We start from the raw sequence: 288,358 nt of genomic DNA on the forward strand, positions 1-288,358 counted from the left end.
TTTTATAAATGCTATATATTGTGTTATGGCGTGTCATGTGTTAGCTATGTTTGACATGAACACAGCCAATGATTCGCAAGAGGTGTCGTTAGGATTTGCTAAACGAGCCAATAGCGTTTTAAGATGCCTATTTTTGTTGTTTCTGTTTTACCTTGTCTTTAAAGCATTTAGTTTTAAAAGTTTGCTGAAATGTATGGTAGCATAATAATGTTAATTGTAAACTGGTGAAGGCAGCAGTAAACTTTCCTAGTTTGCAGAAGCACTTCTAATCTAGGTAGACTTGAATTTGTTATATGTTTCCAAAATTGCACACATGCATGAAAATATGTTAATGTACTTTAAATATAGTTTAATGATTATCCAAATAGGCCATGATGAATTATGCATGTGATAACTAATATAATGTCTAGCTAATATAACCTTGATACGTTTCAAAAGAAGATGACTTTTGCCAATAAATATCCCTGTACACCAGACAAAGCAGACACTTTATTTTTTCACTTTGTTTTGAACATGACAGTGTATTAAAAATTTTAATAATACAAGTTTGATGTAATGTCATTTTATTATATATTTTAGATTGAATGTGTCAGTAGCAAAGGCTGGTATCACTGGGATTGCATGAGCAGACCAAACTTTCATTTGTCTGAGATCACAAGACTCTGTGCAAAGTGTGTTAATGTGTGTTTAAATAAAGTGTTATTATATGTCATATACGTCATGACTTCTCCTCATTTGTGAATAAAATTTCAACACAGAATCAGTTGCTCTTTTTTATTCAAAATGAAACTACTCTCATTATTTAATTTCATCTTTGATATTACAGATATGCAAATTACTACATGCAAAATACAATACTTACTACAGTACTTATTACAATACTTTTTTAGCTGCTAAATAAATGTCATTCAAATTTAAACATTTTAATTGTTATGGAAAGCTTGTAGAATAGAACTAAAACATTTCATTGTGAATACTGCAGGTTTGCCCATTTCACAACTTAGTTCTATATCACCACTGTGTTAAATTGAATCCTGATTCACAGTGCATCATGTTTTTTCCACATTAAAATGTTTTGTCAATGAAATGCATCATTTTGTGGGAAAAAAGATTGACAAAGTTTCCTAATAATATGAAAAAAATAAAAAAATAAAAATAACACTTCACGTTAGGATTTAATAAAGTCTTATTTACCACCTGAGCAAGCAATTATATATTATATGTCTGATTATCCACATAACAACAATATTCCTCATACTTTTGCCAATTATGTCTTCTCCATATAAATATTTGTAAATAAAACCTGCATTAGTAACTTTTAGTTTTGTAGCTGATCAATGTAACCACTTGTAATTCAATTTTAACATTTTAATTGTTGTGGAAAGCTTGTAGAATTAAACTAAAACCTTGTGAAAGTGCTAGGAAGATAGTCTCATCATGTTTCTATTCATATAGAGCATTGTGTGTTTTGCAGAAAAAGATAAGAAGGTTTACATGCATTAATTCATGCATGACAAAAACATAAACATAAACCTAACTCTCAATAAATATGTTTTAAAAATAATAATGTCTGGTTAAAGTTATGCAAGCCATCAACTGAGAAAGCAATAGGCAATGACAAAACAATCACAACTGAAACTTTTCTTAGGCTATGCCATCACAGATACATTTATACAAGTTATCTTATCAAGTGAACTAAAAGAAAATCAAATCAAAACAGTTGTAGCCCATACTAGTTTTTGCACTAAAATTTTCAGTGGTGCTTTAACACAAAACAGGAAACTCGTGAATATTCATGTTAGCTCCGCCCAGTGTCACCGAAAATCTTAGAACACCGGTTAAAGGTTTGAATATTCAAATTGTTGCCATACTCAGTAACGGAATGTGATTTTACAAGTAGCAAAGTAGATTACTTAGCTTAATTTGTACTTAAGTACAAGTAAAATTACAGATTTAAAAATGTACTCAAAAATGTACAAAAACCCGAAAAAAACGTCTCAGGTTACGAGTGTAACCCCTGTTCCCTGAGTAAGGGAACGAGACGCTACGTCGGATGTCGTGATGGGAACCCTCTGTATTTTGTGTTCATGAAGCACCTCTGTATCCAACCAATGAAAAGACGTGACGTCAGAGGCGGGTGACGTCACGGATCAGGAAGCTATAAAGCACACCTGAACACAAAGCACGCCAGCTTCTGTAAAATGTCTGAAGCAAGCGCACCAGGTATGCAGGAGATACGGCCACATGACGTAGCGTCTCGTTCCCTTACTCAGGGAACAGGGGTTACACTCGTAACCCGAGACGTTCCCTTTCGTGGGAACTATCGACGCTACGTCGGATGACGTGATGGGAACGCAATTCCAATTACGCCGTGTCTCCGAGTGCCTGGCAGCTATCTATCTATCGGGCAGAAAGCCTCCAGTACAATGGGACCTGGGACCCTCGTTAGAACCTTTGGAACATAGCCTGGCCTGGTATGCAGAAAGGCTTTCACCATACCCGGCTCAAACTCAAGACAAGATGGAGCAACTGACAGCGCTTGTAAATCACCAATTCTCTTCAGAGAAGAGACAGCCAGAAGAAAAATGGTTTTGAGTGTCAAGAACTTGTCTGACACCTCCTCTATCGGCTCGAAGGGAGCCTCAGCCAGCCCTTGGAGCACAATAGCGAGGTCCCAGGTCGGGGTCTTCGTGCGCACCACAGGTCTCAACCTGAGTGCACCACGGAGGAAGCATACTACTAGGGGGTCTCGACCCAGCGAGGAGCCCCCTACAGGGATATGATGAGCCGAAATAGCGGCCACATATACTTTCAGTGTGGAAGGGGTTAAACCTTCCGAAAACTTTTCCTGAAGGAACTGAAGCACGTCCGAGACTGAAGAATGGACCGGGTCCAAATTACGTTGTCCACACCACATAGAGAACAACTTCCATTTATATAAGTACAACTTCCTCGTGGAGGGAGCTCTGGAGTGAAGGATGGTCTCCACAACCTCGGTTGGGAGACCAGTTCCTATGAGCCTTGCCCCCTCAGGGGCCAGGCCCACAGTTTCCACATTTCTGGGCGGGGATGGAGAATCGTGCCGCCCGCTTGAGACAGGAGATCCTGCCTGAGGGGAAGCTCCAAAGGAGAGCCGTGAAGTAATGACATTATGTCTGAGAACCATATTCTGGTCGGCCAGTAAGGGGCCACCAATATTAGGTCGACCTTCTCCTGGCGAACCTTCTCCAGAACTCCCGGGAGCATTGAGACTGGGGGGAACGCATACAGACGTAGCCTCGGCCACGTCTGTAGCATGGCATCCAGCCCAAGAGGTGCTGGGTGCTGAAGTGAGTACCACAGAGGGCACTGAGCTGACTCCTCTGTGGCAAATAGATCGACTTGAGCTCGACCGAAAGTTTTCCATATCAACTCCACCACCTCGGTGTGGAGTTTCCATTCCCCCGGTCTCGCGCCCTGCCTCGACAGGGCGTCCGCTCCCACATTCAACCGCCCGGGGATGTAAGCTGCTCTCAGCGAGAGGAGCTTTCCCTGGGACCAGAGGAGGATGCGACTGGCCAGCTTGGACAATAAGCGAGAAATAGTCTCTGAAACTGTTTTACAGTGAGTGACTGGCCTAATTTCACCCCCTTCACGGCCCCGAGAATGGAACTCACACGAACAGGGGACAACTGCGCCTGCATCGTGGTGGAATCCCAGATTACACCTAGGTAGTTTGCAACCTGACTCGGGACCAGCACACTCTTTTTGGCGTTGAGCCTCAGCCCAAGCCTCTTCATGTGCGACAGATCAACATCTCGATGTTGAACTGCCAGTTGTTCTGTTTGAGCTAGTATCAACCAATCGTCGATATAGTTCAGCACGCGGATGCCCTGGAGTCTCAGCGGAGCCAGTGCTGCATCCACGCACTTCGTGAACGTGCGGGGTGAGAGAGAGAGGCCGAAGGGAAGAACCTTGTATTGGTAAGCTTCGCCCCTGAAAGCAAACCTGAGGAACTTCCTGTGAGAAGGATGGATGGATACATGGAAGTATGCGTCTTTCAGATCTATCGCTACAAACTAGTCCTCGGACCTGATCTGAGGAATGATCTGAGTGTAAGCATTTTGAACTTCAACTTTCTTACAGATCGATTTAGTACACGTAAATCTATGATCGGACACAACCCTCCATCCTTCTTTGGAACAATGAAGTAGCGGCTGTAAAAGCCCGACATTTTGCTGGGAGGGGGAACCCTTTCTATAGCCCCTTTTTGCAAAAGCGTCGTAACCTCTTGTTCCATCACCAGAGACTGCTCTGGGGGTACCACTGTGGAAAGCACCCCCTTGAACTTGGGCGGACGAAAACCGAACTGAATTCTGTAACCCTGTTCTATCATGAGCAGCACCCACTTCGAAATGTTTGGGAGACTTTTCCATTCTTCCAAATATTCTACTAAGGGAACCAGCCTCTCGAGACTGGTCTCTGGTGTTTTTTGAGCACTTGGCTCGTCTATCTGACGCGGCGCACCGGCAGAAAAACAAACCACGCGCTGACCGACCCTCCTCGGAGGATCGGCGGAGACCGCTGTGTCCTGACGCACACTGGGTGGCAGGGTTGACAGCACGGTCCCCTGAGGGCACCGGGGAGGATCCGATATCCGAATCCTCCCGGAGGGGGCTGCTCTCGAGAGATCCTGCGCTATGGATGTCAGGATCTCTTCTTTGAAGCCTTCCAGGAGATAATGACGGTCCTCAGATCCGCCCTACCCCCGGAAGGCTTCGCCTGTGCCGCCCGACCCGGTCCCCAGGATCTACGTGGGGGAGTGCGGGAGGCGACACTGGCCTTCTGTTGTGCCCTGTGGGCTGAGGAGCTGGCTGTCGGCCGAGGCTGCTCCCGCCCAGCAGCCTCGGGGGGATGAGAGCGGCGGGGAATGATCTTGGAGAATGCCGCTGTTTGTTTCCGTGTCTCCTGAAACCTGTCGATGACAGATGACATTGCATCGCCGAACAGGCCATCAGGAGACAGCGGCGCGTCCATAAGCAAGCTTTTGTCTCTTTCCTTAATATCTGAAAGATTGAGCCAAAGGTGTCTCTCCGTGGCCACCAGGGCTGCCATAGAGCGGCCGATGGATTTGGCCGTCTCCTTGGTGGCCCGGAGAGCTAGATCTGTTGCTTTCCTGATCTCATGCAATGCTTCGAAGGACGCTTCCCCGCTCTCATCAATTTCCCCTAGCAGGTTGGCTTGATATGCCTGCAAGATCGACATTGTGTGAAGGCATGCAGCCGCCTGACCTGCCGCCGAATAAGCCTTGCCCACCAAGCTAGAAGTTGTCTTTAGTGGCTTGGTGGGCAGCGTCTGGGTCTTGTGGGACGATGCAGATTCGGGCGAGAGATGGCTCGCAAGCGTCTCCTCGACCCGAGGCATCGCCCCATAGCCATGGCGTTTCAGTCCAACTATATTGCTGTACAGCGATGTTTGCGGGCTATACAGTCTATACTGGACTGGTCTCTTCCACGACCTCGACACCTCGGTGTGGAGGTCGGGAAAAAACGGTAGACCCCGACGCTGAGGTAGTGACCGAACCGGGAGAAACCTCTCATCTAGCTTACTTTTGGCTTTATTTTCAGCTTTTTCTGCGGGCCAGTCAATATTCAGCTTTTCTACTGCCCTGGTCACTACCTCTAATAGCTCCTCGTATGCAGGGGATGAGGATGGCGGTTCCTCATCGACACTCTCCACATCAACCTCCTCGGAGGAAGATATGTTGAGTGTCGGTGCCTCTCTTCGGGGGGAAGAAACCGCTACGCGTGCTTCCGCCACCAAAGGAGAGACACTGGGTCTAGTGGGTAAGGGAAGCGATAGGGCAGCGCCCGTCTCTTCCCCCTCCGCTAGATCCATTTGTGAACCCCACGAGTGCAGCCTTCGCTGTGCCTCGGCAGCAGCGGGACCAGACCCGCGGGGAACACTCGCCTCGGCGCTCTCCTCGAAGAGCGCCTGGCGAGATCGCAGCACTCTGAGGGTGAGCTGTACGCAGTGTAGCTCCCTCGAGAGCCGCCTGTGCATGTTCAACCCCCAGGCATTTCACACACATGTCGTGTGTATCTCCTGTCACTATGAAGCGTGGACAAGGAGGAGTACACTTTCTAAACTGCTGCTGCTTTTCCGCCATAATAATGCTTCTGTCTTATTTTTGTGCTTTGAAACTCTTGTCCTCGGACGAAGATATCACTGTGTGAATATATATCAGACAGACAACAATAAATAAGACAGACAAGATACAGAGAGCGCTTGCTGAAGACAACAGAAGCTGGCGTGCTTTGTGTTCAGGTGTGCTTTATAGCTTCCTGATCCGTGACGTCACCCGCCTCTGACGTCACGTCTTTTCATTGGTTGGATACAGAGGTCCTTCACAAACACAAAATACAGAGGGTTCCCATCATGTCATCCGACGTAGCGTCGATAGTTCCCACGAAAGGGAACTACTTAGTTACAGTAACGTGAGTAGTTGTAATTTGTTACTTCCACCTCTGGCGGGGACTAATTTGCAAATTCATGGTCTGCGTATTCTAAATGAGGCAAAGGTGTAGTTACATTCAAACTATTTTAAGGCATGAAGAAATTAGTTTCACTTGGGGGAAAAAAACGTTTAAATATGTCATTTTGATTATCAAAGTTGAGTTACGGGATAAAGTTATTGATTGCAGGGGGACTTTAAAAAATAAACCATCGATGCAAACAAGCTTTAAACCAGACATGACAAAGCGAACATTCTTTTACTCCTCCATTTGTCCTACTGTCAGCAGGCTAAAGCACGTGGAGTACATCAAAATTGAATGGGGATCTGAATACTGCATCCAGAGTAGATAGTGTCATTATAATGGCTTATTATAATGTCTTTTGATGCGCCACGACACAACACTTGCGCCAGGTGTTAAGCTTCTGAACGCCAGTGGGCGGGCCTATGGTGCAATAATGTATAATTATTCGTTAATGTCTTGCTCTAGGGGCAGTCATATACAAAAGTATTTGCCACAAATCACACGTCACAAATCCCACAATATCCAAACAAATAGATTTTAGAACATGGTAAAAAAATAAAAAATACTTTGTTTATAATGAAGAGAATGTTTTAAGCTATGAAACTTGGATGTTTTAATGATACACTTGTGTCAAAGGATCAAGAAAATTTTGATTTCTCATGTCATGACCCCTTACAAAGCAGACTAAAAAGATCACTGAAATAGCTTGATGAGTGCAGATTTCTTTTCTGTGTTGACTTATTTCCTATTGAAACTGAAGGTAGGGAGGAAAATAGCCAGGCTTTGCCATATGAGCCTAAAACATTTTTTGTTATTGCTAGTTGTTAGCAGGTGGTATTTTTAATTAAGGAAGAGGGATATTTTTATTCTAGAAACACCTCAATAGGACAAATAATAATAATAAATAATAAATAAAAATTGTACGACCATGAATGCAAGATGAGTCATCAATATGTTTGGTTTGTTTTGTAGGAAGATCACAACCATACTTTTAAAAACTTTTTTTTTGTCATTTTCATTATATACAGATAGATAGCTATCAACTAGCTATCAACTTTTTGTTTCGTGTGAACTCGATGCGTCAGCCGTGCAGCATTAAGTCTGTTCTCTGATGACGAGAATTCACTAAGGACTGTTGGGACATTAAAGGGTTAGTTCACCCAAAAATGAAAATTATGTCATTAAAGACACCCTCATGTCATTCCAAACCCGTAAGACCTCCGTTCATCTTCAGAACACAGTTTAAGATATGTTAGATTTAGTCAGAGAGCTTTCTGTCCCTCCATTGAAAATGTATGTACAGTATACTGTTCATGTCCAGAAAGGTAATAAAAACATCATCAAAGTAGTCCATGTGACATCAGAGGGTCAGTTAGAATTTGCTGAAGCATCAAAAATACATTTTGGTCCAAAAATAACAAAAACTACGACTTTATTCAGCATTGTCTTCTCTTCTGGAATCCTTTCCATTGAATTGATTCCATTGAATTGATTCCATTGAATCCTTTCATCTGTCAGCGTTGGTAATGCACTTTTATGTCGCCGTGGTTGTTTTTGGCAATTAGGAAATCCGCAACATTTTGAAGCATCAAAAATACATTTTGGTCCAAAAATAACAAAAACTACGACTTTATTCAGCATTGTCTTCTCTTCCGGGTCTGTTGTCAATCCGCGTTCATGACTCTTCACGACATGCTTCTTCTTCTTCTTCTTCTTTTTTCCTGTTTTACGGCGGTTGGCATCCAGCTTATTGGTGCATTAACGCCCCCTTCTGCTCCGGAATGTGGTTCATGACTCCGCAGTGATGCTGCTGATGTAAGACGCTGCTGACGTGTTATCTAGTGCGCCCAAGCTTCGTTTACAGTCTGAGGGAGACGGACGCTGTATTCAAGCTATTCTACATTGTTTGTATTTTGGTATTGCTATATTTTTTAAAATGGTGCGTAAGTGTGCATGTCGCGGATGTCCTAATCGCTAAAAACAACCACGGTGACATAAAAGTGCATTACCAATGCCAACAGATGAAAGGATTCAATGGAATCAATTCAATGGAAAGGATTCCGGAAGAGAATACAATGCTGAATAAAGTTGTAGTTTTTGTTATTTTTGGACCAAAATGTATTTTTGATGCTTCAACAAATTCTAACTAACCCACTGATGTCACATGCACTACTTTGATGATGTTTTTATTACCTTTCTGGACATGGACAGTATACCGTACATACATTTTCAATGGAGGGGCAGAAAGCTCTTGGACTAAATCTAAAATATCTTAAAGTGTGTTCCGAAGATGAACGGAGGTCTTACGGGTTTGGAACGACATGAGGGTGAGTCATTAATGACATAATTTTCATTTTTGGGTGAACTAACCCTTTAAAGGCCAAGGCCTTTAATCCCAATTAATCCCTCATTTATGCTACAAAAACACACTGTCAACATCAACTGAGAAATGACTGATACACTTTTCAATACTATGAATTTTTTTATTAGGTAGAAAATATTCAGTATACATATTGATTACACTTTTTGAGTTGTGATGAGTGTTTGTATATCATCTGTGATTGAAATTTGATTCACAAAGTGAATCACATAGATATGTCGTCATGTGAAGACAACAGAAACAGCATGCAGGTAGACACACATATGCACACAGCTCTTTATGTGTTAAAGTTGAAGTCACAGCTGGGGTCCGTGTCACAGATCCCCCCATAAACCCCTCATGTGCCACTCAACGCCCCTTAAACACGAGGCTGCAGTCGTTTCCCCTTCAACACGAACAGCTTACTTACATGGCTAGCCACTAAATCACACACTCAGGTTAACACACATTTTTAATCACATGTGTTGGTTAATGTGTCACTCACAGAGGCTTAAAAAAGCGAATACTGTGGGAATTATAAAAAGCAGCACTTTCTTTTAAGACAGTATAGTAAAATAATGTTTAATATTGTTATTATTATTATTATTTGTGGATGTTGAACACTTTCTTATTTATGATGTAAAATGATTGCCAGAATACCCTGCATGACCCTGCCTTGACATTTGTCAACATTTCATGTAAATTGTTTTTTGTCATTTTTATTGGTTATTGTGTATATCAAGATATTTTGTTATTTAGTTATGTAGTAATACTGTGTTATTTTAGTGTCATAGGTCATAGCATATGTTGTAGCATTTTAAATTCATGTTTACTGGCCAAAAGCAATTACAAATGCCAGTTTTTGCGATGTGAGAGTTCACCTTCCTGTGGTAATACTGTGGTTATCAGTGCTTTCTGTAGTGTCAAGCAGATTTATGTTAAAAATGTGTTTGTATATTAATCCAATTTGTTTGCCAAACTGTAAAATACAGTAATTCAAGTGCAATATAATTATTAATGCTTCAAATCATACTTTTTCAAACGTAACTCAATAAGTACCTCATAAAAAAAACGAAAAAAAAAAAAAAAAAAAAAAAAACACACACACAAAAAACCACATGAACAACAAATCCTGCATCCCCTATAGATCAAACACACAGAACACACACCCACGTGTAAGAACAACAGAACAACAGTAAATGCAATAGTACTGGATGATTGTATGATGAAAGATTGTGTACTTTTCTCATCTCCCCTCCGCAGTGCCAGCGTGCACGATTAAATAAAACCTTGCCTGAGTTTCACTAAATGCATTAGAGCAATCAGATTCCCTAGACAGAGATTAAGGGACTAGCCTCATCGGATTGGATTACTCAGGACAGTGCGCTCACTCTAACACTGCTGTCTCACTGAGGAGCAGCACTTGGACACTCACATGTCCTTTATTGCGTCTTGATTTTGTCTAATTTCACATGGCTTTCAATCATTTCTTGTGTGAGAGGAGAGGGATGGGGGGAGGGGGGTGTTTAAGGTTCAAGCCCTGCAGCAAAGAGCTGTGATACTGTAATGATGATGGATCGCAAGAATGATTGACATCACGCCACATTCGACAAGAGCCACAGGTCTACAGCACAGATTAAAATATGGAGCACTCAAAAGAAAAAATGGAGCAGAAATGCAATCAGAAACCAAACTTTAGGATGTTTAAGATCAGCGAGAAAGTGAAAAAGTGTGTGTGGTTTTGCTTAGCTATTATTTGGGGACAAAATGTGATATCTGTCAAATCTTCCTCTTGAGACATCTGAGGACGTCCTCAGTAAGAAAAAAAAAAGTTTCATTATTTAAATAACTATATATATATATATATATATATATATATATATATATATATACCTAAGATATATATATATATATATATATATATATATATATATATATATATATATATATATCTTAGGTGTAGGGGTTAGTAGTCTGTAGTCATTATAATGAAGTTGATATAAAAACAATAGAAGTTAAGGGTATGTCCTCATGAGTAAACGTGTATGTGTGTGTCGGGCGTGTCTGTGGGTGTTACACACACTGTGGGAAGATTCCTTAGATGCCCGGTTTGATTAAAACTTTCAGGATTCCACCACACACACACACACACACACACACACCTGACAGGCGCTGACAGGCAGTCAAATCTTCTCCACACCCTTTCCTGTGCTCCAGCGCGCTGAAATGTGTTCACTCTGCGGGGTTGAATAACACGACTTGGCCACAGGTATGATCTTTAAACGCCTCTGAAGTTTGTAACATCCGTTCTCATGGCGCATTCGGTTACTACAGACCTGCGGTGTCACTTTCAATGCGCTACAGGATATCAGAATGGATCTGAAATGTGTGTAATACTCTACGTTTGAAGAGCAATCTGGATTCTTTCCAGAAACGGTGTGTGAATGTATGGGGCTGTGCAATATAGTGTGTTTATATCTCTTTGAAGTTACATATCTGCATTTCTCGCCCCAATAAGTGCACATTAACGCACAAAGAACAGGGTCAAGCATAACTTTCTGAGGAGACACATCTGCTAACACATATGCTCTGCCTTCACCTTGAATCACTGTACACAAACAAAAACACAAACAGAATCATAACACAACAGAGAACGTCAGATGTATGGCAGCACTTCCTGTGGGAGAACCAGCATCAAGTCAGTGACCGTGACTGCATTAAATACAGAAACATTAAACAATAACAGCACACATGCATGCGCACACACACACACACACACACACACACACACACACACACACACACACACACACACACACACACACACACACACACACACACACACACACACACCTACACACACACACACACACACACACAGGGTTTCCAAGTTTTATGGGGACTTTCCATATGTTTAATAAATTTTTTACTGTACAAACTGTATATTCTATCCCCTAACCCTAAACCTACCCACCACAGAAAACATTCTGTATTTTTACATTTTCAAAAAAAACATCACTTAGTATAATTTATAAGCTGTTTTCCTCATGGGGACCAAAAAATGTCCTTACAAGGGCAAGGATTTTGGAAATTTCCAAGGATTTTGGATATTGCCGTAGCGTTTACCAGGACCACAAACACACACACACACAAACTATTTGAGAAGGACATATTCATCACCGTATGAACGTGTAAATGGCAGACCGCTCCATCATGTAGCCATGTCACACTGTTCAACCCTCATTCACATTTTAAACATTCAATCATTCAGCTCTCACAGCTTAAGCACAGCCTACAGCAACTGACACACACACACACACACACACACACACACACACACACAGGTTTGTTTTGCTATCAAAGTGAGAACATTCCATAGGTGTAATGGTTTTTATACTGTACAAACTGTATATTCTATCCCCCACACTACCCCTACTCCTAAAACTACCCATCACAGAAAACATTCTGCATTTTTACATTTATAATCAAACATTGTTTAGTATGTGTTTTAAGCTATTTTAAATATGAGGACTTTCTCATATTTCATGTTTACGTTGTAATACAGTGTACCTGCATCATCAAATTATTCGCAGAAATTTTAAGCAAACAAGTTTAAGTTTGCTGATTGTTTATTTACTCATTTTACTAATTCATTTAATTTTATTATCACAGGAAATGATGTAGACGATATGTATATAGTGTCCATCATATATATCAGTGTCCATCATTTTGCGAGCAACTGGTGATAAAGAAAAATGCCATGTCGCAAATGAATTGCAATATTAATTTAATAATAAAAGTAGCATGATCATAAGAAAAATAATTGAATAGCCCTGCATGCTCATCCGCTATATGCCACTGTGAAGGGATAAATGGCGTTCGAGCAAACGTTTAATAGACTGTGGACTAGCTTTGACTCTCTGAACAGTGGCCGCGCATCCGAATTTTTATGACCATGGACGGTGCCCCTGTGCATGCGCTGAACACGTCTTTCTGCGTTCATGGACAAAGAAGGATCTTTGAAAGGCTTGCGCGCTCAGGGGACAAAGGAGTATCTTTGAAAGGCTCGCGTGCTCAGGGGGCAAAGGAGTATCTTTGAATGGCTCGCGCGCTCAGAAGGCAAAGGAGTATCTTTGAAAGGCTCGTGCGCTCAGGGGGCAAAGGAGTATCTTTGAAAGGCCCACGTGCTCAGGGGGCAAAGGAGTATCTTTAAGAAGGCCCACGTGCTCAGGGGGCAAATAAGTATCTTTAAAAGGCCCGTGCGCTCATGGGCAAAGGAGTATCTTTGAATGGCTCGCGTGCTCAGGGGGCAAAGGCGTATCTTAGAAAGACTTGCGCGCTGAACTGTGCGCGAGACGGAGGGGCACGTGGGAAATGAAGTATACCCGGGCCTTAACCATTCCAAATTAGTGGACTGGAGCTGACGGATCACATCGGGAAAAATATGAGGGACATTTGCCCCCCCTTGCCCCCTATATATACATATATATATATATATATATATATATATATGAAACTTTTTTTTTTTTCAATATGAGGATGTCTCTAGATGGAGGTTTTGGTAGATTCAGTTTACATCTGAGGACAAACGCAACTTAGATAAAACTCCACAAACTAGAGCAAAATAATACCATGTTTACTTCAAGCAGAGCTGCAGTAAATAGACAATGTTTTTATTACATTGTACCTACATTGTAACAAATTAAATAAGTTTTATAGTAAATTCCCTTCATTTACAGAAATTTAGAGTAAAAAAAATCCTGAATTTTAAAATGACTGTATTTTGCTATGGATTCTTGGAGATGCTGTCTGGTCTTTATTGTAGAATTTACAGCAAGTATTCTATTCTTTCTTTATAAAACTATTACAATGGTAAAAACAATGGGAGAACTATGCGTTATAGCACAGCTGCACTGTGAATAAACACACCAAAGGCACGATGATGATAGAAAATGAGTGTCTACTTATAAGCAGTCTGCTGCTGGTGTCACTTCCTCACCCAATGCTGATTGGTTGGCTAATGGAATAGAAGTTTACCTCATAGCCAATCAGATTAAGTCTTTCTTTAGCTCCCAGCTACCACAAATTGAAAAGATTTGCATCATGACAAACATGTCAGGGCAGAAGAGCTGAGTGCAACAACTCAGAGTAATAATAAAGTGGGCAATAAAACCAGTGGGTGTTGTTTGTGCCAGCGAGTGTGTGGTTGTGGCACACATAGGTTGTGTAATGTAGTGTTTGTCTCTTTTTCTCTGTGAAACAGACCTAAGATACAGCGGCCTGAGGTCACCAGCACAGCCTCTGTCCCTCAGGGGTATGTGTGTGTGTTAGGTGCTCTTACAAAGACACTGCATGCAGCTATGACACCCTGAAGGATAACCACAGACAAAAATACACACACACACGCACACACACGGCTGGTTTGAGCTAGAGGGTTTTAGGAAAGCCCTGCATTTCTCAGACTCATCCGTTTCTCTAAATATGTGTATAAGGGTTAACAGCCAATGTTTGGGGACAAATTTGTTAGGACGAAGTTAACAAAATATGACGATAACATAAAATCCGTAGTAAATGTCATATATAATGATGTTCATATATAATAATGATGTTCATACATATATAATGATGTTTTTTTTTTTCCTTTTCTAAAAATGCCAAAACTTCTTTAAGCATAGAGTCCGTTTTGAAAAAGAAGTGCACTTGCAGTAAACTTCACAAAAACAATATATATATATATATATATATATATATATATATATATATATATATATATATATATATATATATATATAAAAGTACATTTTAAAGGGAAAAATAAGTAAATTAAGTGTACTTTAAAGCCTGACAAAAGATTATTAAAACACATTTTTTTTATGTGTTGACAAACATACTAAAGCACATGTAAAGTACTTGATTATAATTTTAACTAAAGTGTGTTATTTTATGATATACAATTCAAAGTTATTAGATTTTGAATTTATTAAATTTCAAAAGAAATTACATTAAAGTAAATTTTTAGTTTCCCATATGTGCTTGTTGGTACATTCGGCAGTACACTTTAACCATATTTAAAGTAATTATGAAATTTCAATAAAGGACATACTTAAAGGTGCCCTAGAACGTGTTTTCACAAGATGAACATAAGTCTAAGGTGTCCCCTGAATGTGTCTGAAGTTTCAGCTCAAAATACCCCATAGATTTTTTTTAATTAATTTTTTAACTGCCTATTTTGGGGCATCATTAAAATAGCCCCTTTAAATCTTGCACTCCCCACCCCCAAGCTCTCGACTCTATATACATTGCATAAACAAAGTTCACACAGCTAATATAACCCTCAAAATGGATCTTTACAAAAATGTTCGTCATTCATGCTGCATGCATGCATCGGATCATGTGAGTATAGTATTAATTTGGATGTTTACATTTGATTCTGAATGAGTTTGAGGCTATGCTTCGTGGCTAAAGGTAACATTACACAATGTTGGAGAGATTTATAAAGAATGAAGTTGTGTTTATGAATTGTACAGACTGCAAGTGTTTAAAAATGAAAATAACGACGGCTTTTGTCTCTGTGAATACAATAAGAAACGATGGTAACTTTAACCACATTTAACAGTACATTAACAACATGCTAACAAAACATTTAGAAAGACAATTTACAAATATCACTAAAAATATCATGATATCATGGATCATGTCAGTTATTATTGCTCCATCTGCCATTTTTCGCTGTTGTCCTTGCTTGCTTACCTAGTCTGAGGATTCAGCTGTGCACATCCAGGCGTCCTGCCCTTGTGTAATGCCTTGAACATGAGCTGGCATATGTAAATATTGGGGGCGTACATATTAATGATCCTGACTGTTACGTAATAGTCGGTGTTATGTTGAGATCCACCTGTTCTTCGGAGGTCTTTTAAACAAATAAGATTTACATAAGAAGGAGGAAACAATGGTGTTTGAGACTCACTGTATGTCATTCCATGTATTGAACTCTTGTTATTTAACTATGCAAAGGTAAATTCAATTTTCCATTCTATGGCACCTTTAAGCCCTACTTAAGTGGGTCAAAAAGCTCTCTTAAGTTCAACTAATTGCATTTAATATAATTGTAAATAACATACAATTTAAGTGTCTGAAAACATTACATTCAGTTCACACAAGTATATTCTTTTATATTATTTCCGAAAGTACTCTTTTTATATGCTAAACTGAATACATATGTATGGATGGATGGATGGATGGACTGTAAGTATGTGTGTGTGTGTTCTTGTATATATGGTTTATGAGGACACAAATGTGTATAATAACATCGGTATTACTACTTTCTGTGTCCTCGTAAACCAAATGGCTTAAAAAAATACTAAACAGTGTTTTTTTGAAATTCAAAAAATGCAGACAGTTTCCTGTGATGGGTAGGTTTAGGGGTAGTGTAGGGGGATAGAATGTACAGTCTGTACAGTATAAAAACCATTACGTCTATGGAGAGTCCCCATAAACCATATATACAAGTATGTGTGTGTGTGTGTGTGTGTGTTTGTTCTGTATTTTTACATTAAAAATGTAAAAATACAGAATGTTTTTTTTTTGTGATGGGTAGGTTTAGGGGTAGGGGTAGTGTAGGGGATAGAATGTACAGTCTGTGTGTGTGTGGGTGTATGTGTTATGATTTCAAACCTGTGTCATGGTATACAGTAAGGAAATGCATATTCGTTTGGAATGACATGAGAGAGTAGAAGATTAGATTTTTATTTTTTTGAGTTGAACTTTTAAAGCAAAAAAGTTGTGGATGGCTCATATCATGCATTATGTATCATGATGTCAGCTGAGGTTGTTTGTCGTGGTGGTCAGATGTGTTTGATTTACATAGCATGCATGGAATTTAAAAGCACAATATAGAACTTTTGCCACATATCTGTTGTGTGTGTGTGTGTGTGAGAGAGAGAGAGAGAGAGAGAGAATCAGAAACTAATAAAGGCAGCTATCTTTAAACTAGTCATGCAAGCTGAGACTAGTGCCGTTTCACATCTCGCACTGGGTTATGAGGATGTTAAAATGCTTCCTGATACTCAACTGTACACACACACACACACACACACACACACACACACACACACTACAGACTGATGAGGTTTTGTAAGATTTAGTTTACTTCTAGAGACAAATTATTCAACAAAACTATATCTTGGTACAAACACCTGTCTGTCATCATCTCCATCTGACTAATAATGGAATCAGACAGAAGAGTCACTTTAGAGACTCATGTGATGTGAGACAGAGAGAGGAAGACAGGAAGTCATGGAGACAGGACAACTGTTCCAAAATCTAGTGAGCTGTTTTTCTGTTAACTGGCCACAAATTCAGCAACCTTCTGAGATATCCTAATGGAAAATGAAACTCACAAGTGACTGATGTTGTGAAAAAGAAGGTTAAAATGTTTAAAGAGATCTTATTACGGAAATTATATACTTTAAGAGATATACTTTAAAAGAGTATGCTTAAAGGGATATATCACCCAAAACTGAAAATTCTGTGATCATTTACTCACCCTCAAGTTGTTCCAAACCATTATGAATTTCTTTATTCTGATGAACACAAAAGAAGATATTTTTAAGAATGTTGGTAACAGTTGCTGATCCCCATTGACTTCCATTGTATTTTTTTTCAGAATTTTTCACTAAGTGCAAATAGTGTCCCTTTGTTGGCAAATGCTATTTACACTAGCTCCCACCACCCCAATGTCTGGTTGGGCCACTCAAGTTTTAAAAAAGACATGCAGAACTTACCATCTTCAGTGGCAGAGCAGTACTGCGTATGACTTTCAAACCAGTCTTTTAACGCGATCGATGCAGGTTCAAATCCGCCTTTTACCAAGCTGACATTTATTTTCAATAAAATTGAAAATAATGTTCTAAAAGTGGAAAAAAAAAAAAAAAAAAAACTGTGAATGAGTGTTTAATAATATTAAAAGTCTTTAATTGGTAGGGTTTAATTGCTATTTACATGGTGTAAATCTATCAATATTTGCACTTAGTGTAAACAGATTCTATTGCACTTAGTGCAAATAGCCTGTGCCATGTTTTTTTTTTTTTTTTTTTACATACTATGGAAGTCAGTGGGGCCAAATATCTTCTTCAATTCGTCAAAATATCTTCTTTTGTGTTCAGCAGAAGAAAGAAACTCATACAGGTTTAGAACATCTTAAAAATGAGTAAATGATGACAGAATTTTCATTTTTGGGTGAACTATCCCTTTAAGTGCAAACTGAATGTACTGTTTTCAGATAATTGTAAGTTATTTGCAATTAAATGAGAATGAATTATAGTTTCAATTGCAATGCAATTCAATTTAAAATTCAATTTTGTTTTCAATTAAATGTAGTTAGTTGAAATGAAGAATGCTTTTTTTGACCCACTTAAGAACTTCTTTATACAGTATGTAATTTCATAATTATTTATTTCTATTGTCTTTGAATTATAGTTAAAGTGTACTGACAAGCATTTATGGTAAACTAAAATCTATGTCAGAGCTATTTCCATTAAAATTTGTATGTCACAGATTTAAATATATTTGTAATTGCCCATTTGTAATGATGAAGTTGCAATTTAGCACATTTAAAATATATATACAGTGGGTACGGAAAGTATTCAGACCCCCTTAAATTTTTCACTCTTTGTTATATTGCAGCCATTTGCTAAAATCATTTGTTCATTTTTTTCCCCTAATTAATGTACACAGAGCACCCCATACTGACAGAAACACACAGAATTGTTGACATTTTTGCAGATTTATTAAAAAGAAAAACTGAAATATCACATGGTCCTAAGTATTCAGACACTTTGCTCAGTACTTAGTAGAAGCACCCTTTTGATCTAATACAGCCATGAGTCTTTTTGGGAAAGATGCAACAAGTTTTTCACACCTGGATTTGGGGATCCTCTGCCATTCCTCCTTGCAGATCCTCTCCAGTTCTGTCAGGTTGGATGGTAAACGTTGGTGGACAGCCATTTTTAGGTCTCTCCAGAGATGCTCAATTGGGTTTAAGTCAGGGCTCTGGCTGGGCCATTCAAGAACAGTCACGGAGTTGTTGTGAAGCCACTCCTTTGTTATTTTAGCTGTGTGCTTAGCGCCATTGTCTTGTTGGAAGGTAAACCTTCGGCCCAGTCTGAGGTCCTGAGCACTCCGGAGAAGGTTTTCGTCCAGGATATCCCTGTTCTTGGCCGCATTCCTCTTTCCCTCGATTGCAACCAGTCCTCCTGTCCCTGCAGCTGAAAAACACCCCCACAGCATGATGCTGCCTCCACCATGCTTCACTGTTGGGACTGTATTGGACAGGTGATGAGCAGTGCCTGGTTTTCTCCACACATACCGCTTAGAATTAAGGCCAAAAAGTTCTATCTTGGTCTCATCAGACCAGAGAATCTTATTTCTCACCAGCTTGGAGTCCTTCAGGTGTTTTTTAGCAAACTCCATGCGGGCTTTCATGTGTCTTGCACTGAGGAGCGGCTTCCGTTGGGCCACTCTGCCATAAAGCCCCGACTGGTGGAGGGCTGCAGTGATGGTTGACTTTCTACAACTTTCTCCCATCTCCCGACTGCATCTCTGGAGCTCAGCCACAGTGATCTTTGGGTTCTTCTTTACCTCTCTCACCAAGGCTCTTCTCCCCCGATAGCTCAGTTTGGCCGGACGGCCAGCTCTAGGAAGGGTTCTGGTCATCCCAAACGTCTTCCATTTAAGGATTATGGAGGCCACTGTGCTCTTTTTTTTTGTAACCTTGGCCAGATCTGTGCCTTGCCACAATTCTGTCTCTGAGCTCTTCAGGCAGTTCCTTTGACCTCATGATTCTCATTTGCTCTGACATGCACTGTGAGCTGTAAGGTCTTATATAGACAGGTGTGTGGCTTTCCTAATCAAGTCCAATCAGTATAATCAAACACAGCTGGACTCAAATGAAGGTGTAGAACCATCTCAAGGATGATCAGAAGAAATGGACAGCACCCGAGTTAAATATATGAGTGTCACAGCAAAGGGTCTGAATACTTAGGACCATGTGATATTTCAGTTTTTCTTTTTTAATAAATCTGCAAAAATGTCAACAATTCTGTGTTTTTCTGTCAATATGGGGTGCTGTGTGTACATTAATGAGGAAAAAAATGAACTTAAATGATTTTAGCAAATGGCTGCAATATAACAAAGAGTGAAAAATTTATTGGGTTCTGAATACTTTCCGTACTCACTGTATATATATATACTGTACAGAAATGTCATATGTCATAAAAAATAAGTCATATAGGTTATACTTTAGAATCTAGAAGATTAGGGTCAAATTCTCACTATTAACTAATTATTAACTACAACATTTGCCTCAGACTTACTACTTAAATTACTGCTTAATAGTTAGTAAGGTAGTTGTTAAGTTTAGGTATTGGGTAGGATTAAGGGATGAAGAATATGGTCACGCAGAATAAGGCATTAATATGTGCTTTATAAGTACTAAAAAACCAAAAGCCAATATCCTAGTAATATGTATGCTAATAAGCAACTAGTTACCTAAAATAAAGTGTTACACAACTAACCTTAAACTTTAATCGCATGTTGGCGATTGGGGTTCGAGACCAGCTTGGAGCAAGGCAGCTAGGAGCAGGTGGTAAAGTGTTTGTGAATTTTGGAGATGGAGCAATGAAGAGAGGGGTGGGTTTGTTTGAGTTGATTTCTAATATCAACAGTGCTCAACAACAATTCTGGGAGATAGCATACTGCACCTTTAAGTCAAGTGGCCTTTTATTTAATTAATATTATATTACTTGCCAGTACAATTTTATTTAAACATATATTTAGAAGATCTGAACACTAAGTAGTTAAAGTTAAATGCACTTCCTTATCACAAGGGAGTCTATCCCTTAAAAAGATTTTGCATTTTTAGAAGGGGGGGAAAAACAAATAAAACATCATTGATTTTTAATTGTAAAATAATCTTACATATTCCTTAAAATCCACTTTACAATAAGGTTTCATTTGTTAACATTTGTTCCTGTATTTATTAATCTTTGTTAATGTTTGATAATAAAAATAGTCGTTTATTGTTTGTTCATGTTAGTTCACAGTGCATCAACTAATGTTAACAAATACAAATTTTGATTTTAATAATGTATTAGTAAATGTTGAAATTAATGTTAATTTAGATTAATAAATGCTGTGGAAGTATTGTTCATTCTTAATTCATGTTAACTAAAGCAGTTAACTAATGAAACCTTATTTTAAAGTAAGCCACAGTAATGTAATCATCACGGTGAGTGAAATTACAGTGAGATGTTTAATATCCAGTTAACTTATCCCTGCTTGAACACTTTTGACTTGGGCCAGTAAGCAGCCATGCAAAACACAACTTGAAATGCACTACAGAACATCATAGAAAAAACACAAAATGCACTAAAAGCCACTTAAAACACTTGTGCAATCACAGAGCAATGTGCTAAAAACATTCAAAATGTTTTTTGTTTTTTTTTACTGCAGTAATTACCCACAACACCCTATAGCATTGAATTTTGCACTGGCAGGTAGCGCTCACGTTTTCTTAAGATAACATAAAAATATAGTTTGTTTTACAGCTCTGCTGATAGAGGTTTGCATGGAGTGATGGAGGAGCGAGTGTGATGAGAAATGTATTGATCTGAATGTTGTGTTTGCTCTCATGAAAAGAGTGTGTGGTGACAGACTACTCTATTGACTGGCAACACAGGTCCTTTGCTAGTGTGAGAATGTGAGTGTAGGATATGATTAAGACTGTACTCTTATTTTTCTTACCGTTCATATCATGCAACAAGCTATGGGCTGCTTCCATACAAAATAGTGCAATGTCTTTTGAGCATTCTTTCTTTTTGATTATCATAAAATTACTGTGAGTGTGGGATTCTAACAAATAACACATATGACTTTCATTAAAAGTTCTCAGCTTTCTGTTCATCGAGGTTAAGCAGAACCCTCTCTGACCCCTATGGATGGTTACAAGCCCCCCAAAACACCACCCATCCCCAGGCTGGGGAGTTCCTCTGTGACCCAGAGTGCCCTTTCACGCAAACCCTTAATGTGAGAACCCTCACAGCTGCTGCAATGAGAACCGCCATTACTTTCCCAACATGCTGATTCCATGTCCATTAGCTTAAGCGGTGCTCGAATGGCTAATACTGAAGATACCGTCAAACAAGCTCTAGCTTGCTAGCTAAATCCAAGGGTTAAACCACTCCTAAAGATGCAGCGTTCAGGTGAGTCCAGGCCCAGGCCTGTATGATAATCAGGGGTAATGTTAGAGGCTGTTCCTCTTTGTCTATGTCTGTGTGTCCATTCTAATAGAGGCTGACAGTTAGCTTTGCTCTTTTATGATCTTTGCGTCACTTGGAATCAGTCATTGTGAAATCAGGCGGTAAGAGGAGGGCAGGGCAGGGCGTATGTGAACACCCTCCCTCCCTCACTGCATTCACACACACACACACACACACACACACACACACACACACACACACACACACACACACACACACACACACACACACACACACACACACACAAACACACACAGGCCAGGGTGTGGGTGAAAGCCAGGCCTTTCTCTAGATGTGGGTCACTCTGCCCTGGCCTGTAAAGCCGTATTGATTTTTTCTCTGGTCAGAAAAAACTAATATGCAGCCACTGTCACTCCAGTGCTCCGAATCATTCTCTTGCTGCTTTTCTCTTTTCCATCCTGATATAGACAAACAATGGATGCATTTGATAGAGTGAGGGCCTGATGATTTGAGAGAGAGTCAGACAGACAAGAATTCATCTGACCCCCACCCCCTGCTTTAGGAGTGTGGAGCTTCACCCATATGTTTGTCTGTCAGTGCAGAGAATGTAGTCAATTGGAAGGAACTGATTTGAATCACTGTGTGTGTGTGTGTGTGTGTGTGTGTGTGTGTGTGTGTGTGTGTGTGTGTGTGTGTGTGTGTGTGTGTGTGTGTGTGTGTGTGTGTACTTAGCTATAATTTGGAGACAAGATTGTCCCCAAAAGTTACATTTGACAAAACTGCCTTTAGGGACATTTGGTGACATCTTCAATTTAAAAAAAAAAAAAAAAAAACACTTTTCTTTCTATAAAAGTAAGAAATAGGTTTGTCTATGGTAGTTTTAATTACTTATTTATTTATTTTTTTTTAAATAGTAAAGACTTATTGTATATGTTCTTTTACTTTAAGCTATACTTTGGGGACAAAGAGTAGACTAAGAGTCACAAAGAGTAGACTAAATCTGAAATAGAGATTTGAAATCATCCATCAAAAGGTAAAAATGATTTATAATTGAAACAAAGGTTTTTTTTGGATGGTTTTATCTGAGCTGAACATATTTAACATGTTTATGTGCAGTGTTTGTGTGTATAGGCCTGTGCATTTAATAGAATCTTAGTCGTATTTTCTTCTATTTGTTTTACTTTTGGTAATGGATTCCGAAGTCAAGGACCTGCCACACAGCCTATCTACATTGGAATCTGCCTAATTTAGCTAGTTTCTACCAAATGAATGACAAATTTTGCGACAAAACACTGGAGTTTGTGTACACAGCAGCAATTTGCCTTGTTTTCCTCTATTTTAGATGTGCATTCTGTAGTTTGCTTCTAATTTCAACTGTTTTAAACATTACGATATCAGTTATATTGTTGTGAAGAGTCATCTGAATGAGGTATGCTCACATGAGATGAAGACTCATGATGTACTCATAATAGTTTTTTTTTTTTATAGAAAAGTGTTGTAATTATGTATGGTGTGTGTAACCTCTCTTAAAGAATTAGTTCACTTTCAAATGAAAATTAGCCCAAGCTTTACTCACCCTCAAGCCATTCTAGGTGTATATGACTTTCTTCTTTCTAATGAACACAATCTGAGAAATATTAATAAATATCCAAGCTTTATAATGGCAGTGAACAGGGGTAACGAGTATGAGCTGAAGAATATATATTCAACAAGTTATGAAGTAAAATATGTAGTTTCCGCCAGACCGCCTTCCGTATTCAAGTTGCGAACACAGAATACAGAATACAGAAGGTGGTCTAGTGAAAGCTAGATATTTTACTTCACAACTTGTTAAATATTGATATTTTTTACACAAATGCATCGCTTTGCTTCAGAAGGCCTTTATTAACCCCCGGAGCCATGTGGAGTACACGTTTATGATGGATGGATGTGGATGGACGCACTTTCTTCAGATCATACTCATGACCCCTGTTCACTGCCATTATAAAGTTGGAATGCATCAGGAGATTTATTAATATATCTCTGATTGTGTTAATTAGAAAGAAGAAAGTCATATACACCTAGGATGGCTTGAGGGCGAGTAAAACTTGAGCTAATTTTCATTTGAAAGTGAACTAATCCTTTAATGTATCCTGCCATGTTGAAATGGCATGACTCGTGGTTTCACTAAACATGGAAGAGAACAGTGTTGGGGAAAATGACTTTAAAAAGTAATGCATTACAATATTGCGTTACTCCCTAAATTTTTTTTTTTATTTTTTTTATGGAAAGTAATGTGTTACATTACTTTCACATTACTCTTTGTCACCTGGGCTGGGTTTGCTTGTTTGTTTTAATAACAAAACAAAAAAAAAAGGCAAATGTAAAGGCTCTTTCACACCAAAAGTGAAATGAATAAGCCTCAGGCTGATCACAAATGTGATGTTAATCTAAAGTCATTTTTGCTTATTAGTATGGTTGAATTGGATCATCGAAAGTCAGCTTATTTTAATATATTTAATTATTGCAGGTTTGTGCAATATTCTGAGATTGCATTTCACAGTTTTTATTTATTTTGAGGAATACTGTGTAAGTGAGATGAGTAAATGCTCACATTTAGTCTAGAACTACAATAACTATCATGTTTACACACAATACCCCAGCAGTTACTCTTGATTTCTCTCAACATGGGGACAGGAGAGTTGGCAGTCAATACATAGGAAATGAAAGTAACTTGCGTTACTTATTTGAAAAAGTAACTCAGATATTTATTTGTAAATTTAAAAATAATGCAATACTTTACTAGTTACTTGAAAAAGTAATCTGATTATGCGCTACCCCCAACACTGGAAGAGAATCTTTACGCTCACTGGCTGTAGATATGCTACAGGAGAATTAGTAGGCTGAATGGCCAAAGAAGCAGAAAATGTCTGAAGCCAGATGATGGAAAGATGGCATATCCATACGGCAAAGATGGCTTATCCATACGGCAAAGATGGAATCCATACGGCATTCACAAGGTGGAAAGAATCCTGAATAGTGATGCCCAAGTTGGTGTATAAAAAAATGACAGCCCTTGGCCAATGTATGAAAAAGAGCAACATGAACTTTAAAACATCTCTTTTTGTGATCAACAAAAGAAAGAAAGTCCAACACTCTCATGGCAATTTTTAACTGTTTAATGTTTTGGTGATTTGGTGGATTTGTATGGATTTGTACAATCTTATTAATTCCTATTTGTATTATCAGCTTACACTCCACTGACAGTTAGGTTCAGGAGTGGGGTTAGGGTTGGACCTTCATGCTTATGTGTTTTTCAAAAAAAAAAAAAGAAAAAAAAAAGAATATGAATTCATGCAAAATCACTACCTTGTAAAATAGTTATGGTTTCACATGAGATTGGGTTGGAAAATCTTAAGAGTTTGGAAAAATATGAGGGTGAGTAAATGACAAAATTTTCATTTATGTGTGAACTATCACTTTAAATGCTTACAAACACATTCTGAAAACTAAGAATTGATTTGTCACTTTTGAGAAAACTCAAAAGTAAACTGAATTTTGAATGATGGGCCAAAACCATGAAAATGAAATGAACAGCACATGTCAAGAGTTCAAAGCCCTCTCGATATCACCGTGCCATGGCCTGACCTTTCCACCCTGTGCTGGTCTCCAGTAATTCTGAACGGCCAATGCTGAATAACTCATCTCTGCATTTTCAACACAATTATGTATGTGGCAGAAATGAAAAGTTAAGAGATGTAGCAGAAACACTCCATATACTCACTTCCCCACCAGCGCCCGTTTAGCCCTCTCATTAGCTCGCTATTCGTTATCAAGTATGCTGTAGGCCTTTTCTCAATTACACTCATTTAAGTTCTGCCTGGTAATTACATTCAACTCTGCTACCTGTAAGGTGGGCAACTGTAAATTAATTTGTAAGTTTTTTGTCTTTTTCTCTTGGGAGGTCATGCTAATGGTGGGACGTTATTCAACACAGCAAAGTAGCAGTACAAGAAAATCACCACATGAACAGAGACATACAAATATAAAACAGACTTCTTTCATATTAAAATTTACATGTCAGTGATCAGCCAGGCTCCATCACCACCTAACCTAATCACAGAGATCACTGTCACCAGAATACTAATCACCCGCACCTGATCATCATCACCTCATCATTGCAAGCAGCATTTAAGCACACACATCACTCTGGCACTTTGTCTGGTCTTGTTTTGAGTAAGGACTCACTTACTTGCTACAATTACCTCTGGACTGTGTATGCATTATTCCTCCATCGTCTCCCTGATCTTCTGTGTCTCCAGTGTCTTGTCCTCTGGACTCCTACTGTTCTCAATTTGCCTTGCCAAAGTGTGTGCTTCAGCTGCTCTCATTCCAACATTGGTGTGAGCCTGTGTTCCGTAACAGTACATGAACCTTTAAAGGGGTGGTTAAATGCGATTACACTTTTTTTTTTAACTTTAGAAAGATAATGAAAGATAACGAAAGATAATAGAACCCATTATAATCTGTGATATTTTCTATACTGGATGCGGTGCTGAAGACAGCTTCCAGAATCTACATGAGTTCAATGCTGGATGGCTATTACTGAATGCACAAAGGCGTTTATTGAAAGAAGCTGTTCCCACTTTAAAAGCAGAAGCTGCTGTTTATTGGCTTCAAACTGTCTTTTAAACGTATAGTTCTGTTACTATTTTTGGTTGCATCAAGGACATATAGACCCCTTAATCGCCTACATCACTGTGATGTCACCGCTCTAGTTGGAGGCAAAACATAAAGAAGAATTCATAGCAGGCACGCTAAAAGTTTGAGGTTTTGACTTTAAAATGTCGTCTTGTTGTGTTTTTGGCTGCCAGAATAGAAGGAACAGCACTTTTGGTTCAAAACTAGAGTTTTACCGGATCCCGGCAGACATTCCTTCACAGAAATCAAGAAGACAATTGTGGTTGAATGCAGAATACGGCGTACAGACTGGACGGAGACGATCATAAATAATGCTCGTGTTTGCAGTGCACACTTCATATCAGGTAAAATAATCTATGCATATGTACTGGTGTGTTGGTTTTATCTAGTACAAATAAGTGTAAGTGTAGATGTCCGGCCACTCCACCCTCGGCAGCCCCGTCAAGTCTTCATGCCACTCCCGTGGCCGTATGGCATACGGGTCAGGCAGCCTGCTTCCATCCGCGAGAGTTAATTTACAAAAATAGCTGTCACGGTCCCGCAGAGTCAGTGACTGTACATATTCGGACAGTTCCGAACCACCTTCTGCATCCATGTTTAATAAATCCCTCCTAAAACGTGCTAGCTTACGCTTGTCAACATTGCGTCCAGCGCCTCTTTTTGCCTCTAGCTAAGCCCCACCCACCAGGAAACGTTGCAATGTTTACAAACTTTTAAGGGGTCTATACAAAGAGCAACTTGTTTTTGCTTCGCTAGCCAGTTAGCTAAATTCTACAAACACCAACAAACTTCTATGTTCATAGACAAACAGTTGTTCATTCTATAAATTAAAAGCTACCTTTGCAAAAATGCGACTACTCAGTCATGTATTCGGCTACAGTTTATTGACTACTTTATTGAAAGCTAACAAACAGCAGTGACAGGATATCTAAACACTTTGACACAAATAAAAAAAGAAAAAGAAATACCATTCATAAACGTCCTTTAAAAGCCGCGATTGCAGCTTGATCCTCTTCATCTGGGTCTAATTCGGGCTCAATTTGATACAGCAATATAGACGCTATTATTTACATTAATGTTTCTTGAGCAGCAGATCAGCATATTAGAATGATTTCTGAAGGATCATGTGACACTGAAGACTGGAGTAATGATGCTGAAAATTCAGCTTTGCCATCACAAGAATAAATTACTTTGTGAAATATATTCAAATAGAAAACAGTTATTTTAAATTGTAATAATATTTCACAATATTACTGCTTTTACTGTATTTTTAATTAAATAAATGTAGCCTTGGTGAGCAGACGAAACTTCTTTTAAAAACATTAAAAATCTTAGTGGTTCCAAACTTTTGGACTGTACTGTATATATATACACTTTCCAGTGCAATATTCATATATAGTGAAGTTCACTTCCATGATGATTCTAATGAGCAATACTTTCTGTTGACTGCTCATTTTTTTCCCCACATGGCAACTAATGCTCGAGTTTCACAGTTGCTCAGTCCATGTGTAGGCCTATCATCCAAGATTGTTTGCTCATATGTGGATCATGGGGCTCCCACTTGTTTGTATCGTCATGAGGCAAATGCCAAACAATTGGCTTTAGTGAATAAATAGAACTGGTTGGCTGGTGACTGCAACACTACCTGATTTCTTATAAAGCTTTGAATGACAGAACTCCACAATAATAGAATTCTGCAGAAAGGTAGATCTCCAGGTTAGTGGTAATCAACAGCATGTCACAGATTCGGCACTTAGACACTGGTGAAAAATATATATTATAGACATTGTTGAAAACAACCAGGAATGCTCCTTTAAACTGCAAACCACTGAAATGTCAGAGGTCTGTTGCATCAGTCTGTCATAATGCTACTATATTTAGTCATTTATAAAAAAGCTTTCTAACACTCATTTGACCCATGTCCACTGAATGATTCTGAGAGTCTTTCTTCACATGGCATTTACAGCTTGTGTGTTTTGTATCAAGTGCACTTGTTGTATTTCGAGTGGTTCTCATTTCCTCTGCAGCTTTAACTGCTTGTTCAAGCGTCTTGCTGATTAGTGGTCAAATAAATCAGGCTTGGGAGGGTGACCCACACACACACACACACACACACACACACACACACACACACACACACACACACACACACACACGCTGCAGTACTTGTTTATGACACTGGAAGACTCAACAGCTACTAATGTCCAATTAATTAATTACTAAATTCCCATTTTAGATGGGTTTCTCATGCTTTACATTTAGTGTCCCATTATCTAACTTATATCATTTTATATCATCAGAATGCTGCCTTGATGAAGCTTGTTCTCTTAGAAACTCTGACAATATTTTCATGCTTGAATACAATAAAAACATTGTTAAAAAACAATACGATACAAATGCCCTTTGTGTTTCTGCTAACGCTAACAACAGTTTTCCTGTCACACATACCCACACACACTAAACACTCACAGACATCAAGCGTGTTTGTGGTGGCGTACTGCTCTCAGGCATTTAGTGTCAAATGAGAGACTTTAATAAAGTGAACTGCCACTACTTTAATGTGCTGTGCATTCTAGGAGCACCAGCATAGTTCAAAGTATTGGAGCAAAAAATTATGACAGATGCCAAACGTTTAACATGATATGTGCACAGGGCTGAACGTCTGTGCATGCTGACAGAGAGAAGTATATTCTGATAAGGGCGTATGATCGCATTTCTGCATAGTTCTCATGAATCTGCTTGCCTTTGTGGTCTGCTTGGCCTGAAACATACTTTCTAGGTTTGGCCGCATTTACATTTACATGGTTCAAGTGACCCAATCCCAATTTTTTGCTCCCATGTCTGATATTCTCAGAACAGTTTCAGGCCTCCTTCATATCTGGAAATAAATCTGATATGAATTGCATATGTTCATTTGTGTCTACCATGTAAGCAGACAGATCGAATATTCCTGTCAATGAGAGATCGTATGTCATTGAAAAAGCCACGGTGGTGAATGACATCAACTCAAGATGGACACGTCAAGGTGGACACCAACCACAGCGATTACAGCAGCGATCATTGCTACTGTACATTTGTCCAGGCTGCAAGAAGGGCTCTCCTCTTTTTTTTTTTTTTTTCTCCACTTTAAGAGACAAATGTTTTGATGACATTTAAAGATGGTGCAGAAAGAAAAAGCTTGTATTATCATTTTGTCCTTCTTTCCTTTTTTCCTTCCTTTTTGGCCTAAGCTTTTCTGGGTCAGTATGTCTACCTTAGGTTGTTTTGTATAGTGTAAATGCAGATATCAGATATGGGTCACTTTTAAAAGATACAAGCTGGTCATCAAAAAAATCAGATATAGTCAACAAATTGGAATTGGGCATTAAGACCTGAAGTGTAAATGCAGCCTATGTGAACTTGATTGCCCCCTTTATTGTACAGTTTTTTGTGTTTTTGTCATAAGAGCAATGCAATAACACGTGTTTTTGTAGGTTGATATTTATTACAACAAATTTCAACTTGTTTTTGTTTGATTTTGTTATATGACCGTCACATTAAACTGTCTTGTAAACAGTTCACCTTGCTTCCATCATTTAATTTTTCTAATTTTCAAATGCTTTATGTAAATATTTAATTGTTTTACCATAGTCCCAGACTGTCCCTAGAATTATTTATAATAATATATAATTATCATTATATACTTTTACACAAATTGTTACTATATCTCAGTTGTAGAGTAATTGTGAAAGATGAGTTCCAAAAAATGACAAAAGCATGCATGTCCACTGTTGGTTGTTATGATTAACACTTGAAAGTGTGAAAAGTGTATTTTAAGGGAATTTAATGTCTTTTCAATAGTGACAATTAGCTGAAGAAACACCAAAAGCTCTCCATTTACGTACTTGCAGTACACACTTAGTGTGTTTTCAAGCCTTCTTCCTATTGATAACTCATCCAAATTCCTCTGACTGATCAAACACATCAGTAAGTGTTATATACTTACATGCACAATGCTAACACCAATTTATGTGTGGATAAAAAAAGAGAGATATAATCCTGATTTCTTGTTGTTTTCAGGCACGCACACACACACACGTTTCATGTTTTATGGTGACTAGACAAATGATTTTTATACTATACAAACTGTATATTTTATGTATACCTACCCATCACAAAAAACTTTTTTTCTTTTTTTTTTTATGTAAAAATGCAGAAAGTCATATAATATGATTTCCTCATGAGGATCAAAAAAATGTCCCCACAACATGATCACCATTTGATATGACCTTGCTTTGCTCAGTATTGAATGATTAACCAGTTCAGTCTGATGATTACAAGTTCAAAAGAATCTGGAGTTAATGCACATGAGCTGAGTGTGCTACTGGTTAACAGCACGTCAACAGCTCACTCTCTCAGTGTGTACAGGTGCAGCGCTCAGATGATCAAGGGCTCTTTCAGACATGCTGTTTTCCCATTTACCCAAGATACACACACTGTAGAAAAAAACTTGTAAAAAAAAACGGTCAAATGACTTGCAGCTACAGCTGCCAAACAAAAACTGTAAAATTAAAGTAAAATATCTTAATTTAAACTAATTTAAAGTAAAAATTTGTAAAATAGCATTGTTTTTCACTAAAACTTTTAATGAAAATGTCTAAAAAATTATTGTTTTTGCACTTTATTTGAATTAAGATATTTTACAGTTTTTGTTTGGCAGCCGTAGCTGCTAGTCATGTACCATTTTTTACATTCTTTTTTTTTTTACACAGTGCATATACACGCTACACACCATCTCATTTGGGAGAGACTCTTCCCCTTTGTACAAGTCTTCTGTCCATTGTTAATATTTTCCTTATATCAGACTATTATCTAACAGGGAATCAGGTGTCCATTAGGTCAGCGGTTCCCTATCTTGCTCCTGGAGAACCCCCAGCAATGCGCATTGCACATTTTGTCTCCCTAATCAAACACACCCAATTCAACTCATCAGCTCATTTGTAGAGAGACTTTAAGACCTAAAATGGTTACATTCGAAACATGGAGTGTTGGGGAGGCTTCAGGAACAGGGTTGGAAAACACTGCATTAGATCATCTTATGTGGAATGAGGGGCTTTAGCATTAGCACTGCTTTCAGGAAGTGCTGGAGAAATGCTTGGCTGATTTTTTTTTCATGAGCTTTATCTTATAAACTCACTACAGTGATTATTTCAACAGTTTCCCAGAACACTTTGCATAAAGTCATAAAAATAATGAGGCCTAGCACCAAAATGAATGTGTGTCGATAATTCTAAGTATTGCAGAAGGTTTTGCCAGTGACTAAGTGCTAAACAAATATTAGCATGTAAGTGTTTCACTCCATCTGAAGAAATTTGATTAAAACATTTGGCTTCTAAGAAACTAAAAAGTGAGTTTACCATTACCACATCACATACACAACCTGTCCCTAACCTTACCCATATCCCACCTCAATAGCAGTGTTTTTTGCAATACAGCATGGGCACAATAAATACATTACTTATTTTTTATGTAAGAAAATAGTAGTTAAAGGTACCTAATATAAAATGTGACCAGTGCATTTAAATAAATGCTTTGCTGAATAATTATTATTATAATAATATATTATTAGTAGTACATAACAGAAAATATGATGCATTTAAAAAAATAAATAAATAAAAAAAAATAAACACAATAAACATTTAGGTCTTTTAAAGTTGTCTTTTACTTATAGCAAAGAAAAGGCCCCCGGGTTACTACTGTAACCATGGCTCCCTGAAAAGGGAACAAGATGCTTGGAAGTTACAACGCTATGGGAACGCCTCTGCGTGATTGCGTCTTGAAGCACATGTTGTCATGATCATTAGTGTGAGTGCCCTATCAGCCACTAGAGGGCACTCCATCCTGGACTCTTGTTTTCACCCCGTGGACTTCATTACCCATAACGCACTGCCGGACTCATTATCTCATGATCACTTCATTACTCACAGCTGTCTTGTATTATGTTATCAGTGTCTGTCTATTTATACCCTGTTGGTTTCTGTTCTAGTCATGGAGTTTTCAGTTCACATTTCCCGGTCTGTGTTGTTTCTTGTTCCCTGTTTTTGTGCCTGTTTTTGTATGGACTGCTACTCTGGATTTTGACCCTGGCCTGTTTATGGATTCACGATATTGGATTACCCATTAAACTTACCTGCATTTGGATCTGTCTCTTGTCTCCGTGTTTGCTACCGTGACAGAAAACTCCATCACCTAAGGATCCAGCAGGATGGGAATCTTTATCACTCCTCCAACCACTGTGGAGGAACGGATGGCTCGCCTGGAGAACCTAACCACCCTGAGGCAACAGGGCAGAGAGGTGGGTGGTTTGGCACAATTGTTTTGGACCCTGGCAGTAGGGCTGGGATATAGTGATATCGCTCTGAAGGAAATTTTTAATAGATGCCTGGATGACCCTCTGCCTCATTGGGAGTTGGAGGGTCTTCAGATCCTGGATTTCTGGAGCTTCATTAAATATCTTGGATTTAGAAGCCAGTGGGCTATACCTGGTCACCCTGTACCCTACCGTAGAGACTTTCCAGTCGCCACAGAGGAGATGGGCACTGAACCTCTGCTTCACCCCGGTAAAAGGAGGAGGAGAAGGAAGAAGGCTTCCTTCATCCTTCAAGGTTTGGAGTCCACTCCAGAGCCCGCTCCAGTCCTTGAGCCTGCTCCAGCACGTGACTCCGCTCCAGAGGCCACAAGGGAGGTGGGCACTGAGTCTCTGCTTCCCACATCTAAAAGGAGGAAGAGGAGGAGGAAGGCTTCCATTCACCAAGACCCGGAGGCCTCTCCAGAGCTCGCTCCAGCCAGTGAATCCACTCCAGAGCCCGCTCCAGCCAGTGAGTCCACTCCAGAGTCCGCTCCAGCCAGTGAGTCCGCTCCAGCCAGTGAGTCCGCTCCAGCCAGTGAGTCCGCTCCAGCCAGTGAGTCCGCTCCAGCCAGTGAGTCTGCTCCAGCCAGTGAGTCCACTCCAGTCAGTGAGTCCACTCCAGAGCCTGCTCCAGTCAGTGAGTCCACTCCAGTCAGTGAGTCCACTCCAGTCAGTGAATCCACTCCAGAGCCCGCTCCAGCCAGTGAGTCCACTCCAGAGTCCGCTCCAGCCAGTGAGTCCACTCCAGTCAGTGAGTCCACTCCAGAGCCTGCTCCAGCCAGTGAGTCCGCTCCAGCCAGTGAGTCCGCTCCAGCCAGTGAGTCCGCTCCAGCCAGTGAGTCCGCTCCAGCCAGTGAGTCCGCTCCAGCCAGTGAGTCCGCTCCAGCCAGTGAGTCCGCTCCAGCCAGTGAGTCCACTCCAGAGTCCGCTCCAGCCAGTGAGTCCACTCCAGAGCCCGCTCCAGCCAGTGAGTCCGCTCCAGCCAGTGAGTCCGCTCCAGCCAGTGAGTCCGCTCCAGCCAGTGAGTCCGCTCCAGCCAGTGAGTCCACTCCAGAGCCTGCTCCAGCCAGTGAGTCCGCTCCAGCCAGTGAGTCCGCTCCAGCCAGTGAGTCCGCTCCAGCCAGTGAGTCCACTCCAGAGCCTGCTCCAGCCAGTGAGTCCGCTCCAGCCAGTGAGTCCGCTCCAGCCAGTGAGTCCGCTCCAGCCAGTGAGTCCGCTCCAGCCAGTGAGTCCGCTCCAGCCAGTGAGTCCACTCCAGAGCCTGCTCCAGCCAGTGAGTCCGCTCCAGCCAGTGAGTCCGCTCCAGCCAGTGAGTCCGCTCCAGCCAGTGAGTCCGCTCCAGCCAGTGAGTCCGCTCCAGCCAGTGAGTCCGCTCCAGCCAGTGAGTCCACTCCAGAGTCCGCTCCAGCCAGTGAGTCCACTCCAGAGCCCGCTCCAGTCAGTGAACCCGCTCCAGCCAGTGAGTCCGCTCCAGAGCCCGCTCCAGCCAGTGAGTCCGCTCCAGAGCCCGCTCCAGCCAGTGAGTCCGCTCCAGAGCCCGCTCCAGCCAGTGAGTCCGCTCCAGAGCCCGCTCCAGCCAGTGAGTCCGCTCCAGAGCCCGCTCCAGCCAGTGAGTCCGCTCCAGAGCCCGCTCCAGCCAGTGAGTCCACTCCAGAGCCCGCTCCAGCCAGTGAGTCCACTACAGAGCCCGCTCCAGCCAGTAAGTCCGCTCCAGCCAGTGAGTCCATTTTGGGTGAGCCACCGCCTCACCCTCATAAGCGGAGGAGAAGGAGGAAAAGGGCTTCCTCCATCCTACAAGGCCTGGAGACCACTCTAGAGGTTGTTCGTTGGTTCTCCAAGCGCCTTGCCCTGCCGGCGCCACCGAAGCGCCTTGCCCTGCCGGCGCCACCGAAGCGCCTTGCCCTGCCGGCGCCAACTAAGCGCCTTGCCCTGCCGGCGCCAACTAAGCGCCTTGCCCTGCCGCGCCAACTAAACGCCTTGCCCTGCCGGCGCCAACTAAGCGCCTTGCCCTGCCGGCGCCAACTAAGCGCCTTGCCCTGCCGGCGCCAACTAAGCGCCTTGCCCTGCCGGCGCCAACTAAGCGCCTTGCCCTGCCGGCGCCAACTAAGCGCCTTGCCCTGCCTCCTGAGCAGCCAGAGCTGGCCACGGAAACCGTCACCGAGCTGTCCGCTCTCCCTGATACGGCCACGGAGGCCGTCACCGAGCTGCCCGCTCGCCCTGATATGGCCACGAAGCACCCTTGGCTAGTCCTGCCGCCGCCGTCCAAGCCTTCTGCCCTGCCGCCGCCGTCCAAGCCTTCTGCCCTGCCGCCGCCGTCCAAGCCTTCTGCCCTGCCGCCTCTGCCCAGGCTACCAGAACCGTTGAGACCCGCCTGGTCTGTTCCTCCAGCACCGCCCTGGCACTCAGCCAGGAATCCAGACCTGCCAGTGCCCGCCTGGTCAGTTCCTCCAGCGCCACCCTGGCACTCAGCCAGGACTCCAGAACCGCTGGAACCAGCCTGGTCAGTTCCTCCAGTGCCGCCCTGGTGTTCAGCCTGGACCCCAGACCTGCGGGAACCCGCCTGGTTAGTTCCTCCAGCGCCACCCTGGCAATCGGCCAGGACTCCAGGCCTGCTGGCGCCCGCCTGGTCAGTTCCTCCAGCACCGCCCTGGCCTTCTGTTGGGACTCTGGACCTGGCCCGCCATCCCTCCCCCTGATCCTCCTCCTGTCCACCTCCCTCCTGAGTTATTGTGTTTTTGTTTTTTTTTCTTTTTGTCTGGTGGAGCGTCTGGTAGCCGCTCCTTTGAGGGGGGGTAATGTCATGATCATTAGTGTGAGTGCCCTATCAGCCACTAGAGGGCACTCCATCCTGGACTCTTGTTTTCACCCCGTGGACTTCATTACCCATAACGCACTGCCGGACTCATTATCTCATGATCACTTCATTACTCACAGCTGTCTTGTATTATGTTATCAGTGTCTGTCTATTTATACCCTGTTGGTTTCTGTTCTAGTCATGGAGTTTTCAGTTCACATTTCCCGGTCTGTGTTGTTTCTTGTTCCCTGTTTTTGTGCCTGTTTTTGTATGGACTGCTACTCTGGATTTTGACCCTGGCCTGTTTATGGATTCACGATATTGGATTACCCATTAAACTTACCTGCATTTGGATCTGTCTCTTGTCTCCGTGTTTGCTACCGTGACACATGTGTAATCAGTCCAATGGCATTGCAGGACATCATCTCGCAGTGTGTGATGTCATGACCAGGAAGCTATAAATCGCACCTGAACCAAAAAATGTCAGCTTCTGATTGGCCGAAGCAATTCGATCACAGCCATGCATGAAGTATAGCAGGGTGACGCAGCATCTCATTCCCTTTTCAGGGAACCATGGTTACAGTAGTAACCTGAGACATTCCTTTCAAGAGAACTCACGATGTGTCTGAATTTACAAAGTTACACTCTAAACACGAATTTTGTCTTAATGAAACATTTTAAGTTGTCATTACTTATTCTTTATTGTTTTTGAAAAAGCATTGTCATAACTAAATCAAATTAGTTGTTTGCACTAATCAGACGAAATATTGAGTGCACTGATCATGTTAAGCTGTGATAACTCGGAATGTTACGCTTTTGTAAGGGAGGGAGGGGCATATTGAAACAGGTGACTGACAGTGAGCAGAGCACGCTGTTTGAAGAGTCTGCTTGTCCTGGCCAATGCTGCACGCTAAACATGGATTTTTGAAAGAAACTTTAAACGGTGAGTGTATAAATCTTATCTTTCTGACAAAGTGATTATACCAAAACCGGGCCGATGTTAGTTGAATGCTAAAAATGTAGTGTTAATGTGCCCGTTGACGTTTTTTTTTCTTCTGTCAGTTCTCAGATTAGCTAACGTTAACATTTAAATTAGCTGTTTCTGTCAGGTCACAGTTTATAACGTTATCCAGTATGTTTCTGTATGTACACAGTTTAACTATAACGTTTGCATTTTGCATCCGTTGTTTTTTTCAGTTCATAGCATGTGTGAATGTATGTACACATGCTTGTGGCTAACGCTAATGTATGTCTCTTTGGTGTATTATTATGGTAACAGTTCAAAAATTTGCTTTTTAAGGTCCATAAGCCAGATTGTGAACGTTATCCTGCTATTTTTACAGAAGATCAGGTATATTCAAGAGTGTTATTACTTATCCATTTTTCTATTATTATTTGATGTCACTGTTCAGTGTCATATACACTTTGCTTTCTCAGATGTATATGACTTTCTTTCTTCAGATAAATATTTTTTTGGAAAATATTTAATCCATATAATGCAATATTCAACAATTTGCCGGGTTTATGCAATATATAAAGTCCATATAATGCAAGTATTCAGGACCCCCAAAGTTGACGCTTTAAAAAAACACATTAAGTGAACATGATAATCCACACAATCACAGTTGATGAATCAATGTCTTGTGGGTTTGCGTGAATTACCATTGTGTTTATTTTGTGTGGTTTTTGAAGCATCAACTACCATCCCGTACACTTGCATTATAAAAAAGTTAAGCTCACAGAAATGATTTATTAAAATCTTTCTTAGTGTTCATCCAAAGAAAAACAGAAATTCATAAACACATGGCATAACACATGACAGTATAAGGGTGTGTAAATGATGAGCAAATTTTCATGTTTGGGTGAAGTATACCTTTAATCTGTTCTCACACACAACATGGGTACCTTCAACCACAGTATAATTTAGTTTTTAAAGGAACTGCTCTGTATTTTTTATATTTTTGCAGGTGTTCATGGAGTTCAACAGGATTGTGGGAAAGAACCTCAAGCAGGAATTCTATGAAAGCATTGATCAACACAGTCTTCATCTAATTGATATCTTTCGATCTAAGAGAGGGAATGTTGGACAGTTGTTGACACCGCTTTTTTACAACAAACCAGGGTTAGTCCATATCCATTATACACTTGCATTGTTGCATAGTTTTTTTTGTTTTTTTTTTAACAGTAATGAACACGTCACAATAAGGTTGTCCAATACAATCAAATTTGTGCTTTGTTAGTTCAGCTTTCTTGTAGATCATTTCTTGTTATTCTAGCTATGTAACTGTGTTTTATTTTACTTCTCTTTTTTTGTTGTTGTTGTTGTTTTTTGTCAGAACGCTGGCTTGGTATTGACAAACGCTGTACACGTGAGCAGCACAATGCATGCGTGTGATGATGCTGACACAGGAGCCGGCCAATACTGAGTTGGCATTCTGACATAGAACCTGGAAGCTCTGCGTTCACTACGTCAACTGCGCAGGAGACTGACATAGAAGTGAAGAAATTGTTGAATAAAGTCACTATTTTTGTTTTGTTTGTGCACACAAAAAGTATTCTCGCAGTCACTGCAGTCACGTTGACTATTTTAACACAAACTTTAGTACCTTTCTGGACCTCAAAAGTTGCAATGACTTAGCTGCCTATGTGTGGATCAGAAGCACTTGTTTTTTATCAGAAATACTGTATGTTAATTTGTGTTCCAAAGATGAACAAAGGTCTTACAGGTTTGGAACGACATGAGGGTGAGTAATTAATGACAGGAATTTAATATTTGGGTGAACTAACCCTTTAAATCACTGAAACTTAGTAGCAAAAGGTCTTTCTAACCTCCTTCTATATTCATATAGTGCTACTATTTATCTATATTCTGCAACCACTTCACACATTCCCTCATGTGTCTGTCTCATTACAAAACTCTATTCTTTAACATTATTGATGGCTATGTAATGAGAAATGTCATGAATGTTCTCTGTTGTTAGGGCTCTGATGATGATCACTCATTTCGCCACCTTGACTTTGGGATCCCCCTTGTTGAGCATGAAGGTGCTGTGCTCCCATCTTCCCTTCATCTCAATCCAGCTTCAATTAAGATCATCAGATTCTTGTTCAGATAGTCCAGTCACTGCAGTAAGTGCTCTAAAGTTTACCAGTGTTCTGCGCTACAAGTGTACTGTATGTTTAAAATGGCATATTGGTGCTCTATTGATACGAGTTATGTCGTCAACTCAAAAGTTGGTGGGAGTGTGCGTGTGTGGTCTTTTTCTTTAATCTATGTTCAGTTGTCTTGTTGAATACTCTACAATTTACAATTGTTAAGCAAAAAGTTTTGCTTATGCTAAATTTTTTAACTTGTCTTTTTGGTTGACAAGTTGAGTACATTGAAGTGTTTCCTATTTTTCTTTGTCAACAATAAAAATAAAAAAAAACATTGAAATATTGTTGTTTAATTTTTTTAAATTTAGATTATTTTTGTATTCATTTGAAGTAGTATTGTTTTAAATTATAAGACATTACTTAAATATAACATTTATTTCTACTTAAAATCATTTGTTTAACTTAATAGTTATTTTATAAAAACATTAATAATGTGAACTAATGAATTTCAGTAAAGACGACTAATATAAACTTGATTTGTTTACTGCACAATTTAAGATTTTTTGCAACTTCACCTGTTTAGTTTCCACTTGTGTAAAAACTAAAATGGATTAGTGCAACGGGTTTCCACGCAATTTTCTAGTAAAGTCAACTAATTCGGGTTAAGAGTGTATGGGAACATTAATACCCACTCCTCCGTACAGACAGTGCCTGTCTGATGTGAATCCTGGTGAGCACAACCTAAGATATGAGCACCAGGGATAGCAGTCTAGGTCATAAAACCTTACAAATGTGAGAAAAGATGACCATCCCGCTGCATCACAAACTTCTTTTAGTGATACCCCTGCCTTTTGAAGTCTTTTGAAGCTGCCATACTACTAGTTGAATAAGCTCTGAGAGCCATAGGTGAAGAATGTCCACATGCCTCATATTCAAGAGAGATAGCCTCAACTATCCACTTGCTCATCCATTGTTTGTTTGTGGGGGACCCTCAACTAGGTGATGCGAAGCACACAAACAACTGATCAGACTTTGACCACAGGGCAGCCCTGTGGACAGAAGCATCCAACGCTCTAACAGTGCAAAGCAAATTTATCTTCTCCTGGTGTGACGTCTGAAAGGGAGCAGGGCAAAAGTATAGATTGCGCCAAATTAGTGGGTTACTTAGGCAAGTGCCATGGCCTAGGGTCTAGAAACACTTTCAGCATGCCATGTGCAAACTCTAAACACGAAAGAGCAACCGACAGGGCCTGAAGGTGTCCTACTCTCTTTAGAGATGTACAGTAATAGCCAGGAGAAAAAAACAGTTATCAAAGTTTTAATGGGTTCAAAGGGAGCCAGAACTATGGCCAGATCCCAAGTCAGAACCCTTGTGTGGCTTGCAGATCTCAGCCTCAAAGCACCATGTAGGAAACGCGACACCACTGGTTTCTCCCCAGTGATTTTCCACCAAAAGATGCGCGGTAAGCAGCTATTGCCACCATATAGACCTTTAGAGTGGTGGGGGACAGCCCTGTGGAGAACCGATCCTGAAGGAAATCCAGCACTGAATCAATCTGACAGTTAAGTGGGTCCAACTCTCCAATTCAAGGCATATGGTTTTCTCATGGAGGGAGCTTCAGAGTTTGGGAGTTGGGCCCCCTCAGAGGCCAGACCCACATTTTTCACAGTTCTGGGCAGGGGTGAAAGACTGTGACCCCTGCCTGAGACAGAAGGTCCCTCCTGAAGGGAATCTTCCATGGAAAGACATCTAGGAGAGACATCACGTCTGAGAACCATACTCAGGCTGGCCAGAATGGGTATACCTTGGCCATGTATGCACCATGGCATCCAACCCGGGTCTGGATGCATGAGGGAGAACCAGAGCAGAAAGTGGGTTGTTTCTTGAGACACAAATAGGTCCACTTCCGCCTAACCGAACTCCCTCCAGATTAACTTTACCACCTCGGGGTGGAGTCTCCATTCCCCAGACATCAGCCCTTGCCTCGACATGATGTCTGCTCACTGATTCAGGTACTCAGGGATGTGCACTACTCTTAGTGAGGGAAGATTGCCCTGGGACGACAGGAGAATCTGGTGTGCCAGTTTGTAAAGTGGGCATGACCGCAGACCCCCTGATGACTTATGCAGTTGACCACCAATGTGTTGTCTGTCCAGACAAGCACATGATGGCCCCTGAGGTCTGGAAGGAAATGTTTCAAAGCCAGAAAAACAGCCATCATTTTCAGGCAATTTACAGTATGTGCCATGAGATATGATGGAAAATGTTCTATGGCCTCCTTTCCCCAAAAGAGCTAAAACCACTTGTTCTATTACCAGAGCCTCCTCGATACCTGAGGACCCACTGAGACACATTTGACAAACGTTTCCAAGCTGTCAGATGGTCTAATAAGGGAACCAGCCTCTCAAGACTGGTCTCTGGTGTACACTCTATTGCCAAAAGTATTGGGACACCCCTCCAAATCATTGAATTCAGGTGTTCCAATCACTTCCATGGCCACAGGTGTATAAAATCAAGCACCTAGGCATGCAGACTGCTTCTACAAACATTTGTGAAAGAATGGGTCGCTCTCAGGAGCTCAGTGAATTCAAGCGTGGTACCGTGATAGGTTGCCACCTGTGCAATAAGTCCATTCGTGAAATTTCCTTACTACTAAATATTTCACAATCAACTGTTAGTGGTATCATAACAAAGTGGAAGCAATTGTGAACAGCAGCAACTCAGCCACGAAGTGGTAGGCCACATAAAATCAGAGTGGGGTCAGTGCATGCTGAGGCACACAGTGTGCAGAAGTCGCCAACTTTTTGCAGAGTCAATAGCTATAGACCTCCAAACTTCATGTGGCCTTCAGATTAGCTCAAGAACAGTGCGTAGTGAGCTTCATGGAATGGGTTTCCATGGCCGAGCAGCTGCATCCAAGCCTTACATCACCAAGTGCAATGCAAAGCGTCGGATACAGTGGTGTAAAGCACGCTGCCACTGGACTCTAGAGCAGTGGAGATGTGTTCTCTGGAGTGACGAATCATGCTTCTCTGTCTGGCAATCCGATGGACGAGTCTGGGTTTGGCAGTTGCCAGGAGAACGGTACTTGCCTGACTGCATTGTGCCAAGTGTAAAGTTTGGTGGAGGGGGGATTATGGTGTGGGATTGTTTTACATGGGTTGGGCTTGGCCCCTTGATTCCAGTGAAGGGAATGCTTCAATGTGCTTCAGCATACCAAGACATTTTGGACAATTTCATGCTCCCAACTTTGTGGGTACAGTTTGGGGATGGTCCCTTCCTGTTCCAACATGACAAGGTTCATAAAGACATGGATGAGCGAGTTTGGTGTGGAGGAACTTGACTGGCCTACACAAAGTCCTGACCTTAACCCGATAGAACACCTTTGCGAGCCAGGCCTTCTCGCCAACATCACTGCCTGACCTCACAAATGCGCTTCTAGAAGAATGGTCTAAAATTCCCATAAACACACTCCTAAACCTTGTGGAAAGCGTTCCCAGAAGAGTTGAAGCTGTTATAGCTGCAAAGGGTGGGCCAACTCCATATTAAACCCTACGGATTAAGAATGGGATGTCATTAAAGCTTATGTGTACGTAAAGACAGGCATCCCAAAACTTTTGGCAATATAGTGTATTTCGAGTAGTCAGCTCGACACACTGAAGCAGACAACTGGCAGGGAATAACCAAACTGGCTTCTTAAAAACCCTCCCTGGAGGGGCTGAATCTTCGGGCAGACACTGAGACCTGAATTTGAGGAAAACCGCTGTGCCCCGAAGCACCAGAGGTGGCAGAGTTGGCAGAACGGTCCCCTGAGGGCAAAGAGGAAAAGCAGGCACCGTATGATGAGGTGTAAACCACTTCCCCCTGGAGTGGCCTGTCCTCAGAGGCCTGACGCCACTGGCATCAGGAACTCTTAGCCGAAGACTTCTTGAAAAAATGCCGGTCCACAGATCCACTCTACCCCTTGAAAGCTTTGGCTGAGAAACACTGTTTCTGTTGTGCCCTGTATAATGAGCTCGTAGACGCTGCTCCCATCCAACAGCCCGAGCTTGGTGAGGGAGGTACTACTGGAACACCACCACTTGCTTCTTCGCCTCTTGAAACCTTTTCGATAACTAAGGTGACATTGCTGCCGAAGAGGCCAGCAGGCGAAAGCAAGCGTCCAGAAGAAAGCTTTTTCTTTCTACTTAATACCAGATATAGATTTAACCAGAGATGCCTCTCTGTGGTCACCAGGGCAGCCATAGAATGACCGATGGCACTGGCCATCTCCTTGGTGGCCCAGAGAGACAAATCTGTGGTCCAGAGCCGTTCTTTAACAGCGTCCAGGCCCACCCCCTCATCTTCATCTAGTTCTTCAAGCAGGTCAGCCTGGTATGCTTGCAAGATGGACATTGTATGCAGACATGCACCAGCCTGACCTGCTGACATATATGCTTTACCCAGCAAGGCTGAAGTTGTTCTACATGGCCTGGCGGGTAAAGTCTTCAGAGATGATGCCGACCCAAGAGAGAGATAGCTTGCAAGCGTCTCTTCCACCTTAGGCATTTTCCCATACCCGTGCTCCTTCAACCCCAAAATCGATAAGTAATTTGAAACGTGGGGGCTAAAGACACAGGCAGAATACAGTTTCCTCCAAGATCTGGACACCTCGTTGTGGAGATCAGGAAAAATCAGAAGGCCCCAACGTGGAGTTTGCGCTTTACAGGGCAAGAAGTGTTCTTCGAGCTTGTTTTTCTGATGAACCTCCTGCCTCTCAGCCAAAAAAAAATCTGTATTTAATTTGGCAGCAGGACCTGAATAGCGAGGATCTTGTGCCTGGGTACCCTTCTTGAAGCGGCATTCTCAGAAGTACCTAGCCACAGTGAGCACAGACAAATATGTATTCATACATGGTTACCAAGTTTTAGTTCTAATTGATAAAGTTTTATCATTAAATAGTGCTTGATTATCATAATGTCATAATATAAAGCTTGACTGACTGATGTTAAGAGTGTACATTCAGTTATTTAAAAAGCTGTGCCATTTTACAAAGATAAGCTGATTTGGTGGAATCAAATTAGTATATCAGTCTGGCAAGTAAACTAAAAAATTTACAAGCCAAAGGCAATTCTATTGCCAGGGTGTGCGTAGAGGGTTGTTAAGATGCAATCACATAGAGGCATTCCTATAGTATTGCAAATTCTGATGCAGAGCAAGTTCCCTTGAAAGGGAACTAAATAAAAAGACTAGGATGAACCGATACCATTTTTTAAGGGCCGAGTACGAGTATCGATACTTTTTTCTAGTACTCGCCGATACCGATGCCGATGCCTATGCATTTATTAATTTCTCTCTCTCTTTCTCTCTCTCTCTCTTTTTTTGGTGATGTTGCAGTTTTCCAAAAGAAATTTACAAACAAATTACAAACAATACAACAACAACTATAGAGATACAAATTAAATAAACTTGTTTTTCAGATACAGTAGGTTTATTTACAATGTATACATTTATTTGTTGTTGTATTAACATTAAATGTGCCCTAGAATTGAAAATTGAATTTACCTCGGCATAGTTAAATAATTAGAGTTCTGCACATGTAAATTACATACAGTGAGTCTCAAACACCATTGTTTCCTCTTTCTTATGTAAATCTGATTTGTGCAAAAGACCTCTGAAGAACAGGCGAATCTCAACAAAACACAGACTGTGACGCAACAGTCGGGATCATTAATATGTACGCCCCCAACTTTTACATATAACAGCTCATGTTCAAGGCATTAGACAAGCCAATATTAACGTCTGGAGCTGTGCACAGCCAACTCATCAGACTTTAAGCAGCTAAGCAAGCAAGGACAATAGCGAAACATGGCAGATGGAGCAATAATAACTGACATGATCCATGATATCATGATATTTATAGTGATATTTGTAAATTGTCTTTCTAAATGTTTCATTAGCATGTTGCTAATGTAATGTTAAATGTGGTTAAAGTTACCATTGTTTCTTACTTTATTCAAGTAAACAAGAACCATGTCGTTATTTTCATTATTAAACACTTGCAGTCTGTATAATTCATAAACACAACTTCATTCTTTATAAATCTCTCCAACAGTGTGTAACGTTAGCTTTAGCCCCGTTAGCCGCAGCATACTATCAAACTCATTCAGAGTCAAATGTAAACATCCAAATAAATACTATACATACATGATCTGATATGCTGCATGATGGACACTTTGTAAAGATCCATTTTGAGGGTTATATTAGCTGTGTGAACTTTGTTTATGCAATGTATTACAGAGTCATGAGCTTGGGGGCGGAGATTACGAGCATTTAAAGGGGCCACACGCTGAACTGGCGCATTTTTAATTATGCCGCAAAATAAGCAGATAAAAAATTGAATAAAAAAATCTATGGGGTATTTTGAGCTGAAACTTCACAGACACATTAAGAGGACACCTTAGACTTATAGTGCATCTTGTGAAAAAGGGTTCTAGGGCACCTTTAATGACAAATATAGGCTACAGTCCCTTTAAGACCGAATCCATGGATACTAACACATATCCTGTTTTCACCCAAATGTTTATGTCAACTTAAGCCATAACTGACTGTATTTACGTGAGATACTGCACACGATGGACATTTTGACAACTATGTGTGCATTTGACCATTCATTGTCTGACAGAACTGGGATCGCGCGCAAGAAAGAGAGAGAGCATGTGCGAGAGAGAGAGCGCTTCTGGTCTGTGTCATTCAGCACGATTCTGCCTATCCCGCCTTCACTAATCGATAACGAATTGTGATTGAAAGCATGTAGTTCGCAATGTGTGGGTTGTCATCATTAATTTTGAAGTATTTTCACATCCCTGAGGCTGACATTGTTTCCGCCGGTGTCTCTGTGCACGGAAAATTCTGTCAGTTACATCACATGAAGTATTGGTCTTTGGTATCGGGGGTATTTTTACGAGTACGAGTAGAAGTACATGAGCTTGGTGTCGGTGCATCCCTAAAAAAGACTAACAATATGTTTTTAGTTTCACCTTGTGAAACTAAAAATTTCAATTTAAGGCTACGTTTACATGACAATGATGTACTAAAAATGGAAAAGTTTTTTTCTTTGTATAGATGACAACGTTATCAAAACTATCCCTGTTCACATGGATCCACGAAAATGACTAAAAACGCTGTATTATACATGCCAGACAAATAGTTGGCAATGTCACATTGTAAAGAAAGACTGCGTGCCTGCGCATACGCATTCTTTTACAGAGCATTTGCGCCAAACGCGCATGCCTATCCACTTTATTTTTACTGTTTACTGCACTTTGATATTCTTCTCATTATTTCCCTAAAGCAGCTAATAAATCGGAAGTCTTACATATTCACAGAAAACACCTTACCTTCGCTTTGAAAAATAAGGTGGATAGACTAAACACGTAGGTGCATGCGGTCACGGTTTTCACAGATGCACGTTTTTGCATTTTACACAGAAATGACAATGGTATCGTTTTCAAAGACTTGCACTTTGAAACCCGTTTTCAAACGTTTGAGTTTTCAGAGCACCAAAACGCAGTTTTTGTGTAAATGAACGGCCATAAAATGCATAAAAAGATGTTTTATGTTTTTAGTTGAAAATGGTGTCGTGTAAACAGCCCCTAATATTACAGCTAATTTAGATTTAGTTTTGTTATATTGACCTACATTAAATGGCATTTTGGATTGTGTTTAAAGATTTGTATGGATGTTTTTGTCTTTGGGAAAACAAATATTTTTTATCAATATTACATCATAATGTAAGGTTTGAACTAAAACAAATATAATTTATATAATAGGAAAACTAATAAATCCATTTTTTTTCTCTCCAACGTATTTCCCCCAAAATATTTTTTCTTTTTCTTTTTTTTAAACACAGAAAAAAGAAAGCCATACAGGTTTGGAAGAATGTGGGTGAGTGATGATAATATAATTTTGCTTTTTGGGTGAACTATTCCTTTAAACTCTCAAATAGGTATACTGTTTTTGTCAAGCATTAACTCTTAATAACATTAAGAGTTTGTCTTCACAAACCTTTTTTTTTTTAGTTTGCACTACTGCATGCTCTCCCAGTCACAATTTCACAATGTTACAATGTATTTTTCATAGCTCAGAAATGCATTATAAGAATCATAGCAGTGAAACGTAAGTGCCGATCTGTTTTTGGTGGTAACTCATTTAAAGGGTCATGAAACCCCCGTTTTAACCTGGTCGTTCACACCTCTGAGCTGGAAAAAGTAAAAATGGGTGTGTAAAGCTCTGGAAAAGTAGGAGTGTAGAGGGGGGAAGAGAGGGAGAGAACAACCAATGAAGCACAGACATAGAACACACTCATTATAAAGAATAATGAATAATAATATATGAGCACAGAGAAAATGAAAACAAACTCCCAAGCACTAGGGAGAAATGTGAAAGAATATTTAATAGGGCTAATAATACTTTCATTACGTTTACGAGCACTACAGTCTCATGATAAAAGACACAGTTTAAAAGAGAAAGAATAAAGACATAGTTTAATTTGGTCCATTCTCTAAGTCTTTTGTTCATCAGAACAATCGTGTCATCATGTATTTTTGATGTGTTCGTATTCTAACTTTAGTTCTGACCGCATCGCGTGCAAAATACAAACAACACTCGTGTGCTGCTATGCTGGGGGAAACATACACATGGCTCGCGTGACCGAACACAGAGGTGAATGAGCCGCACTTTTGTGACATTTGAATTATCTGCTGTAATGCGATCTCATGCGAACATATTTTCCATTTGTGCTGGTAGATCACAGCAAAACAATCCACATGCACCCAAACTTCTGCTCTGGTCGCAGGAAAACGCATTTTTGTGTTGTAGTACTGAGGTGCACGAGCACCAACGATATGTCTCTGAATGACAAGAGGCCGAGGCAAGAGAAGCGATACTTCCTCATGCATAATGCCGCAATTATAATCTTATGCATACTACAGCGCAGTGATTGGATTGAATGTGCTTTATCTCATGAATAAACACAGAAACTGTTGACGTCAACATGTTCGACTAGCCCATACTTGGAGCCAACCAGAACTCCGAATCCTGCCGGTGGTACACGATGACGTCAGATTTTGTGACGTTGGTCTGACTTTGCATTTCAAACCGGAAGACAGAAATCACTCTGAAAAATACAAAAGTATATATTTTCAAATTATAAATAAAATTAATGAGTACTTTTAGTGTTTTCAATGATGTGCAGCCTATACATATCTGTTCACAGCTCAAAAAATGTGTTCTGGGGTTTCATAACCCTTTAAAGGGTTAGTTCACACAAAAATGAAAATTCTGTCATTTATTACTTATCCTCATGCCGTTCCACACCCGTAAGACCTTCGTTAATCTTCGGAACACAAATTAAGATATTTCAGTTGAAATCCGATGGCTCAGTGAGGCCTCCATAGCCAGCAATGACATTTCCTCTTTCAAGATCCATGAAGGTACTAAAAACACATCTAAATCAGTTCATGTGAGTACAGTGGTTCAATATTACAGTTTTTTTCAGTTGCTAACAAAAATTTTTCAATAATCAATTGTGCATTACCAGCATGAATGTTGGCCAAAGAGTTAATCTCACCTACAAAACTCACTCAGACCAACATAACACTGGCAACAATTCTCATTCAGAAAACACACATTTCATTCACAACACACTGACCTAAAAAACACTAACAACAGGAAGCATTACATAATTGATGAACTTTTCTTTTTTAAAGTTTCAATGATTTTCCACATAAATTAGTTCTTCATATAGAATACTGTAACACAATTTCACTCACTTTATTGAAAGCATTTGTAACACGAATAAATCAGAAATTAATGAAAATTTCATTTTTTTATATGAATATAGTACTTGAAAATTATAACCAAAAGGTGAAAAAAGAGGGAAAAAACTCCAGGGCTGCAATGATAATAAAAAAAGAATAAATAAAATACATTATAGGCATTACTGTAACAACATGTGTAGTTGTTCATTATACAGTGATGTAAACATGTACAATGTACAGTGATGTAGTGGGGCAGAACATCTGGGTGGAATTTCAGCTAAAATTGCAATTAGCTTGTAATGATTATTTTTTTCATTTTTGGCTATAAAATTGAGAATATTTTAAATTAATTACTGCATGAATGCTTGGAATTTGCCATCATTCTGTTTTGAATGTGTTTTTAATCATTTTGAATGAAGTGTGTTAGCATTAGAAAAATGTGCTGAAAATACATAGTATTTTGCATGTTGTGGAGTACGAATGGGAAAAGAGTTCCTGAATTTTGAAAACTGTGGTCACTGAATGCATTTTGTCTGAAAGCAATGAAAAATGGTTCACAGTTTGGTCTGCATTGACTTCTGTTTCGCTGACTGTGTGAAGAGTTTTGAAAATGTGGTTTCGCACAATGAATCAGTGTATCGAATCATGATTCAGATCGCGTGTCAAACTGCCAATGGCTGAAATCACGTGACTTTGGTGCTCCGAACAGCAGATTCGATACACTGATTCATTGTGCTCCGATGCTTCCTGAAGCATTGTTTTGAAATCTCCCATCACTAAATAAGTCGTTATTTAGTTTTTTTGGCACTCCAAACATATTCTTGTCACTTTATAATATTAATATTGAACCACTGTACTCACATGAACTGATTTATATATGTTTTTAGTACCTTTATGGATCTTGAGAGAGGAAATGTCATTGCTCCCTATGAAGGCCTCACGGAGCCATCGGATTTCAACTAAAATATCTTAATTTGTGTTCCGAAGATTAACGAAGGTCTTACGGGTGTGGAACGGCATGAGGGTGAGTAGAAAATGACAGAATTTTCATTTTTGGGTGAACCAACCCTTTAATAACACAATAACCAGATTTTTTATATAGCTGCTGTACATTGCTAAAGGGCTGTTGCCAGTACTGACATTGCTGCTAGTACACTTTGCATATATGATGCAAACCTAAAAGTACAATGTGATAGAGACCTGCAAAAGGAGGGGGGTGAAATAACTCTCTGGTATGGAACAAAAAATAAAATGGCACTTACACACACTCCAGTCAAGAGCTCTTGACCCGACAGGCACTGTGCCATGACACCACTGAACACTTCACCCAATTAATGCAACAGAGAAAAAGAAGAAAATAGTGTTATTTTTCACCAGAAAATTTCCTCCGTCACAGGTATCTGTGTGTTTTTTTGACTGTGGTTATCAAAGAGAGATTCATGGACCGTCAGTGAATATACAATCAATGCCAACAGCACTTTAAGATGTTCTCTAAAATCTCCCTGTGGTCCTGATGTTCTGAAGATCAAGTCCTAATGATGACCTCAGGCCAGTTTCTTCAATTATTTGTGGTGCCCTTTTGATGATCATGTCAGTCCCATGCACAATACGACAACTAAACTAGAGATGCTTTTCCATGCCAGGCTCGTTCACACGATCTTTCCTCTTTTCTTTATCACAGTGAGCAGGCACGCCACATTCAAAGAAAGCAGAAAATTCTCTAATAGTCTTATTCCTCTCTTTAGCATGCATATTAAATATATCACGGCAGACACAGCCTCTGAGCAATTCACTCTGTAAATATTACACACACATCACAGCGGTAGATATCAGTAACTGTTCTAAAGCCATGTCACTGCCTCACTCTATACTGTCTATATAAGCAGCGTACTGAAATGGAGCTTCAGAAATGACTGTTCTGGAGCACTCTATATAGGCAGCAATTCTGTACATCTCACAAATATTACTTCTCATGTAAAGCACATGAGACCTGACTTACAGTATTCCAGTTTAACCCCTGTTACTAAGCTATACTTTTAAGAAGCACATACAATTATTTGCTAAGGTACTTTAACTTAACTAATTTTATACTTTTCAGAGTTGAATAAAATTAAAAGTACTTTTCTCTCGATTCTGGTCACACCTATTAGATTCATAGCAGGTCACAATGCATTATAGATCTGCCCTAACCACAGAGAATACTAATGTTGCTAGTTTAGATTTTTGGCCAGATAAAAGTACATTAGAAGTCATCATAATTTCACTTCCTGCTTTTTTGATCAGCTTTTGTGTACCTCTGCTTTATTTCTGCTTTAACTGTTTTAGTGTACTTTTTTAGTTTATGTAGGTTTTTTGTTGTTGTTGTCAGTTTTAGTATTTCAGTGCAAAATTAACTGGCATAATATTATATATATATATAATTGACATACACTTCTGTAAAGCTGGAGTTCAGCGATCTCCATGAGGTATTCTGCTTAAATTAAAGTGTCATTCAGTCAGTCTGTGTTCTGTCTTAGATCTAACTTGTTTGCAAATGTGGTTGCTGATTGTACTTACGCAACCTCTGTGTGGCAATATGTACGGCCTTTTTTGCCGTTGTTTAACAGAGAAACATTAATGCAACTTAGAATTATTGGAATTACTTTTAGGAATTTCTCTGTTATAATATTTGAAAGCAGGTTTTTGTTTTACCAGTTTTCTTAATGTAGACAGGACGAGTGTAGGCTATATCTAAAGTCTTTTGTGTTTATTTTGCTTATAATTGATAGCCTTTAATAAATCTGTATATAGATGATGTAAAATAAACCACGGATCAATATTCTGTTGATTTGTGCTTTTTTGGTGAAAGAGCAACTTCTGACGAAATGCAAGACTAAGACTAAAAAAAAAATAAATAAATAAAAAAATAGCTGACAAAATTAACTACTGCTAACCCATTGTTTTGTGTCAGGACCAATATATTTATTCCCCATGATGCCCTTGCTTACATCAGAGCTTGAACTGATATAGTTGAAATGCATACAGATATGAGATTTGATATATTTCAACATGGTGTAATGTTGCAGCTTTCACATTTGAGTAATCTAAACATGAATAATAAATTAGCCTTCAGGTTTATGTATTTTTCCCTGATATGAGCTATGTTATTTATAGCTTCATCTTTATTACAAGCTTAAAAATATGATAAAATATTGTGACATTTTGATGGTGGAAGGGGCTGGTGCAGGCCAAACAAACATTTGCTTAATCAATCACTGAAATTCAGCATCAGGCTATACCTCCTACAGTGCCGCTGCACGTGCACCCACACCCACACCAGGCTTGTCCTGCCAGACTCTGAAACAAGGTTTGATTATCTTTGCATTCATTTGCACCAATGTTTAATGGAGCATTATCGCAGAGAGAGAAGGTTTTATTTTGCCGAACTGTTTTGTTTGAGTGACCTTGAATGCACGGGCCAAAGGCACTGAAGTAAAAAAAAAAAAAAAAAAAAAAAAAAAAAATCAATTAAACACAGTTTATAGATGAAACAGAGAAAAAAAAATGGCTAATTGAACAGCTGCAGTCTGATGAAATGCCACTCCATATGCCAAAGTTAAAAAAAGCAATTTCTGTGCATCTTACAGAAGAAGAGAGCTCAAAAAGCTCTCATTTAATCAACTAACATTGATATTACTTCTGGCAATTAGAGGCATGCTGATAATGATATGAGTTTTCAGCTGTAAATAATTATGCTGCCTCCAGGCCATGCTTTTCTTCCTCACTGTATCTATAAACAATAATCAAACCACCAGGCGAAAGTTGAGGGGCTTTTGTTTGTTGCCGTGCTGCAGTTTGGGGAAAAACATCAGTGCAGCCCCCTGGTGTTGCCCTTGGCGGCTCTGACCTTCAGGAGCCCAGTGCTGGCAGCATGGGGAGCTAATGCATCGGCCTATCGATCCCTACACTTCCACTTCAAACGGCCTGTGTGCGTGCACGCTTATTTAGCCCGAGAGCAGGGTGGGACACGGAACGCTCCTATGGCCTAATACTGCGAGAGACACACAGACAGACCGAAGACTGCACTTTCATTGGTGCGATCTGAAATTTAATAATGAGAAAGATGCAAGCGGACCTCACGCAGCTCTGTTTTAATTGTTTAGTGGATACAGTCTCAAACCTATTGGTGTCACAGTCAGCATTTGGGTTTGGCTAATTATGGCACATGCATTAGCGGTTAGCGTCTGTCTCAGTTTTTCATTTGTTACATCAGTCAATTAAGAACCGACAAAATCAATTAAATCAACTCATATAGTATCATAAGAAAATACACATAGGGGAGAATGGGGCTAGTTGTTGAACCTTTTAGTCTATTGTGAATATTCCTCAGTGTACACAGCTTTCTGAAAGCCAATTTAAATATAAACACACACACACACGCTTTTTCATATTTTATAGGGACATTCCATAGACATTTTACGGCAACGATTTTATACTGTACAAACTGTATATTTTATCCCTTATTCCTACCCCCAACCCTACCCATCATTTTAACATTTTCAAAAAACATTATTTAATATGACATATAAGCACTTTTCCTCATAAGGGAATACACACAACATAGGGAATACATGAACCACACATGCACATATTTTGAAGAAAATGTCCATTATGAAACAGCCTATCGGTGATTGTCTGAGTATGATAATGTAGCACAGTACATCACTGAAACTATAAATAGACGCTAGCCAGCGTTGTCACCAGCTTCTTTGTCTTCAGAAGCTGTATGTGTGAGCGTGTGTTTGCTGCTTTGTGTGTGTTCCTGACAAAGATAGGAGTTAGATTACACCATGTCAGGAAATGGGTTCATGAGATGTGTGACGCTACAAGTGCTTGCACAGAAGCAGATATATTAGAAGCAGCAGCAGAGTTTGAGGAACTGTATGACAGGAAATATCTTTTAATGGAGCTGCTCTCAGCCAAAGAAGATATCTACCAGGCTTAGCCTAATTAGACACTGTTTGCGGCTTTAGGCCCATTGTTGAAAAACTGCCATATACCTTACCTGTCCCATCCACAATAAACCCCACCCTTTAAGGAAATGTCGAGGCTTCAGATTGAAGACAATCGAAGAGCGGAAAGCTTACCTGAAAGAGCAAGGGATCTGCTTCAGGTGCTGCTCATCATCATCACATTTTGCTCATCAATGCAAAGCCATTCTAAAGTGTGATGAGTGCAACAGTGAAAGTCATAACTCAGCTTTGCATCCTGGTCCACCATCATGGGCACCCAAAACCCAAAGCCCTCCATTACAGCATGGCGGGGAGGATGCAGGAGAAATTCCAACAACACAAGAGGTGAGCTCCCTTTGCATTGATGTTTGTCATGGCATTTCCACAAAATCTTGCTCCAAAATATGTTTTGTCAAAGTCTTTCCTGAGGGGAATCCTGAGAATGCAGTAAAGATGTATGCTAAAATGGAAGACCCTCACTGTTTATTCCTTGTACAAGTCACATTCACATTAAAGAAAAGATCACCAGCCACTTAACAACTCTACATACAACTCAGGACTTTGAAACCAACTGGAACATGAGCAAAGACAATCTTGGCCAGACTCTATTTAAAAAAAAAAAAAAACAGAGAATGACAGTAAGCCTGCACTCTCTATTAAGGATGAAGTCTTTCTGAAGGCAGGAACTCACCAAGCCAACGCCAACAAACTAGTGGCGACGAAAGCAGACTGTGGGGTTGGCTCAAGTCGGCAGCGTCTGGGTCCAAAGTTGGCCTGACACACCAAACCGACGCTCGACAGACGACAGGCCAAGTAGCACATCCATTCTGCGCCTGCGTAAGATGAAATGCCTTTCCGTACCAGCAGGTGGCAGTAGCTGAACAGCCAATCAGAATTATTAGATAGCCCGATGGATTGATGCTGATTCAACATGTCGAATTGGCCGAAAAAAAGCAGACGAGGCCGATGGTGTGGAACATACTGAGAAAATTTAGTTGGCCGACAAACAAAAACTTCCTGACGGCCGACCATCGGCTTGGTGTGTTCCTGCCTTAAAGACTACGGAGAGAGAAGTTTTTCAGGATGATTCCAACAGTTGGGTGGCACTTCTTCCCTTTAAGTCTCCACGGCCAGTTCTTCCAAACAACAGAGATCAAGCTTTAAGCCGCCTCTCTTCCTTGCGACGTACCCTAGAACGGAAATCAGATATGAAAGAACAGTTTGTAACCTTCATGCAAAAACTATTCGTCAGTGACCATGCTGAACTTGCAGCTCCACTACCAAAGGGAAATTAGTGCAGGTACTTACCACCTGATGAGATAATGGTAGTATTTGACTCCAGTGCATAGCATGAAGGTATCTCTCTCAAAAATGTGCTCCTCACTGGACCAGACCTTAACTCCCTGAGGTCTAAAAACGCGCCGGCGCGTTTTGCAGGTTTTTTTTCACATTGCAGCAAAACAGACTTAAAATACTCTGTCATTTTTTGTCATAGAGACATAAGTAATACATCAATTGAAACTATAGAATATCTCCTTTTATTTGTATACACTCAGAGTAAAAACAAAATGTTGTGCTTTTTGTAAAATAAAGAAAACTAACATGATGCGTGATCTCTCATCTCCCTCTGAACGAAGTCCAATCTGATAGTTCTCAGAAAATGAAGTGTAACTTAGTGAATACTAATCACAAAAAATTCATACTTATGTCTAACAAAACGTTGAAATGTCAGGTTTTAAATCGTGCAAGTCAAATCGAAAACAAACATTCTGTGTTTATGTAATCTGTATGAAAAGAGAGCCATGTCAGAAGTCCGTGATTCAGCTCATTACCCACTAATGCGGCCATACCCACGGAGCCAGCGCTATTCACAGGCAAATTCAGAGACAACACATGCATTCATCATCTCAATCGTGTATTTATTGCCTTGAAAATTGTTTATCTGGATGAAAAAGCCATGGTTAGCGATCTCTGGAAGACATTCAGTAAATTCCTGTTTGTTTTCTTCTATTGATAAGTTTTAAGTGAGTTTTTGTTTCTTTAGCGCCCTCCGGCTGTAGTATGAATTGGTAAACACCATTCATGGAATATCGTCTTCTTCTTAGGTGAATTTGTGGACTAAAATGCACAGAGCGCCCTCCGGCTGCAGTATGAATTGCAAACACCAGCGCTCATAGAGATAACAATGAATATTAAATAAAAAATAACTCCTCTGTATAGAAAATTGACATAAACATATGAGAATCCTATATTTCTCCAAATGTGCATGCTTTTAAACTAAAAGCCTATATTCAGACTCTTTGCATCACAGAAATACATTATATTTTAAAGTATAATATAAAACCATTATTTTATATTGTAATAAAATTTTTCTGTATGTTTCATATATCATGATGAGCTTGAGACATCACAGAAGTTTTTTTTCACAGCCTACCTGACTGAAATGCCTCATTAATATGCAAGTCTTTTCAGGTCATTACTATTCAATTCTTTTGTCTTCACAGGTGAGAATGAGCCATTATTCATGGAGATTCACGCCTCCTCGCATACCGTGTTTCTTGGCAAAAAGTGTCTTACAAAAACTAAATCAGTATATTGTTATAAATGAAAGAGTAGTCAGCATAATTTTTACATAATTTTGAAGCAAAAACTCTAGTCTACAACCTTCAATACCCAAAAGTCTTGTGAACACAGATTTAATATACTTTTATTGGCCTTATATCAGTGACTTAAGTTTTTTGTTTTTTCAGTAACCACGCATAAACGTTATTCCTTCAAAAACACAAACATGTACACACATGTTCCTCACATATTATGGTAGCCTAGTTTGTGCTGAATACAGTGTAATGACACTTGTGTCATTAATATGTTTATGAACAACTGAAAAAAGCACAAATGTCAGGGCATGTCAAAACTTCTCCAGGCCCCAAATCAGCCTCAGACTCCAGAGGGTTAATAATAGCTTCATCAGTGTCCTGATGCGCTTCAGGAAAGATTGTGTAGCAGTGATGGGAGACATACAACAAATGTTTCACCATTTTGTTGTGAGAGAAGATCATAAAGATTACCTACGCTTCCTATAGCACCGTGATAACGACCTTAACAAGGACATTGTTGAATACAGGATGGAAGCCCACGTGTTTGGCAACAGCCCTTCCCCGGCAGTAGCAATTTACTGCCTAAGACGAGCAGCAGTGAAGGATGCACAGCAATACGGTCCAGACACCAAACACTTGGTGGAACATGAGTCCAATGTGGATGACGCACTAATTTCCTTGCCAACTGTAGAGGAAGCAATAGACCTACTAAAGAGAACGCAAGGATCCCTCTCTGAATCAAACCTGCGGCTGCACAAGATTGTATCCAACAGTGTACACATACTCAAATCATTCCCAACTAAAGATCACGCAAAAGACATCGAGGACCTTGATCTCAGTGAAACATCCATACATACACAACACAGCCTTGGTCTGAATTGGGAAACCGCAACTGACACATTTACATTCAAAGTAGCCTATCAGTCAATAGCTATATTTCCAGCCTCCTATTTTTTATGAACATTTTGGGATATCGCATAAAATAAAAATGAATAAATAATAATAAAAAAATGCTGGATGGAAACGCCAAGATGCGCATAAATTCTAAAAAATGAGTAGGATAAATATATGCGACACGAAAAAATGTGCATAAAATACGATGGAAACACTTTTACCAAAAAAGACATGTAACTTGCAATGTAACAGCATAACTGGACCAACCAGCGGACCGATCTTTATATAATTTATTATATATGAAAATTATTATATACAGTGGCTTCTACCGCAGAAACTTTCATTTTTCTTAGTGATATTTAGCGCCAGTGTATCAGGAAGTGACGTTTTTGTTCTCTTTGACTCGCTGGATGGAAACTGCTTTATTTGCAAATGTTATTCATATTCAAAATGTGTGCATAAGTTAAACAGCAACTTTGGATGGAAACATAGCTTATAACAAACCATTCACACGCCATGGTGTCCTTATGGTCTCTTTGATCTTCTCGATCTGGTGGCTCCTGTCACTATACAGGGAAGGTTTCTACTCCGAGAGCTATCCATTGAAGGAACAGAGTGGGACGCACCACTGTCACAAGAGAAACGCGGTGAGTGGGAATCATGGAGAGATTCATTAAAAGACTTGCAACACCTTCACATTCCTCGTCCTTACACACCCAGCTCTCTTTCAAAAGCAAATCTCAAAGAAATCTGTGTTTTCTCGGATGCCTCAACGAAATCCATTGGAGCTGTAGCATATCTCAGGGCATTAGACGGAGATGCATCGATCAGCATTGGCTTCATCTTAGGAAAAGCAAAACTGACACTGAAAAATAGCCTACCATTCCCAGATTAGATCTTCGTGCAGCAGACTTAGCAGTGGAGGTAGCATAACTCATTGTTCAAGAGACTGCCTTCAAACCGGATGCTATTTGCAAAACTGTACTTGGCTATATCTACAACGAAACTAAACGTTTCTACGTCTATGTCCACAACAGGGTACAGAGAATCAGACAATTTTCAGGACCAAAGCAGTGGCGATATATACCCACAGAGCACAATCCAGCTGACATTGCTTCTAGGTCCATCCATGCATCTCAACTCGTGAAATCTAACTGACTTACAGGTCCAGCATTCCTGCGTAAGTCACATGAAGATGACTTCATTATGACAGACTTTGTGCTTATGAATCCAGATACAGATACAGAAATCAGGCCAACTGTGACACAATTTGTACTACAGGAACAAAGGATAAACAACTCACCTCTGACAGGTTTCAGAGATTTTCCTCTTGGAAATCCATCCAAAGAGCCACTGCATCATTCATCCATGTAGCTCTTGCTCTTTTAGATCCACCAACAAATCCAACACATGCAGCGTTTGGCACCTGTGTTCACAGCCACACACTGTAAGTGAGTTGTTAAAAGCCAAGAACGTGATAATCCACTCTGTGCAAAGAGAATCATTCAACAAAGAAACTGAAACACTCTCTAAGGGAGGAAACATAAGCGGAAAAGTTCCACTCTCAAAACTGAATCCTTTCTTAGATGAGGACGGACTACTCAGAGTCGAAGGCAGATTAAAACTGGCAGATTGAACGTCTGGAGCACCAAACCATATATTCACAGAGGAGGCCATTCGTGTTGCTGGATTATGGCTTATTGGATGCAAAAAATGCATAAGCAGTTTTCTTCAAGCAAGTGTAACCTGTCGAAAACTTGGTGGTAAACTAGAAATGCAAAAAATTTCAGACTTGCCACCAGAACGGATAAGTCCCATTACTTACACTGGTTTAGATGTCTTCGACCCTTGGACAGTGGTAGCTCACCACACAAGAGGAGGTCAAGCTCACAGTAAATGCTGGGCGGTGCTTTTCACCTGCATGAGCACCCGTGCAGTCCACATTGAAGTCATTATGTCTATGGACTCTTCAAGTTGCATCAATGCACTTCGCAGGTTTTTCGCAATCCGTGGCCCTGCAAAACAACTGCACTTAGACTGTGGAACTAACTTCATTGGTGCTTGCAATGAGCTTGAATTCCACAAAGTAATGAAAGAAACAAAGGTGCAAAGGTACATCAATAATGAGGGATGCACATGGGTTTTCAATTTGATTGGTCTGGCTCATAGAATTCTTGACTGAAAGCTGATGCGGGAAGGACACTCCAACCTCTCTGATGAAGTGCTTTGTACACTTATGGCAGAAGTGACAGCAATTATTAACAATAGACCTCTAGTACCTGTTTCTATGGATGCAGACTCACCTTTGATACTTACCCCTGCAATGTTCCTAACACAAAAATCTGGCACTCCACCCCAAGCAAGGAAACTTCTTTGAAAAGGACATCAAATGCCAGTGGCGGCAAATACAAAGCCTAGAGCCAACCAATTCTGGTGTTGCTGGAAACAAGAATATCTCCAAACACTGCAAGTTTGCCACAAATGGCAGGAGCCACACCCAAACATCCAGGAGGGTGACATAGTACTATTAAAGGACAATCAAGTAGCCCAAAATAAATGGCCTATGGCATTCGTCACAAGTGTTTTCCCTGGTCAAGATGGAAGGGTTCGCAAGGTTGAACTTAAAGTGACTAAAGAAGGGTCCAGCAAAACTTTCCTAAGGTCTGTATCTGGAGTAATTCTCCTCCTTAGAAAATAAGAAAACTCCTTTAAACATTTAGTTATAAATGACATCTTCACAGATGTCAGGCAGGGAGTGTTCTGTCTATAGAATTAAGTATTGTAGGTTTCTTGCCTGGACTCTTATTTTGATTTAAATTGCTTGACTAAGCAAGGGAGCAGCCTTCTTAGTTTTGCTCAGCTCTCTCAAGTATTGAGCTCCATGTGACTGCTGCTCCAGTTTTTCTTTAATGTTCATGCCTTCAAAAGCATTGTCAGTAAGAATTGTAAAATATGTAAATTGAGATAATTTTCTATGCAATACTGGTAATAAATACGTGTTGTTTTATACACTACTTGCTCAAACCATTATCTCTGCTCTTTTAGTCTTTATATTGTGCATATATTTTATATTCTGTTTACTAAAACCACTTTGTGTATTGTTTTTGATAGTTTCACTCTCATATTATGCCCATTTTACAAGATGTAATATAAGTCTCGGGTGTCCCCAGAATGTATCTGTGAATATTCAGCTCAAAATACCCCACAGATCATTTATTATACCATGTTGTAAATGGCCATTTTTGAGTGGAAGGAAAACATGCTGTTCTCGTGCATTATCTTTAAATGCAAACGAGCTGTTGCTCCCCATCCCACTTTCCAGAAGAGGGCAGGTGTCTTCACAGCTCTTGCCTCTGAATAATACTCTGTCAAAAAACTAAAACATCTGTTTGGTTTTGATTATCATCTCTATCGCAGTCTCGCTCATGTGACATTGCAGTTCTTAATCATCATGAAAGTTTGTTATCTGCATGAGTTTTGAAAGCCATATCAGTCTAAACTTCTGATTTATAGTTTTCTGAGTGTACACACCTGAAGCACACGCACAGAGAGCTGGATGTCAGGCGGCGTGACCTGTGAGTATTAAACTATTAGTATTAAGTGTCATTGCACTTAAACTGTCAAATACACACAAGGTTATGTCAAAAACACAAAGTTCACAAACGGTTCACATAAACACAGTTGGTTATGTTTGTGAATGTAAACAGCAAGTAAAGAAATCACATGTATATTAGATCTGTCTATTAATGTGAAAACAGCATAATATACGGTACCTGCTGCTACATATGCTGTTAAAATGAGTCAAACGACAAAAGAAAAACAGAAAATCACTCGCTGCTCTTGATTGAATTAACTATAGTAACTTTAATAAGAATATATTTCTTATTTGAATGCTGCTGTTAAATGCTTTGGTGAGGAGATAAACATGGCGGACTGTTTACAGCTCACTGAGGGTGGGGTCTATGCCTATAGCGCAGATTGCGTCAGCAGTTGTGGGCAGGGCCTAGGCATTTTGTGATATCACAAAAGGTAGAATCTGCAAAAGGCTTGTTCTGAGACACTGCTTATGATTTATGGCTATTAAAAAAAGAGCAACTGGGTGGATTTTTGGTAGATTGTGGGTTGTGTACACACTGCCAACACACATTTATGTTCAAACACCAAGTAAAAGTGAATTTTGCATAATAGGTCCCCTTTAATTTAAAGGTGCCCTCGAATGAAAAATTTAATTTATCTTGGCATAGTTAACTCCCTCGGGTCGGCGGTCACGCCGGCGTGATCACCGCGGTTTTTTTCTAACTAGTGTGAAAGAGACTCAAAATACTCTGTCAATGTTGCACATACAATTAAGAGCTATACACCATTTTAATCTGTGGAATATCTTCTTTTATTTGTGTACACTCAGAGTAAAAACAAAATGTTGTGCTTTTTGTAAAATAAATAAAACTAACATGATGCGTGATCTCTCGTCTCCCTCTGAACGAACTCCAATCTGATAGTTCTCAGAAAATGAACTGTAATTTATGAATACTAATGACAAAAAAATGACACATATGTCTAAAGAAACGTTGAAATGTCAGGTTTTAAATCGTACATGTCAAATCGAAAACAAACACTATGTGTTTATGTAATCTGTATGAAAAGACAGCCATGTCAGAAGTCCTTGATTCAGCTCATTACCCGCTAATGCGGCCACGCCCACGGAGCCAGCGCTATTCAGAGGCAAATTCTGAGGCAGTGCATGCATTCATCGTCTCAATCGTGTATTTATTGTCTTGAAAAGTGTTTTGAATAGCCATAGTTAGCGATCTCTGGCCTCTGTTAGTTCAGTTATTTCCTGGATTGCCTATTCTTCTTTAGCATTGGCATTTGTGGACTAAAAGTGCACAGAGCGCCCTCCGGCTGCAAGTATGAATTAAAACAGTATCCAGCATTCATAGTGATAACAATAAATATTGAATAAATATTACTCCTCTGTATAGAAAATTGACATAAACATGAGAATCCATCAATATTTCGCCAATTGTGCATGCTTTTAAGCTAAAAGCCTATATGAAATGCCATAGAGGTAACATAACTGTTCAGACACTTTGTATCATAGAAATGCATTATATTTTAATAATAGAATACCATTATTTTAAATTGTAATAATATTTCACAGTATTGCTGTTTTTTCTGTATGTTTGATTTACATTATGATGAGCTGAGACATGATCAACAGGGTTTTTTCACAGCCTACCTGACTGAAAGAGCTCATTATTTATGCAGGTCATTAGAGCTCTTTATCTGATTCTTTTGTCTTCTCAGGTGAGAATCACCCATTATTCATGATTATTCACGCCTCCACGCATACTGTGTTTCTTGACCAAAGATGTTTTAGAAAATTTAAATCTCTCTATTGTTTTATATGAAGGAGTAGGAATGATAATTTTTACATCATTTTGAAGCAAAAACTCTAGCCTACAACCTCAAATACCTAGAAGTCTTGTGAACACAGATTTAATATATATTTTTTGGCTTTATTTCAGTGACTTAAGTTTTTTGTTTTTTCAATAACCACGCATAAACGTTATTCCTTTAAAAATACAAACATGTAAATACATGTTTCTTACATATTATTGTAGCCTAGTTTGTGCTGAATACAATGTAATGACACTTTTGTCATTAATATGTTTATGAACAACTGAAAAAAGCACAAATGTCAGGGCATGTCAAAACTTCTCCAGGCCCCAAATCAGCCTCAGACCCCTGAGGGTTAAATAACAAGAGTTCAGTACATGGAAATGACATACAGTGAGTCTCAAACTCCATTGTTTCCTCCTTCTTATATAAATCTCATTTGTTTAAAAGACCTCCGAAGAACAGGCGAATCTCAACATAACACAGACTGTTACGTAACAGTCGGGGTGTACGCCCCCAATATTTGCATATGCCAGCCCACGTTTCCAACATTATAAAAGGCATTAGACAAGGGCAGCCAGTATTAACGTCTGGATGTGCACAACCAAATCATCAGACTAGGTAAGCAAGCAAGAACAATAGCGAAAAATGGCAGATGGAGCAATAATAACTGACATGATCCATGATAACAAGATATTTTTAATGATATTTGTAAACTGTCTTTCTAAATGCTTCATTAGCATGTTGCTAATGTACAGTTAAATGTGGTTAAAGTTACCATCGGTTATTACTGTATTCACGGAGACAAGAGAGCCGTCGATATTTTCATTTTTAAACACTTGCAGTCTGTATAATTCATAAACACAACTTCATTCTTTATAAATCTCTCCAACAGTGTAGCATTACCCGTTAGCCACGGAGCACTATCAAACTCATTCAAAATCAGAAGTAAACAATATAACAGTATACAATACTCACATAATCCGACGCATGCATGCCGCATGCATGACGAACACTTTGTAAAGATCCATTTTGAGGGTTATATTAGCTGTGTAAACTTTGTTAAGGCACTGTTTAAGGGCGGAGAGCACAGGATTTAAAGGGGCCGCAGCATAAAATCGGCGCGTTTATAATGATGCCCCAAAATAGGCAGTTAAAAAAATTAATTTAAAAAAATCTATGGGGTATTTTGAGCTGAAACTTCACAGACACATTCAGGGGACACCTTAGACTTATATTACATCTTTTAAAAACATAATTTAGGGCACCTTTAACTCTGTGTTATGCTGAAAGATGGCTTGAGGGTGAGTAGATTATGGCATAATTTTCATTTTTGGGTGAACAATTCCTTTAATACCATTGTCGACAGATACCAGGAAGCTAAAAAGCAGTCAGTGGCATTCAGAGAATTAATCCCACGTAGTGTCCAGGAGCCGGCACCCTCCACCAGCCGCTCCAAGCCAGAACCCAGTGACAAGAGAGGAGCAGAAGGCCAGCGTGGCGGCCCATTTAAGAAATAAAGGCAGTGTTTCTAGCACTGAAATACAGTGCTCCTGAGAGGCTATCGTGTGCTGGTCCTCATGGACAACACATCTGTAGTCTCCTGTATGAGGGGCGGTCTGCGTTCTCATCCCTTTTTCAGCAGATTCTGTTCTGGGAAGAAGAGAAATTCAAGTCACTAAGAGCAAATAACATTCCGGGGCATGCAAACTTGGGGGCAGATATCCTGTCTAGGCAGGGGCTGAGGCCCGGGGAATGGCGACTCCATCCACAAGTCGTGGAGTACATATGGCAGGTAAGGCCAAGGGGAAATGGACTCTCTCGAGGCTGTGTCTCAACAGCTTTTCTCAGAAACCTCTGTTCCAGCAAGGGTTTGTCAGGACCGAATCCTGCTAGTGGCTCCGTTCTGATATCTCTACTGGATGGCATTCCCTGGGAGATCCCAGTTAGAAAGATCTTCTGTCCAAGTGCAAGGGACCATCAACAGTCACAAGCTGGAGATCTGAAAAACTTCTCTAGACCCCTTTCCACTAGAAAGCTATATGCCCTAAAATGGCGAGTTTTTGTGTCATGGTGCGAGCAGCATCAACTGAAACCAGTCAATTGCCCTTTCGGTTCAGTGCTGGAGTTCCTTCAAGAACGTTTGTCAGCGGGGTTGACCCTGTCTACACTAAAGGTCTATTTGGCTGCCATCTTAGCTGCCATCTTAGCATATACCTTTAGAAAGGGTTTCTGTTGGGAGACATCCTCTATTGTGTTGGTTCTTGCATGGTGCCAGACAGCTGAGGCCTATCTAAGGTCGTGAGCTCCTTCATGGGACCTAGCATTGGTCCTGGTTGTGTTAAAAAAATAAAAATAAAAAAGCTCCATTTCAGCCCTTGGAGTCAGATTCAGAGAAAATGCTGACCCCTCAAGGTGGCCTTCTTAATATCATTGACCTTGCTAAAGACAGTAGGAGATTTGCAGGCCCTGTCAGTTGCCTCTTCCTGCCTGGACTTTGCTCCAGGTGATGTCAAAGCTATACTATACCCTAGACCAGACTATATCCCAAAAGTTCTACCTAGTATGGCTGGTCAGCCAATTGTTTTGCAGGCCTTCTTCCCTCCACCTCATGAGATGCAAGAGCAAGAGTCTGTACTGTATATCTGTGCTTTGAGGATCTACGCCCACCACTCACACCAGTGGCGTAATGCCTCTCAGCTCCTGGTTTGCTTTGGTGGCCGCAATAGAGGGAATGTGGTCACCAACAGCGCATCTAGCACTGAATCACTGAAATGATCTTCCTCTCCTATGAGGTGCGTGGTATGGCTTCACCTCTAGGGGTTTGGGCCCACTCCACTTGGTGTGTCGGGTCTTCCAGAACTCTTTTGCTAGGGGTGCACCATTGTTTGTGTTGTGGTAGGCTGGTCCTCTCTGCACACTTTCATCAGGTCAAGTCTGGACAGGGTTAATCCGGTCTTAGCAAATGCTCACAATTGTCTGTGCAGAAACACAGCATTGTGGGGCAGGCATTGTCCAGTGGCATGGAGACATTGGCAATAAAGTGCACATAGTGTCAAGCCATGACACGGTGTTAAGTTCCACTCGAAAGGGAACGTCTCAAGTTACGTGTAAACCGGTTCCCTAAGAGGGGAACAAGACGCTGCGTCAGGCTGCCACGCCTGCACGTTCAGAAAATTAGAATCTGGCGACACGCTACAATGGCCATATTTCTGGTTTTGGTATATACTACGCTACATCCTCAAACTCAGCCAATTACCAAACACATGCTTCAGACAGCAGCTTATACATCTCTTTCCCTTTTCAGGGAACTGGGTTACCTGCGTAACCTGAGACGTTCAGGTTCTAAAGAGTCAGTCAGTCAGTCAGTCAGTCAGTCAAATTTATTTATATAGCGCTTTTACAATTGGTAATTGTTTCAAAGCAGCTTTACATATTAGACGCACAGAAAAAAAGGGAAGTGGTTAAAAATAAGCTGTACAAACAAGCGTGGTAATATGTAACATATACAAGATGGTGCTACATTAAGCCAATGTCGGCTGACTCCCAGGGGTGGAAAAAACCCCCTAGGAGAAAACCCAGCGTGGGAAAAAGTCCTAGGAGGGAAAAAACCCCTTGGAAGATATATATAATATATGTAAATGGATATGGAGATCAAAATCTGAATTATACATTTTTATTATAGAGATTAAAAATAGATTATATATATATATATTTGTAAGCGGATACGGGGATTTAAAAATCTATGCAGCCAGAACTGGATCTGTAGGCCCATTGTCTCCTGGGCTGCGTTGTAGTCAGGTCCAGACACAGGTTCTCCATCTGATCTGGATACGGCCTGGATCCAGCACCCGGAAAACCTCGGGATAAGCAGAGAGACAGATATTAGCGTAGATGCCATTCTTATTCTGATGTACAGGTATATCTAGTGTTATAGGAAATGTTCTCGGTTCCGGCCGACCTAATTATTGCAGCGTAACAATCCTTTAACGGATTTGAAAAATGTTAATGTATTGATAATGTGTTATGTGTATGCAAGAGCAAAGAGATGTGTTTTTAGTCTAGATTTAAACTGACAGAGTGTGTCTGCTTCCCGAACAATGCTAGGAAGATTGTTCCAGAGTTTAGGTGCTAAATAGGAAAAGGATCTGCCGCCTTCAGTTGATTTTGATATTCTGGGTATTATCAACTGGCCTGAATTCTGAGATCGCAATAAACGTGAAGGACTATAATGCATTAAGAGCTCACTTAGGTACTGGGGAGCTAAACCATTTAGTGCTTTATAAGTAAGTAGCAAGATTTTAAAATCTATACGATGTTTAATAGGGAGCCAATGCAATGTTGACAGAACTGGGCTAATATGGTCATACTTTCTGGTTCTAGTAAGAACTCTAGCTGCCGCATTTTGGACCAACTGTAGTCTGTTTAAAAGCCGAGCAGAACAACCACCCAGTAGAGCGTTACAGTAATCTAGTCTTGAGGTCATGAATGCATGAATCAACTGTTCCGCATTTGTCATTGAGAGCATATGTCGTAATTTAGATATATTTTTTAGATGGAAGAAGGCGGTTTTACAGATACTAGAAACATGACTTTCAAATGAAAGATTGGTATCGAAGAGCACACCCAGGTTCCTAACTGAGGACGAAGATTTAATGGAGCACCCGTCAAGTGTTAGAGAGTATTCAAGGTTTTTTCGTGAGGAAGTTTTTGGTCCAAAGATTAGGATATCAGTTTTTTCTGAATTTAATAATAAGAAATTTCTTTTCATCCAGTTTTTAATGTCAGCTATGCATTCTGTTAGTTTTGTGAATTTGTAGGTTTCGTCAGGGCGCGAGGAAATATAGAGCTGAGTATCGTCAGCGTAGCAGTGAAAACTAACACCATGCTTCCTAATTATCTCTCCTAAGGGCAGCATGTACAGAGTGAAAAGCAACGGTCCTAGTACTGAGCCTTGTGGTACTCCATACTGAACCTGTGATCGATACGACATCTCTTCATTAATTATTACAGACTGATAACGGTCAGATAAGTACGATTTGAACCATGCCAAAGCAATTCCACTAATGCCAATATAGTTTTCAAGTCTTTTTAAAAGAATGTTGTGATCGATAGTGTCAAAAGCAGCACTGAGATCTAATAACACTAATAGAGAAATACAGCCACGATCGGATGATAAGAGTAGATCGTTTGTAACTCTAACAAGAGCAGTCTCAGTACTATGGTACGGTCTAAATCCTGACTGGAAATCCTCACAGATTCCATTTCTTTCTAAAAAGGAACACAGTTGTGATGAAACTGCCTTTTCTAGTATCTTTGACAGAAAAGGTAGATTCGAGATTGGCCTGTAATTTACTAAATCTCTCGGATCTAGTTGAGGTTTTTTAATAAGAGGTTTAATAATAGCCTGCTTAAAGGTTTTTGGCACGTATCCTAGTGTTAACGATGAATTAATTATATCAAGAAGTGGACCTACGACCTCTGGAAGCATTTCTTTCAGTAGTTTAGTCGGCATTGGGTCTAACATACATGTCGTTGATTTTGCTGATTTGATAAGTTTAGATAATTCTTCCTCTCCTATAGCGGCGAATGATTCTAGTTTTACCTCAGGGACACTACAGTGCACTGTCTGAAGCGAAACTGTAGACGGTTGCATGTTTTTAATTTTCTCTCTAATATTATCAATCTTGCAAGTAAAGAAGTTCATAAAGTCATTACTGCTGTGCTCTATGGAAACGTCAGCAGTTGAATCTCTGTTTCTAGTTAATTTAGCCACTGTGTCAAATAAATACCTAGGATTATGTTTGTTTTCTATTAAGAGATTTGAAAAATAAGTAGATCTAGCATTTCTTATAGCCGTTCTGTACTCAATCATTTTTTCTTTCCATGAAAGGCGAAAAACTTCTAGTTTTGTTTTCTTCCAACTACGTTCAGCTTTTCTAACAGCTCGTTTTAGAGCCCGAGTGTGCTCATCATACCACGGCGTTGGATTAGTTTCCTTAATCTTCTTTAGACGTAAAGGAGCGACTGCATCTAATGTGCTGGAAAAGAGAGAGCCAATAGTTTCTGTTGCAGCATCGAGTTCTTCTAAGTTGTCAGGTATACTAAGGCTATGAAACTGCTCGGGGAGATTATTTATAAAGCAATCTTTAGTGGTAGACGTGATGGTTCTACAATATTTATGGCTGGGTGGTGGTTTTGTAGCCTTGGCTAATTGTATTATACACGAGACTAAATAATGATCTGATATATCATCGCTCTGCGGTAGGATTTCAACAGCATCAATATCAATTCCATGCGACAGTATTAGATCTAAGGTATGATTACGACAATGAGTGGGTCCTGACACGTGTTGTCTAACTCCAATAGAGTTTAAAATGTCTGCAAATGCCAATCCAAATGCGTCTTTATTATTATCTACATGGATATTAAAATCACCAACAACAAGGACTTTATCCGCAGCCAGTACTAACTCTGATAGAAAATCAGCAAATTCTTTGATAAAGTCAGTATGGTGCCCTGGTGGCCTGTATACAGTAGCCAGCACAAATGTCAACTTACATAATGTTACATAAAGCACCATCACTTCAAAGGAATTATATTTGAAATTCTTTTGAATGATTCTGAATATATTACTATAAATTACAGCAACACCTCCCCCTTTGCCTTTCTGTCGAGGATTGTGTCGATAATCATAACCTTGAGGACTAGATTCATTTAAAGTAATGTAATCGTCTGGTTTTAGCCAGGTTTCTGTCAAACACAGCAAGTCTAGTTTATTGTCTGTGATAATTTCATTTACAATAAGTGCTTTTGAAGAAATAGATCTAATATTCAGTAACCCCCCCCTCAAGAAAGATGGACATTGCAGTATTTTTTCGCTCTTGTGGCGTTTGTCATTGCTATGCAACCATGAACTGCACTCTAATAAAGATGTTTCCATCTTGCCGCAGCATAGGTGCACCTGGAAAAATGAGCACGCCGCACCGCGTGCGTGTCGCGACCACATCACTTCTATTATGAGCCCGCTTGCCTAAATTACAGTAAAAGCATTCGCGCATGTTGCGAGCGTCGATTTAAACCACCAAAACGCATCCGATGCTACCTATAAACGTTACCAAGACGCCTCAAACGGCATCTTGGACAAATGTGGCTCATCTGAGCAGAAGCGCTGTCAGGTGTCTGGAATGAAATAGAATAGCATACAAATGTATTCAGGTCAGGGATTGCATTTGTTCAATACAGTGTTGTTCAGTGCAAGATTTTGATGTTATTTAAGCTAAAATATTTGCACTAACTGTTAAAAACTAATACTGTATGTAACAATGATAGAGACACTATTTTAGTAATGAAATTTGAAGTAAATTAGAAATAATGCAAAGGAAAGTAAATTTTCAGAAATTTTGAGCTTTCTTGTGCTTGAATGTTAAAATGGCCCTCCTATGAGGAGACTCCCAAGTTAAACAGTACTCAGTAACATCTCGGTATACTGTAATACACAAACACACTTAATTAAACCAAAAGCTATTTTCACCAACATAAAAACAGGAAAATTGTTGTGTAGTTCTCATTAAATTGGATCATAAATGATGGACAATAAAGTTAAATATGCCCACTATCAGCTCAGACAGATTAAACTCTCTCTCAAAACAAAAAAACACAAACTTAGAAAGTGTGGCAATTAATGAAGCTGTAAATGTACCACCTCAGGAAATTCACATCAATGAAAGACTGCAGCCTTTCTTTCCTACGGGAGGTGTTGTGAGCGCTGAGGGCAGCAGACAGTGAACTTTGCTTACGAACTTCATCCGGTGTGAGTACAGACTAAGATGAAGAACATAATTAAGGAAACACATGGAAGGCTTCTCGTGGTCTACGATTAATTAGCCTCCTGTCGATATTCTCATCAATACCCGATTAACAAATGACACATTGCCCTATGAATGCTATTGATCTGCCTGCATTTCACAGCATTAATAAGCTGAAGCCTCCTAACAAACTGAAAAGCTGACAAAACAGAGGAAAGTCATTTCTCTCCAACAGCTTGTTGATTCGCTTTGACAAAAAGGCCTGTCTAATGTCAGAGAGAAACCTGCTTACACAGTTTACACAAAACTACCAAACTAAAACTCAGTAATTCAAGTTTAATTGGCAATGATGTGACTTTGTTTTTTTGGCTGTACTAATGAAATATGATTTACATTTAAATTGTTATTCATGTTTATGGCAGACAATGGCTTGAACTCCTCTCCTAAGGTGAGCATATTTTCAATATCTAAATTAAAATTTTGATTTGTTTATGGGGGCATAAATTCAAATATCTAGATATACTGTAACAAACAAGAATGATACTAAGGGAAAATAATCTAGATGAAAGTATAATATTCTTAAGACTTTTTTAATTCTTAATTTTTAAGATTTTTTTTAAAGTGAATTAAATCTTGTTTTAATGTTTAAATAATTAATGTTAATGCATTGACTAACATTAACAAAGAGCAGTGCATTTGTTATAATTTTATTATAATAAAAAGTCATTGTTAATGTTAGCTCAGGTCCATTAAATAATATTAACAGATGCAACTAATAAATAATACATAGGTAAATGTTAATATTAATTACTAGGGGTGACCCTGAATAGTCGACGATTAGAATCTTCTATAGGAGGAGCCTGATTTGACTACCAATCTCACAGTTGAATCGTCGCAGAGGTGTCATGAGAAGAGATATGGGGGCGCTCAATATCTGATTTTACATAGACATACCGGTTCTTTCCCAATAGGTTAATATACAGCCTATTATGTTAACACTATAAATAAAAATGTGAAAAGAAAGAAGCTTTTAATAAATATTTTTAATGTGAGTGAATAAATCCAACCTGTGACCGAAAGTTTCACTTCTATGATCCGTGACCGGCAGATGAGCATCTTTACGGCAGGGATTAAATCTTCAACAATGTCTGGGATAAAGTGTACAATTGGATGCACTTTGAAATGGTAAAAGATGATCAAAAAAACGTATGATGCAAGTTGTGCCAACAGCTCATGTCCTAGAACTCAACAACGACAAACACTGCGGCGCGCATCTGCCGACCAACGAGCTGACTATAGCGCACTATTTGAAAAGTCTCAAACGGACACAGGCAGATCGCATGAAAGACTGGATTTTTGTCTCTCAATCAGGTAGGGTAGCTACAAGTGATTTCAAACTATTTCAGCTGGATGTAATGTGATTTTTGGATTCTGTTAATGTTTAGCTAAAAAGACTGCCACTCAAGTTTAGCGTTTATTGTCTCTGCAGTTAAAAAGACAAGTTGACAATTCTAGCTTTCATTATTTTAATAATATATTTAATTTTAATTTATTTATTGATCACTCTGGGTTACCTAATTTAACTATTTCTGGCTTGTGTTTTGAATATAGGCCTATGTTCCCCTGCACTTCAGGCATTTTGCAGTTTGACTTGATCATATTTAATTTTTTTAAATAGGCTATTTTCATTTATTAGAACGGTATATTCTGTTCTAATTCAATTCTGTAAATTAAAGTTTGATAAAAAAAAAAAAAAAAAAAAATATATATATATATATATATATATATATATATATATATATATATATATATATATATATATATATATATATATTTAAATTAAATTAATTAATTTTTTGGTGCATCAATGTTGCGCTGTAGAGTTAAAGCTTGCTCGCACAGACAATTTAGCCGATGTAATTTGATTTGCCGACATATGAAATGTATATCTATTTGCAGTGTGGCCTTTCTGCAGTTATTATTTAAAGTTTATTGATCCAAAATGTTTTTATTCGTTTTCTTCTATATCTTTGAGAGTGTTCTGTACATCGTGGCTGTGAATGTCCACATTGCCTTTCATTTGTTTAAAAAAGATAAAATCATTGTCAGTTTCGTCTATCACTTGACAGGCAGTTTGGTCGGTTTATTAGAAAGATGTTTCTCTGTGCTGTGTGTGAAAGAAAATAAAAGTTGTCTTAAGCCGCAGGTAGACTACAGCCAGGCCTTACTTCATTTTCCGTGTCCCGCTCCATCTCGTGCACAGCTCAAAGCCCCCCCCCCCCCCCCCCCCATTACTATTGATATTAAACCTATATCCACCAAACCACACCAAACTCACACATTTTGTAAAAAAAAAAAAAAAAAAATGAAGTGTACATTCAAATATTTTCACGCTAAGGAAACTAATTAATTACTTTTTACTTAATGGTTACATCACTATTTTGATTTTGAATTATCTTCAAATTATCTTTCATTATGTTCAAACTCTCAGACACTCAAACTCAATATTTTATTACCCATCAGCACTTGGCAATGTCTTGTGTAATGGAAAATAAGCATGTGTGAACGGAAGAACACAAAGCAGATAAAGCAAGTTACGGCAAGTTACAAGCCTCTACATTTACCAGATGTGTATGTTCTCTTCTCGTTACAGACTGATTAAATAAATAGCCAACTCTTCAGCCAGCTTTAGCTCCAGACGTGGTTGGTCTCAGTTTTGACAAATGACTGCAAAGTGAGGTAAAAAGGGACTCAATATAAATTAATGGTGCCCTAGCATCCCAAGGTTTAGTCCCCTTACGCTAATGATAGTAATGAACACTTAGATGAGGGATGATTGGGCCTGTCCTCCAGTCGGAGCTTTACGCAGGTTAATTAGGTAAGATAACATCATCAACCTCTTTCATCCCTACACATGGAATTAATTGGATAAGCTAGGGCTGGATTCAGGTCTATATGTAATCATGTGAACAATCAAGGGGAGTAATGGAAGAGAGACGCCGGCCACGTCACAAGATGTCTTATTTAGATTCTCTAACAACCTGCCTAATAAGCACATGGACACTAATGGCATACTTTACAATAATGAATCAGTAAAGTGGAACAATAGCAGTGTGACAGTGGCAGCATCTCCAAAAAAGACATCATGGGCAGTTTGATGTGCTTATCATAATATTAAGTAATTAGTCAAAGCACAAAGACGTGATGAAGTGTGGTTTAATAGAACCATGTCTGAAAATGTCTTTGAGGAACATCAATCAATCCATGATTTGAGTTAAGATAGGAAGGCACTTCAATTATTGTTATTGATTTGTACATTGATATTATTAACTCTGTAATGACTTATGCCATATACAGTGATTCTTCAATTGACCCTTCGCAAAGACCTGCCCCCCTTAGTTACTGTTGCTATGTTCAACAAGCTATGGCACTCTTATGCTACACATAATGTCCTCACACAGTGAAAAATACATTGTGAAGCAAAGAGGACACTGACAAAGTGCCGACAGACAAGACAGAGCAGGTTACTTTTGGTATGAAACAAAGTCTCAGCTTTCAAATTAATATTGTTAACAATAACAATAAATACTGTTTTGTGGCACTTGTTTGTCAAACAAAATGGCAGATTCACCATTACAATTGGTCAGATCGCTAGTCAATTAAAAGGAGTCAAACTCCCGGTAAAGGGTGAATTGCTGAAACTCTCTGTCCCCTAAGAGTATTTGAGGAAATAATAGCTTAAGGCACACTGACACTCTTAAAAATAAAGGTACCAAAAGGTTTTTTTTTTTTTTTTTTTTTTTTTTTTTTTGCAGCAATGCCATTAAATGACCAATTAGGGAACCTTTCATAGAACAGCTCTTAAAGGTACTTAACTTCTGGCAAAATGGGCTTTCAATCAAACTTGGCTGCCTATACAGTAGAAAGGCTAACAATTTGAAATCTGTGCTACCCGAGAAAACAGGCTTCACTTTTGCCAAACAGGTAGGAAAACTTCAACACCCATAATGCACAGGGCATGTTGCTGTACAAGGCCACTCCCACCAGTCTACTATGGATATGCTTGGTGATGCCAATTTAGCAATTGTGTTGCTAGATTTAGCAACTTTTTTTTTTTTTCAAAAAGCACCAAGCAACAAATTTAGATACTTTTAAAGTGTATTTGGCAATGTTTAGCAACTTTTTATAAGTTGCTAACTCAAACACTAAGGCTGGTTTCACACCGCAAGCGGCAGCAGAGCGGAAGCAGCGCGGAAGCAGCGCGTTAGCAGCGCGTGAGCGTGAACTGCAGCTGCAGAGACGCGCGAGTATTCACACTGGAAGCGTCACAGCAGCAGCTCGAAGCTACATATAAAGTGAGCATTTCTTTACAAAGACAGCTATGAATTTGTTTTTTATAATTGGTCATTGTTAAACTTGATAGTCTTGAAAGTTTGTTAACATGCAAGGTGTACAACACTCAAATATAAACGTAAAATAAATAAAAAATAAATAAATAAAAGCCTCGTGTCATCCATTGCTACACACGAATGAGGTAAGCTTTGTGTTTTACATCATCTGACGCATGAACATGTTTACAAGACCACAAACTCGGCGAAAAAGCCAGCAAACTCGGGTTTGATTTGGGTATGCAAGAGCCTAAATTGCTGTCTGTGTAATAACTAAAATAATGTTTATATATCATATTTTCTGGCTAGTTTAGTTTTCTATAATATACCATACTTTAACCCAAACTAAATAATTAAAAACAAGTTTAAATGAGTAAATCTTCTATAAATATTTTTTAATATTAATTTTCTCTCCTGACATACTTCAGTTCTTGTTAAAACACACTAGATTATTCTGTGCATTTTGAGCACTTTTTTGTGTGAAATCATATTTATTTTGTCCATCAAAGGTGTACTTTCACTTTAATTGAGCGTTAGCAGCGCAGCAAAAATAGACCCAGCGCCGAAACGATCGCGGCACTGCTGCTTCTGCTCTGCTCTTGCTCCGCGCTGCCACGCAGCTTCTGCGTGTGGTGTGAACGCTCTCATCCGTTAACATGGGCGCCGGAAAAAATACGCGCTGCTTCCGCTCTGCTGCCGCTTGCGGTGTGAACCCGGCCTAAAGTGCACACATTTTCTCACATAATCACAACTCCGTCACAGTCACAACAAATGGTCTGTCTACGTGACTGCAAAAGTGCATTGTGAGTGATATCAGCTGTGAACTTTTCTTTCTTTCTTTTTTTTTTTTTTGTCAAAAATCATTTAAACATTGCATATATAAAGCTTAAAAATACACAGTCTGCTACACAGTGCTGGACAGTGCATCTTCACCATTTTTACTGTATTACAACTTTTTGCGGTGCATTATGTTGTATGCTCTGGATTTATCCTCAAAAAGAAACTTTAGGCAACTGAAAATTAATGGGAAAAAATATATATAAGCTGCCAAAGAATACATACAAGGCAAAACCCAGGTGCTGCTCCAAAATGAAGGCTACCTTTGCTCACCATCTTCTTTGTTACAGAGAGAAATGTGTTCCCTGAAAAAAAGAAATTACACACTTTTAAAAGGACATACCCCATATGGAATACACAGACCTCTCAAAATCATAGGCAAATCTTCTCTTATCAAGTATCATCAGTCAAATTATCAGTCTCGGCATGCTCGTGTCTTTCTTAATGCGTTGTTGCAGATGCACTAAATCTTAAATTCCATAAAAAAAAAAATGCTAAAACACAAAAGGTGGCTAGCCATAAAACTTTTGTTGTACTAGCTAACATACAATGCTATTTTTACAACTAGGATACTGGCCAATGATAACTATATTCTGAACAGAATGTCACATTAGTTAACTTAGGGTGCTTTCAAACTGAAGCATTTGTTTTGGAACCTGGTGCATTTTCTCCCTTAATTCAGTTCGTTGAGGCATATGTGAATGCGGCAGTCACACTCGGATCCACACCAAAACGATCACTCTGAGATCACCTTAATGAGGTGGTCTCGGCCCAATTGTAAATTAACTCTGGGGCAGTTCGCTTGAGATATGAAAGCAATTCCACCCAACGGACCAACAAACCAAATGATAACTGCACTTCTTTTTAATATCCTGTATAGTGTTCGCATGTGTCTCGACACAGTTAGCATACTAGACATTGCTGGGAGATCCAGAGAGAGAGTGTTTAATTAATACAAATGTAGTATATAATTTAACAGCTGGAATGAAGGCTACATTCGTACAGTGTTCTTGACAATTACAAATAAAGCCACAATAAGCTCACGGTCACGGAGCGAACTTGCCAATCATCTGGATGGATGACACAGAGGAAACTCTGACCAATAAAAGGACAGTTGTACTCGCATGTGACTTGCGTGTACACATCTTTGCACACTTTGAAATGTTTCCTTGTGAAAGCGAACTGAACCAAGCAGAAAATGCAAAATTGTAACAAATTAAGTCCCTGTATAAGAACAAAACAAACAATCTATAGGTGTGAATACACCCTCAATGTTATCGATATAAGGTATATTGATACACAGCACAACTGTTCTCCGGAACTCTTCCACGCATGAGTTCCATCCACGGGCAAAACCAAGCGGCATTACCGTTCTGGTTCCGTGTCTACCCTGAACGCAAGCGCCGTGATGCGACATAAGACAATAGAACCCATTATAATCAGTGATACTGTCTACACCAGATGCGGATCAGTGCGATACGATAAATGACTGTACAAATTACAGAAATGTCCAACAGTGAGCTTCTGAAAATTAGTTGGCAACAATGTTATCGTAAATATGGAGAAAATGCCAATGATGGAAAATAAAAACCTCCATGTCTGAATAAGAAAACTGTTGCCATAGTGTTCTATTTTACTATAATGCTGTTTAAAGAGTATATATAGTATGATGCAATTTTCAGTAATAAACTTACCCTTACAATAACAATGTAATAAAATAAAAAAATATGGCATTATTTTGCTTACATTGCCGACAGTCAGGGCAAGCCCACGGACACCACAAAGCCCGACTGCAAAAGATGTTACAAAATAACGCAAGCGAAGGGAGTCAAAAGCATCTTGTCGTCAAACATCCCGATTTGTACAAAGAATTTAAAGAGCGGCAGGTTCAGTGTGATACCAGCATTATGTTTATGCTCTCAAACATTAAATGAGTGTTTTTTATTCATTTTACTCGTGCAAGCAGACCTGAGGTGTATTAGTGAGTCTAAGTTTAATAAGTGATATCTGGTTGCAAAAATAAAATTAATTTAAAAATACATAAATATGTGAAGAGTATATACGGTTATTTTAAACCAATTTATGCTTTAATAACATTGCTCTAAGTACTTACAGTAATCTAATTTTTACAATAATCTTACTGTCAAAAACACTTACATGTATTAAAAAAAACAGCAAAAAAAGCATAACAGCAAATAATTTAACAATTTTATTGAGCATGAAAATAATAAACATTAAAAATTATATTAAATCTAACTCTAACTTCACAGCAGTGAAGCTCAAATCCAGAATTATCAGCCTGCACACTGGTGAAGAAAGAAGTTCTGTCATATGTGTTATTTATGTACTTTTCCTGCTGTTTTAGGTTTTTGCCGTAGTATCGTTTAAGTATCGGTATCGTGATATTTAAGTTAGGTATTCGTATCGAAGTCAAAATTTTGGTATCGTGACAACACTAATTTACATATACTACCAACATTGTAACAATGCAAAGTGGGTGAAGTTTTTGTTTTTAGTTTGAAGAACTTTTTGGGAGAACCTTTTTCCACTACAAAGAACCTTTAGTGTAATTGAAAGGTTCTATGGATGTTTAAGGTTCTTTATGGAACCATAGATGTCAATGAGGAATATTTATGAGTATTAGCAAAATCCACTTGATCAAAATCACATGATCAGATATTTATTTTAGGCTATGTGATAAATGTTTTAACATTTAATTAACTTAATTTAATAATAATTAAAAAAAAAAGTAGTTAAAAGTGCCCTAACTGAAAAGTCATCCAAATATATTTCCATACATAATTTCTGAGTTTCAGAAACATCCAGTGGGGGAAAAAAAAAATCTTAGTACTTATCCTAAGTATCTTGTGACTGGTCTCGTTATTGTGTGTGCATGATGTGTGTGTTCCTTTTGAGGTCAAACATTTACCATGCTGTGGTGCGTCATTTACAGGAGAGCTGTGTGTTGTGTAGCACCTATCATCCGTCACAGCAGATGTTTGGCTCCTTTGGTTGGCTTTGTTTGAAGTACGTTTGTAAATTATGTATGAGGAACTTTTGTGTAAATTGTCATACTACATAATGTATGTTTACAAAGCTGCATGAAAACTCACCTTAGATAAGAACTCATTATGATAATTGATGCAGAGAGGTAACAAAGGGCTCTTTTGCACATAAAGTCACTTTCTGATCTCCATCAATAATGAAAGATCATTTAGAATAGGCCGGATAGGCCATCTGCTACACGCACCTCTTAACTCATCAGCCAAACTGGCAAACACAACATTTTCCCTCAAAGATCATTGTGTACAGACATATCATAGATGTATGTCATACGGGAAATGCTAAAAATGTACCATGTCCTACTATGGAGAAGGGCTGGCTCATGAATATTAATTACATGACTTGACACTACAAGAAAGTTACCAAGCAACGTAAACCTAATTAATATGCATGAGGTAAGCCTTCACCGTTGTGTCCCTTGTAATTTAGTGAAACCCAGTATACGTCACTGTCACCATAGTGACGGACGCTTTGCCCGATAATTTTACAGGCATCAGTAATGCATGTCAGTATGACCTGAAATGTGTTTAATCAACTTTGTATTACTTTTGAACAACTGCAAGCAAAAAAGAAAAATGACTGAATGTGCTCTTTTATTAACAGCACATTAGCATCTCATAATGATATTCCAGAGTTTCATACCTAACTGAGGTAAGTGTTGTAAGTGCGTGTGTGTGTGTGTGTGTGTGTATTGACACTAATATTGTCTCCACATATAAGCCATATTTTGAGATGTTGTTTTGTCTACAACAAATGCTACAAAAATCCTACTTTGATCCTTATTGCTTCATTTTATTGTTTTTTTATTGTTTTATTGAACATCTAAAATATTACTGTATTGCACTGTAAACAGTATACTGCACTGTAGATAAGCTGAAGCAGGATCACATTAGAGTTCTTTACCTAACATTTTGCTGTTTTCTAATATGTGACACTTTTTTTTTTCATACAAATAAAAAGCTCTATGATATTAATACTTTTTTTTGGATATACCATGTACACTGTAGTACACTGTAAAAACTATTTTGTTTAGCCTATACCTAAAAATATGCAAACTAGTTTTACCGTTAGTTCACTGTTACGTCGCACTAATTAAATCAACTTAACTAGAAGTCTTACTTACCCCAAAACTCTGATACCCAGTTTCATAGACAAGGCTTAAGCCTAGTCCCAGACAAACATGCATGTTTGAGCTGTTTTAACTGAAAGCAACTTGCACTTACATATCTTAAAATATGCCAGTGCCATTGTTTTGTGTCAAGATGAACACCAGTAATGATTTTTTCCCCCCCTTATAAAAGCTTAGGCCTACTCCTGTAAAAATAAATTAAAAAAAATATCAAAAATCTGTTTAATTTTTGGTTTATAAGCCCTGTCTCTGGCCTGAATAAATTATACAGCTTTACTTTTTCTTTATTTGCTGATTATTTGCTTTTTCTCCTTATTTATTATTGTTAGCACTTTTGTGTTGTGCACTATTGTTGATGAGTGTGCATGTCTACACAAACAGTAATAAATTTAAAGGGTTATACAGTCATTTATTAACCCTCCTACCGTTCCCAAAATTTATTCGGAACGCAAATTAAGATATTTTTGTTGACACCAGTGAGACCTGAAGGTCATTTCCTCTCTCAGATCCATTAAGTACTAAAACATATTTAAACTGTGTTCAATATTAATATTATAAAGCGACAAGAATATTTTTGGTAGCCAAAAAAAAAAAAAAAAAAATCTTAACTATCAGGAAGTCAGATAACATCGGCGATTCGGAGCGCCAAAGTAAGATTTCAGCAGTTTGGCGGTTTGAACATGAATCATGTCGACACAGGTCAAGTCAAGTCAGTGTTTTGAAAAGCCATCACTAAATAAGTCGTTATTTTGTTTTTTTGGCGCACCAAAAATATTCTCGCGCTTATATATTGAACCACTTAACTCACATGAACTGATTTAAATATGTACATTAATGGATCTTGAGAGGGGAAATGTCATTGCTGGCTATGGAGGCCTCACTGAGCCATCGGATTTCAACGAAGGTCTTTTTCGGGTGTGGAATGGCATGAGGGTGAGTAATAAATAACATTATTTTCATTTTTGGGTGAACTAACCCTTTAATGCGCCATACTTTAATATTGCCACATTAAATGTGGATTTTTTTTTTTTTTTTAATAATAGCACACTTAACTTTTCTTTTTTAGCCCAAATTAGCTTATGCCAAACGTCACATGAACAAACAGAAAAAAGAGGTCTCATGCATCTTGTGTCAGTAATTAACTACTAAGCTTAAAGGGTTAGTTTCCCCAAAAATGAAAATTCTGTCATTAATTACTCAGTACTCATGTTGTTGTCACTGACAGCTACACAACTACCACTTTGATGTTTTCTTTAAAAAGTTCATAAAGTGATCGTAAAACTAATCCATATGAATTGAACAGTTTCGTCCAAATTTTCTGAAGTGACATGATTGCTTTAGGCTATATGAAGTACATATTTAATTAAGGTTTTTATTCATTTCATCAAGTATGCTTGCTTGGCTTGTGAGAACCAATGAGGTTCATTCTCGTGTGTTACGCAGCATGTTTGAGCTTGTAACAAAAATAGGGTGTGTAAATGATGATGGAATTTTCATTTGTGAACTTTGGGTACATTGTGAAACCTTTAACAGATCCAGTTCAGATGGAAAAGATTTCAAGCTGACTAGCTGAAGATGTTACTGTAGCTATACCCATTAATAAACACATGGTACTTCCTTGAAAATAAATTTCAGTACAGCACTACAACAACCATAATGAAATGATCCTTCACAAAAGATACTTTACAATGAACTTTACAATAGAAAGCTACATATGGCGATTTATCTGTTCAATAAAATACCTTACTCACCTGTTGCATAATAAAAATGCCATCTCTGCTTCGCTTTTACAACATTTCAAATCCCTCAGTTATTGCCATCTCTGAAAAGCCAAGCCAATGTTGACTCTCTTCGTTGTCTTTTTGTCAGCAGACTCTCCTCTTTTTTTTTTTTTTTTTTTTTTTTAATGGGTAAATCCCCAGAGGTTCGATATTTAGCATGCTCCATGTCAACCTTTCTCACTCTTTGCGACAACTAACCTATGCCACTCCTACACAATATGATGTTTTATTAACAAAGTTCGGTGTGAGCACATTCAAATCATCTACCCAGTCAGGGGTATGCGATATCACGATTTTTGATCGTGGATGATTAAAATGAGCTTTATTAAGAATCAATGTACAATTTATACAGTGAAGTCTAGTGTTTTATTTTTAAATTTGTTCATTTAATTTTTTTACTTGAATGCAACTGATACTGTAGTTGAAAAATATACAGCACTGTTGGTTTCACTTGTATAATGTGTGGCCTATCTTTTTTCTTATTTTTTAATAACAAATAAAATAATGACAAAGATTTTTATCATTTCCACTTTGGCCTAAATGTCTGCCTTTTTTATTTTATTTTTTATTTTATATTTTGTTATTTTGTAAGGCTTTGTTTTTAAAATAGGGAAATTAGTTTGGCTGTAATGCTCTGTCTCTTGCAAAATAGTAAAAACAACATGGAGAATCGTGATAAAATCATGAATTTCCTGAAAAAAATTGTGATATGATATTTTTGCCACATCGCCCACCCCTATACCCAGTCAGCATAAGAGGAGGTCTATACATACATAGCCGAATCACCTATGTTACTTGACAGTATTTTTTCCTGCATCCTTCCACCACCCCCGTCTCCTCACACTTGCCTGGGGTGAGTTACATATGCAATTTCCAACAAAAACTATCCTGACATGTCTAAAATATTTAAATGAGCTGCAGCTCCCAGTACTCATTCCAGAAGAGGGTGGAAGTATGCTTCGTAAACTCTTTAAACAAAACAGGTGAATCTCACCCAGCCAAAATGTCAGTAATAACCAGTTGTGGAGTACAGCCTTACATGTTTGAACTTTGAACTGGAGTCAGACACTGATGGAGAGACTCGGGAAGAGGTTCCAAGTGCAACTTTTAGACTGCAACTGGACGTTTCTGAATGGTTACTGAATACATTTACGTTGTGGAGTTACATTGATTCAACTTACCATCTAGCATGTACCATCATGTTAATCTATAACTGTTGTATAGGTGCTCGTGTGGGAACTGTAGTAGGATGTAGGATGCTCACAGAGAATATATGCTGCAAGGAGATAGAGCAGGTATCGTTTTGTTTAATTACGGTTATAATTTACATAGTTAACTTATATGTCTTTTATGACATGCCATGGCATTTGCGTTGTGCAGGGGCGCGGAATGCGGGAAATGAAGTATACAAGGGCCCTAAATTGTAATGGACTGGAGCTCACGGTTCAAATCGAGAGAAATGGGAACGCGGGGGCACCGCGATGCGAAAGGGCACTTTCACTTTCACGATCAAAGTGCATGCCTCTGATAAGCTTTGTAAATGCAGTAGGCTATTACAGTATACACATACCAATTAAACGCGCAGGTCTCCTCTCGTGCGTCCTCCCCACTCGCCGGTCGAGGCAATAACTTTAGTTTCGCTTTTAGATATCTCTTTTATAGATGCCATCAATGCTTTTAACTTTCTATACCTAATTACCGAAATCAAAACAGTCCATAAACTACAAATCCTCACGAAAACTTCAATCAAGCCAGCTCGCGCGTCAACTTGAGAGATCAGCCTTCCTTACCTTAAAGTGTCGAATTTCTCGGTTTCTAAATGGACAATGACAAACGCTAACGTTCGGCCACGATTTATATACCATCGACCTGTCCTAAAACGTTAGCACGCTGTGATCGATTGCTTGGAGATCGCGTGTTTCTCCGTTCGAAAGCGCATTTCCTGTTCACATCTGCGACAAAACAGTTGATTATTTACGAACAAAAGGTCACAGAAACGTGAAAATGGTCTTGAAAGAAAATATCCTAAGCTAAAAGATGATATATTGTGACTGATTGAAGCAGACCTTATCAAAAGTGCGGGGGTCGATTTCTGTCTTTTCAAAACTGCTGGGGTCCTCCTGACCCCCCTGTCCCCCGTGCCAACGGCGCGCCTGGCGTTGTGTATTGTATTTCAATAAAAGCAACCAACATCACTCGTTTTACTCTTGTTCCGAAGTGCAAATAAACATTACACTATTAGTACAATTCAGATATAGTCACCTGACAATACAGTGCATAATAAATGTTGAATTTATGAATTACGCAGACGGTGAGCGTTTTGGGGATAAAACTAACGACACAGCTCTAAGTTAGTCTCTGTGAATACAGTCAGAGACTAGGGTAACTTTAGCTACATTAGCCTACAACATTCTAGAAAGCTCATTCAGAAAGCAAAATATGAAGTGACATACTTACTTGTTCTGGATATGAAGTTAGAGCCAATTTTACCCATCCTTCAGAAACAACATTTTTGCAAATCCAGCGTTGTACTGACTCGTTGGTGAAGCAGTCATGCGTAAAATGATTTGCGCAGATATATAACATTTTACCGCCATTCTCCGGCACATTTCCGGTACATCCAACAACAGAATATTTGTAGTGTTTTTGTTGTTGTTGTTGTTGTTGTTGTTGTTTGTGCAGACATTGTAATCCTCTAGCTAACGGATACAGCGAGTAAACAGAAATGGCGGAGTTGCTTCTCACTCAAGGGTGTGTCTATGCTAAAAGGGCAGGTCATCACCAGTCATGGGTGGGGATTCCCTACTCTTACATAGGAGTAGGGGAAAATATAAAACAGCATTTTCTGAGAGACTGAAACGGATTGAAAATGATAAATAGGGATTATAAAAAAATAAAGTATTGGGTGGATTTTTACAATTATAGGCTGGTTGTTTACATACACTGTGGACACAAACATCTGTTTAAACACGTTATAAAAGTGAATTTTGCATAATATGACCCCTTTAAATTACCTTATGTCTCAAAGCATATAATACAATAATAATGAATGTAAACAATTTACAGAGCTCTGGTTGTAGTACATGACTGCTGCATATTCATTTTGGCGTTGATAGTGTTGACCTAGAAACGCATAAATCAGAGTCTGAGGACGTGAACACCTCCAGGCAGAACATCATGGGTTGCTATATCATAATTACAGTTATGACATGGCGTGAACACAGCATAAGCTCCTTGTTTTGGTTCAGGAGGAACTGCAAAAGGCGGCTGCTGTTTGACAGTACTTGGTGACTGTCTGTGTACAACTATGCATATCCTTATGGAACACACTGATGACGTGTGATGTCTGCGCGGGCAGGGTGCGCAGAGGTATGGAAATACATATGTTGACAGGCAGGTAGGACATCATCATCGTTTCAACAGGTTTGTTTGAGATGCATCGGTGCTGTGCAGACCGATCGGCATATGACATCAAAGTACCTTCGAGAGGGATTCAAAAGCATAAGGAGTCATTTGCTCTCCAATTGCCCTCACGGTTCTTTGATGTCATTACGCCGATCGGTCTGCTCAGTGCTGGGCAGTGTTTCCCAAAAGCATCGTAACCTTAAGTTGATCGTAGCTCCATTGAAACCAATGGAGCTACGATCAACTTAGGCTTACGATGCTTTTGGGAAAACGCTACCCTGATCTATCCTGAACAAGCCTAACATTTCTTTTTGTAAAGAATGTCTTTCGCAACTGTATGGTTCAGTTACTTCAGAAGGCACTTAGCACATAATTTGTTTTAATTTTGTGTCCTTAATATTATTATGTTGTAAAACCAGGCATGATAAATATTGGACTGGAAATTGTCACGTTTAGCCAATCAGAAATGATTATTTCAAAGAGGTTACTTTTTCTTATTAGCATAATAAAGGCAAACTAGTTAAAGGGTTAGTTCACCCAAAAATGAAAATAATGTCATTTAATACTCACCCTCATGCCGTTCCACACCCGTAAGACCTTCGTTAATCTTCTGAACACAAATTAAGATATTTTTGTTGAAATCCGATGGCTCAGTGTGGTCTGCATACGAGAATATTTTTGGTGCACCAAAAAAACAAAATAACGACTTATATAGTGATGGCCGATTTCAAAACACTGCTTCAGGAAGCTTTGAAGCGTTATGAATCTTTTGTGTCGAATCAGCGGTTCGGAGTGTCAAAGTCATGTGATTTCAGCAGTTTGGCAGTTTGACAAACGATCCAAATCATGATTCGACACAAAAGATTCATAACGCCCCGAAGCTTGTGGCAGATGTGTGAGCCAAGTGGATTTTGCAGGCAAAAACAACAAAAGGTAGCTTTGATAGTTATTTGCACGATTGTAGAATATTAGTGTAGCAGTCATTGCCATTTTACCATTTATCGCCAGCCATCGCCAATTAACCCATCTGAGAAAAAAAGAAAGCAAGTTTGGTGTAGAACCGAGTCCCCTTCTAAACTGTTACAAAAGCTTATTTTGCCAATCCAATATGACCAAATACTTTTAGCATTTAATGATATATTTATTATAAACACTTAAATGTTTTTACAGACTATCAGCACGAAATCAATTATGAAGCACTCTTCCAAATTTAGAGATATAGTGCAATTTTCCCTTTATGTGTACAAAGCGGACTGAAAATTCATTTGTAATCCATGAAAGTGCATGGTGATTAGTGATGATCACTGGCTGTCAAGTTTATTTAAAAACTAATTAGATGGGGATTTTAAGCTAGGAACATTGCACACTAAACCAAAATTATACAACCATATGTCTCATGTTGACTTGAACTCCATATTAAAAGGCTCTGTATTAAAAACTTGCATTTTAGTGAAAATATTTTAAATAATCAGGCACTTATTTGTGTAGTCGTGGTGCAAAGTTAAGTTTGCCGTGACTCGCAGGGTTATACGTCACAAGTCACAACACTGCTGTGCATCACTCCAAAGGCCTTTAGCCATGACTATATTATAGTCCAACACAGCCTCTTGTACCTGATTGCTTAAATACACTCACTGATGATCATTTGTTGTGTTGCAAGTCTTTGACTTTAATGCTTCACAAACTGATTTGGAGGAGAGCAGCAGTGAGTCAGCAGGCGTTTGAGTGGTTGAAAAGCTGCTGGCATGCATGTTATTTTTATACCAACATTTGGCTTATAGAAACTAGCAGCTTTTACAACCAATTGTCTGGCCTTTTTGCTGTATTGCATTTTATGGCCCCTATAAAATATTCATCCTCCCTAACTTATTAGTTACTGAAAAAACAAATCAGCAAATGAGAAACACTGGTTTGAAAATCCATCCGTATTCCAATAAGATGCACATGTGGAGAAACCGCAGCGACCCAGTGCTTCATCAGAGAGAATTATAGGTGCTGTGAGCGCTGAGCTGACTAACAGAATTAATTGAAGCACAAAGACAGTGATTCGGCAAGAGTGAGCCTTTCTCTGTTCCTGCCTATTTATTTGAGTGAGCTGGCATGTCTGAGGTGTGAGGCAGAGGGATATCCTGTGCTCTTTATGTTTGCCTCTGCAGGAGAGGTGGCGGATAGCTTTTCCTCTGTTATTGCACACAATGTAATTTGAAACAATTACCAAAACACCGGCTCACTTGTTACTACACACAGTTCTCCCCATATATACAAAGTGCAGATTCAATAGCTTAACATGTTTTACAATCGCACCCGGTGGAGCAGCGTTTAGTGTGAAAAAGTATAGTGTTTCACTGTAACCCGCATAGTATGGGATAATCTTTCACATTTTGCCTGGGGTTTGTTTTGCTATTTCTGCAAAAACTTGTGTAGGCCATGTGAATTACCATGGAGAGAGCAGATAGAAATACTAAACAGGCCGTATCTGATAGAAATGAATTAACAGGAATTAAACAATAAGGGGAAATAATTTGTTACCTTTAATAATAAATACATTTTTCTTATATTGTCATTCATCTGGATGCATTACAAAGAATTAACCGCACAAATCTACCCCTGCACAGCCAGGAAAATAAAGCTTGAACCAAGGACAGAATATGTAGAGTAGATTATGTATATTGGTTGCAACACCTTATCACGGCTCAATAATACAACAGCACTTTTTTTCTTCTTCGTATGGCTCAGATGCATCAGTATTTCAGATTTTCAACTGCACTGGCAATATTTTCACTTGTCCTGTAGAAATTAGAATATATACACACACACACACACACACACACACACACACACACACACACACACACACACATATATATACATATAGTTTTACATAATTTCAAGCTAGTTAAATAGAGCTACATATTAATTCAAGCAGAATTTAAACCAGACTGTTCCATAAATAACAGAAATCCAAATGTTTAAAATCTAAAACTGTTAAATATGTACATGATCTTCAAACATAAGATGTAGTGATGATGCATTAGCTCAAAAAGGCAAGGGATTCAATTTCATCTTAAAATTTTCTTGAATGAGCAAAATTTAAAACACAGACACATGCATGTACATACTTGATAAACATAGGTAACCAAATGACACTAATAACCTGTAATTCTGTATCTGTAGGTAAAGGTCAAAGGTCAACACACAAGGAGCAGTAAAACGTACCCTCTGTGGCGATGGATGTGAGTATGCTTTCAATACGGGGTCAGAGCCTTTAGCTTACAGTTTTCTATTAAGTCAAAGGCAGACTTACCATTCACATTTAACATTTGCTGCAGTGGCCTGTGAGAGGTCAGCTGGGAATTGAGTGAAGGAAACGGCATAACAGAAAGCTGAGGAATTCTCAAGTAGCTGAACAAAAAACCTATTTAAAATCCTGAAGAGTTCCCATGATCCCAACCTGGCCCCTCATTCAGCTGGGCTGGACTGCCACTTCTTGGTTTTTCACACAAAAACAGTACAGTTTATTATACTTTTCATACTTCAGCTATATTGTAGTGCTTAAATGTAGGTAGTAGGTACATGTATACTGTTCACAGCATGCAAATTTTCTGCATGGAATACTCAGATGTCCTACTACATTTACTAAGGGTGCTTACACACTTGGTTCGATTGCCTGGTCCGAACCGGAGTTCAATTGCTCCCCCCTTCCCCCCACTGGACTGTGTTCACATTATATTATTTGGGTTTGAGGTGAACCATGGTGCGTTTTCATCATCAAAGTTGCAGCTGTTTCCCCCTGTTTCTTGGTCACAGCGACGCAGGTAAAGGCGTAGTGTTACTAACGTCACTTTTGTATTTTGGTTATTGAACTTTTGGTTTTGTTTTCAAAGCATTAGCACATAACGACACTTGCATCTGTCCGCCTACTGCAAATGTTCTAAAGAACGTGAGAGTCCATTTGTGTTGAAGGATTTATCTCTACCTGCAGTGTGTCAGTCACCCTTGTCAGCAAGTGAGTGAGAACACACACAAACACAGATTTATCAAATCATACGTCATCAAACTTTCATATCAACAGCCAACCATACTGGAGTTCACATGAACTGTACTCCAGACCACCCTTTTTAGGCAGACTCAGGTATGGATCATGGGTGCTCACCCAAGTTCGAAAAACAGCAGTCACATCACCCAAACAAACCAAACTCAATTGAACCTGGGTGCATGTCAAAAGTGCTAGTGTAAAAGCACCCTAAAATAGGGCTAAAACAATTGGTCAACATTATCGACAACATTGACAAAAAAAACTGTTGACAAATATTTTTGTTGTCGAATAGTCTTTTGATCTCAGGGTTGCCAAGTCTGCAGTTTTCCTGTGGAACAAATAATCATATTATAAGAAATAGCACAAATAAACACAATCAAACAAAGATACAAATGGAATAAACAGCGCTTTTCAGGTTTTTCAGGTAGATCTAACAGTATTTAGATACAGATTAGGTAGATTAGGCACAGAAATTGAAGTATTACCTGAAGTATTCAAATGTAAAACTGCATATAGTTTTCACTGTATAATTTAAAAATAGATAGATCATTATTAAAGTTACACAAGTTATTCAGTCAAGAGCAGTGAGTGATTTTTTTTTTGCAGTGTTTTGTTTGATTAAAGGATTAGTTCACTTCAGAATTAAAATTTCCTGATAAATTATTCACCCCCATGTCCGAGGAATAAGGGTCTTGTCTACTGAAACGATTGGTCATTTAAAAAAAAATAAATAAAAAATGTATATACTTTTTTTTTTTTTTTTTATCACAAATGCTCATCTTGCACTGCTCTGCATTGTGCTACACATTATGTAATCACTTTAAAAGGTCACACGTGACGTAGGCAGAAGTACCAACCCAGTGTCTACAAAGTGAACGTGCAAAGACTAAGTCAAACGCCCTTTACAAAAAAAGGTAAAACAACAATGTCGGACACTTTTGAAGTTGGAGGAGAAAGTGAGATGGATTTTTTTGCCCTTCTGTGGTACTTCCGCCTACGTCACGCGTGACCTTTCCAATGTGATTAATGTGTGGCACATCGCAGAGCAGTGCAAGATGAGCATTTGTGGTTAAAAAGTATATACTTTTTTTTTTTTTTTTTTTTTTAGAAAATGACCGATCATTTCACTAGACAAGACCCTTATTCCTTAGCTGGGATCAGGTAGAGCACTTTGAAGCTGCACTGAATCTGCAATTTGGACCTTCAACCTGTTGTACCCCGGTGAAGTCCACTGTATGGAGAAAAATCCTGGAATGTTTTCCTCAGAAACCTTAATTTATCAAGTAAATTTAGTAAATTATCAGGAAATTTTAATTCTGAAGTGCGCTAATCCTTTAAACACAGACAGCAGCAGGAATATTAGGCTGTTGTCACTTTAAGACATAATGCACAGATCCAATATACTGTTTCTGTCACAAATGTGTTGTATTTCTCTCTATTGTTTCGTCCGCCTATAAGACATAACGACTATGTTTACTGTGATACTCCTCGCCAAGACAGGCATTTTGACATCATTTTGTGTGAATTGTCCATTCAAGCACAAGAAGAGGTGAAAGAGAACTCAATTCAGTATACAGAAATTTCTCTTTTGTGCTTCTTGCACTTGAGTATTTAAGTTGGCGGGGCTTAAAAACGGGCAGATGATAAACATTCATGACAATGCAACACTAGCCTGATTGGGACAGTAACTGTTCCATCAACTGTTAGCCATTGGGCAGTCCTTATTGTCAAGCCCTGCACTTAGATCATGCACTAGATCTAAGTGCAGGGCACCCTTATGTGGCAAGTGTAAGCCTCTCTTTTTTTCTCACATTGAGCGTGCATGTGTGAGAGATAGCGACAGAGGGTGCTCTCAGCCAAGAGGCGGTTCGTAAAGCTCAGCAGGCAATTCAATTATATATGCACTACTCGATCACTGGTGTCTTTTTTAGTGGCCTATGCGAGTAATTTACTCACTTTGTATAGGGTTGATTTGAGCTGTGTTAATGATCACTATGATGGTTTTCAATTTGCATAACAATGATTGTAAAATATGTATTTTAAGTATGAGAATGGCATATTTTGATATTGATATTGATTTTGGTATTGATATTTGGGAAATGGTTTTTTGGGCTACTTTTGGGATAATTTTTTGGTCAGTTTTGTGACGCAGACCTGGCAAATCTGTAACGCTGTTTGACCAGTGGGGCGCTGTAGCGCAATATCGTAATGCAGCCCTCCCGGATGCAATTCAATAGAAGAAGACACGACACTTCGGAGTGCAAACCAGTGCCCAAGGAAGTCGACCGGAAGTTGAAGTCGGCCGCGTGCCGCCATCTTGTAGCAGAACTTCACTTGCGTTAGCCATCCCATTGACTCCCATTCATTTTGGCGTCACTTTGACAGCAAATAACTTTACATCTGAGGCGTTTAAAGACTCAATTTGTCCATTATTTATTTCTAAAGATACACGACAATGTATAAAGGGCTCCATTACCTTCTATGTTACATTATGGCCCCGTAGAAACAGTTTTTGTAAAAATAGGCTAACGATTGCGTCATAACCACTCGACTCTCTGTCGCACAGTAGAGAAATTACCGTACAGACAGGAGGAGAAGCTCGCAGGCAATAGTATGCATTAACTTAATATGGCGTACTGGCGTTACATTTTAAAATACTATACAAAATAATTAATCAGAATAATTACTCCTGCTCACTCACGCCAAAGAACTCCCCGCTCAAGCTCGCCGTCTCTGCAAGATTAACGATGGCAGTTTTCACGCACAGCTACTAGAAGATTTACATCTGTCAGACAGGTTGCTGACGTCATCAAGCTTAGTTTGAGTCTGCGCGTCAGAAACGGAAGTGCTAAAAATCGCTAAAAATGGGCTTCACTTGTCTCAATTGAGTTCCAATGGGGTCGCTGTGTCCATTTCTTTTACTGTCTATGGTGCAAACGAAGTCAAACCAGTAGAGTGTGGGAATGTTTAATATAACTGCACAAAAAGCCAAAAAAACAAACAAAAAAACAACTACCATATGCAGGGCTGCCAACCTTCGGACTCAGGCAACTGACACTGCACGCCATAAGACCATTTTCTCACAGTGTAAAATATATCGCGGTGAGAAGAGGACACTAACAATGCGTCAACAGACAAGACAGAACAGGTTCCTTTTAATGTGAAAAAGTCTCAGCTTTTAAATTCTGTCAGTTTTACTATGAAATTCAAACAGTAAATGTGGTTCTGTCGCTCTTTAATGTGGCATGACAGGTCGCTGTAATGCCTCGAGCGGCATGTGAACCGATCAAATCTTCATCTTTACTACTAAGTTGGTTATAATACGAAATAAGCATGAATGGTCATCAGAAGGTATGTTGAAAGAAACAGTACAACTTACTCAAATGTTTCATGGCTCATGTAATTGCTCAATCAGTGTTCAACCTCAGAGAGAAGCAATTAAAACAGCATGTAAACAATATGTCATGTAACTACTTTTACCTCAGAAAAGCATTCAGTGACCATAAACTGATAGCCAGTTAGAAAAAATGAAAATAAAAGAGCATTTAAAAAAAAAAAAAACACTATATTTCATATTCATATTTTACTCATAATAAAAATATATTATAATTGTTAAACTGCAGTATATGCAATTGTATACAATCAGTTGTTAATTTTAACCTTTAATATAGTAGCATTCCAGCTGACTGGGCTGTCTGTATAGTTTACAGCATTAGTTGAGAGATTTTGTTTTTCCTTGAGAAAAATGAACGTAGGCTACTGATGTATATCCAAATGAATCGATATAAAATCAAATTGAGTCCATATCTTCTGAGGAGGACAGAACACCTGAAATTGGTCTATTCAATTGGTTCAAAGTTCAATAAAAAGACATTTCATTTTATTTATTAGTTAGAATAGGTATATTTTGACTAATTGTAAAAGCTGATTAATCGATCAAAACCTACTGATTAATTGGTGAAATAATTGACAAATAGTCGATTAATCATTTTTAATAATTGTTAGATTAATCGATTATCAAAATAATCATTGGTTGCAGCCCTACCCTAAAATGTGCAATACATACCAGAACACATTGTCCAGACATACTGTACACAATGCAGTGCGCCCGAACTGCGACAAATGAAACGGAAATAGTTATAGATGCTGTGTTCACTTTTTGAAATAATTTTTTGGTTAGACTGCCATTTTTGCATAAAATTTAAGAGAATAATTAGACACCACTCACATGAAATGTGATGAGCTCCTGTGACAACAATGAACTGTTTGAAATATTTATTGTAAAATAATGGCTAGACTTTCAGTGTGTGTGTATAATTAGAACATAGTTTAGATATAGTAGTAAGCTAGACAAAACTAGCTATTTTTAAGTAAGCTAGCTATTCTGAAAATATCATCTCATATCAAATGTTTGCAAAATCCCTCCCCTTATTTTTAGTGGCATTTTTTAAACGACAAAGAAAGTTCTGTAATTTTTCAAGGTTCTGTTTTTCCCTCTTAATCAGTTAGCATCAAAGGGGCACACATGCATAAATAATTGGCTAATTCACTTAAAGGGGCCAGCGTAGATTAATTAAGTCTGAATTCTAATTATGTTTTCCTGTTTTCACCAACTGACATGGTTGTTGTTCAACATAAAGCTATTAGTTTAATAACAATTAGCATTTTGTGAAAAAGCATGCTCTAAAAATACATGAAGATAGAGCTGCAGTGAGGGTTTGTACAAAGCGAGTTAGCACTTTGATGAGTCTTTGTTTCAATTCATTTATAGACAAAATATGAATTTAAAATACCCAGATCCTATTGCAGTGTTTGTGAAACAGTCACACATGTGTGACATTGAAGGATGCAGACCTGTGCCTTTTCTGTGTAGTATTATAAAGCTGATTATAAAATTGATAGTTACAGTTCTGAATTCTCATTGAATGAAGCGGCTTTGAAGCTTGTCAAATCACTATATAATCACATCTGTGACTGCACAGTCTATATTAATGCAAATTGCTACATTGCGTGACATCCGTAAAAAGCATTCATTTAGCCTAATGAGCTATACTACTTGGCAGAAGAATGGTTTATTCCAATGATTAATATTAGTAAATATATACTAAACATCTGTGACTATTATGATATGGCTGTCGCCGCCATTTAACAAAAGCAGTAACCCATTTGAGGCAGTGAGTTACAGTGATTTTACCATGCTCTGAGGTCCCACTTTGCATTGTGCCTAGGAAGACCACTTACTGGTGTTAAAATCACTGTAACAGCCTCTCACTGCTTATTGCATTATTGTTCACTGTTACAGATTAGTGTTGATATAGAACAACAGAGAGATAATGGCCCAAATGTTTCCTTGAATTAAAAAACAAGGTTTTACCTCAAATTGTAGGTTATTATGGACACCTAATTCTTTATTTTCTTTTTACAGCAGACAGAAAGAAAGCAGCTGCTTTGAACAGAACTGGCTGGTCACTGTTTATGAGAGATGAGTAACAAAGTACTCATGTTAATGTGCATCTTTTTATAAGATCATTAAGATAGGGACCATTCTTGTAATGTACTGTAGATGCTTTATAGTCCTGGATTTTGGGTTTGTGTGTGTGCGCTTAAGTTTAAGGTTAAAGCTGTAACATAGAGGACAGAGGCTGTCAGCACATCAACAGGGTGAGAGAGAGAGAGAGAGAGAGAGAGAGATTGTCATAGGGCTTGTTTACCGCAGCCAGCAGAAGAAAACAGTCAGACGTAAATGAGGGTTGACGGTTTCATGAAGCACAATTGGTTGAAGGCAGATTCAATGTGACTGCTCTGAACTGGGCAATGATCCGTACAGTATGCAAAATTCACTCTGGAACTGGTCTATGCCCACCAGCCTTACGCCCAGCCGAACGGATCCCAGGCTGGAGAAGGCATCCGTGTTCCCAATTCCTTTCGACAACAATCACATTCTTTTATAAAGCTCATACATTTCTCTTGTCATCCATTAGAGAGGATTTCTTGCTCTTCTTTGTCCAGTGTGCAGCACATAGTGACATCTTGTTAGTGTTCATTGAAAGAAAAGGCAGAATTTTCATTTCTAACAGCAGACTGGATGCCTCTGGATGTCAGTGGGGCCATTTTTTCCCCCGTTCTTGTTGTATAGTGTGTTTAAGGCAGATATCAGCAGGATTACTTGGCACCTTATACCAGCTTGACACTGAATTACTGATGCACTGGCCATGTATATTTAAGTATTTATGATATTAAAAGCATGTGGCAGTTGCTCAGTGTATGGTAACAGAGTTTGGCACAGGGCCCCGCTGATGAATAATGATCATTACCTTCTTTTATCACAGTAAGGTTGATGCGTTTAGATGTTAAACAGAAGACTGCTGACCCCAGAGTATGTTTCTGTGTTTGCGTTCCAACAGAGAGATGAGTACAATTGAATATTTAGTGAAATAAACGTGCTACAGAATTCTGTAGAATTCAGTTTGCTGTTTTAGCAAAGCGAGGCATACATTTGAGAGAAACAGATCTCTTGTATATACAAATACTCTTGTATTTTTATATAATTTGTACTCGTACAGATTATGCAATCTATTTTTATATGCATTGTTTGAGTATTTATCTGAGCATAAATCTTTGTTATTATTTCAATTGATAATGTTGGATCAACTTTAAAATATCGTTTCAGTCAAGCAGGTCAAAATGTGTTTAATATTATGTTTAGCTGTCATTTTAACCAATTGATTTGTACAATTCTAATAATAATAATACAATAACAACAATAATGTGATAACAAAAAACCACTATCACGTGAGTCCAGTGTAAATGGTGCTAAAACTACAGATTGAATGAATTACTGTAGATTGTCCAGTGTCAGGTTTACAGTCAATTATATTAAAATAGAACTTTGTTAAGATTAGAAATTTCTAAACTACTATTGCTCAATGATTTACTCATCTATCATAATAATGTATTTTAATCTTCTGCATTTTGGGGCTTTTGGGAAATTTTAATACTGTATATCAAAACATAAACAGCATATAATAATAATAATTATTACAATAATTTCTAAAACAAAGTTGTTGCACTTATTTGTGTTTGTCTCAGTGTTTACAGTAGTAACACCAAAGCAGACAAGATAAAACAAGATATACTCAACAAAGCTTTATTAATTGTGTTAGTCAAGCTATAACACTAAATATGGTTTATAATGCATACAAAGTCATGGATGTTCATGTGTACATGTGCAGAAATTCATCAGGGAAAAATACAGAAATATGACAATGCTGGTGTGACAACTTCAGAAAGTAATTAAAGAGGTTTGTTACTGGGAGATAATTGAAATCCACCAGTGTAAGGGAGCGCTGGACGGATAATATGAAATGTTGAATTGGTGAGGATAATTATGTGTCATTCTGCTTTTGGCAAAATCATTATTTGCTTATTTCTCAAGTGGTGGCCCAATTATCACTTGTAAATTTCCATGTGGGACATGCACCAAAATGTAAAAAAAAAAAAAAAAAAAAAAAAAAATCCAACAATAAAGTTGCAGTCATGCTAGAATGACTATACATAAAAAAGATTGGAGGAAAAAAAGATACTTAATTGACACATTTAAAATTTCTGGTCAGTCTTACCATCTTCCTGTTGGAGAAATTGATTTGAAGACAGTGGGGGAAAAAGCAAATGGTTTTTAAATAAGTTACAATTAGATTAGCATTAATCTCAGCGGTGCAAATGAATGTGTGGCTTTAGGGCTTGTTGGATGTTAAAGCAGATTTCTAAACTCTGCTCCAGATTGGAGTGTGTCCTGCTCAACTTTAATTGCTCTGTCATGTAAGATGAAAAACATTTCCCACTTAAACTGCTGTCTTTAAGATGATGTTTTATGTTTTGCACATTTGTACGCTCTGTTCATATGTATTGCAGTGTTTATTGCTGTAATCTGTGCCATTGAGGGCTCATTTACATATTCAAGATTTAAGTACTGCAGTCACAAATCTTGGATTTCATAAAAAAAAAATAAAAAAAAATAATAATAATAATAATAAAAAAATCTAATTCCATAAAGAAAAAGACGTATTATTATGATTACTAATGGGCCTGATTGTCATGCTTTTTACTCCAGTAATTACTCCTTGTGGTTGGTTTATTTTTAAAGTCAGTTGTATGAAACTTGACTCAAAGAACCTATTGAACATTTCCATTGTTATTGCCCACGATAAAAGATAAAGTTGAACACACTGAACCCATGTTCTGAATGGATGGTTTTTAGGCTTTTCAGAAAAATTTTCAGAAAAACAGCAAAACATGTGTAAAAACACAAACAATGCATAAATCATTTGTTCTAGTTTGCTGTTATTGTGTTGACTTTACTCAAAAGCTACAATGAAATGATGTTGATGATGGAATTCACAGAAAGGGAGTACGGTAATTGGGGCAACTAGCCCCGGTCACTGTCCTGCTATTTAACTATGTCAGTCATACAACAGATAAGAGATTAAACAGTCCGATATAAAACAGAGATTTCAATTTTTTTTTTTTTTTTAACACACAAAAGAGAGTTTTGTTGTGTACAGTTATTAGGTTAATGTTGTACTTGTATAAACAATGATTTATTTTACTGCCTATGCAGTATATGATGCTAACTACATAAGAAATGTAACTTCGACCACAAATGTCCCCTACAAATATTTTCGGACACAACTTTTATTTTAAATGTTGAGCCTTTGTTCATATTCCTTCACAACATGTTAAAGTTTCAGATTTCAAGGTTCAAGAGTCTGGTAAACAGTGTGAGAAACCTGGTTTATGTTTTTAATTTGGTGCGAGGGCTTTCGTCCTATTTTCTTGTGTGTTTGAGCCTTCATGCTGCTTGCAATGTGTTTATGATGATTTGCATATTCATATGCACGGCAAGCCTCCAACATTTTTACGTAGTGTGCATGAAAATGCATCTTTTTTTTGGAGGAGAAAACGTTGTTTTTCTTGGGTTGGGGTGGGATTTGGGAGGGTGGGGGGTTGGACATTGTAAGTATTTTAATGTGACCTTCATCAGGCATTCATGTCAACTTATCTATTTATGATTCCAGTTTCTTCCACTCTGTTGTTCAATTAGCGCTTGACCCCTTTAGCGGCGTTGTAAATTAAATGACATTTCCGTGTCGTCCCATATTTAAAATACTGCGTTAGTTGCGGATCAGAAATGATGATCTTCATTCTGCAGCTAATTTATTCATTTAACAATTTCCCTCCAGAAGTTGCAGCAGAAGGCTGTGGAGCAACCTGAGCAGAAGAAATCCAAGTCGGCTGAATTTCTGATGGGTGAGTCCCGCGTGATGAGTTATTGCTCATAATTTGTGTAAGGATTAATTAACTAATTACAGACAAATGGCTCTGGGCTAAATTTTGCTCTTGCTTGTCAGGGCGCAATTTGTAATTATTTTAATCATTTCTTCTTCTTCTTCTCCTTCATCTTCTTCGTCTTCTCTCTTTCCCTCTTTTATACACACCCATCCTCTTCGTGATTTGGGTTTAATTTTAACCTCGTTGTGTTTCTGTGTCATTTTAAGAAGGAGGAATTTTCGGTTGTGATTAAATGTGCTGTAGAATAATGTGCCACTCTGACCTTCTCTTTTTTTATTTTCATATGCACTCTGTCTTTCTGTCCTCAGCAGAAAGAGACTTGATGGAGGGCGCCGTGAATCCCGCATTCCAGGAGGACTCGGAGGAAGAGAGAGAGATGAGAGGTGGCGATAGCACGCTTGTAGCTCGGCGACAACGCGTGTGGCTGCAGGCCTCAGCTACGGCACGAGGTGAAGCTTCACGCTGTCCCACCCTCTGTAACGCAGGCACGGCCTTACATTCCAGTGCAGCCTGTCCCAACAAGTATCTACAGCATAGGTGCATCTACAGATGTTGCAGACAAAAAATGTGTATGTGCTAGATCTCAGTGAGATGATATCATGTTGTGCTAAACATACTGCTCATCATCTAGACGAATCCAGTTTAGACCTAGACCTGGAACATACGCCCTCCTGTCATAGCAGGTTATGAATCATTTGTCTAGTTTGAAAGTGTATAATTGTTCAAATACTTTCTTGTAACCCTGTTTATTGTTCAACGTCAACAAAAAGTAAGCCATTGGTTGGTTGACTTCCTAAAAACAATGCAGCCTTACACTACTTTCAAAACGTTAATCTTGTTCAAGCGAATCATAATGTGTGGACTTTCGACTCAAACAGTGGCCTTTTTGAGTCGACGTTTAGGAAATATGCTTGAAAACATTAGATTTCATTTGGTGGCACTAGTGGTGCAGAATTACACACTTCAGCTTTAATAGTTATAATCAATAATTTTGTTAAGTTTGGTAATCAGTAATCATTAAATTCAGACAATTTTTGAAAGTAAACACATTGACATGACCCATGACTGACAGCGATTAAAAAAAAAAAAAATCATCATTCATTTGAGAGAGAGCACATCTTTCGTTCAGCTCTTTTCATTCGTAAAGATAATTACGTAGATAAAGTTAAAATGCAAGTGCATGTAAGCAATAGACATCAAGAAAAATCTATGTATTCATATAATTGGTATTTGGATACTGGGTGTTACGATACCATACATTAATTAATAATTGTTTAACATATTTGTCGGTGATTGCAGTTTTTGCACTTCAGCATGAGAGGTACTTACAATGACAACATTTATTTATCTGTTTATTTATTTTTATTGCTAATAATGGAGATTTCATATATTTACATACATAGAAAAACTGAAACCACAAAATAGGCAACAAAACAAGTAAAAAACAAAAAACAGAAGAAGAGAAAGTTGGAGTGGAGTTTAAATTTCAGACGGCTCCCGTCTTTGTGTGTGTTGTGAAAGCTCACAGAGCACTGGAACGAACATAGAGTGTTTTAGCTGGCAGGCATATTCCCGCATGTAAATAATTCAAATGATTATCAAATTCAAGCTGAGATCAAACCTTAGCTTTTGCCTATGCATAATTTCAAAAGTAAAACCGCTGTGTTCAATTCCTTTGATAAATACTACATCAACTTTCATTTCACACTGCAAAAGAAAAAAAAAAGGACAGATCATTTTGTCCTAAGAGAAGCTGTCTTTTGGCTGTTTTTGTAAATTCTGTCAGCATGTAGTTGAGAAAGTATTTACTTACATATACGAAAATTGCATGTTTTCCCCACCCTAAATCTATAAGCAGGCTCCCTGACAAATCAGTGTTATTCTAGCAGCGTCAGACTGCATTGCAGCGCTGCATTATTGATAGTGTGCATGAAGAACAGAGGAGAGTTTGATTAAGGATGAGAAACACTGGAAGATGGCCAGGCCGTGTAGTTAAATCAAAGATATAATTCAAAGACATAATTTCAAAGACCGCCAACGTTATGCAAATGTGAATGTTCAGCCCCTTCCAACAAAAACAGTAATGGAAGCCAAACTGTGTTTACCCTGGAAAGTGCTTCACTTCAAGACTCAAGTCACTTCAATTTATTTGATGGGTGAATGTCAGTCAAAAGTGGCGTTCACACTGACGTTTAAATCGCTTGAGGTCGAACTGTATCAGGCGGGGGATCGCTGTGTGTACTCCCATTGGTAGTTGCAGCCTCACATCGCTGCTCATTTGCATGAAGTCAACTCAACTTTGTTGCATTGCCAAAGGTCGCTTTTGCTCATGACGCCAGAAACAGAGACAGCATGAGTAGGAGGATATACTTTTAGATAAATTGATGGGAGAAATTGCAGTTCTCACTATGGCTGTAGTAGGAATGAAAGTCCCAGCTTTGAGCTTAAAGACCCAGTCTTGTGTTTTAGGTAGTAGCATTATGCATTAGCAGAATCAGCCTGAAAAATAGTTTTAGCATGATTTTGATTTTTTTAGAAGTCACATTTATTACAGATTTAATTGCAGATTCTAAATACTTGACTGCTGTCATTGAAAAACAATTACTTCAGGTTGCTTTTTCGTTAACTGCCATCAGTTCTGCTAATTTGTCGTATAAATGAAATTCTAAGCATAGCTGTTTTATAGCTGAGGTTAGCTTGGATGCATCTTTCACAGCTTTTCAAGCCTTTTTCAAGATGCCAAACCTGTGGTTGAGATATGTAGGTGTTGAGTAGTGAAGAGCAGAGAGCAGTGACTGTTTAACAGGAATAACCCCTCTAGCTGCTGGCTTTCTATAAAACTCTGGCAAGACGCTTTGATGCCCAAAGGTCAGCGATTGCTAATAAGAAGTCAATGGGATACAGCATTTGCTTTGTCACCCCTTTACTCACTTTCTCTCCCTCTTTCTCTGACTGGTGACCCCGGAGCAGTGTTAGGGTATTGTCTTTGAAATTCAGGGCTCCTTTACTTATACACGTTTCTTATTAGTTCTTTTGAACACAGGTAACATATGGCAGGTTGTGTTTAAAAGATTGCCTGCTCTGACCTTTCCTAGCATGCTAATTAGGCCCCTGAGCAGCGTCGGGCCCTCGTGAGCGCAACTTAGGGAAACGTGACCGAGCGGGGCCTTATCAGGTAGCCTGTGCCAGCCGGCAAGAGCGGTGTGGACTTTCAAAATTAACATTTTCACTTCATGTGCTTCTAATAATCACTAACCTCACCCGGCCCACCAACCATCAGCCCCCCTCACTTTCTCTTTTCTCTCTTTTTCCCGCCTGGACTTTCCACAGGAAATGAAGGTGCCCAAAATTACTTTGACCCCTCGTCGGCGGCGGAGGGTGACCCAAGGCGGTGCAGGATGTCTGGGGTCGGAGGCAGAGATGAGCTGGAATTAAGTATGCCATTTTTTCTCGTAATAGGCCGTCTCAGTTCATTAAAGAGGGGTGAGGGAGATCACTCGCAGCCAGTCAGAGCGTTGGGCGGGCCAGTCTATGTAAATACTTTTACCAATGGGTCACAAGATTGGGCGGTGCTGTGACTGTCATTGCCGAAGGTCACCTATCATTGGTCAGTTCCATTTCCGCTCCCTATGCTTTCCTTAACTTCCTTTAAATGAAGGGGGTTCCTTCCAATACCGCTATGTGCACCTCAGCGCGTCTATTAAAAGCATGCTCTGGGGAGCAAAGTCATATGCATGTTATAATGAAACATGGCTATTAACAGAAAAGCCATTTTGACTGTATCTGTTGGACATCGCCATCCTGTAATATTCCACAATCCTCACAAACCTACAAACCTTTGATAATGACACTCCAGAGGTGGGGACACCTTCAAATGATATTTTGCATAAATTTCATCGCTGTCAAACGACTTACATTGGACTTACTCGCATGTTATTATTAGCTCTGAGCTATAATCATTTAATGTAAATGAAGGTCAGGAATTAGTGTCAGTTGTTGGAAATTCATGCTGTATGCTCCTTTATGTTTCATATGGACTTTGCAATCCATGCAAAATCAGTCAGTGAGATGTGTTTGAGAGCACAACGATAAAATGTACTATCCGTCAAGCTGAAATATTACTCAAGTTTGATTTTTCTTCCCAGAATTTATGAATGAAGATGAGAGCAACCTTTATGAGAAACTTTCCGAAATGTTTCAGGAAGAAGACGCCTCCACTGTCATAGATTTACCAGGTAAAGAATTTTTGAACTTTTGTAAAGAAAAGCATGTCTTTAATATCTCAGTTGTTTCTCCCAGACATCAATGGGAACAAATAGAAACTTTGCTTAGGTCTCCTGCTTATCAGACATTTCTCTTGAGAAAATTAACTCGCTAGTCTCAAAAGTGTCTCTTCTATGCCCGGTTTCACAGACAAGGCTTAAGCCTAGTCCCAGACTAAAATGCATGTTTGAGCTGTTTTAACTGAAAGCAACTTGCACTGACAAATCTTAAAATATGTCAGTGCCATTGTTTTGTCTCAAGATGCACACCAGTAATGTTTTTTTCTAAGGCACATGTATAAAAGCTACTTAAATGTCCTAATTGAACTAAGGCCTAATCCTGGCTTAATCTAAGACTTGTCATTGAAGGTTAGGTTTATCTTCCATCATTTGTGTCTGTTCTTATCATTAGGAATTTTAGGAGACACCTCTGAAACAAAGTTTATACTTAAATGAAATATTAATCATATGAACTTTGAAAGAGCATCCACTGAGCAGTAGAATTTACCACTGGGCTCAACCTATAACAAGGCCCTGTTCTGTGGTGACATCATGTAAATGTTGTGGAAATAAATTACACTGGCCTGGTTTATAAAAATATTGCTATTTAATTCCATTATGAGATGCTCATGATTTTACATGTAGGATGTTGTTACCCAGCAGGATGCTTTGTTGTAATTCCCCAACAAAGCATTGAGCTCTCAGGTAGGCACTGAGCTCAACTTCCTGTGCGAGAGCTATTGTTGTGTGTGATTCCAGTGTTTGTCCCATTAGCAGAGGGTCGGACTAAGACTCTCTCCCAAGTAGAGTGTCGGGCTTATGCTGCTTTTGTCTTGGTGTAAAATGCTCTCAGTGGATCGGTTGAGGTACCGCACAGCAGTTGTAATTGGTTTGCCAGACCGTCATTGGGTTTAGGCCTCACGGTACACACGAATACGGTGTTAGCTGTCTAACACTCAACTGGATTGTTGTGGATTTAGCTGGAGTATATAGATTAGCCTCTTCACTATTGTCTTAGAATGCTCATAAAATCCTTCAAAGAAACAGAAGGAAAGAGGATACAGGATTAACACACACACAGTAGAAGGAGGAGGACGATCATGGGTAGCATCCATCCATGAGGCTTTAACACTGTCACAATAGACTTGAGACAATTGCCTGCAAACCTTCTTCAACTCCACCTCCTAGTAGTCCAAAGTCTGGTAATTCTCTAAATATCTCCACACTTCTAACACTTAAAGGGGTTTGGAGCATCATTAGTAGAATGGACACAGTCCAGTATGCAATGTGTAAAACTCCGGGGGAACACATTTGACGCTTCAAATGTTCTTTCCAGTGGCAGACAAAACATCTTGACTCAATGTGACCAACACTTGAGGATCTCTGTTTCAAAACCTAGATTGCCACCTTGGTGAGGTCATATTTCCTAAATTTCGGCAGAATTTTGTGAACAAAAATGGCCCATTATTTATTGTCAATGGCGTAGACAATGATGTATGAAGCACAGCTCACACAGGAGGCACTTTCAAACCAAGCAGTTTCTGTTGGTCAGTGTATGCAAATTTGCTTGACCAACTGAATTCGATGTAAAATATGTGTGAAATATGGGAAATTTGTCTTCACACAAAATTCCTGATTGTTTGGATTTTTATTATAATTACTGGATTTTGTCTGCGAAAATTCACAGAATAATGGTAAATACGATTGCTCCTTAACTAAAATGAAACCTGATTTGGAAAACTCCAAATAATATGTGTAATATAAATAGAGAGCAGTTGATTTCATAAGAGTTGAATGTTTGTTAGCTTAGCAACTTACTATGCAATATGCTAAAAATACACAACAAACACAAATATTGGACTATATAAAAGTCCATTTTTATTTAGACTGAATTAAACTATTTTTATCAATACTTTTTGGTATTGAATAAATTACATTTATAATCAGCATCTTGCTTCTTCTGCCATCTTGGATGAATGCTTTCACTCAGCCTGTCATAATGCATTATGAGATTGCCTTATGCATGAAGGATACATGCCGTGCTACCATAGAATTGGGCCAAAAGAAGGTTTCTATCTTTTGAAACAGCCATCACATCAGCAGAGTGCCTGTGATGCCTTAAAATGCTGTCCAAGTAGGCAGCTCTCTAGGTTTTTTAACAAAGCTGATATGTATCTTTGCACTTTGACAGGGCTTGATCCAGGTGTTTCCCCATCGGTGTGTCATGTAGCACTGTGAAGCTAGCACAATCACATTAGGGCTTCATTAGCACTACTCTGTTTGATTAACTTACTGGTTTAATTAAATCGTGCTTCTGTGTAATTTGGTTCAGATGAGGAATGTGTCTAAACCTCTGAGCTGGGTTTAACATCACTATCATTGACTCTTCATATTTGTGTTTGTTGTGTCATCGATGTATAACCACAGTTCATGTGTATGATAGGAATGGTGGCATCTGAGTGTGTTGAGGATGTTGAACCAGTGGCTGAGGTTGGATGGAGGGATCGAAGGAGGGCTGAGCTGCTGGAGAGGAGAGCGGAGGTCATCCCTCAGTATCTGGAGCAGCTCAGAGAGCGTGTGCAGAAAGACATGATCCCAGTGGGCAAACCCGTGCTGGAACAGGTCAGTTATATATAAGCCCATAAGTCTCTGCTGGCCAGTCATCATGTCACAGCCTGACTGACACCCAGTCTGCAAATTGTGAGAGACTTTTCTGTTTTTAATCAACACAGCTAACATTGTGGATTATAATGGGAGCTTTCTAGTTTTGTTTTAGTCATGTTGCACCACTCCATTATTGTTGTGTATAAATGTGGCCTCACACTGATTTTCTTTCAGACTAATGAAACTAGTTTCTGTTCTTGATGCCCACTGCAGATTGGGTTTGTTCTGAACGTACTGCTCTTCCAGCACTCTACGTTTTTATGCTTTAACTTGTGTTATTTTGGGTGTTTTGCCAATTTTATCGACAAATGGAGGGAATGGGATTGAGACATGACACAGTTTGGAATCAAACCAACCACACAACCAGCTCAACTTAAAATGTAATGAACACATGCTAACTGATAAGACATTAGTTATATTCCAAAACTTAGCAAGCTGGTAGTTTTTTTGTAGTGTTTTTGTTGTTGTTGTTGTTGTTGTTGTTGTTTTTTTACTGTCTAGGCAGCTACCTTGCAGCGTCCTAACTAAAATGAGTGAATTGATTTAGATTAATTTTCCAACAAAGTTTAACTGTAAATAAGCATGTTGCTAAGCAATCAACATTTCTTATTCCATTCACTGTCTTTGTTAAATTTGTTTTTCACTGAGCTTGATTTGTCTTACAGAACAACATAACCTTACTGCCCATCTTTTGAAAGAGTCAGGAGTGTGTCCATGCCTTAAAATGCTCACTAAGTAGACTCAAACAATGTGACATTTTACTTTTTTGTAATGTAATTTATACAGCCTTTTTTGTTATTGGATTGGTGCTGAATATCTTTTTTTTTTGTATTTGGTAAATATTTCTTTTTTTTTTATGTGGCCCAGATTTATTGTTTATGGTGAAAACCCTCTGTGAATGTACATTATAGGTAATATAATGCACTATAAGTTCATGTTATTAATGTCTGCATAGTATTCATTGTTTTGTTTTTCATTTGAAACCAAAACTGAAAAATCTGGAGCTTGTCAGCTAATCTTAGATTTTGCAGGTCACATTCAACATGCTTCAATCTTCAACTGAATGTAATTCCATGGAGGAATTGTCAAAAACTCAAAATGCAAAATTACATTGAACAAGATCAGAATTAGCCAACATATTTAAACTGTAATCAATCTTGGCAACTTGTTATGACTGAAATGCGAATGAAGAGTTGCACATTAAATAGAGAATGTGAAGTTGAAGTGAGAAATGAATGCATAAGGAGCGGATGGGATGTAATGGTTATGTTTGAGTCATGGCGTGTGTTGAATAATCACTCTTGGTTTGTGTGCGACTGCAGATGAGAGCTTTATCCTGCTCTCCAACTGTTCAGAAAACACAACATTATTCCTACCACACTCCACAGCTATTTCACAATAATGTGTGTTTAAGCAGCACAGGATGTACCGCTGTCAGTCAGCGAGTATAAAGCCTCTTAAACGTGCTGACTGAATTCTGTGGTGTGTGTCTGTAGGGTTTGCCTGCAGATTGTATTAACACGTCTCTTTAGATGTTCTGAATTCAAGTTAGCTGCATGTACAGCGGCAGAATGCAGTCTGTTGGTCCTAAACAAGAACATGGATTTTCCTTTTTGGCAGGAAGAGCGTTCAGAGCGAGGGAAGACAGAGGAAAAGGTGTGGGCGAGGAAGCAGAGAGTAATGTCGCTCTTAAGGGGAAATTCAAAGGTACTGATGTGTGTCCAGAAAAAGGAAAGATTACTCTAGGTATGTCAAATGAGATTTCCTGAGGTACAGGAGCTGCTGCTGAGACCTTCTGCTGTCTTTCCCCATCAATCACACTGTACTATCACTCAAACACACAGTCACAGACTAATATGGACAATGCTATACAATTATATACTATAGAACATGTATAAATAGTATGCTTTCTTAATAAAATACATGCACACATGTAAACACTGTGTGTGTGTGTGTGTGTGTGTGTGTGTATAGACAGAACTAACTACTTTCACACCTTTCAAACCTTTTGCAGATCTTTTTCAATCTTGGATGTTTTTTTTTTGTTTGTTTGTTTGTTTTTTTAAAATAGCATACTACCATACTAATCTTACTTTTTCTGTAGTATATAATATGTTTACTGTTAATAGTTTGCAGAGTTTCATTATGCACAGAATTTCCAGATGATTGTTGCTAATATATTTAGTGTAGATTTACTACTGTTTGAAACATTTATGCATAACACATACTGTTTTGCATACTATTTTATAAATAACAATTTTGTAAGCTATGAAGTAGTATTCCATTCCAAACATAACTATTGTGTTCATTTATTTGTGCAGATGACAGAAAGAAAGACACATGCTGAGTGTCATAACAACAGCAAAGCTTAAATTTACCTAAAATCTTAACATTATTCTTTCGATGCATTGCAAGCACTGCTAGTAAATGAAATGTTTGGTTTTACTCTACATTATAATTTTTACTGTGACATGTTCTAGTTTAACATGGATCACTGTTAAAGTTGCTGTGCTGTGTAACATTTGAAAAATTGCTTTCTTCATAATATTGCATATATAATCTTAGATTTTTTTTGTTCAGAAAGTTTTTGCAACATTTGAATTTGTATTATTTGCTTCTGCAGATCAGGCACATAGATGAGGAGGAAGCCGTTCTGCAGGACAGACTCTACGCTGTGTTCCAGCGGTGCGTGAATTTCTCTACATCCAATCTGATGTGAAATAATCATTAATCTGTGTTTCCAAAGCCATTTACATTTTGCTGACATTTGTGAGGGGATGTAATATACTCCACATTGTATTGTCTCTACCAGTGCATTCTGGGTAAGTTGCCAAAGGCGAGGAAATCTGTCCGTGTCATTGGACGCAAAGTAGCATCAATTTCATCCTGTTCACTTCAGTCTGCAGCCCTCTCTCTCTCTCTCTCTCTCTCTCTCTCTCTCTCTCTCTCTCTCTCTCTCTCTTGCTCTCTCTGTTTCTGAGTGTCAGGCCTGCAGGCTCGGCTGTGTTTAAGTTTTTAATAATTGTACAGCACCACACAGACTGATCTAATGAAATCAGGGATGTTAGTTGGACACTGGTGCAGAGGTTTGTTAGATGACCCTCTCCATGTCCTCTCATATCAGTGCTGGGTGGCTGTTAGTCAGATGAGACGTCTGTATCAGATCAAGGCCACACCACCCACATTCACCAAACGAATAGTTGACATCATTTTTTTCAAATTTCCAGCACTTTCAGTGACAGTATTGTAGAATCTATAATCTAGTGTGGTGTAAACATCTGATATTGCTATATTTTAACGAATAAATGAAAAATGTTTATTTATTTTTAAATAGTTTGGCTGATGTTGTACTAATTGCTTAACATTTGGGTTTACATAGAAGTACTTCTGTTGACATCCTTTATTGGAAGGTGATTTAAAGAAATGTATTTATTTATTTTAAAATTTGATGGTATGTCCTCATAGCAAAGTAAACGTGTCGGTAATACTTTACAATAAGGTTCATTAGTTAATTACATTAGTTAACATGAACTAATCATGAACAGCACTTCTACAGCATTTATTAATGTTTGTTCATGTTAATTTAAACATTTACTAATACATTATTAAAATCACGAGTTGTATTTGTTAACATTAGTTAATGCACCGTGAAGTAACATGAACAAACTATGAACGGCTGTATTTTTATTAACTAATGTTAACAAAGACTAACAAAAAATGTATTGCTTATGGTTAGTTCATGTTAGTTAATACATTAATGTTAACTAATGAACCTTATTGTAAAGTGTTACCTATGTGTCTGTATGGATATTGTCAGGGCGGAGAATCGCTTGCTGAATTCTTTGCGTCAACACCAGGCTGAGATCATCGACCAATATGGAGAAATTATTGAAGAGGCAGAAAACACAGAGCCACTGGGCATCGAATCTGACCTCCACTGGCAGGTACACACACACACACACACACACACACACACACACACACACACACACACACACACACACACACACACACACACACACACACACACACACACACACACACACACACACACACACACACACACCTTCTCTCTGGCAGTGGACATCTTATATAAATAAATAAATAAAATCTGTTAGTATCACCAGTTTTAGTGTGCATTACAGTAAATAACATGCTATAAAACAGGTTTGAAGGCATTGCAAATTGTGTAATTGCCAACTATCGAAACAGGACAGTAGCAAATATTGCACATTATTTACAGATAGCATTCTTTGCTTACTATTGTAAAAGACTGCAGGAGAAACTTGCCTCTGTTTGAACCATGTGGTCGTAAAAGACTGATGATGTCACTCCCTTAAATCTGATGTCAGAAAGATCAGACCATTATTTAAAAGGCAGAAATGTCACAACATAAAAAGATTGAACAGCTTGTACAAATCCTGCATTTTGGTGAAAGCACAAATTCTATTTGAACCCATTTAAATGTAATGCTGTTAAATGGGCACATGCAAATTGGCTGATATTATAAATAAAGAATACAAAGGTAGAAATAACATGAATTTGTTTTAAATGTTCTTTTGAGTTAGACGCTATAGAGCTGAATCAAATAATGTGATTAGGTTCAGTATCCTGTTAATGATATCAGTCATGGGGGCACACATATTACACATTTCCTGAGAATAAGCAAGGAATGAAAGTGTATGAGAACAGGTATCCGCACATAAGTCTTCTGACTTAACCAAAACTAAAGGAAGAGGACAGCAGCCAAAGCAGATTGTTCAGTTGCATGCATGTCGTTGTTGCAGCGAGGTTTTGCGTTGTAATGAGGGCCTCAACAGTAGCAGCAGCCTCAGTTTGCAGACAGAGCGTCAGCTTTGAGGGAGGCAGTAAACGCAGTGAGATTGTAGTATAATTCCTCAGCCTGGCATCCGTGCCCCCCAGTCACTGTTCCATTATCTCTCAAATTGCTGTGTTTCAGAGAGATAAAGATATTTTATGGCTTGCTGACTTGAAACAACCCGCACAGCCAGAAAAGCAATGGTCGACCTGCCACGCATAGTAATTTCATTGGTAAATGACAAAATCTTTGTTTATATGACATTTCCAAAATTACAGTGGCAGATGAATCTCAAATATAAAATGTCACATTTGGCATGCAAAACTATGAAAATATATTTCTGTACAAAATTCATGGAGGCATTTAATTTAGAACGTGTTTAATAACTAAGCCTGCCTGCATCGGTAATCCTGCCTTCAGGACTCAAAAAGATTGTCATATTTATTCACTAGCTCCCCCCCCCCCCCCCACCCTCCTTCGTTCTCACGCCAAAAATTTTAAGGGTAAATGTTCATTGTTAATTAAGATTTACTAATTAAAATGAAAATAATTAAGGAGAAAGCTTAATCTTGGAATATTAGGCTATACTTAGAAAGAAAATAAGTTTTTGTGTGTGTATGCATGAGTGTGTGTTTTTTTTTTTGGGGGGGGGGGGTTCCGGTTTGCAGTGTGTTTTGTTGATCTGTCAGCGAGGTTTCAGCGAAAGCCGGCCTGCGTGCCAGAAAGTGAGGGATAAGAAGTGTAAAGGATCTGGCGAGCTGCTTTGATGTCATCTAGGCGACTGTTATGTCGCAGCTGGAGTAAATGCAACGTCCTCCTCACCTTTATTTCCTGGAAATCTGGCTTTGTTTTGAATCGCATAGTACTTTTACTGTTGCTGCAGTATGTATATGTATAATGTGCACAGAATTCAAATGTTCTATTTTACTGCATGATATACTACATTTTCCAAAATGTGCAAGATACATCAGAACACACTGCACAGGATAGATACACAATGCAGTGCGCTCGACTTGACCTTCCATATCAGATGATAACTAATGCCACTCACATGCTACATGATGAGGTGTGACAACAATTTTGCATACTACAGTTTGAAACTTGAAATAATGCCTCGCAATTTTTTAAAATAGTATACAGCAGTGTATACTGCGCAGTATTCAATAAATTTTAAGCCAGTATTCCATTCTGATCATAGTCTGTGTGTATCCTTCTAATATTATGAATAGCCAACTTATTCCATTCAAATTTGATTCATTCCAAAACAAATCTCAAAATGTAGATCTTGGAAGAGATTACACACGTTGACAAATTTGGTGTAAATATTCAGTACTAAAGAGTAGCAGAGAATAAAATGTTCAATGTAAGTGAAATTATTATTAATTTTTTTCTCTTACTCTCTACAAATCTTTTTTTTTTTTTTTTTTTGTACATAGTGAAAGTGTTTCTTTCGCTCTTTCTTTCTGTGTAGGTGGAATGGACTCGGACTCCGCAGCCCATAGAGGTGCTTGTTTTGTGTCTGAGGGCCGTGAGAGAGAAGCTGCCCAGAGGTCTGTATTCACTAAGCGTTTCTCTTCAGACTCAACTGGGCGGCCGCATGCTGCGCTGGTCCCGTTTGCAGGAGCAGCAGTGGGCTGGAAGCACAGAACCCGTGGAACACCAGGGCCGATATTGTGACACAGAACTAAACATTAACCAGAGCCTCTACATGGTAAGAAAACCCAAGCAAACTGCCCTCCTGAGACACCCGCAGAACTGCCGTTTATTTAACCCCAACAACAAGAAGGCTGATGTTCATGGAACCGATTAGATGTTTGTTGATGTGAGTGGATTCATGCTACATTAAAGAGCACAGCAATCAAACCTCATCACCTTTACGTTAGAAATTGTGCGATATTTTACTACTATCAATCATGGGCACTGCTTAGAGGGGCCGTCTGTCATCTAACATACAACACTGAGGGAATTTGTCATGTTTTTGGCAGAAATAACGAGTCCCTCCCCCCCCCAATTTACCAAGCTAAAAAAAAAAAAGTTTTTTTCCCCCATTTTATTAAGAATTATTCTGTATTTTCAGCTCACCAAGGGCAAATGTATATTCTAAAAAAAACAAACAAACTCGGCAGTGGATCTGTAGTGCATTAGGAGATTAAATTTAGGGATTAAGTGTTATTTTATGTGTTTTTCTGTAAAGGGAAAGACATGTTATGTTGGATGTTTATAAGAGTTTCTGTAATGTTTTTGAATTTTGTGGTTACCATTGTACTGAAGAGTAGTGTGTGTGCTTTGGCTCTGGGCACTATATGATGGACACGCTGGAAGTTTAGTTGCTTCACTCAGTGAGTAATAACTATGGTAATGTTAGTACAGTCTGTAAATTAATTAAACCTCAGTAAATTAATAAAAAAAAAAAAAAAAAAGTTGTGCCAACATACACAGAATTTGTTTGACAAATGTAACAAAGTTAAGTTTAACATACTACAGTAAATTTAATTTGACCTAATCCAACTAAATTGTGTTAACCCAACTAAACTGGTTTAATTTAAATGAAATAAATTGTATAAAAACTTTCTTCAGTTAAATTAATGGTACAATATTTAATATTTTTGGATTTAAAATATCACTAATACCACTAGAACAATGTTATATTCGTTAACTTGTGTACGTAAATGATCTCAAATGTTTCCAAAATTTAAATATAGAAAAATCAGCAATTTTAAGTGTACCAGCCTGTGTCATTGCGTCGCCTGTCAATGACATCATATCTGCGTTACTCTCGTACCATGCATCAGAGACAACATTATTTTGTGGCTAACATAGCGTAATCGGAAAAAGCTTTATTTGTAGTAACGATAATTTTCTACACCATACAATATACTTAAAAAATTAATTGCATGCCATTTACCAACACAAGCCATTCAACTTTTATTAATATGATATTCTAATTCGGTTGTTAAGTCTGACGTCACATGGCAGCGCTTCCGGGTCCAAACGCTCTATCTCATACCACAAGAAAAACAACAAACGGTGCTAGTATAACACACAGTGTACTACAAAAACATTATAATTATAACCTTTATCTCCATACCAAAATTCCAGATGGCCAGACAGTGATTCATCTTTTATAAATCGTAAAAAAATATTAATGTCTGTGACGCTGTGAGCATGGACACTGTTGTGTAGACTGTAAGTATTTAAAATGTTTAACTTTTTAAAATGTTTGATGTTTAATATGAATAAATAGCGCTCATAAACGGCCGTCGATGGCATTTGCAAGTGAAACGAGTTGAGGCTTGGACCCAGAAACGGCGTTCCTTACGTCACGACTTAACAAGCGGATATCGATCTAGCTTTCTGCAGTATGCAACAAGTGTCTCATACCAGCCACAGTGTAACGTTATAACATAACTTTCAACTAGCTAAACTGTATATTTAGTATGATTGATTTGACCACGTAAATCAATGCTGCGTTACCCCATAATTTTAATTTGTCAAATAAAGTGACCTGTATGAGTAGCAATTCAGCACTTGCAGCTATTTCTTTTTACCTTTTTTTTCTTTACTTTATTGTCCTTGAAGGCAATTCTTTATGTAGACAGCAGTATACATACAGTACACTAACAGCAGCACAACACACAAAATAACACATTTTTATAAGAAGTAATTTAAAAACATGATTACAGCAGCTATAAATGCAATTAAATAATGTGAATTTAAGAGATTAAATATAACTGTAACAAAGTTCAAGTTCAGGGAAGAAGGAGATGGATATTAAATGTAAATTTAAGTGTAAAATAAACATAAACAACAAAACGAAAGGAGCGGAAGTGGCCGACTGCGGCATGTAAGCTTAAAAAAAAAAAACAATAAAAAGCAACATAAAATGTCCCACGCTCTCGGACCTGCCTTGTTTCATACCACAGTAACGTTAATAAAACTTTAATACATTAGCTTTAATTTAACTTTAATACATTATTACTTTAATAAGGTCCTCCAGAAGTCGTTATAATATGATGATTTGGTGCTAAAGAAACATTTCTTATAATTATCAATGTTGAAAACAGTTGTGCAGTTTAATATTTTTGTGGAAACTCTGGTAAATTTGTTACCAGGATTCTTTGATGAATAGAAAGTTCACAAGAACAGCATTTTTTTTTTTTTTAATAGTGATCTTTTGTGATAAATGTGTATCACTTTAGATCAGTTGTATATGTCCATACTAAAAAAAATAAATAAATAATAAAAAAAAAAACTTACTGACCCCAAACCTTAGAGTATAAATCAGTAGAGTATATTTTATTGCAATATTAATATATACAACAAAGCATTACAAAAATTAACTCACACTTTTAAAGGGCACCTATTATGCCCCTTTTTACAAGATGTAATATTGGTCTTGGGTGTCCCCAGAATGTATTTGTGAAGTTTCAGCACAAAATACCCCACAGTTAATTTATTATAACCATTTGAAAACGCAATTTTTTGAAACTACAAACACAAACACTGTGATAACGTTTGCTAAGTACAAACGAAATTATATTTACACACTATACAAACAAGGTTTAAATTATATACACAGACATTCTACGACGACGACAACAACTTTAGACGCATTTGTTATTGAATTGGCTGACATCGACTGAAATGACTATTTGCTCAAAAAACATTAAATACACTTACTTCTTCTGGAGGTGACGTTGGATCGCGAACAGTAGGCAACGATCCACACTTGAGGATTAACTTTGAAGCAAGACCTGCTTTGAATTGACCCTCGTTCTCAAAACAGTCAGTCAAAAAATGATTCGCGCAAACATAAACGTATTTTGGAATTTTGAGTGGCGCCTTTCCTTCGTAAATAAAATCCATCCACTGCGTTTTCAGTGGCTCTGATGTCGGAAGTAAGTGAAAACTACTATGTTCATTATTACATCCCACAACAGAACACTTATGTTTCTTAGGAGACATTACCGGCTGTCGTTGAAACAATGGAGGATGGTTGACAGATCACCGAGGGCGGGGTCTATGCCAAAACCAGATTGTCAATCAAACCACGTGGGTGGGGCTTAGCGCAATTCTACGTCACAGTGAGAGCAATCTTAGAACAGGGCGTTCTGAGACAGTGCTTATGAATTATTGAGATTGTAAAAAAAACACTGGGTGGATTTTTCTCATTCTAGGGTGGTTTTGCTCACACACTGCCAACACACATTTATGGTCAAACACCATGTAAAAGTGAATTTTGCATAATAGGTGCCCTTTAAGACAATTATACAAAACATTTGACCATAGAATGTTGCAATTTACCAGTCACAATCAGGTATTTCAGAGAGCCATGTAATAAAAATACATTGTGCAGATTCACTGCATTCTGCACAATGTTAGCTTTGGGTTTGTGCAGAACATCCACACAAGGACAGGAAAATGCTTCTGATATGTTGTGTCTTGTGCACTTTTCAGTGATCTTTAATCCAGCAAAAATCGAATGTGTCCATTATCAGATAGGATTAAACTCCAAAACAGAACTGCACCAGTTATTCTCACTGCAGTTTTACTTGAGCTGTTGAATATAGAGTCAGAATGAGACTTATGAAATGTGATATTAAACAGTGAGTGTGTGTATGGAAGTGGAAAGAGACTGTATTAAAAACCGCTGCTGAAAGCTCAAGGTTTGACTTGAGGGACAGTCACTGTGAATAAAACAGCTGCTTTTCTAACATGACATTTAGTGTGTGAACGTAAATCAAATTTATAATTCATTATACAAGAGTTGACGGTTTATTGGGATAAAAATGAAGTAGAACTGCTTCGAAACCTGAATTTCAGCAGTGTCAGAATTCAAGTAAAACTACTGAGACAAATAAGAAAAATAAATAACTACATGTGCATTTAATAAAATATTAGTGCCATTCAGAACAAAATAATAATACTGATAAGGTTTTAGGTTAGTTTCGGTCATGCTCCTTTAGCATGCTTCTTGTTTTCTGTCAGCTGTGTATGAGAATCAGTATAGTCACTGTGTGGAGAAAAGACATAATATACTAATATAAGAACTGATTATTATTCAGATTGCAGATTGATCAACTGTAAGAAAGAAAACCAATGAAGGATCAGTCAAGTCAACGAGAGACGTAAAAAAGCACACCTATGAAAAAACAAGAATAATCTCATAATACACTCTTTATGAGAATAAAGTGATGACGTTTCAACAATAAAGCTGTAATATTATGAAATTTTATGAGATTATGAGATTAAAGTGTAGATATATTTAAAAAAAGTTTCAATACTAATACTTTATTCAAAAATTGCTACTTGAATCTTGTAACCTTACTTTATTCTCATAAATTTATTCTTGTAAATAGCCTATCATTGAATTATTATTAAAATTATTGTGATTGTATTCTTTTAATGTTATGACTTTTTCCTCAAAATCATTTTTAAACGTTTTATTTATTTATTTTGACATGGCTCCAAATGGCTGTCATACTCCCCTAAATAATTTCCAAAAGGAAGTTTGAATGATAGAGACCTACGTTAGGTTGTTTTGGGTTGAATTAGTTCTATAAGTTTAGACCAAACCCTAACCAGAATGTTTATTTAGCAGTGCCTTGCAAACACTGTAAATAAAGAACCTAAAAATGTGATCAAGTTCAATAATTAAAGCCCCAAATCTATCGTGCGCTTGTGTAGTCAGGCCTATGTGCAGACAGAAGCATCTGACACAAAGAAAATAAAGTGGGCCGCTTTAACTGAATACTCCTCCTCTCTCGTCCAAAACCGTGGGCTCTGATTTGGCAGGCAATCGTTTAGCGCTCCATTGAGATTGTCTAGTGTCAGTCTCCTCTATCCTCTACCAGCTCTTATTTATAGCCAATCCTGTTGCTGTTGATGTTTATGTTTTGAAGATTTCCATCAGATTTGTCTGTAATTGGCTCATTTGCTTTTCGCTGTTGCCCACATTACCGTGCACTCTCGCCTCGTCTGTTTTCCTCACAGCTTTCGCAGAGGAAACGAGGAATTAGCGATAGTAGGAGGAAAGCTACAGCTCATCATGTTTTTCTTGAGTGTCTCTGGCTGGTACTTAGAGTTGCTCTGGTTTGATCCATCTTGCAGATTTGAGTCTTTCCTTCAAGTGGGATGTGAAAGCCGTGATGGTCCAGGCAAGGAAACGGAAGATAAGAAGAATCTTTCACTTCTTTGCCAATCTGAAGTCTTAGTCTCATTTTTTCATCTCTTCATTCCATTGTTTCATAGCGCTTCCATCTAAAGCAAAAACAGTTATTCAATGTGTTTAAAATCAGAATTAGACCAGCAGTCCATGAGGGAAGCCCACATAAAAGAATAGTTCATCCCAAATGAAAATGCTGTTGTTATTTACTCATCACATGTCGCTTTAAACCTGTATGCTGAAAAAAAAAGAGATTCTTCACACAAGCAATTCTTCATAAATTCAGTGAGCATGACTGTGAAGCTCTTTTTTCTTCTTCTTTTTTTGCAATTTATGCCTTCACGTGTTTGCGTTCTCTCTTTTTCCCTCTTTCTCTTGTGGAGTTTGCTCAGTAAGCACAGGTCTGTTTTGAATGAAATGTGATCGCTGTGATGCTTTAATAGATTCCCAGCATGCAGCAGTTCCACCTGAGAACTGACATAGGCCTGAAACACAATGTCTTAGTCATTTCATTGTGTTTTCACTCTCTTTTTTTTAGTCTTTCTCCCCCCTGCCAATTGATACAGTCAGCAGTGTTCTTGCTTATTTTTCAGTAAATTAAGCGCCTGAAATATTTTTCAATATGTATAATGCAGGAGATTATGGCATGAATTTGAGGCCTGACGCAGGGAATCTGTGCCATTTTTTTAGGTGCGAGCACAAAGCGATTAGAAGAGAAACACATGATGAATGTGATAAAACAAGTCTTCTCCGTTTTCCATTACTCCTAATGGAGGGATGGAATATTCCGGGAGTGATTGATGAAGTCAAGCGCTTCTTTCTGTCAGTTCATTTTTTAAAGGTCTGTCTCTTGCTTGATGGGTAAATAAGGATCTCTGCGAGTTAAACGCTGGTATTCCTCATGCCATGTTCTCCTGATATACCACATTTTCCCTTAAATGTGCCTGGTTTACATATGTTCTAGTGATGTCACGGCTGTCATGTTGGGATCGTCACATGCTGGCGCCCCTGCTGAGATGGCTTCCTGAAACCAGCCGTAATCACATTCCGATGTTTCATCATTTAGGTTCAAACTTTAGATCATATTAAAGACATTTACATCTTTAGCTAGAGAGGAAATGATGTAGACTATTACAAGAAAATATAAACGACTCCAAAAATGTGTTATTTTTCAACACAGTAGCAACAAATATTGCTTAACCTCCTACAGTTTGAAAGGCTTGTGTGATTTTTCTTTTATTTTGTATTTATTTAAATAAAAAAATGAGTAAAAAAAAATAATAATAATAAAAAATAAACATTAATGAAAGATATATTGTATGGGAAAAAAAGGTGGCAATTATGAATAAACATTTACTGTATGAATAACTACAACCCAAAGTTTGGATTAATGATAGGTTAGGTGAGTAGGTGAGTAACGATTTTCAACAAACAAACAAACAAATGGAAAATTAGATTAAATTTTTCTTGCTGTGCTGTACAAAATATCCAGTTGATGTCCTATTTTTTTTGGGGTGTGACATCATCATAAAGAAGAAGCTTGTATACTACACTTCTATAAATATATTTCAAACCTATCTATATTATAAGATGCACTTGTACATAATGGTCATTGTGTGCTGAATAAATGCAATTGTGTGTGTATATCCTGCTTAACCTTATTTCAGGGACAAATTTGTACCTAGAAGTGAGTTAAACCTGACAAAAGCTCCTTTTTGGGAAGTCCTTATTTGTAAAAACAGTAAAAAATAAAGAAAAGAAAAAAAAGGTTTTCAGTTAGGGTGTGGGTTTGGGTTAGGTTACAGTATCTGTAGCTAGCTGTATATAAAAACAATAGAAGTCTATGGAATGTTTAGATATACGTGTGTGTGTGTGTGTGTGTGTGTGTGTGTGTGTTTATATAAATGTTCTTTTTTAAAGGTATTATGTAAATTAGTTCAGTCTTGCTTAGGTCTACTCTGTGTTTAAAGTGCTTTATAAGTCATTTTGACTTTGAACTTGTTTAAAATAGATTATCATTTTCATTTGTTTTAGATTATAGGTTTTAGATTTAGGAGTTGTTCTCAGAAACCCCTCTCTGTCTCTCTCAGGTTTTACCTGCGTCATGTGATCTGTTGCCATCCAGTGTGCTAGTGTTCAAGCTGTTATCTCTGCCTGGTGATCACAGTCATGTGAGTTCTGTGGTGGGCTGGGGTGCATTTCCCATCTGCGACTGCTCCCTTCAGCTCTTCAAGGGCAAGTTCAAGACCCCTCTCTTGCGTGGCAGGCCAAACTCCTCACTCAACCAATTCCGCAAAATTGAGCATCTGCTCTCCACTGACCTGGACCACTGGCTATGCAACCTCTACTTCCAGGTACACCTTTAAAATGTGCTGAACATTTAGTTCTTTGAAGACACGCATCAATGTAATAATTCATACTATAATTATTATTAATAATAATAATTTAGTTACTCATGTTGTAATTGCTTAAGCTAATAAACCTCTGTAGTTACTAGGGCTAGGCATTGACACAGATTTCACAATTAGATTTCGATTCAATATCAAATAGATTCAATATTGATTAATCTGTGCCTACCAGGTACAGTACATGGCAAATTTCATCAAAGAAAATATATCTCTTGACTATACAGGGAACCCCAGTTGATATATCAATATAATATTAAAGGTTAAAATTCACTTATTTGTAGGCTACTTGCATTTAAATTACACATAAGGACTTTTTATAATAATAATGTTACAATAATAGCACTACTGAAATATAAACATTTAAATGGTGGCTGTCAAAAAAAAAAAAGAAAGGAAAAAAAAGACTGATTTATTCAAAAATACATTAAATATTGAAGAACAGGTTAAGTAAAAATACAATGAATATGCATTACATTGTGCATACATTTAGGAATATGCTCCTCTCCAGGGTTATTATTTTTTTTTTTTTAGCTGAGTAATACGTTTTTGGACATTGAATGGATTTTCTGAGGTAAATGTAACATTATGTGTCATTGTTTGCAAACTATTTTATTAATGTCTTTCTACTGTTGAAACACTGATTGAGCGATTACATGAGACATGATACAGATTTTTACATCATATCTTCTGATGTTCATTCATGTTTATTTCATACTGTTAACTTTTCACTTGATCTGAGGCGCTACAGTGATACCGATTCCGATATTTTGATTTTCTTAAGGAAAAACAATCTCCCTTAACCAATACAAGGTATATAATCGGCCCTGATCATCAGCTGTTTTAAAGAATCAATCAATGGCCGATTGGTACATCCCTAGTATTTAATGTTTGAATTTCATAATAAAATTGACAGAATTTGAAAGCTGATACTTTGTTTCATGTCATTATTAACAAAGCCCAAATCTTTTTGTGATTTATTGGATGGGAGGCATGCTATACACACTTTGTTCATTCATCAACTGAAAACAGCATAGACTAAAAGATTGATTCTCTGGATTTAAGAATTGATGTCAGTTCTTCAAAATAAGAATCGATTAAAATTGAGAAATCAATATTTTTAACCCAGCCCTAGTAGTTACCCTGACTGAACTCTGTAAATGAAGTCAGTTCTGGGAGAAAAAGGCCTGTTTTGTATATGTGTGTGTGAGAGAGATAGAGAGTGTAAATGGCTCTAGCAAAGAAAATTGGAAATTGGAGCCAGGTTGTAAACAAACCACATCTTTACTAAACAGATCCAGATACATTTGAGGAGAAGCATTGATCCTGTTACTTAACAGCTTAATGAAGTTAAAAAGCAAAGCAATGGCTTATCTCAATCTAATGCATTCATAAAAAAGGGAAATAGTGTGTGTAAGCAATTAATAGGTCCACATGGAATCTGCACTCCACAAAAAGCCCTTAAAGGGTTAGTTCACCCAAAAATGAAAATTCTGTCATTAATGACTCACCCTCATGTCGTTCCAAACCCGTAAGACCTCCGTTCATCTTTGGAACACAGTTTAAGATATTTTAAATTTAGTCCGAGAGCTTTCTGTCCCTCCATTGAAAGTGTTTGTACGGTAGACTGTCCATGTCCAGAAAGGTAATAAAAACATCATCAAAGTAGTCCATGTGACATCAGTGGGTTAGTTAGAAGTTTTTGAAGCATCGAAAATACATTTTGGTCCAAAAATAACAAAAACTACGACTTTATTCAGCATTGTATTCTCTTCCGGGTATGTTGTCAATCTGGGTTCACGACTCCGCAGTGACGCTGCTGACGTGTTATCCGGTGCACCCGAGCTTCGCTTACAGTCTGAGGGAGACGCACGCTGTATTCAAGCTATTCTACGTTGTTTGTATTTTGATATTGCTATATTTTTTAAAATGGTGCGTAAGTGTGCATGTGGCGGATGTCCTAATCACCGAAAACAACGGCGTAAAAGTGCATTACCAGCGCCAACAGATGAAAGGATTCAATGGGATCAATTCAATGGAATCAATTCAATAGAAAGGATTCCAGAAGAGAATACAATGCTGAATAAAGTCGTAGTTTTTGTTATTTTTGGACCAAAATGTATTTTCGATGCTTCAAAAACTTCTAACTAACCCACTGATGTCACATGGACTACTTTGATGATGTTTTTATTACCTTTCTGGACATGGACAGTCTACCGTACATACACTTTCAATGGAGGGACAGAAAGCTCTCTGACTAAATCTAAAATATCTTAAACTGTTTTCTGGACTGAATCTGGATTAAATCATTTTGACATTCCATTCCTATGCTAACTATAATTTCCTGTCACTTCTCCACTGTCCTAAAATGGCCAATAACTGAATACATACATACATACATGCATAAAGTCAAAATAAAGAGTAGAGGTGTACTTTCTGACCCCCAAAATGACAGGTCTGTTTTGGATGGGTTGCAGACAGCAGGGAGAGAGAAAAACAACACTAAATGAAAATATAAAATGCAAGTAAGCATATTTATGGAGAGGAATGGTAGCAAAATAAATGAGCTTATCAGTATTTAAAAGGGAAGAGAAACACTTACATATGTTTTGTTGCAGATGTCAAAGGCCTTGCCCAATCAAACTAAATTAAATCAGGGTTCCTGAATTATCTGGGTCCTGAAGCAAAACCAGTCGAGAGCCACTGCTCTACAATATCTATTTGCCAACTCTCATAATGTCTTTCATAATCAGTCTTTGTCAATCAGCAGACATCCCTCTGTGCAGGTGAAGAGACTCCCGCGGGGCAGCACCAGGGTGCCGGAGCGCAGCTTCACCCTGCAGATCCCCTCTCACCCCCAGCTGAGCTCCAGCCAGGGGCTTCCTCCCCACCCGGACACCTCCACCCGCTCCTCTGCCTCTCTGCCAGGTAGGACTTCTGCACCCCCCCGACAGGAATAAATGCCAACGAATGTCATGGCCCGCCACAAACTCCCACACAGAAGCAGAATGGCAGCTGCCAGTTAGAATCTGGTGGGGCATTCATGCAGAGAAAATGAACCTTCTGCGTTCAGAGTAAAGCACAACCAATTTGTGCAGCACAATACGTGCCATTTAGGCCAAATTGTTTTCACTGTAAATGAAGCTCACTAACATAAGACACTCGGCTTTACACATGATTGACAATTCTCACTGAATGCTATGATCATCATCATCATCATCATCATACGTTGCTGCGTTAGCGAATGGCACATATTTCCTCTAATCAAAACTCTCAGCCGGAAGCCGGCTCACATTGCTGTGTTGAACCGTGAGCAGTCAACGTAAGCGGGATGGGGTAATAGCGAGATCTCTAATAGAGCTCATTCACTTGTGTGCGCCTCCATTAGCTTATTGATTTTTTTTCAGTGTTCATTGTTTGCCGTTTGTTTGGGAAATAGCAGATGATTCTGGAACGGTGCACGTAGAGATTAAAGCTTTTAAAACGCTCGGCATATGTTTGTGTGCTGAACACTATTGAAGATCTTCACAGTCACATTGAAACAAATGAAGCAAATCAAGCGGGTTGTACGTTGTTTTCACGTTACGTCAATGAGGCCCTTTTGCCTGTTTTGTTGTTTGTGTAATTCTTTTAGATGATTCCATCTTTGTTGCATTTATTTTGTTTATAAATTATGTAGACAGCATGTATATGCCTCAGTCTTTTGATGGTGTTTCAATACTTTTGTCATAAGCTCCCACATTTTCAAACATCAGACTTAATCTTCTTGTGCTTTGGCCTTGAATGAAACCTCAAATTGTGTGACTTATTGAGAAAGAGTCATGCAATTACTTATTATAAGCATTTACCCACACAAATTTTTGTTTGAAGGATGATAAAATGGGAGGAAATATATCTATTAGACTGTAGGTGGTATCCGAGCCATCTAGAGACCACTTTTGACTCTATCTATTAAGCAACCACCCTTCAATTGCCAAGCAACCACCCTTCAATTGCCTAGCAACCACCCGTACAATGACAAACTTTCTGATTAACTACATCAGTACTATGCATCATTGGAGAAATCAACTAGCTAGTCACAACTGTTTCCTGAAACCATAGTAACATGTTTGCACCTCCATCGTTTGAACCACGTTGGTTCAACAATATAAGACTGACGTTAATGACTTCACTTGCAGGAGGAACAGTAATAACTTCTACTAATTAATCAATTCAAGAACTCAATTATTATCCGATTTTTATAGTTCACAAAACAACAGAAGTTCAGTTTTTTGATCACACAGGGTATCCGCGGGGCATTAAAAAGCATTAAAAGTCATTAAAAGTCATTAAATGGATTTTGTGAAAATTAAGGCCTTAAATGGCATTAAAAAGCATTAAATTTTATTTCTACAGGCATTACATTTTTAGATAGTTTTGAAGAAACTACTACCAGTTTATTTTGAATAAAGCCTAAATAATTAATAACTTTGATTTGCAAAATATGTACATTGGTGTGATACGCACACGGAACCAGTTTGGTAATTTATTCCGGCCAGTGCAAAATTGCCAAAACGCCGGTTTGGACAGCGACGGGCTGGGGCATAGAGACAGAAGGCTCCATCAGTGTTGCCAACTTAGCGACTTTTTTCTAAGAAAGCGCGTTATAATGAATATAGCGACTAGTTAACCTGATCTAGCTTCCGAGACCCACTACCGCACGAGCGCAAGGTCTTGCTTTCCTGCCGCAGTTGAGGATGTGTGCTCTGTCAGAGAACAAATAAAATAGATACTATTTCTTCTAACCTGAGTGATCATTTTACGTGTACATATAGCCAAAATCACAGCAAACTTATGTGTATGGTGATTTTGTCAGACCACGTCTTGATTATAAATCAGGATATTCGTGCTGGTTTAACATGTCAGGGCTCGAACTTTACTTTCACAAAAATTCAAAATGTGATACTTGATACTGGTAAGCAAAACCACACAACCAAGAATGCTGTTTTCCTATAGGCTACCATCATGATTAAAAACGTGACACTGATTTCATACATTTTTCATTTTTAATAGTATTACCCCCCCCCCCCCCACATTTCATATTTGTGTTTTCAACAAATATTTAAAACAATCTCATAACATTATTTAATGCAGTTGTAATCAATCAAAAATATGCAGATTCACATATGTCAAAGCTGCAATATTCTGAACGGATATTACTTCAGAACAAATTTATATTTCCAAGCAACTGTTTTACTCGTACAAGTGAATGACAAGGCTTAATGTCGAGCCCTGTATGTAGTCTTAATTGGCCGCGTTTCAGTCACCATTTAATATTGTCTGACAACAAAAACGGAAAAAAATATATAGATGAAACAATTTTATTGGGAATTTGGCTGTATTAAAATACATTATGTGAGCAAAAGGGTAGCAGCAGAGAAGCAAACAAATGTAAAGGGCTGACACTTGGCAGAATGCGAATACAACAATGACATGATGAATTTTCTAATTGCCGTATGTCGTCATTAACAACATTTAGCTACATATATATGGCATTAAAAAAAAAAATGGTATTAAAAGGGCATTAAAAAGAATGAAATTAGATTTGATGAAACCTGTAGAAACCCTGTCACATTCACATGCAATTTCTAACTGGTGTACACTTCTGCCGGCTACTGCATATATGCGGTTCATTCTGTCTGCAGCTTTCTCTACAACATAATCTCCAAAATGCTGCTGTTATGAACTTGACACCTTTGCTATTTTTGATCCCTGTTGTTTCAATTATTTGATCTTTGATTAATTGTGGGTTCCCTCTTACTTCAAACTCTGAGGTTCCCTTATGCATTTATGCACATGCACTCTCTTAAAAAATAGTGCTGATTGTTGACATGCTAAAATTAAAATGTATATACAGTATATTTAAATGGAATGAAAGATATGGAATGTCTTTAATGCATGTTAGCTTGCTTATTGTCCAAGAGCATTATCTATGCAAGCCCACATGTCATACTAACAATAAACTATGATTCTAACCACAGGTCGAGAGCTATAGTTTCAACCTCACAAGTTTGTGATGCTGTTTGCGAATGTTCATTGGAACTATTGTTTCGGGAAGTGGTGACATGATTAGTAATGATGGAACTTGGGACCATAGTTGGCAAATGATGTTTTCTGGAAATGCACCTCAGAACACCTTAATGCCTTGTTTATACTTTCGCCTGATAGACGAGGAGTTTATACTTGATGCGCTCGCCGATCTAATATTCTTTGAAATGACGGGGCTCTAAATCATCAGGATGCAGCGGTGAGAAGATACGCACGTGACAATGTTTGTTTTTAGTACACTTCACTAAACCCGCACTAATTACAAAAGAATCAAAGAATCGTGTAAAATCCACTAAACCTTGAGATTATAACTTGTGACATTAGAACAAAATATATAGATATGAGAACATATAGAACTTTGCAAAAGTCTTAGACCACCACCAGCTATGTTGCTTTAGTAATGTTTTTATGACCATCCATATTTATTTTTTTGGTCTTTTTTATGATACAAACAGAAAATAGGAGAGCCAGGTTTCTGCTATTGCTCAAGTGAAAGAGGAGGTCACTAAATACTTGCCACTTTAGCCTAAGACAGTACTGTATATATAACGCTAAATTAAACTACAATCTCTTCAATATTTTCTAATTTCTTTAAATATTTTCATTTAATTTCATGAACATTTTTATTAATCATGGACCTTTATTTTCATAAAAAAGGCTTATATCTGCTATTCATAGTTTTCACATGACATCGCACACTTATAGGAACGCCCACCTGGAGGGCAAAACAAGGCTTTCCTCCAGTGCCTGTCAGTGATTTTTACCAGGTTTGAACAAAGTACTAATGAAGTAAGACAGTAATATTAATATACACCTTTTTGATGATGCATACTATGTATAGGCAAGCTGATGAACCCAGAATATAAAAGGAACACAGTTTCTCTTAAATCGTTGTTCCATAGAAAACCATTATAATGAAAATGCTTAATCATTTAACACATTGGTTCATATTCTGGGCTCATCCCTCCTGTATATAGTATTCATCATTAGTAAGGTGTATACTGAATTTGGTATTTTAATATCACTGTTTTAGTACATTAAGTCAGTTTTCCCAACCACTGTGCCATGACGAGTGGTGTAGTCAGGGCCATACGCACATATACGCCGTATACTTACTTTTTGCCCAGGGCTGTTTGCGTATTACGACTTCTAAGGATTAGTATTTGCGTATACCCACTTGTTTTTTGTTTTGTTTTTTTGCTTCGAAAGTCTATAATCTATTGTCATTAGCTTCCCCTTTCACTGTATGTCCAGTGCTGTTGCGTAAACTCACGATTCTTTGTTGTAATTGGTGCATTAGCACTTCATCATTCTACCTTTTCCCACCCATCATCGTCATGCTTGTTCGCGCTGCAGTGAGAGAACGCCGTTTTTTGAGCGGTGCATTGAGCACAGATCTCTCACTGCAGCGGACATGGCGTGAGAAATGTGGTGAGCGAATAATTAATTATATACATCTAGGGTTGTTCCGATTCCGATACTAGTATCGGAAATACCACCAATACCAGAAAAAATTCTAGCATCAGTATCGGCGAGTAATTAAACTCATGTACCGATCCGATACCATTTTCTTAAACAATATCTAGTTGTGCCTGCTATCTTTGCTAAACGCAGCAAATTGGAAATCAATTCTTCTTCGCGGCTCAGAATGCAAACACAGGAAGTTGTGCTGTGTTGCCATAAGCAACCACTGTTTAGAGCAGCGAAGAAGTGAAAAACAGGGTTATTTATTAGAAATAAAACTAAATAAGATGCTAAACGAATTAATTTAAAGTGAATCTGAAGCATACCTTTCTCATTCGGCACTGTTTCCATTTTCGAGACGAATGCTAAACTATTAGGCTATTTATTATGTAAGCTTTGTACTTCACTCGCATTATCGACATCATTCTTCACATAACAGCACAGTCAGGCGGTGGTCACAGGACGGCAGATTGTATTACAGAATTGAAGTGAGCAGTGTAAAGTTTTATATGTTTGGTTGATTGTATTTTATTTTAATATTTAACAGCTGCGATATCAAGTAAGCAATGCAAGAATTTGTGTGCGCGCGCATGAGGCGCCGTCGCGACCACTGGAACGTTTTTTCCTAAACTGTACTTTGTAATTTATGGTTTATGGTCGTAATTTAAAAGCCAGACATAATTCATACATTTACAAAAGACATTTAAATAACGAAAACAAGCAGAATGTCTTTCCTTTCCTAGATCGCTGGAGTGCGCCACAATGAACCACTTTCGTTTTGTTAATATGTAGACCTAATTATATGGTGAAATATTTCGCGTAGCCTATACGCCTAAATATTCCCTTTTGTTGTATATGTGTTATGTTAGCCTATAGTTTTATTCTGAACCGCTGCATGTGCGTGATGTGGCGTTGTGTGAACTCATGTTCTACATATCCTGTAATTTTCACTGGTTTCAAAACGCACAACAAGCTGCATATTAGCCTACTTGACATTCATCCTAATGGTGACATATATCATCGGAAAAACTAATGCCAGGGCATTGTCATTGTAACTTACCTAACCTATGATGACATGACAGCTGGGCCTGAGCGCGTTAGCGCGGGCATATCTCACTTTAGAGCGTCAGCGCGGGCATTTCACTCATGTTGGATGCGTCAGCGTCATATTTGCATAGGCTGTTCTATTTGAATTCGCGATTGGTTGACTGCCAAAGCAAAATATTAAATAGAACGAAAAAATAACGTTTTCAACTGGTTAATGGCCATTTCAAATGAGTGTTTCTGTTCAAAACGATTAAATCTGATTCAGTTTCCGTTTCTGGTTATGTTCCGGTCAAAATTTCGTTCGTTTCCGGTTTTCGTTTTCGTTCCTTGAACCGGTTCAGAGCCCTGCACCCTGGTATCGGATCAGTACTCGGTATCGGCCGATACCCTGAGATCAGGTATCGGAATCGGTATCGGGAATGGAAAAGGGGTATCGGAACATCTCTATATACATCATGCGTTTGGAGCATTTTTCCCGTAACAAACTGAAAAGACCATCAACGCAACTGCATCAGTGGCACGTGAATCATAAGCATACTCTGGATGTTTTCACGCTCCAAAAGTGTGATAAGATTTCCACAAGCCATTCCTATCGTGACAAATGTGCGATCCATTTGAATTTTTTTGAGAGTTAAACACTTTAAAACACTATAGAGAAGGACACACTGATGAACAAAATAAACAAAAGACTGATGAAAAGAGGGAAAAACATCATCTTGCGCCAACATTTATTAGAAAGCTTTTTAAACTATTCATGACCCACCCTTAGTAGAATTTATCACTTTTATTGTATTATTTGTGGTAAATTCGGCTAACTTGTAGAATTTATAATCTATTAAGGGAATATATTTTCACTAGGTTTATATTACAACTGTGACATGTTGTAGCTATTGTTTCTATAGGCTATATGTGTAGGTTGCTATTTTTCATAAAACATGCTATGATAAAAAAAGGAAAATGTTATAGTTTGACTTCTTATGGCACACTGAAGTAGAAAATTCTGTCAAACTGATAAGCTTACAGATGCTTAAGGCAATTTCTGACGGTTAGTATATCACATTTTAATATTTTTTTAAATATAAAATTTAATATTTTTATCATTATTAAAATGATGAAAGTAAGCAACAGGCATATAGGCCTAGTGTAGGTGTTTATAAGCAGCGCTGCTAATTGTTTACTGAGGTTACTGGGGTCACAGCTCTATTTCTGCTGCTCCATAAGTGCCACCTACTGACTGAGAGTGGATTTCCATTAGCTTGGCTGCGGTTTTTGTTTGTTTGTGAAACTCATGACCACATTTTTATGCACTGTTGTAAATTTTTACTTAATGTTCACACCATTACACCACTTATGGTGGTGTGGGGGTACACCACTTATTTTTTTAGGATTGCACCACTGGCCGTGACAGGTTGTTAAGTGCCGTGTCCGGACGAGCGAGAAGGTGTGCACACGGCAAAAATGTTTGAATGACTTTGATTCAACTCTGGCCAAGCAGGTACATCTGTACCAGCTTCTTACCAGCAACCAGTTTGTGTTGGTCTAAATATGAATTGCTTATATTTACAAATGCAAAATGCCAATAAATAAATAAATAAAATAAATGCTATACAGTTAAGAATATATCATCACTGTCAGGTGGAAATCTCACATCTCAATATTTTGTCATTTTTGTTTTTATTTTTTAAAAATCAATGCTATTGGTCACCCTTTACACCTGTATGTGGGGTTTACAACTTTTTAACCAATGAAAAGGATTTAAAAGAGCTTGTGACAAAACCCCATAACTCCATTTGATCCTCAAACTGTCAGTCAAACCACACAACTCCTAAAACTCCTCATAACTTGTGTTTTAAATATCCCACTTCATCTATTATATTATGAGATTTTGTCCAAATGTATTCAACAACAAGAAAAACTGGTTATGAGGTTTCCGCCCAACAGCGACAATATGTAAATTTGTTGTTTTATCATCATCACAACAACAGCATTTAGCTACCTATATATGACCTTATTGTGTTCCTTCCTGACTTAAGCTCAAGTTTCACATTAAATGTGAGTACTACTTTTAATATAATATCCAGTTTTAATATGCAATGCATGTTTGTGCAATCTTGTTGTTTTAATGCATAGTGGTGTGCTGTGGGATTTTTTACTTATCAAAACTGTGCCGTGGCAAGAAGGAGGTTGGGAAACACTGAATTAAGGCACTTTAAGTGTTTTTCATATTAAGCATTTTTAGAATGTCTCACTGTTTCTAGTGACTAAAATACTGCAGCAGGTGCTGGATATGGATCACGGGTGCCCAAAACTTGCATTTTATTCACACATTTTTGTTTTCCTTCTTTTGAGATCGAAAATGGTAGTCCTGTAATGCAGCTCTATGGATGTTTTGCCCGGCTGGTCTTCGTGCCAGTCACGTGACTAAAAACTATGAATTGTAGACTTACTTTGTAAATATAAACAATTCATTTAGACAAACGTAAAATGGTTGCTGGTAAGAAGCTGGTACAGATGTACCTGCTTGGCCAGAGTTGAATCGAAGTCATTCAAACGTTTTTGCCGTGCGCACCTTCTCGCTGATCCGGACACGGCAAGTATAAACCAGGCTTAACAATCACAGAGGAATGTGCTAAAACCACTCAGAACAAATTAACAACTGCACATGAATCCATTGAAAACCACTCAGAATAACATCGTAATGAATTTATTACTGTCCTGGCAACTACCTACAACACTCTGGAAAAAGCAACACTTTGCATAGCAATGCCATACCTTAACATTTACATTAACACATTTGGTAGATTTTATCCAAAGTGATTACAGTGAATTTATATGATCAGTGTGTTTGTCCTCATGTACCTTGTTGCTAGCACCATGCTCTTACCAGTTTACCTGATACCAACAATACCCTATCATAGCAACCACCAATGCCCTGGCAACTTCCCACACCCTAACATTATGCTGGTGAGTTTTCCAGACAAGCACCACTTCTTGGTTTCTTCAGAAAATGTAAAAAAAAAAAAAAAAAAAAAAAGTTAAAAGTGTAATTTATGCTCTAAAATAGCCAGCACTCCTATTGCATAAAGATTAGCTTGGACAGGAAAGAGGCAAATAAGCAGTTTCCTTTCTAGAGCAGTTTTTACTTCGATAAGTGCGCCTTTCCCGGGCACACCTTCCTGTCTCCGAGCGTTCTGTCCTGACTTGGGTCACGGAACATTCTGACGCCACTGAACCAACCCAACGCAGTCTCATTTGGTATTGATCTAGTGCAAAGACCATTGTTCTGTTATTAATTTTTTTTTTTCTTTTTTCTTTTCTCTTCTTTTCTTTTCTTTGCTTTGCTTTGCTTTTTTTTTTTTTGGCAGTACTCATCTTTATTTAACAGAGCAGAACAAGAAAAAAGTTTCTGGGGTGCTCAGCTTTAAACATCACATAGGCTTTTTAATTACAAATGAGTTGTGACAGGTCTGCTGGGTAGCAACCTGTCCCATTTTAAGCGTGATGCTAGCTGACAGCTTGGCGCTGTTCTCAGAGCGCCGCAACATGTGGAAGAAATTGGTCTTTTACATTTCACAGCTTGTCACTTCCTCTCTGCCGTGAACTTTGACCTCCCACTGTGCTCCTAACACCCCACATGGGAAGTGTCCCCATGCTATGGCACTCTGGGAGAGTTGTGTTCCACTTACTATATATGCCAAAAAAAGGAGGAAGGAAAGAATAGGATGAAAAAGAAGCAGGTTCACAGACAAACAGAGGTAAACTCAATCTGACTCGAATAAGTGATCAAAAGGTGTCCCTCACTGGACATCACGGCATCAAACCGCTGAGCAGAGATGACGTTAGCATAAGGATCAGTTCAGGTTGCATTACTGCTACACACTCTTATGATATTCAGATGGAGGATTCCCATCAAGCGAGAGAGTGGGATTGGGCTGACAACCTCGCATTACTCTGAAATGAAAATCAAATTCAGTGAGGAAAAAGTGCAAATAGAGAACATCCAACTTTGGCTCCGTTGCCGGACTAACGCGTTTTATCACGTGTCTTTTCTGCAGTGTTGAGTAACTAACCAAAAGTCGTGAAACAACTAATGTGTGTATATATATATATATATATATATATATATATATATATATAAAACTTTTTTTAAGAATTGCATGATTGTAGTAAGATGGTTTTAATGTACCTTCCGCAACAATGCTTTTCAGAAATATGTCTTTGTTACCGAGATATGTATGATGATGATAATAATTATAATAATATTAATAATTCTAACATCAAACCCTGTGTACTGTAGTTATGTCAGTCCATTCCAGACCTTTTCTCTTCAATAATCCAGTGAGGATACAGGCACATTCCTTGTCATTCTTGGGTATTTTTGTAATAATAGCAGCACTGACAGCTAATATTTTATTTTATTTATTTTTTATTATTTTTTTTTTTTTTACCTCATTTAAAACCATGGAGAATTCTATCTTCATTGCAGCATATGACATAGCTGCAGGCATTATGTGTTAACTGACCTTTCACATTAAGTGAACGATCCGGTTACACTAGGTCTGTTTGAATTCAAATGACTAATTAAATTAGGCCTTTCTGCTCTGATCACCCTTAGTGGATCTGTAACTGCATGCAGTGGGCTGGGCTTTTGGAAGCTATGTTTGATTGCATCCTGCCCCTTAAGTAAATGCATCATAGTACACTGGGCCCTTCAGCACGATGACAGTTTCCAAGATTTTCTCTTAGAGTGTTTCTGGAATACGGCCGTGCTCTTTTATATCGTTGTCGCTGAGGGGCCAGTCCCGGTCACAGCCGATAACCCTAATACAGGATCACACTCACTAAATCACACTGCATTCTTACCCCAATTAATTTACCACTGCCCATCTTTAAATGGATGAATTAACCTTGCTTACATCAAACTTGTTTTTTAGCAGATGAGAAAATGTAGCCTCATGTGGTGAGTGTGATGGAGTCGGACAGACATTCCCAAAGGCTGCTTAGCTTATGTGAAGAAAAACAAACTGCTTTGAAGTGACAAGCCTTGTATAATGCAAATTTTTTGAACATGATATCATTGTAATTGTGCAGATATTTGCTAATCTTTAAATATTTAAGAAAAAGAACCTCAGGATTTCCACAGTCATGAAATTAATATAATATAATATAATATAATATAATACTTTATTATAAGGTGTCTGTGTAATTATACATTTAAGTACTGAGTAATAATAATTAACTACATGTACTTACTATAGGGTTAGGGTTTCTATAGTGAATATACATTTTAAGTTACGCTTATCAACCGTAAATATTCAGTCGGACATAAGTTGCTCCTTGTTAGAGCAATGATTTTTAAAAACCCTTGCACAGTATTAAAGAAAGTAATTGTTCATAATTTATTTAAAAATGTCTTCTATTTTACATCCCTTTGTTTTGATTATTCATATTACATTGGGTAATTATGAGAATCATGGATTATGCTCATGGGTAATCAATAATTCACTGACCTTTGATTTTCGGCAACTCTGGAACTGACACCAGGGCAATTAGAAACCTAGGTGAGCGCACAGGTCCCCGTCGGTCACCCAACCCTTCAGGCCCAGTTCCTACTCTCTCTGCGTTCATGGTAAGTAGAGGATAACAAGCCTCTCTTGTTCACCCTGGGAGAACGTGGGTTGTGGCTGCAGCACTCCAAGTTCATGGACATAGCCTACAGCTGTCAACGCTGCGCTAATTCAGACCCGACACCATCTGAGCATCAGGCTGGAGGAAGGATAATTAAAGGCAAAGTTGCAAAGTTGTGTTGGCTGGCCCATTAAAACATGCATGATTGTGGCGTAAAGGCAGGCAGAATGCTCTGCTGACAGGGATTACAGTCTCTGGACACAGAACAGAGGTGGAGGGCAGGCTTTTGCTCCACATTGCTGCAGGCCGTAGATTGGAACAGGCGAAAGCTTAGAAAAATTTCATGCACTGCACACGGCAGAGACAGGGGTCTTCAGTTTATGTAAGGCTAATATCTTTATTATTGTGTCAGTATCTTTTTTTTTTTTTTAATTCTGGTGCTGCATGTCTAAAGTATCATTGTTGGGGGGGGGAGTTTTATTTGATTGCGAATTGTTACATTCTATGATTGATTTAAGTGATATATTACCTGTAAAAAGCTATAGATTGTTGTATGGTGCTAAACTTTTACGTAGTTGTCAGCATTTGTATTGGTTACCTTTTACCTTGGAGATGTAACGTCAGTGTCAAAGCTAATTAATGCATTGTTGCCATACAGACTCTTTAATGAGCAACATGTCGGACAAAATAATAATACAGTGCAGAAAGTTTAAGCATTGAAAAGAAAATGGGCTATTAACTCCCCTGGTACATTGGAATGAACTGTTGGAAGCAACCATGTGAAAAAAAATTATTACAAAACCATTATGAATCAAACACACTGATGTTGAATGGCAGCGAGCCACTGGGGTTGGTCTCATAACTTGAAGGTTTTGAATAAACCTTTTTTAAAAAATAACTCCATATGGTTTCGTGGGTCATTAACTGTGTCTCTTCCAAGAGAAAACAGACTGTCACGTCTTCCGTAGAAGACAAATTTCCCTTCCCACACTTTTTGACTTCAGCAGTAGAAAATGCCTATAATTTGTTTCCGTTTCGTACGGTATTTTTTAAGGCTTGTCACTACAGTGAAAAGACAGCGCATCAGAGGTAAGGCATCCAACTGAACATGATTATGCATTCATTATAATGATATAACCACTCATATTTATGTTAAGGTGGGGCAGATGTAATGCTTTTACCTGTAGGCATCTCAAATGTTTACTAGAAAAACTTGTAATTAAAACCTACATCTGCGTTGAGATTAAGAGTAATATCAGTTCAAAAACAGCACAGAGGACATACCAGCCCTGAACGCTCCTGCTATTAAAACCTATTTGAGTCTTCTGAAGCCTTCCTGATATGTTGCCTATATTTAAAAGTTATTATTACTGATATATTTAATCCCGCAGCAAGAGAAAAATTATATCATCTGGGAAGTTTCCATATTTATTATATAGATGTGACTGGCTGAGGCGAAGAGAAAAACGCAATGAAAAAGTTTCTCATGGTAAAATTTTTACATGTATCAAGCTAAGGTTTACTTAATTGGAAGCTCCAGGCAATGCAGGAACCCTCTTTTTAAATTCTGTGAATGTTAATATGCTAAATAATGCAAAGCTCCTGCACTTCAAGCATGAGACACACATCTGGCAGCTTACCATTTAAATTACAGACGGAGAGCGAGAGAAAACACTTCAAAAGTAATTTTCCAAAGGAAGGAAGAATGGCAAAATGTATTACAACTAAATTTAATTTTTTTTCGATTTTTCATCATGTCTAATTGTGTGCATTAGAGCAATGAAAAAAGGAGAGGTTGGGCTCAGAGATGTTGATGATGTGTGTGTGAGAGAGGAAGAACAGAATATATGTGAAGAGAAAGTTTCATCACTTTTTCTTTAGCCTTACATTTTGTTTGTTGTTGAACGTCTACAGACATTTAGTGTTCTCATCATCTTTCTGCTTTATGTATGTAGTATATCATTTATATCCTTTTGTTTTCACTTATTTCAGATTTTTTTTGTTTAAAAAAAGAAGCCAAAATTATGCATTTAAATTTGCTTCTTTTATTTTTATTTCATTATTTTAACTTACGTCAAAGGTGTACCATACAAAGGTTTTATTTATTATTATTTTTTTCTTTGCTTTGCTTTGTCAGCTAAGGTATTAGATTATGCAGTCCTCATTTAATTAATCAAACCATAAATCATAGATCATAAGTTACATGAATAAAGGGACGTTTGTAATGTTATTGCAGGTAAGAGCCCCACCGGAGCTGTGTCAGCCTCTGAGCCCTGCAACCAGACAAACCAACCCGTCACTGAGAAAACCAAGGCCGGAATTCATAGCAAGGTAACTTTGTGTCTGAGGAGACATTCTAACCTTGAATATGGATCGTCTTTCTCACTTCTCCTTAGAGGTATCATGGCCATTCAAACTCAGGACACGTGCCCCTTAACATTTAGTCGGGTAGAAATAAAAGAGTGCAAAAGAAGTACAATAATTTTTTAATAAAGAAAATTGTAAATATAAATTGTTAACAAGTGTTTTACTCATTCTACTGTACTACCATATTCTTTTTGGCATAGTATGTATACTGCACACAGTGAAAATTGTCTATATCCATGGAATCTCATGAAACTTTTTAAAATCAAATAATAATAATAAAAAAAAGACATGAAACAAAAACATTTCACTAACAAGTATGATGTAGTTAATATACTCTAGTATAATACACACACACATGGTTTATCTTGGGTAATTACATTACATGTTTTTTATTATTATTATTTGTATTTATTTTTTTCCTTTAGTCATGTCTTATAGCCTAAGGCACCAAGTGAGCCAGGACCTCCACTGGTGCCCCCTCAAAAAAAATAAAATAAAAATAAAAGGTGCATGTCGCCCCTGCTGCTCCTCCCTCTTGCCTCCCTATACTCCCTTTATTATCTGAGATTTGTCAAAATACATTTCACACTAACAGGTATTTTTCATTCTTCAAAGCTAGTTTTGATGTGCTCGACAAGCCAAAACAGCTCAGATTCTGTGAAATCAGCAGTGCCAGCCCGGCGCGCTCTCTCTCTCCAACCACTCCCAACATGCCTTTTCCCGTGCTCCACAGGACTTAAGCTAAATGAATCAAAGCTGCAGCATTACCTGCCACACTTTGAAGTGGTAATTGCAGAATGACTTCTCAGTGATGATCTGGTGCTGCTGTCTTATGTTGCATAGCCATGCATTGTGTTCTCTTGTGCCACTTTTTGTGTTTTTATTGTTGCCATGAGGTGCCAGGAACTTTCAAACTCATTCCTGTTTACAATATGCATCTGCGGATTAATTACAGGAATTGTGCACATTGTATTAGAAATTATCCTCATTATCCATACTATGTCATGATCAACACTTAAATCTTTTTATATTGAAATAAGTTTCAGTGCACAATTCGTGGGTTTGATTTTCAGGTAAAGAAAATGGGTCATTCTACAAAAAGTGCAAAGTATTTGTTTTTAATGCATTTTTACTTTTTTTAATTTTATTATTATTATTATAATTTTTTTTTAGGACATTTAAATAAGGAGACTGAGCTGTTTTGTATATTATCGCAATGAGGTAATATGCATTTGCGTGACTGAGGCATAGCTGGATAGCAAAATGTAGGCTGTAGTAACTAACAGTAATGTAATTTGCAATTGAGCGGGTGAGTCACTGATGCTAACTGGCTGTAGTTATTATATTGTAGGACCGCGTGTCCACCAAAGCGTTTTTTCCAGTGGCTAGCTTAATTTTCCGCCTCAAGTTGAAGTCCATTGAAGTCCAATCAGAGTGGAGGAGGGGCGGGACAAATACAACACCGACCAACCGCCACATTCTGCTTGTACAATGTAGACAGATTCCAACAACATGCATAATAACGGAACAAAATAATTTAACACAAGAGCCAGAGAAAATACTTTACATTGTATTTTATATAGAAACAGTACAGAAACAAACTATCTGTGAAATGAGATACTAGTAACACTTCCGTGGATATTCCGTATCATAGCAAGCAAAGTGTCTCAACTGAAACAACAACAACAACAAAAAAAATTGCTGCACTTCACTGCTCATTGAGCCACCATTTTAGCCCTGCCCAAGAAATCCGGAACACAGAATTGGTGAAAAACTGTTTAACAGTCTCACTCCACAATTCATTACTACATAGTTCACAGTCTTTGTGATGTGTTTCAGCAATACATTGTTATATTTATAATGTGTTTGGATACAATTCTCAGAATTGAATTTACACAGACTTTAATTTGCGTTATTTCAGTGTTTTTGTCACAATGGTGTTGCACAAACACACTAAGATGACAAAGAAGTTCAAGAATAGAGTTTTAATAATAATCCAAAACATAGGTGCCGATTTATGTTATGTCCCCCCCAATGAAACGCACTTACAAATGCATTACCAACTGAATACAAAACACATATTTATTATTTTTATTTGACATAATCTGCATTGTAAAAAGCGCTATATAAATAAAGATGACTTGACTTAACTATTCACCTCTGTTTCTATGAGCAAATGATAACTGGAATAAATTATTATACATATATATATATATATATAACAAGTGTCCCTTAAAACATTTTAACATTCTCATTTTTCCAAGAGTACTGTCGTTTTCTCTATTCGATGATGTGCTTGATGAATTAATTACAGAAAAGTTATCCATGTCCAGTGAAGAGAGCTGCAAATACATTACCAACCAAACAAAAACACATTCTGTCCATAAGTGTTGTAGCAAGTCACTCTCTCGTTTGATATCTGATGATCAGTAGCGGTTCACTAAATAAAATAATTAATTAAATACCTTATTACAATAAGCACTTAACTAGAATAAAATAAAATAAAACAACTAGAGAACTGGGTGACTAAAATCAGCTTGAAAATGGCAAATTTAAAAGTACACTGTTATTTCATCAGTCAATCGTGAAAGTCTGGTGGATGAAAGTTTTCTTTTTCTTTTTTTTTTCTTTTTTTTTCTTTCAATTCTAAAGAAAGAGCAAGTAGCAAGTTCTTGAGCTCCCGAGCACCCACAGGATCAGTGCCTATGATCCAAAATACCACAGTAACAGAAACGGTGGAGTCGACTGCAAGAGGGTGACGCAGCTGACAACATCCGGGGTACGACCGACGGAGAAGGAGCTGATGGATCCCAGAGCGCAGAGGAAGAGTTGATGGTACTGAGGTACCCCACTGGTACTGGAGACCTGAGCAGAGTCACGGCGATGAGCGTCTGAGGCAGAGCCAGAGTGCACGAGGACAGAGGTGGAGCTGGAGGGAAGGAGGAACCCACTGGAGCCGTTGGGGTGGAGAGGTTGAGTGCAGCGGAAGGCTCGTAAGTCCGTGGCGTAAGAGTGATGACTGACCAGGGTGGAGCCGGTGAGACGAGGGAACCCGGTGGAGCCTCAGGCTCAGGGTCTCTGATGGAGCGGAGTGGTTGGAGGAGCCAAGGCGGGTCAAAGGGCTGAGGTGGAGTGGAGGGATCGGAGGCCGGAGGCAGAGCCAAGGCAAGGCTGTTGATTGCATGACCTTCACGTCGCTGCAAGGCATCACAGAGGAATTCGAAAGACCGCAGGCATCCAGCTGAGGCAGGGCTTGAGGACTCACTGAGCTGTGCAAGATTTGCATTGCGTGCTCCGCCCCGTGAAGTGGGCATACAAGGAAGCACGCTTGTATTCGGAATTCAAGTTTTACACCGAGAAGCTGAGATGGTGTGTCCTGGCCGTTCAGCAGTGGTACAGCAATTGCAGCGTCAGGACGTGACTACTCTGTTCCCTCCTTTAGGGAACAAGGGATAGAATAGTAACCGAGATGTTCCCTTTCAGTCAGTCACGTTCGATGTTACGTCAGACTAATTGGGATCTGCTCCTCATCCTCCCTAACATTGCACAGTGTCTGTATGAGAAAGCTCACTGGGGGAAACGCATACTTGCGTAGGCACCGAGGCCAGCTGTGTGCCTCTGAACAGATCATCTGAATCAGTGAGTTGTTGACTCGAGAACAGATGCAATCGAATTGGTCCAATTCACAAATTAATCATTCAACCGATTTAACAGGTTAATCGAAAAGAATCAGCTCTTCCACGAATTGGAGACTACTGCTTCTTGGAACAATTTTTTTTCAGTTCAAAATAACGAGGAGTGACATATTTTCATGAAATGTAGTGGAGTAAAAGTAAAAGTTTCCCAAAATAAAAGTGATAAAGTATACATACTTGAAAAATGTGCTAAAGTACAGTAACAAAATAAAATAATTTGTTACTGTCCACTACTGCTTTAGCGTAACTATTCCACAATAAATAATATTTATTATTCACTTTTTTTGACAATGTCATCCTTTCATGAAGTGAACTCTTCAAGTTAATGAATTTTATCCAGAGGGGATGATCTTAAATTGTCAGCTCTGTTACCATTTTGTATAATAAATAACTGATCATTTGAAAGGCTTAAATTAAAGTATTCAGTTTCAAGAGGATATTCCTTAAATATTTTTACTGGAACACATTTACTTTTTATGTAATATTTGTATTCCTGCCTGTTTTTGATTTCTCATATTATCAAAGTCAGCCAATCTTCACCACTATAGTGATGTGAATAATGTCATACCTGCCTAAACCTGAAAGCCAGCCATTAAATTCAACATAGTGACATACTGTATATAGTTTGACAGTGATCGTTCATATGGGGAAATTATTGATATGTAGATGCAAGCAGTATCTGTGCTGCAACAGCGCGTCTGAGCCAACACAAGGACCTAGTGCTAGAATGTCAGACTAATGAGCAATATTAGCACCCAGTGTTCTTCTCTGCTATAGCTCAGAATGACTCCATTTGTGACAAGACTGCTGTAATACCCAGCTCAAGATCGCTGTTTGCTCAAGCGCTGTGGGGTCTATCAGAATTAGACCCCCATTTTTTGCCTTGTTTTGTCCTATCTACCCCTGTTTCTGAGTGAATAGTGCTGTATTAGAGGGACTGTAATAAAATTATTATATTGCCAAACTCTAGTGCTTTAGTACTTTAGGGGTTCCAGAAAAATTTGGTCCAGCCCAGTGAAGTTAAGCGACTGGCCTGAAAGAGAACAAAAATTAGAATTTGAATATGTTTGTCATTATCCAGTTTGAAAACTTTTGGAATCTATTTTTAAATGCATATAAATGATTTTACTACTTCAAGAAAGTACACCTCTGTTTTCAACAGTGTGTTGAAGAGAGACTATATGCCGGTCTGGGATGTGGGGGCTAATATGCTGAAAAACGGCTACGTTAATGTTTATCTTGTCACATTTAATTAGGTATGAAATACATTGCATGATGAATTACATAAATGATAAAGGAAAATGTTCAATTCAAAAAGGTGAAACATGACAAGAAACCTAACAACAAACAGATCGGTGCTAAATGGAGTGCAGTAGAGCAGCTACAAGAATATCATATACTGGTGGGACAATTTGGCCTGGTCCCAATCTGATTATTGGGAGGGACTTGACCATATACCCTCAATGTCTATGGTGGTTATGGCCCTGGTGCTGGAAGGTTCAGAACGCAGTTACAGAGTTTAATAACCTGCTGACACAGTTGGGTTTTCGGTTGAAATGTATTGAGTGGTGTTGATTTTATTGTTGATTTAAAAGCCACAAGTGTGATTCATTATGAGAGGATAGCTGGCTAATTCTGCAGATAACAATTCTGGTTGTTGTCTGTCACAATCTGCAGTTTTAAAAATATAACTGGGTCCAAAATGTCCATTTTAACTTGTATTTATTTAATCTCTCTGATTTTCCTTTTTATTGCATATGACTCTTCTGTGCTTTAAGTGATTTCAGCCGTTTGGCTAACTTCTGCTATTTTTCTAATTCCAACCACATGCTTCTCAATCCCACCCTCCAAAAACACATCGGCAAAATCATATGCACAAAATGATTGACAGGCAGAATTCTGAGAGTTTCTGATTGGCTAGTTCCCCTGACTCACTGAAAAACCTGACACCTTCTAAATAGTGGTAAGATTTTATGTGTGGTTAAAAAAAAAAAAAAGGCTTCCAGCAGCTTTAAGACTTTCCTTTTTGGATTTTCAGCAGGCCAGTCTGGAGATGTTTTGTGGCAGATCATGTTGTTGAATGAAGCATTATACCCATTTTTAGAGAAGATCTTGTTTGTTGCCAGTTCATGTTTTACATTTATTCTATGAATATAGTGATTTGATTTAATTGCATGCAGTAATTTTTGTGACTGTAGGGCAGCCCTTCATAAAATTACATATAAATTATATGAAATGCTTTCCAAAGACTACACAGCATCCAAAAGACATGTTCCAAAACCCAGAGATCTAACTACCTTCTAAGTGATATGGAACCTTATAAATGACCAATTAGGAACATACTACATATGCAGAAACTCATGGGAGACTCGACTCAGCTGAATAGTTTATTGTTAGCATGTTGCTAAGCTAACAACACAATAGGCAGCAACACAATGGGCAGCCATTTTTACTGTGGCGCCCAGGGAGCGATTGGGGCTATAGATGCTTTGCTCAAGGGCACCTCAGTCAATTCCTGCCGATATTGAGAATCTCGTAACATCCGGGTTACCAGTCCGACAATCTAACCATTTCCACAACTGCCTAATGATTTGAGAGTCAGACTAAAAAAAAAAAAAAGAAAAAGTTATTTATTTTCTTGATTTAGTTGTAAGACATGGACAAAATGTGAGGCAGCATTAATATGATGCCTTTCTTTTGGAATAACCTGTGTTAGAAGCAAACTCAATAGACTTTTTATAGATTCCCGTAATGAGTCATAATTACTAGTTGATTTCAGTAGTTTGCGTATACCAGGTGTGCTGTTTTAAACATATAATTTCATGTATTTGTCTTTATTTTTTTGTGACTGTCTTTCTTTTCATTTATTCCTATCTCTGTCTTTGCCACAACTTTGATTAGATGTTGTCTGTAATGTGAATGTCATTTGTTTCCTGTGCTGATTGTTTTGTGTGTGTGTGTTTGAGAGATGATGTCAGGGTGAAGTGTACTGCTATCATTGTATTCCCAAGATAAATCACTGCAACTGTTTCCTGCTCTGATTACAAATGACATGCACATGTGTCTCTCCGATCAGAGCGGCAGGCAGAAGAAGATAATCGAGAGAAACAGTGAGGCGCTCAAACCTCTCCCTAAAGATCAGCTGGACCAGTTCACCTTCTCTGTGCGGTAAGTGTCATTTCTCAAGGCCAATTTCATGTCTATAGGTATATATAGTTATGTTCAGTAATGGAATAATGGCATACTTACTACATACTGCGCATGTTGAACAGTAGGCATTATGCCATGCTAAACATTTCAAACATAAATCTCTTTGTCATCACATGACCTGCATGACGTTTAATTCAGCAGCTGGCATAAAGTTGCCGTTTTGAAAATAAAAATTAAAACATATAGTGGTTATGTCCTTTTTATGCATTGGCACACTGAAAGTGTAAGTTCAAGTTAGTTGCATTGCATTGTGGAATACAGTGTTACAACAGTATGCCGTTATTTTGGCAAATGTATTAGTGCACTGGGCAATTTTGTGCATCTGCAAAATTTGCAGCATACTGCAGAAGTATTGTGCAGTGATATGCTGTCACATTAAAGGCCTATATATATATATATATATATATATATATATATATATATATATATATACACACATATATATATATATATATAAACGCGCACACAGAAACCTAATATTTTGAATATTTCATCTTTTATTCTGAGATTATACATAAATCACACCACCTAATTTTCCAATATTTTTTTGAAAATTGTTATTGTTGAGTTGTAACCCTATAATACTGCAGCTTTTTCTCAGTGCATATATTAACACTCATCCACTTGCATGATTTATTTGAGGCTCAATATGAATGTCGCTGTCCGCAGTATGAATGTCGTTTTATTGTCAAACTCAATGTGTGTTTTTATTGAAGGGATCAAGGTAACGTTAACATCGACAACACATAAAACCTTGTGCTGTGGATAATTGCTTTTTCTCTGGTGATGCAAAGTGCACAAGCAGGCCTACGAATGAGTGTTTTCTCCGTTTTATTGTGGCTTACAGCATTTGATATTAATGAGAAAACAGGAGTGAAAACACACCGACACAAACAGCAGCACTGAACAAATCTTATAAACGGCCTCGTCAAATTGCATTTCACAAAACACTTACCTAAATTTCACTGCACGTGCCTGCGATGAAAGCCGCTCGCCTAAATCCACAGAGGGAAAAATTGAGGTGTGTTTTTATTTTGATTTTGCCCGAATTATTGCCAACGCTGTACATTTCTCTGAGAAGAAAGAAAGAGCGACTCGTTTTATAGGATTTAGAGCTGCCTACCTCTGCTCATTTCAGAAAATTGGTAATTTGTTGCCGCTGGACTAGTATTAAACAAGATCAGAAGCTGTGCTGCTGTAAGTATGAGAGAAAATCAAATGAAACTCAGGCCACACATCAGAGAAGAGAGGGGCTGGAGCACAACTACTAACCTAAAGCACGATAAAGGACTTCAAAAAGTAATGCCAGACATCGACAGGCACAGTTTAGCCTTGCTGTCTTTCATGCAAGCAGTCTGAAATGAAATTCAATCGACTGTTTCTTTGTTTATTCACATTGTTTTGAAATGCAAAACGTATTTTATAAAATTCTTGTAGTTCTCACGTAACCAAATCCTGAGGAGATCATACTGATTTTAGAGGAAACTCTTTTATTCATTTCACTGGATGCAAACTGTTACACCATCATTAGGTTGTAAACGTGTGCATGTGTGTAGGTGCTTGTACATGGGTGATTCTTCAAAAAGGGTAACTTTTCTGTCCCCTACAATGATTTAAAAAGCAAAAAAAAAAAAAAAAAAACAACAACAACTGTAATTACATATAAAATACATTATATAAAATGCATTTATTTGTGTGTATCATATGAATATTATGTATGCTTTTTTAAATAATGAATACATCAACATATGCAATTACAATTAAGGGTTATAGCAGCTTTAAAGGGTTAGTTCACCCAAAAATTAAAAATTCTGTCATTAATTACTCACCCTCATGTTGTTCCACACCCGTAAGACCTTTGTTCATCTTCGGAACACAAATTAAGATATTTTTGATGAAATCAGATGGCTCAGAAACAAAATAACGACTTTATTCAACAAAATCTAGTGATGGGTGATTTCAAAACACCACTTCATGAAGCTTTGAAGCTTTACGAATCTTTTGTTTCCAATCAGTGGTTCGAAGCGCGTATCAAACTGCCAAAGTCACGTGATTTCAGTAAATGAGGCTTCGTTACGTCATAAGTGTTTCGAAATTTCAATGGTTCACCACTGGCGGTGACTTTAGCAGTTGGATATGTGTTTGATAAGTGTTTTGAAATCGCCCATCATTAGATATTGTTGAATAAATTTTTTTTTTTTTTTTGGTGCACAAAAAGTATCCTTATAGCTTCATAACATTTAAGGTTGAACCACTGTAGCACATAAACTGTTTTAAATACGTTTTTATTAGCTTTCTGGGCATTGAAAAGTGTTAATTGTCTTGCTGGCAATGCAGGCCTCACTGAGCCATCGGATTTTATGAAAAATATCTTAATTTGTGTTCCGAAGATGAACGAAGGTTTGGGTGTGGAATGACATGAGGGTGAGTAATTAATGACAGAATTTTCATTTTTGGGTGAACTAACCCTTTATTTTTTTATTATTTTTTTTTTCCCCAGGACATGCTATACATGTAAATGTTTGAACAGTTTGAATGGTTTCATTTTGTGACATTTAAAGTTTAAACTGAATTTGAAGAATCATCTGAATGTACCTGAGCATGACAGATCAGACATAACCCCCACCTCCCTCACGTGATAACATGCTGTCTTTATGTACAGTTTTGATGTGATATGTGAATGAGTGAGGCATATTACTGCCATCTAGAGAATCACCAGAGACTCATACATTTGATTTTTTTTTTTTTTTTTTTTTTTCTGCTGTGAAATGCGTTTGGCTCAGACAGAGGTGTTGACAGTTCACAGCCACAGTTTATTGATAACTGCTGTCCCATTTGTTTGCATGGAAAATCCGTATGAGATGGTGCTCAGCCCGCTTGACTGACCTCTGAAAGTACAATGTGTGCTGACTAAAACTCCAAACAAACAGTGTTGAGCATACTGTATTACTAAGTAAACTGTACATAATGAAATGTGAGTTTTTTTTCTTGACAACTAATCAATAAAATCAATATTTATCTCTATTATTATATTTGTAAAGTATTACTTGAGTATTAGCTTGTTGATATTTAACACATTGGTAGAGATGTTAAAAAATATTTAATTTAAAGGCTTGAATTCTTGACATAAGTTTAATAAATTGTGCATATTAATTTTACAAAACTAAAATTGTAATAATGAAACAATTCAGAAAAATGAAGGTCAGATGTCCAGCAAGGGAACTCTTTCAGTACTGTCTAAACTTATTCCAGGATACATCTCATTCTGTAATCTGAGAGAATGACCAGAGTTTTCTGTGCTATTTAAGTTTTACATATATATATATATATATATATATATATATATATATATATATATATATATATATATATATATACATATATATATACACATTGTTCCACATTGTTCCCAAACTTTAAACTTCTGGAAAATCTGGATGTGGCAAATAGTGAAAAGAATATGTGTACACAGTGGAAATGAAGTGGTATTAATATTCATACATAGGCATAGTGAAAAAGTCATGACCACCCCAACTCTAAAACAGCACAGACAAAAACGCATGTCTCAAGGCTAGTGGTTTTCAGTGAACTGAGAGCAGGGGATGTGGGGTATCGCTCAGAGAGCTATTTATCTGAATGGGCAGAGCTGCTCTTGTTCTTTCTCTTTGACTTCTATTATTCTCCTCATTTGATCCTCTCCCAGATTTACATATCAAACACCTTAGCCAGAGTAATAACCTTAAACCACACATTACAATTTCAAAGAACAAACAAAATGCATCAAAGCGCAAGTATTGATAAGAGCACTCAATGACTTTCAGAATGAAAAGAGTGTAGAAAGTATAACAAAAAGAATTTTTAAGACCTTCCACCTTATTTGATGTGCTTGTTTGTCAGTCATCTTTTTTTCCGAGATACAGATTAGAAAAGTAAAGTCACCATTAAATCAAAAAATCAATCAGTTCCTGATGGACAAAATCAAGTCCCACCCTACATTTTTTCTCTTTCGAGAAGCCGTTTCACATGGCTTTACGTCACAATAGGGAAGACAAGTGAATTAAAGGAAAAAGGCTAGTTGAGCCAAGAAAATATGTCATGATGTTTGGCCAAAATCTAAGGCGTTGTCACATTTTTCCTTCACACATACAGCAATCCCAGAATACATCATATCACTAAGTTGAGAGAGATGTTGATTGTAAAAATAATTTTTAATTCAGTACTAAAAATTAAGTTCAGTCTCATTAAACATTAACCATTTTACCCAATATTTATAATATGCTTTACGTTTTTTTTTTTTTTATTTGAGTATTGTATTATTAGCTTAACAACATGCTAAAATCGAATTCTACTGGAATCACTTGTCAGGTCTTTTGTTTGCTTAAAGGATTAGTTCACTTTCAAATATAATTTTCCTGATAATTTACTTACCCCCATGTCATCCAAGATGTTCATATATTTCTTTCTTCGGTTGAAAAGAAATTAAGGTTTTTGATGAAAACATTCTAGGATTATTCTCCTTATAGTGGACTCCAAACGGTTGAAGGTCAAAATTACAGTTTCAGTGCAGCTTCAAAGGGCTTTAAACGATACCAGACGAGGAATAAGGGTCTTATCTAGCGAAATGATCGGTCATTTTCAAAAAAATTGTAAATGTATATGCTTTATATAAACAAATAAAGCCTTCCAAGTGCTTCCGCCAAAACCGCACTTTCGTATTCTTCAGAAAGCTTACGCTGTATGTCCTACACCTTCCCTATTGTACATACGGAAAAAATGGAACTAGTGTTGCATTCGTTCCATAAGTTGAATAGGGAAGGGGTAGAACATACAACGTAAGCTTTTTGAAGAATACGAAAGTGCGGTTTTGGCGGAAGCACTTGGAAGATGATCATTTGTTCATATAAAGCATATACATTTACATTTTTTTTTTCGAAAATTACAGATCGTTTCGCTAGATAAGACCCTTATTCCTCGTCTGGTATCGTTTAAAGTCCTTTGAAGCTGCACTGAAACTATAATTTTGACCTTCAACCGTTTGGAGGCCATTGAAGTCCACTATAAGGAGAATAATCCTGAAATGTTTTCATCAAAAACCTTAATTTCTTTTCGACTGAAGAAAGAAGGACATGGACATCTTGGATGACATGGGGGTGAGTAAATTATCTGGAAAATTTTATTTGAAACTGAACTAATCCTTTAATGTGACGTGAGGAGCACTATGTGTTGTGTGAATTATGTACACTACAGGTCAGAAGTTTTAAATAATAATGATGTTTAAAGGGGTGGTTCAATGCGATTTCACTTTTTTAACTTTAGTTAGTGTGTAATGTTGCTGCTTGAACATAAACAGTATCTGCAAAGTTACAGCGCTGAAAGTTCAGTGCAAACGGAGATATTGTCTTTTAAAGTTATGGCAGTTTATGGCATGCCTACAAAAACGACCAGTTTGGACTACAACGAGCTTCTTCCCGGGTTGGTGACATCATAAACCCTGCAAAACACTTCCCCAGGGAACACGCAACAAAGTGGGCGAGGCCATGTTTAATGCTGGATTTGCACAAAGGCTATTACTGAAAGAAGCAGTTCCCACTTTAAAAGCAGAAGCTGCTGTTTATTGGCTTCAAACTGTTTTATTGTTTGTACATGTCTTTTAAACGTATAGTTCTGTTGCTATTTTGGTTGCATCGAGGACATAAACAAAGAGCAACTCGTTTTTGCTTCGCTAGCCAGTTAGCTAAATTCTAGTGCATATTTCTCCAAAAAACGTCTATGTTCATAGACAAACAGTTGTTCATTCTATAAATTAAACACTACCTTTACAAAAATGTGACTACTCAGTCATGTATTCGGCTACAGTAAAGCTTTCATCAGGATAAAATCGTATACTGAAAGCTAACAAACAGCAGTGACAGCATATCTAAACACTTTGACACAAATAAAAAATGAATTACCATTCATAAACGTCCTTTAAAAGCCGTGATTGCAGAGGTTCTGCTTGACCCTCTTCATCTGGGTCTGATTCGGGCTCAATTTGATACAGTAATATTGACGCCATTATTTACATTTCCACTGAAGCGGTAGTAACAACTAATGGTAAGGGGCGTGGCGTTTCCAGACACTTCAGCGAATCACGATACACTCTGGGCCAGCTACCAACCTGCTAACCAATCTGAGCACATTGCGTATTTCAGAGGGAGTGGCTTCATAGAAGCAGGAAGTCAAACGAGCCGTTCATATGACAGTGGAAACAGAGGTGTAGAATAAAGGTAAAATATATGAAAAATACAGTGTTCACTATATATATATATATATATATATATATATATATATATATATATATATATATATATATATATATATATATATGTATACAGTACAGTCCAAAAGTTTGGAACCACTAAGATTTTTAATGTTTTTAAAAGAAGTTTCGTCTGCTCACCAAGGCTACATTTATTTAATTAAAAATACAGTAAAAAACAGTAATATTGTGAAATATTATTACAATTTAAAATAACTGTTTTCTATTTGAATATATTTCACAAAGTAATTTATTCCTGTGATGGCAAAGCTGAATTTTCAGCATCATTACTCCAGTCTTCAGTGTCACATGATCCTTCAGAAATCATTCTAATATGCTGATCTGCTGCTCAAGAAACGTTTAATGTGTACAATTGTACAAAATATTTGTGTACAATATTTTTTTTCAGGATTCCTTGATGAATAGAAAGTTCAAAAGAACAGTGTTTATCTGAAATCTAATCTTTTGTAATGTTATAAATGTCTTTACTGCCACTTTTGATTGATTTAATGCATCCTTGCTGAATAAAAGTATTCATTTCTTTAATTTCTTTTCAAAAAAATAAAAATAAAAATTCTTACTGACCCCAAACTTTTGAACGGTAGTGTATGATGCTACAGAAGCTTTGTATTTCAGATAAATGCTGTTCTTTTGAAGTTTCTATTCATCAACGAATCCTGAAAAAAAAGTACACAACTGTTTTCAACATTGAAAATAATCATAAATGTTTATTGAGCAGCAAATCAGCATATTAGAATGATTTCTGAAGGATCATGTGACACTGAAGACTGGAGTAACGATGCTGAAAATTCAGCTTTGCATCACAGGAATAAATTACTTTGTCAAATATATTTAAATAGTACACAGTTATTTTAAATTGTAATAATATTTCACAATATTACTGTTTTTTACTGTATTTTTAATTAAATAAATGTAGCCTTGGTGAGCAGACGAAACTTCTTTTAAAAACATTAAAAATCTTAGTGGTTCCAAACTTTTGGACTGTACTGTATATATACATATTTTGTTACATTATAAATGTTTGATCAATTTAATGCATCATTGCTGAACAAAAGTGTTAAAGGTTTAGTTCACCCAAAAATGAAATTGATGTCAAGTACTCACCCTCATGTTGCCCCACAACTGTAAGGCCTTCATTTGTCTTCAGACCACAAATTAAGATATTTTTGATGAAATCTGAGTATCTGATCCACACAGCAATGACATTTGCACCTTTTGATGTCCAGAAAGGTGTTAAAGACATCGATAAAATAGTCATAAAATAATATCATTTCATAATATTAAGGTTGAACCACTGTAGTCACATTTACTATTTTATCGATGTCTTTAATACCTTTCTGGACCTCAAATAGTAATAAATGTCGTTGCTGCCTATGTGTGGATCAGATGCCCTCAGATTTCATCAAAAATATCTTATTTTGTGTATCGAAGACAAACGAAGGTCTTACGGGTTTGGGACGACATGAGGGTGAGTACTTAATGACAGAAATTACATTTTTAAGTGAACTAACCCTTTAATTTCTTTCTCTTTTTTTATATCTTACCATGAACTTTTGAATGGTAGTGTATCGCAAATTCCACCAAAATATTAAGTGGAATATTAACCATTAATATTAATATTAGTGTTTTCAACACTGATAATAATAAGAAATGTTTCTTAAGCACCAAATCAGCATATTAGAATAATTTCCAAAGGATCATATAACACTGAAGACTGGATTAAAGGATACTGAAAATTCAGCTTTGCCATAACAGGAATAAATTGCATTTTAAAATATATTAAAATAGGGAACAGTTATTTTAAATTTGAATAATATTTCACAATAATATTGTTTTTATTATTATTTTTGATCCAATTAATTATTCCAAACTTTTGACAGTTGTGATGTAGATTATATCAAATTGGTCACTTGGTTTCATGTTAGTAAGGGTGCTGCTTTAGAAGGCCTCTGCCTACAGAGAGGCAGCTATTGTTAATGACTTATTTATACTGTGACAGAAGTTTATGTCTTTTTTTTTTCCTTTGAATGTTGCATTGAGAAATTGTTCTGCAGTTTCTCTGCAGATAACTCTTGTCGAAGATTCCCATCTCAGTGAGCGAGAGAGTGAATGTTTATTATCCGCATGTGTGGTTTTAAGTATCCTAGCAATCATTTCCATTGCATCCCTGTGTTTGTTCATTAACATATTTATGTTGCGCTGATGTCATCCTGTCAACTAAATATTTTTCCCTTTTTTCTCGTTTTGGGGAAACCTGTTTTAATCAAACTCAGTCTCACACAACAATTATATCTAATTAGCCCAATTATCAAGACTCTAATTACACTGAAATATACCCCCCAAATCTCATATCAATTATATCTGTGACTTTTCCTGTCCTAAAAAGAGGAAGATAAAGGGTCTGTGTTTCCTCCTGAGGATGAGCAATGCTTCCAAAATCTCTAAAATTGTTCCCATCTCCTTTCACAAAACTCCTTTCCATCCTTTACTATGGCTTCCTTCACGGTTTGTGTTCCAATTTTTTTCTTTCTCTTTACCTTGTGTGTATGTTGTGTGGTTTCTCATTTTCCACATACACGCTGAATATGTCTATCAATTTCTATTAAATTACTTTATCACATCAGTTTTCTTTCCTGTGTTCCCTTGTGAAAAAGAAAGTTTAGCATACATTTAATACAAAATAATTACGAAAATAATACATAAGTGCGAATTGAATGTAATGTTTTCGGCACTTAACTGCATGTAAATAAATTCATAAATTTGGATTATTTGTAGTTTAAATTTATATTATATGCAATTAGATTAACTTTTGAGTGTTTTTGATGCACTTAAGTAGGACTTATATATAAACTACTTTTATTGTCTTTGAAATATGGTTAAAGTGTACTGCTGAATCTACTGACAAACATTTATGGTAAACTAATGTATACTTTAATGTAATTTCTATTGAAGAATTGTACCTACACATTTGTAAAGATGAAGTTGCAATTTAGTGCATTGAAAACTACATTTATTTAATTAAAAATACAGTAGAAAACAGTAATATTGTGAAATATTATTACAATTTAAAATAACTGTGTACTATTTAAATATATTTGACAAAGTAATTTATTCCTGTGATGCAAAGCTGAATTTTCAGCATCGTTACTCCAGTCTTCAGTGTCACATGATCCTTCAGAAATCATTCTAATATGCTGATTTGCTGCTCAATAAACATTTATGATTATTTTCAATGTTGAAAACAGTTGTGTACTTTTTTTTTCAGGATTCCTTGATGAATAGAAAGTTCAAAAGAACAGCATTTATCTGAAATACAAAGCTTCTGTAGCATTATACACTACCGTTCAAAAGTTTGGGGTCAGTAAGAATTTTTATTTTTTTGAAAAGAAATTAAAGAAATGTATACTTTTATTCAGCAAGGATGCATTAAATCAATCAAAAGTGGCAGTAAAGACATTTATAATGTTACAAAAGATTAGATTTCAGATAAACACTGTTCTTTTGAACTTTCTATTCATCAAATAATCCTGAAAAAAAATATTGTACACAAATATTTTGTACAATTGTACACATTAAATGTTTCTTGAGCAGCAGATCAGCATATTAGAATGATTTCTGAAGGATCATGTGACACTGAAGACTGGAGTAATGATGCTGAAAATTCAGCTTTGCCATCACAGGAATAAATTACTTTGTGAAATATATTCAAATAGAAAACAGTTATTTTAAATTGTAATAATATTTCACAATATTACTGTTTTTACTGTATTTTTAATTAAATAAATGTAGCCTTGGTGAGCAGACGAAACTTCTTTTAAAAACATTAAAAATCTTAGTGGTTCCAAACTTTTGGACTGTACTGATATATATATATATATATATATATATATATATATATATATATATATATATTTTGTCAAAGACTACGCCCAGTAGATTCACTAAGGACGATCGAAACATAGATTGACACCCCCTTCGTCCTGTGTTAACATTTCATTTGTTAAAGTTATTCAGTTTTGATTTATATGCTGTATAATGTTTGATGATCATGTTATTTTACATGTGCATAAGCAATGCTTTTATTGCTTGTTTCTGCATCTTTTTTGCCCGTGTTTTGATCCGGAGATTCTGTACTTTTTCAGAAGATGAGTAATAGCGCCCCTTACCATATAACAGTGAAAACATGGATTGCCAGAAAATTCCTTCAATGGCGGGGAAGCGGAAATTTCCATCAGTAGCAGGGAAAAAGTTAATTGCCTTAAGAAACTGTAATGAGCGTGTACTCTTTACCTAAACTTTAGTTGCCTATTGTTTAACTAATGTTATCTGCAAGTGCAGTTGTATACTTTTTATATTTGAAGTACATTACATTCAATTCATTTAAGTGCACTTCTTTTTTACTAGGGTGCTTTTAAACAGCCAATAACCCTAACATGTTCTATGGCTAGTTGGTTGCAGGTGGTAAAGATTATGCAAGTACAATAGGTTGCAAATGGCATTTCATTCCACATTCCACATTCCACTTTAACTCAATGTTGTTTCACAAATATCAACCCTAAGTAATTTTTTGTTATGCCTGCTAATTGTAGATCTTAATAATTATCTTACGGCTGTTCATTGTGAGCGCTGAGGTAGCCATGCATAAGAAGAGCATGCCTGAAGTTTCACATCCCACGTTCCTCCATCTTCGAGTCACAGGTCAATCAATTCTGATGTAATACTGTGGGTAGTTTTGTCTGGAGGTGTGTAGAGTCACCTCAGGGGCTGATGGGCCCTTTCCTGTGCTGAGAGGCTCCTGGGAACCATCAAAACTCCACACACACACGCTAGACTTCCATGGCCAGGTTTGTATAGATGGCCTCTGACTTCACAGAAATCAGAACTGTCAAATCTGACGAGCTGTTGGCCTGAGAGCGGCTGACCGGTCATGGTATGGTGGGCGGCTGAATCATGGTGTGTTTGTGTTGTGTATTTTCCCATAGTGCACTTCATAGAATGAGGTGTCCAACTGAATAGAAGGCCATGGACAGAATAGTCAATGTTATGTTTTTATGGACTTCCAACAGCATGTTCAGAAAGTCTCAAGAGATTGCTGCACTAATAAATAACTGGACAACTCAGATTAATATATAATTGTTTTCCTTAAAATTGTATTCAAAAATAAACATGTATCTGAGGCATGTTTCCATGATAGAGCCTTGAAAAAGAAAGAAGTTTTCGTGTGTATATATTTAGTGCCAACATAAGCATGCAGTACAATTTTAAAGTAGTATTTCTTGCCTGTGTAAATAAATTAATATGTCTGGGTCTATGAAGCGGTTAGCTGACAGCAGATTTTATCACAGTTTGAATTACCCATGATGCAAAGTGTGATGGAGCTGTCACTTGTCACAGGCCAGTTTAGGTGGTGCGTTCCTTTAGTTTCTCATGCTCAGGTTTGTGTCTGTTATTTTGCTGGGTTTGTAGAATTAAACATTTTCTCTTGAATGACTATAATGATTGACTAATGTGGATTTGACAAGTTTCTCTTAGCTGATGATTGATTTTTTTTATCTATGATTAGACTTATGATTACGCTGTAACAAGAAGGCCGAGGATTTGTTTTTCCAGTGATATTTTGAGTTATTTACAAGACCAGCTATATTGAGATTGCTGTATGTAACCAACTGTAATTTCTTTTTATTTATCTTTAGACAAAGATACATAAAACAACAAGAAATTGCACAACCTAAAGTGTCTGACAGCATTTTGTTGCTATAAGGCTTTTAATACAAACATTCTAAAATGATTAATTCATTAACTAGAGAAAAAAAAAAAAAACATTCTAAATGTATAAATAATATACATTCCATACAGTACATATACAGTTAGTTACACATTTCTTACAGATTTAAAGACAGATTTAGTATAATTTCTTAAGAATTGGGAACATAGATCAAGCAACACCCCCCAACCCCCCTTAATTTTGAGTAGTGTGTAGATTGTTTTATCATTTATAATCTAATAAACATTAAAAAATAGCATGAAATGTGTGCCTGTGCTTTTAAAATAAAAGACACTTGTTTAATGTTTTCTATTGCATTGACATTCAGATATTTTTAGTGTGACCTAAGCATCCAAATACGTTTTGTGGCCACTATATGTGAACAAATCTTGGTGCTGAAATTGTTTAATGTTTGCTGATGTTCTTGTGGGCCACGGTGGGTTTGGATTTTGTAGTATGGAGCAGGATTTGCAGCGACAGCAGTCTGTACAGATTTATTCAGTGAATAGTGGGTCAAAACCTGCAGCTTTTTTTTTTTTTCATTCTGATGTCCCTCTGAATGTCCTTCCTGTCCTGTCTTGTGTATCTGTGTTGAGGCTTCTGTTAGGTGACTGCTCTCATGTACAAGGGCACATGGTTCTGTTTGAAAAAGAGATCATGCATTTGCGGCGTGCTGGGTTTAGGTGTCATTGAGTGGCTTTAGTTAACAGGTTAGCATGACGTTGAAATAAATCAAAACTAATGAATAAATGCCTGCATTGTATAAACACTGCGTGACTGGATATAATAAAGAAATGTAGTACGTTTTTGTAGGGTGGTGAATTTAAGATGTCACCGTAACTAAAGCAACATGACAACTACCGGCACCAGGGGAATTTTTTTTCAATTATTTATTGATTTTCTTTTTACATTTTATTATTTTTACGTTTTCCTTCATAAATCTATAATCTAATAACTACATTTATTTGGCGTCTTTTAATATTAAGAAACATTTACTTGGTCCAAAAGTAACTATACCATTAAAAGTACCATTAAGAAGATCATAATATCAAGTTTAATAAAATAAGTTACAATTATCTGTGATTGGTAGCAGAGTTGTCAGCTTTGTTTTGTTCAACACCAGCCGCACTCTCACAACAAAGTGTAAATACGATGTAAATAGGAGATTCATTCTACAATTTAAGGGTTAATGACAGAAATTTCATTTTTGTCATGTCATTCCAAACCCATAAGACCTTTGTTCATCTTCAGAACACAAATTAAAGCCGCGTTTCCACCACAGGAACTCTCCCCAGGAACTAGGGACTTTGGAGTGGTACTCGGTGTGTTTCAACCGCAGAAACCAGGGTCTAAGTGAAGTTCCGGGTAAAAATTTCCCCCTCAGAAAGTACCTACTCAATAGGTAGTACTTTTCCAAGTACTTTTGAACATGCTGATTGGTTGACTCCACGCAGCATTTTATTTAAACCACCATTTTTAAAAGTCTGTTGCAGTGCGTGCAGTAAGAGTTGTTAGCCATTCGAATCAACAGATACGACCGATGGGCTGACGATGATGTTCAGGCTTTATTAAGCTTATATGCGGAGGACTAAATCTAGCTGCAACTGGAAAGTAATCTTCACGGTACCTTAGGCCCCGTTTACACTAGTGCATTTTCGTTTTAAAACGCTTAAGTTTTGCTACGGTTATGCTTGTCATTAAATTTCCAAACATCTAGATTTTCAGACCATATTTAACATAAATTGTTCATACAGCATTATTTTCAACTTTATATTTGAAATAGAGAACAGTCATCTGTAAACATTTTTATTTTTTCAGGATTTTTTCATTAATTTTCTCAAAGTGACAACATACAGATCCCCTAAAATAAAAAAAATAAAATACAAAATATACAGACTCTTGCATGCAAGCAACTTTTTCGTGCCCTCAAGAAATTATTCACATGCGCATGGGAATTTTTGCATGCTTGCGCATTACAATTTCTAGTTTTATATATATATACTATAGGCCTAACCTATTTCCTTTGTGTGTCACTGCCATCTTACTATGAAGAAAATGAGAGTGTGGATGCATATGAATTAATAGAGATCTATTTGCTCAAAATTTGGCTTTTCTTACAGTAGTAACTTTAACATCAAGGCCTAATGTCTAATTTAACACATCCACTGTGGCGGCAGAGAAACCATGACATAAAATGGGCTGATGGCACAATACGGCTGTGTGCATTGTCCTATTTGCCAAGTTCAAGGGTCTATAAAAAAAGACTGGTACTGTAAAAAAAAATTTTTGTTAAGGCAGTACATCATATTTCAAGGCCTTAGGTCTGCTTTAATGCATACTCTGTGGCGGCCAAGAAACCACACCACAAAATGGGCTGATGGCACTATAGGTGGCTCAGTGTGCATTGTCCTGTATGCTAAGTTTAATGGTTTCTCGTGCGCACACGAAAGTCTATATATTTTTAATTTGTGCAAAGGTCCTTTTAGAGTGCTAAGAATGTCATGAGAAGAAACCCAAAAAGCTTATAACCTGCATTTTTGCATAATGAAACATGCACATTGAATTCATTCAGTTGTGTTTGACAGATTCACTACACAACTGCCATGAAAACACATTTCTTGTATGATACATTTATTTTCATTAAATTCTTAATTTTCTATTATATAAAAGTAAATAGGGGCAATAGTCTGGAAATGCAAATATTTTTCCATACTCTGCTTTCGTATTTCCATACTTTTCCAGACCTGGAAATTACTCAAATCCAAACTTTTCCAAACTGCGCAGGAACCTTGTAGATTGCGATGGAAATGCAGACAGCCATAGGTCTGGGGGGAAAAAAGGTTCCTGGGACAAATTGTTCTGGGTAATTTCAGTGGAAAAGCGGCTTAAGATATTTTTGATGAAATCCAACAGTTTTTTTTTTTTTTTTTATCCCCCATAGAAAGTAACATAATTACTGCTATTCAAGGTCCAGAAAAGTAGTAAAGACATCGTTAAAATAGTCACAGTGGTTCAACCTTAAGGTTATGAAGCCACGAGAATACTTTTTGTGCGCAAAATCAACAAAAATAACAAATGTATTCAACAATTTCTTCTCTGTTTACATCTGAATGCTGGCTCAATATTGGCCAATAGATACAATGGATCACATGGACTATTTTAACGATGTCTTTAATACCTTTCTGGACCTTGAATGATGGTAGTTACGTTGCTTTCTATAGGGGGATAAAAAAAAAAAAACCCTCTTGGATTTAATCATAAATATCTTAATTTGTGTTCTGAAGATGAAAGAAGGTCTTACGGGTTTGGAACAAGTGAGTGCCTAATGACAGAAATTTCATTTTTGGGTGAACTAACCCTTTAAAGACAGCTTTTTGTTGTTGTTGTTGTTGTAACGTGAGTTTTTGTGTAACTGCAGAATTCAGTTAGCTTGTGCTTTAGAGATTGACCGCCTGAATGATTATAAAGTGAGGGCTCTTTTCTTGTTCTGTTTATTATTTAAGTTTAGTTTTTCATGCTGCTAAGCACACTGCAAAGTTTATGGATTGTCAACCGTATTTAATTTTTTTTCAGAAACTGTGGTAATTGACAGTGATAACCAACAGACAAGACAAAATTGGACAACATTTTTTAAAGTACTTAATTCAACAGTTTTTACTCTAGTACCAAAATTGGTACCGTTAACCACAGAACTTTCCTGGTATTGGTCGTAACTACTAAAATACTGTGACAACCCTAGTTAGTAGGGTGTACAGTTTTGTGTAGATTTTGTAGCAGTATGTAAAAATTGTTTTGTAAACATTTGGTTATGTAAAAACAAATAACAAAAAAGTTATAACAAAAAGTTATAATGCTGTTTTAAGGCAAAGTCTTTTGTCCCAAACCTGCAAGATTTTTTTTTTTTTTTTACAATGATTTTGCAAACTTTCATTTTGTGTATAATTATGGTGTATTTGTGACTATAATTAACTAAAAGTTTAAATGTTTGCCTGCTTTTTGTTAGGATAATCCAAATACATAAACTATATCATTTCTTGGTTACAGTGTTTATTTTATCTTAGGTGTGGTTTATGGCCTAGTTGCATGCAAAATAGATTTCAGTTTAAAGAATTGGCAGAAGATTTGCAGATTCTGGGCATGCTTTAGTTTGTTTATTTGCCTATTTCAGTTATGTGGATATTCAAGATCACATTAATTGATGACTCATTTCCTGCTAAAATCCACCAATGCTGCGCTGGGAAGCGTTGAACTTTTGCTATGAAAGTAAGAAAGTTTATGCCCAGGTTTTGCTGAATAACCTGCTCATAATCGCTCTCAGAGGATCCCAGGTGCATTCATAGACTTCATGTTTCCACTGTGTTTATTAGACTCAGTGGGTCTGGGCATTACCATGTGAGATTCCCTACCGACAGACGCAACCAGCCTATAAACACACACATGTTGCGCTGCCTTGAACTCGGCTTCCTCACGTACATGGGGTGTGGAAGAGTGTTTGGACGTAAGAGCCAGAACACCGGCAGAATACACATACTCCATATTTCTGTTTTTATAGAGACTCAAGCGCTTTTCTCATATGTAGGAACTTCACTGCATTAAAAAAGGAGCAGTTAGCTATTAGTCAAACGAGATCCGCTAATTAAGTGGAACACATTTTTTTCTGCTTTCGATTAGGTTAAAGTACCCCAGCTCCCATCTCCTCTCTGCTCTCAGCTGCAAATAATTCTGATAATTTGGCAGTGGCAAAATTCCTATTCTAATTATGAGCCGTATTCTAATTCTGTGGCAGTAATTCTCTTTTACTACACCCCGAATCTCCTCTTGCTGCCTTTTTCTCAATGAAACACGTTTATGTGCATCTCACCCTGCCAGAAACAGGGAAATGGGCTTTCTTATAAAAGCTTGAGATGTGAAGATAATTATGGAAAAACAAGGCAAGATATAAATCTACATTGTATTGTAAAATATTTGTGGAAAACAGGATGCAAGTGGCCAAAGAGAATGATATCCAAATTGCGCTGAAATGATCTGTGGCTTTGTGGGAAAAGATACTGTTGGTTTAAACAGCATCTGGGGACTGTTGGTTTAAACAGAACAATGATTATTGATTATTAGGCTATTTATTATGTGCTGGGGGCATTTTAAGATTTAAATTTGATTACATCACATCCCATTGTTGGCACACTAAAGCATCAAGTTACCGTCAATCTAACTGATGTTGCTGAGGCCTGGACTGATGTGACAAAATTCAAAAGTTACATGTAGTTCATTATGAAAACGTGTAGCCACAGATTTTGCTGCACATATTGAGATGAAGTTTGAATGCTCTTACATGTCTGTATTTCTCTTCTCTATGATAACTCTTAACATTTAGAATAAAGCCCTGCTGTCTCTCTTCACTTACGCATTGCTTTAGATCAACTGACATCAAAGCTGCGCTTCTCACTGCTGACTGTAAAGTGAACGTTATCTGCTTGGGATCAGTTGTGTAAAACTCAACCTTGTGTAAAGGATTATTAATATATACACTTTATCTATACTACATCTTAATTCTATGCTATCAATCACCATGCACAGATTTTTTTTTTTTTTTTTACCTATCACACATACAGACAAATGCACTTACACACTCCACTGACTTTAAGTTCAGCTGGGGTAAAATATAGTCTCTCTCTCGGGCTGGATCACAGTGTTTATTTCTGTATTAATGCTTTAATTAGAACACAGAAACATCAGACTCATATAGAGCAGTTTTAGGATGGATCTCTAAACATGCATCAAGTGAAAAGAATCAAAGGTCTCTGTGATGTCATAGGTTTATTGATTGAAGCTTATATTAGAAAGGGGTTTTAACAAAATAGTAATAATAATATGTAAATAATAAAAATGTACTGAATTTGACATATTATTAAATATTATTAAATAAACAAATATGCAGGGGAATGTAATCAGTAGAATGATTCTACTGAGATCTGTGGAGATCTCTGTGTAGTAATGCAGGCACACATTGTGCAAGCTCATTGGAAATATGTGACTCTGCCTACATCTCTCCAAAACCTGAAATGCATTGCTCCAGGTAGCTTTCGCTGTGCTTTTCAGGTGACATGTCTACAAGAGGCGCTATAAGCGGTATTTTTTTTCCTCCATTACCTGTACCTGTGGGTTACATTTTTACATTTTCACATATTTCGTTGCTTGTAGCATGTTTCATAGCACTTTCAGAGTGAAATGTCCAGTGACTTGTGCTAAATAGCATGTTCAGTTTCCTCTGAAACAACATTTTATTACATTGGTTGTATGAATCACAGCAGTTCGTAAATGAAATGTCCAGTGTGACGCTAATATTAACCTACCGACTACACTAAACCCTGCACTAAACCTAACCGATAGAATTAACAAAAGCAGATGTGAGGAAGCAACACATTTGCTGAAGTAACCATGTTATTTTTGCTTGCTTCTACAAGGCTTTTAACTCTCTATGGAGTGTTACAGTACTCATAGCCGAGTGTTTCGCATTGCGAGTGCAGTGCTGTATCAGGTAAACTACCAAGCAAGTTTATCATGTAAAAAATGCCACACATATGGCACTGGTTATGTGATGAAAATGTCAAAATGTATTAGTTTACAAATCATCATTTTGGTGCTATCATTTTGGGTTTTGGCTTCCTGTGTTTATTTCGCGTCTTCCTTAGTTTCCTATTGTGTGTCTGTTTGTTACTATAGCAACCTATTGTGTCCACCTGCCCCTTGTTAATTCACTCATTTTGTCCGTGTATATATACTCCCTGTTCAGCTTAGTTCAGTTCCCTGTCCTAACATCTATTAGTTAGTCTATTGGTATGTTGGTTTGCGGTTTTCTTTAGATTGTGTTCTCCTACGTGTATTAGATTTGTTTCACTTTTGCAAATAATAGGTTTGCTGCTATTAGATCCTGCCTCTATACTCCCTTGCTCCTACTGCAACAAACCACAAGACCAGAGCCTAAGCCCGCCAAGGACCCTCCACGGACCCTCCCTCCCTCCAGTGGGAATTTTAGTGGAGTTGGGTCCTGCCCCTGCCCCTGATTTTGATTTGCTCCCTACGATCACAGACAGTATAATGGACTCGCTGGTTACACCCAGTCTCCTATTTCCTTTGTGCCGTTAGTCCCACCCAGCCTAAAGTTCCCTTTGTCACTGCTGGTCCTGCCTAGCCTCCCACTCCCTCCTCTGACAACGCCATTCAGTTCCTCGGCCCTGCCTCCACTGGCTCCCTTCAGCCCTCCAACATCTCCTTCAGTGACCCAGTCCAGCTCCTCGGATCTGCTTTGAGCTTCCTCGTCACCAGCTTCACTCTGGTGTGATGATCCTCTGGCTTCACCTCGAGTCTCTGAGCACTGGACTCCACCTCAGCCATCTGACCCATCAGCTCCACCTTGGCTCCATTCTCCCTCACTTCTACCGTGGTCCATCAGCCCTCAGGCTGCGCCGGGCCCCCTTGTTCCTCCGGCTTCACCTTGGTCAGTCATCACCCTGGTTGCACCATGGACTTCCGGGCCTTTGGCTCCAGCAGACTCCCCCTTCCTTCCTGCTCCACTGTTGTTCTCACTCCCACCGGCTCCACCCAAGTCTGCAGAGCCACCGTCTCCACCTCAGCCCCGCAAACCTGTGGCTCTGCCATGGCCCTCCAGGTCAATGGTGTCAGCCCGTGTCTTTGTCTCCTCGGCTCCACTTGGGTCTCCACCCTTCCTGACTCCACCTCAATCCATTGAATTCCGGGCTCCGTCCTTGCTCCTCCCTTCATCAGTTTTACTGGCATTTTACTCCCTATAGTTTTTATTTCTGCTGAAAATTGCTGTAAAATGTCTGTGTAATATGTTTTTGCTGTTTTGCAGAAATGTAGGCATGCAGTCATGCATACCTTATGATCCTGGGTTTTAGGCCTACAAGGTTTCCCTTGCTGGCCACTGTCTAAATCTGCTACTTTCTAATGGAGTATCCAAATAAATGATACCCAAAAGTGACTGATTTGAAACTCTATATTCACAAATAGAGCTCCTTGTGTAAAGCGGACAAGAGACTAGACTTGTTCCAATAAGATTTGACAACAGCATGTTATATATAAAAAAACTAAACAAAAAACAAATAAATAAAAAAACAAACTAATAGGAACATATAATATTGGGCAAAACAGTACATTTTAATTAACTTGTACATTTGTTCAGTATTTGACATTACTAATATACATTAAGATATATTGCAGTGCATTTTGGCATCGACTTATTTATGAAGGAACCATGCGATGATGCCTTATGCAGGTCAAAATGGGTTATTGTAGAAGTCAGCATAATGTTTCTGTCTTCTTTTTTAAAATAAGTTCTGCTTTCATTCTTTTACTCCCTCACCTCTGGTTTCATATTTGACCCTCTTTAGCACTTTGGGTGACTCAAAATCTTCTCTGATGGAGGGGGTAAAAAGTGGCTCTGGCACGTTTACAAAACAATGCCTTTAGTCCAAAACAGAAAAAGTGAAAGCAAATAACTTAATTCTGCAAATAGAAAAAGACATCCAGCTTTTAAGTGACTCCAGATTTGAAGCAGTAACTGAAGGCACAGATAGTTCTCAGGGTTGCTGTGCTTTGCCTCACAGGCATTAGGCCATAAATCAATCCCACCTCACTGCCCATCTTTCCTGCCAACACACGTCATGACCTGCACCTACGCCACACTTCACACTACTTGTAATAATTCTAAAGTTTTCCTGTAATCTATATTAGAAAAGAGTGGATGCAATTTGTTTTTTGAGTTATTGGTAATTCAGACAAACATTAGATTATTTGGTCCCATTTTATATTGTGGCCTTAACTACTATGTACTTACATTTAAAATAATTATTTGATACAATGCACTTATTGTGTACATACATGTTTTTACATTGTACTTATGTTTTAAAAAACACCTGCATACAATTACATCTGTAATTAATTTCTGTAATTACATTATAATTACACTGTTGACCCATCCCTTACACCTTACCCCTACCCTTAAACCTACCTATACCACCAAAGCTTTCCCTAACTTTACCCGTATCCCACCTCAATAGCAGCAAAAGTGTTTTGCAATTCAATATGAACCCAATAAGTACATTGTACTTATTTTTTTGATGTAAGTACATAGTACTTAAGGCCACCTAATATAAAGTGGGACAGATTATTTAGATAGATTTTTAACAATATGATTTGTGATATCACTTATGTCCATATACTGTAGCACAAACATTGCAGGATGAGTTACAAAGTATAATTAGAGGTTTGTTCAAATCACTAACCCTGTCTGTGGACGACAGTAATAGTACAAAGTCTGAATGTAACAACACAGATGAATGTAACACATTACCTTTTTTCTGCCTCACATTTCAAGTACATGCTCTAACATCACACTTTCTTTAAAAGAAACCTCAAGAAGTGGAGCTATAGCAATAAAAATCAGTTTTGTGGCAATAACAGATTTCACATTGCATTAGACATTCTCTCTTGAAAAGCTAGTCTGCGCAGGCGGCTAAAAATACATCTGTTCATATATCATTGATACGTTCATTAGAGAGGGGATGCAAGTCAGAATTTATTTGCCGCTGTGGCGTAATGCGGCTTGACAGGGAAGCATCCCTGACACATTAACTCTGTCTAGGGTGTTGTGGATTTACAGAAAGGTGTTTTTGTGTAGATGTAGTATTGTAGATGTGATCTTTCGTATCTTAGTCAGCTGTGATTGCTTGATTGTTGTATTACTATTCAAAAGTTTGGGGTCAGTTTTTTTTTTTTTTTTTTTTTTAAGAAATCAATACTTTTCTTCAAATCAATACTTTAAGAAATCAATACTTTTCTCACATTCAATTAAATGTTGCTGTAAAGACATTTTTAGCCTAATGTTAGAAAATTTCAAATAAATGCTGTTCTTTAGAACTTATTGCATCATGGTTTCAGCATTGATAATAATAAATGTTTCTTGAACAGAAAATTGGCATATTAGAATGATTTCTGAAGGATCATGTAACACTGAAGAGTAATGGCTTCTGAAAATTCTGATTTATCATCACAAGAATAAATTACATTTTGGATGTATTAAAAAAAAACAAATTGTAATGATATTTCAAAATATGGCTGTTTTTACTGTATTATTGATCAAATAAATGCAACCCAATGTTGGGTTTTCATGTTTTGTGGGGACTTTCCATAGACATAATGATTTTTATACTGGACAAACTGTATATTCTACCCATCACAGAAAAAGATCACTATTTAAATATTAAATAATGTAATAACTTTTCCTCCTTTTAGAAATGTATCATTACCAGATCACATTGTCAAAATCACAACTAACAAAACTGTTTCTTTACTGATATTTGGACTTGCTAGCCACAGCTGTTAATATGGTCTGTATAATGTGATCTAAATTTTGTCCCCACAAACTAAATTTGCAATGATTTCAGTCAGACATGTTAAATGAAAATGGAACGTTTTTTTGTTTTTCATATTTATTCATTCATAGTCATCCACAGTGACTCTTCATGTGCTCACAGCTTAAGGTTACAGAATCATACTGGTATGTGTCATCCCCAGATCTCACCGACACAGTTTGCACAGGTCTGCCCCTGTGTGTTGCGGGACGGCTGAGAGAACACGCCTGGCAGTGCGTCTCCTACCGTCACTACTCGATCTGTCCTGCCGTCCACGTCCTCATCTGTCTCAGATCAGTTTGAGCATTTTCCTGTTCAGTGTAATGTGGTTTCCCCGTCTGTACCTGCATTACTGCAGCCAGTGGCTCTTTCTGCAGGCTCAACAAATCCCTATCAACAGGTGAGACATGCATGACCACCCGCACAAAACAATCATTCACAAACAAACAGTGTCAAGCTCATCATTATTCCAAACACACAAATACATGCAGAAATATTCCAGGAGAGGATATGCTGACCTTTACAAATGTCTGCTTACAATAATTCACTGGAAACACACAGTCACACGCAAAAAAAATATGCATGCAGGTGATTCATGCGCTGTTGTCATATGTCGTGCGTGTACATTTATATGCATGCAAACAAACGCATACACATGCATCTTTTACAAGGCTTGTCTGAACTTTAACAATCTCATGAGGGGAAATTCAGTTGATTTTAACATGCGGTGGTACGGCCTTTAAGTGTCCATTATTTGGAAAGAATTTATCTTCTCCTATTGTGTGGACAATATTTCATCATAAACCCTGTGTGATACCGCAGTGTGGTTCTATTTTGCATGTGGTGTTAATTTAATTTATCATCCAGAAGTCACTCAGTGAAAATTCTTACGCACCAAGTTGTGTTGTTGCCAAACAAATCCGATCATTAAATAATGGAAAACGACTGACAGAAGATGAGAGGAATGTAAAGAAGGACAGATGAGGGAGAAACAAGTGGAAAACACAGAGCTGGGGTCATAGGCTCATGACATGTTCCACATGTCTGTCCGTTTGTCCGCTGCGAGCGTTTCTCTACAGGGCTGGTGACCACAGTAGCGGTCAGAGATCAGCTGCAAACTGACAGCACACACATACACACGCTCGCACACCCCGCAGTCATTAGTGTCTCTCTCTCACTCTACCCCACGCACATTTCATTACCCCCAGCATTCTCACAAATACCACCCCCCTCCACTCCTACACACTCAAACACACTCCAAAATCAGCACACAACCTTGCAGTGCCAAATGAGTCCCACCCGTCTACACAACAACATGTGTTCTGTGGATTTTATTGCACCACAAGCATGTGGAAAAACTCTTCATTACCAACACAGGTCCTGTTGTAAATGCTTGAGTGAGTTGTGTTAGGTGGCTAGATCTGTTGACGTAATTTACAGCAAAGCATCCTAAAACAAACATGAAGTGTGCGTTTCGTATTTGACAATGGAATAGAATCAAATCTATAATTGTATCATATACAGAATATGCAGATCAAATCAAATTGAAACTCGAATGCAGTGGATTCAAGTTGAATCTCAGACTGAATAATATAACAAAACTGAATGAAGTCGAATCTCGAATTGAGTTGAATTAAATCGACTTGAGTGTGACTATAAATCTAAAATATCATCTTAAAAATTAAAATGTATTAGAAAGACATAATCTACAGTAAGTATTGGAAAATAGAACAGCCGGAGTGGCGAACGTGAGCAGCAGAAATGGGCCGAGTAGGTGAAATGAAGAGTGGAAGAGATTCTCAGGTAACATTGGAGAGGGATTAATGAGCAGAGAGATGATGGTAGATTAGGAAAGACATGAAACTTTGTGTAAAAACACTACATATCTGTGTAAGTTATTTTGCTTTATACATTTTAAACATTATATACATATATATATATATATATATATATATATATATATATATATATATATATATATATATATATATATATATATAATGTAAATAATGTTTAAAATGTAGAAAGTATTAGGTCTAAAAATGTATTTTTAGACCTATTCACTAAAAGGTATTTGGGGGAACCCAAAATGGTCTTATCTGTCATCGCTGCAAAAAAAAAAAAAAAAAACCTTCAGGAACCTTTCTTTTTAAGACTATAACAACACCACATAACTTAGAATTGATTTAGTTTACAATTTTTACAAATTTCTCATTTATTTTTTTATTTGATTATCTTGCTAAATCAATTTCCTGTCATGTGTCTCTCTGGGCAGATTTGGGTTGGGTGTGCACACGGTGGATCTGGTCTATCAGGGTTCGCTGCTATCTACCCTGGAGGAGGTTCTGCTGGTGCTGCTGGGCCCCCTGACCTTGAATGCAGCTACGCTACTGCTGCTCCTGATCAGATGGGGCTGTCAGCTAGCGTTTGGCTCACCGCCCTCCTTCCTGTCAAAGTTTATCATGGCTGCGGCAGTGTGGACAGTGCTGGACCCTCTGGCGGTCTTCGCTGTGGATGCCGTCCTGGGGGTAAGTCACTTAAAATAACGTGGACACTTCTGGACTGTAAATAGAAGTTTCACATTATCTTAGCAAAGTCACTTTACAAATAAAACTGAATGTGAGAGCAAGGATGTGATAGACAGACTGTAGAAAGATAAGATTATTTAGGATTTTAGGTGCATTTTTTGTTGGGAATTTTGAATGGCATTTACATATGATAATACACTGTACATTCAGAAGTTTAGAGACATGAAGATCCAAACATAAGAAGAAACATTTAGAATTGTAATAAATTGTCAGAATGTATTGTGATATTATGAATATACAGAATAATGATGAAGAACCAATGAAGATGTGGCATCACTAAAAAAACTGTGGCTATTCCAAACACTAACCCCTTAATTTCAGTTTATGGAAATATTATATACCCATCTCTTTTAATTTTTAATTTTTTGTTTGTTTGTTTTTTTTTTAAAAGACTGTCCTTGCAGATAATATAATATAATGTTAATAAACTACTTGATAGATAGTGTAGGCCTACTTAAAGAATGTACATTTTCATAAAGTACACTTTTAAAAAGTGGACTTTGTAGTTATGTCAAATTAAAATTTTTACTTTAAAGTACATTTTATTTCATTATGTTTTAATAATCTTTTGTCATGATTTAAAGAAGAGATTTAAAGTCAATATTTTCCTTTATTGACTAACAATTAAAGAAACAAAGTACTTGTTTATGATTTTAACTGCAGTGTATATAACCTGTATTGTACGTTTTTTTTAACAATATCCACCCTATAAAATTTTTACACCGGTATTACCGATAACACCGGTGGGCGGTGTCATACTTTTGATTGTGCGCTCGCTTTTCACTTTCGCCTATAAATTTGTGATCATAGTGATCATTTGTAGCATAGGCCTATATTTTCAAGGATTCAGTGAGCCTCTATCAATATGCGGGGTATTGCAATTGCTTTCTAATGTGCGCTTGATTTAACTCTCATTTTCTAATTTACAATCATGAATAGGCTACTCCACGTATAGGAAGTGGAGGTACTGACCTCACATTTTACAAGACAAGGTGTTTGTCAATGACTCTCAGAATCCGTTGCGCACCGAATCCTCCACCATCATTGTGCCAGTCTATTCTGCTTACTCTCATCACGTGATAAGTGAAATCTGACTTCTGTTGCGCTGTGCTGCAACTCTGCAGCTCATGCTATATGGAGCAAAGTAGAAGCTTTCGGTTTATAATTGTAGCATACGTTTTTGTTGTTATGTATTAACGATACACGTTATCCCAATGCACCAAAGTTGTCCAACTGAACTAAAAGGTTTTTATTTATGTAAAAAAGCAAAATAACGGTGCTGCAGTGGCCAAGTAATATAGGTGTATGGAAGAACACTGAATACCGCAGCAAGCCTACATCCACCCACTCCATCTTATGTCAAAAAAAGATCTGTTATCAGTCACCTCTGATAACAGATAACTCTAAATTGTAATGTAGAAACATGAATTTTCTGTTAAGCTTCTTTAAAACAATGTGTATTGTGAAAAGCACTATACAGATTTTAATTGAATTATGTACAGAGAGATTGTAAAGAAATACGTTAAAAAACTTGTGGTGAACAGAAAAGTGGAGAGCTGTGAGGGGTGTGCTCAGTGCTGCTCTACAGAACATTGCCTGGATTTGTCAGAATTTGTGCCTAAGATGGGCAATTTGAAAAATGGCAGAATTGTTTTCCTTTTGCAAATTATGGGTCTAACCCTCTGGTGCTCTTCGTATGGTGGTAAAAAAAAATACCATTTTTATTATCATCATTATTATTATTTCAATTAAATGAATGTACTAAATTTTAGTCTAATATTTTTTATTTAATATTTTGTGTTTTTAGGGGATTTTATGGTACCAAATTATATTTATGCAGTAATGCATTTATTCACTTTTTGAGCATAGACTTGAAAATTAAATTTCCAAATTAAACTGACGTCATAATGACGTCACTTGGCAGATTATTGCTGAACTAAAAAAAGTTTTAAAAAGTGAACTTAAAATTTTAGAATTTTACATTTTCTCTTTTTTTTTTTTTCTTCTTTTTTTTTACACTTATTATGAAAAATGCACAAAAAAACTATTTTCAATTTTTATAAAATATAATTTCCTTTACTTTAAAACTGTGAGAAAATCAAGGCCATAAATCTAAACAAGTTGTTTTGCAAATTTGAGCTTGATGTCCCAAAAAATGAGCTTTCAGTAAGATTTTGTTTTTGTTGTTCCACTATGCATTCTGACTTATTTACACTGTTAAAGAGTTGGATTATCATGATAAACATGGCCAAAGTTTCAAAAGTTTCTGTGGCAAAAATACTCTTCCAAATCCTCACGGAAGGGTTTGCGTATGGGCCTGAGTATGGGCCTGAGTGACATAAACGGGGGCGGAATTCCTTGTACAGGCACTTCTCCCGGAAGGGTGCGCACGCACACGTTGACCAGAGAGAGAGCAAGAGCACGCCCATCAACGCGCGTTCGGCTTTACGGAAGTCGTCGGCAGCGCTGCACAGGACACAGGACCAAAGAAGAGTGTTTTTGGTTGTGAGGGAAAGATAACCTTGATAAGCTTCCCAAAGAACCCAGCGTTAAGTGGAGCTGAGAGTTTTGTTCTCACACGTTACATTGATATACTCTCGATATTTGTCATTAAAATAACCATAGAAACGTCTCGGTTACGTATGTAACCCTCGTTCCCTGAAGGAGGGAACGGAGATGTATGTCAGTAGTGACCGACAAATTGGGATATCGCTAGAGAGCCCTATCAGCTTCGAGTGAACTAAAACAAGCCAATGGAATTGGCGTGCAATATTTGCATAATGCGCACCGCCTCCGACAGGTGTATATAAATAGGAAGCAGATGCAATCGCACTCTGTTTTTCGCTGAGGAGACAACTGGTGTCCGCACAACAGCGAGGGTACAGAAACTGTGGCGACGGGACGTACGTCTCCGTTCCCTCCTTCAGGGAACGAGGGTTACATACGTAACCGAGACGTTCCCTTTCAGTCGGTCACGTTCGACGTACGTCAGTAGTGACCGACGAATTGGGATCCCAAATAAAGCGCCACAGTTACGAAACCCCTTCCAGTGCCCAGTGCAAGCTCTAGCCACCCGTTGCACCAATTGGGACGGTGAAGGGGGCGAGCTTACGCCGAGAGAGTCTACTGCTGTTCCGACATACCCACTAAGTAAACTAGACTACACTGGGGAAGCGAACCCGTAGGGGACGCTGCGGAGGCCACTACCTACCCAATGGGGGAGGAGTTTATGTGGGAATGGACTGGCCCGGGGGGCAGTACGCATATGGAGTCCCTGGGATTGCTCCACCTGGGTAGGGGGAGACTCATCTGACAGGTGACAGCAGAGCTGGCTCTGCTAAGGGAAAGACACGGACTCGCCGTAGGGAGTTTTAAACCGTGGACAATTACACATATGGGACCGCTCACGTAGAGGAGTCACGACATATGGAACCCAGCCAACAGACAACGTCAGGGACGGATGTTGGCCTGGCATCAGACACTCCGCAATGTCCGAGCCGAAGGGGGAGGAACTTGACAGGGTTCACCAAGTGGGGAACACGACTGGAGTCAATAGATGCACGTATCCGGCCCAGGGGGCGGGAATGGCATTGGAAGCCGACACTTAGAGCGGGTTCAACGCGTCTACCGGCTAGTGGAAGCGAGTACACGGGAAGATACCGGCTCTACACGTAAGCTATAGAATCTAGCGAACGTGTTAGGTGTCGCCCAGCCCGCAGCTCTACAGATATCTGTCAGCGAGGCGCCATGAGCCAACGCCCAGGAAGAGGCCACTCCTCTGGTGGAGTGGGCTCTCAACCCAAGCAGACAAGGCACGCCTTGGGAATCGTACGCCAAGGCGATGGCATCCACTATCCAGTGGGCCATCCTCTGCTTGGAGACAGCCTTTCCCTTCTGCTGGCCTCCGTAACAGACGAAGAGCTGATCTGAGGTCCTGAAGCTTCGCGTTCTGTCCACGTACACACGCAGAGCGCGGACAGGACAGAGCAAAGCTAGGGCTGGGTCTGCCTCCTCCGAGGGCAGCGCTTGCAGGTTCACTACCTGATCTCAGAAGGGAGTGGTAGGAACCTTGGGCACATATCCGGGCCGGGGTCTCAGGATGACATGAGAGGCACCGGGCCCGAATTCTAGGCACGATTCGTCGACCGAAAATGCGTGCAGATCCCCTACCCTCTTAAGCGAAGCCAGTGCAACCATGAGGACGGTCTAGAGAGACAGTACTTTTAACTCGACTGACTGCAGAGGCTCAAAGGGATGACCCCGGAGAGATGTAAGAACCAGGGTCAGATCCCAAGAGGGTATGGAGGAAGGGCGAGAAGGATTCAGTCTCCTCACCCCCCTCAGGAACCTGACTATCAGATCGTGTTTCCCCAGGGACTTACCCTCAACTGCATGGTGATGTGCAGCGATAGTGGCGACATACACCTTGAGGGTGGAGGGAGACAGCCTTCGCTCCAAGCCCTCTTGCAGGAAGGAAAGCACAGATCTGACCGAGCATGATCGGGGGTCCTCTCAGCGAGAGGAGCACCATTCAACGAACAGGTTCCACTTCAGCGCATAGAGGCTCCTCGTGGAAGGAGCTCTAGCGGAAGTGATGGTGTCTACGACCGCTTGCGGGAGATCACTCAGAACCTCCGCATCCCATCCAGGGACCACACGTGGAGGTTCCACAGGTCGGGACGCGGGTGCCATAGGGTGCCCCATCTCTGAATCAGGAGGTCCTTCCTCAGAGGAATCGGCCAAGGAGGGGCTGTCGTGAGGAGCATCAGGTCCGAAAACCAGGTCCGAGTGGGCCAATACGGAGCCACTAACGAGACCTGCTCCTCGTCCTCCCTGACCTTGCACAGGAGCTGTGCGAGAAGGCTCACTGGGGGAAACGGATATTTGCGCAGACCCGGGGGCTAGCTGTGTGCCAGGGCATCCGTGCCGAGCGTGCCGCCGGTCAGGGAATAGAACCACTGGCAGTAGGCAGTTTCTGGGGAGGCAACAGGTCTACCTGGGCCTCGCCGAAGTGCTGCCAATCAGCTGGACCACCTGGGGATGGAGCCACCACTCGCCCACAAGTGGAGGCTGCCGTGACAACTCGTCGGCTACACGGTTGAGCACACCTGGGACATGAATGGCACGAAGCGACCTCAGATGCTTCTGACTCCATAACGAGATGGCGGGCGAGTTGCGACATGCGACGGGAGCGTAGACCACCTTGATGGTTGATGTACGCAACGGCCGCAGTGCTGTCCGAGCGGACCAGTACGTGCTTGTCTGACAGCAGCTTCTTGAAGCGGCCCAGTGCAAGATGTACTGCTAGCAACTCCAGGCAATTGATATGCAAATGCAGTTGAGGCCCCGTCCACAGACCCGACACTGCATGCCCGTTGTACGTGGCCCCCCATCCGGTGGCAGAAGCATCTGTGGAGACCACAGCGTGCCTGGACACCTGTTCCAGGGGCACAACGAGGGGTCCGACCACCGGATGAGGGTGCGACGGCAGCTCGGTGTCACGGGGACACGGAGCGTACCGCGCTGCCACGCCCATCTCGGGACCCGGCCGCGGAGCCAGTGTTGAAGCAGCCTCATATGGAGCAATCTGAGCGGCGTGACCGCGGCTGCAGATGCCATATGACCCAGGAGCCTCTGAAAAAGTTTCAGTGGGGCCGCTGTCCTGCGCTTGAGCGTACTCAGGCAGGTCAACACCGACTGGACGCGCTCCTCGGTGAGGCGCGCAGTCCGGGCGACCGAGTCTAGCTCGAGACCGAGATAAGAGATCCTCTGCCCGGGGGTGAGTTTGCTCTTGTCCCAGTTGACCCGAAGACCCAACCGGCTGAGGTGAGCTAGAACCATGTCCCTGTGTTCGCACAACTGCTCTCGCGAGCTGGCCAGGTTCAACCAGTCATCGAGATAGTTGAGAATACGAACGCCTTGTTCCTTGAGGGGAACAATGGCCGCCTCCGCAACCTTCGTGAAGACGCGGGGTGACAGGGCCAGCCCGAAGGGTAGGACTTTGTACTGATATGCTCGACCCTCGAACGCAAACCGTAGGAAGGGTCTGAGGCGAGGCAGAATCGAGACATTAAAGTACACATCCTTCAGGTCGATCACTGCAAACCAATCCTGGGGACGGACGCATTCGAAAATGCGCTTCTGCGTGAGCATCTTGAACGGCAACTTGTGAAGGTACCGGCTCAGGATGCGCAGATCCAGGATTGGCCGTAGCCCACCGCCCTTTTTGGTACAATGAAGTAGGGGCTGTAAAACCCCGACTTCATATCGGCTGGAGGGACCGGCTCGATTGCATCCTTCGCCAGGAGGACAGCAATCTCCGCCCGGAGAACAGGTGCATTGTCCAGTGACACCTGAGTGTAGTGGACACCCCTGAAAACCGGGGGACGCCGGGCGAACTGAATCGCATAGCCGAGTCTGACGGTACGAATGAGCCAGCTGGACGGGCTGGGGAGCGCTATCCACGCTTCCAGACACCGAACCAGCGGGACCAAAGGCACCACCGGGGGTGGGGCAGCGAGGCAGAGTACGGGGACCCGACTCGGACGGCATGGAAGCGGCCCGGAGTGTGGTCAGACTCTGCGAGGCAGCAGTGCGTATGGGAGACGGCGCACGAGGCGCGGCCTGCACCATCACACTGCCACCTGCTGGCGATGTGAGGGGGGGCTGCGCGTGACAAGGCAGGACCTCGCACGCTGACAGCCGCCAGCAGAGTACGGGGACCCGACTCGGACGGCATGGAAGCGGCCCGGAGTGTGGTCAGACTCTGCGAGGTAGCAGTGTGAATGGGAGACGGCACATGGGGTGCGGCCTGAGCCACCACACTGGAACCTGGATGGTGAAGTGAGAGAGGGCTGAGAGCGGCAAGGCGCGGCCTTGCACACTACCAGCCACACCCTCTTGGGACCTGGAGGATCAGATAACAGTTCTATTCGTGGGTACCGCTGGACTCCGGAGAGCCAGCGGCGGAACAGACCAGAATTCTCCACCCGGCCCTCCTCCGGGGAAAGAACTGTTTACTTCAGCTTCAGTTCGCCATATCCCCAGGACCGCCTCCCGCTAACCAACTGGGTTGGTTGCGGGGGGAGCGGGCTGGGTTTTAGGCCAGCTTGTGAGATGAGTGCGTCGAGAAAGTGTACTTTGACAACGACACATCCCAGCAAGACTAGCCAGGGGTGTTTCCGGACCACCACAGTGGACATTGTCTGGCCAGGGGCCTGCGCTATGACCTGGATCATGCGTAGCTCAACCCTGACTCAGAACTACCCACATGCAATGAGTGCTTTGGCGTACCACGGGCTTGCCAGGGGCCAAGACCCATGCAGGGCAGAGGTGGTGTGCCCGTAGCACTGCCACCCCACCCTAAAGGGTAGTGAGAGAGAAAAAACTTGTAATGCAGATTATGGCCTCCTTGGCGTACCATATTTGATACCAAAGAGGCTACAAACTGCCAAGTTTTTCCATGCACGTCCGGGCTAAAGACAAGGGCCGGGCAAAGCGAGTACGCGTCGCACAACGCCCCCAGGGGCCCGGGAAAGCATGGTTGTCAAGTCTGAATCTGATTCAGCATGAGCACATCACAACTGTGGGACGCTCAGCATCATCTTCATGTTCAGAGCCTAACAATACTCTCTCCAATGTAGCAGTCGACATCTGATCCTCTGCTGGAGCCCAGACTAAGACGCTAGGTCCCTCATGAGAAGGACCAGCAATCCAAGCAGAAGCTACCAGCCATGCTGGACAGTGAACGTGGCTGTCCAACTGGACGACACACGGCGCACTGGGCGCCGACGTGGCCATGTTGTACTAAACATGAACCACCCACAGACATAGTCACAGCATGTTTGTGATGCACTAGAGGAGTGGGGGGCCCACGGAGAATGACTCGGCGGGTATTGCCCCACTGTGATCCTCTGGTCACCCAGGCTTATTAACCAAAGTAGTATTTTTCTGATTCAGAAAAATAAACTAGATCGGGGAATAAGTGAGGGGACTCCACCTCATTAAAGGCGCTCGAGTCTCGACCGTGCATCTAGAGCGCCAGACAACGCGCAGGGTTGCCATGGCAACGCGCGCTGTCAGCCGGCAGCTCGACGGCACACGGCACGCTGAAGGCTCAAGCCCTTACGAGAAAGGCGAGACAAACAACGCGCCGACGTGGGCATATTCTCATAAGAGAATATGAACCACCCACAAACACAGTCTCAGCAAGCTAAGCAGACATGAGAGAAAGTGATTGTGGCCGTCAATGAGGATAGGAAACGACCGCCTCCAGAAACGCACAGACAGAATGACGTCTTGAAAAAGACGCAGTGTCTGTCTGTGAAGCTCTTTTAGAAGGGGAAGAGTCCGCTCTCTCGTGCTGAAGCACACAGGGAGTGACGCGATGTGTTCGGGTACACCACTCCCCGAACACACCGGGAGGAACCGGCCCAAATCGCAACATACAACTGCGTTTTATATGGGAATTCAGTTGCTGTTAAAACAGCAGTTGAGAGCTTAGCTCAGGCTCCCCGGGAAGCTCGCGACCTCGCTGTTGTGCCTTAACGCCAACACAAACAGACGCTGAATCTGCAAGGCTGTTTAGTTTCACTCTTGTGAAGTCTGAAGCTGGACACCAACTGTTGGCTCCTCAGCGAAAAACAGAGTGCGATTGCATCTGCTTCCTATTTATATACACCTGTCGGAGGCGGTGCGCATTATGCAAATATCGCACGCCAATTCCATTGGCTTGTTTTAGTTCACTCAAAGCTGATAGGGCTCTCTAGCGATATCCCAATTCGTCGGTCACTACTGACGTACGTCGAACGTGACCGACTGAAAGGGAACTGATAGTTACAATAACTTTTTTATTGGTTAAAGTGAATGGAGAATATCTTGTGTTTTTCCATGGCTGTTTGAGCCCTCAGGATCGGCGCTTAAGGTTTCATAAACAAGGCCCAGTTCTATGCTGGATTTACAGGTCGTTTGAAACTGAAAGATAGAGTGGTCACAGTAATAATGATCCCGGTCATGAGTCGGAACCTCAGAAAACCTCTGTTTTGTTGGCAATAGGCGTCTAAGTGCATATAATGTAAACAATACGAACATAGTGAATTTATAAATTCATTATTCATCATTCACTATACGCTTTATTCATTATAGTGATTCAAAAGTTATCCATGGATAATGCGATGGCGTATTGCGCGTGTTTAAATTTAGCTTACCTTCGCTATTGGCTTGCAGCCGATCTCTACACAAAAGCTACGCGTGCTTGTGACAGCTCGTCACTATCTCCACTCACAACGACACGCCTCCAGGCACTCGGCTGTTTCCGGAAAGACTCGGTACAGCGTATGTATCTTTTATAAATATGATAAAACTAAAGACTTTTCAGCGATATGAAGGATGATATACTACTCTATAGGTACTTAAGATTAACATGAGATTGGCAGAAACTGTGCGTGATACGCCCCCTTTAAAATTTGTCAGTCAGAGAGTTATATATTTACATTTTATATTTGTGAGACAGTTGTGATTTTGTAAAATGTTTTTTGATTTTGTTTGGTCAGCGGCTGTCCTACAGTGCAGAGGAACCGTTAGCGGATGCTGCCAAGCTTTACTGGCATTTCTTTCGGACGGAGCAGTCGGGTACAGCAGGCATCATCATCACACTCTTCCTGTATGGCGTCCACTGCATCCTCTCCTTCACTTTTCTTTATGTTTACTTCCTCAGGTACAGTACCTTAAAAGCAATCAAACAAACATAAAATAATAAGTTGTTCTGGAGTTGTCCCAGTGGATCGACTTTAAGTAAAGAATGTCTGTTTCATTTGCATATCGTGTTGCTTAACTGTGAGCACTCACTTTTGAAGCAACCTTGGTTCTGAACTTTTTTCCCAATCATTTCCTCCAAAGGCATTTCAGAAAATTGTCCAATAGTGAAATCAAAATATAAACTTTGAATTAAACCAACTGGCTGTGTAAACACAACTAGCTCAGAATCTCACTGCAGGATTTTATTCTTTGTAGTACTGGAAATTAAACGCTAACTAAATGAAATGATTTCTAGATACATTTTGGTCTAGGAATATAACTTTCTCTGGAAGTGTAATCCTGGATGAGCCCCAAATTATATTACATTAATCTACAGCCAGAGATAACATAAACAGGCAATGACACATACATTGATAATGCAAAATAGGTGGTTTAATAATAAGCAAAGTTAAGTGGGAGAGACAGAAACGCCTGATAACACGAGTGCAAGAAGATCCTGTTCTCTGAACAGGGCATTCATTTTATAGGGGAACTCACCTGACCTTGACGAGGCGTTCTTCATTTGCCATTTTTAATTGTACAAGAGGGAGAGAGAAAACACAAGGCTGCTTGCAGTGAAGCCAAGCAACTGAGCAGATTGATATATTATCATATACACCACACATTTACATTTAACAGAAAGCACAGAAAGCAACAAACGTCTTATGAAAGTAATCGACTTGACATTTATTGATCTAGTTAACAGCATCTTTTCGTGTTTGTATTTAGTACAGGGAAATGCTGATGTTGAGAGAAAAGATGTGAAGATGAAAAAGATGGAAGAAGGATGAGACTGTAAACTTAAGGATGATCCAAGGCACTCGAATCATGTAGAGAAACTATTTTTAAAAAGCCTTTATTTCATCTTGGCTAAATCTTAAAAACAGGTGACACGTACAGACTGCACACCTACGCGTTGCGGCTGGTTTTGCCTTCGTCAGGGTATTTTTTTTTTTTGTTTAAGGATGAGACTGTGTTTTTGTGTTTTGGCTGAAGCTTTTTTTCTTGTCTTTTTTTTTTTTTTTTCACCTCCAAGCAATAAATGATTTATATCTCCGGAAACTAAATTTCACAATAAGAACCAAATTGCATTTTTTTTCTTTGCCGTTGTTCTTTGCTGACAATTTGAAAGTTTGTGTGTGACCTTCCTGGTGGAAGTGTCAAAAGTGTCACAACACTGCAGTCCACACTATTCAGAGTCTGAGATTATGGCAGTGTATTTTTGGACAGGGAACCCCTTAGGGACATCCAGCCAATGAAGTCCTGTCCACCAGCACATAAGCATCATAAACAGGCCCTATCAAGAGCTTTCTGCTCATTACCATCTTCTGACAGCCAAGTGTTGATGTAATGCAATTTGATTTAATACTCTCGTGAAATTAAAGAATGAATAATCAGAGAAATGACATGAAGATGAGCTCAAATCACCTTCACAGGGTTTGTTAATATGCATGACAGACGCAATGAACATTGGGGTTTCCGATTATATTGCCAGGCACCAAATTTGTTCGTGTTTTAGCTTTACTGCCTTCTTGAAATGTCCATTTTTTTTTTTTTTTTAAATAATGTCCACTAAGGGTCATGCATAATAAAACCAGAAACAAGCATTAAGAAAATGAATAGGCTCAATTTTGAGTTCTTTTGGTTTTTCATTGTTCGAATTGCTGCTACTGGGCAAGAGAATGATGCACAAAATCATATTAACAAAAATGGAAAACCTTTGAACCTTGAAATACACATGTAAGATATAGATAGGGCATCGACTGTTCATGGATCACTTTTCATGTTTGAATATTTAGGTCTGTAATCACACACTGTAGCTTTAAGGTCTGGAAATAAAACAAAGGACCCAAAACTGTAACAACCTGATTTTCCACTAATCAGTGTAGAAAGGTCTTAGAGAAAGAGCTTTCATCTTGTGTCTCAATGGCTGGGCTTATATCCCACACTGGATGGACGACGTTAAGTGTCAGCCGGGATCTCTAGGATGGCAGGGTTGGCGCATGTAACGTGGGCTAAAGCTGAAGAGTGGCTGTGCTGTGTGAATGTAGGCCAGCAGTCTGATTGTGAGTAGGCTTGCGCGTTTTTATGGGTTATCTGCTTCTATTCACTGTGTGGAGAGAAGCACTGACACAGTGCCTGACCTATTTCTAAAATAACGCCTGAGGCTACACGTATAGATAGAATGAACTGTTATCCGTTTTTAATTACATTTTAGCAAGCCCTGATTCACTCCTTGCAAAGCCGGAAAGAGGCATGTTTTGCATCTTATCATTCTATTTGTTGAAAAATATATAAACACAATCAGACATTTGATGTGGGACCATTGGTGAAAATAAAATAAGAGGAGAATAGTGGCACAACTGAAGTGTCTGTTTTAAAGCACTGAACAGTGAATAAACGGTTCTCCTGCTCATCTGGTTGGTTGAGAGGCTTTCAAGTTGACAATATCATTGGTTGAGAGGCAGACTGATGCGAGAATGTGCTAGTTCTCTCTGGATCTTTGTATAATTGCTGATCCCTAAATTTCTTTGTGCTGAAATTTTGACAGGAATGTTATTATGGATTGTTTCAAATGGTTAATGATGGGATTTGTCAATCCTGCTCCTACCTTCCTGCAGAGTTTAGTATCTAAAATATAAACACCAAATCCTTATTTTCTTGGTTGGTGCTTTAAAGGTAGATCTTCAGGAGCAGGACTGAGCACCACTCTTTTATGGGGTGTCTTGGTTTCCCATTTATAGCTTAATTTAACCTTTGAACGGTTCTTTGAACTGTTAGCTAGATTAAACGACTGGATGTAGCCTACATTTTCAGGACATCAATGGTCTGCTTGTACATCTGACATTAAGATTTATTCGAGTGTCTTAATGTATCATTGAAAGGTTCACATGAAATGTATTTTAACATTCCAATGCCATTAAGGTCACATTGACTAGGCACAATCACCCTTATACAGATTCTATGAATTGTGTCTTTGGATGTCCCTCCTTTTGGATTGTTGTTGCCTTTTGATTCAGTCCTGTTGCAGTCCCAGGTCCAGACTCACATTTTGAGCAGGTGGCTAAGAGCAGGGCTGCAAGCTATGTCCAGACAGCACATCTAGAAATATTTGATGAATAGCAATGGACATTTTTCACTTTAATTTGCCTGGAGTCCAGATTTGGACCTAGAGTGGCAATGGAGTGTCAGAGGGAGGTTCAGGGCAGCCTTCCAGAAGCAGAAAGACTACGAAGAGTGCAGAAAATGCCATTATCCTTAGAGTTTGGTTGAGGCTGTCAAACTGACCTTTTTTCTACAAGCCAATGAATATGCTTTTAGAGCAAGGGTGTCCAATCCTGCTCCTGGAGGGCCACTGTCCTGTAGAGTTTAGCTCCAACCCCAATTAAACACACCTGAACCAGATAATCAAGGTCTGACTAGGCATACTAGAAAATTCCAGGTAGGTGTGTTGAGGCAAGTTGGAGCTAAACTCTATCGGACAATGGCCCTCCAGGACCGAGTTTGGACACCCCTGTTATTATAGAGTTTATAGAAGACTCTTTCAGGGAGCGACAAAGTTGGAGGCATATCTGGTTCTGGAACTGATAAGAAGGATCCATGACCATGGGCCTCCTATCACCATCCCAGAAACACAGTGTTAGCAAAACCTTCCACAGCAATCAGATATTCTTGCAAGTATATTATTTCTATTTTTCAACTTGTCTTAGGCATCTTAAGCCAATTATTGTTTTGCATCTTTATTTCAAATACTGAAAGCATCATCACTGGTCCTACTCTGTCTACAATAAAACTCTGGCATAATTTAAAAAGGAAATACGATTGGATGCATATTAGTTCACATATGTTTATTAAGTATGTAACAGAATATGTGTACTCTGGCAATTATTCATTTTGATCATGCATGAATGGGTTATCTTTATATATTCATGCATGCTTAGGTCATATGTAAATGCCATAGCAAAGCAGTCATCACACTCTTCTTTCCCATGACAGAATAATGGATCAATATATTCCACAAAATATTTCAGTTATATTTCTCATTATATTTAGAGATTTTTATCTCTACTGCTTTTCATCTTTTATACTTTGCATGGTAAATGTTTCTGGAGAGCTCATTACCCTTTGAACAAGAAGAATCTCTTTTCCACGGCAGAGGGTCAAGGCATTTTGAAGAGAAGCCAAGCTGTGTGTTTTCACGGCTGTTGATTCATGCGCTGAGTATTGGAGATGTCTGAGGAGGCTTAATATCAATAACCACACTGTAGTGGTCATATGACTCAAGACTTTGTCACCAGACAGAGATTCAGATACATCTATGTGCTCAGCTTCTTTAAAAAAAAAAAACGTTAGGATCAATGTATGATCTGAAGAGACAACCTTCCCACAAAAACACAAGCAAACAAGCCTCCTACACTACTTGTAGAATCTAGCATACTCCCCAAGTCACTCATGGAACCACCTCTGTGATAAGTGAGAGAGAAGGCTTTATTTTGATATGTTTTAGAGTTTTTAGAGGTCCAAGACTTTTTCCTGAGTAGAATGTAGGGGAGAACAAAATACCAGAATTAGTTAACAAATGTGTCAAACCTTTTCAGTTATGCGAACCTCCTACCGTAGACTAGAGGCACTTCTGTTCTGCTGGTTGACATTGACAGGTCAGGCCTGCTTCTCTGCCGAGCTGAAGCTCATCAGAATTTCACTGTGTTGGAAAGGTCAGATGAGCTGTTCGTCAGACGTTAACAGCCTTGACAGCAAAATGACCAGGATGTGACAAGGTGGCATAAAACCCGTTTGAACTCTGAACTTCTCTCCTGCAACTTTACAACAAACCAAGAAATAGTTTGTTGATCATGACTTAATCATTTACATGCTCCCATGTCATTCCAACCCCCTAATAGTTGCTATATTCCAACAGTGTTATGTGAGGAACAGATCGGAAATTAAGTTGATATCCACTGGGGGCTCTCAAATATCATTCGCACTTGTGCTCAATTAAAAAACGGCAGGATTTACGTCAACAACAGTGAATGCCATTGGTTCTTTTATGTCTCATGACAGATTAGGATTCAATACAAGGTGAATGTCATGATGACAGGTTTTTCTACAACAAAATCAATTTATGCATTTCAATAGCAACAACAATAGCAAACAATAGCAACATCAATAGCAAAATCTGCCATTTTTAAGTTGAGCGTTAACTTTTTTTTCCTTTTTTTTCCCTTTTTTCAGACTTCACAGTGATGGGAGACTGTTAGATATCTATCAACGGCTCCACAGCACTGAGGGAGCGTTCTTTGTTCCACATGATATGGAGGTCTCCAACCAGGAGCTCAATTACATTGTAAAGAAGGCAGAGCAATGGAGGGGCTTCAATGGAGAGAGACGCAAGGTGAGTCTGAGGAAGTTCTGTTTATAGTGGTAACAACCAGCACTGAACACTGGGCCAATGATAGGCTTCAAAGAGAATATCTTCTTGCATGAAGGCGATCCAGCTGCCATGGGCTGCATTGCCACACAACACTTGACTGTTGCAAAGCTCTACTCAAGTCTTAGGCGCTTAATTGGATTAATGGCTGTTTTAAAGAAGATGGGCAAAATGGTAGTTGATACTAATCCATCAGATTGCCTCTGCAAAAGATTTCTGTCTGTCTGATGGCTTGTAGATGCCCGCTAGCATTTATGAGTAAGAAATCCTTTGTGATGGTTTTCAGAAATGGACTGTCATGTTGAACTGCTCACTGAGCTTTCTAATATGCATTATAATTAACATAAAATGGAATCAAAGGATATAACATTATTATTTCAAATCATTCTGTTTTCTTTAGTTACATTTATGAATGCCAAAAATTTGTCACAGAGGTTTTTAGCTAGTCTAATTAGTTGGGGCTAATTATCCAAAAAGGAATTCGGCTTGATTAATCCACGGAAATCAATTTCCAGCAATATTTCATTAAGAAAAAAGACCGCTCAATCAACAGAGGGACGCATGAGGAGACACACACACACACACACACACACACACACACACACACACACACACACACACACATACACACTGGGTTCACAACTTGGGTGGCAACTCCTCTTTTAGTGCTCTTGATGAAGAAATGTTATTGGCTGTCAAGCAAGTCATTAAAAAGGCATTCTGTAATTCCTAGCTCAAATCGTAGACCTTTGCCAATCACGTTATTTTTGCTGCCCTTTGCAATGACCCTGTTTATGTTTTAGATTCCTAAAGTACTGCTACAGCTGTGGCAATATTAGTAATGAAGGTGCTACTAATTGGATGCAGTTGTTTAGATGCAATTAAGAAAACAGCATCGTTTAGCCAACACACTTGCAGAATCTTTTTCAACTAGAGCGGTCTCCATTCTAGAACTGCAGTCATAACCTCCTCTCTCATATTGGCCCTAATTTGCCGTTATTGAACTGATAAAATGCTAACACATTAAACACATTTGCCAGCATGATGAAAATTTAGGGTTATTGCATTTCACAATTTTTACATTATTCAGGCTGACGATTTTTCATTTAAATAAGACGGGCTAGGCCATTATTTCATAATTATTGTGGCAATTTCTCTATGCAAAAAAGGGTCACTTTCCCAACTCAGCAAAGACATATCCCTATTAAACTAATTTGCCTACTTGCAAATTTTTGTCATTTTTCCCTCATTAACTATTTATCAACATAGTAGAAAAAAAATATATGTTGGAGGGGAGGGAGCAGCCAGACAGAGCTGAAACTAATATTTTGCAACTCTAATGATTTTTTGCATCCTTAATTAGATAGAATATGCTTGATATGATTAGGTCAGGATGTAGTAGTTTTCATTAAAAATAGATTTCAGAAACTGTATTCCAAATGTTCCCTCACAATTAAATAATGAATCCGGCACATTCCTTATTATGGACCCAATTAATATCGCAGAAAGAGGCGTGATTTTAATAACAAGAGGCCACAAGGCCTTCATTAGCAGAGAATGGGGGTGGAGAGAGCGTAGAAAACATTTACAGGTACAGATAAAGTTTTAGCAGCTAGTTTGAATGCCTGTGGCCAATACATGTGCTGATCATTACGAATGAATATTACAATGTTGCAAAGATTGACGTACTTTGTCTTGGCCTCAACTCAGGGCTTCCAAAAGCCCTGGGGGAAATAATATTTACTAAATACATCATTAAAATAAATATCATTTATTATCATAGAAAGATCTGTTTATTTTATATAATGCGAGTATTTGGTAGTATTTCAAATGTCAGCACTGTCTTGCAGTGTGTCACGCTGTACTTTATCTAAAATTATTTTTCTAATGCTTCTACAATTATTATACATGCAGATTTTATGAGCTCATATTAATTAAGATACTACATAAAATATTATGTACTTTTAAAAATGTATTTTTCAGACCACAGATCATGGAAGTGGACTGCAAAAAAAAATAAAAAAATAGTCACAATCCACCTTATTTTTAACGTAAGAGTGGGCATGTTATATTTATTTATTTTTTTACTTTTTTACTTGAATGTGCCAAGGCTTCCAGTGTCATTTGTTTCCAGTTATTTTATTTTCATAAAATAACAAATTTATTATCAGAATCATAAACATACTGGTTTTTAGCGCAAATAGTTTTACTGTGTACTGCACTTTGTTATTCTTCTAGTTATTTCCCCTTAGTGACCAATGAAAGTCATTGAATGTCTCGCACATTCAAATAAAATAGCTTGCTTCTGCATTGCAAAAAAAGGTGGATAGAAATACTTTTTTTTTTCTTTTCTTTTTTTTTACGCCGAATCCCTGACCTAAAATAAACATGCATATACATTTTAACCTAAAATCTGTGTCCATGTAATCTGTCATCTAACCGTTGGGTATAAGATTATTAAAGCTAATAATTTGCTCATTTTAAGTAACTTGATTCCTACTTGATATGAAGCACATTCTTCTTTATAAAATAAAGGAACTATTCTGACAGTAAAACAGTCATGGGTAATTCATCATTAATGTAAGTTTCTTCTTCCGAGCTACAACTACAACAATAAAACATTCCACAATAAATAATTCTGCAAGTGGCTTGGTTTTATCATGATCAAATTCTCTACGTTTCATGGGGCGGTCATAAAAACTAATCTGATTTTTTACTCTTTAATTAACTTCATATTATGGTTTATTTTCTTCCAGGCCATGTGATCACCATTATTACATTATTAACACATTGTCGTACTAGCATTCAGTGGCAACTGAATAAAAATAAGCATTTGCATTTCACAAACACACATAGTATGGTTGGCTACATTGTAGATTGTGGGTCTTTTTAGCATGAAACTATACATTTCTTTGACGGTGATTACAACCGCGTAGACTTTATGTTCTAACTGCACTCCTATAGTGTGTATATCTAGCAAAGGGGCCTAAAGTCAAAGTGTGCAGATAATGAGCTCATTAATTATGTATAGGCACTGCTGCAGATGGACCTCATTAATTGCGTGCCGTCACCTTCTTGATTACTGTACCTGGAAGGGAGGTGCTAATGTCTGCCGTGCTTAAGCAGGTAACGCAAACTGTTTTGTCACCGGCTGTGTGACAGTGACAGAGGAGTCCGGCGTCGCTGTAATCTTCACCGTAATTCACCAGAACGTTACGCTAATGGCTGCTGATAGCCCTGGAGATGTTTTCGCTACTGAATCGCATCGAGATTTGCGCTCTGTCGTGCTATTTGTCTCCACATGTCTCAGTAATGTCTTTCCACGGGCTGAATTTAGGGAACACCCAAGGTGCTTTGCAAAACAACTGACAGGGGGCCCAACCTGTCGCAGGAAAGGGAACACACGCATTGAAGATCTAATGACGAGCAGACTGCCGCTCTCTTCCTGTGCACCCCCCACCACTCATCTCTCTGTCTCTCCGTCTGTAATTATTAAGACGGAGTTACGTGGGACCTTTTCATGCTGTTGCTTTAGTCCAACTCTTTGACAGCAAATTCATCAAAGAACTCGCTCCAAACTTCAAGTTGCCTTTGTTCACATGATGAAATATTGTCAACTATATGTTATATTTAAAAGTCAGAAAACCCTGATAATATTGTATTCATTCTTTTGGCATCCGCTTTTCTTCAAAGTACGGAGTGTTCGGTATATACCTTTAATTAGTGAAATAACCTGTCAAAAACATCTTCAGGTCAAATTTCTTTCCAAATGCAAATGAAAGTATAACAAATTATATGTTTCTTTAAAAAATGAGACCTAATTTTAGGGCCCCTTTTTTATTTTATTTTATTTATTTATTTATTTGATATCTATTATTTTCATTACAATTAAACAAAGCATTTAAAAATAAATCAATAAATAAATAAACCCTACTGTAATTAATAAATCAATACTTTTATTCAGCAAGGATCTGAATATCATTACATTGATAAAAATGAACTTTCCATTCATCAAAAATATTAAGCAGCTGCTTTCAACACTGGTAATAAGAATTATTTAAGCACCACATCAGCATATTAGAATGATTTCTGAAGGTTCATGTGACACTGAAGACTAGAGTAATGACTGCTGAAAATTCAGCTTTGACATCACTGATATAAATTTCATTTTAAAATATATTAAAATAGATCAAATTTATTTTATATTGTAATAATATTTCACAATATTACTGCTTCTACTGTAATTTTATAATCATATAAACATATAAATGCATAAATGCTTGGTAAGCATAAGAGACTTCTTTCAAAACAAGTATAAAAGTAATGACCCCAAACTTTGGAATAGTAGTATATATTGCAGTATTAAAATAAAAAAGAAAATTCTATTTTTTAAAGGTTGTCATAACTAGAAAGATGTATATTTTAGTTGTATATTTAGATTTTTTGTGGTTCTATCTTATTTTCATGCTTGTTTTGTCTTATTTTAAATAATTTTAAGTCATCTTGAGGCCTCTTGGAAGTTTGTTGAGGCCACCTAGTGGGCCCCGGCCCCTGGTTGAGAACCACTGCACTAAGGAGAATGTTGAGGATTATTTTGAGTGTCACAGTTCAAAAATTCTTGCGTTTCCTTGAAATCAAGCCCATGTCTTTGGCATTGATAGCTCCATGCTTTGATCATTTAGAGAATTAATCATTTGTTTTAAGATTTTAGTCCCACATACAGATTTTCCCCAGATTCTCAGCTTTAGTTCACACCTACAAAAACTCACCTGCTGACTAGCGGCCCATGACCGCCAAGCTCCGGAGAAGCTGTCAGACAACAATGGGCCTGAAAAAAACCCTGGAAAAACACCCAAAACAGGAACATAAACACAGGAACGAAGGGGGAAGATGCTCAGAATCTGCCCTGATATGGGAAGGGTCACAGGAAGGCACCTGCAGCCCTCCCCCCTCCACTCCGTCGGCCTGTTTGCTTGCATTAGTTCTAAAAGCCGCTTCTTCAATTACAGGAGGCTATTAGTGGACAGTGCACAGAGGCTGCAGGGCCCCGGGCTACAGCGGCACAGAACCGCACAACAGAGCTCAATACGACATGACTGCAGAGGGGACACGCCTGCCATGCAGAAAAGGTCAACGACTTTTGGTGGGCAGCAATGTGTGAAAGTGTTGCAGTCGCACAATGGTTAGAGAAGAGAGAGAGAATCTAGTCTGGATTTGTGAAGACTGTGGAAGCCCTTCAGATTGTTCTTGGCTAATTTATTGCTTTGATGGGTTTATAAAACTCATATCTCAGTCAACGTCTTCAGTTTGGTCACATTTTTATGGTCACGATTAAGTCAGGATTCTGTGATGGATGGGTAATCAGTAAAAACATTATCTTAGAAAGTGAGCAAGAGTTAGTTTGGTCACACGCTCTGAAAACATGGCAGCAGCGTGATTGTTTTTATACAGCGCTTGTTTTCCACATACCAGGCTGGACGTTGGTTTTATCAGAGATGGACGTTTCTTTTAAATTTATCCGAACATATTGCACACGGTCAGCTGTCAAAACAATTGCAGCTGGGAGCTTGAAATTGAGTCCACATGTTTAAACTCATATAGATCCTGTAATCTCTCTCTCTCTGTCTCTTTCTGTCTCTCTGACTCTCTCTCTCTCTCTATCGTTCACTCATAATGTAAAACAGAAGGAACAAATTGGATGGTCAGAAAGTCAGTGAACATTGTTTAAAGATGCAGCACAACAGGGATTTGTGAGAATATCAGATTTTTAATATCATTTTTTTTCCTCTGTGACCAAACAAAATGAAATTGTTTTCAGGCAACAACTTCAACTGACTGTATCTCCCAGCAGAGCCTGAGAACAGAGATTGTGTGTTGTTAAAACACAATAGTCAACTAGAAGTGGGCAAAAATTTATATTTCAAAGTTCTTAAATATTTTATAAATATTCTCACAAATCGAGAATCAATATATTCCATTTGACTAAAATTCATAACAATCTAAGAATAAGTTTTAGCTGAAACCAGTTGATTTGTAAGAACCTTTACCTGTACCGCGTTGTAGGTGACAAGAATTTTCGTGCTGAAACAAGCTGAAACCAGGAATAAAGTGAGACACTGATGTCTTTTACCATGTCTTTTACCATATTGCTTTTGCCACTAAAATAATAAAATCTAAAACCAGCCTGTAGTAAAACCACAGCCTTGAGTGGCTTATTGCTTTAACAAAGTGCTTATGGAGTTTCTTACCACACAAAGTAAAGTTACACGTCAGTGCTTTCTGAAAGGATAAAAATATTTATAAATTAGTTAGGAGAATATTCTGCACACTCTTCATAACTAAGTTTTGGCACATTGGTGGCTAATTTGTATGAATTTGTGCAGCCTCATCTGCGTATGTCCCACTGACAGTTAAGTTTAGGATTGGACCTTCATGCTTATGTTGTTTTTTTCTAATCATAAAAATGCATATAAAATTGCCACCTCACAGAAGAATAGTTGTTTTCTCCTGAGATCGGGTTCTCACTTTTGTTTGTTGATGATCCAATCAGTAAATTGAAACCCAAATGAATCTAACCCAAATGAACTCTGATCGGCCTGTGTTTTTTACTAGTGTCTGTGCTGATGCTCAAGTCACTGTATGAGCAGATTGGTGTATGCAAAACCGGATTAGTACGAGTGTAAATATCCTTGATTCTCTCCCCTCCAAACAAACCTCGAAAAAGTTTAACTTCCAGGCATCAGTGCTTCATGCAAGTCGCCATCTCCTTTCCGGAGATGTTTATGGATTAAATTGGCTTTTTAAGCATTTATAAAAGCAGATTAGTAACAGTGAATTATGCAGATGCATGGGGCAGATTATCCTGAGCTCAGATACTATCTCCTTTTTATCTGTCTCTGCTTGGAGTCTGAAGTTAAATATTCATGCCCGTTTAGTTTATAATTCTCTCTACCAGCCCAGTTTCAGTCAAGCACACGTCACAGTAGATTGGCGTTACATTAGCATGGGTTTACTGAGGTAAATGAGTTGTGCTGTCGAAAGAGCGCTCACTGTCCACTGCTATCAAGCGATAAATAAACAATACAAATGGTCTTGAGATGACTCACTTTGCCCATTCTGATGTTCAGCAGTTGCTTGTCATTTCTTTGGGAGCGGTAGGGCAGATATAGAGTCGTTCCACAGGCACATTTATGCTGCCCTAATTACACAAACAACATTCTCCGCCATGAATGCGTTGATAATGCGCATCTATGTCTGTTCTACGTGCAGGAGATATCTGAGTAATCCAGGAGTCTCTGCTTGAAATGTGTTGCCATTTTCTACATGAAATAAACATGCAGCCAGAGATACCCATTCAGAAAAATTACATGGAGTCAATATCACCTCAGTACTGTATACTATAGAGTGCAACAGTCGGTTTCTGGAAGTAGTCCCATATAGGGGAAGGTTACATTTTATTCTGATGGTCCCCTTTAGATGTTCTGTTGACTATAAAAAAAAACAAAGTAGAATAAGTAGAATAAGTAGAATAAGTAGAATAAGTTGACATGTATTTGCATGGGGGGTGTTTACTGAGGGAACATCCTAACTAAAATTCATAAGTTAGCACATGTTGCAAAAACTAACTATATTAATCACAAACAATAATACCACATTCAAATATTATCTGAAATAGTTATTTTATTATTATTATTATTATTATTAGAATTAGATGTACAGTAACTAGGTTATTATAATTTTAGCTAAATTGAGTGGTATTTCTCTTGACTTTATCTGGAATTATTTATTTATTTATTTATTGTTGCACTGAGCGCTACAATGCATTGTGTAATTGCTTTCTCTCTGAAGAATACATGCATTTCTTGAAATTTGGGACAAGGTGTTTCTCAACTGGTGGGTCAAGACCCAAAAGTGGTCGCAAGACCGTTTAGAATGGAAACAACAAAAAACAACAAACGTACTTCTAAGTGTGTTTCTGATGCGAGACTTTCATTTTGAAAGACGTGCGTGAAAGCTTTTGACACTTGTGTCAGATGCAAGCTGTGTCCCAATTCAGAGGCTGCATCCTTCAAAGGACTCAGACTTCATATGCTGCATCCTTCAAACGCCGCAAAGGTCAGACCGAGTATTGTTTAACTCCCTGAGGTCTGAAAACGCGGCGGCACGTTTTGCAGGATTTTTTTCACATTGCAGCAAAACAGACTTAAAATACTCCGTCATTTCTTGTCATAGAGACATAAGTAATATATCAATTGAAACTATAGAATGTCTTCTTTTATTTGTGTACAAATTGTGCAAAAACACAATGTTGTGCTTTTTGTAAAATAAAGAAAACTAACATGATGCGTGATCTCTCCTCTCCCTCTGAACGAAGTCCAATCTGATAGTTCTCAGAAAATTAACTGTAACTTATGAATACTAATGACAAAAAAATGACACGTCTAAAGAAACGTTGAAATGTCAGGTTTTAAATCGTGCAAGTCAAATCGAAAACAAACATTCTGTGTTTATGTAATCTGTATGAAAAGAGAGCCATGTCAGAAGTCTGTGATTCAGCTCATTATCCACTAATGCGGCCACGCCCACGGAGCCAGCGCTATTCAGATGCAAATTCAGAGGCAATACATGCATTCATCGTCTCAATCGTGTATTTATTGTCTTGAAAAGTGTTTATTTGGATGTTAAAGCAATGGTTAGCGATCTCTAGAAGACATGCCGTTAGTTCCTAGTTCCTTTTCTTCTTTATATGAATTTGTGGCCTAAAGGTGTACAGAGAGCGCCCTCCGGCTGCAAGTATGAATTGAAAACACCATTCCTGAAATGTCCTCTTCTTCTTTAGAATAATTTGTGGCCTAAAGGTGTACAGAGTGTGCCCTCCAGCTGCAAGTATGAATTGAAAACACAGTATCCAGCACTCATAGTGATACAATAAATATTACTTCTCAGTGTAGAAAATTTACATAAATATATAAGAATCCATCAATATTTCTCCAAATGTGCATGCTTTTAAGCTAAAAGCCTATATGAAATGCCATAGAGGTAACACAATTGTTCAGACACTTTGCATCACAGAAAAACATTATATTTTAAAGAATATAATAGAATACCATTATTTTAAATTGTAATAATATTTCACAGTATTGCTGTTTATGATGAGCTGAGACATTATTACAGAGGGTTTTTTTTCACAGCCTACCTGACTGAAAGGCCTCATTAATATGCAAGTCATTTCAGGTCATTATTATGTGATTCTTTTGTCTTCTCAGATGTAAATGGCCCATTATTCATGCAGATTCATGCCTCCACGCATACTGTGTTTCTTGACAAAAAGTGTCTTACAAAAACTAAATCAATATATTGTTTTATATGAAGGAGTAGGCAGCATAATTTTTACATAATTCTGAAGCAAAAACTCTAGTCTACAACCTCCAATACCCAAAAGTCTTGTGAACACAGATTTAATATACTTTTTTTGGCCTTATTTCAGTGACTTAAGTTTTTTGTTTTTTCAATAACCACGCATAAACATTATTCCTTCAAAAATACAAACATGTACATACATGTTCCTCACATATTATTGTAGCCTAGTTTGCGCTGAATACAGTGTAATGACATTTTTGTCATTTATATGTTTATGAACAACTGAAAAAAGCACAAATGTCAGGGCATGCCAAAACTTCTCCAAGCCCCAAATCAGCCTCAGACTCCAGAGGGTTAAATGGGATGGTCTACCCTACAGAGGATTGTTCTTGCAGTTGATGAGTGGCAGTAATGTTTGTACTGGACTTTTTTGAAAGTTAAAGGGGTCATATAATGCCAATTTTACAAGATGTAAAATAAGTCTCTGATGTCCCCAGAGTGTGTTTGTGAAGTTTTAGCTCACAATACCCCACAGATCATTTTTTATAGCATGTTAAATTTGTCACTTTTTGAGGGTGAGCAATAATGCTCTGTTTTGGTGAGTGTCCCTTTAAATGCAAATGAGCTGCTGCTCTCAAAAAGAGGGCGGAGTTTCAAGAGCTCTGTTAGCAGCCTCTGCTCTAATTATCTCACACAGACTCACTGAAAATGTCAGAAACTGTTCAGCCTTTTATGTTCAAACCAATGGACAATGGAGAGACTCAAGAAGAAGGGTCAACATGCAGAATGCAACAGGATGTTTCTGAATGGTTAGTTGCTTAATTTATGTAGCTGATGTGGGATATCTTAAAGTCATTCATTAGCAACTTTAAACTTTCTGAAAGCAAAACATGATTCACAAACTGTCTAAATATGTACACCATGGTCCATTTCTGTATGTAATAAAGAATATAAACTATGTGTAATCGCATCATAGTAAAATATAAGTCAACATTTGAATTGCTTTAAAGGTGTTTTTGTATTATTACATTTGTATAATTAGTATTTACTTGCGTTTAAATTGTAATTTGGCAATTTCTCTCAAAATCCTGTTGTCACTGGTGCGCAATGAATTTTGGGGTAGGCAAGGCTGCAAATGATCCATCTGTTGTATCCTTCATTTCACGGGAAATGACGGTCACGTTTGGAAGCCGCATTTAAAGGACCCTTCGAATTGTGACAGCCTTCATCACACCGCGGTGATGCAATCAGCCTTCGAATGCGGCCTTCTCAGGATGCAGCCTCTGACTTAGAACACAGCTGCAGTTTAAGTAAAGAGTTCCTAAAAAAATCTGTTGTCCTGATTGAGTATCTGCGGTCAGGTGAGATGTTGCCAGGCCATTATTCTAAAGTTATTATAGTTATTATTATCTTAGTCTCTCACCTCAGAAAAACTAACTTTCCTGTCCTGTCAGCCGTTATACTGTGCTGTTAGCGAACACTCTTCAATTGTACGCGCTAGTGCGATGGCGTGTGTTGTATATCACTTCATTATAAATAAAGCGCAAACGAAACTACAAGCATGCAAAATCGTAGTTATGTTGTAAGTCATGAAATGAACAAAAAGTACTAATAAATTACCTGAGTGGTATTTTGTTTGTTAGCTGGGAAGGATTTGCGTGCAGGTATGAAGTCCATTCTGTTAATCAGGAGCAGTTTCCATGTTTTACCTTATACTGTTTATTCATTCAGTATTAGTCATATTCTTACAATTTATGTGTATGTTAAGTATCCATTTTAGTTAAATAAATTTGCTTGGATTTTTTTCAGTTTTGGGAACTGCTAACTGAAATACGCTGTGACTGACTCCACAACCTGCCCATAAACAAAGTATTTAAATTTAGTATCCTTACGAATAAAATGATGCTTTTTATGCAAGGCATCAGGCTTTTATTCACTCAAAAAGACAGATGCGACACTCGTTTGGGTGACTCACATCTTGTCCCTTTATTTTGTTTTGCATAAAATTAAATGTTTTACAGAACTTTAATTATATAAATTGTTGGGAATTGGGTCAAATTCCTAAAAAATTGGGTTGCGGCTTAATGACCATAGGAAAATATGGCTCCCATGGCCCAACCACTTGAGAACTACTACTACATAACACTTTTGCTGCCTACGGTTTGGAACATTCTTCATATCAGGTTAGTTCACCCAAAAATGAAAATTCTGTCATTTATTACTCACCCTCTCGTCGTTCCACATCTGTAAGACCTTCGTTCATCTTCAGAACTCAACCACTGGAGTCACATGGAGTACTTAAATGATGTCTTTTTCCTACCTTTCTGGACCTTGGATTGGGAGTTGCGTTGAATCTCTATGGAGAGACAGAAACCTCTCAGACTTCATCAAAAAGATCTGAATTTGTGTTCCGGAGATGAATGAAGGTCTTATGGATGTGGAACGACATGAGGGTGAGTAATAAATAACAGAATTTTCGGTAACACTTTATTGTAGGGTCTCTTAACTAGTTGCTTATTAGCATGCATATTACCAGAATATTGGCTGTTTATTAGTTCTTGTTAAGCACATATTAATGCCTTGTTCTGCATGACCTTATTCTACATTCTTAATCCTATCCGATACCTAACAACTACCTTACTAACTATTAGTAAGCTGGTGTCACTGGTGCGCAATGAATTCTGGGGTAGGCAAGGCTGCAAATGATCCATCTGTTGTATCCTTCATTTCACGGGAAATGACGGTCACGTTTGGAAGCCGCATTTAAAGGACCCTTCGAATTGTGACAGCCTTCATCACACCGCGGTGATGCAATCAGCCTTCGAATGCGGCCTTCTCAGGATGCAGCCTCTGACTTAGAACACAGCTGCAGTTTAAGTAAAGAGTTCCTAAAAAAATCTGTTGTCCTGATTGAGTATCTGCGGTCAGGTGAGATGTTGCCAGGCCATTATTCTAAAGTTATTATAGTTATTATTATCTTAGTCTTTCACCTCAGAAAAACTAACTTTCCTGTCCTGTCAGCCGTTATACTGTGCTGTTAGCGAACACTCTTCAATTGTACGCGCTAGTGCGATGGCGTGTGTTGTATATCACTTCATTATAAATAAAGCGCAAACGAAACTACAAGCATGCAAAATCGTAGTTATGTTGTAATTTAGTAAGTCATGAAATGAACAAAAAGTACTAATAAATTACCTGAGTGGTATTTTGTTTGTTAGCTGGGAAGGATTTGCATGCAGGTATGAAGTCCATTCTGTTAATCAGGAGCAGTTTCCATGTTTTACCTTATACTGTTTATTCATTCAGTATTAGTCATATTCTTACAATTTATGTGTATGTTAAGTATCCATTTTAGTTAAATAAATTTGCTTGGATTTTTTTCAGTTTTGGGAACTGCTAACTGAAATACGCTGTGACTGACTCCACAACCTGCCCATAAACAAAGTATTTAAATGTAGTATCCTTACGAATAAAATGATGCTTTTTATGCAAGGCATCAGGCTTTTATTCACTCAAAAAGACAGATGCGACACTCGTTTGGGTGACTCACATCTTGTCCCTTTATTTTGTTTTGCATAAAATTAAATGTTTTACAGAACTTTAATTATATAAATTGTTGGGAATTGGGTCAAATTCCTAAAAAATTGGGTTGCGGCTTAATGACCATAGGAAAATATGGCTCCCATGGCCCAACCACTTGAGAACTACTACTACATAACACTTTTGCTGCCTACGGTTTGGAACATTCTTCATATCAGGTTAGTTCACCCAAAAATGAAAATTCTGTCATTTATTACTCACCCTCTCATCGTTCCACATCTGTAAGACCTTCGTTCATCTTCAGAACTCAACCACTGGAGTCACATGGAGTACTTAAATTATGTCTTTTTCCTACCTTTCTGGACCTTGGATTGGGAGTTGCGTTGAATCTCTATGGAGAGACAGAAACCTCTCAGACTTCATCAAAAAGATCTGAATTTGTGTTCCGGAGATGAATGAAGGTCTTATGGATGTGGAACGACATGAGGGTGAGTAATAAATAACAGAATTTTCGGTAACACTTTATTGTAGGGTCTCTTAACTAGTTGCTTATTAGCATGCATATTACCAGAATATTGGCTGTTTATTAGTTCTTGTTAAGCACATATTAATGCCTTGTTCTGCATGACCTTATTCTACATTCTTAATCCTATCCGATACCTAACAACTACCTTACTAACTATTAGTAAGCAGTAAATTAGGAGTTTATTGAGGGAAAAGTCATAGTTAATAGTGAATATGTGTTCCCTATACTATATAAGCGGTATAAGTGTTACCAAATTTTCATTTTTGGGTGAACTAACCCTTTCACATCTGAAGTGCACCTAAAAGCTTTTTAATTGGACAGTTCACTCATTTTTGGAAGATAGTAAGGCTATACAGCTCAGCCATCCACTTTTCTATTTTTGTATTGTAAAGCATATTTACCCAGTATATCAGTATCTTGTCCCCTGGATGCCCTCACTGGCCCCACTTTCACCCTACAGTTCAAACCCCAGCTGCAGCTCCGCCTTACTCTCTCCCATGATCCTCTGCTGTAATCTGCCCATCACATCATACTGTACCAGGCCTGCCATGTGCAACTGCCACATAAATAACCCAGGCTGTCCGCCACACACACACACACACACACACACACACACGCACGCACAGGCTCATTCAAATGCACCTGTCAACTTGATGAAGCACTCGCCCGCAGGGAAGCATTGTTTACATTTTCACTCCACTCTTCGCAAAAGTGAGATTCTAATTATTTTCCCACTGTAAATTAAAGCCAAGTGGGACAGAACTGAGAAGCTGCAGATTCCAGCGGTGAAGCGGCACTATATATAAACTGCTCTCAGGGAGACGGGTGGGTAGAGCGCAAGAGGAAGGTCAGCGGTGTTTTGTCTTGATAACACAAGAGAAAAACAGCAGAGATGCTAGTGGTGGAGGAAGCTTAAAATCTACGTTGGGAAAACTACTTTGAACCTGTGTGTCTGCCACGCTACAAGCCACTTTTAATTTAAAGAAATTCAGCTACATTTTTTAAGAAGCAGTGAGCTACACTACAAGCTACTTATGAAAAATATCTACAGTAAATACATTGAAACTATTTAGAGAGGCAATATCTTTTCAGGTCTTTAATTATACATATTCAGAGCATTATTTATAAAATAATGAGATTCACAGGGTGACAGCTTTACATTTGAACAAAAAAAGTATACAAAATACAGCTTAAAAAGAATAAAATATTAGGTTTCACTTTATTTTGATGGTCCCTTTAACACATTCTGTTGACTATAAGTAACATTGCACCTACATGTCTACTAACTCAAGTGTTTATGGGAGAGTATTAGTAGATTGGTAGTGTTAGGGTTAGAATAAGTTGACATGTAGTTGCAAAGTTACTTATTGTTAGTAGAATGTCTGTTGGGGAATCATCACAACAAAGAGTTAGCAGATATCGAGCAGACAGTCTAATAATTCTCTAATGAGAGTTAGTTGACATGAGGTTGCAAAGTTACTCATAGTCAACAGAATCAAAAGGAACCATCAAAATAACGTATTACCAAATATTAGTTTTAGTTTGTAGTTTGGTACTCCAACATCACCTTATTTTACTGTCTGTGATCATTAAAGCTGAACCTGGATATGTTAAACTGACTGAAATATATTAACATTATTTATCATGTGCCTTTGCTGTATTATGTGTCACAGCAATGCACTGAACAACAGAAGGAAATAGATCCAAAACAAAGTAAGCCTTACTGTCTAATGCTGCATTTCAATGGGAAAAAAGAAAAAAAAAAGAATTTCACAAGTGCCTAATTTGAAGTGCTTTTCAGTAGCAACTCTACATGCCAGACAAATAGCACTTCTGAATGTGACATTAGCATGTTGCTAAGCTAACAGCGGTATATTCTAATAAGCTTAAAATATACAGTACACAGTAATTTTGGGTAAAATATTGCATTTTAATTGGATCAGCCTGTTTATTTATTTATTTATTTTATACTGAGCTTGTCGCAATGCATTTTACACACTAGGGTAGAACTTTATTTTTCCAATTTCTTTTTTTTTTACATCGGCAATAATTGAGAAAAATGCCCAATTGCACAAAACTACTGAAAGATGTAGAATATTGGAATTTCCTTTGCATATTTACATGATTGTAAGCAGTGGGTTTTATCTGGTTGCATTTATTTTGTTGTTAGACTGTTTGTTCACCCATTCACAATCACTGAATACATTTGGCTCTTTATGTCAGTATTTAAAAAGCAGCTCTCATCTGACTATGACTCGGCACTGCAGTTATTACTCCATTAAACAGCAGCTTTCGTACACACTGGCCAGCATATTAGGGTTGTCGTGAGGATGCACCCGCACTTAAATAATGCACTTATCAAATTTCGGATATCCATTTTTACAAATATGGAGATGTGTAATCTCATTTGCTTGGGCACAGGCACAGGCTCATTTGGAGAGGAATGGAGCTCCAGCCCGCATTTTCACTTCCCGGACCCCCGCCTGTCTGTCCGTTTGCCGTAACGCCTGCAAAATCTGAATTTATGTTGCGGCTGGGAGACATGGTTTGATGTTTATAGTCCTCAAAGAAGCAATGGCTGTCTCTCCAGATTCAAATAAAGAGACTGATATGGACTCTATCAGATTTCTGAATACAGACGTCCACAATAAATCGAAGCTTGATTGGTTAGAATTAGGTTAGCTCACTTGAATGCTATCTGCTTAACCCACAGATGGGTTCCCTGAGAACAGCCAGGCATTGAGTGTGAGTCAAGCACTTACCGCCAGTGTGAAGACGGTGCTGGAGAAAATCGTCCGCCAAGTATTCTCACATTTAAAAAAGGTTCAAAGGAATAACCATGATGCAGTGCATGAAACGCTCAGAATACAGACTTTGTGATTTCTGACAGTGGAATTACACATGCAGATTAACCCCACTCGGTGCAAACAACCAAGACGAGATGTTGCTAAAGCGACAAAGAGGAGCACTTGAAATGTCACGTAATATGAAGCACTAAACAACAGAGCCTTCAGTATCTGTCCAGACCACACATGAATCGTTCAGAGAACAGACTTTGAGTGTTTGCAATTTGCTCGCTGATGTCTTTCCGATGACGTTTGATGTGTCCTGTGACAATGCTCACTGCAGACCTTCTCTCCAGGCACTCTGTATTTAAGATGTGTCTAATTACGTGCAGTAATGACTCTCAATTTCCGACCTGTGTTTAGCCAACAGTCTTAAGTAGTTGGAAAATCAAGACGTGGGTACACGGCAAAATTAAAGTTCTCCTTCGCTCTGACCCTGCCTGACAAGACCTATGTTTTTCCAGAGGAGTCGTAATTACAGAGCCAATTAAGGGGTCACCTTGAGTTTATAAACTCGGCTGTGGCCTGAAAAACTTCCTGCTAAAAGAGGGAAAAGAGAAACAGAGAGAAAGTGAGTCATGTGGTAATCTGAATTCAGGCCTGTCTGAGCCTGTTGACTACTTCCAAACACCCCTCAAAGTGTTTGCAGTCTCAGAGGATGAGGTCCTGTTTTCTTCTCAGCATTTGTCTTATTGGTCATCCAGACCTGCTGGACTGAGTATTCATTGTGCTTTTAACAGTCCAAATTGTCCACTACATCACTGCAGAGATGATGTATTTTTGTAGGATAACCTTGATGTTAGCATCACCCTGATTCTCGTATGGAGCCTTGCACATGACGTGGGGAAAAAAAAGGTATACTGTGGCCAGCAATTAAGAATTAGTTCCCACAACCTTACTAATACGTCAGCATGTTTTACTAATTTGTTCCCTCATTTTAAGTAAATTGTGCGTACAACATAGTAAAATACGTGTGTATGTGTGTATATATATATATATATATATATATATATATGTGTGTATATATATATATATATATATATATGTATATATATATATATATATATATATATATATATATATATATATATATATATATATATATATATATATATATATACGTATATTACTATGTTGTACGCACAATTTACTTAAAATATAAAAAAAAAATATGTGTATATATTAGGGCTTGCATAGACTAGTCGAGTAGTCGAGAGATCGACTACTTCAGTCACTAGTTGGCGCTATCGGAAATAATCGACTACTCGAGCGTGCATTAACTATAAATGAATTCAAAATGCGAACGTCACCAACAGACACCACGCATCTGATGTGTGGAAGTATTTCATCAAGGATGACAAAAATAACATAATTTGCCAACTCTGTAAGACTACTTTAAAATACAACAGCAGCACGACAGCTGTGCACAACTACCTACAATTGAAACATCCAACAACAAAGGCAAATGTTAGTGAGACGCACACCATGAAGCAAACGAGCATCTGTGAATTCTGTAAGCAAATATGACTCTCTAAAAGCGGACATTGCAGTTGAAATGAAAGGCAATAATGTCTCCCTCACTACTGATCTCTTGATGCCCTTGAATTTCTGAATGCAAACCAGCGATCCATGAGCACGACCAAAGACTGCGTGTGGGGAGAGGACGATAGCGACGATGACTTGTGTTAGTCTATAAACTTTCAAGCTGATTGAAGTAAGATTCTATTTGTTCTTGTTATTAAAACTTGGTAAGTATTAAAGTTATTATTCAAATTTATTATTAAATTACTGTATGCATGCAGCCATGCACATATAGTTTGCATATGCGACGCAAATGTTAGGATTAAAATGTTGCGTGCAGCTATTTATTTGGCTTTACTCTATTGAAATATGTAATATCATAATTATAATGTTTTGAGAGTTTACTTATGTAATTGTTGCATTAGGCTATAAATAAATAAACATTTATTGATAAGAACTATTTCATGTCTTTTCATTTACAGTAGCATGAACCACAAGTAGTCGAGTAACTTGAGTATTGTTTTGATAAGAAATAGACTAGCAGAAATCAGTGGTCATGCAACCCCTAATATATATATATATATATATATATATATATATATACATTAGAGGTGTAATGTATTTGTCCCGAACCGGTGCACACGGTAATGCAATGCTGTTTGCTAACCGCCACAACAGGAAAAAACACAGAAGAAGAACAGATGATCTATGCATAAATATGTTTACATGTAATCTCTCAACCAGTGTTTCAACCGCGGAAAGACATCAATAAAACAGCTTGAAAATATCTCACTTAGCATTACATTTACCTCAGGCATACCTCAGTCATCTAGAGTGATTATTATTATATCTAAAAATAAATAGCAACTGAATTTAATAGTTCGGGCTCTGTTGTTAATTGTAACCTTTAATATTATAGTAATGTGCAAGAAAGGGCTCCCTGTATATAGTTTACGGCATTAGCTGAGACAGATTTTTTATTTTTTTTATCCTTAAGGAAATGTTAATTATAATTTAATTTATTTAAAAACATAATTTGTTCAATAAATGACTTTAATAAAAAAATGTAAAAAAAAGCAATTTTATGTTTGGTTTTCTCCCCCCTGCTGTACCGAACCCATATCGAATCGTGACTTCAGTACCGAGGTACCAAAACTCACTTTTGGGTTTCGGTTTACAAAAATACGTCATCACTGCAGCACTGTATTATGACTTTTCTTTTTCTATTATTTTAAAATATATACAATAATGGGCGGGGGGTGGGGGGGGGGGGTAATATTGTGGCACTTTGATATATTCTGTCGATCTGAATGATAATCATGTTAAAAAAAAAAAAAAAAAAAATTACATGACACTCCAAAGTACATGTCTGAAACACCATGTTAATATTTTTGTTAGTGAATTCAGACCTAAAAAGAATGGTGAGTCTTTGCACGTAACGTGCTGTGACAGCGCATTCACACATATGTTTGAGAAATGATGAGTATATGTATAGTGTGCGTGTGTGTGTTTGAGGTCAGAGGGGTGTGTGTGTAGCAGTGCTGACACTAGTGTGAAGCTGGCCCAGTTGGGTGAGAGGCGCTGTGATCTTCACACACCAATGCGTCTGAGATCCATGACCTATATAGCATGTTACACGCTCTGCTTGTCTCCTGTGTTCCTCTAATAGAGCAGGGCAGTGCATTACAGGTACAACACACACAAGGGACCCGTACACACGGATCAGAGCCATCCCTCATGACATAAGACCTGCTGAGACACTTAAGATCTGATTTAATCACAACATCTGATTTTTTTTTCATCTTGTATTTATTTATTTATTTTTTATTTTGTATGTTTGTGTCTGTTGCATCTAGCTAATCTCCCACGAGCCTTTGATGTTCAAAGCTCTGCCTGTGATCAGAACGAAACTCTAGCCTACTCTTTACTGCATAGTGTGTAGTACTGTATACTGCCTGCAATTTGTTAATGAAAAAGTATGTGGAACAGGATGGTGTATGCATCGATCAATAAACACTATTATGAATAATGTATTACGAATATTATATTACTAATAATATATTATGAATATTATATTACAGTATTATGAATACACACACACACACACACACACACACACACACAACCCTGGACCACAAAACCAGTCATAATGGGTATATTTGTAGCAATAGCCAGCAATACATTGTATGGGTCAAAATTATCGATTTTTCTTTTATGCCAGAAATCATTAGGATATTAAGTAAAGATCATGTTCCATGAAGATATTTTATAAATTCCCTACCATAAATATATAAAAACATTATTTTTGTGAGTGGATATGCATTGCTAAGGACTTCATTTGGACAACTTTAAAGGCAATTTTCTCAATATTTTGATATTTTGCACCCTCAGATTCCATATTTTCAAATAGTTGTATCTCGGCCGATTATAGTCCTATCCTAACAAAGTGTATTTATTCAGCTTTCAGATGATGAATAAATCTCAATTTCAAAATATTGACCCTTACGACTGGTTTTGTGCTCCAGGGTCATATATATACAGGTGCAAGAAAAAGTATGTGAACCACTTGCAGAAAATGAGAATAATTTAAATTTTAATAAAAATAGAGAGATCATACAAAATGCGTTACATTTTATTTATTACTGTCCTGAGTATGATATTTTACATAAAAGATGTTTACATATAATCTGAAAGACAAAAAAAAAAAAAAAAAAAAAAAATAGCTGAATTTATTAAAATGACCCCATTCAAAAGTTTATGAAACATTGTTTTTTAACAGTCAAGGATCGGGAAACGTGCAGACAAGTTTTGCTGGATTTTCTTTACATAGCAGCAAAATCGACGTAAAATACTCTGTCATTTTTTTGTCATACAGACAAAAGTAATACATCAATTGAAACTACAGAATGTCTACGTTTATGTGTGTGCACTCACAGTAAAAACAAAATGTTGTGCTTTTTGCAAAATAAAGAAAACTAACACGATGCACAATCTGCCGATACTGTGTGTCGTTACCTGGATGATCCACAACTGTTTTTTTTTTTTTTTTTGTTATGTGATGGTTATTCTTGTTTGTCCTGAACAGTTAAACTGCCCAATGTTCTTCAGAAAAATCCTCCATGTCCTGCAAATTCTTCAGTTTTCCAGCATCTTTTGCATATTTGAACCCTTTCCAGCAGTGACTGTGATTTTGAGACCCATCTTTTCACAGTGAGGACAATTGAGGACCTCAAACACAACTATTAAAAAGGTTCAAACATTCACTGATGCTCCAGAAGGAAACACAATGCATTAAGATTCAGGGGTGTGAAAACTTTTGAACAGGACAAAGATATGTAAATTGTTCTTATTTTGTTTAAATATCTACAATTTACCTTGATCTTCAAATTCAAAAAGTTTTGAACCTTTTTTAATAGTTGTGTCTGAGTACCTCAATTGTCCTCAGTGTGAAAAGGTGGATCTCAAAATCATAGTCACAGCTGGAAAGGGTTCAAATATCCAAAAGATGCTGGAAATCTGAAGAATTTACGGGACCTGGAGTATTTTTCTGAAGAAGAGAGCTCAGTTTTAACTACTTAGGACAAACAAGGGACTCAAGAACAACCATCACAAAAAAAAAAAAAAAAAAGTTGTGGATCATCAAATCAGCTTAATAAATTCAGGTATTTTTGTTTTATCTTGTGGATTATATGTAAACTTTTATGTGAAATATCTCATTCAGGACAGTACTAAATAAAAAATAACATGCGTTTTGTTTGATCTCTCTTATTTTGTTAAAATTATTCACATTTTTACAGATTCTACAAGCGTTTTACATACTTTTTTTTCTTACGTATTTCATACATATATTTGCACAAAGCAAACAGGATCCACAATGAGTTTGTGGGTGATATCACTTCCGGTTCCATTCATGCTACTGGAAATGCAAGGTCAAGTTGAGCACTCTGTAGTAATGTAGTAGATCTTCAGAGTATTCCATGCATAAAGAAAATTTGCATACTGTGCAAAAATAGTACAAATAGCATGCTTTTCCAAGCATAGCCTTTAACACCAGTATTAATGAGTGATACGGGCCAGTAGTTTCTCTGTTTTTCCTTTCCCTCGTTTAAGGATTAGGCTGAAGCAGGTTATTATAGACTGCTGTGTGTTAGTGTCGTGTCAGGGTCAGAGGCTGTGTGAGTCATGCAGAAACCTGACACGCTGCATTCCTGCGTCTCTCAGCCAGAGCTCATCACTTCACAAGCACAGCTGTAAATTACAGGCCATTACTGTCAACTATCCGGGTTTGCATTCATCTCAGTGAGCGCTGAACTGTGGCCGCAGGTAGGGCAGGTAATTGCGTCAGGGTAAGCATTCGTGCAAGCATGCAGTTGCACTCAGATACACCCTTGATCTGAACACACACACACACAAACACATGCAGCTACATGAGCGTGCGGTCGTAGTGTATCTTTTGCTTTCTTTGCATTAGCGTTGTCCAGTAAAATATCATGATTCCTGATACCAAATGTTGATATCACAGCAAAACATATATGCCACTCAACACTCTTTAATTGAAAGTTAATTATTTAAAGGGAATATGCAAATGAACAAACTGTATTAAAACAATGGTGTCAAGTAATTATGCAATTACAGAAATAAATTAAGAGCAGTTTTTTTTTTCTTGTCAACTTTTTCGTTTTTTGACTGTTATTAATGACAGTGGCATAGCATGCATTTACACTGCAAGGCATAATGCACCAATTAGATATTTTGACAAAAATCAGTTTTTTTTTCTTCTTTTTCTTTCCTCCCAGTTGTTTTTCCTTCATTTACGGTCATGGCCAAAAATATTGTCACTCTTGCACCCCCGAATTTAAATAATCCACAATGTAAAACTGTTGAAATTAAAACATATTTTGAAATGCACATATGTATGTCTTTGTGGAGTGCATAGTTCAGGGAGTAGTTTATAAATAACAAAATAATGTTGGTTGGTAATGTTGGTTGAGTTGACAGTGCATGCAGCATAAAAATGTAAGACAACCAATTTTACATTGAAGAAATAGTTCACCCAAAATTGAAAATCACCTTGATGTCCTTAAAAAATAGTATAGCTTTCTTTCTTCTGTGGAAGCAAAAGATGTTTTGTCTCTCTCTCTCTCTCTCTCTCTCTCTCTCTCTCTCTCTATATATATATATATATATATATATATATATATATATATTTTTTTTTTTTTTTTTTTTTTCATCAATGGTGTCCAGTGTTGTTTTGGGCCCCACTGATTCATGTACACAGCACTTTCTGTAGAGCATGTGCTCAATTTCAAAAGCCGTAACTCAGCAAATTGTGTTAGTACTTGGTACCGTAATACAGTATATATACTTGAGTCATCTCTAATAAGATGTGTGTATGTGTGGGGGGTGTATGTGTCTCATTAGGTGGCAGTGTATGACTACATCTGGACAGAGGAGGAGCCTTTGGGAGGATTGGCACCACCTGTAGGCATGCCCGTTACAGGATGTGAAACAAGCACCCATATATCCATCTACACACTGCACTTGAGCGGCCTGCGCCAACATTACAGACACTTCCTAAGACAACCTGATGGAGCTATTATAGAGGTGGGCATCTTCTATGGCAGAATCCTAAACTTAAAGGATTAGTTCACTTTCAAATTAAAATTTCCTGATAATTTACTCACCCCCATGTCATCTAAGATGTTCATGTCTTTCTTTCTTCAGTCGAAAAGAAATTAAGGTTTTTGATGAAAACATTCCAGGATTATTCTCCTTATAGTGGACTTGAATGGACCCCAAACGGTTGAAGGTTTCAGGTTTCAGTGCAGCTTCAAAGCATTCTATGCGATAATGCGACAATATGCTAGTGCAAGTATATAACAATTAGTTTAAACTTTGACCAGTGGAGGACAGTAATACACTTAGCAGCGTCTACACTGCCGGAATTCTAATAGAGAAGAAGAAGAAGAGAACTAGTTCAAGATGAGCATTTATGATTAAAACGTTTTTTGTAAATGAGCTTTGGTTTCTCTAGATAAGACCCTTATTTCTCGTCTGGGATCATGTAAAACGCTTTGAAGCTGCACTGAAACTGTAATTTTGACCTTCAACCTTTTGGGGTCCATTGAAGTCCACTATATGGAGAAAAATCCTGGAATGTTTTCATCAAAAACCTTAATTTCTTTTCGACTGAAGAAAGAAGGACATGGACATCTTGGATGACATGGGGGTGAGTAAGTTATCAGGAAATTTTATTATTCAGTATTAAATGAATATATATTTTTTCTAGACCACCCAGCATCTCACTGATCATTACAATACGTTCTGGTATTGTCTTACCTGTGAAGGATACAAACAATTCTTCCTTAGGTTTTAGCCAAAACGATCTAAAATACCAGCATACTGTTTTGATGTGGAAACAATTTTCACTCAGAAATTGCTACTAAATATCACAAACAATTACAACAGCAAGTAACACATTGAACTGAACTTGAAATTTTGAATTAGAAAAAACTGAAATGGTGTTTTCTTGTAAAATGTATCCATATAATATTTGTTTTATTTACAACTTCGAAAAATCATTTTTACTGTGTACCTTGTGAAAAAGTCTTCTTGTCCGAGTGTGTTTAATGATGCCTAAAAATTCTGCCTCTCACTAGGTTTTAGAACTGAGCTAAAGAGTGTAAAGAATAGGGTATTGTCACCTTCACCACAGGCAGTCAATGCATATCGCTCATGAATGTATCCCTCACACCTGGACTAGGTGCTAATTCTTTCTTACTTTGGATAATCTAGGAATCTATAATGGGATATATTCGCTAACCTCCGCCCATGGCTTTACACGTTATTAAATGCAGTGGAACAGCAGGGCGCAGACTGCCGTCCAGATTGCTGTCTAATTAAATGTACCACTGATTCTGCTTGGTAACAACTGCAAGCACATGAATTAACTCCCATCCCCCCCGAGAACAACCTGGATCATCCTAACAAAATTAATATTTTAGAACTTCCGTGTCAAAAACAGCAGATTTATGCTGCATGCGTGTCAACGGCTCGCTTGCAGGCAGTGCGGTCGGTTAATGGCGTCCTGAGCTGTTTTGTGACTGATGAGAGCACCACCGAACACGCCACATATTTATCAGTCTGAGGGGTGGCCCTGAAGAGCTGCAAACACAAACACATCAGTGATGATACTAAACAACAACAGACTTGTGAAGCTGTCAAAAATTCCTGAACTTTGTCCATGTTTAGAAGACCAAATTCTGTATACCAGCATTGAAAAATAGCAAATCATTCTGTATATGCCAGATTTAAAAAAAAAAAAAAAAAATCACTCTTGCAAAGGTGTTGTAATTTTGACCAAAAACCATCTGTAGGCCCAAAAATTTAGCAGAATCAGTCATTGGTTTTATTTTTGGAATCTGGAATTTATCTGAAGCTTTATTCCTAACCAATTTTACTGCTGTAATGTGACACATTTGTTTATATATTTATGTATGCATGCATGTATTAATTAATTTATTTGTTCGTTCATTCATTAGTTCATTCATTAATTCATGTTAAATGTTAGCATTCAGGCCGTCAATGCATTATATGAACTTTCCGCACAAAAGCAGTTAATTCAGCACATGATGGCATTATTTTTTTTACCTAATAATTTATAAACAGTATATTAATAATAATAATAATATTGAATGTTAATGAAATGATGACTTTTGCACAATAAGAGTGTGTATTAAGAAAGTATTTGTTTATTTATTTATTTTTTTCTTATTTGATTTCATGTGGACTTCCGCACTGAGTGACTTTGATTATTTTAGGAGGGGGTTGTGTATAGTGTTTGTTGCTGGCTCAGCAGAGGGAAGTGTCAGGCCATATCTGGAGTGTGTGATGGGTGTGGCAATGGGCAGGCTGACACACGAAAGACGCTGATAGCATCAGTGCCGCCCACCCTAGGGCACATGCGACAGCCATGCCAGCACCAAGACAGCACTGTGGATCTACTAATTCTCAATGTATATAATGTAATTTAATAACATCTAGAATATAAAATAAATTGAAAACAGTTTTATTTGATGTTCTGAAAATTCATCTAGAAGTAAGGTCTAGTACACAAAGTGACATGAAGATTTACAGATACAGCTACACATGTACAGTAGAAGCTCTCACAAATATACTTGAGCACAGAAAAACTCAAGCTGTTGGATTGATATGAGCAGGGGTTTAAAGTATTTCAGTATGCACTTTAGTATTATTTTTTGGGAATTTGTACTTTTTTGCTCAAGTTTTATTGAAATTTATACTGAAATATCTGAATATTTGAATATTTACAAGAAAAAAAAAAGTTTTATAAGTATGTTTTGCATGTCATAATAACCTAAATCAGAAACAGCTACAGTATGGCTCTGTTCACACTGTCAGTCAAAATCTGATTATTTGTGTATCTGATTGGGAATTTGATATAAAATTATTGACTGTCCACATATTTGCATTTTTTGCCATTCACACTTACTAAATCTGATCGATTTTCAATCAGATACGCACAAAAATCAGATTTAGACTGACAGTCTGAAAGAGGCTTAAGTGTATAATAAGCAGTCGAACAACCACACAAAATATCTGCTGCTGAATTGAAATAAAACAGCTTTTTCTAAAACAGTGATAATATAGGAGAAGGGCCAAGGGCAGAAATGTTCAAGGGGGTGGGCCTTTATATAACAGGGTGGGCAAAGCGTAGAGTATGAAAACTGCATGCCAAATTAAAAAATATAACACAGCACAGTTTCAAGTTCAAAATTTCAAAACAACACAAAATTCCACTTATTTCAACTTAAAAACGTAAGTTCTGTTGCTGCTTTAAAATAAATCAAATTAATCAACAATAATCAAATTGGCTGTACAAGTCATTTTAAATTACAGTAAATTATATTAAAATTGACTTTAAAAAAATCAAGTTGAATCTTTTATATCCTCTATCAAGTATGTCACTATAAACATTATATGAACTAATGTTTAGAATTTTTAACTATAAACATTAAGAAAATGTTTGTACTTACCTATACATATCCTCCTGCAATATTGGATGTTGGAACTTCTAGTTAAAAATGGAGATCATCTCATCATAATCAAGTGTATCTGTGAGTTTGCATTAAAACAATCGCCCGGATTCATTGCTAGACTTGGTTTCTTGCAGCAGTGCAATTGAGATAACCATTTGAGGCTTTTTGAAGTATCAACTGATTGATATTGGCTTCGCCATTTTCTAATTTAACTCCACAAATGCACAAATCTTACTATTACAAGTTTTACAACCTTACGTCATAAAGATAACATTGTGGACATAAACTGACGAATCATATTTAACATTTCATTTTGACAGGCATATGATATGCAACTATAGGGATAGCGAAAACTAGTAAACCGCAGGACCATGAAAACTTCCATTTAATCATTCTTTTTCACTAAATAAATACAGTTATAGTGTGAATAGACTTTTATTATAATTATTATTGTTTATTAAATGATTTCATACATCTATTTGGAAAATGACCAAATTTTGATTGGGTGAGCCCATGTCCGAGCTACTGGATTGGAGTCATCTTCTCATTATTTCTTTACAAATTTTGTTTACAAATTGTATTACACCATTGAAGTTGATTAGATCCAAATATATTTCTGTGCACAAACCCATCACTGCAGGGGATTTAGGTTTCAATGAAGATAAGCTTTGTCAGCATGCAACAGAAAAGAGTGCAGTTAAATCAGTTGCAATTTTAGCACAACTTTATGAGGCTCTTGTGATGTTTCTATTAAAGTTAGAGATGCTTTAAAAGCAAACGTTACTTAAGCAGATGTTTACCGCTCTCTGAGTAACTACAAATTGGGCAGATAATAGCTCAGATTTGAATGCAGCACCAATAACTTCTTCAGTTCCGATTGGGCCAACATCCGCCTCATATGTGGAAACAAGATGGCGTTGGACATAAACGTGTGTGAATTCATTAGGGCGCGTGCTAAAACGGCAGTAGGTTTATGTGCGTGAGCGTGTGTCTTTCCTCTCGGGCTAGTGTTTAAGTGTCTGCGGCCTAAGAAAGCGGCGCTCTGGCCAACTGTGCTGCATCATCTCTTGTTCCCATATGCCGTCTGCAGCATATGTGAAGCCTGCCGCCACTTCTGTAAAACTTCCATTAAAAATGCACAACTACAGCTCCAACAGCTTGAGTATTACCTCTGCACAAATTATTAATGCTCGGCAAAACCGCTGATGAGCACCCAGCACGCATTAAACACACTCACTTTTGCCAGCCTGTTTTTATCATGTGGCTTTTGAGGTTTTGAAGCATGCGGCACTGTTTGTGTTTCTGTGTGTCTTTTGTTTGTCCTTGAATGCAGCTAACTCTTTAAATAGATGCTGTGTGACAATCATCTGGTATCGAAAGGTGCTAATGATTGAATGCTAGTTACTTTTGCCTAACAACACAGATAGATTTAGTGACACAGTGGTTATTATGCACCTTAAAGAACTTGTCTTGAATAGTGAAAACAGGAGTTAGTTGTTACTCCTATGAACATTTTCAAGGTAATTTTATTTCAAGTGAAATGACACAGACCTTAAAGTCTTGAATGAAGAAAACATATTGAACAGCACCCTTTTTCCCTCAAGGAAAAAAAAATATATATATAAATTAGGGCTGTCAAACGATTAATCACGATTAATCGCATACAAAATAAAAGTTTGAGTTTGCATAATATATGTGTGAGTACTGTGTATAATTATTATGTATATATAAATACACACAAATTAATGTATATATTTAAGAGAAATATGTTATTTATGTACAAAAAAATTTATTTATATATCATTGTAGTTGTAGTTGTGTCATTCCAAGCCTATGAGACTTCCGTTCATCTTCGAAACACAAATGAAAATGTTTTAATGAAATCTAAGTGTTTTATGTCCCTCTATTGAAAGTCAATTCCACATAAACTTTGACTGTTCAAAAAGTTCATAAAGAGATCCAATCCAAATAAATCCAAAGTGGTTTAAGCCAAGTCTTTTGATGAGATAGTTGTTTTATATGATGAACAGATTCAATTTAGGCTTTTATTCACATATAAACATTGATCAACGCACATACATTGAGCACATCAAATGGTAAATGAAAGGTAAATGTGCATGATGCATGAGAACCAAGAAGTTTTGTTCTCGCATGTCAAGCTAGTAAGGTTGAGCTTCCAATTACCGTATTTAACGAGCTCTATGTATGTGTCTTGATCAATGTTTATATGTGAATAAAAGGCTAAATTAAATCTGTTCATCATATAAAGAGATTGTGTATCTTCAGAAGATGTGACTGAATAAGTACACAATGACAGAATTGTCATTTTGGGATGAACTATCCCTTTAAATACCCTAGTTCAATCTTTCAGTTAAAATGTAAAATTTTTATAAGGATATATAGACTTGTGTTGTAATGTATGATGTAATGCAGTTTTACCGTATTTGCATGATGATATTGGAGTTTCATAAGTTAAATTTTAACTTTAAATTTTAAATTTTAGTCCCAACTACTGACTACGACTCATTAGTAATACTGCTAGAGAAAACAACCATTTATTTAACTGAACTTTTGATTCAAAACCTGAAGTATAGCATTTATGACATCTTGTCCGTCCCAGTCACCCCTGTATCATTAATTCAGTGTGTTATTAGTGTGCTATTGAACCAAGGCATTTCCAGAGACCTCTTCTCTAACCTGGGGTGATCATTTGCTCCCAGTGCAGGCAATGAGGTAAGAATCGTGACATTTTATGTGTCATATCTTCATTTGGGTAATAGTGTATCAGATTCTCCATTAAAGTCCTTCTGTTGAGCTCACATTTATGAGTCAGAGCTCAGGACGGCCGACTGAAGCCACATTGACCCAGATTAGCATTTGAATATTAAATATTTAACCTTTAAAATAATCCTGCAGCTAGAATCATTGACAAATGACCTCAGTTCCTCCTCTCGTGTCTGCTTATAATCACTGCACTGCACTTTGTTTGTTTGACTATGTCTCATATGCCATGAAGTCAACTGCAAAAGTAGAAAATAAGGAACACAATAAGGAACAAGTTGCTATTCTCTTAGTTTCTATTTGTGCAGTGCTGAACTGCACTCCACTGAAACTAAGGGTTTTAAAACCACTTTTGCTTGGTTAAGGACGGGAAAAATGGTCGGCGTATGGTCTAAAAGGGATGTCCCTATTCTTTTAATGAGTTACGGGTGTTTTGGGCATAACATGCAATAAACCAATCAGAGTCAATGGCGGATTCGCTATATACATGGCGAAATTTGCAAGCGCAGAAACTGAACGCTTCTCTAGCAAACAAACAGATCTGCTCATGTGTGAGCAGACCATCTACGGGACAAGCCGGTTTCCACCAAAGCATTTTTATCTTTATGCACATAATAGTAATAATAATCTTTTACATTGTAATCCTTTTATTTTTAATACTTGGCATGTTTGTGTGCTGCTGTGCGTTCCCGTCTCTGTAATAAGCCGAGTATACACACGTTGTGCACTTGCCTATAGGCATGTATTAATAACGCACTCTTTTAAATAACACAATATATATATATATATATATATATATATATATATATATATATATATATATATATATATATATATATATATATATATAGTGCTCAGCGTAAATGACTACACCTTTGAAAAGTAACATTTTAAACAATATCTCAATGAACACAAAAGACAATTTCCAAAATGTTGACAAGACTAAGTTTAATATCTGTTTAAATTATAACATGAAAGTGAGGTTATATATATATATATATATATATATATATATATATATATATATATATACGCCCATAGGAGCACAAATGGGTGCAAATGCATTTGCTACAACGTGGTGCAGGACGTGAAAATGATAACTGCGTCGGGCTATACTAGCGATACTAGCAAAAAACACTGCACCGAGTGTATGATACGGCCCAAAATTGTCAAAAGATCACTTTGTTGTATGTGTCAATTTATTTTATATATTTTTTTAATGTTACATAATGCTGTTTGTTGCCCATTATTGTTTCCACCACTCTGGCTGTCATGTTTAACTAGTACAGTTTCCTGTAGCTTAAAGGTTAGTTTAAAGGTCTACATAATCAAAATTGTAAGTATTGAAATTAGTTAAATTAAATCCAACACCAATCCAACTTTTGACAAAATATCCAGCTTATTTTACAACAATGAAGTAAGAATTTCCTGTGAATGTGTGAGACTTCTGATTCATTAGCCGCTGTAGGCAAATTACTATGAAGAACAAAGTGCAGTAAAAAAAAAAAAGTGCAGTAAAACTATCTGTGCTACAAACCAGAGTGTTTGTTTACTATAATAAGCTGTAATATGAAAACAAAAACCAGTTTGCAAAATCAAGCAGCATAATGGACTGTAATAACTGTAAAATAACTGGAAGCAGATGACACTGTAGTCCTTGCACTTTCAATGTGGATACATGGTAATTGTGGAAAAATAACTTAAATAGTTTCACTGAGATGAAATTACAAAGCAAATCTGAATAATTTGTTTAAAAATGTTGTGTGGTGTGTTGTTACAGGTGATGGATGATTGTGACAGTAAAGAGTTTCAGAAGTCAGAGTTGCATGAGGAACATGAGAGGATGAAGAGTGTGACACATCTCAGAGTGAGGAAGAGGAAAAAAGCTGCCTGGCGTGAGTAACAACACCAAACCAAGATGCAAATGGATGTGGATTAAGATAAACAGTTATATATAATGGTGATGGAAGTTGTTATATGTTTTTAAAAATTGTTATCGTTTGTGTTGTTGTGTGTTAAAGGATCGCACAGGGTTGAGCCTCTTGGAGGAAGTGCCTGTGACTCAAGTAATGGAATTAAAGAGCCCAGCCCATAACCTCAAGTAACCACACAGAATAATAAATAAATCAAATTAAATGCCTTTCTAAACCCAAGGGTGCTTTACAGTACATTTGCATATATACACCTATGTTTCTCTGTTAGGACACATGTAAACTTGAGGGGAACTGACTAAAACTCTACAAAGCACCAGATTTAAAGTAATTTTCAAATAAAATTCGAAGAAAACAAAACAAAACAAACTTTGACAGCATTTGTTTGCAGTTGCTACTTGATATTTTGTACTAAATGCAATGACACAGGGTTCCTACGCAGTTTGGAAAAGTTTGGATTTGAGTAATTTCCAGGTTTGAAAAAGTATGGAAATAAGAAAGCAGAGTATGGAAAAATATTTGCATTTCCAGACTATTGCCCCTATTTACTTTTATATAATAGAAAATTAAAAATGTAATGAAAATAAATGTATCATACAAGAAGTGTGTTTTCATGGCAGCTGTGTAGTGAATCTTTAGTGATTGTCAAACATGACTGAATGAATTCAAGGTGCACTTTTCATTATGCAAAAATGCAGGTTTATAAGCTTTTGGGGTTTATTCTCATGACATTCTTAGCACTCTAAAAGGACCTTTGCAAAAATAAAAAATATATAGACTTTCGTGTGCGCACAAGAAACCATTAAAGGTGCCCTAGAATTAAAAAATTGAATTTACCTTGGCATAGTTAAATAACAAGAGTTCAGTACATGGAAATGACATACAGTGAGTCTCAAACACCATTGTTTCCTCCTTCTTATATAAATCTCATTTGTTTAAAAGACCTCCGAAGAACAGGCGAATCTCAACATAACACCGACTGTTACGTAACAATCATTAATATGTACGCCCCGAATATTTGCATATGCCAGCTCATGTTCAAGGTATTACACAAGGGCAGGACGTCTGGATGTGTACAGCTGAATCATCAGACTAGGTAAGCAAGCAAGGACAATAGCGAAAAATGGCAGATGGAGCAATAATAACTGACATGATCCATGATATCATGATATTTTTAGTGATATTTGTAAATTGTCTTTCTAAATGTTTCATTAGCATGTTGCTAATGTACTATTAAATGTGGTTAAAGTTACCATCGTTTCTTACTGTATTCACGGAGACAAGACTGTCGTTATTTTCATTTATTAAACACTTGCAGTCTGTATAATTCATAAACACAACTTCATTCTTTATAAATCTCTCCAATAGTGTGTAATGTTAGCTTTAGCCACGGAGCATACTATCAAACTCATTCAGAATCAAATGTAAACATCCAAATAAATACCATACTTGCGCGATTAGACATGCTGCATGACGAACACTTTGTAAAGATCCATTTTGAGGGTTATATTAGCTGTGTGAACTTTGTTGCTGTTTAAGGCAAGCGCGAGCTCCGGGGGCGGGGAGCACGAGAATTTAAAGGGGCCGCAGCCTGAATCGGCGCATATTTAATGATGCTCCAAAATAGGCAGTTAAAAAAATGAATAAAAAAAAATCTGTGGGGTATTTTGAGCTGAAACTTCACAGACACATTCAGGGGACACCTTAGACTTATATTGCAACTTTTAAAAAGACGTTCTACGGCACCTTTAAACTTAGCATATAGGACAATGCACACTGAGCCACCTATTGTGTCATCAGCCCATTTTGTGGTGTTGATTCTTGGACACCACAGAGGATGTGTTAAATTAGACATTAGGCCTTGATATTAAAGTTACTACCCTAAGAAAAGCCAAATTTTGAGCAAATAGATCTCTATTAATTCATATGCATCCATGCTCTCGTTTTATTCATAGTAAGATGGCAGTGACACACAAAGGAAATAGGTTAGGCCTATAAGTGTATATATAAAACTAGAAATTGTAATGCGCAAGCACGCAAAAATTCCCATGCGCATGTGAATCATTTCTCAAGGGCACGAGAAAGTTGCTTGCATGCAAGAGTCTATATTTTTTATTTTATTTTTTTTTTATTTTAGGGAATCTGTATGTTGTCACTTTGAGAAAGTCAATGAAAAAAAAACCCTGAGAAAATAAAAATATTTACAGATGACTGTTCTCTATTCCAAATATAAAGCTGAATATAATGCTGTGTGAACAATTTGTTAAATATGGTCTGAAAATCTAGAGGTGGAATGGAAAATGTGTAGGAACCCTGATGACATTTAGACAAGTGTGACTTAAGTGTCTAACTATTTTTTTGTAATACTGTATACTGCCACGTTGTGGTGTAGTCAATCACACACAATGAAGACCAGTGGATTTTCAATAATCAAAAATCTTTAATAATGAAAACCAAAACACATACATTACAGGAGATACAAAACACTAAGAATTAACACATCAATGTAAAGAAGGGAACCGACAAACACAACTGAAAACAAATGGCCACACATGCAAAGGGTGCGCAAAGGCAACTAAATGATAAACAGGTTTGACTAATTGGTAACTAAGACAACTAACATGCCGTGATAAAGAACTAATTTGAGGATACGTTTACGCAACAATGATGTACTAAGAAAAAAAAAAGAAAAAAGAATTCCCTTTGCGTTTGTATGCATATAGACGACACGGATCCATGAAAACAACTAAAAATGCTGTATTATGCATGCCAGGCCAGTAGTTGGCGATGTCACTTTGTAAAAAAAAACACTACGCACCTATAGACTGAACATGTAATAAGCATTTAACAAGACGTCACTGTTTTCACAAATTCATGTTTTTGTAGTTTACACAAAAACAAAAACTTGCACTTTGAACCATGTAGACGCCCCCTGAAATTAAATATAGACAACAGAAAGGCAAAATGGCAACTAAACTAAACATAACCCTTACATACAGTATGCCTAGAAATAATAATAATAAAAAAAAAACAATAAAAAATGGTAGCAAAAAACATTTAACAATGAAGATTATTATAACATAATCTTCATATATAATATAACAGATATATTAACAAAACATTTAAGAAAGATTTAATGCAAGCCGATGTTCTACTATTAAACTTTCACAACCATGGATTTCAATGAAGATTTGAATGCAACTTTACCTACAGTAATAAAAAGAACCAAAAAAAAAATATTGTGGCTTTCATATTTTCAGGTTTTTGTGTCAGATCTCTAAGGACAGAAGTAGAAAACCAATGCTAGATGTCAAAGAAAAGTGCAATACATAAAAGCAAGGCAGTTCATCACCCAGAAAACAATGTAAAGTAAAAGTTCCATGAAGACATGAACGCGGGTCGTTTGGTCTTCACTGCTGCTTCAACACCATGAAAAATGACGATTCTAAAAGTCACTTATCAAGACACAGTGATAAAATATCAATATTGGGGCCACATTAAGCAGGATAATATTCTGTCTGCCTTGATTTGTATTGAGTATGTGTCTGCTGCCCGGTGCTTGACGTAATGAACTCGCCCACAAATCAGCCCTTAATGGGGCCCTACTTATATATACTGCTTAATTAAAGGTTGTGGGCTTATTAACATGTGTCAGCGGTGGCGGTCGGGTGAGATTGAATCTGTTCGTACGGAGCCAGGTTGTAAAGGTTTTATAGATAACCTATCATTATTAAACCCCATTGCTTAATATCAGATCTTAATAACCTGTCATTTTCATTGATGATGATTTTCTTTATGGGCGGCCATTATGGTCCAAAGTTGCGGCTGTTTAGGGAAAAGCTGTTTGGGACTCTCAGCACCTCAGCGCTTATGACTCTCGTGTGCTCATTGAACTTTCTGTCTTTTATGCGACGAGAGAGCATCAGTGAGTAGTGACCAGAGGGCTTTTAGCTCAGAACAGCCCAGCTGAGATGAGCCTTCATCTGTCTCTCTCTCTCTCTCTCTCTCTCTCTCTCTCTCTCTCTTTGTGTGTGTGTGTGTCTGTGTGTACAGTTCGAGTTTCTTCCCTGACCAGCATCAGAAACACACATTCAGTCCATTAAACTCATTCATATCCATCATGCATTCTTGCATTTTATTACAACGGATAGTGGATGACATGCGATATGTACTATATACTAAACAATTTGTTTATATTTCTTTTGAAATTATTATCGATTATAGAAAATTATAATAATAAGAATACTACATGGATTATTTTTCATTTTAAAAATGTCTCACCGTGGACTTAGTTTAGTTTAATCATATCAAGGTACAGTAATATGTTAAATTGATATCCCTAATAAAAACAATATTCCTAAATAAAAAACAAAAAAACAAAATTTCCCCAGACCATTATTTGGTCTTATAATTCCAGTTAAATAACTTATTAAAGGGAAATAACTTATTCAGGTTGTATAGGAAGTTTATATAAACTACCATTTAAAAGTGTGGGGGGTCATTTATTTATTTAGAAATGATTAATATAATATTTATTAAAAGAAATATTTTTAATAATATATATAATATATATATATATATATATATATATATATATATATATATATATATATATAAACTTTTCAAATTAATATATTTGAAAAGAATGATGCATTAAATGTATCAAAAATTATAATCAAGCCATTTATAATATTACAAAATATATATTTTAAATAAATGCTCTTCTGTTTGAAAACTTTAAACATTCTGTTAGGAAAAAAAAATCCTAAAAACAAAGGACACAACAATTTACAATTGTGTATAATTTTGATCATCAAATCACTATATTAGAATGCTTTCTGAAGGATCATGTGATACAGAAGAATGGAATAATGGATGATAATTGGCCACTACAGGAATAAGTACACTTTTAAAATATATTAAAATAGAAAACATCTATTTTCAATTTACTTAATATTTCACAATATTTTGACTGTATTTTTGATTAAAGAAGCATAAGTTTTGAGCATAATAATCTTACTGACCACAACATTTTAATAGGTGGTGTATGAATGTCTGAATTCTCTTCTATGATGATGACCTGTGTACTATAAATAATAATAATAAAGTTGTTCTGAAAGAGTGGCGTTCCTTCCATATGTCAGAAGGTATACCAGCACTTCAAATATTTGATTGCTAATGACAAATACTGTTTCATTTTGACTTAAAATTCAAATGGCTTCCCAGCAGCAGTTATTTCTGTGAAAGATGCCGGCGGGTTCTCTGTTCTGTGTATTTGCTGATTTCAGTGAAAAGAGAAGTCAAACCATGATATAGGAACTGCAACTTTTTGAAGTATTTTCTTGCATCTACACAGTCCTGCTGGTACTTGGAGGGAAACATGAAAAGGAAACACTTTGTGTAATTCAATATTTAACCAGCCCTGCTGGTATTGAATATATAGAGAAGGTGATTGGTGCAGTGGGTATGATAGAGGCCATTCTGCAGGCTGCATTATTGTGCTCTGACTTTGCTTAGTTGAATTAAACTACACAAAGCCTTTTCAAATTTTCAGATTTGACTTAGGAACTCTTTGCACTTTCTCTTTAAGATATGTCAGCTGAAGAACTTTTTTTAAAAATGTAATAAGATTTATACTATGTCAGGAGAATACGTGTAGAGGGAATTTAGGTATACTCGTAAGAATGGTTTTAAACATCATCAGATTTTGATCAATTACTGCATAACCCCCGTTTTAGGTCCCAAAAACATTAACTGTGTGTAGGAGACGAGATAAAAACAGTCAGCGACTCGAGGCCATGTGTGTCACTGATTTTATGACTGTTAAATGGTTAGTTCACTCAAAAATGAAAATTCTGTCATTAATTACTCGCCCTCATGTCATTCCACCTTCATTCATCTTCGGAACACAAAGATATTTTTGATAAAATCCTATGGCTCAGTGAGGTCACGTGAACCATTGAAATTTTGAAACAGTTATGACGTAACGAAGCCTCATTTACTGAAATCACATGACTTTGGCGCTCCGAACCACTGATTCGAAACTAAAGATTTGTAAAGTTTCGAAGCTTCATGAAGCAGTGTTTTGAAATCGGCTATTGTTCAAGTCGTTTTTTTTTTTTTTTTTTTTTTTTGGCCCACAAAAAGTATTTTCGTCGCTTCATAACATTAAGGTTGAACCACTTACTCACATGAACTTTTTTTTTTATATATTTTTTAGTACCTTTAATTTGTGTTCTGAAGATGAACAAAGGTCTTACGGGTGTGGAATGACATGAGGGTGAGTAAAAATTTATTTTTGGGTGAACTAACCCTTTAAAGGGATAGTTCACCCAAAAATGAAAATTTGATGTTTATCTGCTTACCCCCAGGGGATCCAAGATGTAGGTGTCTTTGGTTCTTCAGTAGAACACAAATGATGATTTTTAACTCCAACCGTTGCCGTCTGTCAGTCAAATAATGCCAGTGGACGGGAACTCGTACAATAAGAGTCTAAAACACTTCCATAGACAAATCCAAATTAAACCCATCTGAATTCAGCCACACTGTCGGCTGAAGTTGGTCCTCGTCGGCTTTTTTCCAGCCAATTCGACATGTTGAATCAGCGTCGGAACTTGTCAGTCCGTCAGGCCGTCTGATCATTCTGATTGGCTGTTCAGATACTGCCACCTGCTGGTACGGAAAGGCATTTCATCTTAAGCAGGCGCAGAACGGACGTGCTACTTGGCCGTCGAGCATCAGTTTGGTGTGTCAGGGCAACTTTGGACCCAGATGCTGCCGAAATGAGCCAACCCCGCAGTCTGCTTTTGTTGCCACTAGTTCGTCGATGTCGGCTTGGTGTGTTCCTGCCTTTAAGCTTTTCGCTGCTTTTAATAATACCACTAAAAAATCTGAAAAGAACCTTTCGTTATTTGAGAAGTAGAACTGAAAAATTGCAAACATTGTTGGTTATTAAAATAAAAAAACAAAAGACAACCCCCCCCCCCCAAAAAAAAAAAAAGTTTCAGTCTTCACAGATATTGGATTGTGACCATTATTTGTTTTGCATTCATAAGAGATGCTTTTCTCATTTGAAGAAACATGACATTAATGTTTGTCCAGTGAGGTGGCTGTGTCGTGTTCTCAGTGAGGTCTGCTGCACAAACAGGAAATGCTACAATCTTGTGTCTCATCACACTATGAACATCTGGATGTATCATGTGGATTTTGCTCGTTTATTCCCTGTCTTATTTATTTATTTCTGGAGTGTCAGAGGCAGATGTCCTGTTCACTGAGAACGAAAAAATATTTGCGAGGAAGAAAAAAATAAATGAATATGCAAATCTTGTCACAACGCTGAACTTGTAGTGGCGAGAAACATTCTCTCGTATTTCATTAAGCAGAGGTCAATGCCTAATGTAGGCTACTGTCTTATAGCTACTTTCCTGCCATTAAAACAGAATTGCAGTGAGGCATAGTGAAGGCAGAGACCCACAACCTCACACACACACACACACGGCTCAAGTAAGAGCAAATGCACCAGTGCATCAGAATAAACCTGATGGAGGTGCATCCATCCCTCGCAGGCTTTTCACCAAAAAAAAAGAAGGAAAAAAAAGCTCAATGTTTGTCCTACCGCTGTTATACTTGTCCCATCAAAACGCTCACTCTCTCTCTCTGTCTCTGGCAGCAGCATGTCTTTGTGGCACTGATCATTAGGTAAAACCGTCTTCTCTTCAAATAATCCTGCGCGTGAATGCTAAAAATGTAATGAACTTCACGCTCCATTGTATCTGACATTGCTTAATTAATGGGTGCATTTAAAGTACATAGGCTCTGGTAATTGATTTATATGCATGATTTGCACATACAGCTGTTGGTTCCTGTAGGAAAGTCATCACTCAAAGTGTGCACGCTTTACTGATGGACTAGAGGTGCTACTAGCGCATCCTCTGCAGCACACATTATTAACATATACTTTCATTAACCCAAATACTGCCAATAAAAACAAAAGACACAAAGTGACACATCCACCTTTCAAAACAACGCACACAATTTGTCTAGAATCAAGGGTCCATTGAAGGGGGTCCATAAAAATTGGATGAGAAAATAACTGTAATAACTATAATAAAAATAACCGACAGTACAAAAACAAATGCGAGATTGTCATAAAATTGAATAAAGTAAATCACTAACTTTCTTAATGTAACACTGTCAAATGGCGACTCCAATGGAAAATAATGCAGAGGGAGGCAGCATCTCTTTTCCACCTTCTTTTGAGTTCATTGTGTTCTCACTGAGATCCCGTAGCATGATGTGATCCGTGGGAATAATGCCAAAATAATCATATGAGTTCATCCATAGGTCTGTGATGGAATAAAGCATGCCTATAAAGTCTGCAGACAGTTTCCAGTTTAACAGTTACAACAGTGATTAACAACATGATTAACATTGACTTATATATATTTAAGTTATATATTTATGTTCGAATACATTAGACAAAAAATACTGAATTCAAATTTATATCTTCTAAATTAAGATCTGATTCAATTAAAAAAGAAGAAAAAATTCAAACATGATCTAATTTTGAAAACAGCATTTCCAAAACTGCTTGCCAATGCGTATGTGTTGTCTAAATAAAGCATTGTTCAGTCATGTGATGCTATAATTATTGAAGGACTGGTATATGTGTGTGTGTTTTCTTCAGAGATTTGGAGGTCGGTGGCCTCTAACCATTATTTGGAGCTCGGGCAGATCCTCAGCGGAGCTCCGATCAATCTTTTACCTGGGGAACGAGTGCTGCGTATTTCTATCACCATTCTATTGATTTTTCCATGTGCAGAGCCCTTATGTGAGAGAGAGAGAGGTGTTTTCATGTGGACACCACAGAGAAAACGCAGCCTGCAGCACACACACTCATTTATTTATGCTTGCAGACACCCGTCGGCGCAGGCGCCTGCAAAATGCACACATCGGCATATTTAGCCGATTTTCAGATCTCACATGTACGAGTCCACAAGACCTAACGTATGAACACATGCTTTTTAATTCAAAAACATGCTGATTGCATTAAGCACTTCCTTCCGTTCACTTCACTTCCCACAGACTCACTTGTGCATAGAGGAGATTTTTCTTTACACCAATGCTCTTTAGTGTTTATTACTGCAATCAATACGAGAGTCATAAACCAATCTGGTCATGTATCATCATGGCTGCCATCTCTGTGCATGCCAACTTGATTCAGCACATTTAAATTGTCGGTTCACCCCAAAATTAAAATAATCGTAATTTAACTCATGTTGTTGAAACTGTGACTCTATTTCTTACCTGGAAAGCACAAGGTGATGTTTAGCATAATGTACATGTTGCTTTTTTCCACTGTGAAATCATATAGTGACCTGTGAGAGAGCTGTGAAATAGACTATAAAATTATATATTAAAGGGTTAGTTCACCCAAAAATGAAAATTCTGTCATTTATTACTCACCCTCATGGCGTTCCACACCCATAAGACACCCGTATATATTTGTTGAAATCCGATGGCTCAGTGAGGCCTCCATAGCCATCAATGACATTTCCTCTCTCAAGATCCATTAATGTACTAAAAACATATTTAAATCAGTTCATGTGTGTACAGTGGTTTAATATTAATATTATAAAGCGACGAGAATATTTTTGGTGCACCAAAAATAACGACTCATATAGTGATGGCCGATTTTAGAACACTGCTTCAGGAAGCTTCAGAGCATTATGAATCAGCATGTCGAATCAGTGGTTCAGAGCACCAAAAATATTCTTGTCACTTTATAATATTAATATTGAACCACTGTACTCACATGAACTGATTTAAATATGCTTTTAGTACATTAATGGATCTTGAGAGAGGAAATGTCATTGCTGGCTACGGAGGCCTCACTGAGTCATCGGATTTCAACAAAAATATCTTAATTTGTGTTCCGAAGATTAACGAAGGTCTTACTGGTATGGAACGGCATGAGGGTGAGTAAAGAATTTTTCATTTTTGGGTGAACTAACCCTTTAAGAGCAGTTATGTTGTAATTGTGAACTGCATTTTGAAATGGAAATGTGTTGTTGTCATAGTACTGACACTATTAACTTGATATATGCATGTTCCTGATTGAACTATGATTCATCAGTGTACGTTATTCCATATGAACAAAAAAAGTCTCTCTAAAATTTTACTAAAATGTTATGACTTGCTTTGTCCTATAGAGACAACTTTTCAGAATCCAGTCATTTCCCCATGGATAAAATGTCACTTCATGGATAAACAATAAGGCCCGGCTTACTTTTTCCCCCTTGAATAGAAATTAATCGTGTTGTTGTTCAACCTCATCTTTAACTGTATAGAAAAACTTTATTTTTGGTTTATTTTAAGATGATGTACTTACATTGCATTTACTCAAATAAGTACTGAGTAATATTAATTAACTGAATGTACTTACTATAGGGTTACGGTTAGGGTTAGTTACTTGTAGTTATGCATATTTTATTGTTATTACTATAGTAAGTACATGTAGTAACTTGTAACTCTATCACCTTAAAGGGTTAGATCACACAAAAATGAAAATTCTGTCATTAATTATTCACCCTCGTTCCAAACCCGCAAGACCTTCGTTCATCTTCGGAAAACAAATGAAGATATTTTTGATGAAATCCGAGAGATTTCTGACCTCCGATAGACTGCAACGTTATTACCACTTTCAAGGCCCAGAAAGGTAGTAAAGACATCGTTAAAATATTCCATGTGACTACAGAGGTTCAACTTTAATGTTATGAAGTGATGAGAATACCTTTTGTGAGCAAAAACAAACAAAAATAAAAACTTTGTTCGACAATTTGTTCTTTTCCATGTCAGTCTCCTATGCTGTTCATGTAGTAAACGCAGTGCAGAGCTTCTGGGTTCAATGTCAGGACACCGGCTAAGTATTGGCCAGCTCCTGCATCTGCATCGCACATATGCGTCATGCTGCTCACGTGAATGGCGTTGGCCAATAATGAGCCAGCATTCTGATGTAGAACCCAGACACAAAAAGTATTCATGTCACTTCATAACATTAAGGTTAAACCACTGTAGACACATGGACTATTTTAACAATGTCTTTACTTACTTTCTGGGCCGTGAAAATGGTAATAATTTTGCAGTCTATCAGAGATCATAAAAACTCTCGGATTTCATCAAAAATATCTAATATTTGTGTTCCGAAGATGAACGAAGGTCTTATAGGTTTGGAATGACATGAGGGTGAGTAATTAATGACATAATTTTAATTTTTGGGTGAACTAACCCTTCAAAATAAAGTGTTACCAAAACTTTTAAATGAATATACATTATATATTTATCAGTTATGTGTTGAAGCAAAGCATGTTCAGTGTTTCATCAACGGTTTGCTTAAGATATTTTCAATTCAACAAGATTTTAAGAGCTGTTTGGTGTAATCCAACATTTTAGCGCTGTAAAAATGTGTTATTTAGTACACAGCAGGAGATTGTGTGCAAGCAGAGACGTACAGTATAAAAGCACAGCAGAATCCATCAACAGCCAATAATCAGTCTCTCTCTCTGTGACCAGTGCTACAGCTGCAGCTACGATCAATACTGCATTACATAGAGCTGCCAGTGTATACAATACTCATCAAACTGATTATTTTTGATGCTAAACTGGCAGTTTCATTTGCTGCGGAACAAAAAGCCACTGCGGTAACCGCTGTTCAATTAGCCAACCAAGACAGCAGGGTTGCAAATAAGACAAATAGCTATTTATTTGGCTGAAATAACATGTTGCCTTAAACAGACATAAGGAATGAAATGTCATAGTTGCACCCTGCTTAAAAGATGACTTGTTTCATTGAATATTGAAATTTCATGAATATATTTCCAAAGGCCTTGGGAGAAAAAATAAATAAATAAAATTAATCACAGAGTTTGCGACCGACAATGACACAGTATAGAATTAGTTACTTTGTAATGTGCATTTATTGCATGTGCTGAGATTTTATGTTAACACACACTGTATGTTTCATGGCCAGTATACACTGAAAAATCCCCTAAAGCATGCTTACATCATGCTTACATATTTTTAAAGTGAAAAATATTACTAAATCAGCCTGATTTTTAAGCATCAGATCTTAGGGTAACAATTGCAGAGTTTCACTTTTTAACACAAGACAATTTTACAGACACAAAGTATGCCAAACGTGTGAGATTTCCTAAACTTAAAGACCATCTTTTTCTTAATGTCTGCCAATAGTCCTGGACCCATCAGATGAATCCAGCCATTTAAATGATTAAAAAGTCATTTTCTTAACTGTCCTCCCAGGACCTTTTTTCCTTTCTTCCTTTTTTTTAAGAGAACATTAAATTGCTTCAATCAAGCATGGCTGTCTCCTGCGCGTAGTGTAATTTGTAGCTCCGTTTGCATGCGGCGCAGTTATTTGTCATTGTTTTCCTGTAGCACATTTCCCAAATGCTACGATCAGCCTTTAATACTCTAAATTGCCGCTCTGTTACTAATGGTGATGTGGACAGATGTGGATTTGCACTATAGTACACCATGTGTGTTTGCAGAGCTAAATTAATGACTAAAAACAGAGCAGAAGAAAGCATATGCCACGTGCAACACAGTACGATGAACAAAATTAATTAGGTAAACCGCGGCTCTCTCGCTCGCAAAACCTCCTGAATCACGGCTCAAGAAATACGGCCCCGTTCCCATGACATTGGCTTTCGATTACAGTAAAGGCAGACAAAGACAAAATATATATCATGAATTTTGTCTGGATGTTTTCTGATTCACAGCGCACTAAGAATTATTCTCTTGTTGCAGGCTCACACAACACAATATCTGACAAAAATCTAATGAAAAGCCAGTGGAGTATATTTCTCCTGCACTATTACTCTCCCCCACCAAATGACCTTTCATGCTTTGTAGTCCGGGGTAGCGGGGTCGGCTCCTTATATAATCAATATTCTATTATGATAGTGTGTTAAGCGTGTGGAGGTTTACAACTTCACTGTAATAGCGTCATTATATCATCTCCTGGCAGTCTGTATTGTTGTGTTTGTGCTGGGACTGAGGTGATAGAACCCGTCTTGACCGTTTGCTAAAGATTCCTTGCCACCAACAAAAGTGACCGGGAATTCTGTAATAATGCAGGGCGATCTCCATTGTATTAGTAGGTCAAATGTACAAATTTTATACATTTATACAGATGTGACATTGTCGAAATATTGACTGCATTTAAAACTTAAACTGCATCTGTGTAGAGTAGGTGCCACTGTAGGTCACTGAGTTCAAGGGTTAGTTCACCCAAAAATGAAAATTCTGTCATTAATTACTCACCCTCATGTCGTTCCACACCTGTAAGAAATTTGTTCATCTTCGAAACACAAATGAAGATATTTTTGATAAAATCCGATGGCTCAGTGTGGCCTCCATTGCCAGTAACATAATTAACACTTTCAGATGCCCAGAAAGCAACTAAAGACATATTTAAAACAGTTCATGTGACTACAGTGGTTCAACATTAATATTATGAAGTGACGAGAATACTTTTTGTGTGAGAAAAAAACAAAGTAATGATGGGCTTCGAACACTGAAGCTTCGAAGCTTTACGAATCTTTTGTTTCGAATCAGTGGTTCGGAGCGTGTATCAAACTGCCAAAGTCACGTGATTTCAGTAAACGAGGCTTTGTTACGTCATAAGTTTTTAAAAATTTCAACGGTTCACCACTGGGGGGCGTGACTTTGGCAGTTTGATACACGCTCCGAACCACTGATTCGAAACAAAAGATTCGTAAAGCTTCGAAGCTTCATGAAGCAGTGTTTTCAAATTGGCCATCACTAGATATTTTTGAATAAAGTCTGTTTTTTTTTTTGTTATTGTTTTTTTGGTGCACAAAAAGTATTCTCGTCACTTCATAACATTACAATTGAACCACTGTAGTCACATGAACTGTTTTAAATATGTCTTTAGTAGCTTTCTGGGCATCTGAAAGTGTTAATTATCTCGCTGGCAATGGAGGCCTCACTGAGCCATCGGATTTTATCAAAAATATCTTAATTTGTGTTCCGAAGATGAACAAAGGTCTTACGGGTGTGGAACGACATGAGGGTGAGTGATTAATGACAGAATGCTCAGATGCAAACCTCGTTTATCAGTTGATAGAGACATTTTTTAGTCAGAGAAAGATGGTGAAGTCATTGCAGTCTTTGTATGGCTGAATTTAATTACCATCAAAGCTTGATAGATATGAACTCTTTCAATGTCAATGTTCGAAAATCAAACAGAAAAAAAATTGAAATCATAATAAAATCATTAGGCAAATCACGTTTTTTTCCCCCCTTGAATATGTTTAACTGCACATAGGCCTTGATTTTTGCAGCTGTAGCTGTTTCAGAATGTTGCATGCTGGGTGATTTAACATTGCTAGTGAGGCAGAGAGCTCAGAAAAGGTTACAGCTACGCAGAGTCATTAAAGATTCATTTCATTATGCCTCTCCCTTTCTCCGATAATTAACTTCTGTGAGTATTTCACCCACGTAAACGTTGTTGGCTCTCTATCACCGCAGCGCTTGAATGTCATTTCCACTGTTAGGTTGAAAGAAATGTTTTATTTATAACACAGAGAGGGTTGACACTAAACTTTGACACCAACGACTAAAATATAGAGAGATTGCACATTGCTGTAATTATTCATCATTTGTGGATTATTTTTGTTGTGCCATTTTTGTGCTTTTTGTCTGTGCCATTCATTCTGCTGTGTTTTACAATTTTCTCATTTCGTTTTGTTATGCTCCTTTGGATCATCGTAGTCTAGGAACATTTTTGTTGCAATTATTTTATTTTATTTTTTGACTGAATTGTCGGTTCTATCGTCAATTAGTATTAAATCAAGCAGATGCGGTAAGGAAAGATTGTGAGAGCTGCGTGTTGTGCTTGTTAGTTGTGTCTGTAGGTGCGCAATCTCACGGCAAACATCCGTCATGATGTAACATAGAGCAACCAGGATCTGTATTCCTCGGCACTGGCATCTCTCCAACACATCCTATAAATGAGGTAATCGTCCTTGACTATAAAATTTGCATTTTCAAGACTTAATTGCTATCATTACATTTTTTCGTAATTCTATTAATTTAACAGAATGGGGTACTGGGTTTTATGGTTATAATTTGCATTAAAACAATGCACTCCAAAAATAGAGCCATCGCTGATATTGGATTGAGCAGGAGCATTGAAGGGGCGACAGGGACAGACGGGGCTTCCGGGATTGAAATGAATATGCTGAAGTGTGTTGGCGTACAATGGATGCGCAAGACACACACACAAAAACATTTAATCCATCTACTTTGAGGATGTCGGAGCATGCAGCTGTATAAAAGCTTATAAAAGCATCATGAAAATGGGCCAGGCCTCATCACATTGTGCAAACTAAGTCAAGCTTGTGTCTTAATGGAGGCGCTTGTGGTTTAATGCTGCAAATATGTGTGTGATGTCACGTCACTTTGTTCCTCTGATCCTAAATAGACAGAATGAGAGGGACATGTCCATTCCTTCATCAAAATAACCTTTTTAAGACCTTTATAGAGCTTTAGATAAAGAGAATGAATGGAAGGGGGGTGCACTAACCAAGTAAGTGCCTTAGTGCATCCTTTCAGGACAAGAAACATTCTGCTGTGGCCATCATCTCCACATTGCGTGCCAGAGTGAGCAAAATGTAATTTTTTTTATTATCATTATTTATTTACTCATTTTCTATTCCATTTTAATATTTTATAGAACCAAATTTCATATAAATTTATAAGACCAAACCAAGCTCAATGTTTTCCGGTTAAACTTTACAACTAACACCAACACCTATCCAGTTTGTGTGCTATATTGTATGTATAAAAATGCTGGTATCCTGTAATTCATTTAGCTCATCTTTTAAAAAATGAAATAACCACATATAAAACAAACTCCCTTTGTAACACTTTACAATAAGGCTTCATTTGTTCACATTAATGAACAACATAAATTAACATGAACTAACAATTAACATACTTCTACAGCATTTATTAATCTATGGGGCTGAAAATGCAGACCTTTGAAAGCAGGTTTCAAAGTTTTTGAAAACTATACCATTAACATCTCTGTGTAAACTGCAAAAACGTGAATTTGTGAAAACGGGGATGTCATGTGTATGTGTATCGTGTTCAGTCTATAGTCGCGTAATGTTTCTTTACACAATGACATCGCCAACTACTGGCCTGGCATGAATAATACGGTTTTTTTAGTCGTTTTCACAGATCCATGTGAACCGGGATCATTTTGACAACATTGTCGTCTGTACATGAAAAACGCAATGGGGAAAAAAAATTAAGTACATTGCTGAAGTGTAAATAAACCCTTAGTTAATGTTAATCTCAGTCTTTACTAATACATTTTTAAAATCAAAAGTCGTATCTGTTAACATGAGTTAATGCTATATGAACTAACATGAACGATTCATTTAGTAACATTAGCAAAAGTTAACAAATGCTGTAAAAGTATATTGCTCATTGTTATTTTATGTTAGTTAATGCAGATGAGCTGTAAAGAGTAATGTAATGTAAAGAATTATCAAAACATTTGTACAAAATTGCTAAATGTATATTTTAAATAAACTAAGCCACTTGCACTGTAATAAGGTGGATAAATGTTAAAGGGTTAGTTCACCCCAAAATAAAAATTATGATGTCATTAATTACTCACCCTCATGTCGTTCCAAACTCGTAAGACTTTTGTTCATCTTCGGAACACAAATTAAGATATTTTTGATGAAATCTTAGAGATGCCTGTCTCTCCATTGACTGTCTTTGCAACAAACACTTTGACACTTCAGAAAGATAAAGAGAATGGGGTAACACTTTACAATAAGGTTCATTAGTTAAACATTAGTTAATGTATTAACTAACATGAACTAACCATGAGCAATACATTTGTTACTGTATCTACATTAACGGTAGTTGATGAAAATACAGTTGTTCATTGTTTGTTCATGTTAGTTCACAGTGCATTAACTAACGTTATCAATATTTTAATAATGTATAAGTAATTGTTGAAATTAACATTAACAAAGATTAATAAATGCTGTATAAATGCAGTTCATTATTAGTTCATGTTAACTAATGTAGTTAACTAATGCTCTTCCGGAAGTGGATTGTTCTTGTGCGTAGTGCGTTATTCATGTTCGGTTCTCTTTATGATCTTTTTAAAGCGTCAAAGTGTTTTTTGCAAAGGCAATCAATGGAGAGACAGACATCTCTCAGATTTCATCAAAAAGATCTTCATTTGTGTTCCGAAGTCTTATGAGTTTTTAATGAGTAATTATGAGTAATTAATGATATAATTTTCATTTTGGGATGAACTATCCCTTTAATGCTAGCTATTACTTTGTAATAAATGGGTTATATGCATCATTTAAATAACATACAAATAAACAGAAGTTATGCCATACTTATAAACTCCCAAGTCAGTGTAAAGGACATTGGAGTCTGTATGCAGTGAATCAACATCTTTGTCTCTGTGCGTGGACTTTCTTTAGCACACCTCCTAGTAACCTGACAGTCGTGGACACACAGCAGGTTGTCCAGTCAAGAAGTGTTTTAGACTTGAGTGTGTCCGTGTAGGTAGAGCTGATGTGTCTGTGTACGTGTATTTTAGTACCTTGAGCAGGACCGATGGGCCGCACTGTTAGCGTGTCAGAGAGCATCAGGTCAGCTTTACACGACTGCCGTGTGTGGAGGTGAATACACGATCAGAACTCTAAAGCACGCTAAGTGAGCTGTCAGCTAGCTGCAGCCGGCGCCGTCCATCATAAAGCTCCCAACGGAGCTCAGGTTATGACAGACTCAAGACGGCATCATGTTCAGAGATAAGAAGCCACACGCAGGTTCACTGGACTGTGGCCTGATTCATGCTGTGTTGTATTACTCAGACTTACACAAGCTTTAAGAAATGCCCTGTGCTCAGTTAAACATATTTTACCCAACAGGGCTGTAACCACTACAGACATTGAGGGCATTAAAATCATACAAGCTATTCACTGACCAAAACTTAAATATTATGTTACAACCTGGCTACTAAATGGCATTATATGGAGAATATCAATAATAATAATAAACATGACTTCTGTGCAGCAGAGAGCTTTAATGCTGTCTTGGTAAAATTTGTATCAACACTAGAGGAGCGTAATCTGCTGAAAACTGCATCCAAATATGTTTGTCCATTCAGTTTAACGTCATTAACCAAGTGTGTTATGTGTGTATGCTGATGAAAAAGGAATTACATTTTAAAACATTTTATTTTATTTTTGTTACGTCTGTCATTTTTTATATTTGTACTTATATACTTGAAAATGTTAACAATAATGACAATCAAGACAATATATACAGTACATATATTATACCTTGAACAAAATTATAAACGCAACACTTTTGTTTTTGCCCCCATTTTTAATGAGCTGAACTCAAAGATCTAAGACTTTTTCTATGTACACAAAAGGCCTATTTCTCTCAAATATTGTTCACAAATCTGTCTAAATATGTGTTATTGAGCACTTCTCCTTTGCCGAGATAATCCATCCATCTCACAGGTGTGGCATATCAAGATGCTGATTAGACAGCATGATTATTGCACAGGTGTGCCTTAGGCTGGCCACAATAAAAGGCCACTCTAAAATGTGCAGTTTTACTGTATTGGGGGTGTCTGAAAACCAGTCAGTATCTGGTGTGACCACCATTTGCCTCACGCAGTGCAACACATCTCCTTCACATAGAGTTGATCAGGTTGTTGATTGTGGCCTGTGGAATGTTGGTCCACTCCTCTTCAATGGCTGTGCAAAGTTGCTGGATATTGGCAGGAACTGGAACGCGCTGTCGTATATATGCCAATCCAGAGCATCCCAAACATGCTCAATGGGTGACATGTCCGGTGAGTATGCTGGCCATGCAAGAACTGGGATGTTTTCAGCTTCCAGGAATTGTGTACAGATCCTTGCAACATGGGGCCATGCATTATCATACTGCAACATGAGGTGATGGTCGTGGATGAATGGCACAACAATGGGCCTCAGGATCTCGTCACGGTATCTCTGTGCATTCAAAATGCCATCAGTAAAATGCACCTGTGTTTGTTGTCCATAACATACGCCTGCCCATATCATAACCCCACCACCACCATGGGCCACTCGATCCACAATGTTGACATTAGCAAACCGCTCACCCACACAACGCCATACACGCTGTCTGCCATCTGCACTATACAGTGAAAACCAGGATACATCCGTGAAGAGAACACCTCTCCAAAGTGCCAGACGCTATTGAATGTGAGCATTTGCCCACTCAGGTCGGTTTACGACGACGAGCTGCAGTCAGGTCTGATGAGGACGACGAGCATGCAGATGAGCTTCCCTGAGACAGTTTCTGACAGTGTGTGCAAAGATTCTTTGGTTATTCAAACCGATTGTTGCAGCAGCTGTCCAGGTGGCTGGTCTGATGATCTTGGAGGTGAAGATGCTGGATGTGGAGGTCCTGGGCTGGTGTGGTTACATGTTGTCTGTGGTTGTGAGGCCGGTTGGATGTACTGCCAAATTCTCTGAAACGCCTTTGGAGACGGCTTATGGTAGAGAAATGAACATTCAATTCACGGGCAACAGCTCTGGTGGACATTCCTGCAGTCAGCATGCCAATTGCATGCTCCCTCAAAACTTGTGACATCTGTGGCATTGTGCTGTGTGATAAAAGTGCACATTTTAGAGTGGCCTTTTATTGTGGCCAGCCTAAGGCACACCTGTGCAATAATCATGCTGTCTAATCAGCATCTTGATATGCCACACCTGTGAGGTGGATGGATTATCTCAGCAAAGGAGAAGTGCTCACTAACACAGATTTAGACAGATTTGTGAACAATATTTGAGAGAAATAGGCCTTTTGTGTACATAGGTCTTGCGTACATAAAAGTCTTAGATCTTTGAGTTCAGCTCAACAACAAGTGTTGCATTTATAATTTTGTTCAGTGTACATATATATCAAGCTTTAAAAATGTCATGCATTGCAGTTTTTAGAAAATAAATTAAAAAGAAAAAGTGCTTTTTTGTTGTTGAGAAAAAAACATAAAAATTCAATAATATTATTATTTTTTTTTTTTTACCCATCCATGTTCATTGCTCACAACACCAGCATCAGAAAAATTTAGCTGTACACAGATAATGTGAACAAATATATATAATAATAATAATAATTTCTAGATCATGTTGCCCTCAAGCACACAGTCTCATCTTGCCAGTAGTCGTCATCAGTGAGGATATCTGAGAGAGGACAGTGGCCAAGTCCAGGGATAAAGCATCAGTACACAGGAGAGTTTGTTACCATAACTGGCAAATGCAGTTTTGGCCACAGCGTTGCGACTATCTCACCATCTGTTGCACATGCCTTGGCTGAGGAATGATCATGTGTAGTTGGTCTATTTCAGTGAGGAAGTCCTGAGGCATTCATGCTTTTAAGAGGAAGTGCACATGGAGCGTGCAGAGTCTTTGGCTTGGTCAAATGGGCACAAGTCTCTCTCAAAGCGCTGCTGCCTCTAAATGAACCCCAGACAGTCACCGTATAGACGATATAAGAGAATTTCTGTCACAATGAGGGACAAATGGTACAGGTAGCATGTCCTCAGGTAGTTTTCACCTGGGTGTTTAAGGGAAAAAATATGGGATGGTAGCAGAGTCTTTTCTGTAACTTTAAAAAATGAGTATACTTGTGCTGTAATAAAACTACACTTATAGAGACTTTGCTCTAAGCTCAGACGCTTACATCTGAATTATTTTGATTATGGAAAATTATATTTTTAACCATCTTGATAATTAATGTTAATACATGAGAAATTACAAAACAATGTTACTTTCTCGAGGATGAACAAATAAAGGTTTAGTTCACCAAAAAGTTTTGGTTAGTTCACCAAAATTCTGTGTTTAATTACTCACCCTCATGTCGTTCCAAACCCAATGCTGTTCACGTGATTACATGTAATTATTGACAGAATTTTCATTTTTGTGCAAACTAACCCTTTCAGGAACTGTTTTTTGTCCCCACACGTTTTTCAGCTGAACCCCAAATATCTAAAATATTTACTTGAAGTACCCGGTGAGATTTTAAGATAATATTTCAATAATTTAAAGGGTTAGTTCACCCAAAAATGAAAATTCTGTCATTAATTACTCACCCTCATGTCATTCCACACCCATAAGACCATAAGACCTTCGTTCATCTTCAGAACACATATTAAGATATTTTTGATAAAATCTGATGGCTCAGTGAGGCAAAACAAAATAAAAACAAAACAAAATAAGGACTTTATTCTATAATATCTAGTGATGGGCGATTTCAAAACACTGCTTCATGAAGCTTCGAAACTTTACAAATCTTTTGTTTCGGATCAGTGGTTCAGAGCGTGTATCAAACTGCCAAAGTCACGTCCACCAATGGTGAACCATTGAAATTTTGAAACACTTATGACGTAACGAAGCCTCGTTTACTGAAATCACGTGACTTTGGCAGTTTGATACACACTCCGATCCACTGATTCAAAACAACAGATTCATAAATCTTCGAAGCTTCATGAAGCAGTGTTTTGAAAACGCCCATCACTAGATATTGTTGAATAAAGTTTTTTTTTGGTGCACAAAATGTATTCTTGTCACTTCATAACATTAAGGTTGAACCACTGTAGTCACATGAACTGTTTTAAATATGTCTTTAGTAGCTTTCTGGGCATCTGAAAGTGTTAATTATATTCCTGGCTATGGAGGAGAAATTGGAGCAATTAATTGTGTTCCAAAGATGAACGAAGGTCTTAGAGGTGTGGAACGACATGAGGCTGAGTAATTAATGACAATTTTTTTTGTTTGTTTTTTGGGTGAACTAACCCTTTAACACTTTCACACCCATTCTCCTTGTGTTTTATTTTTAATTAGTTTTCATTTGAAAAATATTTAAAATTAAATTATTATTAGTTGTAATTCTAACTCTTATAAGAAATTGAAGACAGAAGTATAATACTTTTGTAAATTACAATTGTACTGCAAAGTAAATAATTATTACATTTTTACAATACAGTTACAATACTAATGTCTTAAATTCTTAACTTTCAAATGTTCAAACCTTTGAGCTTATAACATTTCAAATCCTTAAGATTTTATTTTTGCTGAATACTGGTAAAATGTCAACGAAAATGTTGGAATTTATACAAATGTAAATAAAGAGCAAGTAGCGCACATTGTGTTCATGTAAATTGAACACAGTGTTGCTATTCACTCTGAAACATACAGCGCATACACTTCCTTATTTTGCAGCCTTTGATTTGATAATTGCACTAAATTATATCCATTTTTTTTCTTCTGAAAGCGAAAACTGTTTACAGCGCCACTTGTGGCAAAGCTTAAATTGCAATCCAAGCTTGCATTATGAATTGCATTCAAACACATTTCGTAAGAAAAAGGCATGCAATATTAAGCCTGTGTTGCATAGAAGCATTTGTGTTCATTTATTCAGAGTATGTTTTAGTCTCTGTTGTGTCAGCTGTGATTAAACGAGAACCTCTCAGACAACAGGCTTCATTGAAGACAAGTGACCATAACCAGACTGACAAGATGTTCACAGATCTGAAGTTAAAGCCTCCAGTGCCAGCGCTCAGCCCGGCCTTAGTACAGATGCCTGATGCTTGGAGGACATTTCATTGGATTTCATGAACGTCTCTCAGATACACAGGAAACGTTCCCTCAGTATGCATCTCAAACACATGGAGTTCTCCTCCCCCAGAGGGCCGTCTGCCTGGTGCTGTGGCATCTTTCAGCCTGAGTGACCATACAGACTGATCAAAGTGGCATAATTGGCTAATTCAGAGTCCAGCGGGGTGGAAATGACCCCTGAGTCCTAGAGGCTTTCCAGACACATTAGCACACACAAACAGCCGTCTAAACACACCCTGCATCTGTACATTCATTCCAGCCGCTCCAAGTTTCGCTGTACACACACATGTGCAGTGTTCCCACAGGTGCAGCAGTATAGTGGCAGGTTTCAGTGAGCGATAATGCGTTCAGGGACTGCGTGTTAACACACTATTTGCATTAGGGCAGCGTGGGTCCCCAGCTGGGCGCCATGAGAGAGTTTTACCTGTGCATTTGGCATAATCCCAGATTTACCCTGGCAGGTGAGACTGGTTAATGCAGGCGTGTGTGTGTGTGTGTGTGTGTGTGCACGCTCAGGCAGCGTAAAACTGAACCATGCTTTTTTTTTTTTTTTTTTTTTTTTTTTTTTGTACTACCACAGATTGATTCATTCATTTAGAAAAGGCTGTATATTTCATATGATTGTATGTTCATTTACAGTTTATATGTGCCAGGCCTCTGACATAATCAGACATTTTTAGACAACAAAAAAACAAATGAAACATATAACAATCAATTATGAAAAAATTAAAAATAAAATGCATTGGCTACTGGTCTTATGCAAAAAATAAAAAATAAATAAATAATCGTAATCTTTATCTAAAAATAAACTAACTTTTTTGCCTCTGAAATGACTGGTTTCTGATGGTATCATGAGGCTGTGTAGGGATAGGGAAAAATAATATTAACCAATAATAAAGTGTGTGCTTCACAATAAAATCAAATACTGCCGTATATGATTTCCCACTGAATAGTTAAGTTAAACACATTTCAAATGCCGTTTCGGATTGTCCTTTGCATTAATACATGAAGCAACATATAGATTTAAAATTACACTCTTCATTATATGATCAAGTCATTAAATAAAATACATGGTGCATTGCCTAGACTATATTATATGTCTTTGGGTGTATTTTTGTGTACATAGAAAGACATGTTTGTGTTGTTGTTTGTAGGTTCCCTCCTGGTTCCCCAGAGATATCATTCTAATCCCATGTGTCCCATATTCGTAGCGTTCACTACTTCTTACATGAATACACAAACACAAATTGAGCTTGTGCAGCCAAACCTCAGTCCGTGTTAAATGCCAATATTAGCCATCATGTTTAAGTTTGTTGTCATTTTGTGACAGTAATACACGTTGTGTGTTATTTATGGAAACACTCCACCTTGGCATAAACACACGCGACTATCATCCCTACAGTAATGCACTTAAAAATGAGTAATGCGCAGATTACCACTCAACACACACGCATCAGGAAGAGCCAAGCGACAAAACAGATGAATCATATCTTCATTACTTGTTAAAATGTATAAAATGTTCTTGAAACTTGTTCCACACACTAAATATGTTAAATGTACAGCCTAGCTGATAAATGAAGAAGTTGTCTTCAAACCTGTCTTGTCACAGTAAGTCTCCATGTGTATTAATTCATGATATTCTGCTGTAAATAATTTGAAGCATGTCTAATTACACTGCTTAGGTCAAAGAAATAGACACACAGACACACACTGACTCAGTTGTCTAGGGTATTCACGTGTTGTCCAATTAAAAAAGGTAGAAGAAAAAACAGGAATTTCGACGTTGACTTCCTCTGAGTGTGTGTGTGTGTGTATGTGTGTGTGTGGGCCCCGCATTGCCCTTAGCCACTCAGTAAGGACTCCCGATAAGGAGAATTAGTCAAAACTTGGGAGCTGCCAGTGTGTGCCAATTAAACTTTAATCTGGGGCTGAAACAGGCACAAATAAATTAAAGCCTTGTGCGAGGCAATGTGCTCTCCCCTGATAATACCGGATTGAAGCGTCTGCCGGCTGCTCCGTGCTTAGCGCTGTCACCATCTTCAGTATGGGAAAAAACCATGGCAAGCCAGTCGGAGAGCAGAGCAAAGCGACTTGTAAAGTTTGCCATGTGCACACGCTCACACAAACCCCAGACCTGCAGCGTGTTTCGCCGTGTGTTTGGCTGGCTGTTGACCTGTGCATGCTGTAGGCTAGCTTTACCGCACTGTGAATGCTGGACCTCGTTTTGCAATGTTAATCGTCTCTGAATGCTGCATTTTGTCTGTGCACCTTCTTTCAGGCAGTGGAAAGCATTTTAAATATGACAATGAGAATTATGGCAATGTTAAAACAAGAATGATAATAACAACCCCTGCCCTATCCTAGAAATTGAGAGTTTGGATTGGTAACATTGCCAGACTCTTATACCTCAATTAAACCACCTCAACAATGGTAACTACAACAGTAATGGAAACAACAAAACAAAAAACTGTCATCATGAAAAACATTCTTACACAATACAGGTATACATATAGGGTAACACTTTATTTTGAACATTCTGTTGACCATAAAGCCCAGAACACACCAAGCCGACGGTCGGCCGCCGGGCAGTTTTTGTTCGTCGGCCGGCTAAGTTTTCTCAGTGTGTTCCGCACTGTCGGCTGAAGTTGGTCCTTGTGAGCTTTTTTTTTTTTTTTTTTTTTGGCATCGGAGCTCGTCGGTCAGTTGGGCCATCTGATCATTCTGATTGGCTGTTCAGCTACTGCCACCGGCTAGTACAGAAAGGCTTTTCTTCTTACGCAGGCGCAGAATGGACGTGCTACTTGGCCATCGTGTCGTTTTGGTGTGATGGGGCGACTTTGGACCCAGATGCTGCCGACGTGAGCCAACCCCGCAGTCTGCTTTCGTCGCCACTAGTTCATTGGCTTGGTGTGTTCCGGGCTTAAGGAACTTTGCAACTACAAGTCAACTAACTGAGCATTAGAGTAGACTATCTGCTTAATATCTGCTAACTCTTTATTGTGATGCTCCCCCAACAGACATTCTACTGACTATAAGTAAATTTGCAAGTACATTTATTCAACTTATTCTAACCCTAACACTACCAGTCTACTAATACTCTACTAACACTCTAATGTGAGTTACTGTAGACATGCAGGTACAACGTTACTTATAGTAAACATAATGTGTTTAAGGGACCATCAAAATAAAGTGAAACTATACGAAGACTTAAGATGCAAAAAAGTGTCATCTGAAATTTTCTTCTAAAATGAGCATTTTTATCAATCTTGTATGTTTATGTTCAGTTATTTCACTTTTATGGCAATGAAAAGGACCTATTAATTGCCATTCAAGTGAAATTACTGAACCTAAACATACAAGCTTGATAAAAATGCTCATTTTAGAAGAAAATTTCAGACGGCACTTGGAGGATTTTGCATCTGAAGTCTTCATACATATTCTAAAATCAAGACATGTAATGTTTTGTCATAAATATATCACAACAAACTCTTTTGTGGTCAGTAAGATTTTTAAATGTTTTTGAAAAGTCTATTGTGCTCACCAAGGCTGCATTTATTTGATCAAAAAAATGCAGTCAAAACAGCAATATTATTACAATTTATAACTCTTTTCTATTTTACTATATTTCTGTGGTGGTAAGGCTGAATTTCCAGTTGCCTTCAGTGTCACATGATCTTTAATATTTTGCAAAAACCATACTTTTGAAAATGATACTTTGAAGAATATAATGTAAATGAATAGAAACATCATTTAGTGTCACTTTTATATACAGTATACTGACCCCAAACTTTTGAATGGTACGTTTTTTTTTGTTTTTTTTTAGTTCCCGATATTCAGTGTGTCAATCAAAAGACTGAATGCCATCAAAGATCAACATGGCATTTTTTTTTCTTGATAACAACTTTACTTTTTTTCCCACATTGACTGCCATTTGACGCACATGTCAGTAGTAGGTAAGACCGTTGGATCAGCAACACGGCATACGTTCACTTCTGATAACTGCATGTTTTAACCGTGAAGTAAACAATAGCGTAAAATATCATTCTCAGCGCAGACAGTGCAAGCGAGGTCGTTTTCAGAATATAAATCAGAGGCCACAAGTCTTATGGGAAGCCGTTCTGTGCTGATATGGCCTGCTGAGATTGAAACATTTTCCATTAATATTTTTAAACAAATTAATTTTCTTATCTCACACTGCCTGCATGACCTGTAGTCTGGTGTTTAATTTCAAAGTAATTTACCTCCAATATGAGAATACCATTTATAAGATATTAATGTCATGCTGTGTACTGATCAGAGAAAGGCGTCATTTAAAAACAGAGGTCATGCAGACTACCAGTCCCTAAACTGCAACTACTTCTACTACTACTAAATAAAATAAAACAAACTAAATAAATAGATAGACATATTGTAATCACACTTTGGAAAATATCGTGGCTCAACTAGATCATATAGTACAATTATTGTGCATGTGTATAAAATAATAGAATTAATTGTACGTCTGTGGTGCGTGGCCTCAGGCTGTGACACTTCATGAATAAAACACATATCCCCAGAAAGCTAGCGATGCCTGTTTGTCTTTGGCCACTATCAAAGTGAACATGCAATATTGTGATAATCTATAGTTGATGAATTCAGGGCCGACTCGCCTTAGCTAAGTTCAGCTAATTTTCAGACATGGGTTGCCTCCGTAATTGAGTTTCCAATAACATTATGATTATTCCAACCCACATGATAATTGAATTCGAGCTTTGCGTTTTTCACTCTGTACTATTGCAATATTGTAGATGGGTTTCATGAAGGCGCCAAAATCTCCATGCAAATGTATTGTAATCACACATCCCGGGCTGCTTAACTTGATTTCTTATGTTATTGCACGCATTTAGCTCATAACAAATGATGTGCAGCTCTATGGTTATGAGAATGAAGTAAATTATTTTAACTTCTTATTTTTGAGAAGAATTCAGACACAGTCAAGGCAAGTGAGCCGGGCTTCAGCAAACTTTAAATGAATATTTTCCAGCGTTGTTCTCAGAGACCTTATATTATAGAGATGATGAAATGTAAAGAGTACATTAAGCTGTTTTAAATGAATTGTATTGATAATCATCTTCAATTTCTCTGTGCCCTTCGATCTTTCTCTGTGCGTTTTACAGTTTGTTCGTGTCTCTGAGATGTTTTCTAATTCAGAGTGCTGGCCCCAATCCTCATCTGTTGCATTATGCAATGCATACAGAATGCGTTGCTGAGAATGCCAATATAATTTTCATCTGAGCACCAGACCCCCAACTGAGGGAGAGAGAGAGAGTGTGAGAGAGAGAGAGCACATACTACACGATATACGGGATTCTGGGATTCCATGGCTCCCTTCCCGTCCCGTTTGGAATTCTCCACCATCTTCTCTCTGCATTCGGCTGTTTGAATTTTTCAAGCCGATGAAGAACAAAGCTACCCGAGAACAGGCAGTCAGGCCCCAAACGGAGCAGATTGCCTTGCTCTGGAAGCAGACACAGGCAGAATATTTGAATGAGAAGTGAAGCTTTTGTCTGTCGCGGGTCGCTGGGAGCTGAGGGCACACAGACAGATACGCGTGTGTCTGCCAGTGGGGGTGAGGGTAGACAGACACTCTGCTGTCAGAAATTTCGTATTGGCATGGACTCGCTTGCTGGACGTGACTTTAAAGGCAGCTAGAGTGAACAGGCCCACATGCAAGGAATACCACATACTATTATGACCTTGAGTATATATAGGCCTACTCAAGGTCCTGCAGGGGTGTTCAATTAAAGTTCCAAGAGGTCCGGTCTCTATATTTCCTTCCCAGCGGAGGTCCGGACAATACTTTTTTGGAATAGTTGGCAGTAGTACTTTGTAAAAGAAGAAGAAGGAAAAAAAGAAGTCCTAAACAGTCAAAATAGTCATCAAAAATGAGGATATTGGGTCTTGAAAGCCAAAGCAGTGGCATTTCAGAATTATATATATATATATATATATATATATATATATATATATATATATATATATATATATATATAATCAGTTGAGCCCAATTGGAAATGAAAATTAAAAGGTAAGATGTTTTGTTTTTTGGCAGAAGGTCATGTGGACTGATAAAAGATAAAAGGTTTTTTTTTTTTTTTTGTTAACAATAAGTATCTTCTAAAACAAACAAACATACAAAATAATCAAAATGCTCTCATTATGAGCAGAATACAATAATCATTGTTTATTATGAAATGCTCTTAACATGCTGATTAATAGGCCTAATGCTAAATGTAGATTAGAAAAAAAAGTCTTGTCATAAACCTGGTTTGAATGGTCAGAGTCATATACTGTATGTATGACAAAAGAAATTAACTGTATTTGCTTCATTCTTGTTTTCTGAAGCGTTTAGCGCAAGTATATATATTTTTTTCTCACCGTGTTTGTGCTACTGTTGTTAAAATTACCGCGTCATCTGCAGCAGGGGAGAGAAGCAACACGCAGGGAGCAGAAAGGGCTTGAATGAAGCCCGTTTGGCTCTAGATAAAAAATGTAGGGGATGTAGCGCCAAATGATCATTACCATAAATGGCCCTGAGTGCTTTTGGTGTGAACAGCTTCGTTGTTTTGACGCGCTGCTCACTTTAAATTGTAGAAACAGTAAAACGGTGCTACAGTTGTCATTTTGTCTCATGGTCTGCAATTTGAGGATGCCTGTGCTATTACATATATCTACTGTATGCTAGTGGTAATGCAGTCTTATAACCTATATCTATACACATGGTCCATTGTGTATCATATATCACCACGCTTTTATATATATTTTCATACCACAATTTGTTGTGACCAGTGAATTTCCATTACCTTTAGAATTTTTAATTTGCCTATATAATAATTTCCCTTTATAATTTCCCTATACTGATACTAATTTGCTAATGAACCATTTAGCATGGATTCCAAGCAAGAGTCTTGGGCTACATTTTAGACATACGTTAATTTTCCATATGGGAATCCCCACTGCCATTTTGAAGTGCATTCAACTTCGTCAAGTGAACAAGGGAAGTTTATTTGGGCAGATCCTCGACCCCTTGATTTTGACAGAGGGAGCGAGTCTACTCAACATGTACACTTCAGGCAGATCCATAGACCACAATGCACCATGATTGTGACGTCATTGCATTTCACGCTTAATTAGGGTTCAAGGGTTCCAACGGCAGTTGGCACTTGTGCAATGTAAGCAATGATGTACATCCGAGTGAATGAGATGGAGGGAAGTTAGCAAGGGAAGGGCATACAAAATTGGACTTAAATGCAGCCTTGGTCCTGTAGACTCGCTCACTAGACCTGGTCATCTCTCACTTAATTAGCACATCCGGTTTATATCATGAGTTCATCAATAAAGATTCCAAGACCTGAACTGGGTATGTCAGATAAGGAAGAAATTACTATGTAAAGTGTGGTCACTACACTTTTTAGTTTTATTGACTTCCATTGATATGCATGTGAATGTGAGAGAAAACCAAGCTTATGTGAATTTCGCTGTGTTCCAAAGTTCAGGCTTGGTGGACTCTGCCCTGAATATTCAAGTCACTTGAAGACGTGTGAACAATAGAAGATTGATACATCATGGTATGACCTCTTAGCTGAATTAAAAGAATGCATACTTTAAATCTGCAGGATTGCAGCGATGTAGTAAAGTGGAGGAGACTAAATTTTGTACATATTATTATATTTAAAAAAAAAAAAAAAAAAGATCCAGCAAGAGTGTGACGATAAATTACATATTGTCTGTAGAAATTTTGCAAGCTCAAACTCTAAATCTAGCTCCATGTGAATTTGCGATTTCTTATGAATTTATACAATTTGATTCAACTGACTCAATTCATTCAATTTTTAGGGGGAAAAAAAGCATGAAGATCCACCCATAAATCTAACCCTTCAGTATACATAGGCAGATTGTAGGGATAATGCAAAAATTAAATTGTACAAATTCATATGAAATGCTGCTAAGTTGCGAAACGTAAAATAGTTCCAAATTGCCATATATATTTGACTCTTCCAAGACTTGATTCTGACTTCTTTGCTAATTCACTAAAAAATGAACAATTTGCTCACAAATGAACAGCACTGTTGATTGTGAACCAGTTTTACAATATCTAGCAGAATATTTATTTTAGATCCAGGCATAAGAGAAAAAAAAATCTATATTTGCAATACAAATTTCTCTGTCTTTTCCAGACCTGGAAAGCACCATTTTAAAATATTTGCAGGTTTTCCACGTGTTATTAGATAATATGTGTTGTATACATTAATTGATGGTCTTGGAATATATTGTAGCAGCGTTAGATTAGGAGAAAGAAAGGTTGCCACAACTTTCAACAAAACATGACATAGGAATGAGAACTCAGCCTCATTTGCATACGCTGACATTTTGAAGAAAATATTTCAACGTTGGTGGAGATGTGTAATGAAATCCTGCCAGCAGCCCGTTATGGAATAATATTACCATAAAGGTAACCTATCCATATTCTCCAGTCTCGTTTTGTCCTCTCCTGCCATGTTCACTCTCTCTCTAGGATTATTTTTCTTCCGTTTCCTCTGATTTGTCTTGCCCGTGCTGAGCTAGGCTTCTCTATCTGACTCTTTGCAGGCTAATTGTGTGCCGCAGTGGAGAATTTGTTAGTGGTGACACCTTGCAACCCAGTGGGAATGCATCTCATTATCGGCCAACGTCCAAGAACATCAGACATTATTAGCTGTCATTAATCTGCAATATATATGGAGGCAGAATGAAAGAAGGAGGGGGCGGGGCATGAAGGGCAACACAGGACACAAAAGAAGAGGAAGTGCTGAGGGTCAGGAAAAAAAAACCTCTTTCAGGTGAAAGGTTAATGTCTGTAAAACTCCTCTTTAAGATGATGATGGATGAAAAATATATATAAAATTGAAAAAAATCAGAAGTAAAAATACACTCTTATATTTAGACAGTGAGTGTATTGAACACATTAATTTAATATAAATAAAGAAAATAATGTGTTATATATATAAAAAAAAAAAAAAAAAAAACTAAAAGAAAAAACGTCTCGGTTACGTATGTAACCCTCGTTCCCTGAAGGAGGGAACGGAGACGTACGTCAGTAGTGACCGACGAATTGGGATATCGCTTAGAGAGCCCTATCATCTTCGTGTAAACTAAAACAAGCCAATGGAATTGGCGTGCGATATTTGCATAATGCGCACCGCCCCCGACAGGTGTATATAAATAGGAAGCGGATGCAATCGCACTCTGTTTTTCGCTGAGGAGACAACTGGTGTCCGCACTACAGCGAGGGTACAGAAACTGTGGCGACGGGACGTACGTCTCCGTTCCCTCCTTCAGGGAACGAGGGTTACATACGTAACCGAGACGTTCCCTTTCAGTCGGTCACGTTCGACGTACGTCAGTAGTGACCGACGAATTGGGATCCCAACTAAAACGCCACAGTTACGAAACCCCTTCCAGTGCCCAGCGCAAGCTCAGCCGCCCATAGCACCGGCTGACGGTGAAGGGGGCGAGCTTACACCGAGAGAGTCTACTGCTGTCTAACCACTACCCACTAAGTAAACTAGACACACTGGGGAAGCGAACCCGAAGGGACGCTGCGGAGACCACTACCTACCCAATGGGGGAGGAGTTTACGTGGGAATACACATATGGACTGGCCCGGGGGGCAGTACGCATATGGAGTCCCTGGGATGGCTCCACCTGGTTAGGGGGAGACTCATCTGACAGGTGACAGCAGAGCTGGCTCCGCTAAGGGAAAGACACGGACTCGGCCCGTAGGGAGTTTTAAACCGTGGAAAATACACATATGGGACCGCTCACGTAGAGGGGTCACGACATATGGGCCCCAGCCAACAGACAGCGTCAGCGACGGATGTAGGCCTGGCATCAGACACTCCGCAATGTCCGAGCCGAAGGGGGAGGCGGAGGAGCTCGACAGGGTTCGCCAAGCGGGGAACACGACTGGAGAGAAGTATGCACGTATCCGGCCAGTGGCGGGAATGGCATTGCAAGCCGACACTTAGAGTGGGTACAGCACGTCTACCGACTAGTGGATGCGAGTACACGTGAAGATACCGGCTCTACACGTAGGCTATAAAACCTAGCGAACGTGTTGGGTGTCGCCCAGCCCGCAGCTCTACAAATATCTGTCAGCGAGGCGCCATGAGCCAGCGCCCAGGAAGAGGCCACCCCTCTGGTGGAGTGGGCTCTCAACCCGAGCGGGCAAGGCACGCCCTGGGATTCATACGCCAAGGCGATGGCATCCACTATCCAGTGGGCCATCCTCTGCTTGGAGACAGCCTTTCCCTTCTGCTGGCCTCCGTAACAGATGAAGAGCTGATCTGAGGTCCTGAAGCTTCGCGTTCTATCCACGTAAACGCGCAGAGCGCGGACGGGACAGAGCAAAGCTAGGGCTGGGTCTGCCTCCTCCGAGGGCAGCGCTTGCAGGTTCACTACCTGATCTCTGAAGGGAGTGGTAGGAACCTTGGGCACGTATCCAGGCCGGGGTCTCAGAATAACGTGAGAATCACCGGGCCCGAATTCTAGGCACGTTTCATCGACCGAAAATGCATGCAGATCCCCTACCCTCTTCAGGGAAGCCAATGCAACCAGAAGAACCGTCTTAAGAGACATTAGTTTCAGATCGACTGATTGCAAAGGCTCAAAGGGATGACCCCGGAGAGCTGTGAGAACCAGGGTCAAATCCCAAGAGGGTACGGAGGAAGGGCGAGGAGGATTTAATCTCCTCGCTCCCCTCAGGAATCTGACGATCAGATCGTGTTTCCCCAGGGACTTACCCTCAACTGCGTGGTGATGTGCGGCGATAGCGGCAACATACACCTTAAGGGTGGAGGGAGACAGCCTTCGCTCCAACCCTTCTTGCAGGAAGGAAAGCACGGATCCGACCGAACATGATCGGGGGTCCTCTCGGCGAGAGGCGCACCATTCGACGAACAGGTTCCACTTCAACGCATAGAGACTCCTAGTGGAAGGAGCTCTAGCGGAAGTGATGGTGTCTACGACCGCTTGCGGGAGATCACTCAGAACCTCCGCATCCCGTCCAGGGACCACACGTGGAGGTTCCATAGATCGGGACGCGGGTGCCACAGGGTGCCCCGTCTCTGAGTCAGGAGGTCCTTCCTCAGAGGAATCGGCCAGGGAGGGGCTGTCGCGAGGAGAATGAGGTCTGAGAACCAGGTCCGAGTGGGCCAATACGGAGCCACTAACAGAACCTGCTCCCCGTCCTCCCTGACCTTGCACAGGAGCTGTGCGAGAAGGCTCACTGGGGGAAACGCATATTTGCGCAGACCCGGGGGCCAGCTGTGTGCCAGGGCATCCGTGCCGAGCGTGCCGCCGGTCAGGGAATAAAACCACTGGCAGTGGGCAGTTTCCGGGGAGGCAAACAGGTCTACCTGGGCCTCGCCGAAACGCTGCCAAATCAGCTGGCCGCCTGGGGGTGGAGCCGCCACTCGCCCGCAAGTGGAGGCTGCCGTGACAGCGCATCGGCTGCACGGTTGAGCACACCTGGGACATGAGTGGCCCGAAGGGACCTCAGATACTTCTGACTCCACAACAAGAGATGGCGGGCGAGTTGCGACATGCGACGGGAGCGTAGACCACCCTGATGGTTGATGTACGCAACGGCCGCAGTGCTGTCTGAGCGGACTAGAACGTGCTTGCCTGACAACAGCTTCTTGAAGCGGGCCAGCGCAAGACGAACCGCTAGCAACTCGAGGCAATTGATATGCCAATGCAGCTGAGGCCCCGTCCAAAGACCTGCCACTGCATGCCCGTTGTACGTGGCCCCCCATCCCGTGGCAGAGGCATCTGTGGAGACCACAGCGTGCCTGGACACTTGTTCGAGGGGTACTCCGGCCCGCAGGAACGAAGGGTCCGACCACCGGACAAGGGTGCGACGGCAGCTCGGTGTCACGGGGACACGGAGCGTGCCGCACTGCCACGCCCATCTCGGGACCCGGCCGCGGAGCCAGTGTTGAAGCGGTCTCATATGAAGCAATCCGAGCGGCGTGACCGCGGCTGCAGATGCCATATGCCCCAGGAGCCTCTGAAAAACTTTCAGTGGAACCGCTGTCCTGCGCTTGAGCGAGCTCAGGCAGTTCAACACCGACTGGACGCGCGCCTCTGTGAGACGCGGAGTCCGTGCGACCGAGTCCAGCTCGAGACCGAGACAAGAGATCCTCTACCCGGGGGCGAGTTTGCTCTTGTCCCAGTTGACCTGAAGACCCAACCGGCTGGGAGCTACAACCATGTTGGGTAGGACTTTGTACTGACATGCCCGACCCTCGAACGCAGACCGACCTAGGAAGGGTCTGTGTCGAGGCAGAATCGAGGCATGAAAGCATGCGTCCTTCAGGTCCATTGCTGCAAACCAATCCTGGGGACGGTCCAGGATTGGCCGTAGCCCACCGCCCTTTCTCGGTACAATGAAGCAGGGGCTGTAGAACCCCGACTTCATATCGGCTGGAGGGACCGGCTCGATTGCATCCTTCGCCAGGAGGACAGCAATCTCCGCCCGGAGAACAGGGGCACTGTCCAACGACACCTGAGTGAAGTGGACACCCCTGAAGACCGGGGGACGCCGGGCGAACTGAATCGCATAGCCGAGTCTGATAGTGCGAATGAGCCAGCGGGACGGGCTGGGAAGCGTGCTCCACGCCTCCAGACTCCGAACCAGCGGGACCAAAGGCACCACAGACGCACCGGGGGTGGGGCAGCAAGGCAGAGAGGGACCCGACTCGGGCGGCTTGGAAGCGGCCGCGAGTGGGGTCGGACTCTGCGAGGCAGCAGTGTGCATGGGAGACGGCGCACGGGACGCGGTCTGCGCCATCACACTGCCGCCTGCTGGCGAATGGGGAGGGTGCTGCCAGCGGCGAGGCGGGGCCTGGCACACTGGCAGACACACCTTGTTGTGACCTGGAGCTTGAGGAAACTGCTCTTTTTGTGGCAAAGTGGGTACCGCTGGACTCCGGAGAGCCAGCGGCGGTAGATAGACAGACGCCACAAAATCCCCCCGGCCCTCCTCCGGGGGTGGGAGAGCAGATGGAATACTCTCCCGAAGGGCAGGAACCTTCCGCTCCAGGTCGCCCGTCTCAGGGCCGAGTTTTCCCCAACCGCTTGCCACCTGGCTTGGCAGAGACGGGCTGGGCACCACGTCCGCGACCGGCACCCTGCTGTTTGGCTGGTGTAGGCTGCTGCTTTGCCGACTTAGCAGGGGCGGAGGAGGACGCAGGCGGGCGCCCTCGGCGACGAGCGGGCTGAGGCTGAGCCACGGGCGGCTGGGTGGAGGCAGCAGCGGACCGCCGTGGCATGACATGTCTGATAGCCTCAGCCTGCTTCTGTGCAGCGGAGAACTGTTGGGCACAGCTCTCCACCGCGTCGCCGAAAAGGCCGACCGGAGACACGGGGGAATCCAGGAACCGATGTTTGTCGGTCTCCCTCATGTCTGCCAAGGTCAGCCAGAGGTGGCGTTGCTGGACTACCAGTGTAGACATCGCCTGGCCAACAGAACGCGCTGTCACCTTCGTTGCCCGGAGGGCAAGGTCAGTGGCAGCGCGCAGCTCCCCAAGCAGCTGTTGGTCAGGACCTTCCTGGGGCATCTGCGACAGCGCTTTTGCCTGATAGACCTGCAAAAGGGCCATCGCGTGCAGGGCAGAGGCAGCCTGCCCACAGGCACTGTAAGCTTTCTCAGTCAGACCGGCTGAGAAATCACAGGCCTGGGACGGGAGACGCGGCTCACCGCGCCCGCCAGCGGCCGTTGGACACAACTGCATCGCAACAGACCGCTCGACTGGCGGGAGCTTCGCGTACCCCCTGGCTTCCCCGCCGTCCAGGGAGGTGAAGGCGGACGAGGGACCAGGCCCTGTACGAGCCCCATACGGAGCTTGCCAAGACCTGGTCACCTCATCGTGTACTTCCGGGAAGAAAGGCATTGGGGCGGGACGCTGGATTTGACCAGCGCGACCCCCCCCAAGTACCAATCGTCCAACCGAGATGGGCCGGGACAGGGTGGAGGGTTCCACCCAAGCCCGACGCACAAGGCGGCCCGGGAGAGCACAGCCGCGAGCTCGGGATCCGATTCGGGCAACACTACCGTCCCGGGCGGCAGCGCGTCCGGATCTTCCCCCGAGGACTCAGGCTCACCTTCCGACGCAGCGGTCGACATCCGATCCGCCGCCAGCACACCAAAGGTAACGGCTGGACAGTCCGTAGAGGGCCCAGCGGAAACCAACGGTGGCACGATGGGTTGCGGTGCTGATGAGGCGGCAGGGGCCCGAGGAGCGTTTCCGCTCGGCGGGAAAGCCCTGACCGGAATCCTCAGGTCGCCCTCTCTATACAGCGCCGTACCGTCATTCCGGTTCCGGGGGCCGGAAAAAACGGTCGTACGCGGCATAGGAGAGGGGACCCCCGCTTCCTGAGACTTCAGGAAGGAGAGCCTCGACCTCAGCACCGCGATGGTCATGTTCCCGCAATGGGAACATGAACCATCCACAAAAGCTGCTTCAGCGTGCAGAATGCCCAAACACGAGATGCAACGTTTGTGCCCATCAGCAGGGACCAGGGAACGACCGCATCCATTAACGCACAGACGAAATGACATACTGTCAGGGTTCGTCTGTAAAGCTCTTTTAGAAGGGGAAGTCAACTCACTCGTGCTGAAGCACCCAGGGAGCGACGCGATGTGTCAGGTACACCACTCCCTGACACACCGAGGAACCGGCCCAAATCGCTCACACACACACTCTTTGTGTTGCTGTGAAAACAGCAGTTTTAGAGCTTATAGCTCAGCTCCTCGGACACTCGCGACCTCGCTGAACGTGCCCTCTTCACCAGCACTAAAAGCTCGCTGTGATCCTCTTCTGTTTTTTTGTTTTAGAATAAATAACAAACGAAGAAAAGAGTCTTCTAAATAGGACACCAGAGAATGGCTCCGAAGCGAAAGACAGAGTGCGATTGCATCCGCTTCCTATTTATATACACCTGTCGGGGGCGGTGCGCATTATGCAAATATCGCACGCCAATTCCATTGGCTTGTTTTAGTTTACACGAAGATGATAGGGCTCTCTAAGCGATATCCCAATTCGTCGGTCACTACTGACGTACGTCGAACGTGACCGACTGAAAGGGAACTAACTACATCCCCTGACCCACAACTAAGTTCTGAAATTCCTCCTCCATCTGAACGATTGAAGCATCAAATACTAGCTTGAAATGCAAAGTACGTTTTTGCAAATTAGACTCAAATGAAATATGGACTGTAGATCAGTGATAGACTTATTTCCAATGCTATAAAAAAGAAATATATATACTAAAATACTTTAAAGTACTAAATATTTTAAAGTAAATACTTATCTGTCATAACAATATAATGTCTTTTGATTATCTTCATTTGGGCACTTTTTGCTAAATATTGATTATGGTAATTGTGATTCATTTTGATTACATTTTTCATGATATAGTTTTTTTCTATTTTCTTTTTTTTTCAATTGATGGCCTTAATTGGAACATTGAAGATTTCTTTAACATCAAAATTACAATTACATGTAAACATATTCATGCATTTTCTTTTATTTGTATTCTCGTGCTGTTTTTCCTGAGGGGCTGACCTTTTTGCATCTTAATATATTTAAAGAGTGAAATACTGTCATTAAAACATTATCGAATAATACCTCACACCGTTATAAATAAATATATTGATGTGAATTCTAGGTTTTTAAACTTATTTCATTATTTGAAGCAATCCGAAGGAGGTTTTGTTGGATTGTATTTTGTTTTCTTTTGATTTAAATATATTTTTGTCTCAGAATCCAGTTGAAATAAACCGCCTTTGACAAGCTTAAAGTAGATTTGGTGAACGTGCATCCGTAGCGTGTTTGCGTGTGTCGCGGACCTCTCATATTTACCGCTACCAACAGTGTATTTAATTTGATTCAGCATCTTTTGGCTGTTTTTCCTGTACAGCCACGCCTGAAGACGGGTATATGCAAACGTGATGGGATTACAGCTTCTAAGCAGATTTTCATGGAGGAAGGGTTCAACATGGCCCACTTGCCTTGGCAAATAAAATACAGGCCGCTAAAACACAGAAGAACTTCTCCCCACCCCCCTCCCCAGTCTTTCTCTCTCGCACATTTGCTTTCATTAGAATAGTTTAGGTGAAAAGAAGCGTCCGTCTCCTGTGGATTTTCTCTGCTCTTTGAGCCAGGCCTGCTCTATGGCCCTAATGACTCAGAGTTCCCCTATAAAACGTCTACAGCGCAGCTCCCTGCAAATTGAGTTTCCTCTTTGAGCCAATTGAGTGTGGTTTATGTAAGCTGCGGGGAGCGCCTTTGAACCCTGCTTCCAACGCCGCCAGCTTGGGGTCACAGGAAAAGATGGAGGCCACTGTCGCAGACGCCCAAATTCATGCCACATTGAGGAAAACGGCTCTTCGGAGGAATGAAAAAAAGCATGCGGATTCCCATTCAGAGTTTAAGGAGCATGGAGCAGGTGTTTGCTTCCTTTATTGGTAGTAAATGAGTTTGTAAATGAGATTTCATGACATTAAACTCTCAAATGTTTAGATTATGCCAACTTTAAAGCCACAGCTAGACAATCCTTTCCTCTTTTTGCTTGCTCTCTTAGAAACTAGTGAATCTTTATGGAACTCTGTTCACATTTCACGACGCCTTTACTGGACGTTTGATAAGCCCTTAAAAATAGTTTAGCTGTTAAAATGTTCGTAAAATACAAAACAACACATTGCATTCATTGGTACCCTTCGATTCTGAATATGCATTTCATTAATGCAATGCATCTGGTGCATCTCATAATGCAAGTGGATGACAGAGGCCTTTAAAACGCAATCAGAAAAAACGGTCACACTTTATATTAGGTGTCCTTAACTACTATGTACTTACATCAAAAAATAAGTACAATGTACTTATTGTGTTCATATTGTATTGCACTTTTGCTGCTACTGAGGTGGGATACGGGTAAGATTAGGGACAGGTTTGGTGGTATGGGTTTAAGGGTGGGTTAAGGTGTAAGGGAAGCGTCAGCAATGTAATTATTATTGTAATTACAGAAATTAACATATATATATGCAAATTACAAGAAGAGTAAGATGTAATTCTATAGTTTTCAGTCATTAATTAGATATATAAAGTCACAAAAATTTGATATAAAGTCCCTGATTTTAACTGCCAAAAATGAAATTCAATGTTGCAATTACAAGATAACATAAGATCTCCCCCCCCCCCCCATTTCTTTAACTCACAATGTGTGGGGGGACATGAGGGGGCCTCCAAATGGCTGGTGCCCGAGGGCCTCATAGGACCGTAATCCGTCCTTGGGTGTAACCTAATGTAGTCAGGGAGCTTTGGTCATAATAATTAATAATATTTTTGACTTGAATAAAACAAGTTTATTTAGATGTTGCTCCATGAAGCACCATTTTTTAGGTTACCTGACAAAACATTTTTTTTCTTCTTATTTCTCTTTTTTTTTTTTTTTTTTTTTTTTTTTTTTACAGCATAGATATGGAAAGGTCGTTAATGAAAAATCAGCCCAGTACAATGCGATGCATATTTAATGCAGGGCAGCATTCCCACCTCTGCAGATCGGCTTTCTATAAGTATCACTCGAAAGGTTTCTGGGAGCCTTGTCTCATGCTCTTTTGTTTCTTGGGCCCTTTAAGGAAGGGTGTTAATGCCATTGGAATACGTTTGATCACAGGGGCTGGCGGCGGCCCGCGGTGGGTGATACGGCATGGCATTGGACTCAACAGGATTGTAGTGTTAAAGGCGTGAAAACACACACTCCTTCTCCTGTAATGAAAGCCGCTAAAGGTCTCAGCACAAATCCACCCACCCCAGCCCCGCAATTATGCACACGCACTGCCATAAATCTAATGTGCTTTCATGAACTGCAAGAGCACAGTACATAAAAAACGTGTTGCGGATTTGCATACAAACATACTTATTCCAAATCCCTCTCAGAAGTTGTAAATGATTGTCTCTTCCTGAAATACATTTCACCAAATTGTATTTAGGCATGTTTATGAATCCTATTATGCCGTGGGTTTGATCATATTTTGTGGACAGCAATGGCTTCCCCATCGCCTCTGAAAGGGGGGAAACAGAAAGAGAGAAAGAGCGAGAGGGAGGGAGAGAGAGAAAATGGGCCCGGAGCAATAGATTCTGTCATTTGTTTCAGACAGACTGTGATTTCTGCTCTGCGTTTGACGGCAGGTCCTCCGTTGCTCTCTATGCTGGAGATGGATCCGCTGTGGTATCCTCCAGAAGGATAATTCAATAAAGCCTGTCACATGCTGTGATTGGACATAGTAATACTCCTGCTACTAACGCTAATGTTCATTTCAGCAGGTGAACGCCGGGCCTAATCTGTTAGCAGCGCTCTTGTCAACTGTTTGAGTTACGTCTTTTGTTAGACGTTTACAGGGCATCTGCATAATCGCAAAAGTACGCCGTATTTGTTTGGTGAATTGTTCATACTGAGTATTTAATAGAGTGCAACAGTATGGTTCCTGAAGTAACAATCTCATTCAAAATCTCTACTGAGAAATTGATTTTTTGTATAAACCTTTCGAGAGAGATGTTTTAGATGGAAGAGATCATGTTTATTTGCTGAATTCCTGGTAAAGTATTACATTACCTCAAATCCTGAATGGACATCCACCAATTTTAAATTGTTGCTGCAGTCACAGTCTTTGCAAGTAATGCAAGTATGCTAGCTACCTAACATGTTAAAAAAGACAGCCATGCTGTTTACTGACAGTGCAACGTGATCTCATGAGAATTTGTATGTATTTGACGTGACGTAAAGTGTGGTATTGCCACATGTACGTGTACAATTATTTAGATTTGCAGACACTGAAACATATGATATTGACAGCATCTAAAACATAATTTATGTATCAACAACTTTACAGACGTACAATAGTGCACAAATACTTATCTATGAATATTAAAATTGTGGCATTCATATTTTTATTCTTTTGTATCCAATTTTCATATCAATGAAATTATGTTCTCAGTCACATTTATTAAATACAGTTTACTTATCTACTTTATTTCAAATTATAACATTTCACTTTGTTCTGTGCGACTTCTGCTGTGAACTCATTTAAAAAAATTACATAATGTTAAAAAAGACTACACTTTAAAACCTTAAAATGAATAACATTTTTGTAATCGTTTAACCATTATGTGATATGTAATTTTTTATTTGCCGTAGGACATAAAATATTCTCAGTATAGTCCTATGCTGTGACTGACAATATACCATCTGTTAGGTTTTTCTTTATAACTGTAAATATTTTTAAGAAATGGTTATGGGTAGGTTTAGAGGTAGGAGTGGAATTAGTGGCTCAAAGGAAATTTGTAGGTCATTTTCCTACACATTTTTGTCCATTAAATTTTATATATTATTTTCATATTCTCTAAAAAATGGTTATGTTTGGAATTGGGTGTAGGGTTAGGGATCTAAAATGTATCTATAAAATGGTAAAAAGACAAAGCTGTAAATACGTAATAATGTTTACATTTAAATGTTATACTTAAAAATGTTTAAATTATTTATAAATTACATATATGTACATAAGATTATGATAGATAGATAGATAGATAGATAGATAGATAGATAGATAGATAGATAGATAGATAGATAGATAGATAGATAGATAGATAGATAGATAGATAGATAGATAGATAGATAGATAGATAGATAGATAGATGTCATTCATCATGAGAACTTGTTGGCTCGGTTTATGAGAACACTTAGAAAGCCTATGCAGTAATTGAATGTATTCATTTGCTGAAAAAGTAGGCAGTCACAGTTGCGCTCCGCTCAACACTTAAAGTCTGAAAATATTGAGCCTTGTCAACAATTGTATACAAAGAGCATATGCATATTACATAGTTTTTTTTTTTTTTTTTTTAGTTGTAATGTGTCAGTGGTATAGAGGGGCTCTTTACCTTGATCTCCTGCAGCTGTGGTCCATGTGCTCTTGCACAGTCCACCATTAATTGAGAGGACAAGCTGGTGAGTGCAGAGGTCATAAACATTTCTAGAGTTATAAAACTTTCATTAAGTTCTCACGATATCTTGCCACCTCGTGACCTCTCCTGCTCTTTTTTTCTCTGAAGAGCCCAGGAAAAAGAACTGGGGGCTTATTGCATTGGTGAACAAGCCCTGTCTTTGTGGTGCGCAGTCTTTTTCAAACTGTCTCGGCCTCTTGACTCGTCCTAAGCCAGAGATCAGTGCTTAGAAAGTGGCAAAACAAAAGGCTGCTTTAATGAGATTGTACAACAGAGCGAACAAGATGGGGGGAGTCCTGCAAATAACCAAACTCAGACCACTCCTTTCCCAAAAGGCCTTTTCACAATCCTCTCTAAGCCTGCTTGTATGAATACGGAAAATTATCAAAGGACTATCATTGCTCCAAAAGACTCGCTCTTAAAAAAGGAAGATGTAGAGAGGGATCGGTCTGCTGTTATTCCCTTACAAAGGCTTGAAATGCAAACGAATTCCTGAAGAATTGCCCAACATTGCTGACATTCTACTGAATGGGCTGTCTATTTGAAACCGTTCTGTCTCAGAGAAAGACTTAAGATGGTCGAAATCATGATGCTTGAATACAGTTTAAGAAGCTTAACAGCTAAAACAAGCCATCTTGTTTGTAGTTGAACAGCTTTTAGGAATCTTATTTCAATCTCCTTGGCGATCCTCTTTCTTGAAGACGTTATCGAGAAGTCTTTCAAATAACTGACTAGTTAATCTTACAAATCAAAAATAAACCACTCAAAGAAATGATATGCAGGGTGAGACTATCAAGTGTTTGTGCCAACAGTCTCTCAATAATGTTGGCACAAGATACAAAAGCGAACAGATCTCTTTCACGGACCTTTCCATTTCAGAAGGGCCTCTGTGGAACTGTGGTGCTTGACCCCTAATCCAAAACGCCATTTAAAGAGGAGGGGGGAGGACTGAAAACATCTCAGGCTTTTTCTGATAACCATCACACTCTAACCCCATTATCAGGCCCGGGTCCTCACACCCCGGACCTGTCCCCTCGGGCCAGTGGCCTACCTCTCACCCGAACGCTTTTCAGCCTGACGAATGACACCCCGGAATAGCGGGATGAGTCTGTCGTGACCTTCTGCTGCCCTGAGTCTTTTAATGCTAACTATGTTATGACCATGTGCCCATCCCACACCAAATGACCTCTTCCACATTTTTTCTTCTTCTTTAAAGTTATTGTTCATATTTTTTCAAAGGAGAAAATGGGTTGCAAGAGGAAGTTCACTTGTCCACCTTTGGTGACTAATTGCCGACTCATACAAACAATTCCACCTAGCTGTGGCTAAGTGTTTTGGGTTTCTTTAAGGTATGTGGACAATGTGAGAATCTTAAGATCGAGAATGTTTAAAGGCTCCGTCATGTTGCTTACAGCTGTGTCTTTTATGTTCTTTAAATTGCTTCCAGCAGAATGTCAAGTCTGTGTCTTTAGGAGCTGGAAATTTCACCAAAGACCAAAAGACTGTTGTGCATTGTGGCTAACCATGGTAAACAATTAATGTTAGTAATTAGACAGGCAACTATTTCAACAGAACAAATCCAAGCTTTGAAGCAAAAAAAAAAAATCATTATTTACTTGACACTCCAAACCCATGTGATGTTATTTTTTCCCCATTAAACACAAAAGAAGAAATTTTAAAGAATCTTAATGCAGCTCTTTGCCATACAATGGCAGATCATAGTGGCCAGTTTGTCAAGCTTGAAAAAGAAACTACAAAAGAACACCATGAAAGCATCATGAAAGTCACACATGACTTGTGTGCTATATCCAATCTCTTCTGAAGGAACAGGTACAAATTTAAGTTGCTACAGTATGTATGTACTGATTACTTCAGTGTAGTTCTTAAATCTCATTTGTTTACTCATTTTGTCAGGTTTGACATCACTGACACCAAATGCTATTGATTATCCAATGTGTTAGTCACTGAATAATGTGCACCAGTCTGAATATATCTAATAGAGAATGAGAATTCAGAGGAAGAATTTCAGTAAATAACGACTTAAATTTGGGTCTGTTCCTCATACAAAACTACTTCAGAAGATTCAGAAGATTTAAAAAGATTAGTTCACTCCAGAATAAAAAATCCCTGATAATTTACTCCCATGTCATCTAAGATGTCTTTCTTTCTTCAGTCGAAAAAAAAAAAAAAAGGATTTTGAGGAAAACATTCCAGGATTTTTCTTCATATAGTGGACTTCAATGGTTACCAACGGATTGAAGGTTCAAACTGCAGTTTCAGTGTAGCTTCAAAGGGCTCTACATGATCCCAGCCGAGGAATAAGGGTCTTATCTAGTGAAACGATCGATCATTTTCTAAAAAAAATAAATAAAAAATGATATACTTTTTAACCACAAATGCTTGCCTTGCACTAGCGTTCACGACTTCATGCATTGTGTAATAATGCTGGAAAGGTCATAAGTGATGTAGGTGGAAGTACCGACCCAGTGTTTACAAAGCAAACGTGCAAAGACTAAGTAAAATGCCCTTAACCAAAAAAAAAAAGAAAAAAAAAAAAAGAAAGAAAAGAAAGGTAAAACAATGATGTTGGACGATTTTGATGTTGGAGGAAAGTTTTTCGGTACTTCCGTCTACACCACGCATGATCTTTCCAACGTGATTACATAATGGGTGAAGTCGTGGACGCTAGTGCAAGACAAGCATTTGTGGTTAAAAAGTATCATTTTTTTTTTTTTAAGAAAATAGCCAAACAATTCACTAGATAAGACCCTTATTCCTCGGTTGGGATTGTGTAGAGCCCTTTGAAGCTGCATTGAAAGTGCAATTTGGACCTTCAACCCATTGGTAACCATTGAAGTCCACTATATGGAGAAAAATCCTGGAATGTTTTCCTCAAAAAACCTTAATTCCTTTTCATCTGAAGAAAGAAAGACATGAACATCTTGGATGACACAGAGGTGAGTAAATTATCAGGAAATTTTAATTCTGGAGTGAACTAATCCTTTAATATATTACAATATACTACAGTAGGCATGTGGTTTACTTTTATGTTATTTAGGTATTCATAGTGTAAAAGCTAGAACAGAATACAGGTTTGGAACAACATGAAGGATATCAAATACTCCCCTGAGTTGAGTAACTGAGTAAGTGTGCACTCAGATGAAAAACACAGACTGTTTAAGACATCATTAACTCAATCCTTTTCTCTCAAAGCGTATAGACAACAGTAGGTAGGCAACAGAATTTGACTGCATGCGCTCTCCAAACTGATCCAGAAAGAAGATTAGCGGCTCCTGTCGTAAACCCTCATGTGTTTTCTGCATAGTTACACCAGTCTATCATTATTCATTGAAGTATATATTTGTTTTGATCATTTTTAATCTGAAAAGCGATGCTGAATTAACCGTTTGAATTAATCATGGGAATTAACGCTTTAATTCGTCCATTCAGCCCACGTCTTCGCGTCCAGCTGCACTGGGCTGCTTAACAGCAGTGGTGGAAGCATATGCTTGTGTTACGGGGGGTGGAGGCCGAGTCTCCACGGAGAACTCTTACAAAAGAGACACAATATCAGCCCTCAGACGCGTGCAATGACTTAAACGCTCCATTGTATTAAATATGAATGGGACTCCATTGTCCGACCCCGTGCGAGTGGGGAGGCAGTGTTGTCGATTAGCCACATGATTAAGCAGATGACACGGAGGGGCTGTAAAGGTAAATAAAGGCCGCCTTCTGTCACTTCCTGTGCAGGGACACATGGCTGCGGCCTCCAGAAGACCTGCCAGAACGCCCTCGCCAGCGCGTTAGAATACAGCTGAGAGCTGGCAGACAAAGGAGGGGTGAGCGGTTTGATTAAAAAAGCATGAATAACATAGTCATGGTCTATGTCAGGTGTTAAGTATCTCATTGAGCCATTTGCATGTCAAAGGATGCGTTTTTTCCCCTTGTTTTGTGTGTGTGTGTGTGTGTGAGTGTGTCCCACTCTAGTTACATGCCAGTGTGTGCGTTACACCTCCTATGAAGAGGGCACCCTCTCATTGACAGCTGTTACGGTACGGCATCGTTTGTCAAAACAGATTTTATTAACACATTAACACCAAAACAAAATGAATGACTGTTCATAAGACCATATCATTTGAATCAGTGACCTGTGCCACTATTTGTATAGCAAACTCATGAGAAAAGACAAAGTATCAACGAATATATATTTTTCTAATTCAAATTCTGAAAAGTGTTAAGCTGGCAGTGAATGTTCTTTATTAGTATCAAATATGGGCATGCGTTGATATATATTTCTGATTTAAATTCTAGAAAAAAAGAAAAAAAAAATTGCTGTTGCGTGCAATATTAAACATTTTTGCATGGGGTTCCAGTCAATCTGCATTGTCGTAATGTCACATGCTTTTGTCCTGCATGTTTTTTGTGCTATCTGAAGCCTTCCCAGTCCATCTTCTGTAACAGCACTGGATGTATCGTCATTTTAGTTTAATGATGATTTGAAGCTAACCTTAGCGTGCTCTTGCCACTTTCTTCCACCCGCTTCATTGTGGGACATTCAGGTAACTAATCTGCCTTTAAATATGTCTCCAAGGGAACGCAACTAATTAGCACTGAAATTTACTGCCTTCACTTTTATTGACTTGTCCTACTTCTCCGATAATTAACTAATGAGGGAACTAATGAGCTATGTCATTCACTCATGCTGTTCAATTAAAGTACAGAATCAATTATTGAAAATAGGTTTGCATTTTTGCCACCTCTTGTGTGGACGACAGCGGAAAGTTTCAAAATGAAGAGAAAAGACTTGGGGAAAGTTTAGACTCTTTCACCACAATTCTCTTTCAGATGTGCTACTGTATGTTGTCGTGTGTAAAAGTGGATATACAACAGAATGTTGTACAAAATGTATGATTAACAATTACCTTGCAACTCTTTAATGTATGTTATGTTGTAAATACATTAGAATTTACATTAGAATTTTGTTAGAATGAACAATTTAGTTGTGGACTGCTGGTTAAACACATTGGAAATGGATTTCCTTAAACTTAAAAATAAATGTGTAAACTCTATTCAAAACAAAAGAGTAATGTCCATTATTTACAAACTATATACACACCCCTTTCAACCTGTGTTTGTTTATTACATTTAAAATATTAATATCTTCTAATATCTAATATCTTAAATATCTTTTAACAATAAAACTGTAATACTCTGTAATCTGTTTGAAAGTAAATGAAGAAAAAAAAAAAAAAATCTGGTTATGTCCAACAAAAATTATTCACATGTAAGTAAATGTTTTAAATGTTCAAAATTAATTTTATTTAAATTGTGGAGAATATATATATATATATATATATATATATATTATTTTGTATTAACTAACAGTAGACTGGATGCAGCAAAAATAGAAATTGTATTCTAAACACTATAGGCTGTAAAATAATCCTTGGATTGTATCCAAATCTGAACTAATATTTTGGAAAAATGGAAAGTCATATTTTGGTGATTATCAATTATAATGGTTATTTCAAATGTGATTTCAGACCTGTTTGTCAGCTCTATTGCACAATATGACGGCCAGTGATCTCTCTGAGTAAACAATGCATTAGTTTGCTAATCCGGAGCTTTGTAAAAACACTAGTGTCATTAAAGAAAATTAATTACGCTAATTCACTGCCAGCTTCATTCACAGATAATCAACTTTCTCATCATTGTAATTCACACTGCTATCAGACACCATGACTGCACTCGTATGAGCGTCAGCTTTTAGAACAAGTTGTGCAAAGTTGTTATTGCACTAAAATTGTGTTCTTATGATAAATTATTATATTAATGTCTTATGTTTTGTATTAGCATTGTAACTGGATTAAGTCTGGAACGGAATAAAAAAAAAAACTAAAATTACTTGTATTTTACCATTTCAAGGGCATGCGAATAGTAATAAAGCATTTGTTTAAATGTCAAAAGATACTGATGTCAAAAAAAAAAAATACAATTGCAATGAAATTTTCAGTTTGGCATAAACAGTACGCTTACACTATACAATGGATTTGTTTTATAAAGAAAGGTGTTTTAAATACAAAGAGAGGAATCTCATCTCCAACATCAGAAGCCAAAGCAACATAAAACCCTTCTCAGATAATTAAGGCATTAAACATGCCTATATTTTCGCTTAATTAATAATTAATTTAATGAGAGGATGAGGCTGTAAAAATCACTAATTAAAATGCTGGAGCAGTGCAGAATGCATAGACTAATGGTGAAGGGGAAAATTATGCAAAAAGACTGGAAAGAAATCCTGCCACCATCACCAGCAACCTTCCCCAGCCTCCTCCGTGTTTGGGCTGTATCAATATTCTAATAATACCAAGCATGCCAGAGGTCCTGGCTGGTGTGCCAAGCAGCATTGAGTGGATGTGACAGGCTTGCAGAAAGATGCAAAAGCCAAGGACATAAAATTCATCCCGACAGCAACCTTGGAGATCATCCCAGGCTAGAGTCTGCTGCTCTAAATTAGACGAATAAACTCTAAAGAGCATAATGGAGTCGACTCTGTGTCAGTGCTGTGACAGGCTGCTGCATTTACACAACAGGCTGAGCGTGACCAAACGTAATACTACCAGAAACATCACTGTACTAACCGCCACTATGGTTTTATTTACTATTATTTATTGTGCTATCATTTCGTTCAAAATCACTGATGCGATGAAATTTTGACACAAGCATTAAGTCTTTATCAGAGGTTTCTTGGTTTGCAGGTTTTCTTACTTTCAAAATATAGATTTAAGACTTAAATGATGCACTATTTTAGTCATGTTGTACCTATAAAGTCAACCTGAAATTCTGTTCACAACCCATATTCAAATTATACACATTATATCCATGATGTAATAGCTGACTGAAATAAGTTATTCATTGAAATGATAGATTTGTGATGTCAGCCAAATAAGCCATTTTTTGAAGACTTTTTTTCTCAAACATATAGCATGCTCTGCCAATTAATCATGTGCAACATGCATTCATTCGTATTCCCTGCACAAAAATTTCATAATTTTTATGATGCTTCCCTGCCTTTGACAGAATTTTCCTGCAATCCACATTTTCACTGTTATATGGTAGGGGGCGCTATTATGCATCTTCTGAAATAGTACAGAATTTCCTGATCAAAACACAGGTGAAAAAGAAGCAGAAACAAGCAATAGAAGCATTGCTTATGCTCACGTAAGCTAACGCAATCATCAAACATTAACGGCATAAAAAATTAAAAACTGGACTGTGCAAGCTTTGGGGTATTGATGGACAGGATCTAGTCGATCTATGTTTTGATTTATCGTTTTGAATCTGATCTGGACATAGTTTTTGACAAAAAACGTGATTTTCACATGTTTTTGTTCAAAGTGTTTTGTTTTTCTGAAACTTACCTATATTCAAGTGTTGATAAAAAAAAAATGCTTGAAGCTAGATTTTTTTTTTAAAGAAAAGACTGCTCTTTCTTTTGATATATTGTATGTTCAGACATTCATACAACAATGTATTCTGGGGGCCATGAAAGTTTTGTGAAAATTATCAAAAATGCTGGCACTAGAAGACCACTGTAGATTTATATTAACACATTTAAAAGGCGCTTTAAAACAAAGCAACTTACAGTACATTTAAATCACGTTTTATCAAATTTGAGGAGAACAACATTAGGCTGTGTTGTCGTAACAGTTCTGAACATGCTTATAAATATCCAAACAACTGTTTCAAACCAAAATTACTGAGATAGTGAGAAGAGAATCCACAGTGCACACACATTCTTTAACATCCACAGGATCCAACGCACAGTCACACTGCGATACTCAGCAAAACCTCTGTGGCACCAGAGATCAGCATTAATAAAAGCTCAGTCTCAGCATATGTCACCTCACTTCATAACACCTTCCCAGACAACCATCCAATGAGAGTGCACACTCTACCTCAAACCCAGAGCGCTCATGACATTGGAGCCAAGGTCACGCCGTACCCTCAAGGATTAAAGTGTGGAATGACCACTCAAATGAACCAATCACGTCTCTATATCCACAAACTTCCACTGGCCGATGTCGGCTGATCTCTGCTCTGCTACAAAGACGAGACAGTATGTACATGGTAAAAACAGACAGAGCAGATGTGGTTATGTAGGGTATGGGTAAAATTTCCATCACATTTCAGAAAGAGTTGACACATTCCACAAATACAATGCCTATAGAAAGTCATCATACCCTATGAAAAGCTTTACCTTTTGTCACATTATACCCTGGAAAAAAAAAAAAAAAAAGTCTGTATGTACAAAAATGCATACAGTGGTGAAGTGATCAGCCCCTTAGAGTATACTATTATGAACTTGGTCAGGTGCAAACAATCAATTTACAGAGGCTATGTGTATGGCACCACCAACACATTGCCTATATCAGGCCGTCCGTCCAAACTGGATGACCGAGCCAGGAGGACATTGATCAGAGAAGCTACCAAGAGGCCAAAAGCAAATTTGAAGGACTTTATGGCTGGGAGTGGGTCTGTCTGTGCATGTGACAACTATCTCACAAGCTGTACACAAAGCTGGCCTGTATAGCAGGGTGGCAAGAAAGTAGCCTTTCCTGAAAAAGTGCCACACTCTTGTTTGTTCTATGCAAAAACACACCTGGAAGACTCTGATGCCATCTGGCAAAAGGTGCTATGGTCTGATGAGACCAAAATTGACCTTTTTGGACTAAACTCCAAGCTTTATATTTGGTAAAAAAAAGCAAACACAGCACACCACGCCAAACTATTTTAAAGGGGTATGATGATTTTCTATAGGCATTGTAGGTTACAAATTGGTCTGTGAGTTTTTTCAAAGCAATAAAGGTCCATTACAGAGACAACTATATGCTGGACATAAAGTTAACATAAAGATAAAAATAATTTTGTTTTATGAAAAAGTGATTTAATTTAGGGTCATATACCCTTAGTTTCACAGACAAGGCTTAAGCCTTGTCCCAGACTAAAATGCATGTTTGAGCTCTTTTAACTGAAAGCAACATGCACTGGCATATCTTATTTTTTATTTTATTTTTTTCTTCCTAAGGCATGTTTATAAAAGCTTCTTAAATGTCCTAATTGAACTAAGGCCTAATCCTGGCTTAATCTAAACCCTGTCTGTGAAACCAGGCAATAGGATTTAAAAGTGACTTAATTCAGCCAATATCTGCAACTGTTTGGACATATTTTTATTTTTTTGGAATCTTTAAGCAAGGATTTTACAAACATATTTGGTCATGCTCTAGATTAGGTTCCAATTCTCACTATAACTATTAACTATGAATTTTGCCTCAATAAACTCCTAATTACTGCTTATTAATTGTCAGTAAGGTAGCTGTTAAGTTCAGGTATTGTGTAGGATTAAGGGGTGTAGAATGTGGTCATGCATTAATATGTGCTTTATAAGTACCAGTATCCTAGTATTATGCATGCTAATAAGCAGCTAGTTAATAGTGAGAATTGGACCCTAAACTAGAGTGTTACCATATATTTAATGTTGAAGTTTGATTTGTATTGCTAAAACTACTGAAATTCCACAAATCACAACCCAACTGTTGTTGCATTACAACAAATAATATTCAGGTTTGTTATGTATATAACCGTCTTCTCATTCGTCTATTTGTGCCCATTACCAGTGTTTAAGAACGATTAGCATCTCACGGTTTGTGCCCTATGGGACTGTTAGCTACTTATACGTGTCATCTTTATAATGCTAGACCGTTGTTCTAGGCTTTATGCCAGCGAATCTCAACCGTTCAAATAATGAGCTAATCAGCAGAATGGATCATTAATCAGAGTTTACTTGTTTGTTACTGTATTTCACCTCTTTTAGCCTGTTGAGCTATTTGTGCGCTAATCACTTAAATAGTATGCCAATTACCAATGGATTCGAATATCTATCTCGCCGTCTATCTATCACCTTTTCATGCTGCAATATTCTTCAATTAGAGCATTTTTGTACCCTACTTCATCATGGGCTAAAGTAATCAAGATTAATCTCGCTAGCTGACACGCGCTGTTTGCTAAGGCACACACACTACAATTGCTCAGGGCAAGCATCATTAGGAAATGCAATAAAATTAGGCAAACTGATTATATTTCAAAACTCAGAAGCAAAATAAAACACAATTTGGGGCCGCCAATTAGGGGAGTTGTTCTCATTGAGCGCCAGCCATTATGTGGCATTATTGTTATGCCTGGGCGCCGCTGCGGGCTGACGGGAGGGGTTTGGCACGTCCTGGCGGCCTAAAGTCACCGCTCTTTCAATGCCAGTGTATGACACTGATCTGAGTATTATTCACTTTAGAGATCTCTTTGTTTGATTCAAGGATGTTTCAATTATTGTTGTACTTCAGGTAACAGACAAAACTGCAACATTTTGCTTGCTTTTGACACAAGTACTAATATTTGCAAGTAATATTTGCTTAAAGTATTATATCAGCATTCAGTTGACAGTTATGTTTTATATTTAGTAAACATTTATAATTCAGTCATTTACAAATGGCCTCAAGCATGCTGAACAAAAATAATTTAACAAGATTGCTTGATAGCTATTTTAATAAAAAAAAACAGCAAGTTTGTGTAATTGAATGCTAACTAATAATACTGTCCTTAATTAATACCCAAACACATGTTGTTGTTGTTGTTGTTGTTTTTTTTTTTTTTTTTCACTTTTATACAGTCAAACCAAAATTTATTCAGACACCTTAAACATTTAATTCATTATTACAGTTTATTCACTATAGTTTTAAAAAATGGTAATAAAATATGACAAGATCTCATTTAAAGGAGTTAAACTGTGTCAGAAAAAAAAAAAAAAAATCTTAATTATGTCAGATAACACTTAAGCAAAACATGGTCAGGTCAAAGTGTCTGAATAATTTTTGGCCCCAAATTTTTTTTTAATCAATTTTACTGGTAGTCCACTGTATGAAGAATTTTTGGGTATAATATGTCACAGTTTACTTTATTTTGCTATCCTCACTTACATAAATGAACTATAGTGTCCTGCACCCACTAGTAAAAAAAAAAACAAAAGACAAATTATATCTAGAGTCTGAATAATTTTTGGTTTGACTGTACCTACGGTATATGTCAGGAATAATAACAATACTAATAAATTAAACAGTTCAATATTGCAGAAGAGCATCAGACAAAAGAATATTTGAAGTGAAAAACTCAAGATTATAATTTTAAAGGAATGATCCGGGTTAAATGAATAAATAAAATGAAGCTTGTCACCTGTAACATGCTGTCGATTACCACAGGAAATGTGTTCCACTCTTCTCCTCTCTCTCTCAAATATAAACATAAAAAAAAATAATAATTACATGTAGTTGAAGTAAAACACTTAAAATTAAAGTACAATGGACTAGCCATTACACCAGCATAAATACTGTATCTACAGTCACAGGATGTGTTAAAATGAGACTATAGGGCACTTACAAAACTTCTCAGTGAAAATACAGTCAAATATTATTAAATAGAACTCCTTTCTAGACAACTATACATAAAAGCCTGGTACACGAGCCAGTGTACTTCCACGTAAATATGAGTACTTCCACATTCCACTGTAGCCATGATGTTTGCTTTAAAAAGACTAAATTATTCTAAATGATCATCTATTTTCAACATTTTACCACAAATGCTGTCGTTACAGCTTAATTACACCCAGAACATTCCTTACTATGGGTATGCCCAGGTTGAGCTATCACTCTGTATTGCCTGTGAAAATGTAATCAATGATCTCATAAAATATACAAATGTACACGATGACCCTGAAATCTTTTACCTTTTCCAAAGCTCACACCCTCTGACCTCTACCCCTCGACCATGGCCTTATGAATTATAAATGTCATTATTACAGCCCGTGTCTAATGTAATTTGATCAGTTTCTGTCTTCTCTTCAGATCCTTCACAGAGTGTTTACTGAGTAATCGTTGCTGATTTGTCCCTTGTCCTACACCCCTCCCCCTCACCCCCTTCTCACGCTTATTGCATCATTCTGTATACACATAGACCTCCAGTGAAGGGAGAATAGTTAACAAACTCCGGGGATGATTGATGGGCTAATTTCCAGCCCTGAATAAGGCAGTTTTCTAAGTCTGTTGATTCTCCATTTATTAGCTAATAGAAGCATTTATCAAAAAAGTCGCATTTTTTGCTTAAGCAATAATTGCATTTTTAAATCCTCATTAAGGCTTCCATGCATACATAATCCAATTGAATAAATGCAGAATTGAAATGAAGGATTAATACTGTGCTTTTCCTTTGGTAAACGGAAGGTTTGAGTGCTTAAGTATGCACAATATATAGGCACATTCCGTGGCTTACATCCTGTTTAAGAATTTGGAAACTGTTAGTGCACTCCTGTAGGCTAAACCTGAAGGTTTTCGGATTTAAGGACTACAGTGGTTGCAAATATTACAAAACATTCACTATATGCCACAAATATCCATTTCTAGTGCTCATGTTGGCCAGGTGTGTGTGTGTGTGTAATGTGTGTTGTAATGTTAGCCTTTAGCCCGATCAAACAGGAGTCAAGTCTTGTTACCTGGCAACCGTCCCAGTGGCCAGCTCGCGCTCCAGAGCGGAGCCAGTTTTAATCAGACAGCAAATTTGCAGTGCAGAAAACAGACAAGCACTCAAGCTAATCTTGTTAGCACGATGAGGCCGTTTTCAGATATCACTGCAAATCAAATCATCCCGCAGGCTTTGAGCTCGGGGTCTTCGTGGTGGCAAACGTGTGTGTATCTGCGCATGACAGGGAATATGGATTATTTGTTGTACCTGAGCAATAAGAATTTAAAGGAAACTGAAGATAGGTTAATGTTGCATTCCTGTTAGCAAATATACATCTGTATTATGTACAATGCGCACAGTATAGGTGCTTTTTCTTGGAATTCTCAGATAACCTGCAACGTAGTGTTCAGTATACAGCAGGCCACACCGAGCTGGGTACTGTATCCCACAACTTCCATTTTGAATGTGACAAAAGGAGAAAAGCTACTTTTCTCATTTTAGTTTAGTTTACATTAAAGGACTAAAATAACTACAACTAAATAAACTAAAACTTAATAAAAAACTATAGACATATTTTAAAAAAAAATAAAAATGACAAAAACACGACAAAATTAATAAAACTTTGGCTAAATATAAAATAAAATCTAATTCAAAATATTAACAAAAACTATAATAGTATATCAATTACACTAAAATAACACTGATCATATCATCAGTTTTTTAACATTCCTTGACAAAAATTACTTGGAAAAGACAAAATAATCCGAAAGTCTGAAATAATTCCAAAAGTCATTTCAAAGTCATACTCAGGTGAAAAAAATGTACACTTCCATAATGTACTTAAAATGCTCTATTTCTGCGAACCAATTTTGTACTTAATATACTAAAAATTCTTCTTTAGTACTTAAGAACATCTAAGTGTACACAACTGTGCTATTTTGAGACACCATGAATATGAACTAAAATGTGTTTTTAATATACTATCTCTGTATTAAAAAAATGGGTCCCAATTTATATTAAGTGGCCTTAACTACTATGCACTTACATTTAAATTAATTATTTGATACGATGCACTTATTGTGTACATACATGTTTTGTACTTATATTTTAAAAACACCTGCATGTAATTACATCTGTAATTAATTTCTGTAATTACATTTATAATTACACTGTTGACCCATCTCTTACACCTTACCCCTACCCTTAAACCTACCCATACCACCAAAGCTGTCCCTAACCTTACCCGTATCCCACCTCAATAGCAGCAAAAGTGTTTCGCAATTCAGTATGAACCCAATAAGTGCATTGTACTTATTTTTTGATGTAAGCACATAATAGTTAAGGCCACCTAATATAAAGTGGGACCAAAAATGTGTAGTTACCACTTATAGAACACTTGAACCCATTACTAGTGTACCATACTACAAGTGTGCTACTTTTTTTCACCTGGGTAGTGACAACAGTGTGATATATTACTGTTTGAAATGGTTGCATAGTATTGTGAACTGTTTCACATACTGTTTTAAAAAGTTGCCAGTATACAGTATAATGAATGGCTAGTATTTAGCATACAAATATTGTCTCAATATGCAGAAATAGTAGCTGCAGAAGGAGGTTGAAGAGGAGGATTTATCCAAAACCATGTGTGATCGAATAAATTCAACAAGGTGGTTTGTTAAGAAAAAGAAGAAAAAAAAAGAAATCTATAATGAACATTTTGAACTCCCAACAGCTCATCTTCCTCTTCTCTGTCTGTTCTTTTCTGGCTCTTTATAGAAGAACCCCTCGTTTCTCTCTCTAAGCCCTTACTGCCCCCTTCCCCCACTTTTTTGGTCATAAGCTCGGTTCAATTTTGAAGCATCGGTCTCCCTGTAGAGCGTCTCTCTCGCCCTGAGCCATACGGAGCGCTGAGACTCAATCCACAGGCCCCTGGAGAACCGCGCGAGGAGAACAAAAGGAACCTGCAAAGTGTGAAACTTAAAGAGATGTACTTTGATAGCCTGAGATACCTACTGGAGCGCTGATCCAGAACCCAGAGAGATTTGACAGAATCAAGGCCTCGCTATAGAGAAACAGAGAGAGAGAGTCAGTGAAGTGGGTCAAGCCCAAACTCAACTCACTAAAATTCAGGGAAAACTCCTCTAAAGATAATATCACATCCACATTACTTTCACTACCACTACAAAGAAAGTACCAAACCATGGTGATGCAATGCTATTCTTTGAAGTATACCATGGTCAACAATCTATTTAACAAAAAGGAGGAAGAAGATTTATATTAAAACACTTGATGAACATGTAGTTTCTCAATTAAAAGTTGTTTTGGCAGTGAATAGGCAGTAAAGTAGGCAGGTTAGACTATTATTAACATTTGAAATTGTTGTGTCCATGTTGATACGTTTTAGGGTATGTTTATACGACAACTATGTACCAAAAATGTAAAAATAAAAAAAAAATAAAAATTATTTTCTTTGTACAGATGACAATTATCAAAATGATCCCCATTCACACTGATCCACGAAAACAACTAGAAATGCTGCATTATGCTGCCAGGCCAGTAGATGGCAATGTCACTTTGTAAAGAAAGATTGCGCGCTTGGGCACATTCTTTTACAGAGCACTCGGGCCAAACGCGCATGCCTATAGACTAAACGTATTACGCATGTGCATGCTGTCACCATTTTTACAGATTCGCATTTTTGTAGTTTACACAGAGATACCCGTTTTCAATAGTTTGCGTTTTCAGGCCTCCGTGTAAATGAACGGCCATAACGCATAAAAAGTTTTGGACCCACTTTATATTAAGTGGCCTTAACTACTATGTACTTACATTTAAATTAATCATTTAATACAGTGTACTTATTGTGTACATACATGTTATTACATTGTACTTATATTTTAAAAACACCTGCATGTAATTACATCTGTAATTAATTTCTGTAATTACATTTATAATTACACTGTTGACCCATCCCTTACACCTTACCCCTACCCTTAAACCTACCCATACCACCAAAGCTTTCCCTAACCTTACCTGTATCCCACCCCAAAAGCTGCAAAAGTGTTTTGCAATTCAATATGAACCCAATAAGTACATTGTACTTGTTTTTTGATGTTAGTACATAGTAGTTAAGGCCACTTAATATAAAGTGGGACCAAAGTTTTCCGTTTTTAGTTGAAAACGATGTCATGCAAACGGCCCCTAAGTTAGTACAGGTTGTAAAATATCAAATGGCAGAACCAAATAATTGAAATAATTTTAGAATTGAAAAATATCTTTTAAAACAGTGACACAATGCATTTCACAGGCAAACACACTCAGGGAATCCCTCTGCACTATGGGTGTTGTAAATATAGCAATGACGATTGCTCTAAATGAAGATGTAGTTTTCAGCTCTGTTACTGCCAACACTACAGCATGCTTTCATTCCAGCATCACCATTAAGACAATCATTTTCTAGTTGAGCTGCAATAAAATCACGTGCCTTATCTTAAATGCTTCATTGCGATTGCAAACACAAACGGATCGGCCGCTGTTTTTAGCCCTGTTATTTGACTTTATTTCATGTTGTTATTGCCTGCCACCATTGTTAGAATTAACCCACTATCACATTGGACCTTTTGTATGCCCATTTTAGCATATTTATTATAGTACCTTAAGAGGCCGCATCAACCACTAAAAGCAGTTAAAAAGATTTTATTCCAACCTTGATGGGCTCAATAAAAAGGTAGCAACTGTTTTATATCATCCCCCCCATAAGCAATACACATATGTTCTATTATTACATTTGTGTTTCATTCCTTCTAAGAAACATTCATAAAATCAGTGAGGTGTGAGTGGTTTTTTGGCCTTTTCTCCATTGGACTAACCTAGGCCAGAGTTCATCACTTGAGCCAGTTGGCATAGGACTCATTTGAACATTTGTGAAACGTCCCAACACATTTGCTCTGAATTCTTCAGGAACAGTGGAGCAAAACAGAAAACTGTATATATTGATTCTTTAGGTTAGAGAAGCACAGTTGTTGGTTTATGAGTAAAGAGAAAGTATGATTAATTTATTGACGTATATTACTTAATTCTTTGCACATCTAATTATATATATATATATATATATATATATATATATATATATATATATATATATATATATATAAAATATTGTAAATATAAAATTTTAGTCGTCACCTTTATTAATATAGCACTTTAAACAATACAGATTGTTTCAAAGCAATGATGCAAACGTCATTAAATATGAGACAAATTCAAATTCTGCTGTACAGCAGCTCTACAGAAGACAATAATGTCATTATTCAGCTCAAGTCAGTTCAGTGTTGGTTCAGTTTAATAACTGTGTCAAGTTGACCAATTATGAAGTTCAATTCACCTACAAGCAGCTCAACAGAAGACAACAGTGTCAGTATTCAGCTCGAGTCAGATCAGTATTGATTCAAATCAGTTCAAAATTCATCATTTATAAAGTCAATTCTGCAGAAGTCAGTAGTGTCACCGTGGTACATGTCCCATACAGTGACATTACTAAAATTAAATTAAAGTGACGTGATGTGAAGCCAGGTATGGTGTCCCATACTTGGAATTTGTGCTCTGCATTTTACCCATCCAAGTGCACACACACAGCTGTGAGTATTAAACACCCAGTGAACACACACTCAGAGCAGCCATTTTTGTTGCGGTGCTCAGGGAGCGATTGGGGGTTGAGTGCCTTGCTCAAGGACACCTCAGTTGTGGGTAATGTGAGTGGAAGAGAGTGCTGTTCATTCACTCCCCCCACCTAAATTTCCTGTCAGTCCTGAGACTCGAATCCATGACCTTCATGTTACAAGTCTGACTCTCTAACCATTAGGCCACAACTGCCCCATTAACTACCATAGTCAGATGCATCATTAAAGAAAGTAACTAGCTACTCAGGACTATTTCCTGTCGCATATCCATTGTTTGAACCACATTCGTTCAACAATATAGGACTGTCGTTAATGACGTCACGCGTATGTGGCGAAGAATATCTTCTGCTAATTAACTATTTGAGATCTCAGAGATGCGGTTGTTAAACATGGCACCTGATGACTACTTCACTTTTTTGTTCCCTGTCATTTTGATTTATTTAATGTTTGATTGATCACGGGTTCCTTCTTGTGTCATACCCCGGGGTTCCCTTGCGCATTTATTGTTGGCACACTAAAATATTGACACGTATATATGTATGCATATATATATATATATATATATATATATATATATATATATATATATATATATATATATATATATATATATATATATATATATATATGAAAGATATAGAATGTACTGCAAGAGCACAATTTATTTACAGTAAGTCCACACTAACAAAACACGATATGCTTCTAACTACAGGCGGAGAGCTTGCTGTTTGAAAATGTTCATTTGAAGTATGATTTTGGGAAATGCCAAATCGTTGAACTACACGACGACAGAACTTGTAACCACAATAAGGTAACGATGCTTTTGGGAACTCAACTTCAGTATATTGTAATAAAACATAACATTTTAGTAATGAGTTTTAGAAGTTTTAAACACCTTTAGCCTGAAGGTAGATAGTATCAGCAGTATTGCTTTGTCCTGTTGTGGGAATCTTCCACTAGATTTAATTTTGTGCTTAATTTTCTCATTATCTCCATACACTGCACTGAACTGGAAGTTTGGGTTTGCCACTGAGGACAAATGCTGAAGCGATCGTGATTATTATTGGTAATTTGTATCAGGTTACTTCAGGTATAGAGCACAGAGGACACAGGAATTTTCCACCTAGTGTTGCCTTTTTGAACAGGTGCATCTTACTAGTCAATCCTGGCTCAAAGCATGAAACAGTATTACATCTACAACTAGTATTACACTGACTGACAGACAACTGTCTGCTTAGACTTAATGAAAACAAGGCATTGCTGGAAGGAGTTCTGGAAGAAAACATAACTCAGTTAATCATCCAAACAGGTTTTACACTCCTACAACCTCCTCTGCCTACAACTTTCATCTTCTACTTGTCGGTCAAACAGTCCTGTCTCAATTGGACGAGTCTTAAGAGATGCTCAAACAATGCATTGCTAGCATCACAGAGTTGGTAGCAGCATCCAAAATCACTTGCTGGAGTAGGTAGGCTACTACATTTGACTACAATTATTATTAATGCTTGACTGTTAAACATATGTTCTATATAGTATGAATGTGTGTAATATGAATCAAATCCTGACATACTGTAGCTACTACATCCCCCCCTCTAACAGCGAGAGATCATAAGTAATAGCGTATGCACTTCTTGTATTATACTTTTTATACACTCCTTATTAACTTTTATTGTATAAAAATGACCAACTTGGACATTTTCTTAAACATCTCCTTTTGTGTTCTACAGAAGAAAGCAAGTCATGCACGTTTTGAATGAATAAGGGTAAATGATGACAGCATTTTTATTTTTGAGTGAACTATTCCTTTAATTGCCAGAGACTTTCCATCTAGGTGACTGATTGGAGTAATAAAACAGGTACAGTTTTGAGAAATAGATTGCATACTATCCACAAATAAGATTCATTATTGAAGAATGAATTTTAGAGCACATCTCTCACACTTGACATCAGTTATGTGCTCAGAGCTCTCATGTTCCTAACAGCTAACAAGAGGTTGATGTGTGTGAATATACAATGCCCTTAGATTTTCTCTCTTCACCTGTGACACAATCACTCTTAAGATGTATGAATTCAAACAGGATTATACACAGTATGTCTGCCCTCTCCTGGACACAGATACCACCCCACCCACTCACATACGCATCTCTAAATGTTGTATCCAAATACTCACTGGTTTTCTAATGCTTAAAATGTGAATTGTTAAAAAAAAAAGGAAGGTTAATCCCCACTGAATAGTATAAAAAGCTGTGGTGCTACCAAATGTTTTATTTGAGCAACCAAACCAACCACATTGACTCCTTTGGTCAGCCCAAACAGTCTTGGCCCAAGCACCACTGGTTGAGGGCGAGAATTTGCGAAACCTGTTTCAAAATATTGTTTTTGCAATTCTGTTTGGTAACACTATAGTGGCAATAAAATTTTGATTACAAAGGCACACTATCATTCATAAAGACATATTTTTGTGCTATGACCTCAAAAAAACACTAACAGTACATGATTTGTAATACATTTTGTCACATAACTAGCTCCATAATGTTTTTCTATGGTTTTCTATGAGAGCAAAGGGAGGCATGACTCCAGCTGTAACTTAACTGCGGGTGTCGCTGTTGGGCGGTGTTCCTTTAGAAATATGCGTGACTTGCGCTCTTTTTAATGTCATCATTTGTAATATTTGTGTTGTTGTATATGTAATATGCATTATTTTCTCATCCAATTTTTTTTTTTTTTTTTTGAGGAGGCACTGCCTCCCTTGCCACCTCGGAGGAAACGCCCCTGCTCCATACAGCTTTTCTGATGTAGTAAACGGTTCGGTAACTCACCTGGTTGCACTTGAGATGTGAGCGCTTGGGTACAAACTCCATGAAACTCCAGTCCCGATAAAAGCATTCAAAGATTTACAAGTAAGCAAAAATGGCATGATTGATTCTACCTCTGGTTAGCTATCTTAAGGCGCTCCTACTTTAGGGTAGGCCTTTGGGTAGTTATTTTCAAACGTGATAGAGCATTTTAGCGCCACTCACATTTCATTTCCAAACTGCCGCGATACAAACCAACGTAGCCCATCTATAAACGTTGTCCGATTCACATTCATTTTGCACAAAAATGAACGTGGTATTAGCGCCACTTACTGGACATTTCACTTTGAAACTGTGGCGAAACATGCAAGAAACAACGTAATATCTTTCTGCTGAAAGGGGCCAAACTTAGTATTATCCATCACTTTATTGTAAAAATTTAGTGTTCCTTACCACAGTGGAGCCAGACCTGAAGCAATGACAAAATAGTTATTTAACAATTGGTTAGTATTATGTGGGCCAGATGATGTCAGCTGAAAATTATACAGGGACATGTTTTCAGTGTATGATATAATAGCTTCTATTCATTGTGTGTAAAACTAATGACAATACAGTTCACAACAGGGCAACAAACACTCTTTCCTTTAATTTGGCAGAAAATTTGGCTGGATGTTTTACTTTATCAAGCATACATTACATTTACTGTAGTGCAAATGGAAAGTTGTGAAATATAATTTAAGCTAAACATTCCACTTAGCAAATACCTAATTAAACAAGTCTGATATTAATAGCGTCTCAGTTTTGTCTTATTAATACAGGTGTGAAACATAATGACAGTTATTTACTACAGCTCTGTGAGTGACAGCAGTGTGTTGTCCTCATTAGAGGAGGTAAATGGACTGCAGTGATAAGCCAGCACTCATAATATTGTCCATTTATTCAAACACAGGGAGGGGGAAAGCTTTTAAGAATTGTTTTGTTTGTTAACCGCATTGGTATTCTTTTGTCAAAAGGCTATTGGATGATATTCATGAACTGAAGAGTGTCCCAGAGGGCTTTGGGGCTCCCATAATGCCTGTGGGTGAAATGAGCAGGTGCACAACTGAGAGAAAATAAACTGGACACCAACATGACAGTAACCCAGAGGAGATTTTTTTTTTCTTGTATTGCACTGAGGTTGCTCTTTCGGCGCTCAAGAGAATCCACAACGTATCAGCTTCATCTGAGACATCTTATCATTCATTAGAGAAATATAAAAATAGGAAGAAATGAGTCAATTGTTGGCATTAAGTAAAAATAGAGGTCAGTAGCATATCTCACTTCATTTAGTCTTGATTAGAATTCTTTGAAATCTTGAAATGAGATTTGCAGACTGTTTGAGACACTGAGAAAAAACATTGAAGGAGAAACATGGTGAGATTACTGGTATAGAAGAATTATCTGAGATGCAGTAAAATTCTGTTTGCTCTCCATTTCTGTCTCTAATTTCATTTCTGTCTAGGAGAAACGTTCAATGTATTGCTGAGATCTCAATTGTAAAATTTCTTACAGGATGGCAGTGTGTGTTTATAAACGACCTCTTAAAATCAAATCACACTTACTGAGACACATAGGTATATCACCTCAGCATGAGTGAAGGTGTGTGTGTGTGTTGGTCTAGTCCCCTGGGCCATAAAGGTAATCCCTCTACACTATACTCATCAGCAGGTGTGTGTGTGTGTCTTCAGGCATGGCTGTTGGCTGCTCTTTCTCCATGGACTCCAGAGGGACGCTGGGGAATGGCCTCTGCTGGGCAAAATGGCTCCAGGAAACACAGATTCTCCTTCTCTCAGACAAAAAACAGCATATATTTCCATTCCATATATTCTCTCACCTGTTAATGACTGAAAAAGGGGGGAAATGTCATCTGTGGTGATTTTTGCAGGGTATCGGTTTTCACGGGGTCCTGAGAATGTGGGTGAGACCTGTCAACACCCTCTCATCTGTCAGACACAGGTCACATGACCCTGCCTGTCACATGACCTGAGAATCTTCCTGCCGGAAGAAACAAGATTACTGTTTTCATCTATTGTTCTCACCTTGATCCTTTGTTTTCCTAATCAGCTCCACATGCAAAACCTGCTGGAATATGCCACATGCTACATTTGAGTTGCATTGGCATACGTGCATTGAAGCTCTTATAAAGGCAATCAAAACTCAAAATGAATCAGTGTTGTTAAAATGACAGCTTGAATGCGAACTGCAGAAATCAATATGTTTTCTGCAACAGTAATACTTAATATCAAAAAATTATCTTTGCAAAAAGCATAATAACAAATGCAAATGGCTGATTGTGTTGAAAATTATTACAAAACGGTTAGTTCCAGTCCTCTAATTTGATTGGCCACGAGGCATTCCAAGGGTGCTAATATTTCATATAACAGCACTGGAAGTGTATCACTCTGCTTTTCTGTGTTTGTCACATGGAATTAGAATATTTTGCAACATTATAATTGAACTATTTCCATTAGAGCAAAAATAAACATATATATATATATATATATATATATATATATAATTATTATTATTTTGTGTCCATATTGTCTCTGAAATACCAGTTACTCTATAGTAACGTCTTGTTTTTAAAACTGATCATTGCTTCAAGCCAATCACAGCCTTGTTGATATTCATTAAAACAGCTCTACTGCTCCACCAGCAAACTTGCTTTTTTATTTATTTACTACTAAAAAATTAATACATCTTTAACAATGTTCTGGTAATCATTTATTTTAAAGAATTAGTTCATTTTCAAATGAAAATTACCCCAAGCTTTACTCACCATCAAGCCATTAGGTGTATATGACTTTCTTCTTTCTGATGAACACAATCCTAGATATATTAATAAATATCCTGACACATCCGAGCTATATAATGCAGTGAACAGGATCAACGAGTATGAGCAAGAAAATACTTCCATCCACATCCATCCATCATAAACATACTTCACACGGCTCCGGGGGGTTAATCTGAAGCGATGCGATGTGTTTGTGTAAAAAAATAAAAAAAAATAAAAAATCCATATTTAACAAATTATAAAGTAAAATATCTAGCTTCCACCACAGTCCTTACGTATTTAACTTACGAAAACTCTCGCAGTTCAACAAGTTTACGCTACATCCTATGCCTTCCCTATTCAACTTACGGAAAAATATTAACTGACGTGATGCCAGTTCCTTTTTTTTTTTTTCGTAAGTTGAATACAGAAGGTGGTCTGGCAGAAGCAAGATATTTTACTTCATAACTTGTTAAATATGGATATTTTCTTACACAAACGCATCGCATCGCTTCAGAAGGCCTTTATTAACCCCCTGGAGCCGCGTGGAGTACGTTTATGATGGATGGAGGCACTTTCTTCAGCTCATACTCGTTGGTCCCCATTCACTGCCATTATAAAGCGCAGACGTGTCAGGATATTTATTAATATATACATACGATTGTGTTCATCAGAAAGAAGAAAGTCATATACACCTAGGATGGCTTGAGGGTGAGTAAAGCTTAGGCTAATTTTCATTTGAAAGTGAACTAATCCTTTATTTTATTTTACTTATGATATTGCTCAGACATGGGTTTTAACACATAGAGTGAGTGATAAGTTTTTATACTAGTTTTAAATGTGACCTAGCACCTTTCACTTAAATAATAATAATAATAAAATCATTCAACACACATTAAAAAGACTATAAAGACTGGACTATAAAAGTCTACTTTGTCCATCAGTAGCTCTCATTCCAAACCAATAGTAACATCTCTCGCTCTCTCTCTCTCCGTAAATGGACGACATTCAACAAGCCCTCAGATCCAATCTGATATACATAACTATCGGTCAGATGGTTATCACCCAGCAAATGTTTTTCAGTTGTAGTAAAATAACGGCGCTGAACAAACGAAAGATAACCCTCGGAAGGAACACAAACACTTGGGGGTGATTTTTGGTAATTTAGTAAATTGGTGCTTGCGGAGGGCTTTGAATGAAGGCCTTTGTCCGGCCTCAACCAGGATCACAGGTGTTATTGATGCTAATAATATACTTGAGCAAACAGAGCTCTACGGCAGGTTAATCGGGTGATATGAGCCCCTGCTCATGGTGTTTACCGAAGGATCATGAGAGTCTAGCAGGGGTTCATCATAATAACCCCGGATCAGAGAAAAATCCCAGGCATTTGCTCTGCTAGCCTATGAGAGAATCCACTGTCAGTCATGTGATTCCATGATGAAGTGTCTTACAGAGTCTTATGATCAGCAATGATGGAGTGCCAGATTTTAGACATTCATTATGTCAGAATATCTCCAGATCATATTTATGTGTGAGCGTGATTCTTTTGAGATGATGCTCTCACGGTATAGTGTGCTACATGAGATTAGGTTGAATCACTGCACTCGTGATCGGCCAACCACACAAAAGAGCACATCTTTTTAGCCCCACGTCTAATTGTTTCACTTGTGACCGCAGAGGCTAGCTGTCTGCTTCTGTCCATCACCTTTTTGTCTTCTCATTTTTCTTCTTCTCTTGTTCTTTTCAGACTTTGAATTTACAGAGGAAAGCTGTGGAATTATGTGTTCGTCTAAGACGTGAAAAACAGACACATAAATCCCTGCGGACAGTATACAGTGTTGACAATGGCTGCCAAACCTGGCTGATGTCACCTGGGTAATGTTGCACGCTAATGGAGGAAGTTTCTTGAAAGCCCTGTGTGAAAACTGTGAGAAGTGAAAACATTTTTTTGCATGCATTTCATACATGAATTCTAAGTACAGATTTGTTTCATTGTACATGATTTCATGAACACAGATGTGGCGCTCGCTCTGATCTGCTCAGCGGACTGAAGTCATTATCCAAACGTATGCTCGCCATCCCTTCACGCGTCCTGTCATTGAGGGAACGAGTGATAAGATGCACTGGGTCGGTCAGATGGAAGGATCCAGGACAAAAGAAGTGTGTCAACATTTCTAGTTCAAAACATCTTTTGTGCGACAACCATTCAACCCTGTTTGTACTCAAAATATTTCAGGGTTGAATGTTCAGTCAGTGTGGAAATGTCTAATAACAGTCCAACAAATATAATAATGTTTTACTTTGTTATATCACTATTTCTCAAAGTGGCCTATTCTTAAATGGTACCATTTGTTCCTAAAGGTTTTCTTAGTAACATCATAACTGCCCTTGGCAGATCACCATAGGGGGATGCATCCCCTAAATATTCAGATTAGTGGTCTACAAATATGGGATTTCAATGGCAAATTCTTAAACTGTTACTCCCAGTCCGTACCATGTGATTATCAGTCCAGGACAAAAGAAGTGTGTCAAATGGCATTGAATTTGTGTGCTTGAAACTAGAACAAGAGCAGGAGCTCAAATAATGATTGTGCTGACTGAACATGTGTCGCGTGCGTCTTACAGCTTTCTCTCATTACCGTCACACATACACACACAATGATCATAAACACATGCATTTTCCACAACAGTGACATCTGCAGCCTCTACAATGCTGAAGATAAACGGTCAATCCAGGCCTATTTAATCTGATAGCAGCCGTTATGTTGGCAGATCAGAACTTGTGAAAATTTTAATTTTATTGAGTAGCTAAACACATGCTGCTACAAAGCTGTGATTGAAAGCAAGTTGAAGATGCAAGTGGTAGACAGAAAGCAATGCCTAGAGCTTGTACACATACACACACACACACACACACACACACACACACACACATTCCACTCAACACCGCAGCATCACACTTAAAAGGTTAGTTCACCCAAAAATAAAAATTCCGTCATTAATTACTCACCCTCATGTCATTCCACAACCGTAAGACCTTGTTCATCTTCAGAACACAAATTAAGATATTTTTGATGAAATCCGAGAAGTGTATGTCTCGTCCATAGACAGCAATATAACCACCACTTTCAAGGTCCAGAAAGACATAAAACAGTCGACCTGACTGTTGGTTCAACCTGAATTTTATGAAGCAACAAGAATAAAATAATGATAATGTCATTATCCTTACACAGCTGACACAGTAAGCTTCTGTGTTTACATCCGAATGCCGACTCAGTATTGGCCAAAGCTTTACACGTGAGCAGCACGACGCATGCGTGTGATGCTGACGCAGGAGCTGGCCAATAATGAGTCAGCATTATGACGTAGAACCTGGAAGCCTTCACTGCGTAAGGATAATGACATTATCATTATTTTTATTATATTTTTGTTTGTTTTTGCTCACAAAAATTATTCTCGTTGCTACTGATAATAATGCCTTTAGTTCCTTTCTTGACCTTGAAAGTGTTGATTATATTGTTGCTTATGGACAAGTCATATACCTCGCGGATTTCATCAAAAATATCTTAATTTGTGTTCCGAACGAAGGTCTTATGGTTGTGGAACAACATTAGGGTGAGTATTTAATGACAAAATTTTAATTTTGGGGTGTACTAACCCTCTAAATGTAATAATACAAATTATTTATTTAGCATTATGTTACGTTATACTGTAAATATTGTAACATGTTATTTCAACCTTTTTCAGTAATTTTATTAAGTCTTACACTTACCTGAACAGATAATTATGTATCGCTTATATTCCATGTGCCTTGTAATAAATCACTCATGGTAATTGGAATGCACGATTAAAAATGTTTTGAAGTTGAAGGTCAGTGTAAAAACAGCCACAACTAGCAAATATGCACCACAATAGAGTATTTACAGTCAGTTTATTGGAAACACTTAATAATAAGGTTCCATTTGTTTACTACATTAGTCAACACACATACACACACACTTCATGTTTACGTCTTAATACCAGTGTAATACCCATGTCATTATACAAATTTGTGTCGTCATAAATCACAAAAACACATGCACACACACACACACACAGGTTTGTTTTTGTGAATTGTGGGGACATTCCATAGGCGTAATGGTTTTCATACTGTACAAACCGTATTTTCTATTGCCCTACACCAACCCTACACCTAAACCTACCCATCACAGGAAACTGCACATTTTTACTTTCTCCAAAAAACTCATTCTGTATGATTTATAAGCCTTTTGAAAAATGGGAACATGGGGTAATGTCCTCATATGTCAACCTCTCCTTGTAATACCTATGTCATACCCATGTCATTATACAAATTTGTGTCCTGATATGTCACAAAAACACACACACACACACACAAACATTTATTAATCTTGTGGCAAGAAAACCTCTCTCACTGTCACTGTCTTTCTGACATCTGAGTTTGATGTGGCCAATATAATAAATACTTGTAAAAACCTGACATAAGAGAAACTTAACCCTATAATAGTGTTGAACCGATTTTTTTTAACATTCCATCTCCAGTGTTTAAGGCCTACGTTCCAAATGGTAACTAGTTAAAATTTACGCAATAGTTAAATAAAATTAGTACACTGTTCTAAAAAAGTGAAATAATGACATCAGATCAATCAATGCTCAATTAGATAAAGATGCAGTTGAAACCTATGAGTTTTATTTGTCTTTATTGGTTTCTTTGTGTACTTTTGGAAAAATGACAAGAATTAAGATGATTAATATTTGATCTTACCACAGCAGAACCTTCTTAATACAGACTCTGGCTTGGACCCCATTTTGCCTTCAGAACTGCCTTAATTCTTCGTGGCATAAATTCAACAAGGGGCTGGAAACATTCCTTAGAAATTTTGTTCCATATTGATATGATAGCATCACACAGTTGCTGCAGATTTGTCGGCTGCACATCCATGATGCAAATCTCCTGTTCCATCACATCCCAAAAATGCTCTATTGGATTGAGATCTGGTGAATGTGTAGGCCATCTGAGTATAGTGAACTCACTGACATGTTCAAGAAACCAGTTTGAAATTATTTCAGCTTTGTGACATGGCACGTTATCCTGCCATCAGAAGATGGGTACACTATGGTCATATAGAAATAGACATGGTCAGCAACAATCCTGTGGTGTTTAACTCCCTGAGGTCTGAAAACGTGCCGGCGCGTTTTGCAGGATTTTTTTTCACATTGCAGCAAAACAGACTTAAAATACTCTGTGATTTCTTGTCATAGAGACATAAGTAATATATCAATTGAAACTATAGAATGTCTTCTTTTATTTGTGTACACTCAGAGTAAAAACACGTTGTGCTTTTTGTAAAATAAAGAAAACTAACATGATGCGTGATCTCTCCTCTCCCTCTGAACGAAGTCCAATCTGATAGTTCTCAGAAAATGAACTGTAACTTATGAATACTAATGACAAAAAAAATGACACTTACGTCTAAAGAAACGTTGAAATGTCAGGTTTTAAATCGTGCAAGTCAAATTGAAAACAAACATTCTGGGTTTATGTAATCTGTATGAAAAGAGAGCCATGTCAGAAGTCTGTGATTCAGCTCATTATCCGCTAATGCGGCCACGCCCACGGAACCAGTGCTATTCAGACGCAAATTCAGAGGCAATACATGCATTCATCGTCTCAATCGTGTATTTATTGTCTTGAAAAGTGTTTATTTGGATGTTAAAGCAATGGTTAGCGATCTCTAGAAGACATGCCGTTAGTTCCTAGTTCCTTTTCTTCTTTATATGAATTTGTGGCCTAAAGGTGTACAGAGAGCGCCCTCTGGCTGCAAGTATGAATTGAAAACACCATTCCTGAAATGTCCTCTTCTTCTTTAGAATAATTTGTGGACTAAAGGTGTACAGAGAGCGCCCTCCGGCTGCAAGTATGAATTGAAAACACAGTATCCAGCACTCATAGTGATGACAATAAATATTACTTCTCAGTATAGAAAATTTACATAAATATATAAGAATCCATCAATATTTCTCCAAATGTGCATGCTTTTAAGCTAAAAGCCTATATTAAATGCCATAGAGGTAACATAATTGTTCAGACACTTTGCATCACAAAAAAATGAATTATATTTTAAAGAATATAATAGAATACCATTATTTTAAATTGTAATAATATTTCACAGTATTGCTGTTTATGATGAGCTGAGACATTATTACAGAGGGTTTTTTTCACAGCCTACCTGACTGAAAGGCCTCATTAATATGCAAGTCATTTCAGGTCATTATTATGTGATTCTTTTGTCTTCTCAGGTGTAAATGGCCCATTGTTCATGTAGATTCACGCCTCCACGCATACTGTGTTTCTTGACAAAAAGTGTCTTACAAAAACTAAATCAATATATTGTTTTATATGAAGGAGTAGGCAGCATAATTTTTACATAATTCTGAAGCAAAAACTCTAGTCTACAACCTCCAATACCCAAAAGTCTTGTGAACACAGATTTAATATACTTTTTTTGGCCTTATTTCAGTGACTTAAAATTTTGTTTTTTCAATAACCACGCATAAACATTATTCCTTCAAAAATACAAACATGTACATACATGTTTCTCACATATTATTGTAGCCTAGTTTGTGCTGAATACAGTGTAAAGACACTTTTGTCATTTATATGTTTATGAACAACTGAAAAAAGCACAAATGTCAGGGCATGTCAAAACTTCTTCAAGCCCCAAATCAGCCTCAGACTCCAGAGGGTTAAATGATGCTCAATTGGTACTAAGGTGCCCAAAGTGTGTCAAGAAAATATCCCCGACACCATTACACCGCCACCAGCAGCATGAACCGTTGATAAAGGGGAGGATGGATCCAAGCTTTAAATGTTGTTTATGCCAAATTCTGACCCTACCATCTGAATGTTGCAGCATAAATCAAGACTCATCAGACCAGGCAACGTTTTTTCAAATCTTCTATTGTGCGAAGATTTTAGTTTAATACTTTAGTTACTGTTGCTTTTCTATCAGCTCGAACCAGTCTGGCCAGTCTCCTTTGACCTCTGCCATCAGCATGGCATTTTCACCCACAGAAGTGCTGCTCACTTTCCTTTTTTTCAGACCATTGTCTGTAAACCCTATATATGATTGTGCGTTAACATTCCAGTAGATCAGCAGTTTCTGAATTACCGTCTGGCACCAACAACCATACCACATTGAAAATCACCTATGTTCCCAAACTTCAGCAGATCATCTTGACCATGTCTACATGCCTAAATGCATTGAGATGCTGCCATGTGATTGGATTATTAGATATTTGCGTTAATGAGCATTTGAACAGGTGTACATAATAGCTGGTGGCTGTAAAATGACTGT

The 288,358-nt window shown here is 38.3% G+C and overlaps 1 protein-coding gene and 1 long non-coding RNA gene across 7 annotated transcripts; one reads left to right on the forward strand and one right to left on the reverse strand.

Annotated features, from left to right (window-relative positions):
- Positions 1-66,605: 66,605 nt before the first annotated feature.
- On the reverse strand, positions 66,606-84,586 carry LOC125258175. The gene is made up of 3 exons (XR_007182542.1): positions 84,259-84,586; positions 76,054-76,133; positions 66,606-66,655 (listed from the first exon to the last, which is right to left on the reverse strand). It is a non-coding gene; the product is annotated as an uncharacterized LOC125258175 (long non-coding RNA).
- Positions 74,852-216,136, forward strand: ofcc1 (orofacial cleft 1 candidate 1). Of its 6 annotated transcripts, XM_048175062.1 has the most exons (23): positions 74,852-74,958; positions 88,381-88,439; positions 98,482-98,548; positions 98,899-99,039; positions 101,921-102,025; positions 102,736-102,825; positions 105,296-105,474; positions 107,137-107,223; positions 108,140-108,201; positions 109,334-109,460; positions 111,807-111,839; positions 111,915-112,046; positions 119,591-119,854; positions 122,692-122,833; positions 136,368-136,462; positions 143,270-143,361; positions 166,080-166,316; positions 168,192-168,444; positions 178,056-178,219; positions 183,532-183,691; positions 206,942-207,124; positions 215,141-215,255; positions 215,382-216,136. In XM_048175062.1, the coding sequence occupies exons 2-23, from the start codon at positions 88,434-88,436 to the stop codon at positions 215,453-215,455; spliced, it is 2,808 nt and encodes a 935-aa protein (XP_048031019.1). In that variant the 5' UTR covers positions 74,852-74,958; positions 88,381-88,433; the 3' UTR covers positions 215,456-216,136. The 6 variants fall into 6 exon arrangements, with proteins under 6 accessions (XP_048031019.1, XP_048031014.1, XP_048031016.1 ...); XM_048175057.1 differs by having other exon boundaries at positions 111,807-112,046; positions 215,382-216,135; XM_048175059.1 differs by having other exon boundaries at positions 98,902-99,039; positions 111,807-112,046; positions 215,382-216,135.
- Positions 216,137-288,358: the final 72,222 nt, after the last annotated feature.

This window comes from Megalobrama amblycephala, linkage group LG22 (genome assembly GCF_018812025.1).
Source record: "Megalobrama amblycephala isolate DHTTF-2021 linkage group LG22, ASM1881202v1, whole genome shotgun sequence".
In the NCBI taxonomy this organism is placed as follows: domain Eukaryota; kingdom Metazoa; phylum Chordata; class Actinopteri; order Cypriniformes; family Xenocyprididae; genus Megalobrama; species Megalobrama amblycephala.

Excerpts from the sequence above, each read along its gene's own strand:
- ofcc1 (XM_048175057.1), top strand. Across the intron at positions 99,040-101,920 it reads GGCCTCAGCTACGGCACGAG|GAAATGAAGGTGCCCAAAAT; the intron begins GTGAAGCTTCAC and ends GACTTTCCACAG. Across the intron at positions 102,026-102,735 it reads CAGAGATGAGCTGGAATTAA|AATTTATGAATGAAGATGAG; the intron begins GTATGCCATTTT and ends TTTTCTTCCCAG.